General features: G+C 42.0%; 6 protein-coding genes and 4 non-coding genes across 13 annotated transcripts; 8 read left to right on the top strand and 2 right to left on the bottom strand.

Annotated features, from left to right (window-relative positions):
• The first annotated feature begins 224 nt into the window (after positions 1-224).
• Positions 225-16486, top strand: p2ry6 (pyrimidinergic receptor P2Y6). 3 transcript variants are annotated; one of them, XM_075473573.1, is made up of 5 exons: positions 225-427; positions 705-870; positions 2569-2664; positions 12926-13395; positions 13533-16486. In XM_075473573.1, the coding sequence occupies exons 4-5, from the start codon at positions 12935-12937 to the stop codon at positions 14197-14199; spliced, it is 1128 nt and encodes a 375-aa protein (XP_075329688.1). In that variant the 5' UTR covers positions 225-427; positions 705-870; positions 2569-2664; positions 12926-12934; the 3' UTR covers positions 14200-16486. The 3 variants fall into 3 exon arrangements, with proteins under 3 accessions (XP_075329688.1, XP_075329687.1, XP_075329689.1); XM_075473572.1 differs by lacking the exon at positions 705-870; XM_075473574.1 differs by lacking the exons at positions 705-870; positions 2569-2664.
• trnaa-agc (transfer RNA alanine (anticodon AGC)) lies at positions 8096-8168 on the top strand. Its single transcript has one exon. It is a non-coding gene; the product is annotated as a tRNA-Ala (tRNA).
• Positions 16487-17544: 1058 nt separating the features above from the next.
• Positions 17545-87789, top strand: arhgef17 (Rho guanine nucleotide exchange factor (GEF) 17). Its single transcript, XM_075473571.1, has 24 exons — positions 17545-23295; positions 67759-67836; positions 73250-73432; positions 77367-77483; positions 78267-78359; positions 78452-78628; positions 78861-78911; positions 79113-79222; positions 79380-79465; positions 79685-79803; positions 80030-80237; positions 80415-80488; positions 80607-80690; positions 80807-80910; positions 81299-81408; positions 81556-81675; positions 81759-82026; positions 82134-82220; positions 82437-82504; positions 82693-82841; positions 82972-83146; positions 83454-83549; positions 83640-83822; positions 83944-87789. The coding sequence occupies exons 1-24, from the start codon at positions 18043-18045 to the stop codon at positions 84150-84152; spliced, it is 8202 nt and encodes a 2733-aa protein (XP_075329686.1). The 5' UTR covers positions 17545-18042; the 3' UTR covers positions 84153-87789.
• trnam-cau (transfer RNA methionine (anticodon CAU)) lies at positions 75375-75447 on the top strand. Its single transcript has one exon. It is a non-coding gene; the product is annotated as a tRNA-Met (tRNA).
• Positions 87790-90830: 3041 nt separating the features above from the next.
• On the top strand, positions 90831-121369 carry relt (RELT TNF receptor). The gene is made up of 11 exons (XM_075474433.1): positions 90831-91088; positions 106161-106235; positions 106318-106410; positions 107430-107614; positions 107969-108021; positions 108122-108376; positions 113869-113949; positions 114397-114469; positions 117327-117713; positions 118430-118540; positions 119004-121369. The coding sequence occupies exons 2-11, from the start codon at positions 106194-106196 to the stop codon at positions 119005-119007; spliced, it is 1284 nt and encodes a 427-aa protein (XP_075330548.1). The 5' UTR covers positions 90831-91088; positions 106161-106193; the 3' UTR covers positions 119008-121369.
• A 1897-nt stretch (positions 121370-123266) lies between these two features.
• On the bottom strand, positions 123267-128491 carry p2ry2.1 (purinergic receptor P2Y2, tandem duplicate 1). The gene is made up of 5 exons (XM_075474432.1): positions 128465-128491; positions 126786-127136; positions 125110-125278; positions 124668-125013; positions 123267-124584 (listed from the first exon to the last, which is right to left on the bottom strand). Exons 2-5 carry the CDS (start codon positions 127117-127119, stop codon positions 124390-124392), a joined length of 1044 nt encoding a protein of 347 aa, XP_075330547.1. The 5' UTR covers positions 127120-127136; positions 128465-128491; the 3' UTR covers positions 123267-124389.
• A 2507-nt stretch (positions 128492-130998) lies between these two features.
• On the top strand, positions 130999-192783 carry fchsd2 (FCH and double SH3 domains 2). 2 transcript variants are annotated; one of them, XM_075473569.1, is made up of 22 exons: positions 130999-131434; positions 137259-137356; positions 146895-146940; positions 160558-160637; positions 161187-161331; positions 161462-161595; positions 162693-162747; positions 162934-163062; positions 167315-167437; positions 168469-168564; positions 169641-169715; positions 175522-175638; positions 175768-175872; positions 179942-180031; positions 180290-180352; positions 184496-184630; positions 184896-184979; positions 185087-185264; positions 186381-186601; positions 188037-188229; positions 188338-188432; positions 189224-192783. In XM_075473569.1, the coding sequence occupies exons 1-22, from the start codon at positions 131414-131416 to the stop codon at positions 189314-189316; spliced, it is 2376 nt and encodes a 791-aa protein (XP_075329684.1). In that variant the 5' UTR covers positions 130999-131413; the 3' UTR covers positions 189317-192783. The 2 variants fall into 2 exon arrangements, with proteins under 2 accessions (XP_075329684.1, XP_075329685.1); XM_075473570.1 differs by lacking the exon at positions 169641-169715 and having other exon boundaries at positions 131004-131434.
• trnat-agu (transfer RNA threonine (anticodon AGU)) lies at positions 142957-143030 on the top strand. The gene has a single exon. It is a non-coding gene; the product is annotated as a tRNA-Thr (tRNA).
• trnam-cau (transfer RNA methionine (anticodon CAU)) lies at positions 143674-143746 on the bottom strand. The gene has a single exon. It is a non-coding gene; the product is annotated as a tRNA-Met (tRNA).
• Positions 192784-192975: 192 nt separating the features above from the next.
• Positions 192976-202283, top strand: LOC142388390 (NACHT and WD repeat domain-containing protein 2). The gene is made up of 10 exons (XM_075473568.1): positions 192976-193172; positions 193295-193383; positions 194075-194182; positions 194587-194784; positions 195057-195180; positions 195516-195664; positions 195885-196235; positions 196530-196631; positions 196852-197668; positions 198829-202283. The coding sequence occupies exons 1-10, from the start codon at positions 193085-193087 to the stop codon at positions 201975-201977; spliced, it is 5175 nt and encodes a 1724-aa protein (XP_075329683.1). The 5' UTR covers positions 192976-193084; the 3' UTR covers positions 201978-202283.
• Positions 202284-204253: the final 1970 nt, after the last annotated feature.

The raw sequence follows: 204253 nt of genomic DNA, 5'->3' as shown, positions 1-204253 counted from the left end.
ATATTCTTTCATCTTGAAGTGTTTTAATAGCTACTAACGTTTTTGCCCGTGACATCACGTCACGTCCCCTGTGTTTGGTTCTCTGACTGCCGACCGGACGTTTTAAACCATGAGGGTTGAAATGAAGGAATCACATGAACGCGCTCAACCGTAGCTCTTATTGCGCGTGCGCTGGCTTCTCTGTTGCGAGCGCCTTAAAGCAGCGCGGCAGGAGCTGCAGTTTATGTGCGCGCGGCACTCCGTCCAGACAAATCCGGGACAGAGAGGCGGCTAGTTAAACCCTCACTTTCTCATAAGTTTTTTTTTTTTTTTTTTGTCTTGACATTTTATTCTACCCGCGAGGAGATAAAAGGAGCATGGAACTTCATGCCATGACCAGGTCCCCAACTTGTTAGTGCTTTTCCTACAGTTGTTTCTGACATTCAGGGTAAGTTTGATGAGTTAATTGTTTCAGTGCGCGTTTTGTCGCCTAACCTCAAGTGAATGCGGCGCACCATGTTGTGTAATGGATTGCGATCAAACAATATGAATGCTGTTAGGAATGGCTTTGGGGCTAAATGGTCAATCTCACCTACACATGGCATTTGCTTGCATAACAAGTGTGTTTTTATTGCAATAGTCTCACCAGAGTTGTGTAGTAGCCTACTGCTGCAACATCTTAATCCGTCTCACGTGTATGAAACGGTTTTTTTGCGTCCTGGAAGAGTCATGAAAGAGACCTCCACACACCAAGCAGCAGGTACCCAGGGAAGCGACTGATTCAGCGTGTAGTTGTTTCTCAGCTATGGCGGAGGAGGGTTTCTGTCGCGTCAAGTGGTGGAAAACAAGTGAAAGTACAATCACTGTGTGACGACATCAGTCCTGTTTTCGGTGAGGTATTACCGTAAATCTGCGTTTGATAAAAAAAAAATATATGTGTAATTGTATCTGTATTTTAAATGCATTTAAAAATTCGGGGCCAAATCACACCCGTGCCGGTTTCACGGTCCCGTGGCTTGCTTCGAGTTATTAATCAGTCATGCACACGCAATGTGTGTTTACAGGACAGCTTCTGTGTGGAACTTGAAAAAAAACAACAACAACATTGTTATGGCGAGAGTTGTAACCCGCGCAAATGTGACAATGAAATGATCTCGGGACACTTTTCATGATGTTTGTGCGCTTGTTATTTTTTTTCATCTTCAGATTTAATGCTCAAACTGTTTTTTTCTTCACAGATGAATGTTCGAAGTTTACGTTGAATTTGACTATAATCCAGGAGCTTTTAGAGATTGTGAAAACAGGCCAGTCTTGCTGTCTTTTTGGTCTGCTCCTGCCCAGGTGTTTATCCGCAGCAGCCTGGGCAAATGTCCACAGAAGGAGCAGCTGTTTTTTTTTTTTATGTCTGTCTGGACCATAAAACATACAGAGGATATAGCCTTAAATCTGTCAATCCGTCCACCCATTCATTTCCATTCCTGCTCCATCCAATTCAGGGTTGTGGGGCAGGTGGATCCCCCATTCCAGCCACCACAGGGCAAAAGACAGAGATGCCCTGCATGGGTCGCCAGTCCATCAAAGCTTTCAAATCAATCAATTTATTCACATTTTCAAGCAAAATGGCACATTCTTTGATCAATGTGTGCTTTGCTGTGATCACGCTATGGTATGAGTATTGATCGAGTTACGCCTGTAAAGTTTATAAACAAATCCAGATAATATCCTAAAGCATGAGGGACATCTTGATTGGTTTGTCCAACAATTTCAACCCCTGAACATTCACTTTAAAATCACATAAGAAAAATTAAATGATTTAAAAATGACTTTGTAAAATGATGAAGCAAATTGCTACTTTTTTGACCGCCAACTCATCAGTTACTTGACCATCTGGGTACCAAACACATCCTTGAATGCTGTTAATGCCTATAGAAAAATGCAGCTGCGAGACGTTCCCGCTCTCCTCTCTTTCCACATCTGCACGGTCGCTTTCTCTGTCGTTTTTTTACAGCAGCAACGCAAGCCTTGGATCTTGTAAAAACAAGTTGTCACATCACAGATGTTACAACAGAGAATATTTTTGTGAGGCTCTCATGTGTGAAGACCTGGCCCACTCGCCGTGGGACTTTGGCTTTGTTACTGTGTTTTTACTGAAGATTCCTTTCTGCTAGGCACTGGTCAGGCTTCTATGTGTGCTCTGTCTACCCGACTGGGAACAAAATAATGCAACACTGGTTTGGAGACACTGAGTTACTGTAGAGAGAACATTGCCAGGTAGAGACTGAGAGTCGGGGCCCAACTTGTTTGCAAGTCAAAGTTAAGTGCGCTGCATTATCTGCCTCAGTAAATAAATAAAAGCTCTGCGGTGGCCAAATGGGTACTTTAATGAGAATGTCTGAACATAAATCTGACTTCTGTTGTCCGAGTAGAAGACAATTTACATGCTTGTCCTACAATCTTGTCACTTTCCTTGTCAACCAAGGATAGTGTTTAAAAAAAACTACAGTAGATTCTCCGAGATTGTGACACATTGAGGAATCGGTTGTTGACAACAGAACAGGCGATCAACTTTTTATTTTTTATCTTTTACAGACTCCGCTCTCTCCAGAGTTGTATTCCTATCGCGTCTACACCACAAACTCACAACAACAGCACCTGCAACGCATCCAACAGGCACGTAGTTCTCTGGTAAGCCTTTGATAAGCTTTTCGGCTGACCAAACGTCGGTCACAAGATATTACAGTAACTTGCAGCAGCTCAAGTTTCGGAAAACATGTTTTTTCCATCGAGATTAAACGTAACCAACTGCAACGCCTTTCAAGGGCAAAAACAAGTGTCAAGACCAAACAAAAGGAAAGTGGAAAATATTTGTGCATTTAACAAGGTATTACTATTGTCGTGTTTATGAGGTGTAAAGAACAAAAATACATACACGTGGAACTATTCACAGCAAAATGTTCTCAGAACATTCGTTTGCGTCCAACATCTATGATTAGTTCAGCTGTTTAACTCAGTCTGATGTCACACTTATATCTGTTTTCCCTCTTCATAGTTTTGTTGGAGTAAGTAAGTGTAAAGTCATGATCTTTTCACATGGTTGTTTAAATGGTTATTGTTTTTGTTACTCGTGAGCATAAACGCCTATGGAGAGATTAGCAGATGTGAACAAGAGTGACTGGGATCCAAGACGGGTGCAAGATGACCGGAAATTGGAAAAACCTTGACTTATGCACAAACATACACTCCCCTTGACGTTTTTTTTATTCCCGTTACGATAAAAAGATTTGATACTGATGGGGGTTAATGGAAATTACCTCGCGATACTCGTCTTGACTGGTAAAGATTAAAATGACGTGACTCACCAGTCTGAGTCAGCCAACATCAAACTCGTATGAATGTCTAGTGGCGTCCTGTGATATGATATCCCAGAGATTCCCAGAAATGAAAGTAATTCATCAAGAAGAGCTGCCTCTTCAGTTTCCTCATGTGGACATCAACCACTTTTTTTTTTGGCTTTTTGTTTCTTTTCTCTCTCTTTGTTATAAGAGCTCTCGTTTCCATGAAATACAACTTCTTCTTCTACTGATTTGCAACCTCTAGCAACGTAGCGTGTACACCAACTCCGGCAACTCTATGCAACCTAGTTTATTCATTTCAAACCCGTCTGTGGAAAAGTATTTGTACGTTGGTGAGTTTCAGTTTTATCAATGAAATATGTTCATTTACATCAGTTGCAGGAACTAACTTGTGCGTCGAACTCATTCAGGTATTGTCATTATTCTGCCCCCATAAGTGTTCAATGCTCTTTGACTTTCATGTGGTCATTATTAGAAGAAATTAGTGCTATATAATAATAGCACTTATTATATATTATAAAATACATGATATATAATTTTCTTAGCGTACAGCCAACAGCTAATTTGCCATACTGCCAGAGGCCTGGAAGAGTTTGGTGAGTGGTTGAGCCATGCAAAGATGTTTATTTTCTTCTTTTAAGATGCAAATCCCAGAATTATGGACCCCCACAGAAAGGCAAGGAGAAGAGAGAGAGTCTCTGATATTTTTTACTCCTATTACCAAGTAGTACAATCCCAACTCTTTATTTTGTTTTCTTCATTCTACAAAAAACTGTTGTACAAAGCGGAAGAGCAGACAGAGCAGAAGTGTCAGGAGCTCGAGTGGAAGGAAGGCCTCAAGACCTTATTTTAATGGAGAATGATGTGGTTTTTTTTTTTTAATTTGTTAGCCATAAACCTGTCCTAGTGAGCCCGCTAAATTAGATTATGTACTTGCAAATAAATGCAACTCAACTAAAGAGACTCATTTGCTTGTGGTGAAGGCTGCTCCCATCTTTTTGGCTGTTGAAAAGGGATATTAGGGGAGTGTTTTGCCGGAAGGGGTTTAAGGGGCTCATTAAAACAAGAGAACTCCTCTACTCTTCACCCACAGATTCTGATGATCATGCTAGAATGAACCTTGTGGCACATCCACATTTTGAGCCCAGTGACCGATACCCCATTGTCCTGGAGCTGTACTTAACGTCTCTCAGCAGACTTCCTGTGTGTGGCAACTTGACACTGGAGGGTTGCACAGAATATGACCTGCTTTATATAAGCCTTTACATGCCAAATTTAATTGTCAGTCCAAATTCTTACTGCAGCATGCGTCAACATGTTTTTCGTCTACAAGTTACACAAATGATTCCCAGCAGAGCGCTGTGTATTGTCGACTGCAAGTTTTATGAGATTCATGTTAGAATACTCCTGTCCGCCTCTGCTTTTATAGCTTTATTAGTAAAAGATGAAGTTTTGATTTGTCAGTGACAGAAGGGGGGTTTTCTGTACTGGATTGTTGCATTCAGTTTGTGTTCAGATATATATCTATATTTTCGAATTTCTTATACTCAGATAACCTCAGATGTGTGTGTGTGTGACTGATTGCAAATGTGTCTCATGGGTGAGTTTTATTATCTTGTTGGCCATATGGCAAGCAGTGTGCTCATGTTGGAACACCAGACCTCCTCATCACCCATCTATCTATTTATGGAGCGGCTGATTAGTTTAAATGTCTTGTATAATGGTTGCAGTGCCTGTCCTCACCAGTGATAGACTTGGATGAGTCCATTTGGCACTAACTCAGATAATTATTAGGGTGTGCATTTTTCTCATTCAGCCAAGCGGCTGTGGCATTTGCAGCATGCTGTTGTGCTTGTTATCTTTTCTGGGAAATTGCAGTCATGTCTGTTTATCATTTCAGAGGAGATGTTTATGTTATTACACTAATGCGTACATGTGTGCATGTTTGAGTCTGTGTTTCTATGCAGTAATTGTCTGAAGGTAAAGCACTTTTGCTGGATCCCTTTAGACTGTTTTCACGTGGGTGCTGGCTTATTGAAGGGCTGTGAGTGTTCCTAACTGTTCGACTTGTAGTGTGTCCATTTAATGTACTGTTCAGACTCTGATGTGTAACACAGAGTTGTGTCCTTCAATGTCAGCCTTTTCTCAGATTACCTGCAGACAGACTACGGGGGCAGTGGGTGTGAAGCAGTGGAGATGAATCTTTGGTTACAGTGGACAGGGACCATAGAGAAAACAGATCGAATGGTATCCTGCCTGCTCTCTTGATCTCTGCATCCCCCTCTTCTTTTCATTTACTTCTCCTGCTTCATGTTAGTTTCAGAGATACAGAGTGTCTGTCAGCCCAGTGTGATTGTTCCCGTTGCCTTATCTGCCAGTTACCTGCACTTTTAGTTTAGATTCCTTGAAAAATGACACTTCTTCGAGTACTTTTGTCTTACCAAATATAAACACACCTTGTGCACTTTTGTTCAATGCTTCATTGATTATGATTACAAATGCACATATAACCAAGAGTGCCCTGCTCCTTGCTTGTAGCTTATCATGTTATATGGATTTTAGAAATCTTATGCTAAGATGGCACCTCTTCCGTTGCTGGCAGTATCTCCGTCACAACATAATCAGAAACATATTCATTCATTTCCCTCAGAGCAGCAGCTTTAGCAGAGTTGAAAGCAGCTGGAGCTGTGTTTAGCCTGCAGGCACTTCTTCAAAACTGAGTTCTTCGCTGCTGATAGACACCGTCATGCAGGAACAACATGCATTTAACTTGATTTCTCTTGTTTCACTCACAAGTTCAAAATACTGTGAGAAATTTGTTTAACGCCGTCCTCTCCGCTGTCTCACTAGCTTAGTGAGCTGCACATGCATACTGATGCGCGTGGGACTGCTGAGGAGAAGAGCCACTCGCTCCTTTATTATTTGTTTTGTGGCAACATGACGCACAGCTTAATATGGTAAAATGTCACGGATTGCATACTTGACAAAGGAAATGGAAACAGATTCTTGAACAGAAGAAACAGAGCACTAAATAAATTAGTAGTCACCACATGAAAGTAATGTTAGGACCCAAATGCAGGCAGACACAAGAGGCTGCAGATGAGGAAATAAAGATGCCCTAATGAATTTATTAGATAAATGAAGAGAAGATGCTGTAGATGAGGGATATGTGATAGTCAAATGATAAATTCAAAAGATAAATTCAGTAGAATGGGGAAAAACTAAGCTGAGAACAGAAAATTAGAAGAGACAGCAACATGAACAGAATGAGTGACAACAACAAGAAGGATCCTGCAATTAACAAATGAAACCAAGGATAATAAATACCAAGGAGGCAGGTGTAGGCAGGTGTGTTGCACCAACTGAGACCAGGAGAACGACAAGGGCAGGAAGTTAAAGTAGACATAATCATACGGAAACACACTCCTACTTAATTAAACAGTAAGGAAAGCCAACTACAAACATGGCATTAAGATAAATACACAGAAGCAGGAGCTTTACCAAAAAAATAAAGCAATTCCAGAGAATCTAAACCAAACCCAGAAGATCTCAACAAAAGCTAAGAAAAACAAGCAGAAAAGAAGACCAGAACACCAAACATGGAAATTCAAAGAACAAGATTAACACAAAGTACACTGACGCCCATGGAAATCCTAAAGTTTCAAACAAAGAGCGAAACCTTTACACCACACTGTGCATTGTGCAGGTGTAGGAAATAGTTTATACCTCGAGTGAAATTTGAATTATTATTAAGTTGCATCGCATTGAGCTTGCTGTGAGTGTCAGTGTTTAAAATCAGTTTGACGTGAATTGAAGAGAATTTAAGAAAATTCCACTTAAATACGTTCTCAGCCGAATGAGTCTGAAATGGACATTGAAATGTGGTTACTGTGTGTGGTAACCCGCGGTTACCGATTCTAAGCGTATTGACAGAAACAAAACTGGAACTAAAAGAAACTGGTGGTCATATACAGCAGAAAAATGGAGTTGTCTTCTGGAATTCTTTTCAGCAGGATATAGGCTGTTTGTTTGTTGATTGCATTAATCCTTTTTATTCTGTTGCAGCAGAAAAAGCTGATCAGTCATTTGATGAAGTCATGTGGGTGAATTGCCACATGAGAAGGCGTTGCTTGTTTGCAAAGGCATTTTCATTTGCTCTAATAAGCATCAACTTAAAAAAAAAAAAAAAAAACATCTTGAAGAAGTGGAACCAAAAAGGTTTTTGTGAAATTTGCAGTTTTTTTCAATGTTGCCGTTTCTGTCTGTTGTCCAAAAACTCAAAAGTGAGACGTTTTCTGCAGCTCTCTTTTTTTTTTTTTTTTTACACAGACACAGAGGGAAGATGAGGGTTGAAATGAAAGATATTCTTTAAAAAAATGAAAAGATACTCTGTATTTAATCTCTCAACTCCCAAAGGAGTGTCTGCTTTGCTAATGACTCAGTTCTGCAGAAGTTGTTGACAAACTCTGGGTTTACTAATGTTCCTATGAGCAGGACTTGGAAGTCCTTATGGAAGCAAATCCCCATGCTCACGAATGGTTTGAACTACATTTGCTATACAGCCCTTTCACGTTTAGTCTGTAATCTCCTATATCTGTCCTGAGTTGCAGTCACAGTCTTGCAAACATGGTTTATAAATAGTCTTGTGTCACACTGAGCTGTGCCTGTTGGCAGACCTCAGGGTGGAGAGTATGCAGCTGCACGTCTCAGCTGTCAGAGTGTGTGCGAGACTGATTACCTCTTTTGTTCAAGGGCGCCGTGGAGGGGAATTAGCTCAAATGGTAGAGCGCTCGCTTAGCATGCGAGAGGTAGCGGGATCGATGCCCGCATTCTCCATTAACCCTTTTGCCTTTGGAGTCCTGTAGCAGATAGCTTGAGGTACTAGGTTCACTTGCAAAACAGTATGAAAGGCCAGTGTTGTTTTTCGGTCCAGTTACTGAATGAAAAAGCTTAGTTTCAGCCCAGGCTGTGTATGCAATCTGCAGGACAATCAAAACAAACGTTTGTTGACAGGATTTTTATTTTGCAGATAAAGGTTTCAGCACGACTAGAACAGTTTAAGTAAAAAGGGAGATGCATTTAAGTGCAGAAAAAGTGAAGCAGGACAAACATGACAGCAAAATAAATTATTTAAATCGACCAGGGGAGATGAAGGAAACTCCATGAGGCTTTTTACAACGAATTTAACTTGAATCGGATCCAAAAGCAGACGAGGTAGTAAATATACTTTAAAGAGCAAATGACTAAATGCATTTATGTGATAAGAGTCTATGCATTAATCATTTGTATATGTGTGTAGGTCTAAACATGCTGCTGTGTACATGCACGGTGGATTAACCAAACACAAAGTTTTATATGCTGAAAGATGGCTATAGAGTAAATAGGACCTCCTTTAAAACCTACAGCTTTTCAAAATCATTTTGACACTGATGAAAAAAAACACTTCAGCCTTGTTTCCTCATACATGTGTGTTTGAATAGGAGTCAACCTGAAATCCACACGTGCTTATGAGAGTTGCTGTAATCTTAGATAGATGTGAGAACCTCCGCCTTTATTTTTTCCCGCCACTGGGATTAGTTTTAAGTACGTTGAAATATTTTAAGTACTGTAGATTTAGGAGAAGGACCACATGGGGTGCCAGAAAGTGCGATAATGAAGTAGCGAACAGGCTAACAAACGGCTAGCTTTTTACTGTCAAAGCAATCACTGTTTCGGGCATATTCAAGTGAAAACGTCGCAGTCGTATTTAGCATTGTAATTTGAAAACAAAAACTCGGTTTTAGCCCCAAGTAAACACTACTGAGTGTAGATTTAAACTTTTGACTCATTAACTTTTAAAAGACTGTGAGGAGAAGATGTAAGGAAAATCTCATGGAAGTTTCCATGAGAAGTTTCAAAGATGCATGGAGTCATAAAGCAGAGAGATTATGCCTTCACACCCATGGAGATATGAGAAATCCCTGCCCCAGCGATGAGCAATGTTTTCATTGGTATTAGCTGTGGGTGTCGAGGTGGAGAAAGCATGATTTGAAATCACTTCATGAGACACACACATGAACACTGATCGGCAGATAAGGTCGAATTTTCCCTTGTAGTGGCTACCGCCAGCCTATTAAGATGAGGAAGTTTATGGCTTTGGTGTAAACTGTTACATGAAGTACATCTGGTTTGTTTATGTAAGCTGAAGTAGATGACCTTTTCCTGACCTCTTATTGGCCGCTGCAAAACATTGTATTTCATCATTTGTCAGTTGGCCATCCCATCACTATGAGAATAGACATAATTATATGTTTCGTCTACCGCAGAAGAGGCTTGATATTCTCTGCAAATAGTTGGGAGAATATGTGCATATGATGGCGATTCTGAAAACGTACCCTCAAAGCATATCCTCAGCAATCAAATGTTCTGATCTTTCTTTTAAACACTAGTTTCTGAAACAGAAAAAAACTGTAGTAAACTGTTCGCACAGCAGCAGGGCGGGGCATTGCACCGTCTCTTTCATTTATTCTTGTGTTTTTTCTAGTAAGATATTAAATCAAGTAATGTTGTCAATAGCAATATAGTCTTCTGCTGCCCTCGTCAGCCTGTCTCCCCTGTAAAGTCATGCCAGTGTATGGTTCTCCTCACTCACATGACTGCCCAGCCTCCTCTTTCACACTGTGTTTTAGAGCGTGTTTGCTTATCTTTGCTGCACGTCTGCAGAGTAGATGAAGCCTGATGGTGGCTGTGAGCTGCGCATGTACACTAACTTTATCAGACTCAGTTTTACTCATTTTACACAATTATAGAAAATACAGCTATATATATCTATATATATATAGAGAGAGATATCTATATATATAATTGGTTAGTGATCTGTTTAAAAATACTGATGTATACTTTTTTGGTCATGACTTTCAGACCTACCCAGAGGGCATTAAAGGGATCACAAACACACACACACACACACACACGCAGTACATCCACATGTATATGTGTGCGTATCCATATAAAGGTATTTTCAGAGCCCTGGGATTGTAAAACAACCGTATAAATTACATGTACATGCTGCAGATTCAGAAGCACTCTTTGGCACTTTATACTCTGTGTAGTGTTCAGCATAAATTCAGAAGCCTACTCAGTCATCGTGACAGCGTCACAAAAATATCACACTGCCGCCACTGACAGTGTAATATGAGTTTGTGGCGCGTATCCGTTTTCTTCCAGTAAATATTTTAATTTCAGACCATTAGTGGTTAACCAGAAGCATCAAAAGGAAACCACAGATTCAATTGGCCTTGCTTTTTCACCCCACTCTTATCATTTGAATTGGCATATTGAAAGTAAGAGCACCTGCTCACTCTTTTTGATTTGTGGAAATCCATCCTAGCAAGAAACTGACTGAAAATGTTCATCAGTTTTCATTGCCAGCATCCTAAATTGCTAATGCTTTGAATAATAATAATCTCCACAGCAGTGCCAATCGTAATGAAATTGAAGAGGAGTTATCAGATCTCAGATGATATTTTCGTTTTGATTTGTTGACTAATAATTTGTTTGCAAGGATTTGCAGGATCCGGAATGGTGGGAAGGTGGAGTTGGACCATCCAGCTCCACCCACATCTAAGTCGTTTATCATTTAGAGGCCACGCCCACTAACCCCTAACCATTCAAAATGGATGTGGGCAGAGTTGGATGATCCCACCACGGGGTGTAGCCAGACATACTTTGCGTTGTCTTTTTCCGTATAAATCTTGCAGTTTAATTCTGGAGAAAGGAAACGCAGTAGTGACCAGAGACTAGATTTAGCGTGAGTGGGAGTCCAGACAGTTTGCTGTGATTGTCAACACTGAAAAGAAATGACATTATATTATTTAACTTGTTTAATGTTACCGCTTGCCCTATTATGCTCTAACTGCATGTGCATGCTGATAGTATGAATAACAACCAGCTGCTCAAACGGCAGCTGCTTCAATTTTGAGTGTGAGGAAAATTGGCGTGGAGACTAAAGCTGAAATCGGTGGTTCAAGTGTTCCTTTATGCATCTTCTATTGAAGGTTATTTTGGTGGACCACTGAAGGCAAGCCAGAAAACAAAAGTTGGCCAGTTTTTTACTGAGTCAATCAGACATCAGTTTAAGTGCAATGTTTCTAAAGGTTTTCAACATGTGACCAAGAAAAACTGGTCTTCGTACGGTAAAAACAAAATGTCCGAATTATGCTTAAAATGAATCACCAGAAAATGACGCAGACTGCAGTGCACGCTTCATAAAACCTTTTTTCCCCCTCTTTTCTTGCTTGTTGGTTCAGCGCGTTGAAATGTTTCATGGTCTGCTAGCACACATCTCCCCTCTCCGTCAGTGAGTCCACCAAGAATTATGAAATCGTGCGTCACTGCAGTCCACAACAAACTGCTCACGCACCCACTCAGTGGGTTTGGCTAAAACGCACACATGCTCTGACATACAGTTCTTAAGAACACACACAGTGTCACCTTTTTTTCATCAGTTTAAAAGACCTCACATGTACACACTCATTACGCTTTCACACAGCGATGGTAGTTGTGAAACGCCATGACTCACACTGTCAAGGCTGCGGAGGAAGCAGCTTAAGCCAATCACTTACTCAACACGCTGCCTTGTAAAAAAAATGGGGATGGATCATTATTTAGGTTTGTGCATTAATCTCTGCCTGTTCCAGACACTTTGAGGCGTGAGTGGGAGTACAGACAGACTGCTGTGATTTTCATTTGAAAGCTATCTACACTGAGGAGAGATTCAATCATCACATTATTTTATGGTCTGACTCTTATTCAATTGGTCTTATATTGTGTGGCTTTTGCCAGTAATGGATTATTAATTTCTTCTGCTAAATACATAGCTACTATGTTGTAACAGTGAACATATGTGGAAGGTTATTGATTTCTGAACACAGCTACAAGATATGGGCACAACAATAGAGTTTTACGCTTCGTAGCTTTTACGTTTTCTGCTTTACCTCAGGCCACTTTGACTTTAAAACACAGATTTATATGGTCTGCTCTGGTGGACACCGCACCACCGGCGACCTTTTTTAGCGTCTGCTTTGTAGATTTTTTTTTTTTAACATGGGGCTCAATCACTTGTTGAACCAAACAGCATACAGACATTTTGCAAAGTCATTGAAGCCAAGTAATACCGTGAAGCCCATTGCTTTTACTCTTTCCTTCTCAGTTGCTCACAGCTGTCCTGAAGATATTTATCAAAAGTTGCCATTTTAGTTTTAGACTGCATAATGCACGGTTGATGATACAGTCAAAGCTAAAGAAGTAGGGTGTACTTTTGTTCAATAGTGCTGCATATTCTCAAGACAAAAATGGAATCGTGACAGACATCTTCTGCCCTCTGGTGGACAATTATTGTCTCTTGAATGCACATTCATTACATGAACTCTGATGAGCACAGCCTGTATTTTATTATTGCTCAATATTTTTTTACCCATTTGTTTACTTATTCATTTCAACCTGTATGTAAAAGCCAGTGCTGAAAATGATTCATGCTGTATTGTAAACAGACAAACGAGGCTGCTTTACTCCTGGCATGTGCATTAATATTTGATCCCATGCTTCTCCTGCAGAACGCAAAGATGCCATATTCTTTCAGCTCCCTCCCTATGGAGACTCTCATCTCGAAGCCCTTCTCTTTGGACGTGTTCTCGACTCTTCACTCCACAGAGCCATACAGCGGAAACAGCTTAATCTCCATCAACAGTAACGTCAGCAACGTCAGCAACGTCAGCAACGTCAGCAACGTCAGCGTGGTAGGGCCCCCTCGCTGCACTTACAAGGAGGACTTTAAGTGGGTTTTGCTCCCAGCTGTGTACACCATCGTCTTTGTGCTCGGCATTCCTCTCAATGCCACTGTCATACTGAAGATATGGAGGACGAGGCCCAATCTGTCCAGGACCAACATCTATATGCTCAACTTGGCCATAGCTGACTTTCTGTATGTGATGTCACTTCCTTTACTCATCTACAACTACGCCAGTCGTGATTACTGGCCCTTTGGGGAGTTTACTTGCAAAATGGTCAGATTTCAGTTCTACAGGTGGGTTCTTAACTAAGTTTTGCCTTATTTGCTCAATAAAGCTCACAGCCGTTCACCATTACAATACCTATACAAAACCTTGCATTCCTAAATATCTTTAACCGAACACTTTTGACTGTTTTGTTCTCTTGTTTCAGTAATCTTCATGGCAGCATCCTGTTCCTCACCTGCATCAGTGTGCAGCGCTATGTGGGTATTTGCCATCCTCTCGCGATGTGGCATAAACAAGGTGGTCGCAAGATGGCGTGGTGGATCTGTGGAGGGGTGTGGCTTGTGGTCGCCATTCTTTGTGCACCAACCTTTCACTTTGCTGCGACAGGAACCCAACGCAACCGCACGGTGTGCTACGATTTAAGCATGCCGGTCCACTCCGTAGACTACTATCCCTATGGCATGGCTCTGACGTTCCTCGGCTTCTTGCTGCCTTTTATAGGTGTGATGGTGTGCTACTGCCGGATGGCCCACATCCTCTGCCGCCCGGTGTCCTACCAGGGGGTCTCCGTGGCAAGAGGGGAGAAACGGGACAAGGCTGTGAGGATGATTATTGTTGTAGCGGTAGTGTTCTGCATAAGCTTCCTGCCCTTTCACTTCACTAAGACCATGTACCTTGTGGTGCGTACCAGTGCATCCTGTGAGGTTAAAAACTTGTTTTCGATCATCTATAAGAGCACGAGGCCCTTTGCCAGCATGAACAGTTTCCTGGACCCTATCCTGTTTTACTTCACTCAGCCACGCTACCGTCGGAGCACCAGAAAGTTTATACTCAGAGTCGCCACCCTCGTGGACAAGGGCACCACTGTGTGAGTAGAAAGTGGTCCCGATAAGGTGTTAAATCCATGTTTCTAAGTCATTGGTGGAACCAAGAATGATGCATTGGTTAGTGAATGTTTTTCAATAGGTTTCCATGTGTTACTTCAGCCATAAGCTGCTGTTCGACATGCTTTTAACTGATACTCACTGTACTTGCTGAAAATACCAAATGTCATGTGAGGAAGCCAAGATTACAACATAAAGGCCATAATCTTATAATATAGATGATAAACTTTAGTCTCTACCAACAGACTGCTGGTATTTTACCGCAGAGTCAGCCATTTGAGATTTCTTGAGAATTTCTGATGATTTCTCTGTGGCCTAGTCACAGTATACATGTAACTATGGTCACACAGTCTGGAAACTGGAAAACATTCATTTTCAGACCCTATTGTGCACTGGGTTGTAAAGGATTTTTTTTTCTTGTTATTCATATTGTGTATGAGTTCCTTTCAGCCTATATAAGCTTATTTTTCCACACGTGCCATTGATTTTATTTGAAGATATACAGTAAATGGTGGAAGAAAGACAGAAATAATATTAGGTAGAATTCCCAATCACTTGGTATGGTTTTGTTTCTGACTAACTGCACTGGAAATTTGTGTGAATATAATAATAATGATAATTAAAAAAAAACAAAAAAAAAACAGGGCATTTAGAGAAGTAGTAGGAGCGAGACTGAACATAAAAGAATGTTAAAACTGTGCTTTCTTATCAATGGACTGTTGTATTTTAACATGAAGGGGTTTTTTTTTGTTTGTTTGTTGGTATTTTCTTTTTTTATGTATTGTTTGGAATTTTTTTCAAACTTATTCAGACATGTTGTTGTACGTTTTCACCACTGGATGGTGTGAGTACGTCACTGCAATGAAAAACTGCTCTGATATAACCGGTATGGTTCATTCAGTGTGGATCAGATCTTAGGCATTACAGTCAAGGATAAACCAAACTGTGTGCCGTGAGCTGGATCACCATTGTTGTCTTCACCTGTTGAAACTCTCTAGAGAACAAAGGAAAAGCTATTTGAATGTCGGTGCCAACCTTAATGTCTCACATAAAAAGCATCCGTTAAGTTGTTTAGAGGGAACTAAAAATGCGGAATATGAACATAAGGGCAGAGCCTAAAACAAGTCTCAGCTCTCTGGTTCTCCTCCAGTAAGTGTGTGAATCCTTCCCATGAAATTGGGATTTCATATTGCACTGTGATCCAGCACATACTCGTATAGTGGTGTGTTGTTAATTGTAAATGCGTTGCTTTCACATACTTTGTAAACAGTGTAATATATTTTTCTGTCCTTTTCAACATGTCATCTCTCTGTGCACTTCATGTCAAGGTTGACTGTTCCCTTGATTGTCAGCCACACCTTTTCGTCTCTTCCAACTGCCCAGGCTCAAACAATGACTTTCTTGTGCGTTTGTTTAAAATGACAATGTTTTTTTAGTGTAGAAACTGTGAATCCGTGTCTAACAACAAACTCTTGACCAAACACGATGACCTTGCCTTTCAACATGAAGAAAAACTCCCCGATATATTTGGTGCCAGGCTAGTTATAATTCAGCATGTATCCATAGGATAAGGTGTGAACTTCTAATGTGAGAAAATCACATCACAAGTTAACTGAAATAACTAAATGAATTACTAAAGTATCCCTTTCCTGGCAGCCTTTTGATAGCACTGGATATGCAGTAACAGCAAACTTTCAGCAGCTTAAACTCACTACTTTGAGACATGCACTCATAAGATAGTTGTGTGTATTTTAATGTGAACGTGTAAAGTTTGTACATTTAAAAGGCAAGAAACATTATTTCGACCACAAACATTAGGTCACGTGCTGGAAAGTGTTATGTGCTTCTCAATGTGTGTGTATCTCAACAAAGTGCATGTCCAGCAATGTAATAGTTTACTGTATGTTGTGTTGCTGCTGCAGCACAAAGTTTAGTTGTTAACGTGTGTGTGTGTGTTCGTGTGTGTGTGTGTGGTAAAATGTCTAACCTGATGATCTTTACTTTAGAGAGAGGATGTTTGTGCACTGTGCCAACATTTTAGTGTGGGTCAGTATTATTTTGAAGAATATTCTTTATTTTTATGAAACATTGTAACAGATCATTTACAAGAATATTATTCTATTTTTGCTACATTGATGCTATCGTGTTGATGAGAAGATTAATGTTTCTTTCTTTTTTGCCACGCAACTCCTTTTAGTTTTGTGTAAATATGTACTGGATGCTGTTGCCATAATGTCAAACCTAATGAAAATATCCATTAAAAAAAGTCATGCAAGCGGCTTCACTTGAGTGCAAGTTATTAAATGTATATATTACGAAGCTAAGAGATTTGCTTTGCAAGGATAAGTTGTTGCTTTCTTTTTCATGATGTTGTTCACACAAAAAGGGAACTTTTACAACTTGGAAATGCAGGTTGACACTATGTTAGAGTGTTCACTTCAGACTGGAAATGTTTTTGTTTTTTAATGCCAGTACTCCGGTCTGAGCTTTTCTTTAGTGTGAATAAGCAGATGCTGAACACACAGCAGTATGATATAGGTTCAAACTATGCCGCAAATTCAGCAGAAATCCAAACAAAAACCAACAGAAACTTGCTTCAACAAAAACTGTGAACAAATTTTTGTGGGTTCATTTTTTATCTATAATCCAGTCTGCTATTGCACGGGAGAGTTTTGACTTCTCCTCATCCCCAACCTGTGACCTGATGTTGTAGGGGTCAGCCTGTGTAAGGCGCTGCAGTGAATGTCCGCCTCCTCTCTCGGGGACTGAAACACAAAATTCCTCCTGGAACAAAAGGAACTGTTAAGCAGACAGCCACATGGGAAGCACCACAGAGAGGTTATTGTGCATTAGTGAAAACTTCTCTTTGCCCTCTTCCACCTCCTCCAAATGCTGACACATTAATTCTCCAGCACCATCATACCAGGCTGAGCTGCTGCTGAATATACAGCAGTGATTAAAAGGGGCAGTCTGACTTGTTTCGTGACCCTTTAACTTTAAAATGAAAAATACTGCAAAATTGATCGTGCAATCGCAAATGTTGCTAATCAGGCCCGTTCTACTGCCTCCTTAGAAAGTTTTGCAAAAACACTGCAGATACAAACTTTTGTATTAGATGTCCACTTTTATTGTCCAAAACTCCTGGCTCTGCTGTTGTCTTTTTCGCAAGGGAAAAGGCTATAATTACATCTTGTTAAGACGCAGTATCTGTCCTCTATCAACATGAAAAAAGCTTTTCCTCTCAGTCCCCGAGGGGGTTATGACAGCCCCTATACCCCCTAGTCCCGCCCACCCCCCCTGCCCTATCTCAAGCATTAACATGCAAAAAAAACAACATAAGTCACGGAAAAGCAAATCATGGCAAAATAAGGAATCCGCAAACAGTTTGGGAATTAGGAGTGAATGGTGCGTTGGGCCCTTGCAGGCGTGTTAACCTGGCGATGGGCAGAGGTTTACAAACAGCAGGGACAACAATGGATAAGCTGTGTTTGTGAAGAGCTTGGGGAAAGTTTGGTCCAAAAGACTTGTTTCGACTTTTCTTTCTTGCACGGATGCGGTTTCAGCACTCGACAAATATGTAAGTTTTGATAAGTGGGCAGCACTCACCTACTTACTACTGGACATTGTATGACTTACCTAACCTCGATACAGTGTATTTTGATGCTTTGCCAGCAGTTCGGTGTTTAAAAAACATTGGTTGCTGTTTGAGTTTTGTTGCCGTTTGGCTGCAGGGGGGGGGAAATGGACCACAACTCGAAAAAGGTGCTTGGATGCGTATCGTCTGTGGAGCTGAAATGTGCGTGTGAACTTTAACAAAGAAAGACATGAACAATGGCAGAAAGAGAGGAGAAGAATGCGGCCGTGTATCGCAGTGTCTCTTTCAAAAAGTTGGGGTCCGGGGGCGCCAACAGGAGTGCAGACCAGCAACACAAATCAGAGGATTTGGAGGCTGTTGGCGTCGCCCTTCCCCCGGAGTCCAGCAAAGCAGAACAGTTCTTGGCAACGCGTAATGTCAGTGTGTCTCGAAAAGTTTCCAAAATCTCTGCCGCCACCACCACCACCACCACCACCACCACCACTGCCGTCCTCCCGACCGCAGACCAAAAGAGAGGCTCCTCCACTCTCCTCTCCTCTATTGCTCCATCTATCCGCCAGCTTACTGAGAAGTTCAGCAGTGGCTCCGCCGGGACGCACCGAGCCTCACCGGGAGACGGTGCCGCGGTGACGCGGTGGAGCAGCACTCTTCCCCGGGCGCGAGGCTCCAGGAGAGACGGGTCTTCATCTCGTAAATCTTTTCACGAGGATAGCGGTGGGGGATATTTCCAGGACAGCGATACTACTGCTGCTACCGCAGAGTCTCTTTCGGACTCCAAGTTGCTGAAGTTTCACTCTGGCACCGAGTCTGTTTCAGGCTCAGACTCGGAAAGAAAAAGTGAGAAGCGGATTTTTATACGTTTATCAACCGACAGCAGCAGCAGCAGTGGTAAGAGAGACTATTCTCAGATCAATGCACGTCCCGCTGATATCAGAAAAACGTTGACTGAAGACGAAGAAGACGATGTTAATAGTAAAGCGGTTCCTCCACCCTGTAAATCTCACAGAAGTTATCTCACCATCCACCAGAGTGACTTTATTCCCACACATTCTGACAAGTGGCCCTGTGTTACCAAAATTAGAGAAATCTTTGATGAGAAACAAAGAAAAGCTTTACATAAGCATAGGACTGACGCTTGCGAGAATATAAAAGCAGCGTGTAGAGGGCATATACAGGAGCTCAGCTGCAGTGAGGGTGCTCTTCTTTCTGACGGAAGCGACAAACACTCGTATTGCAGTTCTGCTAATGAAGCGAGTGGCCCGGGTGTGCTTGACAAATGCCTAGTTAGGGCACAAAGCAGAGAAAGCCGCACTGCTAAAGAGACGTTTTGTCATGGTATTGACTTTAATTCCAAAGTTGATCACTGTCGGCACTCAGATGATGAAGAGGCAGACATAGAAATACCCAAAGTGTCTAATAGAAATATTTTTTCAAGCAGTAGCAGTCCTTGTCACACTCGGGTTAGTCACCACCATAGGATTAACTCATCTCCATCCAGATCTCGCGGTCCCAGTGCCGAGGCAGAGGCAGCCCGTAAGACTTCCAGAACAAAAGGATTGACACCTGACCCTAACCCTGACCTTCAACCCCGTGCTACTTCGTCTTGGAGTCGATCGGGGAGCTTAGACAACTCCTTCTGCTCCTCCTCTCTTCAGCAGCCAGCAGAGAGGGAGAGAAGGGATAGACAGGGGGTCGGGCTGCCCAGGGATAGTTTACATTCCTTACATAGCTCCTCCAGAGCACCAGCCCCCACCTCCTCCTCCTCCTCCTCCGCTCCAGCTCCAGATAAAGCCAATACCTCCTCCTCCTCTACTGTAACTCCCTCCTCTGAGCTAGGAGCCCCAAAAACTGTTAGCTCTCCCCTTAGCTCCCACTGGAAGTTAAGCTCTGGAGACGAAGAGGAGGTGCACACCAGAAGAAGAAGAGGGGGCAGCTGGGGTGTTCCTTCTGGGCCCTCTGCTTCAGTCACCTGCCAAAGAGGGGAGAGGGTTGGTGTTGACCGAGGGGGCGGCTATTTATCCCGCAGCAAAAATGGTTGGTGGGGTGCTAAGGGCATTGGCAGATCCTCGGGCAGTGAGGAGGACAGCCCTGCTTCTTTAGGCCCCCACTGTCGAGAGGCAGTGCGTCGCCGCTCACTGAGAAAGAAGAAGAGGGGGAGTGGGGCTGTTCCAGCAGCAGGCCGTGATGATTCCAATGATCATGATGGCGAATCAGAAGATAGTGACAGTGACCCTGCCTTGACAATGGATCAGTTGGAGAGACAGCAGCAACAGAACGCTAGACGAGAGTTTGAAGGGACAATACCTCGCAGCCACTTGGGACGAGAACCCAGCAGTCATAGCAACAGAGCCAGGGTGCAGCACTGGGAGCGCATCTCCTCACCTGTGATGTCCACCACACTTCCTGGCGTATCACGAGTGTCAAAGGTGAACATACCCCCTTTTGTTTCCAGTCCTGGTGATTCCCGCTGCAGTAGCCGATACTCCAGCACTGAGACACTCAAAGAGGAGGACCAGTCTAGCTGTGCCAACCGTTCGGCAAATATGTTCTTTAATACGGGTGGAGCAGAAGGCAGTACAGGCAGAACTTCATCCTCATCCATGCTGAGTAAAACCTATCATGGGAATTTTACCATGTACCGCTCTCCAAGCTTTGGCCACGGGGACAACTTCTCCCGGGCCCCTGTGCGTGTGCGCCCCAAGATTGTACCAACAGTACCCTCCTTTTCTAGTGTTCTTTGTAGAGACGGCGGGAGATCTTCAGGGGTTATAGATGGTGAGGCTGTAGTATTGAGGAAAACTACAGGAGGGGGGATTGTAAATAGTAAGGATACAAACCAAATCTCAATGTCTAACCCTGATATCACATCAGAAACTATGACCCTCTTAAGCTTTCTGAAATCTGACCTGTCAGAGCTCAAGGTACACAAAACAAGTGGAGGCGACAGATGTGGGGCCGTGGAAGGGTCCTCAACATACAAGAGCAGCTCAGGACCTCATGGCGGGACCCTTCTACCTTCTGGTCGTCGTCCGTCGCTAAAAGACCTGACTGCCACTCTGCGGCGTGCAAAATCCTTCACTTATTCAGACAAACCTACAAGTGTTAGATGTTACTTGACAGGTGGCACTAAAAAGAGAAGTTCCTCTGAGCAGCAGCTTGACTTGGATGATGAGAAGGGTGGGGGCAGGGTGCTGTTGTCAGATAGGGAAGTAGAAAGTGATGGTGGCGATTTTAGGGTTGGGAGGGGACAAAGAATGAGGGAATATGGACTGGAAGATGATGATGAAATGATGCCAACTCCATTGCAGGAGAGGTGTGCACAGGAAGCCAGGCAGGTCATTCAAGATATCTGCCAGATGTGCACAAGAGAAGATGATGATGACGATGTAGGTGATAAGAGAAATGATGATAATGAAGAAGAACAAGAGGCTCGAGGCATTAAAGATGAGACGAGAACAGTGAAAGAGGCTGAGTGTGAGAACACAAAAGACAGAGATAAACATGAGCTGAGGAGAGAGAATAGGGAGAGGGAGAGGAGTGGACAAAGTGTGCAGCTGGAGAAGCTAAACAGCAGGGGCACAGAGAGTTGGGAGAAGTCAAAGAGACAGAGCAGAGAGCTGGAGAGAGCCTTACTGAAGGGCGACTCGGAGGAAAGCATGCTCTACGACCGCACTGTGGATGAGCTTTCAGGCCACGAGTCAAGTTTAACAGATGAGGGGATCGTGACGGAGCCGGAGACGGGTCCCAGTGACCTCTCAGAGAGGTTGTTCTTGGGATCAGCAGGGGTTAATTTAGGGTCAAGAATAGCAAGGGATGTGCTTTGCCAGCCTGTCACTGCATGGAAGCAGTCTGCTCTCTATGAGGTTGAAGGGTTCAAGCAGGAGGTAGAAAAGATGACAGAGAACCGCTTGGGTTGTACAGATCATCTAAATGAAGTCAGTATTCCTGGCTCCTTGGCTGTTCCTGTATGTATGGCTGAGAATGACAACCGTTTCATGGAGCTGAGCACTGCTGCCTGTATTGATAATGTCAACACTGACAGTGAAGGGATCCACACCAACAGTGCCGTGTCGCAGGGGTCAGCAGCAGCTGCAGGGGCAGGAGGAGGAGGATTTGAAGCTCCTGCAACCCCGAGTGCTATCCGTCGGAGGCGCAAGTTCTCCCCTTCTGGCAACAGCAACACAGGCTCTGATTCCAGCAATGGCAGTAATGCAGAGTCAACAACGGCAGCTGTAGGAAATGGGGAGTCCACAGTCTACCGTTCTCTGAGTGACCCCATGCCCCAGCGGCGCTGCTCTGTAGCAGAAGAAGGCAACAATTTTTCATCTGTTGACAGCAACCTTCTAGGTTCCCTGTCTGTCAAAGGAGGAGGGGGAGGTGCTCCAGAGGCCTCTGGTACAGCTGCGGTATCAGAATACAAGGGAAGCGTAGCCAGTGACTTGTCAGTGTACAGTGATGGTGGGCTCCGTGATGATAGCATTCGTGATTACAGTGGAGTGATCAGGAACATTGTAGCTGAGCCAGGTGCAATGGACAGACTGATGACAGACGACCATGGCAATGGCAAAGCCCCCAAAAAGAAGTCTTTCAGTGACCCCAGTCGCCGTAGTGATGCCCCTTTACTTTCCCAGAATGATCCTCAGTTCAGAGGTCAAACTGGCAGCACTCAGCCAATCAGTGAACTAGATCAATCTGGACCGATTCCACCTTCGAGCAGTGAGCCAATCCTGAGTGAGCAGAGAGCAGAGCTGTGGGAACCAGAAGCTAAGCCCACACTGCTGCATCAAGTCAAGATGGCTCGCTCTCATTCGGAATGCACCCCTCACTCTGATAACCATGATGATGAGGAGGATGATGCAATAGACCAGGGTGGAGAGGAGGAGGTACAGAAGTTTAACTTTGACCTCAAGCTTGCTGAGGTCTTGACCCCGAGAATAATTCGTCGGCCCGCCAGAAAACGTCCTAACAGGATGGCATTTTTCCCTCATGAGGACCCATTTGAGCCCCTCGAGTTGGGCTCAGAGTGCCAGGAGGAGCACAGCAACCAAACAAAGCTCACCTCTTCTCCTCCTGTTCCACCATCGCAACCCAAACCCAAAACAACACTCAAGCATGTCCGCCACACCAGTGAGCCTGCCACTTTCATCCCCATCTCCCCACCTCCACAACTCCAGCCCCTGAAGGAATCAGACTGCCTCGTTGCCGGATCCACTGCGGAACCTCCAACCTTGAGTAAGCCTCCAGGAGATGAGGCCCCTTCTCTGGAGGATGTGACACAGAAATACATTCTGGAACTGAGCACCTCTGAGAGAGACACTGAGGGCCCAGGGCCTCTTCCTGGGGCGAGGGATGGAGCTAAAGGTTCAGTGTCATCTTCAGAGGGTCCCAACCAGACCAGCAACAGTGGACTTACAGAAGCTGGAGCTCAGAAGAAGGGCACGGAGGACACTGCATCTGTCTCTGCTCCACAGAGGACCAAACCCAGAGTGGTGAGTTCAGATTTTTTTCTTTTTTCCTTTTAGCACAGTCATTGTGTTTACTGGTGCATGCTCTCATGTTGTGTGATGCTTTGAGTTCTAATGGTTTCACTTAAAATGGTTGAATGCTCACTTATGACACTGGGATTGTTTGGTTGATTGTTTGCCCCTTAAGAAGCTTTGATAGTACACCACACCCAGTACTATGCAAATTTGAATTTCAATATCGTTTAGTTGGATGTTAGCCAACTTGCCTCTGTCGCTCCTATCAGATAAGGAAACACTAAAAAATTTTATTGTTCTGTTGAAAATCAGTCCTTAAAAGTGTGTGAAAACAACTTATCTTGTGTTTTGACAGCACCATTTAGTACTTGTGTTTAGAGTCGGGGCTCATATGGTTAGTTTCAGAGTGCATTTGCACTACAATACTGAAGCCATCAAAGGTTGAGCACTATTAAACAAACATCAGAGGATGTTATTAGTTTGATTAAACAAAACTTGCACAAAGACCATTAAGGAAGACTCCAAGGCCTGCAGTCTGTTTTCATTTCTTTCTTTCACCCAGTATGGATTGTGCCTGTGCCAGAGTTACTAAGTTAAACAGAGGGAATACAATAGGCAGTTCAACCAAAATACAGACTGGGTGTGTGTTCTGTGATGCTACATTTAGGGCCTGAAACACTTGAGAGTGATAACTGTACAGATCACTGCACAGGCCATACATAAATGCACATTACATTTTCAGCTTTATATAAACCTAAAGTCTGAATGATATACCAAATGTTCGCACAAATACACAGAAGGGCAGGTGCTCTGTTTTGTTAGGTTTGTTAAGAATGGCTGCTCGACCTCAGAAATCTCTGACTCAGCTCAGAGATATAATACATTCATGGATGTGCTGTGAGGCATTTAGAAATTTAAAACAGCGCACAAGGCTGTAGACACAACATGCAGGGCTTTGGTTTTATTACAGCAGGACTGATTTAAAAAAAAAAAAAAAAAAAAAAAAAAAAAAAAGTATTGCTGGTGACTGTGTTGCAGCCCTGCACTCAGTATGTTCTGTTGGGGAGGTCTAATGTTGTTAGTTGGGATTTGCCACTCTGTGTGTTTCAGTAATCTGAGCCTTGTTATTTTTATTTGCCTAAAACAAACGATAAACCTTTTTTGCCTGCCGCTCCTTGACTTTGGCATCCTCTCAAGCTGCTTCAATGCTCGCTAGTACCAATTCCATCTATCAGTCTGCTATTCATTAGTTGTTCTTCTGAGTTGCCGTAGTGACGGGAGCAGTAGCTGGTGAGCAGGAAATGGGTTTTGAGAAATGGGAAGTTGTTGTGGTAACTGAAATGATATCCAGCAGTACTGGCTGGAGTGTGCACATACATGTCATTGTGCACTGTGTGAGTGCAGTTTGGTGACTTGCCTCTGTCTGTTATATACCGGTTTCCTCTTTCTTCCTCTGTAAAGGTGTGTGTGCCTTAGCCTTCGTGCACACTGATTGCCTGGAACATATATCAATGACTTGTTCAAACGTTTGGAGCCAGCGCTCCATGTTCAGTGCAGTGCCCTGCAGCTCTGGTGCACTGCGACGGCCTGTGTGATTTGGACTGAATGTAATAACGACTGTGCCAAGCTAAAAATGACCACAGACAAGTTCTGGAACTAAGGAGGAGAGAAAGGAAGTGAGAAAGAAAGATGGTTGGGAAGAGAGAAGCCTTTTTGTTCTTCTTTTTTTTTTTTTTACCTTTTCTGGAGTCTTGTAGTGGGGCTCATGCAAAATATCCTGTTATTTTTACCCTTTACTTTTATTTTTGTTTGAGGTACAATGTTCTTTTTTTAACTGGTCTGATCCCTTTTCTAATCCCTTCCTCCTCTAGATGTTTTGCCAGTCATAGTCTGTTGTTTGCATGTCTGCAAAGCTGTAAAAGTATGTTGCATTTTCACATTTCCATTTGACTCATTTAGGCTAATTCTCCAACATTCCACCTCATGTTATCTTATTCTTCTCTCTGCTGTCTCTCTGGAACATTGCAGGGAAATGAGGTCATAACGTTTGTCTTGGTGTAAGGCAGGCCGCCGAGCCAAATGTCAGGTAGACGGAGAGAAAGAACGATGGAGGAAGAAAAGAGAAGGGAGTTGGAAGGGAACTTGTTGACAAAAAAAAGTAACAGGATTAAAATAGAACTGAAAGAGGGCTGAAGAATGAGGCAGTGATGGAGGGAGGGGGCACACATGGAAGAAAAAGACTGGTCTACAGCTTCACCATTGCTTGGTTGAATGTACCAAATAATCTTTAGTTTATTACTGTACAATACAATGTGGAGAAACCGTTTTCTGATCATGTTATATTATTCCCCCAATTTGAGCATTACACCAAAAATGAGAACAGTCCCGGATATATATATTTGTTCATCGTATTTGTCAAGTAGTAAACAGGTCTCCATGTGCTCATTTTGTCCCAGAGACAGGACAGCTCCTCCATCATAGCAGCCGAACAGACAGTTTCAAACTAAATGACAGCAGTCTGTCATTTATTGGAGTCAAATAAGGCATACAGATTGCTTTTGCTTCCATGGATGGATGGGGATTCTTCTTAGACTCGTGAGTGCGTGCGTACGTGTGTGTGTGTGTGTGTGTGTGTGTTTCCCTACAAGTTTAAGTAGTTTTCACTTTAGCAGGCAGCAGGAATGTGGCATCTTCCCTTCTCCTCTTGTTGCATAACAGCTCTGAACTTCCCAAAAAAGCTGAAGATTGGCGTTTCACAAATAAGGCGTCATTTTTTTTTTTTTTTTTTGGCACATCAACACCATTGAATCTGAAGTGTTCTATTTTGATAAATTGTTATTGTAAGCTACACATGTTTTCAGCCTGCCATAGTAACATGATTGTTTTGTAATGTACTTTTTGTATATCATGAGCATAGGCAAAGGAGAGTTCTCTTTAGACAAAACTCTGTCAAACTATGTCAGTGTCACATGACATAATTCTTCAGTCCCTCGTCCAATTTCACCTGATTGATGAGGCTCGTACAGGTTTATATAGGATATGGGTTGTTGTGGTAATGGGAGAAACAGATGAAAGGATAAAATCAGAGAAGTTAAGAGACCTGAAGGTTGGTTTTGGCTGCCCTCTTCATGGATTAGGTCTAAAAGCGCAGTGTTTATAACTCCACTTTTATGGCTGACTTTGTTTTATCAAGCCACCCACATGGACTCAAATACTTTCCCTCTTTGCCCGGTCTTTTTCTCTCTCACTCCAGTGTTGCAGTTCCTATTTCTACTTAGATGTAGAGCAGAAGAAAAGCGAAGGTAGATATGCAACGTAAGTTCATCTGCAGTTGATATGTTTCATGTAACCAGGAAATAGGCAGGGGTTCCTCACAACAAAATAAACCCCAATAGATATGTCATTAGAACAACTGGATTCCCAACAACATCGTTTTCAAAGTGCATTCGATTCCCTGGCACACACAGCAATTTGTCTTGATTTTAGAATATTCACGAGACAATCACTTTGATTATTAGTGGAAAAGACACTGTTGCTCTGTTATGCAATCAAAAACACACCAGTGGTATCAAATGCACCATGAAGATCAGTGAAGAGGAAGGAGGTCATCCAATCATAAACTCTCTTTGAAAGCAGACTTAAAAGTTGAGCGAAAGGGCATGTTACATCCACAGAAAGGTCATTGTGTGGGTGCGTGGGGTTATATTTTTAACAGGTAAAGGTCGTCCAAGGTACACTGTGGGCTAAAAAGTGAGGGATCCTGAGAAAGATAAAAACATCAAGGAGAGATGAAAGGTTTAGGATGGTTTGTTCCGACTGATTTTGATTGCAAAGGCTCAGCGGATGAGAGGTGGGATGAATCAGAAAATGAAAGGGAATGCTGTGTATATCTGGGATATTGGTAGACATAGACAGTCTTTGATGGTGGATGTTCTGACTTTACCTTATGTGGGTTGAGGCTGATCACTGTCCATGAATGCTCTTACCTAAAGACAGATCACTGAATTCTTTGCTGATACGAGTTGTGGACATGCAACATAGGAAGTGTTTCATGTAAAAGAGACACAAAATTAACTTTAGGCCCAAACTAGTCTCTTATGTTTCATGTGGTTTATGACTTTGGCTGCTTTTCCACCTAAAAAGAACTGGTTTGGTTCTTGGTTGTACAGCAGTTATTTTAGGAAAGCACAGAGCCATTCACCCTGTAACAAACCAGTGTAATTTAGCGGAAGCCTCAGTTCTACACTTCAGTAAGGTCTGCATACAATTTTCTTTTCTTAGTTGAGCTTCTGCTGATATTCGGCATGTCCTACATTCGCTGTGCTTTTAGTAAAAGTTCTCAGAATGATATTTGTTAATGAAAATAAAACCACTTAACTGTTCTTCAAAAGGCCCAGCCAGGCCTCAAAATGCTAAAAAATACATGTTTATATATTTTTGTATATATTATTATTTGTATTTAAATCATTCAACTATTTTTCCATGAGATACATTTGATGTATTTGATATAAAGTCAAATCTTCTAGAGGGCCTAAAAAAGTCCTACCTCTGTCACCTGTGCTCTGTCAGCATCTACTAAATATGAAGCTAAGCTGATGTGTAAACGACAATATTATAATTGCCATCTAAAAGTACATTACTAAGTATTTTTCTAACGCTTTCTTTGACCTTCAGTTTTGTTTTGCTCTCCATACTTTGTTTGTATTGAAAATACTACTGAAATCTAAGGACTAAAAAGTGTGTGAATAAACAAGTTTTTCTGTAGAAGCCATAAAAAAAAAACCCTCAGCGGACATGTAGTGTCTCTACAAACAAATCCTAACATGAGGCTCCATCTGGTTTCTCACAGTGGGGGAAAAAAAAAACGTCTGTGGGAAAACCGTTCTGAATGTCCTTGCCCTTGGTTGGTGACAGTTGCAAAATGCTTTGATAATCTTTAACTTGCCCTTTTAAGGATATGCTTTAAAACAAAAAAAAAAAAAGAGAGAAATCACCGTGGCCCTCAGTTCAGTTCAAACCGGTAAAGAGTGTTGTGGCTATCAGTGTTCTTCCCCTGTCTTTTTCTCCTCTTTGCTCCCTGTTGCTCCCCTCCTGACTCCTGTCTCTTTCTAACTCTCCCTGTTAGTGTGGATCCACCCAGTGTAATTACAGAGCACTTTGCTTATGTAAGGAAAGCCTCCCCTGAAACAGCACTTTCTAACGGACTTGCCGTTTCAGCTTTTTGTGTGTGCTTGTAGATTTTGATGCACTAAAGTGTGTGTTCGTGGTCGTGCAATGTAAACAATTCCAGTTTCGTCTGCTTCTCATACCACTTCGAAGGTGGATCCACCTGTCAAAGGTTATTTATGCATGTACCCAGATACACAGCACATTGTTGTATATCTGTGGTGTGCCTCAGATACTTCAGCCTTCCCTGTAGTTTTCCCTCTTGAGTCATACATCTGCAGTCAATTTGACAACAGATCTTCAGCTAGTTGATGAATCATCTAATGCAGGGCTGTTTACAGCTGACTGACTTGTGTCTGAGAGGAACCACCTAAGGTGCACATTACAGCAGGTGTTGATAAATTGAATTTAGAAGAAGCAAATAGTCCTAACATGCTATAAAAACCCTTTCCATTCACAGAAAAAAAATGAATAAATAGATAACAGTTAACATCTCATATATTTGTGCTCCTGTAATAATTTCCCCCCAAAAATGCTGTTATTCTTTGTAATGGCTGTGTAAATTGTTGAATTATCAGAAGGGTAATGCTTGAACAAAGAAAGACAATTGAATTCCAATTATTTGTATGCCAATGATAGTCAACGAAACATTCATAGTCATAAAAGCCCTAATTGCCTCTTAGCGCTGAACTCTAAACGTTTCTAGTCCTTTTTTGCCTCCTTATCGCATCTGATTCTTATAGAAATTAGAAGCTGTTCAACGTTCTGGTGGGCAAAACTATGCAAGAGAGAGAGCTGCCAAAGTTAAACTAAAGCTCCTCTATTAGCAATCTCCACAGGCAAGCTGCACAAGATTAATGCTCATCCTTATTTTCTGTCATATCCATAGTTTTACAGCGTCACATGGTCATATTCATTGTGACCCAGGTTTCAAATGAGGTATAAGTGGGATTGAACTGACAGCACCGAGTGACCGACTTTGGAAATAAGAGAAAGAAGCTCACAGCCTTTGCTTTCATCACTTTGACATATCGTTAGGATTGTCTTGTGGCCTTCTCTGATGAGCATATTGTTAGTCAGTCAGGACGTTCAATAAAAACTGCATGTAGTCTCTGAAATGAAAAATAAAAAGTTGGGAGGTGGTGTAAAACGTATATGAAAGCAGTTTGCTAAGACTTGCACATTTTACCAAATGTGTTTTTTGGTATTTTATTGGTGTTTTATTCCTAATTATATATAGAAAACGGGCCGAATGTTGAATGTGAAACATTTTATTGTTTCATGAAACATAATAGTTAATCTAAAATTTGATGTCAGCATCACGTCTCATATAAGTTGGGACAGGGTACTTTTTTTACCACGCCAGATTTGACACCAGTCTCTAAATGTCTGGCAACTGAGGAGACCAGTTGCTGAACATTTGGGAGACGAATGTTGTCCCTTTTTTGTTCGATTATAGGACTATAGGTATATCTTTGCTGTATTTTGCGTTTCACAATGCTCCAAATGTTTTCGGGCTGGCCATTCCAGCATCCAAACTCATGGCTACAATGAAGCCATGTTGTGGTAAGAGATGCAGCATGTGGTTTAGCATTGCCGTGCTGTTGCCCTGAAAAAGATTAGTCATCTGAATGGGAGCATGTGCTGCTCTAAAACCTTTATATACCTTTCAGCATTGACGGTACCTTTCCAGATGTGCAAGTTGCTAGTTCTATGTATAAGGTACTTATACACCCCTGGGGTTGTAGAGATGTATTTGACAAAGTACTTAAAAAAAAAAAAAAGAAAAAGAACATAAAAAATCAAATCCACTCGTTAAATGCTGTAACAGACATGCAGAAAATTGAAATTATATGCTTGCATCACTATGCATGCATACATGCATCATGGACGGTGTATGCGCATATCTCCACATTAAGGCATTGTTATAGAGCTCCGTCACTCACACAATGCTACAGCTGTACCCCTTGTGCGCCATGTTGCATATTGCATGGCATAATTGACAGCGTGGTCGGGCGCAGGCTCACACAGACGCATACACAGGCCCTGGTCTAACTGTGGGTTGATTCGGCTATTCAGCATTCTCTCGCTCTTCTGTCACCCAGAGCAACATGACAGAGGAAGCACTCTTCCTCCATTTCTTGTCCCTGTCCCTCGTCTTCCTCTCACCCTGTCCTTTGTCTGTCTCATGGCATCGGTCCGCCGGTTTGGATCATGCTCGAGCTGCCAGTTAAGAAACACTCGTGAAAATGGGAACGCGCGCCGTCGGAAGTGTCGTAGCGCCGTACCCGAGTGGCTGCTGGGATCCCGGATTAAAGCCCAGGGAGAGGATGAAGATGAATGGAAAACAAAGACGAGAACAGCTGAGGTCAAAGATGCCTCCCAGGCAGGTGGAGTTGGTTCTCTGTGTGTTTTATATGGTCTTCAGATTTAGACTTCATACACCCCAGACTCTTTGGTGAAGTAATTTTCATTTCCTCAATAGTTTTCCCCAGACTTTGGAAGATTTAGTTGACAACTGCAGGTCTCTGTGACACTGAATGAATTGAAATGTGTAGTTTTTGCTGTGATCACATTACTTTGGCAGTGACATCACCTCTATCGTATGGATTTCATCTTTGCGCACCCCCATGCATCGTCCCAAGCATGTGGATGACATCACTTTAGCCTTTTTTTGTGTAATATTCATGTGTGTTCATGTAGTAGGGGAAAAAAAAAATGTTTTGTGATCATCGTAATGTGACACGCTGGTTTTGACCTCTAGATTTTTAACAAGACTGGTCTGAACATTTGAACAGCTTAAGTCATTGCCTGTCAGACAATACACCTTTGCTTTGAGCTTTTTGGTCTGTAATGCAGCTTGGTCACTTCTCTTTCATGTGTGTTTGTGAGATCTTTTTACATTTTACCGCAAAGGCTAAAAGTATAAATACTCAGACTGCTTTTTAAAAAAATTATTATTATGAGTTGGTTGATATTGGAAGAAGGGTTTTGCTTTTGATTCAACAGTGTTTGAAATTATAGAGAATGAGTTGTTTCTACCTTGACACTCAGGTTGTATTTGGCCAACACACCTTTGTGCAGCATTTCCACATTTTACTCCACATAAGATGTCTTTGTGTGAGGAGTTTTGAGCTAAGTAAAAACCCGTAGGATTGAAAATGAATAACCTTTAAGCGTCTCGTGCACTTGTCAAAGCAATTATCATATTTTTTCTTACATTATCAGTAGGGCTTCAACATAAACTGTGCTTCATTTCCTGTTTCATATATTTATATGTATTATACAAATCATGAATGAGAACCCAAAATATTTCTGGGTTTTCGTAGTGTGTTTGAATTTCCTAAATAGTGACCCGTTTTCTCCCCCTGTCCCTTTTCATAGGTGAGCATTGACAGGCTCAATTTCTCAGGTCGCTGCCAACCATTGCTTTTAAGTAAAACATTTTACCCCATAGATGAGTTTTTACAAAGCTGTGAGTCAGCCTGAAAATATGTTGTCCTTACCTAAGCCAAGAAAATGTGTGTGTGTGTGTGTTTGAGTGTGAATAAGAGAGGCAGAGGGAAACATAAGCATGGGGGTACTGTGCTCGTGCATGTGAGTCAGGCCATGATGTTTCAGAAAGGTTACAGGGCTCTTGTAGATGCCTTTTTCCTATCTCACAGTCTGTCTTTTACTTTTAGTTCTTGGTTCTTTGTAGTGGGTTGCCTACTGGTAAAGATATGATACTTTGTGTGCTCAGCTCACACAGAACATCACAGAACCATCAATGTTTACTGCAGGCAGCTCTGTCACAGGGAGTTTGAGTCACACATTCACCCAGTGTGGGTTGCTGGCTAAATATATCCAAATCATTATTAAAGGCATGGTTGGTAATCCTGTTCAGAAACACATTTTGTAATACTGGGTGAAATGGTCCGTCTGTCCTGAGAGAAATCTATACAAGATGTATTTAGAAAAAGGGACGAAAATAATCAGACCTCTGTGGCAGCTGCAGGACTGAGAAAAAGCTGACCAATCCGAGATCAGCGTCCCGCTGATCTCGGATTGGAGCGCCTACAAAAACCAATCAGATGCCTCTGCTTTCTGCCTACGCCCCCCTCTGTCGGCTCCCTGCTCCGTGTGCGCATGCGGTTCTACCGGCTTTGGATGAAGCACTGACGGAATGGGGAGGGGGGGGTGGAGCTTAGAGGAGGGGACACTTTCGAATCTTGCTAGCTCTCTTGCTAGCTCTCTAGGATTACCTACCATAGCTTTAACATGAAGAATAATTAGTCATAAACTGTCCAAAAGGCATGAAGGGATAAAAGCAAAAAAAAAGAAAAACAAGAACAGTGAATGCAACTGATGAGTTTAAAAAGTCATTGATTTTAAAAAATGGCCTCCTGTAAGCACCTGGTTTTAGTTTGCCTCTGACACAGCTTAATGGGAGATGGAAGTGGGAAAAAGTACAAACAGGGATTCATTTTTTTTGACACAGAGAATGAGTAAGTGAACTAAAGTGCATTTCAGTGACTTAGGAAAATGTTGTTTTTTTTTAGTTCTACACAGACTTAAAGGTGGGGTAGGGGATCTTTTTCTGGAACACTTTTTTACATATTGCTTGAAATTCTCTTCACACCCCCATTGCAACCAATTAATTAAAAGTTTTGACATTAATATGAAAAGTTTTAGTGGCCTCTAGAACGTACAATCTAGGAAAAACAGTATCCAATCATTGTGAACGGACCGTTCACAATGATTGGACACTGATGCCGTCTATCAAACTGCAATCTGCTCCTCCCTCCCCCTCCCCCTCCCTCCCCCTCCTTCCCCCTGTGCGCGTACCCTGCTCCGTGAACGAATTACTCGTCCAGAAGCTTGGCAGGAAGCCAAACTAGAGCCAGCTTGGCTAGCACCTAGCATTATTAAACGTGTAGTTAGCATATACTAAATACTAAATACGGCAACGATCGATGCTTGATGTCAGAACAGCGCTCGTGCACCTTTGTGCTCGTGCGCGTTCATGTACTCTAGAGGCGTGCCTTCGGGGGGAAAGTGAAGAAAAGGGTTGGGACTTTTTACCTGTGTATTTTCAAAATGCAGCTTCGCTGGACTCAAAATCCAGGATCTCCTTCCCTACCTTTTAAATATCATGTATCACACATTGTCACATGTACTGTATTAGTTACCCTCATGTCTCTGCTGTAGCTGAGATAAAATATGATAAAGAGACAGCCCAGATAACAAAGTCTCAATGGGTATTTCATTTCTGGGTCAGTTTGAAATGACATCAGAGGGTTGTAAGATGAGGAATAACCAGACGTTTTTGGAAATATTTGCTTATTTGTTTGATCTAACCTTCATTGACTGTATTAAAAAGATGGAGATATGGCCACTGTGATCCACTGGTTTGTGGACTACAGTTCTGATACCTTTAGTTTGGCACCTGACCATCGGCATCTTGGGTTTGTTGCCAGAACAGTCACACAACACTCAGTCTATCTGTGTTTAAGTTCTTAGGTTTAAGGATTGAGCTGCTGGATTAATAACTTAATGTCAGGGGTGGAAGCAGGGTGACCGCAGCACAGGAAGAGGGGACACATTTAATCTGGGATTTAGAATTATCGAACCACTACAGCCTTTGCTGCTTACTGTGTAAGGCTTACTGATGCTGTTTTCAAACCAAAAGCACTGTGTTTAAACAGGTTTTTAAAGTTCTAAAACAACCAGAATAAATCCTTTCTCATTACCAGTTTTGCTGTTTGTCTTCGATGCTCTGGCAACAATATATGCAGAATCTGTCGCGTGACCACTATTAGCCTCCCAGGGGACTGATGGCTATGACTACATGAAGGGATGTGATTGCACTGTAGGCTGCAGCAGTGTTGGACAACATTTTCTGATTAGCAAAACTTTCATGAGTAATTTGGTAAATTTATTTTTTTTAACTGGACCGCAGACATGACATTGCATAAAACTACAGCACAAACAAGCATTATATAATGTATTAACTGGTAAATTGTACAAACTAGTGAGCAGGTCTGGCTAGTACTGGCACTATGTCTGGTACTAGGTCCACATACTGGTAATAGATCTGGTACTAGGTCCACATACTGGTAATAGATCTGGTACTAGGTCTACATACTGGTACTAGGTTTGGCAGACCAAACTAACTGTTTCTCCCTCTCATTGTGCTTGGCTATGTTAACCAGCCAAGCTAAGTCTCACATTAGAGAATCAGTCTTTGTCTGAGCAAAGAAGAACTGCTCCACAAAACCTTTTCACTTTTTTCAAACCTGTTTGCTTGGATAATTTTACATCTTACCGCCTTTAGAAGCTGGAAAAAACAGTCTGGAAACGGTACTACATTGTAAGAACTGATCACCTTGTCTCCAGTGTATTTATATATAATTTGGACACCTAAAATCGGATCTGGCGTTAGATGTATAATACATCAATTCTTGTGTACATTATGTATAATATATTGTTACTGTTAATTCAAAATACTAGAACCAGAAAAGCATAGAAACCTTCTCTGTAACAGCCACTGTTGCTGCTTTTGTTACTGACCTTGATAAGAATGTAAATGTTCTGACTGAAACTAGCAAAGAATCTTTCTCAAACATTATATGCTTAACTATCAAATTATTCAGTTTTATTCCTGTGTGTGTGTGTGTGTGTGTGTGTGTGTGTGCGCGCGCTTGTGTGTGTGCATGTGTGTTGTCCTTTGGCTGTCTCTCACGCTCATCCAGCCGAGTGGAAATTTTGCCAAAAATAACAGCGGTAATCGTCATGGCAATGATGATGGTTAATGATGATGACTGCCATTTATCTGACTTGAGGAATGTGTGCTTCACTCTGTGTGTGTGTGTGTGTGTGTGTGTGTGTGTGTGTGTGTGTCTGTCTGTCTGTCTGTCTGTCCTCAGATCTGTTTGATAGGTTCACACAAAGCTCCCATCACCCAGTGACAGCAGCCAGGGAGTTGTTGGTAATCGGGTCCGTTTTTCCTGAAACAATGTCGTCCTTCTTCACTCCTCAATGGGCTTCTTATATTCAAGAAGGCCTCAACATTTTCCCCCCCTTCAAACATTTTATTCACCAGTTGCCATTTCAGTTGTGTGTTTCTGAAATGTTATTATGGAGGGACGAGAGAAATTATCTAAGGTTCACACAGGGTTATACAGAGATGCCAATCACATCGCACTTTGCCGGAAAGCATAGTTTCCTGATAACTGTCACACAAGGAGCGAATCACTGTGACTGTGTAATAACAACAGCAAAATTTGACCATGTAGGGATGTAAAAAAAAAACAAAAAAACATGTTTTTAACTAAATCTGGTGTTTAAAAGTGCAAAATATGAGCCGTATCTGAAAAAAGTAACTCGTATTACTTGGTCTGACACGCTTTTAAAAAAAAAAATAATAAAAAAAAATAAGATGACAGCACAGTCAAGTGTCACTATGTTGCATTGTTTTCTGCTTGCCGTGTTATTGTTCATCATTTCAGTGAAGCTACAGCTTTAACAGAAAAGTTAGTGTCGGAACTGTGAATGAACGCTGAGCATACACAACGTTTGCGATAAGGAGATGCCAACATCCTTAAAATAGTTCCCAATCTGACCTTGAATTACAAACCATTTCTCCAAGAAAACTGAGGGGAGTTGTAGATTCTTGTATCCATCTGAGACCTTTTGTAAGCCTCTCAAACCTTATCGTTGAACCTTTTTTTCTTTTTCTTCACGACCTGTTTCATCTAATCTTGGGTTATCGTTGTCGGATTTCTTTCTCAAATTTCTTTTTTTTCCTCAACAACCCACCTCCATCCTCATTTGAGTTTTTTTTTTTTTTGCAAACTCACATATTGTCTTTTAGTTCAAATTTAGCCTGAGGAAGTGAATTCTCATTTCCATTCAGAGACCAAGAGAGTGGTGTCATCGTTGATCACAAAGTCTTCAGGGAAGAACTGTGTAACAAATCTTTCACATACAAATATAAAAGACATTGGTTCAGTGCTGTTGATCTTCCCAACTTACACCTTTGTGCTGCCTGCACATGTTTCAGCCTTTAGGTAGAATTCATTGGGATGGGTTGTTGTCCTAATTTAACTTAATAGCAGATATTTATCTATATTCAGCACCATCTCAAGGCACTTCAAAGACGAAATGCAATTCAAACCAGTTATAATCCAATTCACTGTCGTACAATCATAATCAAAATTCGTTCAAATCTGCCTAGCTTCGTTGGTGGGCTGATGCTGCCGGCCGGGGTGAAGGGAGACGGTAAACGATGTGGCGAGAGGTGCTAGGTTTGAAACTAAATTTGCTTGCTCTGAGCTAGGCAGATGTGCGATTGAAACAAGCATCTCTAACAAGTTAACCCATCTTTGACAATCTGTCGAAAATCTGTATTTTTTTTCCGTGTTCAACACTAAAAGGCTTAAACGTCACACCATCACAAGTTCAGGGTGTTGCTTATCGAGACATGCATACGTTTCGCCAACGTGTTAAAAGCCAGCGATGGACCGTGATAACGGCGCTTGACCTGCCGTGTTATTCACATGCAGTTTCATGACGCCAGGCTGTGTACTTGCGTGGAGATTCCCTGGCAGACTGCCCCAGCCTCACTGTATAAATCAAGCTCCCTGTGTTCATCTCTGTCTAAACAGATAAACACAACATTCAGTGTATAGATCAGTTTGATTACAGTAAGTGTCTAATCGTGTAAATTATTCCCAAATCATGTCAACATTTACGTTTAATGCGAGTAAAAATGAATGGACTTGGTTGATTTACTTAGTGGAGATCTGTAGTCTCATCCTTTTAAATCCAGTTTATGATCTACATGGCAGCCCAACACTGCATTCTTCTTGATCAAGCATAACTGCCTTCAGCTTTTCTCTCCTCCATACAGGCTTGAAAAATTTATCATTTTATATCTGAAAAACATGCGGTATTGCCTTTTAATTTAAAAAATGTGTGCAGAGGTGAAAACAACATGGATCCTGCCTTTTAAGGAGCTATTTCTTCTGTGTTATCCTTCTTGCAGGAACCATAATTGTCTTCATTGTGAGGGCAGGGCAGGAAGTGGGTTTGGGGAGGGATTTTTTTTTTCCTTAAGCGCCACACACACAGACATGCACGCATGCATACACATATGCACGGGCACACAACCTTCCTTTAATGTGTTTGTCAGAGGAAAAAAAAAGAGAAAAGACTGTGGGGGACCTTTTTTTTTTTAAGGAGCAAACTCTGTCTTACAGAAAAACGCTCATGTGGCTGTTGATTTTTTATTTTTTTTATTTTTGCTTGAGAGAGTTGATGGTCACCCTTATATGTATTATTCGTTGTCCTTGGCAACCGTGTGTGTATGTTGCCGTAGGAATGCGATGACATCAGAAGGGCTAATGTTTTGCCTTGAAAGTAAGGGAAGGGAACAGAAAGAAGTTTTGAACAATAAAAAAAACTCTTCCACAGCTTTCTCTCCACAGTGTCATACTTTCGTTTCCCTCTGTTACCCACCATGATGCTTTTCGTCTGTTTGTCCCTCTTGGTTTCTCTCCGAGGATGTCTTGGTCTTTCTCTTTCTGCCTCTCTCACCTCTCTCTCCCCCTATTTTTATCCCCTCTCCCACTGAGCGCACATCTGGATCTTATTGGCAGACTGAACAGGCCTTCAGCCATAAAAGACTCTCTGGACTCGGCATGCGCGTGTGGTGCATGTACTCGGTGTGTGCCTTACAAAGCATGGCAGACCTAAATATAACACAGCCCGATTAAAAGAGGACTTTACTCAACCACAGATGGATTCACACACACATCATATGAATGTCCATCAGCAGTTTGCCATGCTTTGGTTTTTCACTGTATAAAACGTATTGTCTCTAACTGTTGGGTAGTATTGAAGGTTTAACTGTGTGTCAAACACACAGCTTATGCTAGGATTGATGTGTTTTCAATGCCTCTTGTCGGTTTGCTGAATTTTACACTACTTGTGCTGCACTATGTGATGGACAGTAGTATTTTAATAGAGGATTAAAGCTCTTTAATGCACCTCAGTACTAATGCAGCCAGGAAAAGGAAAGACAAAATAACAACTCCTGCCTTGATTAACCTTTTCTGTGCCCTTTTGGATATTTCGCTACAAAACACTTCCCAAAAAGTTTAAACTTTTATTGGCATCGTATTAAAGGATGTTTTTTCCCTCCCCCGAGTGGAATATTTTCCCTTTCTCGCTTGACATATGATTTCAGGTTAGAGCCTCTTTTTTTTTTAAATCTTTTTCGTTTCAATGTGCTTTAATTATTTTGGCACTGTCTTGCTGCTGTCTTGCTAATAAGCCCTCTCCACAAGTTAGCATCTGGATTGCAGCATGTTGCTCTAAAAGACATGCGCCATATATTTTCTCAGTTAGAGGTAGAGCCATGTAATAACCTTAACTGCTTAGGGTGTCAGGCCTTCGTTAGATGCAGGTGTTTATTTCCAATTCCCATTTCCATCAGTATGATCAGTGATGTTTTCATCCGATATAAGAGGCATCAAACATTCAGCATCAACATTGCCTTCACCGATGGGCAGTTTAGTCATAGCATTTGCACTAATGCATCCCCAAACATATGCTGGCTTGTGAACTATGTGCTGATTAAAAAGTCAGATACTTCCTCTATGCTTCAGCTTGAAGGGTGCAGTATCCATGATTTTCGAACAGATTTAGAAAATGTTGACTTTTTATACTTTTGCCTGTACACTGCTGCAGACTTTTCTCCTTCATCTTAGTCCAACTTGATCAGGCCCAGAGAAGATTGCGACCGTTCCTGATCTTGTTTAGTTCTTTGCATGGTAGAGTTTAACCTGCTTTTATGGAAGTAGTAAGAAACCGTGTTCCTGAGCCTGTGCAGGCTTTTGATCTGATTGTTCTGTTTAGTGCATCACAGTTTAGTTCGGCCTCTAAGATCACTGCCATTCGATGTTAGTGTACGGCATGTATGAAAAACATTTTGCAGGTATTAAATGAAAAGACACATGAGACACACAGGGAGCATATCATCCACAAAGGCCAGTTCTGTACTTATTCCTTTGCCAATGCTCCAACTCTTGCCTCACCTTTGAGTCAGTAAAAAAACTGTGATTTAACCCAGCGGAGGGTTAACAGCTAGTTACATGACAGACCTACAATCTTCCTAATAGTAGGCTCTACTCCTGGTTAGGAAAAAAGGAAATTTGTGAACCGCGGAGGAGGGTTTCGGGCCAAGGACAAGCTTGGCCAACTGGCTAATTTTTTGGATGTAACTTTGGCGCTGTCATTGTAAAAAGGCAAATGAGGAAATAATTTGAGCTGGCTGTTGGTGTTGAAAGGTCGACGTGGTCGACCCAAATGAGCAAAGTAAATCAGAGCTCCGTCTTGTTGCCCATGTAATGATGAGTGACTGGAAGTATGGGACAAGAGAATATACAAGGCAAAGTGCACATCGTTTTAAACTCATTTCAGTCTTGCGCTCCTCCATGTATTTCTGCAGATTGCTCTCTCTTCTCATCCGTGAAATAAATGCAACTATTTCTTTGCATCTGCAGTCTACAGTGTAAAAATATGGCTCTTAGCTTCTGGTTCCTTCTTCAACATTAGTGATCTTGTGAGGAGCTGGTGTTTGGGTTGGATGTGCTTGTGTGTGTGTGTGTGTGTGTGTACACTCTATTAATAGAGGTAGGAATGGTGCAGGCCTGGGAATGTTGTCCCCTCTGGAAAAACAAACTTTTCTTTCCTCCCTTCTGTCCCTCTTTCTGCCCCCCCTCCTCCATGTGAGATGGGAATGACATGGTGGGGAGGGAAGGAAAACTGATGATAAGATGGAGAAAGATTGTATGAGAAGACGAGAGGAGCCGTTATTTAGTTGGGAAACAGACTCTTAATATTATTTTTATTGTTTGAATTTTGCTGTTTAACTTTCAGTGCCTTCCTTTTTCTGTTCTCTCCCTTTGTGTCAATTTACTGCTAATGACAAACCTAAGCCACTCTAATGTGATATGATCCAACCTTGTTTTTCTACTATTTTCTGTCTGCACAGCCTCCTCACAGGTGCCTCCATGTAACACACGTTCTGGTCAGGTATTCTTTATTCTATAGAAATTGTGTTGTTGGGTGCAATTTGCAGTCTGTCAACTGTTTTCATTGTTTGAACTCCATTATCATTCAGCTTTTTACATTTGTCAGTGTCTTTTACTACCACCGAAGCCGATTTCCATGAAGTGGCTTAAAATGTAGTCCTGAACGAGACTGATCTGACAGAAAAAAAAAGTTTGTTTCAAAATTGTGTTGTTTCTCCAACTTTTTTTGATTTTGCCCTATTTTTCATAGAATTGTGCAGTTGAATGTTGCTTTTGTTGTCTTTTCTGATGCATTTTTTTGGATAACAGCAGGTTTGCTCGACAGTATTACCCCCACCTTACGTGGTGTTTAAGGAGCATGTTATTTAGTTTAAAAGTTTATTTAGCAGCTACTGTTTACGAATGCAGCATTCATTCTTGGCCACTCCTCTTGGTTATTAGTTCGAAGCATGTGAAAGGGGAAAAATGAAAGGATGTGGCCAGACAGAAATCAACTTACCGTTAATTTCACAGCGGTTGTTGCTCTAAAGCACAAATAAGCGCCTCCACATCTTCACAGAACCCGGCTGAAATGTTCAGTATTGTCAGATTTTATTCCACTAGCTGTCATTGGGTGGTGTCTACAAACTTTCTGCCCAAAGGCTGCAACTCAAAAACATCCCAAACTCAGGAAAGTAATGATAAATAAGGAAAATACAAACAGAAATGATGTGTCTGCAGATAACTGCTCCGCCAAACCTTTATAATGGATCAGACTTGATTGAGCTGGGTAACTTGTGTGTTAGTAGATATAAATCTGTCAGTATGTTTACATGACATAAGTAAAAAAAAAAGACTAAGAAAAAAGTAAAGAAAGTCTGTATGAAAACCAGATTTTTAGAATACTTGTAAATTTGATTGTCCAACCAAAACGGTATAAAATGGAGCTTCCCAAAGCTGGACTAACACCCCCAGAAAATGCAGTTGGGTGTCAGATTTCTGTGCATGTATAGGCTCAACTGGTATCAAACTGATCAAGGCAGAATATCTTTAACATTTACTCACACAGTTCAAAGCTTCAGAGATGATTTGGTCAATATATTGATATCCCCCCCCAAAAAAAAAAAAGAGTAGTTCGATTAACTGGCCAAGTTGAGCTATAATCATCGCTTAACTTAACTGTGCAGATAAATGTAATTTAAGGTTACATGTTGAATGGCTTTTTTATAGACCATTTTGATTATCAGAAGGGTCAAGAAAGACTCAGGACGGATGTTCAGCGAACATGCAAAGGAGGATACATGCATGATTAAATCAGAGTGCCCTGCCTACAAGTGCCTCCATCTGCTTGTTTCCCCATTTCTCAGTTTTTGCAGACTTGACTCCTCCCTTCGACTCCTCTCATCACTTCTTAGTACCTCCCACCAGAGGAGCAGAGGAAGCCAGCACAGACAGAAGAAGGGAAGAGGCGGGATAATTGGCATTCAGACAAAGCTTCAAAACCGTCATTTTAAAGCGACCTCACCTTCAGTCCGTGTGACACGACTGCATCATCAAACCATGATTTTGTCACAGCATATCGCTATATCTCATTATGCCTACCAGATGAGCAAGTAAGGGGTTTGCGACAATGTATTTACTTTCATTTCTGTTTACTATGCAGGTTTAATGTGCCAAGCCGCTTACAGCGTCGTGAATACCAAAAAACTGGTGTATCCTTGCTTCATTCTCCTCCGGCAATCATCCTCTGTCCTGGCTCCTCTTTCCTCTGGGTGCATTTTAGGAACTGAGACATCCTTCAAAAATACTTGGCTGTGAATGATTTCAGGGTCAAGGATAGAATGCCTGAGGAGAGGGGAGACGAGGACGAGCAAATCATACAAATGAGATGAGTCTCCGGAGTTGATAAAGTTAAAATGCACCAAATTGTTATGAATTTGCAGGTTTTATTTTGCAAGTACCTTTATACTGTAGTTTCAGTGAGCAGAACAACCAGCCGATAGTTTAAAATGGTTGCAGTCGTTGCCCATTCTCTTGTCACCGCAAATAACCTCTTGTGCAATTAATTACTGTTGATATTGTAGGATTTTCAGTAATATTAATACCGTGGTGCTATGTTGTGTGGTTGGGCTAACAGCAAGATAAAAACATAAAGCATCATGAAATGGTTCAGTGTATTTCCAGCTGTAGGCTCTCACTGGTCCCAGTTATGGGAAATCGCCATGGGCCCAGAAGTCACTCAGGTCACCCATTTCTCTGAAGTTTTATGTCTCCACCGAGGTTGGATGTACAGCACATTCCTTCTTGTGCACTATGTGTGGACGGATGCATTGTTTGCGAGTGTGTTTATGCTGACACGCTACCTGGATTCCTGCATTCCAGTCATTTGGGTTCAGGCTAAAACATTCTGGGAAGGTGAAGGGTGTAGGAAGGAGGGAGGGGAGGATGAAATGAAAATAAGAGGGGGAAGAAAAAACAAGTGAAAGGATTCTGGCTTCTTATGATTCCTTCCATTCTAAAGCAGAGATCCCAGGGGTTACTTGTCCCATCTGGGGGCCTGTAGCCTAAAAGAGGCTGATTGTGATGTAATCTCTTCTATTTTTCTGTCGTTTCATTCCCGTTTCATTCCCCCCCCAGTCTTTTTGAATTTAGACGTTAAGACCATTTTTTTGGTCAACTTACTAGAACCAAAACCTGATTTCACAGACTTGCTTTTAAAAAGATAAAATAAACCAGAAAAAATGCACTTTTATGGATCTTTTGTTTATAGTTACATTTGCATTTGATGTTTTTATTTTTTAAAGTACTTTTTTTTAATGTAGTGTGCTTGGAAGAGTGTGATGGGCCGAGAAGTTGGTAAAACTGAGCGGCAGAGTACAGATGGTTTGGAAAAGAGGCTTTAGTTTGAATTTAGTCAGCATGCGTTTGCTGATCTAATCGCTCCCTCAGAGAGCAACACTGGGAGTGAGCCCGTATCTCACACACATACACGAACACACACACACACACACACGCACGTAACACTGCTATATAAGGAGAGAGCAAGAGGGAATTGGACAAGGTTGAAACCAGGGGTCCCGCTTTTCTTCTCTCCCTTTTCTTTCCCGTTTTTCTCCTGCTATCCCAAAGTTCATCGGCCGCTCTGCTTTTCTCTATATTCACGCTCTCATTTTCACCCATTCATTCGGTTGTGTTTTCTGCCCACTCCCAGTCTTTGCAATATCATACTTTGCCCTCGTCCCAAGTCTGAAACTGTGTCTTTCTCTCTCTTTCAGTAGACTCTACACACCCATTTTTTTAGAAAGCACTCTCAGTACCATTTAAACGTTTTCTTTCCTCCTCGGCTTCACTCAAGAGTACACATTAACTAAATGTCCCTCATTGATACTAGCCCAGTTCAAACACAGGGTTCACACAAGTGTAAGGTTATTAGAGCATAAGTAATCATGGAGTACTTCCACGAACAAAAATGTGGATATTGTCTTGTGTTCGCATTGTGCAAACATATAGGATACTTTTTAATTGATTTTTGTTTGATTTTCTTTTCAGAGATTGAGGCCTGCAGACGACCTAATGTGTGTTTCACAATGTGTTTTTCGTAGTTTGGCTTGACACACAAATTGTAAAATACTTTGTGTGCTTTAGCAGCTGATATCAATTTCTGACAATGCAAGATTTTTATGGGAAAACCCACAATACTTGAATTGTTGAATTTGCATAATCTTTTGTTTCCTTTTAAGCTTCTTCCAAAAGGTCTGCTTTTGGTTGCTTTATTGGCTCTGTTATGTTGGTTATGTTAGCATATCCTGGATCTGTAGCCCAAACTCAGAAAAGTGTTTGCTGCTCTCTTCTTCTTGTATGTTGTCATAATAAGTTTCCTGAAATCAAGCCAAGAGTCTCTTGGACCCACGGTGTGTTCATGAGAAGTAAGAAAGCAAAGCGTCACACATTTAGTGAATATTTTGACAAGGCATTGGTTAATGTGTATAGTAGAGATGACTAGGAGCACCCCCTGTGGATTCTGTATACTCTGTGTGTGTGTGTGTGTGTGTGTGTGTGTGTGTGTGTTATGTCGTGTTGTGGAATGTGACTGTTTCATTTGAGCAGTTATAAACGGCTCTACTTTCCTGGGAGTATCCGGTATTGGAGTACATTTGTATTTTTGTGTGTGTGTCAGTAGCTGAGATAAAGAAAAAAAAATCCCTTTTTTAGTTCTGTCCCACTGGGAGAATAACTTATGGGGGGGGGGGGGGGGGGTCTTCAGTCGGGTCCTCCTCCTCCGTTCACATGGACACCAAGCACGAAGGAGGTCTTGTATGAGTTATTAGTTCTAGGTTCCAGTGACTCCTAGGTTCTTTAATGTCCAGGGTACAGTGGTATTATTTTTGCTCAACCATGACCTTTTTTTTTTTTTTTACCATAATCTATCAGCAAAGTGAAACAAGACTTAAAAGGGTTATATACAACCATAGGGAATGGCTGAAAGCAACTCGGACCAAGACAAACAAAACCTAAGGAGCAGCCTTTCATGTGGCACATAAATATCTGGCCAATTTGGACTCATCTAGGATACCTTTTTCTTTTTTTTTAGCTCTTATAATACTAGTTAATAAAAAAAGAGAAAAAAAAACCTCCTTCTAACACACCAAATGTCTCTGCAGTAGTCGAGGGTTTTAATTGGCTCCGACACTGATTGTCATCAACCCTTGTCTGGGGTCCACTCAGAAATAATAAACTCTCCTAATTGTTATGCAAAGTCACGATTATCAGAAACTGTAGGCCAATATTTCCTTTTGAGTTATTGGTTTGAATTAGGATTTATTCTCTGTTTGCCTTTCAGTTTTTTTTTTTTTTTTTTTTATTAAACCACCAGTTGATTTTCCACGAGCCTCCGGTTTGTTGTCTGCATTTGGGCCCTCTTATCTCCACCACCAAACCATAACATATATATACGTAGCGTTTTTGTCCACCATATATTGGCCAACTTCTCACTCCAAATCGCAAAGTTATTGGCAGTTCTCAGTTGATATTAGAAAAAGAAACACCTTGAACAAAAAAAAACTGGTGGTCTTTTCTCAACTCATGTATCATTAAGGTACAGCAGAGGAAGGGGGCACAATGAGCTGACAGATCACAAAAGTGTCACTCAAACTTCAGACTTTGATAAACTCCAAGGAAATGGTGGCATGGCGTTTCTTTTTTTTTTTACTCCAGCTGTTTACTAAGTGACTGCAGATGATGATGCAAAATTACTGCAATCACCTAAAAATGATGTTAGAATTTATAGAATATATAGTATCAGATTTCCAGTTTCAAAAAAGCAGCTTGGCAGCATTGTTCTACAGATGAATTGTCAGTCATCCTACAGACAGATGTGTATGAACATTCAAATCAATCAATATCTCCTTTATGAAGTCATGCAGTTTTTAGTAGATACTCAACCTTATTAATTTGTTTTGATTACTGCTGACCTTATTTGGGGCCTTTTTAAAGCTGCTTTATTAAGTGACCTACATTCTCAACAACAACTTTTCCCAGGTATCTATTTCAGGCCCGTCTCTGTGTTTCTGAGCTTCACAGACACTTATCCAGTTGGGCCTCCATGGTGGCGCCACATGTTGTTACTAGGTCACTTGTGATGCAGCTGTGTTGCAGTGTTAGTGTTTGTGTGCCAATCATGAGGTTCTGTGTGCTGCTTGGTTTTTCTTGTCCATTCATGCTTTCCGTTGCATTCAGCTGTTACTGTGGCAACCAGCGTTATGTGAAGACTGGCCAGACAGCAGCGGAGGTTGAGCTTGCTGCATTTCTCTTGATTTTTTTCCATTTTCTCTTCCTAACTTTCGAAAGAGTTCCTCTGCAGCCTTCTCATTAGACTGTCAGTTGTCACTAATCCGTATGACCCTTTAAGAGGAAATGTGACAACCGCAGCTGCTGATCATACACGGCAGTAGCAGGTAACAAAAGACTCCCACAGTCGAACTCCGGCGGCTACTGCAGAGTGTAAATCTGCGCTTCTGTGTAAGCTGACATGGGCGGTGACTGCTTCCCATCTCCATGCTGCCTCTGGGCTGTGTGGCAAAGCTACAGCCACTGAAGTGAATAGAAGCGGCAACTTACATCTTTTTTTTCTCTCCAAAGGCCTTACTTTACTCTTTTTGTCACTGAATTCAAACCATTCACCGCTAAGAATTTCCTCCTCTGGTGCTCAAAAGGAGCAAGTTTAAGAATGGAGTTTAGAGACTCTCCCAGAAAATCTGTGTGAACTGTGCAGCTCTGCATTCACTGACACACAGAGGATGCTCAGTGGGTAGCTGCTGTGCTGCTCAGCTTCCAGGTGTGTAAGCAGGTGGTTGTTTCCAATCCAACATATTTGTCCTGAAATATTTCCTGGTTACAGCCCTCTTTGCATCAGTCAGTCAGGTTAATTGTTTAAGTCATAATTTTTTACTGGACCAGCTTCCGTTGTTATTTGTTGCACTTAGCTTTTGTCTGTAGTCGTCTTTCACCTATTGCAAGTCTTCCCAGATTTTAGTGATTTTTTTTTTTAAGAGTTACTTTTAATACAGTATTTCGATCCATTTATGATGCTCATTTAAAAAACTGCCAGATGGAAATTTACCATCTGTTTTTCCCTAGATTGATTGAAAAATGCAGGCTGGCCCCATTGAATAGCTCCAAGGTTTAATGAAACCTCCGGGAAGTGGATCAAGTGAGAACAGAGTCTGTATTAAAACTAGGATCATACATTTATTGCAGTCAAACAGCGTTCCTAAGAGATTTTTGTGATATTATAAATCTTTTCTACCAAAGTTAAACTGACAACCCAGATGGTTTGTTATGTTAAACCAAATTGGAAGTCTTCCAACAGTCATTTAAAAAAGGACATTTCAAAAAATGCAGAGCAGTTGATTGGGCGTTGCTTCTGTCTATTAAAATTTCCACCAATCAGATAAATCGAGTCAAACCACCAAGTAGATGCTTCCATTATTGACAACTGTCCCATCTGAAACCTGTCCTTAGCTACTTGTATAAGATGCTAATTCGTCAAAACCTTGATGTTTGGGCCACAAATTGATAGCTTAAAGTCTGACAGGATGGAATCTCTCTTGGGTCTCATGAGAATCCTGCTGACTTGCAACATAAGACTGAGGTGGCAAAAGTCCAAAACACTTTAGAAAGGCTCACAAGTATTTCTTCTTCTAACAGTGTCATGTCTCTGTGTGAACAGGGCCTAGTCTTTTGTAGATGAAACAAAACGAGAAACATCAACTAATCCTCAGCCTTTTGATGCTTCCTCTCCACCCGGTGGCACTCTCATGAGATCAGCCTTTGTTTTGAGGCATTGTTATGTCACTCCCAATTTATTGTGCATGTGTATTCATGTTTTTTTTCTCTCACCATTCAACGTTTTGAGTTCATGCTTGTATTCCTGATGCCTGTAGCGCACAGCAACTCTTGTTTTGTCGTTTCACAAGGTTTAAATGTCCATATATTTAAAAAGGACATTTTTGTTTCTCATTTTTGTTTCTTATTGTTTCTTATTCTTATTCTTATTCTTATTCTTATTCTTATTGTTTCTTATTGCTTTATGTGGCAACCTACCCTCCCAAAGTCAAATACACAGGGATTTTAGGCTGTAAGGGGTCAGGAATGTTGTGGAGAGAGGGATAAAGATGGGGAAATGGAGAAAAAGAAGGATAAGGGTTAGGAAGAGGGACAAGAAAAGGGGAGAAAGAAAGTGAAGCATGACGAGGGTGGTGGTGCATGTCATACTACTCAGATTAGCTGTAGTAGAATGTACAATCAGCTGTTGGCAACGCTGTTTTCAATCACTGCTTTTTGTCCATCTTTCTGTTTTCTCCTTTCCTCATCCTCTCATCTCATACAACCAATAGGTACCATTACACGTGGGAGTGAATGTGTACAGGCATGTGTAAATTCTGCCGAAGAACCAACATCAACACAGTGTGCATCTTTTATGAGACTCAGTTTCCTGTGGAATCCAGCTGATAGTCTCTTCAAGTCTCTTCAAACATCAGTCGTGCCTCTAAATATAACTCAAGAGAGACACGAGATGGAGATTTTGTTTTACAATTTCTCCGTGGGAGGCCCTGTGAGAGACAAGAAGGAACTGTAGAAAGCAAAAGAAAAAGGGAAAAAAAGATGGCAGAGGGCATCAGAAAGGACAAACTGGGTGGGAGGGACAGAGACACAGAGTAGGTATTTCCGGACTGGTGTTTGAGTTAAGACTACTTTTCTGTGGCTTGATGGCTATCTCTGGAGCCTGGTGCATTGTGGGAAAGAGAGCTGGACAGGAAGTGGATGGGATGTCAGATTACAGGCTGTGGTAGGACAAGAAATTGAAGACGAAGACGTAGAGTGGATCAAAGGCTCCTCCTGGTGTGTCACTGTAATGCTGTCCTCTTCACAGGAACTTTATCGGTGTCTTTCAGCACCTGAGTTCAGCAGAACAACAACTGTAAACTTGTATGTACATGATTTTTGTGATGCTGTTTCATGGGAGCCATTCCTATCTTCTTTGGATTGAAAACGTATAAAGTATATTGATGTGATCTATACCATCAAGCATTTAAGGCCTATAGAAATGAAAATATTTTCTAACATTAATAGTCCTCTGTTTCGTTCACATTCTACACTAAAGAAGGAAGGTATATGATAAAATAACAAGGAGTAACATGTGCAAGAACGTATGTAAATTTGAAGCAGTAATGGATTTTAATGATATGCAATTCGAATCTGCACCTTTCGATATTGTTTTTTTGTTTCATGGTAAAGTTTCCACGATATTCCAATCGAGAATTGTCTGTTTTTCAATACAATGCTGCCCGAGGGCCCCGAAGATCACAACTAATTCATCTCGAATTTCAGCTAAATATGGAACTTGATAATATAAAAGGAGTTAATTGTAAACAAAGGAGAGATCGGTGCATATTCTGGTGTTACTCAAAGGAAATGGCAGCGCACAATCGAATGTCATGAGCCATAAATGCCAGTTTAAACATTTCACTTTAAAAGGCGTTTTTAAGAAAGTTCAGTTTGAGTGCCCAAAACTGCGTTTGCATGTGGAGCATAATGATAATAATTATAATCAGTGCTCAAATTACTATAATTTTAAGAGTCCTGAATCAGAATGATACATGCCTATCTTTGTCTTTAAAAATCGACATAAGCATACATTTTGCATTATGTGAAACATAATAAATGTTTTCCACTTTTTATATCCACAAAAATACTTGAAGGGAGGCAGAAGGGAATGATGACTGGCATTGATCCATGAAGTGTCATACAACAAACAGACCCCAGTTCGAGCCCCATATGACGTAACATCTTCTGTTGTTCTTTCACTTTTCGAACCTCACTGTCACTTGCTGCCCCATACAAAACAACAGCCATCGTAAAATCTTCCCACCTCACAATTTTTGAGTTTTTATCGTGATGCTACTGCGTTTTCACACTATGCTATTACACATTCAGGAGTGAGACTGGACAGGTGCATTAGACTATCAGATATTGGTGCAAAAATTAAACAAGGATTATCATAGATTTGACTTTAAAGGGACAACACCGAGTTGTTCCAGAAAACGCAACACATTGCGATATGTAGTGATTGAGATACAGAAGAACAAATCCTGAGATGGAGGTTTGTATCCTTATTCCTCTCTGGACACATTACTCTCATAAAATTCTCTGCTTGAAGTAAGAAGCTAACAAGTGATTGTATGTTCTTTCTCTGGGTATCAGTTTTGTTTGTCATGTCATCAAAACGAGATATCAGATTATAATCTAAGGTGTTTTCACGTGTTTGTATGACGAGCAAGGCAGAGTCTGTGATGTGCGCGTGTATGTATGAGTTCTGTGGTTGGTTGTGTCCTTGCTTCGGCCTCACCTCTCAGACAAAAGCTCTTTTCAATGCATCTCTTTCTCTCTCTCTCACACACACACACACACACACACACCCACACACACACACACACCAGTACACACCACCCCAAAAGGGCGTATTGGGAGAGCGAGTAGATCTGGTTACCTGTGAATTCTCTCTCTCATGCACACATGCCCTCTACAGTTTCAGCAACAATCACAGCCTAATTTTGATTCAAGGTGTTGCTCTTTCTGTTTAACTTTTTTATGGCTGACCTGCCTGATATAAGAGAGAATCGACTTCATAATGTGAATGTATTTTCCATATTCATCACACAGAAACCTTCAGAACTCATTCTAGAGTGCAAACAATTTTATATTTGATCTAATTACTGAGAGTTATTTGTTGACACCTTATTGATTTGAACTGTTATGTGTAATGGGGAACAAGTGGAATAAAGAAGGAAAAAAAGTATGTTAGTTTCTTTACTGTGAGTGCTGCCCCCTTGTGGGTACCGTCTGTGCAGTTGTTTGCAACATACATGCACAGGATTAGACATGATGAATGGATTCTTAATATGCTGTTGTCATATACAGCAGCTAACCCAAGTCAACCTTTTCTTCTAGTGTTAGTAACAGTTGTGTGGAAGGCTGCGGTTAGACACTGATAAATCAAAGGGGTTTTTGTGGGGACAGATAAGGGGAGAAGATGCACCTGGAGACTGTCTCATAAAGAGAAAGGGAAGAGAAATCAGTAAAGTGGGATGGATATGGATAGATGCAGGTAGTGGTGAGAAAGATCTTTTTTTTCCCAGAATCGTCAAACTTTTTGTTGTTACAGAGCTGCGAAAACACAGGCTCATATGGTACAAGCTGTACGCTACACAGGTGTGTGACGAGACATCTGTTTTGATCTGTTTGGCCAGTCATGCGTTCACCTCTTCTAAGGTTACTCTCTCCATCTGTCTCATATACACACACACACACACACCTGTGGACCACTGGTTACGCTGACAGGTGCCATCATTCCCCCTACATGTTGATCAGCGACGGTCCTCAGGCTGACATAGTGTGACACAGGCCCAGAGGCCGAAATACAGATGTCACATGAGCTGTCATTAGCAGCTCACAGTAACTCTGACTGACACAACAAGGCAGGGTGGCTGAGCAAAAATTTATCCATATACTCAGTCACACACACACACACACACACACACACACACACACACATCTACACATTTCCTTGGTTGAACCATATGTGCACCTGGCATGGTGCTCTGTTTTATCTTTAAAAGCTTTTGAATGCCGTCTATGATAATGCATCCATAAACCACCCACGAACCTTCAAAACCTGAGTTATTTTAGTTGGTTTTAAGACAACTGCTGACATGGAAGACGCACATGAACCTTTTCCTGGTGGATCTATCAACTGAAAACAGCTAAAATGTATCTGTACCTATGAGAGAACAAGACCGAGTGTGGCTTTTGTGTTTAATGCCCTCACTTTTTGTCAGTCTGTTCCTGAAAACAGTCAGAACATGCTGATCATCCCCTGAAAGTGACGCGGTCATCTTTGGTTTCTCCCTTTTGTTGGAGCCTGTTTGGGGAGACGTGTGTTTGTGAGACGGCGAATACTTGCCGGGAAATCTGGGTCAGCTTGCCACGAGCTGGTAACACATCCAGGGAGAAAACTGCGGCCCCACACTGCTCACTCTCTCCCGTGTGTGTGCTTATATTCGCACGTGTGGAAACACACACAAACACAAACATTTATGGCCCTTTCCCCACCCTTTTCGTTGCCTAGCAACTGAATTAGTCCAAAACTAAACAGGAATTACTAAGGATGTGAGCCCTTTGCGGTTTCTATGGAAACAAGATGCTACGAATGTTGACGTAAACGGATTTAGGTGATGATTGTGGCTGCTGTCATGTAGCTCAAAGGATGCTGATACTGAAAGGGACAATCTGCATCTGCTTGGGTCCACGTTGACTTTTTTTTAAAACAGCAAATGGACCCAAGCAGATGCAGGTTGTCCCTGTCAGCTTTATCCTTTCCAAGAACTAGTAAAAACACACAAGTAAGGCAAACAGCAGTAAATATTCATGAGAAAAATACTGTAATAATCCAAAGATAAAAAATAATTCACCTATCAATGAACAATTTTGTCCTTTCACACAACTTTTGTTGTTTAACTAAAGTGCTCAGATTTTCACAGATTTAAGACTTCATTGGTGGTGAGGGCAGCGCATTGATTGACTGGTGAACATCACTTAGGAATTTCACATTTCTAATCTCTCTTTGTGATCATTTGTGGCCGTGATGAGTATAATCAAGCACGGAAACATTTTTTAACCTTGGACAGCAGTTTTGTTAAAACGGTGTTAATGGTTTGAAATGTTATCAGAAGCCCAGAAAGCAGCTTCAGTTTATAGTTTCATGTGTTTTTCATTTGCTCCTTTATACACCAATCGCACTCAAGTTGTGGAATGATCAGAGTGCCAGGAAAAATGATAAATCTGTAAAATAACAATAACTAAAGAGGAGTTAATGAAAGAATGAATGTGGGAATATAAAATATATGAAGCAGTAAGTTGCAACAAGAAATTGAAACATTTGTGTGTGTGAAGAAATGACAGCTTCAACAGGCCGTTACGTACATCCTTATCTTCATTTCATGCTTATCCATCAAACGTATCCTTTTTTTTTTCTTTTTCTTTGGCTTTGTTTTTATTTCAAACTTTAACTTAAATTGTTGTGTGAGGAGCCAGGTTGTGCTCGCATAGGCCACGAGGTTTCCCTCTAAACAAACAGGGTTTATGTGAAATGGTGTTCTTAAAAGCTATTGCCCTTATTTGATGATGACATGCTCGCCTTAACACTTGTGTGGTCAAGCTACACTTAAACGTCTTGACAGCAGGGGCTTTTTCTTGAAATCTTACTTAATCCTTGAGATGAGGAGGTGTTCCAGAGTCATAAAAAGTGTGAGCGTGAATGTGTGGGATGAGTAGACGACTGGAGATAAAACCACAGAGATGCATATTTAAATAAAAAAATCTCCTTTATTCGCAGCTCCGAGGCGTTACTTTTGTGTATTCGTGTGTAAGTGATTACAGTGGCGGTACGGTCATGCTGAATTAAGTTTGTTGGAGAAGAAACGGAAACACTGAAGTCAAAGGAGAAGTTGATAGATGTTGGAGAGACCTGATAATTAAAATGACTCCAAAAGCACCTGAGTGATTATCTGTCACCAGACCTTCAAAATCATCTTACTGTTCCTATGGCAACAAGGATTAGAGGTGATTTCCTGTCATAAGCTTGGCCTTTAAATGTCCCTCTGGGACCTTTTTGTGTTGTCACCGTCTGATCTCGGTTGGAAAAAAGACCCCATGGCCTGCTTGTGTTTCAGTGTCGGTTGAAACGGAAGACAACGGGGACTCTTTTCAGTGAACGACTGTGGTAACTTAGTTTTATTTTATTGCATTAGATGTACATTCGATGCATTTAATACATACTGTGTTTCTTTTTAGCTGCAGTCCACACATTGTTGTGCTTTAACACGTGCCGTACGCAACTAAGCCTGTCAAATAATTGTTAGATCATGGTCGCTGAGATGATAATTTTTGATCGTCATTTTCACATAGCTGTATTAAACAGCTTGAAGCTAACAAATACCATCTTCATATCTTCATTTCAAAAATAATTTTTCAACATTGGTCCCCTCTTCCTTTGCTGTCGTTTATTGGTATCACATGTTGGGAGAAAGGTTTCGTTCAGATTGCTGCAAAAGGTGGCGGTTAAAAAGGCTAATGCCACAAATCTAGAGCAAATTTGAGTGCTATTTGCAAGAATTTGTCTTTCAAGGAATTGTTATTGACTTTTTAAAATCCAGACTGATGGATTTACTCATGTATACTTGCATTCATATTTACAATTGTATACCCGATCGAAAGATGTTAAGAAAAAAAAGGATTTGTTTGATCCAAATAGAAGAAACTATTATCAACAAAAGGAGGGGAAATTATTTAGGCATTAAGATATTAAGACATTGCATGTAAAAAGTGCAAAAAATGCTGCCACCCAGTGTTTCATTGACTCTGCCGATAAGCCAAACAAACAAAAGGAAGGGAACCTTAGAGAGTGCTGCCATCAAACAATTGTACCGCGTTTTAAATTAGGAACATGACATCATGGCAAATAGGCCACAGGGTAACTGTTTAGTGTTTAAATGTTTATTTAAAACTTCTCGTCCCTGATTCTTCAATCACTTATTTAAGGGGCGATTGGTTGAGTCTGGCTGGCGTGAAGCGGAGCTGAGCGTCTGCACTGCCTGCTGTCGCTTATTATACTCACCCAGAGGGAGGGCCATGACACACTCGCACACACCCACACACACACACACACGCGCGCTCTCTGTCTCTCCCGTGGTCTCACACCTCGGCATGCGCTCAGATCTTGCTTACATCACCCATGCGGTAGAAACAGATCAGACACCCAAGCATACATGCTGCAGCGTGCTCCTTCGCCTTTCACTTGCGTGTGCGCTGCGCAGCCGAGCCTGTCTTCCACAGAACAGACGCGCTTCTCTGATGTACTCTGAAGACACAAGAGTCAATTTATGGAAGAGCAGACAGTTTGCAGAAAGATTGCTCTCTTAGGGACTGCATTATTTCTTAGTGTTTGTTTCCACAAGAGAAAAGAAAAGGAGGACGATGCGCGTCTTTCGTAGTGATTACGAAGAAAGGTGGTGATTCCTTCGAACCCTTGGGTGGCAGCTTTTCCTTGTACCTGCTTCCACTGGCATCGAGACTGAGTTTATGTGAGTAAGCAAACAGATAACGAACTCTCCGGTTGCCTTGCGGGTGTGTGTCCTACGTGCCAAGCTGAGTGTGCATCTGAGCACACGGACCGGTCCATACTGTATGCTGCAGATGGTTCGAACCCTGGCCCAGTTCAGCATCGCTCTGGAAGAAATGAATGAGAGTGGAGAGAACACAGGAGATGAAGGAGGAGGTGGTGGAGGAGACTGTGGTGGTGGAGGAGAAGAAGTAGTGGACAGAGATGCTGTGGATCAGTACAGAAACAACAACAGTAATGGGAACTCTGGTGGCAATTTGAATGGGAACGGACTTTGTGTTGGAAGCCCAAATGGAGAGGTAGACCATTTTCTTTCTGTTGTCACCCATTAAAATGTGTGTGTGTGTGTGTGCTACTCGCGTCTTGCACCCTTGCTGGGTATCTAGGACACTATCACCTGCCTGTCCAGTTCAATTTAGATTTTACTCCATCCTGCCTGTTTCTCTCATTAACTCCACTTTTTCTTCTCTTGCTTTTCTTCTCACTCTTTTTCATCTACTTCTCTTAAGACCCTCTTTTTTTCTCTTGTACTTATTTTTTCTCATCAGTCTGTCTCCACTGGATAATGTCTCATTCATCAGTTCCCTCTGTCTGTCTCTCATGCCTGTCCATAATAGAATTAGAGCTGAGTGAATCACACGATTAGCTCCAACACCTAAACACTCAACCTACTCTCTGTCGCCTCACTGTCTGTCCTTCTGCACTTCCTAATGGATCTACACTCACTGTTCAGTCTTTAGGTCGTCTCTACATGTATTTGATAGTTTTCTTTCTTTCCTTTCCTTTTTTTGCATTTTCTTTTTTGCATCAGTGCCGTGTATCTCGGCCTCAACTTATCTATGCCTGCATGGGAGCAGGATCGAAACTGACACAAACTGCAGACATAACATCACAGCTGAAGTTCTGCTAATCGTAACACCAGTTAATCCACAGCAGAGATTGATATGCATTAATTTGTGTGTGAAGTGATTTAATGTAAATCCAGAGCCAAATCTTTATTCTTCTGCTTGGTTCGGAATAGATGCGTTTAGTTTTCACTGTTGGAGACACATCCCGTTGCATGCAAAATGAATACAAATTTAGATTGAACATAAGTACTACTTTTTTTTTTTCTTCTTTTTTTTTTCTCCCGCTCTGACATTGTCATTTTCCAAATTTCTTTGGAAATTTGGTATTTATTTCCCAGCACTTATTTCAATACCTTTTCATTTGTTTTTTAATCTTTTGTACATTTCCAGAAAATGGCTTTAAAAGTCTAATTCCTAAAATAAGCTAAAAATCAATTACCAGTTTGTTTTAGCTCTAATTGAGCGTAATAGAGTGTGAATATAATGCAGTACGTTGTGAAAACATTTAGGGTCAGCAAACATTTTTTTGATACAGATAAAGGTATTGATACAGATAAAGTTTTATTAGATCACTGTGTCAATGAGAAAAGGACCAAAGTCTCGAGAGGTTCAAACTAAAGAGTTTGAACCGAACGGAGGAGGTAATAACAGACTGGCTGGAAGGTGGATCAATAGTTTGTATCTGTGTGTGAAAGAGGAGAAAACTATTGACCGGCACAGAGTAGGTCAGAGCAGTAAATGACAATTAGTGAACACATTAGTCCACAAATGCATATTTTGCTTAAAACATGCCAAAAATATAAACTTCAAGGTTTAAGGATTTAGACTCCTTAATGTCCAGGTGCTGTCACCCCAAAGAGGTGACGTTATTGTGCTTCACAGAGATTGAGATATGAACAGAAGTGCCGATAGGTGATGCGTTCTCCCTTTGACGAAGAGGCAGCCTGTTTCTGCTTTCGCCAAGCTGTTGCCATGGGATACAGTTGTCAGGAAGGGGCACAGAGGTGGGAGAGGTGCGACCAGAGCAAAGAGATGAGAAAAGAGCTGCTTCTCGGCCTCTGATAGTTTTGATTAAATAACTACAGCTAAAGCCAGTATTCCCCTGAGGATGCCTGTGTGTGTGCTTAAGTTGATAAACGCATTCAGCAGTGCCCCCAAGTTCAAAAAGAAATAACTGATGAATGATCAGTTTTCATCATTTTTCTGGTGAATGTGCCTTTAAGCGAGAAGTGTGCATAAGCCAACAATGAAAGTCGGATGGAACCAAGTTATCGAAAACACTATTTTTCATCAGCAGTGCCTTTGTTTGACGTGTTTTGTTGGGGACTGTTTGTGGTGCGATCTTCCGCCGAGGTGACAATAATACCTCCAGTTATGTCCTTTCTGCTCAGTTCAATAATACTTTATTAATCCCCAAAGGGAAAAAAAAAAACATTGTTGCAGTATGAATAAGAAATCCAACATAAAGAGAAAAAAAATCCCCCCTTTTGATTGAGTAGACAGATTGTTGAGTAGTAATATCTGGTGTGTGTATCAGTTGTTAATTTGGACAGAGTCAGGCCACGCCACCTTTTTCAAAAGTACATTTCTATTTAGTAATATTATTTTATGAAAAAAGAAAACAAGGATGTTTTTTTTTTCCTCATGTTTAGCTGCGCAGAAACACAAAGTGATCGTTAATCACAGAATATGCTCGTAGGTAAAGGATGTGTAAGAATAGGGAAACTGTGGAAAAGGTATTTTCAGACTGATGTGCAGCAAAAAACGATCGCTTGTTACTTCCACGGACCTTTTAACCAAATTTGAACTTGATTTGGTAAATAAATGAGGCTAATGACATATAAACGTGAAGGAAAGAAGTGAAAAGATTAATAAAGAACTAGAAGAGCACTGAAGACGGCATGAAGCAGTGATCGCCCTCATTGCCTCATCGAAAAATCAATTCGAGGAACCTTGTTAATCATTTTTCTCATTGTCTTGTCTAGAATTCAAACTTTTTAAATGATAATCTCTGTAAGTCATCATTGTTTCCAGTCTATTTCCTCCAAATATGAGTGCTTCTGTTTGACACCCCATAGTTTCTAAATAAGAGGGTTTTTTGGGTTTGTGGGGTGTTGCCCAACCCCACGTTGCCTCTGATGCGGCCATCGGCATGTGAATGTTGGGATAGAGAAAGAAGTGCTGCATAGCCTGTAACATCGTATATACTACGATGTGGTGTATATGTGTGTGTGTGTGTGTGTGTGTGTGTGAATGTGGCTTATAGTGTGAAAGCGTTTGACTGGTCAACTGGACTAGACAATCGCCATATAAGCACAGTCCATCTTGGACGCTACTTGGTAAGCAAGCAGACAAATTCAACAACCACTGCAACAAGATAGAAAATCTCGATCACCCAGAATCAGCAAGAAACTCAATTTGTGTTTTGGTGTTTTTCCGAACAAATAGACAGAAAGACTAAATTAAACAGGACTGAAACATAAGCTTGCATATATCAAACATGTGATTGTTTGTCAGAAGCTGTACGCAGCAGCAGGACACAGCTGTGTCCCATAATGGCATCCACACATCTATTTTATTGCGGGATAAAAGAGGTCAGAAGGAAAAAGACAGTGATTTTATGTTTGATGGCACAAAATTTAGCTCGGTACTTGGCACGTCAGTCCTTTGTTGGCAAAATAACACTTGTACATATAAGATTATTTCTGAAAGCCATCATTTGAGGAAAAGGAAGTTATTTTTGTTACAAATGTGGATGCTTTGAAGGCAACTGATCACCTCACATTGCATTCAGTTTTTTCTGATTTAGTGGCGCTTCAGTGGTCAAACTTCCATGAACAGTACTTTTTTTAATATAAACAAAATGTAAACGTTAATCCAGATAACAGAAATGCACAACCGTAGCCGTGGCAGTGCAGTATGACTGCGCAGAACCAAACGCAAACATAACGACACCACCAAGAGAGAATGGAATGAAAAGTCAAACCAAACCAAAGTGCACTGCACAAAGCCGTCTGTGCTGCGACTCAGACGTGTGAGCATCTGGCTACAGGTGTGAAGAAAACTCATTTTCTGGACCTTCGTTGTCCATGTCGTTATTAAGACATGAAAGCTCACACGGACTTGTGTGAGCTGAAGAGTACAAGGTGTACTCCTCCACCCCCACACACTCGCATTAAGACTGCAGGGAGATGGAATGCAGGAAAGAGAAAAGAAAAATCCAACATTTAACATGTTGTTACTTACTTTTGAATGGGAATTCTGTCTCAAATGAGCAGACTGTGATGTACCGACTTGTCTTCCCAAAATGATCGAAGCTCGGCTGTTTTGGGGCGATTAAATTACAGGAACAGACTCTGTCTTTAAAGCCACATCATTCCTAAGATGTGGATTGTTAAAATGATCAAGGTTATTTGATTTCCCTTATGAGAAGTAGGTGACTCGTTAGGTTTATGAAGCATATTTGATTTGGGAGGTGCTATATATGACTCCAGCACTCTTTTCATGTGTAAATTAAGGTATATAGGTTGGACACTTCAATCATGTCTTGTCGACAACATATTTTTTCAAATGTGTGTTTTCAGTATTTTTATTTGCACGTTTTAGATGACTCCGAGCTCAAACACAGCTGATTCAAATGAAATGGCTCTCTTCAGCAGCTCGTCCTCAAGTTCTGCGAAAGCTTGTTAATGAGCCATAAATATGAGTCAGGTTAGATGAGTTGCATCTAAAACATGCAAGGCAGCGGCCCCCTGGGGACCTGAGTTTAGGAATGCTGATCTGGTGGCTTTTTGTTAGTGTGTTTTGTAATAAAGCCCGAAAGTGTGCTCCATGCATCCAGCTTCACCTCATGAAATAGCAGGATCTTTTAAACATATAAGGTTGGACTTCTCTACCAGGCCGTGTCTGACAGAGGTCAGAGTAGACCTTTGATTTAGGCCTTTTAAAGATGCGATAACGTCAGTGTCTGTTTTTTTTTTCTCTCCTCAAATTTGTTCAGAAACAAATTTTGGTGGGTGGTTAAAGGGAAAACACTTAAAGATAAAGTGTTCTCCTCATACAACAAGCACAGTTCATAAAGAGTCAGCAAACGTCTCATGCTCAAATCAGATTGGCCGAGAGCAAAAGAATAGAGAAGCTATGAAACCAGAAATTAGAAAAAGCAGAAAGGAAAAAAGTAAGGACAAAAAAAGTTACTTGAATGCTTTTAGGTTCTGTCCTTTGTCTTTATTTTTCCACCTGAATTCGTCATTTTATCTACAATTAGCTTCACAAGCACCCGGATAATTACCATGTCAACACAGATGCCCCCTACTGTATTCATAAATGATTTGTGAACCTATACCTTTGCACTTTTTTGCTTATCTGCTGTTGTGATGTAACAGTTAAATCCATTTGACAGTGAAGCAGGTTTGTTCTCATGCAAAAATCTGAGCTGATTTTTGGAGCGTGTCAATTATGTTCCTCTCCACTGGCCGTCCGCACAGTTCCAGTTTGCCTGTCTGGTTACGTTGTGGGTGTGTCTATGCTGCATTCAATGTCTGCACGCCACATTTTGCTTCTTTTTTTTTTTTTTCTCGTATGCATGTTTCATCGAGTAATCTTTTTATTTAATTTTCCTTTATTTATTTTTTACCAGACGACCTGCAGCTCAATAACAAAAGCCCCGTGGCCAGGTTTGCCTTGATGCAACTTGTACCACTGCCCCTCCAATGACATAATTCAGGTTTTTCTCAGTGAGTAATAAACCTAGCCATCTTACAGTTTAACATCCTTCATTGCATTGTACACATGTCCACAACACAAATGTGGATAGATGTATTTATTGCACATATTTGTATGGTAAGTGAGCTCTTTTAGGTATAAAAAGAGCTGCATGCATCCATTTGGGAACATCATATATACATCCCCATAAACTGACAACCACCTTTCCTAATACGTAACGCTTTTTTATTTATTCATTTATTTTCACTTTCTGCCCTTTCCTCCATATGTTTTCCATAATGTGACATTTTATAAAAATATGATTATATTTTATGCGGTATGTGAAATATAAACTAAGTAGTGACATGTAGTGTATATACAGTAAATCTTTAGAACAAAGAATGTGGATGTGAGAATTACCCCAGCTGCTGCAGTATCCGCATTAACTTTGGCTTGAAATTTTTTTTCTTTTCTCGTCTTTGTCGAGCATAGGTGTGGCTAACTCCATAAGAAAAACTCTCATAATTCGGCTTAGTTGTCTGGATTATCAATCAAAACCCTTGTTCTCAACTCGGCGTACATATATAGGTCTTGACAGGCAATGGATTTCTGTTTTCTCTGTCTATGTTCAGATTCTGGAGAGAGTTTGATAATGCGTTGTAATGTCTCTTGGTCAGCAGCTGGACGTTTGACTCTGGATGTTGATGGCAGTTGACGTGAACCAGGACTGCTTGTGAAGTACCTGACATTCATTTTGCAAACCTTGCTTACATATTATAAAAAGAATAGTCTTCTTTATATTCCCTGGAACATTGTAGAATCCAAAATGAGCCCACATGCTTGACTCAAGTGAAGACGTAGTCGGCTGTATTTCCTGTTGATTTTTCTGGCCGCATTGGTATAAAGGATCTTTGATTAATCTGCCAACTTCTACCGCTGTCTCAAGGACATAAATACATACTCGAGTGCGGAAGCCCAAAGGCATAAAGCCAACTTTGAACAGAACATTTGAAGAAATTCTGCAGTCTATTTGAGCCTTGTCCACACCCTTACCATCAGCCATTTTGTAGTGTTGTTTGAATTCTAACTGTCGTGTTCGTCTGCTATACATCACAGTATTATCAGATGGCAAACCAGATGCAATGTCCAGTCATTTTCATCACCTCAGACCATGCATTGTGTCTGCCTCTGTTCTCGCTAACAGTAGTGGGACAAGCAGACATGAGACACGTAAATGCAAGAACTGTAGATACCATAGATCTGTAAAACTACAGAGATTTTAGACATTGTTGTATCAAACAATCAGTATCAGTCGCATTAAAATACAGCATTTACAATGGTTTCTATGCCAAAACTAACTTTAACAGCAACAACTACTTAAGATGAGAATAAAGTATTTTGAATCAACAGTATTTGTGTTTAAGGGTGTTCGGATTATGTGACTGAGTGTCGTTTTTATCAAAGTTTGATAAGCCTATTTTTGCATTATCAAGCATAAATATGGTACAGAATTCTACATATCTCGCAGAGGCTCAAATACTAAGTAAAAGCTCCTGACAGATCTGAGTCCACATAAAACTATGGCTTTCTGATAGGTATGATAGTTTTTCCTCGGTGCAAGTGAATTGAATTCCACGTCGTAATCTGCATGATATCCAGTTTCTCATGTTTCCACCAAACAAAATGCCATGAAAAATGGGTTTTGAATAATTGAGCTACAGTTGATTCTGGAGACCAGGCACGACGGGAATGTACGTTAGTGACCAGAAGCATCTGGGTTAAAGGATGGTTAGTTTATGGCACAGGCGCCGGTCTTTGAGCATGCACATCTCACACGAGGCAGTGACTCACGTCAGGTAGTGACAAGGTGAGGCTATAAAGTTAGCTTCAAGCTAACAAGAAGTTCCTATCAGGTGCATAGACTTGCATTGTAAAGCTTTAGGTCAGTATTGTGAAGAAATGCGTCAATGAAAACGTGCTTATCCAAAAACAGAGGCCTACTAACTGTACTTGTTTTGTGTGTTGCTTTCACACACACAGTGTTCCAGAGAAGTAAGGGGCTATTATCAACGTTTTGCAATGTGCTTACTTTTCTTACATTCAGATGATGTAATTATTCTAATCAAGTCCATTTGCTGCCTTATTTGGCAGCTTGTTAGTGATGTGGTCTTGTTTGTCGATCTCTGTGATGACCGAATAAGACCAAAGTCGTCAAAGAATCTAAATCATTGAGTTTGTGTGTGAATTTTTATTTAATTTTTTACCTAAATAAGAAATTAAGAGTGTTTGTTTGTTGTAACCATTCCAAAATGTCCTCTTTTTTTGTTTTGTGGTCAAACAAACAGTAGGCAGTTTCTTCTTTACCCACGTTCAGCTTTATGAGCTGAACAGAACCCGGTGTCATCGCAGTGCCATGTGTTTTATGGTCTTTATCACACCGGACTCAGCGGGCACAAAGGCCCACGCAAACTGGTCTGAGTGTGTCTTGAGTTCAGTTCTGCAGTGCTGTCGACTTTTCTATGAGACAAGCCTGTCCTGTGACCGTTCAGCCTCTCAGCTGGGGTTACTATGGTAACCCGGCTAGCAAAATGAAACTGGCATTCCTAGCATTATTTCACCATGTTCTGATGTGTGTGTCTCGGTGTGTGAGTGTGTGTGTAATCTAATAAAGACAACCAGCACCGAACAGAGGAACATTCCAGACTTTGGGGAAGTTCCCTTCTTTTATTTACTTCACTGTTACCCACAAACACATATTAACTGTATCGCCTTTCTTATTGTTGTCAGGTTATTTGGTCTCAACAACAACAATTTGCACATATTTATGTACCAACACGAGAGTGACAGCAGCCAATCCCTGAAGCCGATTTCAGATCAGGAGCCATAAGAAACAAGGGTGTATCTGCATCTGTTGATTTGATCATTGCTAATGAGGTTTAATTTGTATGTGACACTCACTCAGAGAGCAGCTGTGTTGTTGTGTGGAGTGCAGAGTGTGTGCATGCGTGTGTGTGCGTGTCCACAGCTCCTTGTCAGGAGATTCCTGACACTGAGCAAATCTAGCACTTAAACTGCAACTGCTGAAGGGAAACCAGCTTTTGATAAATGTGTGGCAGAGCATTTCTGTAAGTTGCCGTTTTGGTTGTCAGAGATGTAGAATTGCGTTTGAAGTTTCCATGTGTAACAGTTAGGGGGGGGGGGGGGGGGGGGGGGGGTGGTTTGCTGGTGAAATGCAACATAATGTGTGGCACTACGTCTTTAAATGTGTGGAAACCCACAAAAATATGAATCATTGTGTTTTTAGAACAGGCAATTTAATTTCGCACACAAGTGGGTCCTACTCCTCACCCTCCACCCCACCATATTTCAAAAGTAGGCCAAAACAAACAAACCAAAACACTGACCCTAGAGCAGGCCTTTTGTGTTATTCGAGGCCACCATAGTTTTTTTTTGTTTGTTTGTTTGTTTCTTTCTTTTATTTTTTTCATCAAACAAAATCACACAAGTGTTTGCTGCCTCCCAAATGTCAGATTGTTGCTTTTCCCTGAAATTGCACTTTATTTTCTGGAACCTAAAGATCGGCTGAGTCCCCATAGCAAACATGGAACTCTAAAGCTGCGTCTGTACAAAGAGTATTTTGAGAACACTACCCACTTTGAGGGTAATTGGGGAATATAAATGGATCATTGCTGTGCTTGATTAGTCCTGTAGTTACTACCTCCACTTCATTGTGTTTGTTTGTCAGGCATGAGTAGACTTGGACACAATACTTCATTTCTTTTAAAGGAGCATTGATCTAAGCAAACACTATTTGACAAAGGAGATGAGTTACCTTTAGTGTAACCTCTGCAAAATAAAAAGGGAAAGGTTCCCGTTTTCAGAGAGTAGGTTTTGTCACTCACAATTGCTCTCCCTTATGCATACACAACGATACACATTCCTCACACACACACACGTCACCTTTCACCCTCCGGTGGTACCCCACAGTACCCCTGGGATCTCTTCAGATGCCAAACACTAAACACGGCCTTTCTGGGAAGTTATTGTTAAGATTATTTATAGGGCAAAGTGCTGCTGGCAGAGCGGCGCAAGCACAGAGAGAAAAAAAATCCTGTGTAATCTCTGTGTATTTTTGTGGCCCGTGTATGTGTATGTCTGTTTGAAAGGCAGCAGGGGAGACAAAGAGACAGTGTGGTTATATCTGCACCACAGGGTTTGGCCTGTGGCTCCATCTGATATTTATGAGTCATGTTGGGGACCAGAATATTTTGAGAATCTCCTCTGAGACCCCGGAAATAATGTGTCTGACATATTCTGAGATCCTCAGACTCCTCTTGTTGTTATCCCACCTCGATGTCTCTGTCTCTCTCACACACACACACACACACACACACACTCTCACACTCTCACACTCACTCACAAGTAATAAGATCGACCTAATCACAGGAGAATGAGTGATGGATTATATCAATGTAGCACAAACCTTTCAGTCCTTGCCGCTACATTTTTTGGCCAAAGGCTGATTGAAACTGTGATGTAGGCATCAGCGGTCCTCTTATATTTAAATCCGGCAATTAAATCTTGTTGATTTAGGTTAATTTCATGTGTGATATAGTTAAATTTAGATGTAATTCAGAATTCTGTTTTTAATTTGCTGAAGATTTTCCCCCTTTATTCCTTTTGCACTTTCCTGTTTTAGTATTAATTAGTTTCCTTTATGTTCTCAGTGTGTTGGAGCAGCTTATATCCACACATCATGAGTCACTGTTGGGTGGACAGCTGAGTCATGTTTTAGTTTTATGGAGTTCCGGGTGTGGGTTTCGGTAGCTCTAAATTTACAGCCGTCTTGTCTGAGTTCTGCTAATCTAAAACAATTTTTCTTATAACTTAAAGGGGAACTCCGGGGCATTTGAAGCGCAATCCCAATCCCATTGCTAGAGGTTGTCAAATACTGACAGTAGGACACAGACTGGTGCAAATCGGCGCTCCCTGTGTGGAGATTGCGCTGTTCGCTCAGCCTGTCATGCGAGGCTAATACGTGGTGGCTAAGGGGCAAGTGCTAACCCTTCCACGTAAAACAACAACTTGCACCCAGCAGAAACGTCACACCACTTTATAAACCCAAACCATCAAAACCATATGCATGGTTCTCACATTACTGGCATGGGGACGTTACAAAACAACTTTATAAACAGCATGTCACTTACCGTTTTTTTGTATGCTCGCGCATGTGAAAGCCCAAAAGAGTCAATGGACGATAATCCCATATACAAAACAATTATCTTCTCTAGAAAAACTGTGTTCAAGTATTTAAAACATTACAACAATACATGCCCAGTAATATTGTTGTAATGTTTTAAATACTTGAACGCAGTTTTTCTAGAGAAGATAATTGTTTTGTATATGTGATTATCGTCCATCGACTCTTTTGGGCTTTCACATGCGCGAGCCTACAAACAACCGGTAAGTGACATGCTGTTTATAAAGTTGTTTTGTAACGTCCCCATGCCAGTAATGTGAGAACCATGCATATGGTTTTGATGGTAAGGCTTGTGACTTTATTGTCGGATGGTTTATAAAGTGGTGTGACGTTTCTGCTGTGTGCAAGTTGTTGTTTTACGTGGAAGAGTTAGCACTTGCCCCTTGCCACCACGTATTAGCCTCGCATGACAGGGTGCGCAAACAGCGCTATCTCCGCACAGGGAGCGCAGATTTGCACCTGTCTGTGTCCTACTGTCAGTATTTGACAACCTCTAGCAATGGGATTGCGCTTCAAATGTCCCGGAGTTCCCCTTTAAAACTGCCCTGTTTTACCTTTGTTTCCCAAGAGCGTTGACAAAGAAGAAAGTTAGGTTTTTAATAGATTAGAAAACAACCCTGCGGTTTGTGAAGTCTTGCTCACAGTGAAACAATAGCGGAGATTTTAACGATTTTATATTTCAGTTTTGTGAGACTGGTGTTTAAAAAGTAATTTATAGCGCGGTGGAGAGATCATTGTTTTCCCTTTAGTGTGCATCAGCAATGAAAACCATATAAATGATTAATTTAAATTGAAATTTCAGTTATATTTCTCCCTCTTGCTCCACTTATAATCTTATACAGTGCAGATTGTTGAGAGTTTGCTGCTTAAATATCAACATTAAACTGTCAAAAATATGTGCCTGCTTGCTTATTTTATTTTTTTTTTTCACTGAGTATATCTTATGTTTTTTTTTTTAAACTTTCTGAACCCCTAAGTGAGGCTGCTAGATTTGGGGGGGATGTTAAATATCACCCTGAAAACACAGTTTTTCATGTGGAAAGGCTACACTCAGGGACTCATGTTTCGTTCGTATTAGGAAGTGCTCTCCAAAAATGGATGTGGAGAACAAATTGTTCGAAATGAATCAAGGTTTTTTTGAGAGCAGTCCCTTGCTATCTTTAGATTTCTAGCCCTCTAAAGGGATAAAGAGATAAAGGTGGGTTTAATGGCATGTAACAGGACAGGGATGTTGCAGTCATGAAGTGTGCATCTTGACATCTGCCCTCAGTTGTATGCATGTTTTTTAACAAGCACTCATAAAACAAGTCTCAAGTCTCATCAGAAGACCCAGGTTATTGACAACTGTTGGTCCATATTTAGACTCGAGAACATTCTTTTTTTTGGGATATTGTAGGATTGGTTTTCTTGTTTTCTGTCAGGGTTCATGTACCAAATAATCACATGTAAGGAGGAAACACTGTGTTGTTTTCAATGTAACTAATAGCAAAACTCAAACATCACACAACATGTGATCAGGCTACAGATGTGCATCTGTGTGTGGATGTCTTTTTTTTAATTTATTTTTTTAAATGTGTTCTTCATCTCATGGTGTCACCATGCTTTGTATTCCTTCTTGGAAGGTTGTCATGACATAAATCATAGTTCAATGCAGTGGTTGACCCTTCTTCTTCATGTTGTGCTTTTTCCTCGTCACAGGACATGAGAAAACATGTGATGATGACTCTCTTTGACACCGAACAGTCATATGTGGAGTCACTACGCAGTCTCATTCAGGTAACATGCACGCACACACACACACACACACACACACACACACACACACACACACACACACACACACAGAACTGCATACACTGTGCAGATTTTTTTACATTTCTGGTCTCAAAGCTTTTGTTCACAGACAGACTCTAACTTTGTTGTTCGGCTGCAATCAAAAGCAAACACAAAAAAACGTTCAACAATTTTTTTTTTTAATCACTGCCGAGGCCATGAATAACAAATGCAGGTAGATGTTATGTAATCCACTTATGACCATTTATCCTGTCAGGCTAATCTGCTAACCTTATCACATCTCACTGTCATCAGCATTATCTGCCCCCCCCCACACACACACACACACACCTTTCCACACACGCTCACTCTCATATATCCTACACCTGTCTGTGCTTTATTAGCTAACTAACCTTTCCCCCAGATCTTAGCCTTATCCCTCTGTCCCTCAAACACATTCACACCAACAGATCCTCGCACATATTGTCATCACCTTGTTGTGTAACCTGTCACAGTCTGTTGCGTGTGGGCGAACGGTGTGTGTGTGTGTGTATGTGTGCATTATTTTAAAATGTGCGTATGTTTAGAAGTGTTCGTGCACAGCCCACATGCACGCTGATTTTGCTTGCTGTGTGTCTATGTCACCACAAAGGGAATAATCCTGGACTGTGTTCCCATGACGACACGGGGAAAGTAAGTGTTACCACGGTGACTGCTGGGAGAGAGTGCAGATCCTTGAGGGAGGGTGTCAGATGTGGTTCAGCTGAGACTGCTCAGCAGCACTGCTGTCCAGGGTTTAAATCTGACTCCTCTTTTTTAGGATACCTTTGGTGAAGCTTTCTGTGAATATTGTATTCAGTTTAATAATGTAGTTAACTGAGGCTCCTCCGATATGAATAATTACTAAGAGCTTTTATTAAAGCTTCATTTATTGAGTTGAACTTTTCATCATTACAAAAAAAAATGTCTGCATGTTGAAAAGGTGTTAGAGCACCTGTCGGACCAAGAACAGCACGTTACCGTTGCTGTCTTTATGTGCAACTACAGAGGAGAGCCACTCCCAAACTAATCTTTTTGCTACAGGGCGTGCATGGTCTGTCTCTCTGTTTTAATGAGAAAGGCAGATAAAATAACACTGATATTTGTCATTATTCTCAAAGAAGCATTTAGGAAAAAAATTGGGGGGGGGGGGGTTGTAAATGTTAAATGGGACACGGATTTTTTATCATTTTTTTTTTTGTGAAACATTCTTGGGGGAAAAAACACTGAAGCCAGAACATAAAGTAGTAAAAACTACCTTTGGTTGCTCAGAAATAGTGTCATCACATATATATCCAACATTCAGTGTTGACAATACCTTCAGCTCTTTGCATGTGTTGTAAAGTTTTTAACTTGTCACAGCAGTCTCAAAACAGGGGGAAAATTATTAAGCATGCTAAAATTCCAGCCTCTCTCCGCTTTCGTCTGAGTTTGACAGGTGATACAGAGCAAGACAAACCTGTGGGTTTTTACTCGTTTTGAGAATTTAGGGTTATCGTACGATGCACCTGTGCTGCAGACTGTTGAATGTGTGAAGCAAAGGTCTACTGGTTATCACAATTACTGTTTGCCTTTTCAAATCGTGTGAATTTGGGGATTCTTTTCTCTAAACGTTTCATTGAAATGTAAAGTCTGAGTAAAGCAGAAATTCATTTGTGCTCTGAGTTTGTCAGAGACTAACAGTTCAGCAGAACAAGGTTTGTTTGAACTAAATTGCTTCGACGTGAAATAGCAGATGACAAATGTTTTGATTGCAATTCAGCTGTGGATCAATTTATTAAAACATGATAATGTTAATGCGGAAAGGAGAGGGTTTTGCCAGCTGTTGCAGCAGTGTATCTATTAATCCCAGCTGTCTCTGGTAACCAAACAAAAATGTGTAGGATGTAGCAGGTGATTCTCATCTCTCCATCATTGTGGCTTTGCACAAAATGAGTCCACCGAACGTGCACTGACTGACACTGAACTCTAAACTCTGAGGTGGTGCAATGAGATCATTAACTTTGACCATTAATCCATCGACCATAAATCAGATTCTCTGAGCTGGTGTGGAGCTACTCCACCGTATGCTTTGCCACATTTCAACTTTGCTCTTTACGATATTATTCAATTACTGCAATTCTTCTTAATCTCCTTTTTTTTTTTTTTCCTGCGATTTAAGGAGACCATCCAAGTTCTGCAAATTCCATTTATTCAGGAAAGACGCATTTATACGACTAAGGTAGAGCAGTCATCTAGAATGACATAGTTTTAGTCTTTCAACACATTTTATGTAATATGATTTCATGAATATGCTTAACTCAGACTTTAAAACGACATTGAGGAAATAAGCTTTGGCTTTTTTGCCAAAAACTTAATTTATTACCCTTTCTTCAGCTTAAAACATTTCATATCAGTTGGCCTTTGAATCCCACTCTGGAAGTTCTTTACATGGCGCACTGGAAATTGATGAATATTAAAAGACTGCCTCATGTAAATCAAATCCTGCTGCTATATTCGTGGACTAATCTTAAACCAAATTCATTGTGTGCGTCAGAGACGCGTCACAGTTTCACTTTTCTTATGTTCTTAAATTCTTCATGGGTTCCTGTGAAGCTGGTCTGTGTCAATATGACGGGGATCGGTCCGTTGTAGACCAACGTGAGATGCATCCTACAGTACACTATGTGGCTTACGATGACCTACTTAGAGATCACACATCTCCCTCTATCCTTCTCACCTCCCAGTACTGACACTCTCTGGAAATTCCTGCCAGTTACTGAGTTCTTATGTAACACATTCTCAGGAAGAACAAGCAGAATCAGGCATGCAATGAAAAATAAGTTAAACTCTTCTTTGTTCCACCTTTTGTCACTACAAATCTTTCAGTCAGTGGATTGAATTAGTCCTGAAGTCAGGGCAGTGAGCCACACACTGATGTCTGGACTGCTACTTAATCTGGAGCCTTGGTGTGACATCCATTTGAGTTCATTTTGGAATAAATTCAATTTCATTACTCTTAGGGTCACAGTGTTTCTCTCTAGGAGTGAGAGCGCCTGAGTCAAGCTCCGTGGGACACTGTCAAACACAAAATAAAGATATAGAGGAGAGAAAAAAGGCAAAGGGAAGAGATTATGTTCTCACAAAATACAGCTTAATCTGTTTTCTTGATGTGGCTTGTTGCACCTCGGGAGAGTGCCAAAGATATAAAATGGTATTTCAACACCAACAAGGTGATTCCCTAAGAGCTATTGGCTGAAACGTGGCGCAACGTGTCCATAAGAAATTTGAAGAAACTTGACAAGTTGAGGATTATGCTTTTGGGGCTGCATTTCAGCGTGTGGTTTGGAGGATCTTGTCAAAACCGCTAACATTACGAACTCAGAAAAGTACCGTCAGATTTTGATCTGCCATGCAGTAACATTTGGAAAGTGTCTGATAGGCAAAGAGGCCTCATTGGATCACAATTTTGTTTTTGATGCGCTGGCAACAAGAATATACCTGCATAGAACAGCCATGGATTGGCATTTGCTAGTTCTCTTGCCAACATGTAAAGAAATGAGAGGAGGTCTAGGACATTCACACAGTACTGTACATGACGTGGCAATTTGCACATTTAGCCTATTGATCAATTATAACTATGGCTAGCAGTTAAGATACGCTTTGGAGACACGCTGGATAATCCCATGGACTCCCAATTAATTATCCACCATAGTAACATAGTTGTAAAAACAATGTACATGGCGCAAACTCAGGAAAGTTTGAGAGGTTTCTGTAAAATTAAAATGTTACTTCACTTATTTAACAGCAAAAAGGCTAAATATTGTTTTTCATAAGTTGGTCACTTTAATACATTATACAGTGTCTTTTAAAAGTAAGGGGGGGTAAAATAACACTAATTACACAGTTTAAATTACTGCATTTTGTTTTGTGGATGTTTACCCCTCCTAGTTCACATTATATTGCTGCATTTGCATATTTTAACATTCAGTTTCTGAGGCCATGTTCATACATGTTGAAAGATTATTGCTTCGATGTAAGAAATCAGCTGGGGGAAATTCTTTGTTTTGTCTTATAGTCAATTTTTTTTACATGTAACTTTACAGCAAGAATAGGTGATTGCAACTCTCTCAAAATGAGCATTCACTCGCGCCCCCAACTTTAGTATTATGCCTAATCATACTGATAGTTAGATATTTATACCCCACTCACCTGTTTTCTCCCCTTAAACGTAAGAGTATAAAGAAACCATTATACCTTCACTTCAGTCATCAAAGTCTGTGTTTTGAGAGGAGTGATTTTTACATGTTTAACATGGTTGTTTACAGTTTCATTTAAAATGATGATTTCTGGTTAAAAAGCGACCTCATTATTTTGCAGCATCACACATTTGCCACTTGTCGTGTGTGCGACAAGCTCGACATGTTGCATTCTCTGTGAAACTGACACGGGCATAAAAACGCAGTAGTTAAAGCTATAATGTGTAACATTTCACGGACAATGAATGTCTCCATGTCGCTCCGCCATTTTAAAACTACGGGATTTGTAGGAGGACATGTCATCAGCTTCGCATTTTCCGTTTCCAATGTGTAAACAGAAAATGCGAAGCTGATGACATGTCCTTCTACAAATCCCGTAGTTTTAAAATGGCGGAGCAACATGGAGACATTCATTGGAGTGTAACACTCTTATGTACATTCGAATGCTGAATATAAAGAATATAAGAACATGGAGATGTGATGGAGGTAATTAATAACGATTGAGGTAATACTTGTGAATGATAAGACTCAAATTTGTTAATAGACGACGTGAAATATTACACATTATGGCTTTAAAGGAATTTTCTGATCATAGTAACATGTTTTTGTCTCTCTGTGAAGAAGTGGCAGGGGTGGGAAGAAGGAAACCTCTCGCCTTTTCTTGTTTTCCAGAAAACACAACACCTTCTGTCCCCACCCGCTTACGAAAGCTGAACACACACAATAACTGGGAACCATGAGACATGAAAGAAATGACAATCACGGAAACAATGTGGTGTTCACTTGTGATCTTGCAGATGTTGCTGGACAGATTTTCAATGTCGGAACAGACCACTTTTTTGTAGCTTCTTCCAGACCAGACACCATTTATGATTTATGGGCCTTCTACTGCATGTCTTAACCCTCATTATCACTCGGGCTTACCTCGGTGGTCATTGTTACTGTATTAACCCATAAAATTACCTGTCATCACAGAAACTAAGTCCGATACCAAAGCTACGTGACGATTAAATGCTTCCAACATTATTCAGCCTTCTCTATATGCTGATGAAGATCATTAAAAAAAAAACAATATCACATTTTCAATTAATCTGTTATTTGAACTCCTCAATCATTAGCTGGTGGATTTGTCTTCTCAGGGCTACATGCGTCCTCTCAAACAGCCGGACAGCGGCTCCATTGTTGACCCTCTGCTGGTGGATGAGATGTTCTACCAGATCCCAGAGATCCTGGAGCACCACGAGGACTTCCTGGAGCAGGTTTCCGGCTGTGTCGGCCAGTGGCACGACAGGCAGACCATTGGACACCTCCTCATCCAATCAGTATGTAGAAATGATGAAACATTGAGTGTGAAGATGAGACTTTAGGGCCGACAACATTTTGTAATTGCTGAGGGGGTAAGTCAGGCCCCTTACACTGAATTTTTGCTTGTCAAAGAAAAAAAGTGATCGCCTTTACAACCAGTGACGGGTGAAGTGAATAACAGTTATGTCCTCGGATTGCACCATTCTGCAGGAAAACACTGCAGTTATGTGGATGTTTGAAATGTACCACCCAACTTCACACTGCTGCTGGCTCGGTGCTATAAAATTAAACACTAGACTACAAGTGACTTAACTTTTGAGCTTTAAAGAGTTTATTGTGTGCCTAAAAGAAATGTGTAGTACAAAAATATTGTTTTTGTTATATATATATTATATATTATAAAATATTGTTATTGGTCAAATTAATTTAAACAGGTTCATAAATTTATTTCAAGTAATGTGTTTAAATCATCTTGATCTGTGTTGCATGATCATGCAAATAAACACACATTTGGATGACACAGTTCATCATGGACACAACATTATCAATAGTGAATGATGTCTGATGAACCCCATGACCCTGAATTGGATTAAGCAGGTGTAGAAAATAATGGATGGGTGGATGAATGAGTCTGATGGCTACAGATGTCAGTGGCAATTACTGCAGGCTGAGACCTGCATTGAATCCTGACAAGATTGTTTTTGGCCTACTTAGATGGCCACACATGCTAGCTGTTTCCATTAGGTCCAAATAATGACCCTAAACACTGAGACTGTCTCCAGCTGATGAAGACAAATCGGCATAAGATTTTGAAACAAAAGAAAAAAAACAACTGTAAAAGTAAAAATGACAGAATATGACATAGTTTAAATGTTTTTGCTCATCATATATCTGCCTTTAAAGCCCAGTACCAAAGGGTAGTAAAGCCCTATTAGCCTGTCTCGTTCATACTGTAGGAATACATTTTGCACGTTAGCATGGTTAGCTTCTGTCTGTTGAATGTAGGCTGACAGTGTGAGACAGTTAACCTCTGCCAGCCAGCAGGGATTGCCTTACTTCTCTCAAAAGCCTGTAAAACAATAAGCCTGTCATGTGTGAAAGAGACTTTTTAATTATCAGAATATCTTAAAGTATCGTACAATAACCTTCAGTTAGAATCAAACTAAAAAAAACAAGAAATTAACTGCAGTTTGGACCATTTAAAATTGGATATCCTCCTACATACAGCAGCATCTCTCCACCACTCTTCAAAACGTGTTGTGCTGTGTTTCTGTGGACCCTACTGCTTTAGTTTCGTTCTTCATCTATCTGAGATTATTTCTCAGATAGATGAAGAACGAAGTTTTTAATGAGGGGAAGCAGTTTTGAAGGGAGACTGGTCACAGTTGGCGGCAGTAGTTCAAAATTTTGTTTTTCCAGTGACCATTTGGTGCCCCTTTTGAAAATTTCCCATGACCCAAGAGTGGCCCTCAACCTAGACGTTAACCAAACAGAGCTCCAGAGAATCAGTATTAGGCTAAAAGCTATATTTTCCCATCTAAGAATGACAGGGAAGCCAAACAGATTTTTCTGAAACACTGAACAAATGCACAAATAACGCAAAACAAACAACGCAGCATTACAGGAAATCAGGCTTTTCTCGATGTAACTCAATGCAGTGTGGACGGATTTCCTTTCTCTATCAGCTTGAATGAAACACAAACTGAGCCACAGGAGATGAAACAGAACTGCACCACAAAATGTATCCAATGGATTTTGGGAGTTGGGTATAAGAAATAAGACAGAAGAAATCTTCATGTCATTGCTTGAAGAAATGTGAGCGTGGCAGGTTTTTTGCTGTTCAGCTGAGGCTGCTGCTTCACTCTGCTCTCTTTTAGTTTCCCCTCCCCCACCTATCTGTTCCCCCTCACTTTTCCTCGCTGCAGTGTTTCAAGCAGCAGCAGCTGCTATGTGTGTCAGGCCTCGTTGGCGCAGTAGGCAGCGCGTCAGTCTCATAATCTGAAGGTCGTGAGTTCGAGCCTCACACGGGGCAGAAAATATTTTTTGGATATTAGCAGGAGTTGGAGTAGAAGAGCCATTTTGTTGTATTTGTGCTATTTCTCTCTGTTCTTGTGCAAGCACAACCTGTTTTATAATCACAACAAGGCTTCTTTAAATATTACAACATAAGTATTCTGTGTATGTTGTGATAAATAATGTGTATAAACCACGTATAGATACATACAGAATGTAATTTTAGGTCTTCAAGCAGTTTCACAATAGGTCGCACTATCATAAGTGTTGGATTACACCATTAGAGTAATTCTAAATTTGAATTGCCCTCTTGAGGGAAAATCCCTAAAATGATTTGATTCGTTTGAATTTGATTTAGCTTCTTGGCAATTATGCTAAGGAAATAAAACTTGTCAGACTTTTTCAGAGATAAATCGATAAAGTGAAGGGATTTCTGCCAATTCTCTGCCAGCATTTATTATGACAGAGAAAGACACTGAAGGCTCAAAGTACGTTTTGTTACTCCGTGAAATCCTTGAAAGGAGAGATGCTTGGATAACATCATAATAAAGCTGTAAAAAAAAAAAAAAAAAAAGAATCAGCAGCACAACGAATGTTTATTCAATTTAAAAAAAAAAACTTGTAAAAATGAAACAACGAGGAAATTACAGTTTTATGTTAGAAGAAGCAAAAAATTTGAACATGTTGTCGTAAAAGCAGGCAATTAGGGCCGATCAAATGGACCATAATTGCATTTTTCTCTTGACATGATTAAAGTGCAGACATCAGCGGATTAAAAAGTTAAATACAAATGATTGTGTTAACTGCTTTTCCGCCCTGTTCTCTGGCAGCAACAGTTTAATCTTCCTGTTGACATTTAGAGGAGTGGACACCTTCTTAATCAAACTTGAGAAGGGATCAGTCACCACTATATTTAGAGAAAAATCTGCTGACAAAAGAACATTAAATTTCATCGTTGCGTATTCCTCGTCTTTCTGCTGTGGCTAGGGTGGGTGGGGGATACTGAGAGGAGAGGACAGTGGAACATAAATGCTGAGAGCAGAGAAACAGAAAGCCAATGAGAACCAAAAGAGGAGTTGATTCGATCAGAGGACAGAGAGACACGTAACTGTATGACATTAGATATGGTCCTTAACCCTCTTTGTTCTACCTTCTGTTTGATAATAGAAATCAGGTCAGGATGAGTCATCTGTGTGTGTTTGAAAAAAAGCACACAGAAAAAAACACAATATGGTTAGATTTCCCAAAAAAATGTGTAAACACACCTGGAAACGAGATAAATCTGGGGCACATTTGACATGATTGATAATAACCACTGATAAAGGAGCGCTGTTTGGAGGCACATTGCTCAGCACTGCAACACACTTTTTGTTTCTGTCGTTTTAGGTCTCTCCGATGGCATCTAAATGTATTTGATGTTGCTCCTTGGAAGTCAGTTATAGCTAAAGAAATTCCACTCTCATTTTGCTCATTTTTTTCCTGTTGAATTCACATCAAACTGGAAACCTGGAATCTGTGAAATTTTCAATTTTTTATTTTTTTTTTTAATTTGTAGAATTTTCTTGTGTTTCACCTGGTTTTTTAACCAAATCAGATCAGGTGGATTTCTTTTTATTTGATCTTTTTTCTTATTCTACTTTGATGCCCTTACATTGCATGAAAATACGACTTTCAACTTTTCAACGTTACCGATCACTAAATAAAGGGTTTCGTTTGTGAGAAGTAAAAAAAAGTTTTTTAAAGACCGCTTCCAATTAAAATGATATCATGCAGAAAAAAGGATTAATTGATAAATTACTGCACAGTTGCTCTGGTAACAGGTGACAGGTTTGTGGTTTTTAGCCATTAGCTCTTCAGTGCAGCAGTTTCAAATTTAGGCTGGTTTTGCCACTTCAGAGTGAACAAACAATTTATTAAGTGTTCTCTCCCCTCCTTCAGTTCTCCAAAGAGGCCCTCGCTGAAATGTATTCGGCGTACATTGACAACTTTCTCAATGCCAAAGATGCCGTGAGGATCGCTAAGGAGGCCAAGCCCGCGTTTCACAAGTTTCTGGAGGTGGGTGTTGGACTGAGTCACAGGGTGTCTGACCAGCTGTTTTTGAATGTGTTTTTGTCTGGAAAACAAGTGTTCGTTGACCAGCTTTTACAGCCGAAACGCGTACGGATGAAATGCGTTTGGCCACTGCCAGCTGTGTGTCAGCGCTGTGGATTAGTGCGTATGTATTTGCCTTTGAAAGAGGCAGTCTTTCACTCTTAACCAAGAAGTTCATCACGACGGTAAAAGGTTTTGACCATTGAGTTGAAGCGAAGTATTCCTCGTATAGTCTCGTGATTTGATTAAATTATATTACATCAAAGATGCTGTTTTCACAATGCAAACCACTGCTCATATATCAGAAGATATAGCGAATCCTTTTTCATGTAAAGCTGTATAACTTTAAAGTTTTTAATGGAAAATTGCACTGAAAAACCTGATATTTTTATTGTTTGTCCAGTTCATTTTGGTAGACCGCTTTTGCTCTGTTTGATGCTGTGGTGCGCCATCTGAAATGAACGCCCGATGGTGAAAACAGCACAGGCTGGCCACACAGACCCAAGAACTGATCCAAAAAAAAAATGGAATCGGGAACCGCAAAGTCCTGACGTGCCCTCACAGTTGAAACTGTGTAAGAACCTCACGTCAGTGACTGGTTTTGAAAGTGGGACAACTTCGCCATCTCGTGGTGGTGGTGTAAAATGCAGCACAGACCAGATTAATTAAGCCCATCAACCCCCGAAGACTCTCTTTGTCTTTGTTTTTCTTTTGTGAATGTTTTACCTCCTATCTCCAACCCAACAGCAAAACATGCGGGAGAACAAGGAGAAGCAAGCTCTGGGTGATCTGATGATTAAGCCGGTGCAGAGGATTCCTCGATATGAGCTGCTGGTTAAGGTGACTTATTTCAGTGGATAACTACCTACTGGCTGTATCTTGTACATCGGCAGTGTAAAGGGAGATTAATGTGTATGTGCTGCTTGTTGAAGGACTTGCTGAAGCACACTCCAGAGGACCACCCGGACCACCTGCTCCTACTGGACGCTCAGAGGGACATCAAGCGACTGGCAGAGAAGATCAATAAGGGACGTCGCTCTGCTGAGGAGGCAGAGAGGGAGGCCAGAGTTATCCAGGAGATTGAGGCACACATAGAGGGAATTGAACATGTGAGATATTTATTCATACGTAGCTTAAACCAGTAGATCGTCCTCTTTCTACTACTGAGGTCGGCCTATTTTTACAACTGTAAAGGCAGAAACATAAACTTTCAGCCAGTTGTTGCTTGATTATGCTTTTCTTTTAATTAAGCTCTTTTATTCTATCCTAAAGAGCCATGGCACAGCCACTTACGATTATTGTGATGTTATATAGTAACTTTTATATATTTTTTTGTGTCAGATTCTGAATCCCCGGAGGAAATTCCTGAGACAGGAAATAGTCATGGAGGCGGTAAGATGTGATTTCTGATTTGACGAATGGAAAAAAAAAAGTCCAAGTAATATGAGTGATTAAAGCGAACTGTATTCCAAACTGTCCTGTTATACATTTACCAAGTGTTTGGCTTTAACTTTGGCTGATATTACACCTAAACTGAAGAGAATATTTGGAGTGAAAGTCCAGATTTTCTGAGCTGCTCCTATCTCCATGTAGAAGACAGTGGGTGGGAAGAAGGACCGGTCCCTCTTCCTCTTCAGTGATCTGATCATTTGCACCACTCTAAAGAGGAAGTCCGGCTCATTGAGACGCAGCTCCATGAGCCTGTATGTTCCAAACCAACACACACACACGCACACACACACATACACACACACACTAATGCAGCACTTTAAAACCACACTGCCCCCTGGTGTTAAGCAACAGTCATGCAGACACTGTTCGTCTATATTTACTCTCTGAATTTTTCTCTTCTGTTCTCAGATACTCTGCTGCAAGTCTGATTGATACTTCCAGTAAATACAAGTTTCTGTGGAAACTTCCCCTTGAGGACGTGGAAGTGGTGAAAAGTAAGACTTCATTTAAATGTTGCCCTGTGTACTTTTGCACATTTTGCTCTTTGTTTGCTGAGTAACTACATGGGGCATCAAGTCGCATTCAGCATGTAGTTTGATGCTAGTGTTTTTTAATGTTTAGAGAAGTGTTTCATTATGAGTATTTAGTCATTTATTTTTGAGTTTTGAACACTTTAGTGCTGTTCCCTGACTTGTAGTTTCTCTCTGCACCAGGCCCCACTCAGGCCACAAATAAAGAGAGCATCCAGAAGATGATCAGTCGACTGGACGAGGATCTCAGCACCCTGGGTCAGATCAGCAAACTCTCAGAGACCCTCAGTTTCCCACACCAGGTACCACCACCAACATGTTCAATTTGCCCTCCACATTTCAATACTGTATTTTAGCCGCAACCCCCCTCCCTCTTCTCCTTTTATCCACTCCTTGTCGCATACATAAAGAGCCTGATTTCTGTATTTATTTGAACTTTTAATCTTTTTTTTCTTAATCTTCGTTTTTGATTGAAGGATCTAAGTATTGTTTTTAAAAATCTCTTCTGTCTTTTCCCTCCTCTCTCAGTCCCTAGATGAAGTAATAAAGGACCTGATGGCATCGGTGCACAAAGAGTTGTCGGAGAAACAATCTTTGGCTTTCAGTATGACTTTCCTGCCCACGAAGCTGGAGCTGATCACAGCCTCCGCTGAGAGCAGCTTCGTCTTCGAGTTCAGCTCGCCTGATGCTCGCTCCTGCTTCGAACAGGCCTTTGAGGATGCCAAGAAGAAGCTAGGTTAGTGAGGAACGTTTACTATGAGACAAAATAAAACTTGTGAATTGGACAGTAGAAGAAGTCATAGGGTAAAATGGATGACATGGATTCATTTACATTTACGACTTATAAACCTGACGAGATCTACTTAAACACTTCAAACACTGCAAATCATACTTGTGCTTCATATGTGTTTAGCTATGAATAAGGACCAGTGGGACCCAGAGTTTCTGAAGGCCATCCCTATTATGAAGACCCGCAGTGGAATGCAGGTGAGAGCAACACAAATTAACCACAACCCAGGTCACTGCTTTGTGTGTGTATATGTTTGCAGATTTAGCAAAAAAAAAAAAATGCCACCTTGACTCATGTATCATTGTTTGTGTCCAGTTTTCGTGTGCCTCTCCCAGCCACAGCTGTCCTGACAGCGGCTCTGAGGTGTGGGTGTGTAACAGTGACGGATACGTGGGACAGGTGAGAAAACGTTTTCTATGATTATTCTGCTTTGTCTGGTGGAGAGAAAAAAATAAAAACGTAAGCCGTTGTGAGTGATCTGATGATTTATTTATACTTTTTTTCTCTCGGCCCAGGTTTGCTTGTTGAATATCAAGGATGAGCCCACAGTGGAGGCCTGCATCGCTGTCTGCTCAGCGAGGATCATTTGTATTGCTGCAGTTCCAGGTCTCAAGGGAAGGTCAGTGCATGCATCGACACTTATAATAAGCTGACATGACGGGTAAACTTTACGTCAAAGATTCGAGTTTGTGTGGCCTTGAAATAAAATAGCCATTATACTGTAGCTCGGACATTTCCTTCTCATTCTCCCCTCTTCAAAATGATTTACTCGTTGCCCTATCTAGTCTTAGAAAATGCAAATAGACAAAAAAACCTGAGTGTATGTTAAGAATAAAAGTGTCCACGGTTTAAAAACTTTTAGAGTTCAGTGTACCTACACACTCGAACGTAATCATTGCCCACTGTTTGTCATCAAGATTACACAAAAACTACCAAGCTGAATTTCATGTAGCTTGGTGGAGAGTTGAAGCACTGCCACCATTAACCAGTCACTCATGACCTCTCAGGGATCGTGGATCAGAACCCGCCCTTACCTCCGCAGCAACTGCTCACACCCAGCAGCAGCTTCACATATCCATCTCTCATTCAACTCTAGAGCTCACGGAGCAACCCACAGGTTAGTCTCTGCTAAATCTGTTTTGCAAGTATCGCAAGACCTGTCAAAAATTGTTCTCAGCTTGTACTTTTCAAGCAGATGGCCAAATTTAAACTTGTGAATGCAAATACATTTATGTTGACTGACATGCCGCTTGATCGTTTCCAGGACCAGGGGCAGAGCTTGTGCCATTTGACAGCGATGACACGGATGATGAAGACTCACCCAGTCCCTCCTCCACCCTGCAGAGTCAGGCCAGTCACTCCACCATATCATCCAGCTATGGAAGTGAGTGAAAGCTTCCGTTTCAGCTTGTTACGCTATCACAGTCTTCACACGTCCCTCAAACTACGTTTCGTTTTCCCTCAAAGATGACGAGGGTCCGGGCTCCAAGGACATGGCTACAGAGACCACCAGCAGTGAGGAGGAGCAGGAGTTCTCAGTGACCAGCTGTTACGGTGCCCCAGGAGTGTTGGGGGTTGGGGGAGGAAGCCGTCCCCACACAGAGAGCCCCATGGATGGCCGCGCCATGAGACGATCCTCTCGGGGATCGTTCACCCGGGCGAGTCTGGAGGATCTGCTCAGCATCGACCCGGAGGCCTATCAGAGCTCTGTGTGGCTGGGCACAGAGGATGGATGGTAGCATGCACTAAAACCTTGATTTACCATTTTCCATCCCTGCATTATAAATGCTCCCTTGCTCGACCGCGTCCCCTAATTTTCTATGTCGTCTCTGTTTTTGTCAGCATCCACGTGTACCAGTCCTCAGACAACATCCGCAACCGTAAGAACAGCATGAAGATGCAACACTCAGCCTCCATCCTCTGTATTTTGTGAGTCTGCTTTTTCACCTCTTAACGTCTTTAGAAACACAAGTTTCACTGGAGTTTATGTTTTCTTAGCACACAATTTACAATACAGGGGAAAAAAAAATATGATGCAGCTTGTGACTTAAAGGTATCAAAGTAAAATAAGTAAAGGTATGAATCAGCCAGATACTGTTATTTGACAACATAAATTCTGCTTTTCCTTTTTTTCTCTCACATCAGGTATTTGGACAACAAAGTGTTTGTGTCGTTAGCAAATGGAGAGGTCATCGTTTACCAGAGAGAAGCAGGTAAGCTGAACAGAGGGCGCAATTGATGTAAAGTAGGGCTTAAGATCTGTTCAAGAGAAGTTTTAGGCAGGCCGTGCTTTTAGATTTCTTACTTTGTAACATCATGTCTGGACACACTTTCACCCTCAACCTCTACAGATGACATGAAATTGAAAGCTTGCACATTTAAAATCTATCTCAATTTGCAGGTAGTTTCTGGGACCCTCAGTCTTCTCAGACATTAGTTCTGGGCACACCCAGTAGTCCAGTCACGAAGATGGTTCCTGTTGGGGGAAAGCTGTGGTGTGGCTCACAAAACAGAGTCCTTATCATCAATACTACTACACTGGCACAAGAAGTAAGTGGAAGCTTCATGAAGAGGGGCTGAAGGGAAGACTTTCAAAACAGCAGAGCATCTGACAAGGACAATAAGCGGGGAGGCTTGTATTAGCTGGTATTACCTCCATCTTTCTCCCTCCCCTCCCCAGCACTGGTTCCAGGTGGGCACTGACAGCAGCCGCTGTGTAACGTGCATGGTGGCTTACGGTCAGGGTGTGTGGCTGGCGTTACAGGGCAGTGCACAGGTCAGACTGTACCACGCTCAGACCTGGGAGAGCCTGACAGAGGTGGACGTGGCACCTGCTGTGCACAAAATGCTTGCAGGTAAACACACACGCAGACAGCGATCACATTTACTGGATTTTAGGCACGTATTCCTGCAGATATTCTACACGCATCAAGTGAATGAGGACGTGTGCTTCTATAGCTGGAAAATATATTCTAAAAAACCCTGAATAGAAACAAAATGTTTTATTCCAGATGTCAAGTCAGTTCATATACAGTTGTTTCCTCTTGGTCAGGTGGTTAGGGTTTGGGTCCATTTCTTCTTTGGGGTTTAATATTCACCTTTTTACCACCTCTTTCTGTCACTCACTTTGATCCTCCATCCCGTCTTCTCTACTCTATTCAGGTGCAGATGCGATCATCAGGCAGCACAAAGCTGCCTGTCTCAGAATCACAGCTTTACTGGCCTGTAAGGATCTGCTGTGGATCGGCACCAGTGCCGGTAAGAGCAAATGTGTGACTCTTTAACCTACTGAGCTACTGGGGTACAAAACTCAGCGCTAATTTTTGAATTTCCTCTGTTTTTCTACAGGGGTGGTCCTCACGCTGGCGATCCCAGCGGTGAGCTCGGGAACTGGGGCTGGGACACTCAAATCTCCTCTTGCACCAATGGGATCGGCTCACGGGCACACAGGCCACGTTCGGTTCCTGACGTCAATCGAACTACCCGAAGGCTTTGACATGAATTTCCCTTCCGCAACAACTGACTCCACAGGTTTTTAACTGCTTTTAACAAGCATTGATGAGTCCTAGTGCATAACAGTGACCTCCACATTTGTTAAAGGCTGAAACTTTGCCTCGCTTTCACTTTAAACCCCTTTGTCTCTGAACTCTAGGTAATCAATCTCAGAGCAGCAGCACATTTGAGGGAAGCCTTCAAAGGCGTGACTCCACACATCGCAGAGCCTCCTCCCACATCCCTCCAAAAACCAAACATCTTGTCATTTCTGGCGGCGATGGCTATGAGGACTTCAGACTGACTAATAGCAGTGAAACCATTGGACGGGACGACAGCACAAACCATCTTTTGCTTTGGCGGGTTTGAGACAATCAAACATTCGGTCTAACTAACCTCTCTATAGCAGAGATGAGCGCACGGCCTGTTCTCCTTCAACCTGATCAGACTCCTCAGTTTTTGGTGTTGTCGTTTTGGTCTCCTGCTCGGTCCAACGGTCTCTATGTGCACAGTACGGCTGCCAGCTCGCTCCAGGACTTACCAATGCATATGATCGCGTCAAAGTCAGTTTTGTTGTGTTAATGTTTCTGGTGGTGTGCATTGTCTGTGCGTGTGTGCTTTGCTTTTTTGGAATCTGTGATTATAGTCTTTAGACTATAAGACTTTTTACAAAGAGAGGTAGGAGACTGAGAAGGGACTAGTTAGACTGTCACAGATGGACGATGTTCGGAATGAGAACCAATAAGGAAGACACAGACGTGAACTCTGCGCAGGACGATGGAAGAGGACATTCCAATGAACGTAATGATATTAACAAATTATTGCATGTACTTTGAAATCCTCTGTTTTTTTGGACTTCACTCCATCATCACTTCATCTTCACTTAAACGTTAAGACAAGAAGCCTCCTGATGATCAGAAGTGAATATGTGAATTAAGTGAAACATGCCAACACAGACTGTAGTTAGATATATATTTTCCCCCCAGCTACAATGACATGTTAGTCGAGGTTTAGATGATCTGTGAGTCTCTATAGGAGGAAAGAGTCAAATGTTTCGCGGCTGGTAGGCCAGATCTGAGATCAGATCTTTCTGGCTCCACTGGTGAGGTGGTATGTGACAACAACACGCGGATACACATGTAATGCACAGCCTTACTCAGAGAGTCAAACCACACGTTTCCTTCAAATAATCACATTGTATTTGCTTTTCTTAGTTTTACCGATAGCTGAAGATGACAGTAATGGAGACGAAGTCCCAATACTGGTTGGAAAAAAAAAAGTGCATTGGAGACGTTCCTCCTTAACATGACCATGCCAAAGCCTTGTATGTGTTCTTTTTTTATTTTTTATTTTTCCATGCCATGAAATTATAGTTTGTTTAGCGTTCTGTCACGTTGGACGGGGGCTCTTTAAAGATGACGCTAAGCTGAGGTAGCAGATAAAGATAGAAATGTACAGTATTTATGGTTTTTATTTTAGCGCCGCCTTTTATAGCACTTAATTTATAGAAGATGTAGCTTTCACTTTTTCTTCCTCAACTGATCAACACGGAGGTACTGGCTTAATTTTGAGATTGGAGAAAAGAGTATAGCTTGCCTCCGACGGACACACACGCACACTAGGGGTGTAAGGATGCCGTTTCCTCATGGTTTGGTACGATTCAGGTTACAGGGTTCTTGTTTTTGGAGTCGTGTTGTTCCCCAAAATGCTGAGAGACGGGACCAGAATCGTTTTTGTCTGTGCATATCAGTCCAATAATTTCCCCTCTTAATGTATCCGAGAGCAGCTCGGACTGACGCAGAACGCAACCACTGTGTTGCCTGTGTGGGTGCCAAACGCTTCATAAAGATTTGCATCATATTTGAGTTACTTTTCAACTCCACTGTGTGTGCTCTGGTATTTTTGTTACAGAAGATATAACACTAAGATGTATTTTTACACTCCTAAAGCACAAAACACTAAAAAATTAAAAGGATTTGTTGCGATTATTTAAGAAGAAGAAGAAGCATGTATTTAGACGAGAAAGGGCACTAGAAAGGTAAGAAGGATAAATGCTTAGTTACTGCACGTGCCTTCAGAAGGCTAAAAAGTTAAGCCATTTCACACACACAGTGAAAAGTCAGCTCTCCTTGGTCCCGCAGCAGATGTCCATGGAAGTGAAGGATGACTGACTTGTCCTTGCACACACGAATGCACACACACGCACACACACAGGAGTTATCCTCAGACTTTGAGGGTTAAGCGGTGATTGTCTTTGATCCCTCCAAGCCTATAGAAACCTTATTGCACTTTACCTGCCATCTGGGCTCTTCACCTTTGCTTTCCCACTTCCACAAGCATCCCCACTGTGATGGTTAAGAAGATTAGTTGGCTGTTGTGATGGCTGCTAACAAGCTTGTGAGCATCTGTAAGTGCAAAAGTGGAAAGACTCCTCCTCAAGTGCTCTGTTATTCAATTGAAAAGTATTTTTAAAAAATGTTGTTTTTTTTTTGTTGTTTTCTGTCCAAACGTAAAGCAAAAACTGCAGTTGTGGTAGCGTGTGAGGAATGCAGTGGAGGAAACTTGCTCAACAATTTCCTAGGTGTTAGTAAGTGAACAGAACAGATTCGTACAATTCCCAAGGTTGTGTGGTAAATTTTATGGTAATATAAGTATCTGGTTGACTTAAATCTAAATATGGAAACAGGAAAACAGCTTGCTTAAAGTGGCTCTCAAATCAGTGCAAGCCTCAAAGTGTATAAGCACCTTGTGGTTTTTTGGGTGGGGGGGGTTATTTGCTGTATTATGTTAGGCAAAGCTAATCAACCCCCCCACCAACTGTAGCTTAACTTTACCAGCATGAAAGTGGTATAATGCGGTCACTCACAACAGGAAATTGTTTGTGTCCCCAAAACAATTCATGGAGTCACGTTAATGTGGCCAATATGTGTGTGTTGTTTTTTTTTTTTATTCTGCTACTTATGTTCACTGTTTTAAGAGCTGCCATGTTACCCAAGACGATGCTGTATACTTATGCTGGTTGTAGAGCTCCCTGCAGAAAGGTGTCAGTTTATTTGCGAGCTGTACAACGTCTGCTGTCTTTGCTGGCACACTTTACTTTTTGGATCAGTCTGAATCTGGGAGTTTGGCAGCAGAATTTCCCTCAGAGGTGGTTCATTCAACGTTGAGTGTGTTTTCACGCCATGTGGCGTCCTATAATGAGAAGAGTTTTTTTCAGTTTTGGTCGATGCTGCACTGTGGTTGGAGTCGACAACTTTCAAATAAACGAACTTATAAAGTTAGGTTTTCAATGTATACATTTCCTCAGCAGTCGCACAAATCGAAATGACTCTTTAAGCGGAGGCAGTTAAGGTTTTGAACCAATTGAAATTAAACTGAACTAGCTCAGACTCTTTATCACACACTACATCCTATATATGAAGTAGAAATAATCTCCACGCTTATTTGATAACGAAATTTAAGCACACAACTGTAACTCTCGTTGACTTGTACGTAATCTCCTCATGCCCATATGTGAACAAAGTCTTATTTTTGTAAATATTGGTACATATTGCCTCTTTTCTGTAAATAGTGCACCCACAGTCCTCAATTGTTGATATGAATCTAATGGCATATTTTTTATATATTTGTGTAATGTTTGTTTTTATTTGTACCCCCCCCCTTCCTCCCTGGCATGCGTCATCAGTCACGTTTAAATTATAGCCGTCACAGAATCTTTCAAAAAGAAGACACATGGTCCATGTTCATGCAAGACTGACAGGGATTTGTTGTTCACGTCCCTTTTAGCTCCTGAAGCTTGCTTTGTTACTGACATCCACGGGAAGGATTGGAAAAAAAAAAGAAAAAAAAGTCAGTTTTTGCGTTGCCACTTATCTGTTTATCTCTGACTCTAGTTGACTTCTTACAGTTGCCATGGTTATGGTCTATCAGAGTTACCTCCTGTATGTAGCTGTTCTTGTTTTTGTCACTGTGGGTTCCTCTTTGTAATTAAATCAGTTCACTGGTGCCACTTTGTGCTTGTTCTCTTAACTCACGGCAGACAACAGAGTAATCTTGGTGAAAACTTTCTAACACAGCGGGCAATGTATGCTGTACAATTTAATTTTTTTTTAAATTGATTCTCAAAAAAAAAAGATAAAGTACTGTTTTTTCTCTTGGTACTTAAATGCAGGTGAAAGTATGACAACGTAAGTATGGGTAAGAAGGTATTTAAGAGAAAGCAATGACAGTTTTTGTAAAAATAAAAAAAAGTACTGGGTACTTACTGAGAAATGCTTTATGATGGCAGTCAGACACCCTAAAAGTGACTGAGGCAGTGTGATGTCGAGCAGGTTTTTCAGCTTTTAAAATAATTTACTTTTTTCTTTTCTTGAATCAGGAACACATTGTTTCAGAGTAAATTATGTGAAACACAATATTTTCTATATTGAAACCATCTCTTGCTGCAAAACACCCAACACCCAGCCTGTCTTTTCGATTTTGAAGCTGTTTCCAAAAAAATCTGTGACGCTGTAGATAAAAGCAAAAATGCAAAACACACTCTCACGCTTTAATTGAGAATTGCTCGAAAAACAACTGAGCAGATGGATGTATTTTTTTTCCCTGAAATGTCTGTAAACTACGGTCATATTAAATCTGATACCAGTAAGCAGTTTTCAGAAGAGTCGGGACGGGGCATTTTTCCACCGTGTGTCACCTCTCTTAACAACACAGAAGCTTTCGGGAACTGAGAAGAACAAGAGCTGTTGTTGCTTGGTATAGTATTTTGGCTGCTCAACAGTTTTTAGCTTCCTTTGTCTTTTATTTCTTTTTTTTGCCCCCCCCCCCCCCCCAACGTTTTTCTTATTACATATTACAAAGGATGAAAAAGGTTTAGACTGCAGAGAGGCCAGTTTAGCAGTTTAGTCCTTGCACTATTTTACTATAGAGCTTTTATGATACACACAGAATAGTTTGACATGGTAGCTTCACCAATATGTAACTTACCCATGCCACAATGACTAATGTGGACTGCCAGTACAGATAATGGCTTTTGAACACTGACAACTTCAAAAAAAAAAAAAAAACTAAGAAAAGATTGGAAATGTATTCATTGTAAAACTTTCAATTGAACTGAGAACTAGCAAAACTTTATAATCATTGCAGATATTTCACGTTTTGTCTCATTAACTTGATTGAATTTGTTAATATCCATCCATTTTTGCACACATATTCCAGGGAAACTCAGACGGGTCAATTTAATGATAATGATAATAATGTTATTTGAAACAGGTGATGTCAAGACTGCTGAAAGGCCAAAGGAGAAAGCCTAACCTGGACACCCGTGATCTTCGATCCCTCGGCTCGACATAAAGAACCTGCACTCATTGATAGCTTAAATAACCATGTGGGCAAGGGATTACTGTGGAAAACCTTTGTCAAGAGCTACAATACAGAGTTACATTCACAAACGCCCTTAAAAACTTTATTGTGTAAAAAAAGAGGCCTTATGACAACCTTGTCCAGAGGAAGCATTAACGTCCAGTCTCAGAGGTATCCGGGATAAACCACTAGTTGAAACATGTATCATGGTCATGCCAATCAGTATTCCAGGTCTTTTTGTTTTAAGAAGAAGAAGAAGAAATGGACGCTGTGCACTCAAAGATCAAACCAACGACCATTCAGACTGCTATCAGCAAACATGTCCGAAAGCCAGGCTGTGTGATGATATGTGGCTGTATCTGTACCCTTGGCAAAGGTACACTTCTGTGATGGCAGCATGAATGTAGGAAATGTCATTTTAAAGCAACATGCCTTCAAGACAACATCTTTTCTATTGACGCCCCCCAAAAAAATTACTGCAAGACAATTTGAAAAATCCCATTCAGAACATATCACAAAGGCATGGCTGAGGGAGAAGAGGGTACGAGTGCTGGACTGGTCCGCTTGCAGTCCTGGCCTGTCCACAATAGAACATTTCTGGAAAAAGGAAAATTAAAGATAAAAGGTTTACTTTACTAACTTTTCTCTGATTGCAGTTAGTTAAACAGTGCAGCACACACTAGTAAAACAGCCTGTTCTATAATCCCACAGCTTCCTCTCGGAGTTCAGTTGTCAATGCCCTCCTGGCCTCCAGCAGAAAGTGTCTTAACCAGGACACAAAGTTGGCTTTGTGGCTTTGCCTTCAGCATGACTCAACAATTCATTTTTCTTTAACCCACTGACCTACAATGAATTTTATTGTGATATGATCGTCCTGCAGTGTGTGACTGAACACAGGCCATTCAGAGCACACGCGAATACCAACGCGGCCCTTCGCCCGTGAAGACTCACACATCCCCTCACAGGGTTCAGATGTAGTGAACAGTGACGATCTGTGTGATGACTGAAAGAGACAGGAAGAGCAGCAGCAGCACAAAGCGCCATCTGTGTCTCACCAGAATGAATGATTGATGTTGTGAATCATTGACTGATCTTTGCCGACTTGTGGGTTCAGCCCAGAAAAAGACTATGGAAATCTCTTCACACATTTGATATTTCACACTGGGAGAAGCTTCTTATTTTCTAAATCGTGTGTAAGACGCATGATTGCCGCCACATGACATTTGCACTGACTTTTTATTTGTTTTATTTTTGTTTTATTCCAACGTTTTCTTGCTGAACTTTTCAAAAATGTATTCGCATTGCTTTAACGTGCGTTAATCTACAGACAGAAAAGTGAGGAAAAGTAGTTCAAGTAGCCTCGAGATATTTTTTAGAGGACGGTTCTCAGCCAAGGACACTGCTCCATATTGTCATTTAAGCTGTCTGGATCTGATTCTGCGCCATAGTTTTAAGGGGACTCCTTTAGCATCGTCTCCATCTCTCCACCGAGTTTGATGAAATTTGCTTTGGTAATGGAGACTCTTTTGGTGATATCCGCACTGGAAGCATCGACCGAACTGACATCGTTACCGGTTCCATCCGCCAGGCTGTGACCAGCAGCCACCTGCCTGGAAACAACCTCGGCCTGCCGACAGAGGGGGTTTTTACGCGAACGCAAACTCACACCACACACTGTGACGGGGGTTTCAGCTTGCAGCGTTGACGCACTGTGAGCTCACTGTGTTTGTGTTTTCACACACACACACACACACACACACACACACACACACACACACACACACACAGAGGAGAGTGGGAGTGATAGAGGGGGGACCTCGCTTACCGGCTTTGTGGTTTTCATCCAATCTCAAACGTTTTAATTGCACCTGCTGAGCCGAGCCGAGCCCACTGTAGCCGATGATGCTCGTCTCTGAAAACTGACTTCCGATATTCACCAAACCGGTAAGTTTAGCCAAGCTTTTTTTCTTTACTTACTTTCTCTTTCTCTCTTTCTCTTTATTAATTGTTTTTGTTGTTCTTTATAAACGTAGGAGTAAGAGCAACTGAAGCCGGTAGTTAAGTTTTGTCAGACTCGTGTGGGCTTCTCTCGCCGCAAACCCTGTGCTGCAGTCGTGACCGCTTTTACGCACGGTGGAAACATGACTTTTCTTTAGAGGGGGGTGCATGGCACAAATTCATACACTGAAACAAAAAGGGTCCCAGCTGTCAGTTTCAGTGGTGTTTAAGGCTGAACGCAGTTGCCAGCGTCGTGGCTGAGTTTGCGCCTGTCGTAGATTTACGCAACATAGCCCCTAGAATAAGTATTGATTTGACTGGGATTCTGTTACACTGACTGGAAGTTTACAGGTCCCAGTTTGACTTATTTAGAAATGTAACTAAATAGTTGTCATGACTCGTTTGGCTTTGTTCAATAGCCTAGCTGTGAAACCTCCACGTGCCGTGCTCTCTAATGAGAGAGAGACAAATGCTGGACGCATCATCACGGGTACCAGATGACCTCACTGGCAGTGTGGTCTTCGTCCTCCTCTCATTTGAATTAAGTTAACTGTACACGCTTTGCTTTTTTTTTTTCAAGTTCTATTTGCTCAGTAAGGTACACTGAAGATGGAGGGGGGTAAATATTTAATGCCGATATAAACAACAAATATGTCAAGTAGCGTCTCGCATTCTTTTTTTTTTCTATACGTTGCTTTCCCTCACAACTGTTCATTTCAAGTTGGGTCACCATCTCGTACTACATGATACTTACAGTGGTTTTGGCAGGGTGTACTACTGCGTAATGATTCCACCATAATGAGGAGTGAGTGCAACCAATACACACACACACAAGCACCCAGATGAGACTGTCATCTTTGGCTCAGGGTATCCATTGTCTGAGCCCAAATTCCTACATGTTTGTTTTAATAAGAGGCTTATGACTTTTTCTCTCTCTCTCTCTCTCTCTCTCTCTCTCTCTCTCTCTCTCTCTCTCTCTCTCTCTCTCTCTCTCTCTCTCTCTCTCTCTCTCTCTCTCTCTCTCTCTCTCTCTCTCTCTCTTCAGTTGTTGTCTTCTTGTCACACTTGGAGTGGGGCCTCTGAGGTCAGTTCAGACCCTGTTTAAAGCAAATGTTTGTAGTTATCTTCTGATTTGATAGGAACCAAGAAGAGAAGTCTTTATCAAACAGACTTTCACTCTCTACTAATTGAAACCATCAGTTGGACTGGGTTTCAGCCTGTGTGTATTTAAAAGAGCGTTGCTTATAGTCAGGAAACAGCGCAGGTTTTTACTGAGGCATATGAAAGTTTTCCATTGCGCCCCCCCCCCAAACGTTTAACATACTCGCTGTGGATTTAATGTAGGGATGAGATCATTCCAACAGAATGTGAAGAAGAGAAAAGAGGAGAGATTGAAAAGGGAGAGAAACTGTGAGAGAGAAAAGCAAATTATGAGAGGAATCGGCATTAAAAGTATGAGATTAGAGCTGTGGGACACATTATCTGACAATGTCTGTGCTCTGAATTTTATAGAAAGTGAGTCCACTTGCATCACATGTCCACCTAGTTTCACTGAACTCATCTTTCTTGTCATTGCATAATCCTGCTGACAAGCGGAGAAAAAAACCTTCACCCCTGCCCTCACTCCTCACTTCAACAGTGTGCGTGTGTCTGTGTGAGAGAGGGCATCTGGAAGTCAAAGACTTAAGCCCAGCTTTAAGTAACCTAGCAATCTTGTCATCTGCCTACCTCGTTTCCAACCAGCATGGTTGGGAGTTCTTCCCAACAGTCTTCCGTCCCCGTGCCTCAGCTGCATGCCTGCCTCTCCAATGTCAGCCAGGAACTTCTGTGCCAAAGAAATTCCCACTGCACTGACTGGCCGCAGATGCTTTTCCAAGCTGGCTCAGCGTCCACACACAGAGACTGGAGGAGGGATGGATAATTACAGGGGGATGTGGACATAAAAACCTGGGCAGATATTGGCATGAACATGCAGAAAAGTTCACTTACATACATTTACAGTATACATGTACATAAAGTCCGCACTCAGGTTTAATTATAACTTGGAAAAACATGATTTGGTGCCACTGTAGTAAATTTTAATTTAAATTCCCTCTCTGAGGATGAGACTTTCCTCAGGAAGTACTGCTGCTGTTTCTTTAGTGATTTTACAGTAAGTGGATAAATTGTAAGTGATGCTCCAGAGGTGTTTCCGTCAATTAGGGTTACTGTTTTGAAAGTCAGGTTTTTAGAAAAGAGTCTCTTCCCTGATGTTTTGGCTTTTTTTTTTGTGTGTCTAAAGTTCACTAAAGCCATGTCAGTTATTCTTTAAAATTTCATCCCAGCTTTTTCTATTTCTGTAAATCATAGTTTCAGCATCACCTGAGGCCAAAATACACTAAAACTTCAGCATTTCAGGTACATGCCGAGTACAGGGCCTCCAATATGACAACGTGACCTTGTAAATTACCATATGAGGAGCTCTTTAACTTCAGAATGTAATATTGCACAGTTATAAGAGGGTTTTAATTTTCTAAACTGCCTTTTCGACATTTTCCCGAAACAATATGGTGAGAATTCTTCCACCTCTGCTCATACACTGCATCACACTGATACTATGGAGAAGGTGTTTGCTCAAACACTTTACGGTTCACTTTCAGCAAAAGCGGACCCAGTTTGGTCAGATGAACTTTCCCTCGATCTCCATCTCCTGCCCTACTGTATGATATTTAATGATACAGTCTTAAAAATAAGAAAAGAGGGAAAATGGAGCAGATGCTCTTTACCCACACAAGCAGGTTACTGCCATGGAAGAACAACTCTGAACGTAACCGCAGTCTGCTAGCTGAACTCGCCAGTGACCAGTCGCTGGCTTTTTGCTGCCAGAGTAAATCATACACCAGCATGTCCGGGTTGATCTTTTTATGACAAGGCACAAGTGAGAGATATTGTGAGTGATGTGTGCGAATGTGTGTGTGTGTGTGTGTCATGTTTTGGTGAGGAATCATGAAATCCTTCACGTTTGAAGGGCTACAGACATGCCTGGTTTCAAAACAACCGCTGAGTAATGGCAGAAAACTGAACCTCTCTTCTGCTGCAGCACTTTTATGGGGTTATTGAATAAAACTCAAAACGAAGCATATTTAGATCCATAAATATATGTGAATGTGAGCTATGTTTGTCTCTGTGGTTCCGTTCCATGTTGAGGACAAATTGCAGGGTTTCGAAATGATGTTGTTTTGCTTAGCTGTCAATATTATTTAAATTTGATTTCTTTTTCTTCTTTTTCCCCCCGTCTTTTTCGAGAGTTACTGACACGATCTCATGGCATGTTATCTTGTTAAAATAACTGCCCAAGAGTGGTATGCGTAAGGCAGCAAGTGAGAAGTTGGTTCTCGAAGGTGATTTGTTTTAATTAGGGATAAGTGAGCATGCATGAGAATCCAGGTGGTGTTGACAAAGGACTAAGTTGTTCTCAAAAGGCCGAGGCAGAGCAGCAGCTCTCGTGCAGTGTTGCTGGTCTGCAGCAGTTGGTGCCCACCAAAAGTGGTCAAAGAGAAGATAATCAATGATTAATTGGACTCATCAATGCTCGAAGGGCCAGTGGTATGGCCATTTGCACAAAGGACTTTCTATAGAAGAGACTTTTATGACTATGTCAGAACGCACAGTGCACCGCAGCTTGCTGCGTATGGAGCTGTGTAGCTGTGTAGGTCAGAGTGTCTTTTACCTGGTGAAGAAGTGGCAGCAGGATGCACTACAAGAGCAAATGCAAGCTGGCAGATCTGGCCAATGTTAAGCCGGACTACCTGGGGTCTTGCCATTTTTTTTCAGACCACATACAGTACACCTCTTCATCATCGCACCAGCATCCCTCAGTGACAGTCAGTGGTGGAATGTAACGGAGTATTTTTACTTTGTTACTGTACTTAAGTAAATTTTTCCGCATTTGTACTTTACTTAAGTAAAAATAATAATGCATACTTTCGACTTTTACTCCATTACATTTTGCAGCTATTATCTATACTTTCTACTCCACTACATTTCTACAATATGTGTTGTTACTCGTTACATTTTATAAATGCAGTTTCGCCATAACGTTGCCTACACAAAAATATGTTTAAACCAATCAGGTGGCTCTGTCAGCTTCAATGTTGCTTATAGTTTTTACTAACAGTGACTTCTGTAGAGGCTTAAGTATTACCAGTAGCTATACCTGCATTCTTCATCAAAATGGCCTAGACATTGAAAGATAACCAATAGCGCGAGTACTTTTACTTTTAATACTTAAAGTAAATTTAAAAGTCAGTACTTCTACTTTTACTTAAGTATATATTTTGCTGGGTATTTATACTTTTACTTAAGTACTACACTTCAGTACTTCCTCCACCACTGGTGACAGTGGTGTATTTCAGAAGGAAGATAGTTTGACATTTTGATAATTACTGCCTCCTTACCTCAGTCTTGACATGAGTGAGATGAGAAAATGTATGAATTGGTTTTCCGTATGACTAAGTACAGATGGCAAAGTAAAAAATCCTGTTTGCTTCACCTGAGCTCAACCTCTTAAAACAGATTTTTTTCCAGTCCCTAAAACAGTAATTAGCAGAATCCTTCATATTTGTTTCACAAATAGAGATAACATGTTGGAAGAGGTGTTGTTTTCACACTGACTACATACTGTATGTTTATGTGTGTAAATGGGAACTTGTTTTGTGTGTGTGTGTGTGTGTGTGTGTGTGTGTGTGTGTGTGTGAGCCTGTGTCCTGACATGGTTTGAGTGTATTCAGGTAGTGAATCATTGTTTCAGGTGTTTGCCACATAAGGAGCTGATTTACATCCTCTGCTAATCATGGTGATGATGTAAGGGAAAACCTTGAAAAACAACTCTCTGTTACGTCCAACTCTGATTGCCCCATTAGATCTTTTCAGTGTTGTTTTGTAGACAGAACTGGTCTGTGGTTGACTCCTGCGGAGTTGAAAAATAACAATGTCCTTGTCTCCTTGGAAAAAAATACATAACATTTTTTAAGTACTTTTTTCCCCCACAGTTTTAGGTATGGAAATCTAATAGAAACATTGCAGCATAGTGAGAATCAGACCTGTTGGTCCACTAGAGGACAACAAGTCAATTTAGAAAAATACATACGTAAATTCTACGTCTTAGTTTGCAGAAAAAGCAAGAAAACCTACATCTGAGTCAAAGAGGACTTTCACCCAGGAGGCTATGGTATGAGTCCAGTTTCCAATTGTTGTTTCATTCGTCACTTCACTGCAGTTCCTTTCATAGGTTGTTTAAGTTAAAATTTTTATCCCACAATACCAGTGTCCTTTCTCTGATGAGGTTGGGGAGCGGCTTGTAGTTTTCACACCTCTGCAGGGCAAAACATGACTGAAAAGATATCCTGTGCTGGACTTCGGGATTATGTGCTTTGGTGTCATACTGGACTTGGAAATTCAAATCTAGATTTCAGAAATAAATTTGTTATGAACAAAATAGCATAAAAACTAATGATTAATGGTAGCATAAAAACTTTTTGCACACCAGGCCTTGAATGTTGCCCCTTAAGCAGCTTAACAAAACTGTGATTGTGCCCAAAGCATCTGTGAAATTACGACTTATTACAGTATCTGTTTTATAATGACCAAAAGTCAAGCAAACATTTTTCTTTGTGCACACTTTGAGCCCAAAAGATATGCTGCTTTTGGGTTTCTGGATTTTCCTCTGACTGTCCCAGTTCAGCCTCTCCTGTTCCAATTAGTGTTGTCCAACAGACAATGGGCAGCGGAGAAAAAAGAGAAGCCCGCTAAGTGTCTGCTGGTGTACGGTTTCACTGGAAAACGTGATGACTGACATCACACTAACCCAAGGAGAGAAGGAATGACAGAAACAGAGGGGTAAATGACACCTGCCTAGCTGCCAGACACGCTCTCCATAGTGAGACATTGTCTAAGCACTAACGTACAAAGTGTTGGCGTAAATCAGCCTTTCACTTGCCGATAATGGGCACCTCCATGAAGTCAAACAGAGGGTATGGTTCTCCCAATCACGTCCTTTTCATACACGTGCACATTATCTCTCGGCCCACAAAATATCTAATGAATAATGGAGTATAATTACCTTAAACCTTTTTTTGCCACCTCAGTTCTTTTTCAGTTGAATATCACGCTGTAGCCTGTAACATAATACTCATGTGCATCACAACGAGGTGTTCCCCAAGGCTAAGACATGGTGCGTGGCCTTAAGCCTTAGGCTTAATAGGTAGACATTATCAGCATGGCCAAAGCTGCTTAGATCATGACAGAAAGAGAAATCCTTTTTATTTTTCCCATTTAGAATTAGAATGATTAAGGGATTCATGAAAACAAACATGTTTGTAGAGATCCTTTAGTTAACTGCAAAGGGTTTCAAGAATCTAAGGAGGATTTCTGCAACCACAGAGGGTCAGAAATTGAAGTTATTTTATTGCAGTGCTGATTCTCATGACAGTCACGTCCCTGGCAGGTTTTTGAACAAGGAAACAAAAATACAAAACTTACCTGAGCCTACATGAGAACTGGCCTGGTCAAAGTTGGAGTTATTGTATAATTCTGTGTCACAGCTATTTAATAATGCCCTAATTCTGCCATTCAGGGAGGGAAGTCTGAAAGCCAGCCTAGAAATAGCAGCTGCTGCAACACGCAATATGACTTAATACCAATCAGTGCAACAGTATATGGTAGGGAACACAATTAATTCACTCTTCAACAAAACCTATTGACCCCATTGCCGGACTAGTCCCTTAAATTCATTTTGGCTTAGGTTTGGTAAGTAAAACTACCTAATTGAGGATCAGGACATGTAAAAAGCTTCTATAAAAAGGTCTAAACTCTGCAGTATACTACTTGCAATATGGCAAAATAGTGCAGCTGTCAAGGCCTGCATCTATGTTGAAGTTATTGTAAAACTGTAACAAAAATGACAACTGTTTATTACTCTTTTACAGCAAAATGTGTAAAAAAAAAAAAAAAAGATGAGTCCTTCCCCAACCCCCTCAGATACATATAAGAACCTCATATGTAAAGAATTGGGAATAAATTACTTAATTATTTTTTCAAACCTGCTGCAAGGGATGGAAAAAACAACCATGCATGCTCGATTTAGAATAACAACTTAATGGAACATACATGAATTTGGATTGTGGAGTACCAGAATCCACATCATTAGCTAGAACACACACTGGCACAGAGAAAACATGTAAACTACACACAGAAAGGCCCAGAGACTTGAAGCTGGAATCTTCTTGCTATGAGGCAACAAAACTAAACACAACACCACCGTCCCGCCTTGGGTAGCAATTTTCTGGGAAAAAAACAAAGGATATGAAGCTTATATTAGGTCTTACAGGGTGCAAGACCGGCTAACAGCTGGATTTCCAGGGTTAGGGTTAGGTACCCTCAGAGCTGGGTGCCACTCTCAGCACATATCTAGGTACTGCCTCATAGTCAGGGTAATATTGAGTCAAAAATGGTCACGTCAAGTGTGGATATAAAAAATATTTTTGCTAAAGAGTGCTCTGTATTTGTTAGTCAGTCCCCCTTCAGCAGCTACTAACGTTAGTGACACACCTTTAAGCAGGGCAGCAGAACTTGAACCCTCGAAATATTATAAAACTTTTAAGAACATAATTCGACATCTTCAGGTAAATAATTGACCAGCTGAATGAGTTTCCAGTGTAAAATGACTGGGCTCTTCTCTTTTTTTCCTTTGTTGATGTTAAATAAGCTTGTTGTTTTTACTAGCGTTAGCTGACACTCTGCCACTAAACAGTGTCATTACCCATGACCAACGGGGACAATTAACTTCACTGCCAATTTTCCAAAACTGTCCTGTGATTGTAACGGATAGTATTTTTCCTCAACATGTACATATATAGTTTTATTACACGAAGGCTAAATGACTTTTCAGAGGTGAATTCCTCTTGAAGTTGTGTCCACAGTCCATACAAGCTAACTTAAAACAAACAAAGAAACAAAAAAAAGAAATCCAAGATGACTGAAAGGGCATTTACTTAAAAATCTGCTAATGCTGCAGATGCTTTTGTTGTTTCTGGGCGTCATTAAAAAAAAATCTATGCAACAAAGTGTCAGGTTTGGGTGGTGCGAGGCGTAAAAGGACACAGATGCAGACTTCAAAAAGCAAACTTGATTTATTATTCCAAAAAACAAAGTTAACACAAAGCGCGGCTGAGCCGGATGACTAAACTGTGAGAAAACAAAACATCACTATGGCTGAGAAAAAACAAAGAACTTGACTTGACATAAAATACTTAACTTGGCGTGGCATGCAAACACAATGAGGAAACCAGGAAACTAAATAGGGAACTGGGAGTGATTGGTGACTGAGTGCAGCTGGTGACAATAACAAACAGGTGACGTGAGTGACAACTAATGAGCTAACAGAAACTGTGAGGAAGACAATGGTAAACTAAATGCAAGACATGGCTAAAACATGAACTCAAAAACCAAAACATAAACAACCTAAAACATGATAAAACATAAAACTAAAAACATGGGGAAAATCCCATGGACGTGACACAAAGAAATCTTCTCTCATTCTGCAAAGATTAAGTTCATGAGAGGTAAATGAAAATTGTCACCCAAGCATTTGGCCACAGTTTTTAAAAGTATCTTTGATATACTTTGCTGTTAGACATCCGGATTTTTTTCCTATCTGTTTTGTCTGGCTTGAATAACAATGTCAGTTTCAATGAAAACATTTAGTTTGACCTGGGCAGAAAAACAAAGGTCTCAATTTCAAGAGTCAAAGCAAAAATACTCAGTCATGTCCCAACCGATCAATAAAGAAATCGATTCAGCAAACGGATTATTATTTGCTGTTTGTCCTGACTGTACACCTCTAAAATATAGCAGATCTGTCAGCATGACTAAACTATCTTTTTTGTGTGTCCGGACTTGACTCAAAAAAAATAAAATAGACTCTCATGTCAAACCCAAATCCTTCAGTCAGCTTGACAATGACAGCTCATTGTTTGGAAGCCAGTAACATGGTGGCTTGCCCCATGATCTCCCCTCCTGCTCAGTCACCTCAGACTGAAAAGCAAGGAGTTCCACTCATTCTTGTGTTTCCTCTTTTGTGGTTCCTTCCCTCCTTCACAGCTTCATCCAGGAGGATTTCTCAGCTCAGCTGCAGCATGACATCAAGGAGGCAGGAAAAGCTCTCAAACACATTTAGCTCGTCCTCGCCTCCAAAGCCACCACAGAGCGGAATAATGTTTGTGTTTTTGTCATGCCTCTGCCATCACTTCTTTATTATTGCTATTTTTAGTCCCCCTGAACAAAACAGAAAATGTGACTTGTCATCTAATGTTGGAGTGACTTGTCATTTGCTTGTGTCAAACACTAGCGCAGAGGTTTTTGGATAATTACTGTTTTATAAAATTTAAGGAAAAGTCACGGCACTCCTCTGTTTTGCCTTTGATGTGTTTTGGATTTTTTTTTTTCCTGTCTTGGTGTTTTCGTCCTGTCACATAAAATAACGAAAACACTGTGGGTGTTGGTGTCTGTTGGCATCTTTGTTCTGTTTGTTGAGATATTCTGAGAGGTGTTTATGTCCTGTTATATCCCGCTCTTCCTCCTCTCCTGTCTCCTCTCAATTTCTTTCTTTTCTTTCGTGTGTCTTTTAATCCTTCATTTATCCCTTCAAACCACACATCCATCTGACTGCGGACTCCAAACCAAAGCACATGGCAGACACAGGCGTGAAGCATGAAAAGGATGAAAGGGGAAACGTTCCAACAATAAAATGCAATTATGGAATTGACAGTTCAGCTGGGACAGCTCGAGCACGTGGAAACAAATAAACTCTTTAAACCCTTTAAAAGACAGGCCTCTCAGTGCAGCTTACACATAACATGGAACCACAACAAGCACCACTAAATATTATTGATTCTCTTGTTACAACTCCTGACATTGGGTTGAATGTGTTGGGCAGGAAGTGAAAAATTCTTGAATTAAGAGAAGTGTTTTCACGTGAGCTATCAACCGTTAGTGGACATTGAGTCTCGTCTCACTTTCGGGCAAAGCGGCCTCCAGCTGGTGTCAAACTGTGATGCAACATTATTACCTGAAGTGTAATTTTTCAATGCATATAGTAGATCTGCTTTGTGAAACGGCATACTTCAAGCCCAACTGTGACCTTTTCCTGAGCCAAACCATATCCTAACCATCTTTCTCAAACCAAGAAAGTTTTGGTGCCTAAAGAAATAGCAAACAAGAGCAAAGCTGAAAAGGTCTTTTTCAGGGAAGCCACTGGACCACGACTTCAGCTGTGGTCTAACACTGCAATCAGACTCGGTTCTCTGGGACAAACATTGTGTTACTGCAACTGTTACTTCTTGTACTACCTTATGTGGTTCACTCGTAAGATAGCATCGGCTCTCAGCGTAAAATATTGACACAGCATTGACCCCTAAGAAAAACTGGCAAGACACCAATGCTTCTGCTTTAGGTGGGGATTTAACAAATGGGATATGATACATTTGTAAGTGTGCCTAAGAGGTTATGGTAGCTGCCTGTAACTTTATTTTGGTGCTTAAATTTCTGACAGTGCTACCTAACTTCTTTTCTAGTTTTTGTCAAGATAGCCAATTAACATATATCCCAAAATGAAGAACTTGCTTCAAGGATGTCCAGACTTGTTTCAGATGGGTGTTGGACTCCATCAGGGCACCCCTGGGTCACCAGTAGTGTCCGTAGCCTTTATGGACAGAATTGAATGTGCAGCCATTGGTGGGATTTGTTGAAATGACGGCGGACACTGTGGTGGTTTCCAGCTGGCTGTGAAGCAGCTGGGATGCGAATTAACACCTCCAAGTCTGAGGCAGTAGTCCTCAGTCTTGAAAGGATGGATTGCTCACTCTGGATTGGGAGTTAGTCACGTCCTTAAGTGGAGGAGTTCAGGGGCGGTCGGTGGCGTAGTGGGTTAAGCAGCCGCCCCATGTACAGAGGCTACAGTCCTCTCTGCAGCTGGCCCCGGTTCGAGTCCCGCACCGAGCGGCCCTTTGCTGCATGTCTCCCCCCTCTGTCTGCCCCCTGCTTCCTGTCTCTCTCCAATTGTCCTATCATTAAAGGCAGAAAAAGCCCCAAAAAATATATATAAAAAAAAAAGAAAAGTGGAGGAGTTCAAGTATTGCTGGGTCATGTTCACAAGTGAGAGTAGAATTGAGCAGAAGATTAATGATTGGATTGGGCAGCATCTACAGTGATAGGAACACTGTCGTGGTGTATAGAAAGCTGACCCACAAGGTGAGGTTATTCATTTGCAAGTCACTTTCTACTTTTCAACCTGCACCAATAGAGAAGAGCAGTGGATAGTCATCAAGAGAATGAGATCCTGAAAACAAGGGGCCATGATGAGCTTCTTCCAAAAGGTGGCCCGCCTCACCCTCAGGTGATGCTTGTTAATCTGGGATGGACCCCCCAAGAAGGTGTTTCAGATTTATTCCAGCTTTGGCCAGACCTGCTTGAAAGATTACATCTCTTGGCTGCTTTGGGAACACCTCAAAGTCTCTTTGGAAGATCTGAAAGTGGTGGCTGAGGAATTTGAGGCCTGGGAATCTCTCAGACTGTTGCCCCTGCGACCTGGTCACACACAACTGCATAAAATGAATGGATGGATAGATGAATTGATAGACATAAGGGCGGATGGCTATATTGAAGTTTATGGAGCATTGTGCATTGCTGCTAGTGCTAGCAAGAGTGGCACTTTGATGGATGAAGAAAAAAAAAAGACAATGGGTATTTGAAGGCACACGAGGCCCTGCATGGACACGGGATGGTCACGTGCCTGCAGGGCCGGTGGAAGTCCCACATGTGGCAGTCCCTATTGTAGTGGCTTTGTGGAGAAAACCTCAGACAAAGTGGATATAAATGTAAATGCGTCGCTGACTGGCTTTGGTTCCCTGGCTGTGAATTGCAGACTTCTGAAGGCAGCGGTTTGGGATTTGGACATCCTTTCACATATTCTGTATTTTAAGGAATTTTCCACTGCATGTGTCACTACAGTATGCATCTTCTGGTCTGTCCTGTGGGTAATCAGCAAATGAGCTGACACACTCTGCATAAGATTTGTTAAACGGTGCATATTGGATCAGGAACTTTTAGCACATGGTTTTATGTGGATGATAAGATTTTTTAAACTGTTTAAAATGTCATACTCCGATCCCAAGCTTAGATAAACACCCTGCTGATGTGTAATGATATCAGAATACATCCATCAATCACCAATAAATTAGTGTATATTTCTCTCCTGCAGTTTGAGTACAGTTGTTTCGGTGACTGCACTTCTGGAGGTCAAGTGAGGTTGTTTGTGGATAGCCAGCATTGTTCAACCCCTGAAGCTCATTCCAATTTGTTACTTGACACTTTCCAAAAACAGCGGTATTTAATTGTGGGTCCCATTTCTGTTTTGCTCTCTCTATCATTGTCGTTTTATTGATAATTTTTTTCTCTTTTTTCGGCCATGTGTGCACATGAGGGTGCATGTTAGCAAATGTAGGCTTATGTGCGCGTGTCTGACTTGTAATTAGCCTCTTGGTCTGGTCTTTATGGCATTTTAACAAATGCTTCCATAAATATATCACGCTATCAGCCTGAAATTTTAGCAATGTCACTTGCTGCCAGTTTCTCTTCTTTCCTTTTCCTCCCTCGCTTTCTTTCTGTCTTCGATTGGATTGGCCCGGGGCCTTGGGCCCTGTGCTCCTTTTTCGAGTTAGTGGTTTCTGTGTCCCTGCTTTATCTTTCTCTTCCCCCCTAAAATTACGCCTTAGAAGTCTGTTATTGGAATGAGGGCCAGTCTGAAATCATAAAGTCATTAAATTTTTTTGTTTGTTTGTTTTTTTAAGGCCCGCCTTTGTGTTGGCAAGAGGTGATGGCATTCAAGATGTTTTAGATACTCTCTGTACATTAACAATTAATGGGTGAGGGAAATTTGTGCAAAATCTTGCAAAGCAATCGCTGCACGTGTGCACCTGGGATAAGACGTGTAAGTGTATGAGGTGATGTTTATATTTGTGTGTGCTTTGCAAACACATAACAGCAGAGGGAATAGAATGAAATGGAGAAGTGTTGATTTACCTGCTAACTAATGGTAAAGTGTCATGTTTTTCTACTTGCTCAAAGGTGAAGAGCATCATTAAAGCAGCCTCACCCACGCACACTCACAATGGGCACACACACTCACCCTCACAGTTTTAGCTGTGACAGAGGGGGCATGTCCTGAGGGCATTGGGGGTGTGCCTGTGGTTAGAGTGACAGTATAAGACATTGCCAGGTACTTTGAGTTTTCCATTCAGCTACACAGACGTGTGTAACTGAATTTCCCCTCACTTCTATAACTTTTTCTTTTAGTTGTACTGAAGTGTTGAATCTCTATCATAGATCTACTAAGATTTAAAAATCTTCATTTTGGTGAAAAGGACAGGGTTTAATGTTAGTCTTAGACAGCTGCAAGAAGGTTACAGCAAATAAGAATTTAATCTTGATTCAGCATTTGTAGCGGTAAAGCATCCTTGCCGAGTTGCCACGGCAACTGTGTCGGTCATCTGCAAGTCTGGGGTAAGTATGCAACTCAGTCTTTCTCCTCTCTGATCATTTTGCATCCTTTTTCAGTCATTTTTTTCCCTTTTTTTTTACATTAGTGGTTCAGCCTGTTTGGGGCCAACCCCTCATTTTTTTCCTAATGTGAGAAAAGTACAGCTACAACAGAAAAAAATATATATAACATTATCTTCTGGCATACTCTGCTGTGTCAGCTGTTACACAAACATCTGATGTTTTCATACTCAGATTTCGTCGAACAAAATGTAGAGTGTAAGTGCTAAAGTTGACTTTTAGGTTCGTGAATACGTCATTCGTGTTTATCTTTTTAAAGTAAAATCTTCACCACTAACTACCTGCTGGATGATGGCAGGCTGAGGGCTCCCCCTGATAATACTAGTGTTGGGTAGATTTACAATCCTGTAATTGTAGCCACATAGGAGAGTCTGTTGCAGAGACATTTCCTGCTACAAACTTTTTTTTTTTTTTTTTTGTATCTTGTCAGTTGGTAAATGAATAGAGTCGTGGGGCAATAAATTGTTTTGAAATTACAGCATTGAATAGCAGCCTGACAAACTGTGATAACATGCCATTTTTCATAGGCTTCTGTACGGATATACGCTGATTTCTTTGATATGCTCCTGGATGCAATCAGTGTGTTATATTGAAAGACCTGTTAAACAAATAGAACTACTGGAGCTTGTGCTGCATGTCTGTCCACAAGGCTGACTTCTCTGCTGTACTTTTAAAGTGAAGTTGTATCTTTGACATATTGGAATGTTTCATTACCCTGAAAACTTCAATTTGGACGTAAACCAGTGTTTCAAAATGCTGTTAATGCAGGAGAAACATAAAAAAGTTGGTGATGACAAGAGTTCAATAGGTGACATCAGGTGAGACCTTCAGTAAAAAGACCAATGATGAACGCCTTTAATTTTTCACTGTAAGTGCTCAGGAAAAGGTATTTCAAATGCCTTTTAGTCAAAGATTTTCCTACTTCAGCTTACTGTCAAGTGTTGAGAAAGTCGGCATTCGTTGGCAAATGTGTATGTGAGCGGTCCAAATATAGCCCCACAAAATCCCAGTTCCATTCACAGCTGTACATAAAAAGGTTCTGAATCATGTTAAATGTTATTTACAGCTATCACAACTGCTCCTTACCTCCCTGTTACCGGAGTCACTGCACTCTTGAGAAGACACAAAAGTGACTCAGGTGTTTTTTTGTCTTTTGCCACATGAGCTTGTGTGGCTTTGGTGTGAGTGTGCGCGCTCATGTTCTGTATGTGTGTGACTGTGAGTTGCTCTGTAATGTGCCATGTAATTTCTCCACATCTGCCTGGAGGTTTTTTTTTTTTCTTAAATCATTTGACGCACGCAACCTCGTCGTGTTTTTCTTTTCAAATATGATTAAAGCCTTTTTCCACTGTGTGTCTCCTGTAGATCATATGTGCATAGAAGAACACATTGAAGAAGATGAGGAACCACCTTTGCTGCTCGGCTCTTGTCCTTCTCGCGGTAAATGTATAGATCATATGCGTGTGCGCCTGTTATAATACATGGTTGCACCGTCACTGACTGCAGCATATGTGTCTCCCAGGTGTTTGGCTGTGGTGGGACTGCAGCGGTGCAGTGTCGGTGGGGGGGAGGGTGTGAGTGTCTGCAATGCCCTGCAGGCCAGGAACCATCCAAGGTGAGACAGCAAACAGAAAGAAAAGGATAAATGAAACTTCTTTGTTCTTGGATTTAAAAAAAAAATTGATAAATAAGTATTTGTCTGCATAGAGTACAAACTTTCACCCGAAGTTCTTAAATTATTGCACCCTCCCCCTGCTGTTGTAAATGCACTTGTTTCTGTATATAGGCTACATTCACATTACCAGACATATTATTCAGTTATGTTTCAAATATATTCAGCTTTAACGTTTCACCATCATAACTGTAAGTGTTCTCACTGATTTTCATGAGAACACTGAAATGGCACGCCTGTTCACTTGATGCCATTTTGCATGACCCTTCGCAAGATTTTTTTTCTTGAAAATCATATTTGTGAGACCATTTGGGAGATTAGACTGAGACACCCAAGCAATTCTGAAAATTCAGCACATATCCTGCTATACTGGAAAAGATTGAGATGGACACGAAAAGCTAGACGAAGCTATTGCTAGCAGTGGTGTTGCACATTAACAGGAAAAACGTTCATATTGAATCCGTCCCTAATCTTGTTGCATCTCCATGTACATCCAGTACAGAACCGCACACTGAGGACTCACAAATCCAATTTAGAAAATCAGAATTGTCAAATTTGTCCATGTGACTGTCCATGCAGTCTTAAAAAATTGATTTGTTCAACTACTTCCTTAATTCAGAACTTAATTTTTGGCACCAAAGTCAACACAAATAAAAAATTTGCTCCATACATTCACAAATAGGGGCAGAGTTGTACGACATTGTTTAGTAACCCCTTTTGTTAAGGTTGTGTGTTGTAATTAAAGAACACATTTACTCTCTGTCTGGTACATTTACTCATTACTCTGATACTTGTAATTACTATGGAACAGTGTATGAACCTGATTATTTGAAAGTGTAAAGAAGATAAGACAGATTGCTTCCTACCTAATCTAAACATTTAACAGCACCGAAGAGCTTGCATCGTTTTCTCCTTGTCCAGTCCTCTGTCTTTGAGTTAAGAAGGCTTTTCTTTCTTCTCAGGCTTGTGGGCAGGTCCAGAGTCCAGCAGATGACGTGCAATGTCAGCTGTGCCCACCGGGAAGCTTTTCAGATACACTGGATGCTGAACTCTGCCGTCCGCACACCTCCTGCAAGGTCCTCGACAGAAAAGTTGCGACCTCTGGCACCACAACTTCAGATGCTATCTGTGGGGATTGTCTGCGCGGGTAAGACCTGCTGGTCTGCCTCTTTGGTGGTCTTACCTTCTCTTGCTTGTTAATCCACCCATATTTCAGTCCAACTGTAGGCCTCCAATTTAAAGGGCTTTACCACCACATCTTAAACTGTTGTGCTAAATGAAGTCATGTTATTTTCCCTCTGTAGAAAACAAGAAAACACATTTACACTCACACACGGACCAATGCAGCATGTCATTTACCACAATGGGCAGAGCGAGGCTCCATTGGACACAGCATGCCACAGGCTGAAACCACTGATTCATTCATAGTCCTTCATGTTTTTCTTCACTCTATCCATCTCTTTAATTATGCTCTTTTCTATTCTGCCTTGTCCATTTGCAGGTTTCATGCCACTGCTCCAGGGCAAGTTTCCACCCACAGTCCCTGTGTGAAAAGTAAGCATGCCTCTACATCTCTTCATTTGCTCTTTATGTGGATAAGACCATGACTTTATTACCTCATGTCCCTCTAATCTTTTTTGTTCCTTTCTCTCAGCAAATTTGCATGTCAGGACAATCCGCACAGTGGAGAAAGGTCCGTCTGGTGGAGCAGGAGGACCTGCCAACAGCACAGTGGTACGCAGCACGGAGGAGAAGACGGCAGAATACGCCGTGTTCGCTCTGGTGCCCGTCTTCTGCGTGATGGGCCTTTTGGGCATCCTCATCTGCAACATCCTGAAGAAAAAGGGTTACAACTGTACTGCTGAGAAGGAGGGAGGAGATGAAGAGGCTGCCACACCCCAGAAAGAAGGTAGGAGAAATGGAGAAGAAGTGGGTTCAATTTCAATCCTTGAAGGTAGAAAATGGCAGAGAGAGAGAGAAAGAGAGTGATGACTGAAATTTCACCCATAAGAATTCAAAAGAAGCCCACAAACATGCACTCAATGTGACTCTGGAGAGTGAGGGCAAAGCCAAACCAAGCTCTAAAGGCCTGTGTTTTTGTATGCAGCCTCAATTCCTGCTGCTGTGTGAAGTTACTGCACACAAGTCTTATTGGAGGCTTTTTTCTCAGCTGTTTTGAACTTTGACCAGGCAGGAGTTATTACATGTTATGTGTGCTGTGTTATTCCAGCAAGTCTCTTTTTTTAAGAGATATTTTAAGAGATCATATCAATTGTTTATTGTTTGAACAGTCTCCTTTTTAACAGTGTACAGATGTAGAATATAGGAGTATTACTCCTCATGGACCATGTACAGAGAAGCCGTTTTTTTTTTTAACCCTTTGACCCAAATTAAAGTAATTTAATTTATAAGGTAACAACTTACATTGTAGTCATAATGTCTGGTTGATCATTTTTGCTAAGCACCCAACAGAGACATTTAGTGTACGCCTCAATCTACAGTAAGCTACTTAACCAGGTAATACACTTTGCTCCTGCACACTTTATCCAGGCAGTCTGTCCATATCAGCATCACTTCTCTGCAGTAGTAGGACAACATATGTAGCTCACGGTTACTGTATTTAAGTGGCCAAGCATAAACAGATTTAAAGGCTATGCTGGGTTTCCCTTCACTCACCTGATGCTGCAAAGCTCACAGGAAAGCTGTGTCAAGAAGCTCTCTGTACTGACAGGCTTCAGGTGGGTCAGGGGACAGCTGCGAGCTCAACAGATCAGAAGCTGGTTCCACGTCAAAAAAGCTGTTCATGCTTCTGCACGACAGCTGGTGCTTTGGGTACCGTTCACACTCTGTCAGTACGGTTGAAAAATTATTTTGCTGTGTTTTTTTTTTCCTAGAATTGAACATCAACTGATCCTTTATTGTCACTCTCTAATATTTAAAGGATGTTGCTCATAACACTGAAAAACAACAGTTCTTTCGACACTGTGGCAAACTGCCCATTAAAAATACATTTTATCGTCAATGTCATATATTTACAATAGTGTAGAAGTCTTGAGCCATCCCACTGTTCTTTAGATATTGCCGGAAAAAACATGAAATACTTGCAGCAGTTTGTTAAAACGTGAAATCACAACCTGAAATACAGTATGTAATGCAAAACACAGAGTTCGTACAATTCTAACAAGCTTGACAGTCAGTATTTGCAGCCTGAACCCTCGTCGACAAGCTTTCTTGTCATTTCTTTAAGTAGTCTTCAGGAATAGTTCTCCAGGCTTCTTGAAGGACATCCCAAAGCTCTCCTTTGGATGTTGGTAGCCTTTTGTTCCGTTCTCTGTCAAGATGATCCCACACTGCCTCAATAAGGGAGGATTCATCCCTCCATAAGACCTGTTGCCACTGATTTTCAGTCCACTTCTCGTGTAATTTAGCATACCTCAGCCTTTTCTCCCTGTTTCCCTTCCTTAAAAATTGCTTCTCGACAGCCACCCTTCCATGGAGACCATTTCTGGTGAGGCTTCAGTGAACAGTAGATGGATTAGCTATAGGTCCAGATGCATCTCTTTTTGCTGGAAATGTGAATGAATTATGATACGTTTTTGGCTAATCGTTCTTTGGAATTCACCTTATTGGTGCATAAATGTTATTTTATGCCAGCCAAACGTATTACACGTACCAGTCTAAAAATGAGTGAAAAAGCAGCCAAAGAAATACTTTAAAAGACCTCCTTAAAAGCAACATATAAAGTAAGGAGAGGATCGAGACTTTCGCACAGTGTGTGCATCAATCACACAACATCCTATGCTCGGTCGTTGTCTTTATGTTCCACTCATTACTCATGCACTGTTTAGATTTTAAAAGGGGACATAGTATTGAAGAATCACTTTCTATCTGTGCATGAGGGGATATATTTGGGTTTCACTAACAAAACTCAGAAAAACACAACCCTGGCAATTTTACTTTGGTCCCCCCCATATCTGAAAATATTACATTCAGTGAGCTGTTTTGCTGGCGATACTTGTGTCACTTTGCAAGATGATCCCAACCCTATTCTCCCTATCTCTGCCTAACCTTTACCTTCAGATAATGTTACATTAACTGTACTTGAGACGTGGAAAGCTGAAACTCTATTGCTCTTAGCTTTTGCTTTGCTCACATTACTGAAGAGATAACTTAGCTAATGATGCTCTGTTCTATCTTTACATCTCCTTGTGTGTAAATTAAGGAGGAGCTTTGTGACTGTCTCCAAGCTTTGACAGCACATATAATTAAGCCTTTACAGTGGATGCAGTGGAGGCAAGCTTGAACTAAAGCCAGAGAATGTGGTTTAAAACGACTTGTCTGAGGATAAGCATGAAGGATTTCAATAATGCACAACTCCAGGTATTGTAGGGTTATCGATCTCTATTTTTTTCTTCTTAGTGTTTCTTTGGCCTCCTTTTCTCTGAACATTTTGTTGTGACATTTAAGTTGTTCTTGTACTTCAAGGGAAGCTCCCTCAGCCACCATCTCATTTATCCCCTCCTTCTACTCTCCATTGATCCAATTTCTTGACTCTCTCGTCCCCCTCCCTTCTCATCTGAACATGACACGATCTCTCCATCTCTCCTTTCCCAGCAAGATCAATAATTCAATCAGGTCCCCATCTCATTATTTGTGTCTTCTGTTTCATTCTTCTCTGTCTCTGACACTCTGGATTATTTTGGAGCCTTAATTCTTAGGCTTTCTTCTTCTATCTCTTTCTCTGCGAAGTAGAGGTGCCTTACTGTTGAAGCAGGAAACACAAAATCCCCAAAATTGAAAAGTTTGATGCCGAGTCTCAGTGAGAGTTTGATAGTGACAAAGTTGACATTGTTTTTATTTGGTGGCTGAATGTATTATTTAAAAACTGGTTTTGTTGCAATTTGCCATTTGCATAGCAACTGCAGAGCAGGGAACATATACTTGAACTGACATCGAGAAAAAAAAGCAGACAACTAAAGACAGCTTAAAGAAGTCTTTTGATTACCTTGAACACGCTGAAAGCACAATTCTGTCCCAAGTTAAACGAGTAAGGGTGCAGTCATTTAAGTAGACCTTATCACTGTCCTTAAAGGATAAGACCGTTTTTTTGACATTGGGCCCTTGATTTCACATTATAGCATGATGTTCTACTCACCCCTGCTTGTTGTTTGTCATTTGGAGCTGTTCCGAAGATATTCGCGAGGCGTCTGGCTGCTCTCTTGAGATATTCGGCCATGAAACGGTTTCCTATGGGCAAGCTCATACAGGCACAAACTATGCTGTTTATAATTTATTAATTACTCTACACTAGCACTGATAACGTGGAGGTGCGTCGCTTACTTAAAAAAATCCGGGTTATTGTAATTTTGATTTTTTTGTCGTAAAGTGGGTGTTACTGACGTCATCGTCGTGCTACTGCCACAGGCAGCCCACAGACCTGCTGCCTATTTATTCATTCGGCTAAAATTCAAAATTAGTAACCCGGATTTTTTTAAGTAAGCGACGCACCTCCACGTTATCAGTGCTGGTGTAGAGTAATTAATAAATTATAAACAGCATAGTTTGTACCTGTATAAGCTTGCCCATAGGAAACCGTTTCATGGCCGAATATCTCAAGAGAGCAGCCGGACGCCTCGCGAATATCTTCGGAACAGCTCCAAATGACCAACAACAAGCAGGGGTGAGTAGAACATCATGTTATAATGTGAAATCAAGGGCCCAATGTCAAAAAACCGGTCTTATCCTTTAAGAACATTGCAGTACATTCTGCCACACTGAAGGGGCAGATGGGATGGAAAAAAGGACAAGAGAAGAGTGCACAATAAGATGAAGAACACAGACACAGGGAAATTTAGGAAGCACAAAACTTCAACTGGCGAAAAAAGAATAAAGGAATGTTTAGATAGCAGGAGGAGACTTTCAGTGTGTCATAGGAAAACCTGTATCTCTCTCTCTCTTTTCCACTCTCGATGTTGTCTGTTGCTACAGTACACTGTCTCTCTGCCTACCATACCCCTGACTGGGCTAAGGTCAGAGGAACTTCTAACCCCAGCACTTTTCTCATCATCTCCACTCAGGGGGAATACCCATGGGGATTAATTAAAGCAAGCTAAGCTTTGCTCTGCAAGGCTAAAGTCAAACTGTGCAGTGGTGGCTCCGGCTATCCAAAGCTACTGACAGTGAAAAGTTTGCCTCATCGGAGAGCACAGTGACAGCAAAGTCGATGGAGGCACACATAAAGGGCAAATGTGGGGTTTTGAGCTGAAGTCATGTCTACCATGCTGTTCTTATGAGGCTGCTCAGGCATGATGGCACAGCTAAAAGTGCAGAGGTTTCAAATTTGTGGGCAGGACTGCAGCATTTACAGTAAATTAGGGTGTCAGCATGAATTGTTTTATGAAATTCCATCCATCCATCCATCCATCCATCCATTTTCTATACCCGCTTAATCCGTCGGTTCGGGTCGCGGGGGGGCTGAAGCCTATCCCAGCAGTCGGTTTTATAAAATTCTAAATCCTAAATGTCAAACTAAGCAAACTGACACTCAAACTGAAACTTGTGCCTTACTGCGTCCAAAACATTATTGAAGGGATGAATAGGAGAGAATAAGTGCCACTCTGTGAAACCGATACTATTATCTTTACATAGCAACAGTTGGTGTGGAGACGGAACTTTTGTTACGACCTAACAACGGCTTGATGCTGCTGATGCAACAGAGACAGAAATAATACTCACACACGCACACACATAGCCCCGCTTGCATTTATACACTCACAATTGACTCTGTACAGACACAGTGTCACCTGCTATCGGGGGTCTGGTACCTCACACCACAGTGAACTCTACACACAAATACACACACACATGCATTGAGCTCTGTGTGCTTCAGCAGTGCTGAATGGAGCATAAGTGCTGAGTGAGTCTGTTCTGCCTCAACCCCCCACCCCAACCCATCCCTTTCCTCTAAGCTGCCTCACTGTGCCACGCTATTATGGGATGGCGAGGGGTTGCCATAGAGGCATATCTATTCTTTGCTGTTCAGTCATCCACATCCATCCTTATCCGTCCATCGACACAGATCACATTGTGCCAGCAGTGACGTTCATCATGTGAACTTTGCTTGTGTCGTGTCCTTTTAAAATGGACATTATTCAACTATTAGTAGATATAATATATGCGCAACTTGTGTTTACTTGTTGGCATATTTGAGCTTTTCCTTAACAAGCTTTATTAATGTTCATTTCCCATTTATTATTTTAAATGGAAAGTATCATTTCTTCATGGTATAGACTGTCTTATACACCAAAGGAAGAAGAACAAGTTGTAAAAGGGAAAGGTAGAAACAGTGCAGGCGCCTTCAGCTAAAATTCTTTTTCCTGTCTTTTTCTCCCCCTTCTATAGGCAACAGTTGTCCGTACATATCTGATGAGCTGAATGAAGACACCATCAGTGTTCTGGTTCGCCTCATAACTGAGAAGAAAGGTAAGCTCCTACCATCAGTGATGTCACATGTAAGCTGATGTGGTCAGAGTCACTTCATCTGTGACGGCTTTGGAGGAGAAAACCGCAGTATGTCATCACATGTCTCTGTTGTGGCCCACTCAGCAGCTCTTCTTTGACTATTAGATGGATAGTTGCTGTTAAACTCAAGAAAACAACAGGAAAACAATGAAATCATGAGAAAATGGGAGGTTCAGCATTGCTTAAAGTACAGGACTACGGTCGCAATAACTCATATTGCTGTTGATGTATCACATGACATGCAAGACAAATGTGTTCGGTGCTCTTGTACTTTCTCCCATGTCACAAATAATTAATACATGTATCAACTTCAGTTGTGGTCTGGTGTAGTTTTTCGGAAGAGTTTCACTATTCTAATGTCTATTCATTGTAAGCCTGTGTTATAACTGAGTCTTGTTTGTATTTCAGAAAATGCTGCTGCACTGGAGGAACTGCTGCTCGAGTACGAGAGCAAACAGATGAGCAAAGGCTCATCCATCAAGTATGTGACCACACACACAGTACACACCCATAAATGATGGCATGCTTTTGCTCAGTCACACTGCTTGAGGTCACAGTTAACAAGGAGGCTAGGGAAGGGAAAAAAAAAGACAGTGGAGAGTGCAGAGACAGGCTCTTAAACACACAATCTTTTTCTTAAAAAAAAAAAAAAATGAACAGGATGAACAGGCAGGAAAAGACAGGAAAAAACTTTGTTTTCATTCCCTTCGTTGTCATTGTAAAAATGATTTTACATCTTGCACCCAACAACAGCTCAAGATGTGTTTTTGTCCCTTTTTGATAAAACCAGAGACGAGTGACGAGTGTCTCTCGTCGCAGCTGTCTAGTCGTGAGGCTTTAACAGCCTTTTTGTGGTTTAGCTAGCTGGCTGTCACAAAGGTTGAAGTCACACAATATACATGATCATGTGTAGTTGCGGTTGGAATTTGGTTTGTAAGCTGCGGTATTAAAATTGCTCAAGTAGTCAGAATTTAATCTGACAAGACCAATAACATGTTGCTTTACACCACAGTCTACACTACTCTGCTGTGACTTTTACTTCGAGGTTTACACTACATTCCCATTTCCCAAACAAATACGGGAAACTAGAATGCTACATTTGCGAATACCTTAAAGACTATATTTGTTTAAAAGAAGGACAAAGATTTGATTTCTTAAAGTAACTGTCTGCAAGTGTTTCGGAACTGTTGAGAGCAATCACTGTGGTACAGATTGAATTTACAAAAAATATCTGATTGATGTGTGAGCTGATCTAAGTTTTGGCCTCTGGTTTGTAATCCGACCATTTCTTTCTTTTTAATTCCAATTAATCACCAGATCAAATTTATGGAATAGATTTTTTTTTTTGTGTGTGTGCTTCACTGATGATTGTTTCAGTTTTAAAAACAATAAAACAGCACTTTACTGTCATGATCACATTATCAAATTTAGGTGAGTGTCTCTTTCCATTCATGGCTAAACATTGGAGTGGAAATCCGGTTTGGGCGATTAATAACATTTTCTTGATGATTGAGATTTATAAAAGGGAAGCTGAAATAAACAAGGCTGCAAGAGACGTAGTGAGGTCTGCATAGTTGGTTCAACATCAGGGGTCAGTCCACGTGTCATGTGCACTGATAACCTTCCAACACTCCTCAGTCTTTTTTAAAAACGGGCCTAATTCTGAAATGGAAAGCACTACATGGGCTGAGGAACACTTCTTAACCATTTTTGGTGAACACAGCTTGTTGCTGCATCCATGAATGAAAGTTCAAAGTTGTGTATCTAGAAAAAAACAAACAAAAAAAACCTCAAGCTGTCCTTTAATGCAGAGCTACCTGAGGGCCTGAAGATCGCTGCCATTCAGTATATGCTTTCAGCACTTTCCCTTGCGTACAGACATCCCTCTGGAATCTCTGAATCTTGTAATAGAATGAATTGTTAAGAATTCAGTAATTTGCAGTTTCGCATTAAGCAGTGCTATTCTTGAGTTGTTTGAATATTGGCCCACACAGTTTTTCCGAGTTATAAAGAAGCCTTTTTCTGAAAACGGCAGAACACACAGATTGTGTTGCTGTCTGCTATGAATGAGTTCCTTTCTTTTTTAGTACTATGCAACTCTTTCAATCTTTTGTTGCCTTGTGTCAACAGATTTTGGATCATGTTGCTGACATCAATATGAAAATTAGCACACATTTATGACATTTCTAAATGTTAGCATTTGAAATCTCATCATTTTACATCTATTTTCAGTTAAGTAAGAGGTTTAAATGATTCACAAATGATTGCTTGATTTTCTTCTTCTTTTTTTTTGAAACAGGGTTGTTTTCCATCTCATCATTTGTCATCTTTAAACCTTATATTTTTCAAACTGCCCTTTATTCTTTTTTTTTTTGAGCACTGACCCAGCTTCGACGGAAGTTTTTCTTATCACATTACCGTGTGATGGTAACAGGATCCAGTTCATATCGGTTTGAATACTAGGCGTACAATAGTGGGAGGTCTCAGGGACCCGGGGTGATGCCTGGTTGCACAGTGGGTCCACAGAGATATGTGACCTTTAGATTCGAGCACATTCTGACAAACACACACACGCTATATCCACAAACCATTCTGGAAACCTTTCAGATGTGTGTGTGTGTGTGTGTGTGTATGTGTTATGAGGTTCTGCATGGGGTTATCTGGGGCCCCCACAGGTCACCTACCAGCTAGTATAGCAGAGACACCGCTGCATTCATCTCTTTTGCTCTGCATTTTTCTGCACAATAGAACAATGAAGAGACACAAACTAAAGACCTTAACAGAGAGAGTCTCAGATTTCAGTCATCAAAGTATTATACACTTACTCACTTAAACTAAATGCAGGCTGTGGCTGGGGACACTGTTTGGAGTTCTAGACTCTTGCCATCATGCTTTCTCATTTAGCAGCACAGACTGTCTGCAATGTGTGGTACCCAAATGTTACTTTGCGAGTCTGAGAGAGTTAATCAGAGACAGCGCGCCGGGATCTCTGCTGAGATGTGTGTATCCACTAATTTCTCATTAAAATGCAGACTTGATTAGCAGAGTGCATACACTGAAAGCCTCTCTGTATAAAACCTGATCTTCTACATGTGAATGGAACACCTCCTGCAAGCAGACGCCAAGCGAACATTACAATAATATGAAATGATAAGAACAACTATGCATCTGTAGTGACTGCAGTTGTCTTTGTAGACCAAAGGGATAAAGGATGTGCGCTTCATGGATGTCTTTGTGTTCACTAAGTTAGTGTTTTGACTATTTTCATTAGTACTGGACGAAACCAAATATGAATAAAACTAAAGACTTTTATCATCTCCCGCTCTTCTCTCCCCCAGGTTCCCGATGCTCGCTCCCTTGTCTACGTTCCGCGCCCTCCCCAAGCTTTGCCCCCACCAGTCCCACCTCCACACCATCTCCGGCCTTTCTGGCCGGGCCCCGAGACACGGCTACCGCTGCTCTCGCTGTGCCCAAAAAAAATGGCCCCCTGTTCTCATTCCTCCTCTGGATTCTCTTAAAGACCCGCTGAAGCCCCCACCAAGCCTCATTCTGCCCTCCTTGGACACACCTACCGACCAGCAGAACATCCCCCTGCTGGGGGGAGGGTGCATAGACACAAATCGTACTCAAGCTGCTGTTGTGCCAAAAACTGTACAGGACAAATCGGATGGGACTGAAGTGAAGGAGAAGAAGGAGGGAGAGCTCACGGTGTTGTCTGTAGGGAGGTGAGTCTACTATTTGGGCATTCCTATTTTCTGCCACTTCTTACTTCAACTCTGTCTCTGCATTTCTAAGTGTTCCATTTACTTTGCAAATAAAGGTTCTGCATTACTAAACATATATATCTAAATATCTATATATCTATATGTACACACACATGTGTAAAATATATATATTTATATTTAAATATGTTTTATTGTTGAAGAATAAATTACCAAGCATCAAACAATATAAAAATTTTAAGCTTTCTTGGTCAGGGGGAGGTTGATATGTAGCTTAGTTGGTAATATGAGCTTTAGTTATAGATATATAATGTATTACAATTAGCTGCACAATTAGCTGCACAATGGCTATTTTCATTCTTCAAACACACACTTTAATGGCCTTTTCTGATCGTAATTATTTCTTTCGTAATTTTGCAAAGCGTCGGTTTTAAATATTGCACCATCAGATTTGCAGTGTCTACAAACAGCACTGGTTTTTTGATGAATCATTCTACGGTGAAATGACCTGAATGTGAAAAACCCTCAAAAAGTTGGCGAAAATGTAAAAAAAAAAAACACAACAGATGGAGCGAGTACACCTCAAACACGCTGTCAGACAGAAAGTCTGCACATTTCTGTGTGCGTGTGTGCATGTGTTACACTGGCAGCCATAAAACAGTGGTTATCTGATAGTAATCATGGTTACAACTTGGTTTTATCTTCTATTCAATTTGCAGATTTCAAGTCGCCCATATCCCAGAGTACAAGCCTATCACCTTGGAAACCAAGGCATCATCTCAGGAGCAGAGGAACTCCCTGTTTGGTGGGAAATCATCTGGCTTCAGAAGGTACAGTCTTCGGTTAATCGAGTTGTTTGTCTTTTCTCTCGTTGTAACCTCCTAAAATGGATAGTTTTAGGGCACTTGGTTGTGTCCAAGTGGTTGCAGACTGTTCTGGCTAACACTGAAGTCAAGTGTCAAGTTTGTTTTACAAAGTCAGTTATACACAAAATTCTCAGCTGAGAGGAGGAGTGTCTCTAAGACAGTCTGGAAAATGGGCTTCCTCTGTTTGCTGCTGGCCAGTTATATATGTGCAAACTCTTTGAAGCTGAATAAGCATTTTTAATACTACCGATGTCAGAAATCATTTGCTTCACCTTGTCCTTTAGTTGAGAGAAATTATTTTCAGTGGCAAAAATTATGTTTCAACGTCAGCCAGAACGAGGAAAAAAGGAGATCAGAGAGCTGCCTTCTTTGCTTTATGAATTAATTATCTCAATGCCTGTCACTCATTCACTTTTTGTCTAATCAGATGAAGAGATACAGAGCTGAAGCTACAATGATGCTACCTCGCAGAAGATGACCTCATCATCTGATGACAACTTGACCGCTGGGAAGGGAGGGTATTTTTAAGTGGCTGACTCAGAGAAAAACCCATCCTCTTCCTGCTGGAAGAAGTTGTTTGTAGTTAAGTGATAAGAGGAACGTAACTGTATTTATTATGACATCAAACCAAAAAAAAGCATAATTGCTGCTTTACTGTCCTGATCCACACATAAATGGCTTTGAAAAGCCTTTTGGATCCCTGCAGGGACAGACATCCTTTAAAGCTTTGTGATGAACAACTATCACTAACTGGCACCTAAAGACAGATATAAAATCACTAAAAGTCACTGATCAAATTGCACCAGCAGCCCTTCCGGTGTGCATCGTGGAGGACATCACATCACTGATGGAAAAACATAAAATTCTCATTAATATGGTACCTTTCATTCAATTCTCTGCAACTAAACGCCACATGAAATATGAGTGTGAATGTCCTTGGCCAATTTGGCTTCTTCTTCACTTCTGCTCACACAAAAACTGCAGGTGAGCTGCTGTTTCAGACCTTTAAGATGTTGAATGTAGTCTGAACAGAATCTCACTGTATGCACTGAGTTTGATTATTCAAAAGGAGAAGTCTGACCCTGAACCCTGAGAAAGGACAGAATTGATTGGAATCAGCCCAGTGTTCAGCAAGAATACTATAAACAGCAACTGTGAAACAGCTGCAAAGTAATCCAAGGTGACATTGTCATGTCGGGTTGTGCTTCTTCTTGCAGTCTTGCTGCCATGCTTCCGTGCACACTGATGCAAGGTCAAGAAAATAATTTCAACTCATAAAATCAGATCCACTCTGCAGCTCGTGTCTGCGGTATTAGAGGAGCATTCTTCTTAAGAAGACTTCAGTGCTCATCATAGTCCAAACGGTCACCACAGACACGATGGTCTGCAAGCTGCACTGAACAGACAGGAGTGATTACTTCCAGTTATAGCAAAACTATCCAACTTCAACATGTTTCGGTGCTCTAAAAGTAGTCTGTGGAGGATTTTTGAAATGTTAAATATCTCTGTTACATGTCACACGTATCTATCTTTGTGGGATTTCTCATCCATAAAGTTCTAATAAACACAGAATTACAAATGGGGCATGTCAGCAGCAAACACCTCCACTTTGATGTGGACATTCTCGGACGATATTGCAGCCCTTCTTACTAAATTCAAGCATCTCTCTTCCTATTAACATTCTAGACCCCTAAAAAGGGGGAAATGGTGCTCAGGATTAAGTATGCAGCACATTTCCTTTAAACCCTTGAGACTTCTTACATTTCCATCTGCAGTGTGCACCTACTCACAGCCAGTATCAATAACTGTTGTAACCTTTAAGCTCTCTGACTAGATTGACTTAGGGGAATCGGGGGCTGACTTTTGTTGTTAAGCAGCTCCGCATCACAGGAGTTTTAACGACGCTGCAGCTCAGTGGCTCATGATAGGCTGCAGCTATCATTTGGGACCTGAGGTGAAAAAAGTACAGATGTAGAGAGATCACACTTTTGTAGAACAAAAACATGTAAATAAATGTACATATGTAAATATGGGTGGGGTAAAGGAAAACACATCATGCTTTGATTTTATAGTTTTGAAACACAGTTAGTGTGAGGCGATACAGTAGCTCCCCTGTAATGGGAAAAACAACTGCACTCCACCAGTGAGATACATTCTTCATGGTATATAAGCTGAATTGCTGTTTCAAATTCACAGGAAAAATGTTTTTAATCCAACCTCTGGATTAAAAATCCTGGGTTGAACATATCAGTGTTTTTTCCTTTCCATTTTTCCAATCTAATTACCGACTCAAACAAACACATTGCCAGACTCCAGTTATGCAATCCCCATAACTGTAAGAAATCACGAAATACAGGCCCACATTTTTCGTCTGAAGTTAATTAGACAAACCAACCAGAGGCTGCAAAGCATTAGTGTACCAAATTGCCTCAAAGTCAAGCAGCTCAGCTGGCTTCAGTTTACATCCTCATGGGTTTTAAAGCATGTACTCATGTGTTCATAGAGGTTTTTTAACCACTCTTATTTTCCTGTTATATTGTAAAGAGGAATATGACGACACGTCTAAAGGACAGCATATTTATTGGCTGAAATTACATGCAGTCACATGTTTTCATTTAATCTGGTTTCACCACTACAGTGAAGTTGTCATTAAATGTTTAAAAACTGGAGTGTTGTTGGTAGGAAGTATAAAGAACCTTCATCTCATCAGATTTGTAGCATTTATTTATATCATTTTACATTTTTTCTGTATGATGTTTTTACCCTTAAAATAAAGATGAGATGTATTTTAAACACTTTGTTGTTGCTGCTTCTTGTTGCTCTTCAGTTTGATTTTGTTTCATTTATGTAGAGCCAATTCAAAACAAAATCCATCCCAGTTCAAGACAAGTCGAAATAAATACAGCCCATTTCTGTCCAAGTTATTATAATCTAATTGAAACCAATTCACCAGAATATAATCATCGTGGGGAAGAGTGTGGAACATAGTTGTGGGCAATTAGTGTATGCCAGGGAACCAGAGAACTGCAAAATGTGAAAAAAAATTGGAGTTGAGACTCTTTAGCATGTCCTCTTAAACACTATCACCCCCTAGTGGTTACTTTTAGATGTTTTCATGAATTTAGGATGGACGAGACAAGTGAGATTGAGTGGTTCAGCAGCACTTTTCTACAAATTACCGTTAACACTTTCAATGCTTACTGTTTTTGCTGTGCAGCTGCTATGGAGCTGTATTCTTGTGTTAATGCTTTGGTTAAGTCAAATTAAAGGAAATCAGTAAGAGAAGCAAGTAAGCCACTACAACAGTAAAAACAGCCCTTAAAATGCCACATTGTCGTTGAAACGGGTACACGGACATATCCGTCCTCTTTCTAATATGTGGCTCAGAGGACAAAAAGCTCACCTCCTATACAAACATACAAAAGCAGAAACTTAAATTTTGACATAAACCTATGACTCAGCACAATTCATGCAAACCTGTACCATATATTTTGCATGTTCATGTTCATGTACACGCGCACACATTCATTCACTCAGTAACATGCTCATCATACAGTTACAGCGTCGTCCTGTGGTTTCAAACCATCAGTATCCACAGTTATGTTTCATGTACTTGCTGTTGGTGTTGTTGCTGCTTGTGTTTTTTGTTTTGTTTGTCTACCTGCAGGTGTTCCTGATGACTCTTCACCCAGTTACCCCACAGAGGGCATAGGATGTTTTCTCTCTAGTCTTTCTAGGCAAGGCAAGGCAAGTTTATTTGTAGAGCTTTACAACTACATAAAATCACAAGAAGGTAAATAAAATCATTCCAAATTTTTTTTTAAAGATAATCATTAATTAATTAAATTAAAAGCAAAGAATTCAGATAAAATACTTTCAGTTGCCATATGCACAGCTAAACAGAACTGTTTTCAGCCTGGATTTAAACATTGTCAGAGTTGAGGCCTGTCTCACATCTTCTGGAAGGCTGTTCCAGATTTGAGGAGCATAAAACTGAAACGCAGCCTCACCTTGTTTAGTCCTGACTCTGGGCACCAGCAGGAGACCCCTCCCTGAAGTTCTCAGAGCCCGAGTTGTTTCATATGGCTCTAACATGTCAGAGATGTACTTTGGCGCTAGACCATGAAGAGACTTGTACACGAGCAGAGCTGTTTTAAAGTCTATTCTCTGAGTGACAGGAAGCCTGAGCACTGGAGTAATATGGTCGTATAGCCTGATTCTAGTCAGGATTCAAGCAGATGTAGCAGCAAGTTGTCTGGTTTTGTCTTGTTTTTGTCATTGTCTTCTCATATCATTTCTTTGTATCTCTGTATCGTTTCCCTTTCTTTTTCTTTGCTCACCCTCTTCCCTTGTCCCCTTGTCAGGTTCGGCATTAATTTATATAAAGTATCTTAACAATATCAAACAAGTATCTTAAATAAGCAGTACTTGGGCATCAAGGGGAGCTTTATATTCATAAAGCCTCCCTTGGCAAAGCAAATATGTTTGGCACAACACATTGCTCATATTACTATTCTGTTTGCCATGATGCTGGACAGTATGCTAAAAAAGAAAAAAAAATGTATATGAAGATTGAACTTTTTATTTAAAGCAAGTATCGTAAATACACCTCTGGCATTTGTAACAAACCAAACGACTTGAAAAGAGAACTGCCTGCCTCTACAGACATTGCGAGATGTCGCTGCTCTGTACCAACTATGAGGTATAGCAAACAAAAAGCAGTCTGGTTATCCTCAATAGAAAGGATTTTCACTTTTTTTTTCTTGTACTTTAATCTTTACAAAATGCCTTGAGGAGCTCGGCTCGCTCTGACAAACTTCTGAGACCTGGGCGAGGTCTCCCCAACCTCCTAATTTCACCCTACACACAAGTACAAGCATCAGGTGCAATAGCTTTTTAATAAAATCACCGGCAAATAACAATTATGAAGGGCTATGTTGTGATGTACTGTCAGTGAATGAAACTAAAGAAGACATATCAGGCCCTTTTTTTCCCAAGTTGACACAATGGCTTGAGGTCTAAATAACATGTCCTAGACATGCTTTGGGAAAAATAACACAGAAATGTACACCTCTATTCAAGGTGATCATCTAAGGAATGAGGAATGACTCACTGGATGGGCAACAGATCTATCTTTTAGGTACAGTCTTGTTGCAAGTCATGTGTTGAACTGGCCCAAGTTGTGAAAACATCCACAGCAGAACACAGCTGCTGGCTGGTAAATGCCACCACTGACAATTCACCATTACGGCTCCCTAAACTCTGGATAACCTTGTGCAGTGCATAAGTTTCACTAGCAAGCCTGAACAGTTCACCAGATGACACCATTCCAAATATGCGGATGCCAGCGTTATATTTTTTGTGAGTGTTGGTCGTGACTTCAGACACCCAAATATAGGCCCTCGAGCACAGAAGAAAAGGATTTTCCTATAATATTTCCCTTTAAAAAAAATTTAAATAAAGAATGCCATGTTCATTATCTATTTTAGTCAGTAGAGTTCTTAAAAAAAACACAACTCTAAAGTATTTCTTTTTAGTTTGATCTCAGTGAAATGACCAATTGAAAGCTATGCATGCGCAGCATATTGAAAGACCTAAAAACGAAACAAAAAAAAATAACACTTAATATGTTAAGAGCTATATTCTCTTGGGAATGAAAAAAACACATCCTTCTTCATAGAGATGAAGTCCAGAAGATTGAGAACTACCATCCAATCCATGGGAGTCTCATCTACAAGAAGAGGCAGGCAATAAATACATTACTTGTCCCCAAAAATGGTTGCATTTTCAGCGAGATAGTTTCAGCTTTTGGATCACAGTTGTGTCGTCACACATCTATTCACACTTGTTGCTTTTGGTGAGAACAGTTTGCTCTTCTTGGTGAGATTACTGCGGACATCTTGCCCCGCCAGGAAGTAAAGGATGGGGTCCACACAGCTGTTGGCGCTGGCCAAAGGCCGTGTCACCTTGTAAGCCACACTGGAGGCCTCCAGCAAACTGCAACTGATCTGGTGAACACATAAGAATATCATACTCTGAGCTTTTAAAGTCACCGTAACAGACTGATTGGGAAAAACATATTGCTCCTCACCTGCTTCGGGTTGACCTGCCTCAGGTATCTAAAAGAGTAGTAAAGACTCCTGGTGAGGTGGAAAGGGAGGAAGCACAGCATGAAAGCTGCCAGCACAATAATGATCATCTTGACCGACTTCTGCTTCGACCGCTGGCTAGTCATGCCACCCCTCTCGCTCTCAGCTCCCCTTTCGGACCCCCAGCCGGGCTCTAGAAGCTTCCGCACCATGAGGCCGTAGCACACCATGACCACCATAAAGGGCAACGCGAACATGAGCACTGACACGACTGAACTGTACACCAGGAAGTCATCGAAAAGCTCTGGGCTGGTGGTGTCGTAGCAGATTCGCTCAGTATCCACGTCCCTGGCAGAGGAGATGACAGGAAAACATTTGATTTGGATTTTTACACGATGCCGCCTGGTTTGGCTGAGACGATGTGTATTTTCTTGAGCCAATCACCTTGTTCTGGAAAAGTAGAGGACAGGAGCCTGGCAGAATAAAACACAGGCCCACACTGCCACAGACACCAGCCTGGCCTGGCGAGCACTGACCCAGTTGAGGGAGCGGACCGGATAACAGATGCCAACAAACCGATGCAGACTGATACAGCACAGGAACAGAATGGAACCTAGATGGATAAAACTTTAGTCTTCATGATATCCTGCCATTTAAGGAATACCCCTTACTGTTTCTGATATCAGCACATATTTTAAGGTGCCGTGTAACTGATATCACACAACAATCAAAGGTTGTGTAATGCCAAGAGTTAACTGTTGAGAACATCTCACACAAAAATAACTCACAGTACGTCAGTAATTTTTTCGGGGTGGGGGGGTATTATAAGCCTCTTAGTGAGTCTTTCAGAGGTAAAGATTACTACCCCATGAAGGACTGTGTGTCGAATATTTTAGTAATTTAGGAGTGACATTTCTCAATCTAATATCGTAAGATATTTGGGGATTTCATCCATATTTTGAATTATGTCAATTATTAGTTAATGATGCTAGGGCCGCTGTAGCTGAGGAGGTAGATCAGTTGTCTGCCAGTCAGAAGGTCTTCAGTTTGACCCTCAGCTTCCCTGGACCACATGTCCAAGTGTCCTCTTTGTTTGAGACACTGAACCCCACACTGCCAACCAGTTTGTGAATGTGGGTGATCGAGGAAAAAAAGCACTGGATAGCCTGTTACACTGCATAGACTAGTATGTGCTGTGCTGCACTGTGCTGTGCTGTGTGTGTGTGTGTGTGTGTGTGCGCATCATGTGGTTTGTATAGTAAAAGCTGAGTGGTCAGCTAGACTAGAAAAGTACCATATAAGTACAGTCCATTTAATGCCATTCCACGATTCAGCGAATCCATCAGCATCAACAAATGGAAGGTAAAACCTCTAACATGTGATTTAAGATGGGCATTAAGGATGTTGTTTCCTCAGGACTAAGGAGGAGAGGGACCATTCAGCCTTTTTTTCAGGAGTAATATGTACTGATTTTGGAGCTTCTTTACGGAAATCTTTTTCAGAGGAGAGCAATACAGTGCAAAACGACATTCTGCCCATATTAAAACAGATTTGCTCTGTAATAAAAAAAAAGGAAAAAAGTCTTTTCTCCCTGCAGTCATTGCCTGTCACCAAGAACAACATTTAGGATTTAATAAAAGAAAACATATCTCAAACGAGACCCTGAATGGTAGAGCAGCTGAAACCCTGTCTGAAGCAAGAAGGGAAGAGCTTTTAGCTGTCAAGACAGCATTAACATGACCCTGATCCCACTTTTTAATTTTTTGAATTCATACTTTTCAAAAAGAATGCTGCCACTAGCAATTTAATTTGGCGTCTCAGTGAGTTGCAAATCAGCCTATTCTGATTTGATTTACATTCCACACAGTTTCCAAAGTTTTATGGAGACAGGGTTATGAATTAACAACAGCATTTGACCAATAAACCTTTGTATAGCTTGGTTCTCCAACATGATGCCCTTTCAATGTTTAATATTCATTATTTAATCCGAAATGATAAGCTCTTCAGAGAAGTTTTGTTCAATTTTATAGAGGATAATATGCCGTTGCTGCACCATAAGTCAAAACTCAGGTGATGTATTGCATTGTATTGTATAGGTGTGGAGCTTGCCAGAACTGTACCATATAAGTTGGCATAAAACAGGAAGCGTATGAGCTTGCAGAACGGTTCACTGAAGGGCCAGTCGTTCTCATCGGCGTAGTAGAAGATGAGGAAGGGCAGCGTGAGGATGTAGAGTGTGTCACACATCGTTAGGTTGAACATGTAGATGGTGGAGGGCTTCCAGCGCTTTGTTCGGAAAAAAATCACATACAGCGCTGTGGCGTTCAAAGCCAGGCCGATCAAAAAGACCAGGGCGTAGCTGACAGGAAGGAGAATAAATTTGAAATCTTCATTAAATTGACAGATGGTGGTAGAGTTATTGAGTTCAGTCTTGTTGATGTCTGAGGCTTCCATCTTGATTGTAACAACACCTGAAGGAAAGATATACACAAAGGAAATAAGTTATGGTTATCATGCATTTGAGCCTTTCAGTTTTCCACACAGAAATGAAGCAATCACTCAAACAAAAGGAGACAGTAGACAGGAAATTGTATCATTACAGAGAGGGACATCAGCACAGAAAGTGTTTTAGGATACTCTGAGTCACTCACCCTGGCATGCCTCAGCAACACAGTCCAGCCGACTATTCTATTGTGACTCACAATCAGATTTACAGAGTCCAGCTTGAGCCAGCCCACATTAAACGTCATTGTGGATTAGTAAATCATTTCAATACTGACTTCCCTAAATTGTCCTTTTCTTACTGAGTGAGTGGTTGAAAAAATGAGAGAAGAATTGTGAGAGACTAAGAGAAGGAGATACTTACAGTGCCCCTCTTATCAGATTATAATGAGAATTATACCCTCTCCAAAATCTTTTTTTTTTTTTTTTGTCAAGATAAATACACGGATGAGTGTGTGAGTAAACATTTGAGAAACGCAAAATGTGTGTTTCATCGTTACAAACAAATAGCCTATGCGTACTGTGCAAGTGTGCGACATCGTCCCTGGCGACACATCTAAACTTCTCGATAGCTCTGAAACACGATGGTGGGCCTGTTGTTGGAGAGCTGAGAGTCATGCAGAGTTGCATGAAAATAAATATTTTACAAACTGTCAACTGTGTGTTCTCGCGCAGAAAATCAACCCATCTCCTTGCACTTTTAATGGCAAAGTTTTCTAAAAAAAAAACAAAGCCGTGAGAGGGAAAAACAGACGAATAACTTTTGAACTCAAACCATACTTTGTTTTAGGACGGTTTTAAAGCTCTTCTTCACTCATCAGTACATACAGTACAGTGAAGCATTGCCTCACTCGGCCTCTGTCAGTTTACCTGACAAAGACAAGTTCAAACCAGTCATGCATTAACGCAGAAACAACGCTTTTAAAAACCAACATGCAAATTAAAGAGCAAATGGTGGACTCACTAGCTTCTCAGAGGAAGATGACGCTCTATTTTCCCTTCTCTTTTCCACCAAAGAGATCGTCTCTTGTGCCCTGTTTCCTCAAGAACATACTGACTCTGAACGCTTTGCTCTCCCTTATACGTTTCAAAACAGCTGCAGGTTAACTTTAACAGAAAACAGACCGTAAACAGATCAGCCCATGTTGCTGCCTCCCACATTTTTCTTACCTGCTGTGTGCATGCAATGGCAAACTCAACACATCTTACTATTTCGCAGGAATTTAGTAAGTACTTCTCTGGTAAACAAGCTGAACAAAAAGATCTATAATACCGGCAATTACATGACGTTACTCACACTGTTTGACACTCCTGTGCAATGTATCCTCACTGTCTTGTTCATAGCTGTATGAAAATGTGTGATACTTGAACTTGTCGAGGTGTGTTCGAGTCTGACAAGCCAAAGCCTGCCCAGCTGGACCCTGAGGCTTAGACTTTATCATCCCACTCACAATCATATGGACAGCGCCTAGGTCAACTTTGCTGCCACTGAAAACCGTTCAAACGTTTATTTTTTTGCGGCTGGACAACTTAAGAAACACATTTCTTAAAATGGTAAAAATGGAGGAAAAAATAGGCTCTGTTTAATCCAAGGGCTTTTGCCATTTTGAGCTCAGATGCTGAACTCTAAAGTGTTTTACGAATTTGAATGAAAGCGATTTGATTATGTGCTAAACTCTAAAGGTTTATTCTTTTTCTAATGCTTCCACACTCCTTTCCACTTGATTTCATGGGATTTGGCTGGTTAAATTTTGGGGAAACTTGTCATCAATACATAGACAAAAAAACAATAAAAGAACACCTTAACCTTGCCTCGGCAGTAGACTTTTAACGGGAATATTATTCCAAAAACCTATCGACGGAAACTGTATTAGTGCATAACTAAACCATCACCTTAATACAGCCTTTTGAAATAACAATTGTTCCAGCGAGGATTTTAAAAATTCAACACTGAGGAGGCCATCTCATGCGCTCTCCCTGCAAAGGCATTGCCACTCTTGATAACAAGGTTTGACATAAAAAGGAACCCTTTTTTTTTGCAATATTCCCGTCTTAAAGAATGCAAAACCTCCCACCTGTTTTGGCTTGTTCACTCAAAAAGAAAACCACACCTGTGTTTCACACCTGCACTCTCTTTAAACGAGGTGGAGAAATTGAAATCTCTGAGAGGACCTAAGAACAGAATTTACCGATAGAAAAGAAGCATTGCTAACCCCAAGCGGCAATAGAAGAGCTCCCTCTTCTTTTGTGTCTCCGAATGAAATAGAACAGGTCCGTTATGCAATCAGAGACACTGACGCATTCATTTGAAATGTTCATTTTTCTTTTTAGGCTAAGATATCATTCTTGAATTCAGACAAGTTGCGTATGCTGCAGTTAGTGTTTTCAGAACGAGTACTTTTCTTACCTTAGTAGGCTATGGCCCACAAATATAGACGCTCGTGAGCTTAAGAAATCACACATCAAAATAATCCTGGGAGGATCTTGAACCAATAATGAATGCCAGGCATTTTTTTTTTTTTGGTCTGTGCCTCTGGCGCACAGTAACTGGCGAATGTGACAGGTTTCTCTGAACGCTAGTGTGGCTGTGTTGGTTTAAACTGTAAAGCTGAAAGGAAAGGTGAGAACGCCTGCTTAATGTCTTACCTGCTCCTGAAACCTTGCGTGTCAATGATTACCTGTCCCTTAACCTTACACGTACTGTAGGGGGCAAGAAATAAAATACTGTCCCTTCCAGCCACTTTGTCAGACGGCTTTCGCCTAACAGGGGAGTCACCCTGGTTGATATTTACATGTTAAAGATCTGCACTGATGAAACCAGAATTTGGGAAAAATGTTTCTGGGAAGCGAAAACATTACAGTGCATTTCTTTCCATGTAATGGTAAGTCATTTTCTCGTGCAGTTTCGGGGCACTTCCATTGCCACCTTGCAGAGGTCACCCTTTAAGGTTGGAGCTATTATGGTGGGATGGGGAGGAGTAGTTCAAACTGAATGGAGAGACAGCCAACCAGTTAATTAGGCTATGTAAGCTATGAAAGTATGCATCAGTTCCTATTCTGAAATTCTCTTAAGCGCTTGAACATCATTATTATTTTTTTTGCTACTTATTAATATCTGTCTAATTTCAATTCATGTATCAACACCCAATACAAACCCTGCACATAGAGACTGCATATAAGCAGGCACTGTGTCACAGTGGCTCCTGCTGGTACCCAGTGTTCAAAAAGGCTGCGGATCCCCTCATTGTTATGTGTGCCTATAAGTGTTCACTCAGTTCCCTCTTCCAATAAACCCAAATGGCCCCATTTACCTTTGTCTGGTCTCTGATATCTAACAGATTTCAAAGTGATCTTCTCAATAACGTTGTTATTAATGTTGTTGTTTTGAGCCATGTCGACGTCATCATTTTACCTGCAGCAGCCTAAACGATGCTTCTTTTACCAAAGTCTGTTGAAAAAAAAAAAAAAATAATAAAAATAGCATGCATTGGAGGTTAGAATAATCTTGTTTAGTTTTTCCATTTATTACCCTTTCATTATGCTTTTGAACCTACTCCACGATCGATTTTTCCTCGATCGACTGCGGTTTCTTGTTGCTATGCAGGTCTGCTGGACGCGCGCAGCCTCCTGCCTTTTTCTCCTTGGGCAGACCGGAGCACAAACCCCGGCGCTCACCGAACGAACCCGCGCACTTTCTAGTTTTTCGTATGTCCAGTTACTTGATCTGTTTTGAAAGACCTTTGCACGAGTGTTGGTCGAGGCAGTCGTCTGCGACGGCTTAGAAACAGAAAGGATGTGTCGAGCCGCTCCTGGTCTGTTTTCATCAGGCAGCGACTGTTATCCGGTTCTCTGCCGCATGGTGGAGCCGTTGAACTTAGCTGCTAAAGGGGCTCCCCGTTAATACCCCCCACCCCTCTCCCATCCCTTCCCTCTGCTTTTCCATCTGCGCCTGCCCGCTCCTCTGCTTACAACAGTACAGTACACACTATCGTAGTGGCAGCAACCAACACAAGTGTGTGCAGTCTCTCCTCGTTAGCCTCAGTTTCTGCTCTGTCTAAACTGGCCATTTATCATCAGTCATGGCCGCCGGAGTACAAATTTAACTCCTGTCCTGCCTCCCTGTCGACTTTGGGGGAGGATTTTTGTTTTGAAGACAGCAAAATACTAGTCCCACACTGACTTGGATTTCCGCTTGGAATTACAATACATCTCGCAAGGGAAATACCATTCATGTCAATACTCCAAAATGCAGCCACCGCCGCGGAAGGTGAGTGATCTTCCAGGGTCCGTTATATTTGAGCGGGGCCGTGCGGACAATGACAGACTCCTAACAGTGTTGCGACCGTAAACGTGGTTAATGCGTTAACCTCACCAAAAGCGTGCAATGCTTGTAAGGCTTACAAATATTAAAGGGGAGGGGGGGTGGGAAGACCCCCGCTAGCCAACATTAGCAAGCATGCTAACGTGGTGAGTTAGAAACCTCGGTGACATTAATGTGCATCTGTCCAGCCGCTGTAGCGTGAGCGTCAGACGTCAAACAACGTTAGCTGGAAGGCGCCGGGCACACTGCCATAAGACGTTTTAAACAAAGCAGCAGGCAGCGTTACTAAGCATGATGTAGCGGTCGTCCTTTTAACGCGTATGGGCAGAAACACCTTTTAAATAGCGACCACATTTGCACGCTAACGCGCGGCTGTAACGTTTCGGCTCGTAACGTCCACAGTTTGATCGTAAATCCGTTGTGATGCATCGGTGTTGTTCCGCCAAGTTGGGCATTGTCAAATTGTGACAGCTCTCCCTCAGACGGCTCAACAAAATGCTGTCATTGTTTGCACAAGAAAGCCCTTCAGCCTGTCCAGACTTGCGTCATTTCACCTAAAGAGGCTGAGCTTGACCAAAGCCCGAATCACACACAGACAAACCGAGGAGACACACGAGGCCAGGACGATGTCTGATGCTGACTTATCGATTCCCCGTGGCTTTAGAAAATACCAAAGCCCCCCCACCACCACCACCACAGCACACACAGCACCGCACAGTTGTTTGTGTGCATCATCGGTGGAATTTTGATTTCACTGTTTGTGCAGCTTCTCAAAAAGGGATTTTGTTTCCCAAATACTCAGCTACAGCAGAGCATCTTTGTTTTTGTTTTTTTCTCTTTTCCTTTATGAGTTAGAGGTCCCTCTCCATGAAATGGTCGACCAGAAACTGTTTATTCAGCAAATTGGAAAAAAAAAAAACAGAAAAACGCACGACGTTTGCCATACAAGAGTAATTGGCATCATGTTAAACTGAAACTGGCCATTTTTGAAGAAGCTTTAAAATAGGGCTGCCATTACCACAGCTGTCACACACACACACACACACACACACACACACACACACACACACACACACACACACACACACACACACACACACACACACACACACACACCGTGCTAAAGGAAAGTTTCTTCTGGTTCTCTTCTGCTCGCCTTCTCTCGGTGACCTGTCTTACAAACAGGGGTGAGCTGGGATTTACTTTTGACTGAGTCCGCCATGTAGTCGAAGCCGTGCAGCAGTTGGGATTTTATTATGGCTGGCAGCTAATGTCACTGGTTTTCAGGTTGCAAAGACTTCCCTGGGGGGGTCCAGTACGGCCCACCAGTATAGGACACGCGCACGTGCAAAATCAGAAAGTGAGCTGACGTTCCAGGTCAGCTTTTTTTTTTCTGTGTGTGGATTTCCATCAAACGGATGCAGGAGAGGCAGCTCCCCAGCTGCGACCCTCTGCACGGTTGTCTGCTAATTATCACCCGGCCTCCCCGTGCCGCTTATATGCTGGCTGTCTACATGCCACATCATGTCCTTAAAGAGCACTCACTTGAGCAGGTCCTTTCATTATTCAGTCTGTCCCATGTGTGTGATTAGGTGTGCCATTGCTGTCTCTTGGTTTTCATTCAATTTGCTGTTGAAAGACTTCCAAGAATACAGTGGAATTTACCCAAATACTGATGTCTTACCCTCTGCCAGTGAGGCTGGCGTCCTCGGTGCACCCGGCCCACAGCCTCACTGGCAGAGTGCATCAGTATTTGGCTGCTGGATACAAGTCATTTCTCTCCCAGGGCGACACACACAGCCCTTCAAGTGTTTCGTCTGTGCACCAGCACATCTGCTTGCAAACTGAGCTCGTTTAGAGTCCCATATATTAGTTTTATGCTCCTTGAATTAAAGATGGCTGCTTCTGGGTTGAGACAGGCAGTGCGTCCCCACACAAATGTGGCTTCGGGACTCCATCCGTCTGCCTGCGTTGTCGCTCCCATGCAAAACGGAGAGCAAAACTCTTTGGTTGGACCCCACGGTGTCTGTTGCTCAGTGTTGTGGACCTGTTGTATTTGATTCAAATCATTTCGGGTCTATGTAATTGGTAGTTTGAAAGACAATTGCAGCCACTGGTTACAGCTCACCGGTAGTTCAACTACCCAGTCATCAAGAGTTGCTTGCGTGCTTTTAACTGGTCATAACAAGACACTTGTCAGACCACACAGACGTGCGGGAAGAAAACACACTGATGTGAGATGTTTTTAAGGTAGACGTGATGATTTATGCTGCTAGAGACTTTTAGTTCTCGTGACTGTAGTTAATGGCGTCGTATCACATATGTAACATAGGCCTGTCACAGATAATGTATGATTGCCCAGTAGCAGTTCTTTTGAGAAGACTGTGAGAATTTAACTCAATTGTCAGTACGTTGGTCTTCCTCGTGCAAAGGCGGCTGTAGAAACTAAAAGAAAAGCCAAATAAGGCCACGCCACTAATGTCATTATTCCCGCATTGTTTTCCACGATTTACACCACCACCTTTCTTCTGCTGAGGAAGCACAAGAAGTGTCACGACTTACCATTTATAGAAACATTTGCTTCTGATATTCGACCGTCTCAGTTTCAGCGAGCATCTGTCAATATTAAAATCGTATATGACCTTTTTAAAAGCCAAACAGCCGGAGAACCTGGAGGAGGCAACGTGGTACGACTGATCTGACAGTTAAAGCTCTTCCACTGAACGGCTTTATTATGATGACCCAATGAAGCTCTCTCTTGGCCTCGTCTTTGCTCTTTTGGTAACATTTCTGTGTGCAGTCACTCACTCTTGCTTTCACCTTTTTTCTCTCGCCCCTCCTCTGCTCTCACCCTCGTTCACTCATCTTTATCTTCTGCCCCCCCCGTCTTTTCTCGTGACAGACTTGCCACACTTGGTCTCCTCCCCCCTCTCCCCCTCTTCCCTCGGTTGCCCGTGAGTGATAGAAGGTGAAATCAAGTGAAGTGCTTTTGCCCTGATAATGTAATGAACCACTCCCTCCTTATCTTCAGAGTCGTGGCGGCGCATGAAAGAAAGCTCTGCTCTGTGTTTCTGTGTGTGTGTGCCAGTGTGGTGCATGGTATGTTGTTGATTGTTTTGTCTAGAACAGTCATGAATTCGCCCACTGTTAGTCCGGTGAATAGCTGACGGAATTCACCCGATGATGCACACTGACCTTCGCGGTGTGTGTTTGCAGGAGGCGTGTTTTATGCAGGTGCTTGCCTGCGCATAACGGCGCGTATTGACGGTCAGACCTGTCACCGCAGTGGTTGAATCTGGTCCACTCACCCATGTTAGTTTTGTCGGTGCGTGACAAAACAATTGCTATCTTTCCCAAAAGCTCTTTATTACGGGGTCCATGTGCTCCCAAATGCTGCTGCGCCCTGTCAGAGTAGCTTCGGGTCGGCCAGCGGCATCTCCGAAAGTCCCACAAAACTCTGACAGGGATTGTTTACGCTGATTGATTTGCAGCGAGAAAGCGTGCCCCTTTCAGGTGTCTACGGAGTTGAGAGCCTTTGATGAATCACAACTAAGCCGAAGACATGTTGTGAGAGGTTGAATTGTTTAACTGTGCTCAAATGTGTGTGCGTGTGTGTGGGGGGTCAACTCTTTTGTTTGAGTTACCTACAGGGCTCTCATGTTTTCAAGTTTGCTTGGAGTGAGATTCGGGCGGGGCATGGGCCGGGCCGTGTGCGCGGGGGGGCTGGTCCCTTGCAGTATCCCATCGCCATAAACTAGCTACTTAAAGAACAAAGAAATATTTTTATTTAATAAAAATCACAAATCTTCACTTTTACACTAAATTCTGCTATATTTTAAAATAAATTGTTTTAGGTATGCAAAGTCTTAACAAACAAATTTTTTTTATGAGTGTTGTTGTAAGTGTTTGTGGCAGATTTTGATGCTTGATGACTGATATTGGGGGCTCCCATTTAAAGCACAGCCATTTTCACAGTCATGATGGATGACAGAGTTCCATTCAGAAACAAAGTGTTCCTGGTCTTGGTTTTATTGAGCCCCACCATGGAAAAAACCCTTTCTGCATCAGCATTTCAGTGCGGCAGAACTAATACCAGTTTGGCAATTGTAGATAGCCTTATTGGGAATCTGTTCATACCAGTCACCTTTGAAAAAAATTAAACATGGAAGCCTAATTACACTCCTACATATTTTTCATTTTTCATTAAGTTGCTCATGTCAAAGGGTGTGTGCTGAATATTTAGGCCTACTACTCCAACGAACACTTTAATCGGCAGGTATTGGTCTTTTACAAGGAGTAGGAAAACTATAGTAACTAATAAAAGATTCAAATAAATGAAGATATGACCTGCTGATGATCCTGACGGTTTTCTTCCACCTCCAGCTCGTCTACAACTTCTGCACGCGTGCTTGCAGCTGAAAGCTATTTCAGACCTCACCCGGCAACAAGAAATTCTGTTTTCTGATTGGCTGAGAAATTCTATTTTGTGATTTGCCGATGGGTTGCTAAATCAAGACAGCTGTACCAGAGCTATAGTTCTGAGCTGTACCAGCGCACAGTAACCTGCCATTGACTCGTTTATAGTATAGGCCATTAGAATTTCTGTGCGACGAAGTTGATCATTTCTCAGCGTGAGAAATGGCATGTGTGGCGTGTGAGCGTGTGAACTTGTTTAAATGCGTGTGTTTCACGCTCATTGCGTGAGACTTGAGAGCCCTGTACCTATATTTGTGGGATATTTTCTAGTTTTATGGCACACTTGACACTCCCAACCGTGGGATGGTGATTAAAAAAAAAAAAGGATAATGGATTGTAGATGCCTATGGATAATTAACTGTTAATGTGCTTACATGACTTTAAAGGGATAGTTCACCTTTTTTGACATGCAGCCGTATGACATCCCATATTAGCAATATCATTTATTAAATTTGACTTCACCCCTGCTTCCTACTGTGAGCCGAGTTCCAGCCTCGTTTTGGCGTTAACGAAGGTAGTCCGGCTAGTTGGCTGGGGCCACAAAAATAAAGCGTTTTGCTTCTGAAAATAATATGCGTTCAAAAGAGTAATACATTTGGGACACAAAATCGTTCATCCAGAAAAACTCAAACCTCACAATCGCTCGGCGCTATTTTCTCTCCCTGCAGACCGAAGTGCAGACTGAGCAGTCCCCTGCTTCCGAGCAGGAAACACCGTAACAGGTGCGGCTATCGGCAGGTGGCTATACGCACTGATACGAAGGTAGAGAGAAAATAGCGCCAAGCGATTGTGAGGTCTGACTTTTTCTGGATGAACGATTTTGTGACGCAAATGTATTACTCTTTTGAACACATATTATTTTGAGAAGCAAAACGCTTTATTTTTGTGGCCCCAACCAACTAGCCGGACTACCTTCGTCAACGCCAAAACTCGGCTGGAACTCGGCTCACAGGACGCAGCAGGGGGTAAGTCAAATTTGATAAATGATATTGCTAATATGGGATGTCATACAGCTTCATGTCACAAGAGGCGAACTATCCCTTTAAGGCAGAAAGAGGGAATATATCATTCTGTAGACAAGCAGGAAAGCACAATAAAAGTGCAGCTTCATTATTTGACAACTAATTATCGATATTCTTTTGATATGTCAGGAAGTGAGGACGTATGGCTTTTTATCTAGAGAAGGGTTTTCTGTCGGGAATGTGAGCCGGGAGACATATAAGATGCCCTCCAAGGCAGAGAGATGAGTGAATTACAAATCCTTCTGTTGGTAACGTCTTTGTGTTTCCTGCAGGTCAAAGTGACACAGGAGCTAAAAAACACTCACACGGAGCAGATGACAAGACTGCACTTCAAACATCAGACCGAATGTGACCTGCTGGAAGACATGAGGTACGAAAACATCTCCGAACCAACTCAATTCACTGGAATGCCGTCCTTTTCCCGCCCGCGGTCCGAATGTTCCTCTGGGAGACGCTCACCGAAACGGCAGACGATTGGGAGTCCTGTCAGCCTTCCCGGATGTGATGTGCACTGCACACTCGCATCGGGCACAGTCGCGAGCAAAAATGATTGAGAGGGAAACAACTTGGGAGTGAGGGGGAAGTGGCATGAGAAATAAAGAAAGAGAGGAGGAGGAGGAGGAGGACTGTCATACTTGAGTTTTTTTTTTTGTGAAGCACAAAGGGTCGGGAAAATGACAAAGGAATTTCCTGCTGCCCTCTTCCTGCTCCCCGACTCTGTTTCCTTTTGCCTCTCATTCTTCTTTTTTAAATGTCATTCTGTATCTCTGTCTTTCATCTTTCCTTTATTCTTGGCTTTTCTCTTTTTCTCTCTCTCTCTCTCTCTCTCTTTTGCCCTGTCGTTTTGTCTGCCTCATATCGCTTTTTTTCTTATTTTGGCTTAGCTCTGTTTTCTCATGACGTATGCGAGTTGGCAGTTTTCCCCTTTTGGATCTGGCGATGGGAGAATGCCTTGGTTCCATCTCTCCCTCTCCTTTTCTTTGTTGACAAAGCATTGATTATTTACGACAGCAAACTCTGTAATACTGCACGCGTCTCTGCTTCCATTCCTGTCTTGCGCTCTTGTTTCTCATTTTCACCCTGTCTCTGCTTCTATTCTCACTGATTCTCCTCCCTTTCCCTCTTGGGGGCAGCTCCAGCTGTTTGAGAACAGATTGGCTTGTTGCTGCAGGGCTTTTGGAGAGTGAACAAGGCTCTGGTCTCACTTGTGGGAGAGAGTGAGAGTCAGTCAAACATATGCAACCGCGATGTGTTAGTTCCTTCAGTCAGTGAGAGATGAAGCCTCGTGCCACTGGTCAAAAGATCTCCAAACTGTCTTTGTCGTGCTCATCGTTGAAAGATGCTGCTGGCGGTGTTTTCCCTGTGTGTTATTCCAGCTTTTAATGTTTCGCAATTATTTGTGATGACACATTCACGCGGTGGCAAAATCAGAAGCAGCGGCGCGATGCAGTGATTAGGGAGATCGGTTTTAAATTGGGAGGCCTGGGCTCAGATCCCTGTGGCAGCGTGCACGTTAAGCCACTCTTATCCTTAAGCAGAATACAACGGCCCTGGAAGTCTTTTCAGTTGGAAGATGGAATTGGTTAAACCCGCCTGTTCAATCTACATTGAAACACGGCAGCCGCTCGGCGCAGGTAGACCATTTCGTGGAGCAGATATAAACTGATATGAAGAGAATATTAGGTGCAGCCCTGCACGTCGGAGTAACTTCATGCTGTACTGAGACGTCGGCCACTTTTGGCTGCTGCAAAGTATGCAGCCCTAACTGACAGCAATGTTAATAATGCACTCGTGGTTTCCACAGGAAGAGGCAATTATTGACTTGTCCCCATTCAGGGTCAGAATGCAGAGTTGATGCCTGCAGAAAGAAAATGAATGGACTTAGAGTCGGAAGCCAGCCAATTTTGAATCTCTGAAAAATTGACTGCAATGCAACCGTGTGTGTGCTGTAGTACTATTGTCATATTGTCCCTGTAAAATCTCACTTTAAAACCGACCCGGACAGAAAGGATGACTTTGGAATTGGTTGCCTTGGTTAGGCCTTTGCAAAGATACAGATGTGATGATTGGGCACGACTTGATTACCTCCAAAATAACATCCCCAAAATAGCTGGACTCGACAGGGAAAGTAAAGTCTGCCTGTACAATGAAGCATTTTCATGACTAACAGACGCACGTTTTCCTGCATGAAGCCGACGGCAGATTTTAACTCCCAAATTCCCAAAGCTGCTCTGAGGTTATTTACCATAATCAATCCACTGTGCAGAGGAATAAAAAGCACTCACTCATGTGCACGCACACAAGTTGCCTGCTTCACCGTACCGGACCTGCATGCTTGCAAAACTCCAAAAGGCGCCGGATGAAAACAGGGGGGAAAAAAAGAATGGGAAAGAGAGGATGAAAGGTGAAAACGAGGGTTAAATCTTTTGATAGAGCATTTTTGCCGGACAAGTCTCAGGAGGGGGGGATAAGAGAAAGATAGAGGAGAAAATGATGACCAGTTGGTAGACTTAGAGAGTCAACTTGTTGTCCTCAATCCAGCTAAATCCACTGTACCCTTATGTCTGCCTCAACAGCTACACACACACACACACACACACACACACACACACACACACACACACATACACACACACACACACACACACACACACACACACACACACACACACACACACACACACACACACACACAGCCTCTTTATAGTGTTTGTAGCTGTAAGAGAGCCCCGGCTCTGATGAGAGTCGCCTTGAATTGGCCACGTTTCGACAGAATCCCTTAATGAGACCCGCCAAAGGGCATCATTCGTTGCGGAGGGGACAGTGATTAATGAAGAAAAATAATTAGTGTCTGAAGTAGAAGGCTTTGGGTTTGACTGGGGCATTGGTGTGATTCATCCCCCTGTTTTTTTTTTTCGTTTTTTTTTTGTTGGGGGCGGCACATTCGCGTCGGATAACTTGAATTTTAGGTTCACGCAGATTTATTGACCAATTCCCGGGTTTCCTCTGCGCATGTCATTAAAACATAATGGGTCTCCGTGCTGAGTAGCAAGATGAACCGCGCCACTTTGAACCCAAAATGCTCTCAGAGATCCCATTAATGCTCGTCACCGAGGCCTCCATAATTTAAGAAGATGGGGAACGGAAAATCAAAGACCCAGCTGATTCACATCCTGGTGATGCAGTTAGGTGCTGGTGCCTCTGCATTCGGCAAAATGACACCACGGACAACCTCAGCGGTTACTCTAAATGACAAAAGCTCATACACCGTAACTGAGGCCTTCCTGGTGATATGGCCGGAATAACACAAAGGTGACATATTTGTTTCTGTTTGATTTAAGGTGGAAGCATACATTTAGATGCGAAAGGCACAATTGTATACTGTACCTATAGGAAAGCGTTTGTGTTTTAATGAAACTGCAGTATAGCAAAAGAACTTCCAGGTGTCTTTTATCAAAACATCAAGTTGTAAGCAACAAAGATTGGACTTTGCTTCAGTACTTATATATTTGATATGGCGATATTATACTTGGTCTTATTCCTTACCAACATTAACACAATTCCCAGTTTGCTTTAGACCTAATGGGGATAGACAGAATTCTCGGTGACTGATTAACTTTGGCAGGATTCTAAGCAGCTCTGTAGCGTACAGGCTTTATTTGACACCAGATCCGAGTGTTTTCACTTTGAATTATCCTGAACTGTTATAAAGTGACGTCTATCAGCTTTAACTGAAAATGGCTTTTTAGGATGAGCAAGCCTCATGGCTCCGCAGAGATCTGCCTGACATAATATGCTTCAGCAGCCAAAGCCGATCAGGCCTTCAGTTTCTCTCTTTCACTCTTTTCTCTTTTTTTTTGATTTTGTTACACCACGATAATGATCATCCAATAATGTCTTCTTTTCCCTCTTGACTAGGTGACGGAAAATGAGTTGAATGAACGTTCAGCAATACTCTAATGCTATTATGTCTGCCTTAGTAGATCTTCTTGTAGTTAGAGCTTTGCACAACTCTTAGCAGTTTAGGCATTAGCAAGTTGGTGTTGGAATAGAGCTTGTGGGATGTGTTTGTATAGAACAGATGCCTTTGAAACTGTCAACCCAACCTGGTGTGGAATTAACTTGCTGTGGAAATTCTGGTTTCACTGGTAACGTTCACCCTAGTTGTTCATGTTACTGCTTATTTATCAGTGGTAATGTACTGATGTACCACTAAAATGAGATAAATCCCTGAGTGTGTTTCAGTCCAAGTGCCTGTCGGTGTTGGATTAGAAGAACTGCAGGGGATCTGCTCTGTTATGCCTTGTGGTGATCACGCAGTGTGAAAACATGACCACCCTTCTCTGCTTCTTTCGCCGTCTGTGACTCGTGTTGTGATCTCAGTCTCTGTCCCGTTAACCACTGATTTCAGCTGTTTTCCCATGTTTGATTATTTCCTCTCTCCTTCTTTCAGCTCATTTCCCCCTTTGACCCATACGCTGTCACACACACACACACACACACACACATATATAGCACATACACTTAATGTCCACTCTTAAGCACTTAAGTATTTCCTGTCAGATGTACGCCTGCCTGCAAGTCTGCGCTTTTTGTTTCCCCCTTACCTCTCCATGCACAGCTGACGCTGACATTGCTCTCTGACTTGTGCACTAAATAGTTACAATCATGCAGCCATGATGGGCAGGCAGAGTGGCTTAAAAAGAGAGGAGGGAGGACAGAAGGAGTAGTGGAGAAAGAGAGACGAGTGCAAAAAGCCAAAGAGGAAAGACACGATTAGGGAGGAGAGATGAAGTCTGTGGGGGTTAAGACTTTACTCTGAAAAGCCTTTTTTCCCCCCCAGTTTTTCCCCTGTAGCAAGAAATGCATGTAGTCATGAGAACATGCAAAATAGGTCCCGATAATTGAGTGTCCATGTTTACGTATGATGTCCCTGCTGAACGTAACCATGGCAGCATGAAAAGCCTAGACATGTCCTCAGATTGAGGCTGTGTTTGCCAGTGTGTGTGTGTGTGTGTGTGTGTCTATGTACTGGAGTTGACTTCTGTATTACAGAGGTGCCCCACTACTAGATAAGAATACAGTTACTGCAGCAATTTGACCAAATCCTGTGGATTTACTACTTAGAACATAGGGAATTCACATTTATAGAGTGATTATTTGATTATCTTTAGTCAACATAGGCAGCAGTGCAGAGCAGGGGGAAAATGCTGCAGGACAAAATGACTTCGGTCCTACTGAGCATGCTCCATGCTCCTGCTCTCCCTCTCTGTTCAAGACTATGAGTTCCCACTGCTGTTGAAGAAATCTCTCAGTGACATATGGAGAGGCAGGTTTGATTGATATGAGCTTGCTGGCATTGTTTGGGCCCAGCTTCCAGAGCTGAAGCCCAATAGCGAACAGGCTAAGATCTGGCATATTTCTCACTGCCTTGCACCACTGCCCATAACTGACATGCTGTTATCTGCACGCCTTGACTGAGAGACAGAGAGCGCAAAGTACTGGTCGCTGACAAGGAGCTTGACTGGGTTGTGGATGAAAAGGTCACGAGGTGCAGGTGAGGCAGCATGGGAGGAGGGTGAGATGTCTCCTGTTGCTGTAGCAGCAGATGAGATTTTAGAGTCCCTGTGAGTGTATGCAAACAAAACTCCTGAGTCATTTTAGATGTAAACGCAGACACTTGATATGTCTGTGACATTTGTTTGGACTGCTGTTTTTTAAGGCTCAGGTTTGGGAATCCCATGTCCCATGCCATCACCATGTCTTTTTAGATCGAAGGTGGAAGTGACAGTAGAGCTGGTAGTGGTAGACTGAACAGAAATATGTATCTTTGAGGTCTAATATCTATTACGAATGTGCAATATGTGTTATGCATTCTCAATTGAATTGGTGAAGAATCATAAAAATGTGTAGCTGTGAAGGGCATCGAGGGCACGTCTTATAAATTTGGGTGCCCATCACATGTTGTCAGGCGCTGTGGCTTAGTTGGTTAAAGCGCCTGTCTAGTAAACAGGAGATCCTGGGTTCGAATCCCAGCAGTGCCTTTTCTAAAGACTGGTTTTGACTAGGATCCTCCAAAAATTTGTGGATCAAGATAATTTGGGTCTCATGATGTCTATGTTATTCATTTCTGTCTTGGAGAAATTCTCACATTGTCAATTCTCTCTTGAAAGCATACAAAAGTCTCAAATCCTAATCGTACTTCATAGAGGCGGTTTTCAGAGAAATGAAGGTGTTAAGACCCCCCAAATCTACCTTCTGGTTGTATTTGGACAGGCATATATTTAAACTTTAGAGAGACATATGCTACCATTAAGATAAGGAAGATATTTATCTAGCTAGATAGATAATAGTTTAATACTACAATGCTTGTCATAGTATAATAGTTCTTCTGGAGGTAATGCGACTCAGCTGATCAAGTGCTTGTCAATCTGATAGTTAGTCCAATCATAAGACAGCTGCATCTTTGATCTGGGAAATTTGATTACTAAACTAAATGGAAATAAGTAAGTGGTGAAGCAGTGACATAACCTTAGGTCCTTAAAGCTCTTTATGTACGCCAGGAGTTAAGGCTGGCCCTTGATCCTGCTTAAGGGAATCTTTTGGATGAAATTGATAAAATCCTAAAGTCCGTGCTATGCCAACTACAACATTGCTATACAAGTTTCCGGTGTGTTGGAAAAGATGTGCCCCGTGTGAGGCTTGAACTCACGACCTTCAGATTATGAGACTGACGCGCTGCCTACTGCGCCAACAAGGCCTAAAAGTGTCCTATGTAAGGAGTGTACATCACACACACACACTACTGAAGGCTTTGGGTGGACAAGTCTGTGGTATTGAGGGGTCGTAATTCAACTGTGAGTAACTGGGGTGTAGTTGAGCACTAAACACAAGGGGCAGCCTTCTCCAATAGATCAGATATAGCAGGCGGTACCATTTTGTATCATTCTTTATTAGTAAGATTTAAAGGATACTGTTTCTGTTAATAATTTCTGATGCCTCCTTTTAGCCATTAATTGAATAAATCTTAAACACAGCAGCTTTACCATAAAACACTTTCAATGGAAAGGTTTGACAAGAAGCGCTGCACTATTTGGTCGGGCTGTAATTAGCACCGAGAAAATCAGCAGTAATTATGCCGTCTCTGCTTACAGTTTTGTGTTGACCTCCTCCCTGTGTCTTCTTCGACTGTTTCTTATCCCTGTTAATGTCCTGAAACTCTCTTTAGTTTCAGTTATTCTTAAAGTCTTCTGTAGGTCCAGTTAAACCTGAAACACAAAGCATTGCTATATTGTTTCCAATGATTTTTGTGACTGAGAACAGCTGAGTCAATCGATCAGAGTGGTGTTTGTATGTTTCTGACCCTGGATGGATTATGATTACAAGGAATTGGAGTCTAATTGGCCTGAATTGGACTGTATCATGAAATTGCCTTGAGATGACATTTGTTGTGATTTGGCACTATATGAATAAACTGAATTGAACTGAGGGTTCAGCAATGGGGTTCCAGGTTTGATTCCCAGCTGGGGCCTTTCTGTGTGAAGTTTGCATGTTCTCTCTGGGTATTCCGGCTTCCTCCCGCAGTCCAAAAACATGCGCCTCAGGTCGATTGGCGTATCTAAATTGTCCCTAGGAGTGAAAGTGAGTGTGCATGGTTGTTTATCTTTGTGTGGTCCTATGATGGACTGTCCAGGGGGTACCCTGCCTTTCACCCAATGACAGCTGGGATAGGCTCCTGCCCCCCCCGCGAAAAAAATTGGATTAAGCGGGTGTAGAAAATGGAATAATGAAATTGCTGCTCAGGCATCGGAAGCATTGAGGAGCTTAAAGTGATATTCAAACCTCACCTTACTGGATGTGTTATTTATTAAATGTTATCTTACAGGGAAATCAGTCATTTTAGTGTAACTTGATGAACGTATTTCTTTTCCATGTATGTTAACTGGACTCTTAAAGGGACACTATGTAATATATTAAGTCATTTATTAGCTCAAATCAACATATTCATTCATAAATTAGTCCTCATTGGTGTAAAATTATCTCTGTCAACAATCTCACTTATTCTCCTGAGTGAAGAATAACTTGTCTGTATCTACATAGAGCGGGCAAGCTCTATGGAGGCTGCCATGTCCTTCCGGTCTATGAAAAACGACGAAGTGCCGAGAGGGACATAAAGCACTTCGAATCGTGTTTTCCCCAACGCCAGGCCTGCAAGCGGAAATGACGTCATTTTGACGTCACGTCCGCCGAATGGCTTATTACTGGCGCTAATGGTAAATAGATTTTATCTTGTAAATTATCCCACTAATAATGCATTGATTGTTACCAAACTTCTGCCGTAGTACACATAGGCTCTTAACTCACAAAACGAGGCATTTGAAAGTTTGTAAGTTTACTGGGAGTTTATTTAAAAGAACACTTTCCAGATAGCAACTACACACTGCTGCTAACGCTACCGCTGCGTCGACGTCACTTCCGGTAACTCCCTGAATATGACTAATTGCATTGCTTGCACACCAAAGGCTATGTCAATTTATGTTATCTCACATGTTATCTGTCATCTGTATTTATAGTGTTATTGTATGTGTGTTATGTACCGGTAATCCTTTTTACTGTGTGTCTTGATGTCTTTTTGTTTGTATGGACCTTGAGTCTGAATCTTTAGCTTCTTGAATCTTGACACATACCGCCTGCCGAAGTTCAAGAAGTTGCAACGCACATTTGAAAACGCAAGGCGCTAGAGAGCAAATTCATTCGACTTTGCAAAATAAAATTGCACCACTAGATGGGGGAAGAAATTACATAGTGTCCCTTTAAGTACTGGATTTTATGGCGCTGTGTCTTAGTTGTCTGGTTAACAGGAGATCCTGTTGTGTCGCTCAGCCCTAATTCCAAGTAATGAGAATCTTCTCTATCAAAAGGTGTGTTTCCAACTTTGCAGACTTGGATTAGCCAAAATGGATGCTGAATGAGAATAAACAAACAAACAAAGAAGAAAATGTAGATTTGACCTGACTCACAAGTATGGAATACATCCTCTAAACTGACCGTCGGGGTCAGCAGCTCTATGTGTGCACATCCACAAAGGGGTTTGATTTAGACTTCGGAAGATTTATGATGATTTCCAAACATCCTTACAAAAGTGCATCCGCCACGATCCACGCATTTAAAAAAGCCTGCAAGTAAAAAAAGGACCTGGCATGGGAAGCACACGTGATCATGCATTCAAGTCCTTTGCCGATGTTGTCATAACTGAGTAATCTGTGGCTGGGATTTTCCAGTATGTTTCAATTCGAGAGGGTGTATGATGTTAGTATGACTTGGTATCTTTTAAGTATAGATACATTTTTATACATAAGTATACATTGTCTGACTTTCTTTAAAGAATATGAAGGCAAAGATGTTTCGCACCACGTCATCTCTACTTTACATGCTGCTTTGTTCTTTCATCTTCATGGCCAGTATATTTATCTGTCTGCTCAATCAAGGGCTCGGGTGTTGTTTTTCATTCTGCACATTCCTGAGCCGCGATAAGAGCTTTCACTGTCTCTGCTGCCAGGACGTTGGGTGACATAAGAACAGTTGGTAGGAGTTGGTGCTTTTATTGTGGGTCAGAAGTGGCGCAAACATTTATAGGAAGCGCTGTTGAGCAACGTAGAGACAATGGCAATTCGCTCCATGTTGGACGTTGAACCCAAAGCTTCTCCTGGGATGTCCCCGGAAGCTAAATGTGTTTGCAATATTTTTTTCTGGTTTTCACTACAATAAAAAAAAATCTCCAGATTACTCTTTCCTTGTGTTCTTTGTGATGAGATGTACTGTGTGCGGTGTGTTCTGTGCATGTATGAATGATCAGAATGTGTCTGTAGGGTTTTTCACCTCCCTGTTTCCCTTCTTTCTCTCCGCAGGAGCTACAGTCTGAAGAAGGGACAGTTGGAGCGGGACTACGCACAAGTAAGACTGGCTGGCCAGTGTTGTAAAGATTCTTCGTCACTTCTTGTTTGTTACTTTTGTGATTCATCTGTAGTGCAGTAGATTAGTTGCTTGATGCGTTTCTCTTGAAAATACATAATACCTCTCAACATCCAGCAATGTAAGCCATCTAAACTGAATGTGAGAGTAGGGGTGGGCGATATGTATCGTTTGCGAAATTATCGTGAATGTTGTTTTGACGATGAGTAATTTGCAATATCGAGATATAGGCAAAAAAATAAATAAAAATATATATATATATATATATATATATATATTTTTTTTTTTTTCAATCGCCAAAAAGTGCGGCGCCAGTGGTCCTCTGCCCTTACCACAGCGCCACGCCACGCCCTGCTTTGAACGCTCTAATTTTTTCAAAGTAAACGCTTCGGACCCCGCGGGACACTCAGCTAAGAGCATCGAGGGGGCGCCGAGAGGCAGGGGCTGGGACAGCGAGAGGCAGGGGCTGGGACAGCGAGAGGCAGGGGCTGGGACAGACGGCAGCTCGCCTCGCGGCGGACCGTCAGCTCGATCCCGAGATCCAACAACGAGCTTTTTAACTGCAGCAACTTTAAGATACGCTATTGGAGCTGGAATTACCGCGGCTGCTGGCACCAGACTTGCCCTTCAATTGATCCCCGTTAAAGGATTTAAAGTGTCCTGTGTTGTTATTTTTCGTCACTACCTCCCCGAGTCGGGAGTGGGTAATTTGCGCGCCTGCTGCCTTCCTTGGATGTGGTAGCCGTTTCTCAGGCTCCCTCTCCGGAGGGAGAAGTAGCCTGAGAAACGGCTCGAGGTTATCAGTCACCAAAGCGGCCGGGGCACCCCGAGAGGCACCCCGCATGGGTTTTGGGTCTAATAAATGCACGCATCCCCGAAGGTCAGCGCTCGTTTTGCATGTATTAGCTCTAGAATTTCCACAGTTATCCAAGTAACGGTAGAGCGATCAAAGGAACCATAACTGATTTAATGAGCCATTCGCAGTTTCACTGTAGCCTACTGGCCGTGTGTGCTTAGACTTGCATGCTTGTGTTCATTTTATTGTGATCTTAATGCAAGTTTTAATTTTTTTTTTAAATATCGTCAAAATAGCCTATCTTTATCGTGAAAATCCTAAAAAATATCGAGATATTTTTTTTGGCCCATATCGCCCACCCCTATGTGAGAGTCCTAATCATGAAGACGTTTGATTGTATTGGGGTTACTTACGTCAGCCGCCCCTTTTTAAGGCTTCTCTAAAGATCTTCTGCTGAAACTTGTGTGGAAATATTCTAAGTGGAAAACAAGAGCTGCCCAACAGCCACAGTGAAATATTTACCATACGTGTATGTGCTAGCAGTTAGTGTCTTACTTGCAGTAGACCGCTGTCAGAAGGGGGCAAGCTAAGCTAACAACATCTGAAAATCGAGACTGGAGAGGCCCAGATATTAGTATCTGTCTGCAGCCGCATCACAGCTTCATGACACCAAATGTTCAAATGTTAGTATTAGCTTCTTTAGAAGGCCAACTTCTAATTTAATTGAAATGATGCAACTCAACCTCGCCACCTTCCAGCTGTGGACTAATGGCGTTTTTTCCATTCCATGGTATGACGCGGTACAGCGTGGCTCTGCCGTGCTCTGTTCTTCATTACAGACAGTGTCCCCTCACTGTCGGCAGGATCAGCTGTTTATCATGGCATCGTGTACGAAGCTGTGGCGACGATGAGGAGACACTGCGCTGTGTGTGGGTGTTAATTACTTTACATTGATTTAGCAGACGCTGTAATCCAAAGTGAATTCTAAATGAGGAGCAAAGAGGAGTATGGAGTGGTCGTTGCACCGAATACGTTTGCAGCAGGCTTCTTAGTCGAGAAGGGGTTTGAACATCTTTTGGAAGTGATCTTAATGACTCAGCAATGTTCAGTGGAGGGACAAGGATCGATCTGTAAATCCATGCATGCGGTTAATAAACATGTTCATGTTTTCATTAGCTCTCAACACAATATGCAATCCATTGCCTGCTTAACTTTCAAATGACTTTATGGAGCAAGGAAGTACGATGTTCTCACTCACAGATAATGATCGTCTCTGACCAATCAGCGTTTGGCAGCGCTTCTTTTAAAACCAAAAGTATGGTACCATGTAGGGGGAGAGCACCAAAAGTTGCCAACATTGTCAACTTGTGCAACTTGGTAAGTTTCCCCAGGCTCATGGTAAGTCCTAGCCTGCCGAGGCCGATGCACCGCTGGCTCCGCTGGGTTGTTGCCAGGTCTGCATTGGCGGTGCTTTTCAGCATAACCGTTTAAGAAAATGAATCTAGTTTTCTCTCCTCTCCGTGTTTCTCTTTCATCCGAGTCAACGGGTTCAGCAGATTTCGGCATCCAGGAGAGACGCATTTCTGTGATTTGTCTGAAAGCAGAGCAGCCGGGTAGCTTGTAGCCTGCCAGAGGCAAACACATGCAGATGGTGCAATTGTAAAGCATTTGTGATTTTAGACCTGGCCTAAAAATCCCGACCAATTAATGAAAAACGGTTCGCAGTTCAGTAAAACGCAGTTCTCTACCATTTAACAGGTTTTATTTAACTACCATCTAACACATATGACTTGTCTCCCAGCAAATCTCTGTATTTATTTTATAGTATGCACTCTTTATTTCTTCCATTATTATACACCTGTATTCGAGCCGATCATTGTAGGGCATGAAGTAACCCACTGGACTGCCCTCCGCCCCTCTCCTCCTCATGGTCTGCCTCTTTCTGAGATCTGTAGTGCCTCATAACCATCGGAGCACATTATTACAATATGAGAGAGCAGCGTGAGAACTCAGTCATGAGTAAAACTGGCCCAAGTTGTTAGAGGACACACTGCAGAGCATTACGGCTGCTGCCAGTTAAAACCACCAGTGAAAATCACGCTGTAATTTCCTCCATCATATATTTCAAGTCGCTCCATTCCTCTGTGTTTGGTGAAAGGTTTAAGCGACTGATAGTAAGAACTCCTGCTTTTACGCCCGATATTTCACCAACGTTTTCTTTTTAAAAGATTGTTACTGGTGCTGTACTGATGGCCCATTCAGTGACAAAAGGCCAATTTTCTAAGGTCTGACTGGTAAAAATAGTCAATGGTTTCCTTGCCAGGATATAAAACAATAAACAAAGAGGTTGAGCAATGTCAGCTCATTTGTTTCTCGAGTTAAATAAACGATATAACTTCTGATGAGATTTGGTTTTAGAGATCTGAAATTAAAGCTCAGATACAGAGAAAGGAGGCCAGATAACCCTGAAGAGTGATGGAAGTTTTCCGGCTCACTGAATGTCACAACTTCAGACACACAGGGCTCGAATAAAATGCCAGGGCTCTGTTATATTCTGAGTTTTTGACTTAATTTTGACCCAGATATATGCTCTGAAGCACATAATAAAGTTATGCTTCTGTCCCTGTTTGTGCATCTTTGTATGGATACAACGTTAAGCGTTTTTGGAACATCCCTCCTGCGATAATGGGTTTGATTCACCCACCTTCTAAAGATATGATGGAGACAGAATTCGAAAGGAAGCACGTACTATTTGCAGTCAGCTTTCATCAAAAGCTTTCTGACACGAGGCCCTCTGCTTTCTCTTGAACTGTGTCATCAGATGAATAAAAACTCGCACACACCCGCACATCTGCTGAAGACCACATTTGGTTTCACTTCCCTTATTCCTGCCTCGTTACCTGCAGATGTTGCACTGTTTCTCACTCCCTCTGTCTTTTGCAGTTCATGTATATAAGCCACAATCAGCAATGTCTATCCAGCAGTGTTTTGCATACTGCTTTGTAGCATTGCCACTGGCAAGTCTACAAAGCAAGCAATCCTATGTTATCTCAGTAGTCTCAGTTGACTTGACAGCTTTGGAAGGGTTACCTGTGTATACAGCTTTACAATGCTACTCTGTCTTAGTATATCTCAAGATTTCAGTCAGACATTACAGCCAAAAACATTTTTTTACACGCCGTCAAGAATTTGATCAAGATAACGTCTAGAATTCACCCAAAACACATTTTGGGCTTTATTTTTTTTCCACTTTGTAATTTCAGTGTAATTATGCTGTAATTTAGGCAGCTATTCCTATGGCTCTAACATTTGGGATTTTACCATCGTGTAATTTGCCTTTAAAAAAAAAAAAGAAAGGGAAAAGTAGCTGGATGAATGACCGTACACCTAAGCCAATGACTGAGCTGTGATTGAGACTATGTTGATGTGCAGAATCATCCCTTGCAGGTACTGGTGAAAGAATATCCAGGGAGTCCATTTCAATGCAATGGCACCCTAAAGCCCTGCGTTGCAAGTGTTTCAGTTCTCAATGCAGATCTTTAGGTGAACAGTCAGGTTGCAAAAGCCGTTTCAAGACAGCATATAGTTATTACGACACTGGTGATTTAATCTTCCACAGGCTTCATTCAGACATGCCCGGTAGCGCGACGTAAAGTGCCACAGTGCACATGCAATATTTGCCATTTGCACAAGATTACACTTCAAATCAAGTGAGGCGTATCTCTATCGATCTCAAAGTAACTGTTTCATCTCAAAAACATCCAACTGCCATTAAAAGTCTTAGCAGTGTGACAAGCAAGCAGTGGTTTTGTAGAACAAAGCAGCGGTTGGATGTAAGTTGCAGAAATGATCTCTTTTTGACAAGTTTGAGGTTCTTGAACATTAATCGTTACACTCCTAAGGGTATGAGTTGCTCTACAATTTGCCAATTTGCGATCATTTGCTTAATTTGAGGATGCCATCTCCGCCGTCACCGGTGTTTTCGTCAGATGGGAAGCTGCAGCGCCACGCAAAACTCTGAAAGCCCTCAGAGAGTTGCAGCTTTACAGTAACAGCGTGTTGCTTTGCCATGAAAATACATATCAAGCTCACAGACATGCAAACGTGGTGGATGAGAGCAGTTGAAAATATTGACATGTAATCACAGAGAGTGTGAAAGCCTCAGCAGCAGCAGCTCGAACACTTGTTGATTTTGGCTCAGACGCGGTGAGAAAAAACGACTCAGTGCCACAGCTAATTAATGCGGGGAAAGCCATGGAGGAGGAAAGTTTTAACTGCCCAAATAATGCAATCTGTGCGAATCCTCCTAACGGCAGAGCATAAGCGAAAATAATCACCTCTATCATGTGATCTGTCCGTTAATGCGACTGCAGAGGTCAAAAGCCATACAAACATGCATGTTACTTAGTCTGGTAACATGGTTGGACTCCCATCGCAAAAATGTTACAGAAAAGCCCCAGGGAGGCAATTCAAACACGACACTGATATGTTCGGAATTAGTAGAAAGCATTGCGTGTCTTATAGCTGATAAAGATATTCAAATAACACTTGTTTTGTGTGGGAAGTGTGGGGAGAGGAGAAGAGGAATGGGCTTGTCTGTGTACATGTTTGTCTATATTTGCATGCAGTTTAAATTAAGTTTCCTGTGGTCATCCCGCCAGGTTTCAGACGCTCATTATCTCCCCCTCTCCTCATTTAGTCTCGCCTGTGTGCCGTCCCTCGCTATTCTCTCTCAGCACTGTCTTGTTCACCTTAGAAAAAGATGCTGCCTAGCAACAAGCCCTCTAATCAGTAGGACAATGGAACCCCTCCTAATTGTAGGTGTGTGTGTGTGCGCGCGCGGGGATGTCTGAGCGCGGTGGATTTTCCTTAGTAAATACGTGATTAATGGGAAAAGATTTAGTTTAGAGAACCAAAAAAAAAAAAGAAAAATAAATCAATTGTCTGCTCCTTTTATCCTGGACAATGGGAGTTTACTCCAGCAAGTCTGCCCTTGGCTTTTGTCTCTCTTGCCATTAGACACTCAAGGTAGCCGACTACTGGCAGTCATCAGAAAAATCGAGCCAAACGCTTGTTCCAGCAGAACGGGCGGGGGAAAGCTTTAAGGGACATTTATAGAGGCAGGGAAAGACAATTACACACTGATTTAACAAAATAGAGCCTGAGAAATAGGCCAGAGCCCTGGTGTGGGAGGACAGCGGAGTGCCAGAGAAAGTGAAGACACTGTCGTTTAACCTTTGTCCTTTCAGTATGTCAAACCAGGCACCCCCCCCCTGAGGGAGTCAGCCACAATTACCAGCTGCCAATCAAAACCTCCATGTCTTTTGTGTGTGTGTGTGTGTGTGTGTGTGTGTAAGTGTTTGTGTGCTCGCATGAGAGTGTGTTTGCTGTTTGTCTCATGTTCCCCTCCCACGGTCAACATTACTGGAATAGTTTTAGGCTGGGGTCACACTCGACTGTACTGCCCAAAAAGGCCTGCCTGCTGTGGCTGCTGCTGTGTGTCTGCTTTCCTCCGAGCTCCCATAATGCATTGTGACATGTTCATTAGATTTAACATGATGGAAGATTCCGTGTTATGTAAGACCTGTGAATACATTGTGAGTTCTGGGAAGTCTTAGGTTTGGTGTATACGTCAGATTGGAGAACCTACACTGGAAATGATGTGCAAACGGGAGACACTCAGGAGTTATTTTATTTTTCTCTCGTACCTTCTACATTACGTTTTCTCCTCTCTTTCCCTTTCGCTGCGCCAATCACACAAGCGCATTCGTAAATATATCACCAGTCACGGATTGTAGGGCGTATGAGGCAAGTTGCAAACATTTATCATATCCCCCAATCATTTCATGCATTTTTCCCCAAACATATCATGCAGTCTGTCTGCATCACAAGTAACTGCCGAGCAATTAAAGATTTTCATCACGATTAATCACACATTTATGTTTGAATTTGATAGAGGGTTACCAAAAAATGAAAAATGTTCAAATGTAGTGAAGCCATAATTGAAAGAGTGAGCAGAACTGGCTCCTTAAAATGAACTGTTTCCAGCCAAGCATTTCCCTTTAAAACAAATCGTGGCCCTGTTGCTAACCCAATGTTTTGAAAGTGGAGCCTCAGAAGGGAAGGAGCAGAGTAGAATCTGCAGCTGCAACGCACGTGCTAACAAAGGTGATCAGATCGTTTCTTAATAGCGTTAAGCGTCTGGATAGGTCCAGGTTACATGCTAACGGTTACTGAAAAGTACACTTCGCTTACCGCCTCGGGTGCGGAAATAAAGACCTTGCTGATCCAAAGTCACGGTGTTCTCTCTCTGTCTCTCTCCATCAATACAGATTTTGCCCACCCAGTAAAAGCGAGCTACCAGCTCTGAGTCCGACTAGAACAAAAACGCTCGGTCCAAAACCAAGTCTCCCTCATAGAAAGAGGAGCTGCAGATTTGGAAACATTACTGTACTTAATATCAGCTAATTAAAGCACGACGGGAGGTTGTTCTGCAGAACTCTGAGTGTGATATGAAACCTATAACCGGGACTAATGCTGCCGTCGATAAATGTGCGCTTGGCTTGTATGTGATATCTAAGGCCGGATGGATTCAGCAGAGCAACTTCTTTTTCCTGAGGCATTGCCACCAAGAACGGGTACTGGGGACGTCATCAATCTCAACGTAGATTCACTTGCAGCAATATAGCATTGCCGTTAATGTGAAGCTACAATGATTATCAGGCGAACAGAAAGAAAAAAAGAGCGGAGAACAAGTTCTCTTTAATCTTACTGTTGTCTTTCACCCATAAACAGACATATGCCCCACACACAGTGCGCCTGCACAAGATGCCGGTGTTCTGCCACCTTAGACAGAAACAGCTCATTTTGACCAACTCTTCACTCTTTTCTGCTCCTCTTCCATTCACACACTCCTCTCACACATCTCTGACTTTACTTCAGCTCTCTACGGGTGTAGATATCAGAGGTAACGTTGCCCAACACACACAAGGACTGCAGGCGAAGAAAAGTGCAGACAGGGAGAGATGCGAGGGAATATCAAGTATATTGATTTATGATGAGGTTGAGAAAGTGTGTGTGTGTGTGTGTGTGGGGGGGGGGGGGGGGGGGTGGGGGGGGGGTGGAAGGCAAATTCAGAAGCAGGAAGAAATCAGATCGAGACAGCAGATAGAGAGTGTGTGAAAGTGACTGAGGAAAAAAAAACACAGCGAACCTAAGTAAAAGGCACAAAAATCAAGGTGACCGCAGAGTTGTTTACCAGGGTGGGCACGAAAAGCTGCAGAAAGTTTGTGAATGAGGCAGAGAAACTATCCCGCTGCTCACTCTTGAATTTAGGCCCAAATGTTCTAACCTCGGTGCCCTTTGACGTACGATATGACATGAAGTATGCTCTGCTTACGGTTTTGTGGGCAGAAAATAGCTGTCTGGATGTACCAACTGGATGTGGTGACAGAAGGAACAGCAGCAAAGGTGCGCTCAGCCCGTTACCTTTCAGGCCAGTGAGCGACAATTACATCACTGTATTTGGACCAGTAATTGTAGTCTGTCCCGTGGACGTACCCTTAAATTTGAAAGATGAAGTAATGTGAAGTGTGAAGCCATAAATTGACTCACATATTTACGGTATAATGAAAATATGAAAATTTATGATTTATAATTTATGAAAATAATTACAGGATGTTCAGTTTAGCTCACCCAGTGACTTGCTAAAAATTCACAATATTCAGCCTTTCCTCCTCTTCCGTTCACTTTACCTTTATCTGTCAAGCTATCTCTCTCTCTCTCTCACACACACACACGCGCACACACACACACCCACGCACACTGGTCTCCTCAGGATATCCTGCAGTCTGGGCACCCCGTTCGCCATCATGATCACAAAAACAGGATGTGTGCGAATGCGTGTGCGTTTTGCCGTATGTGTGTTTACTTAAAAAAAAAAAGAAACGCGAAAGAGAGCAGTTCCACCTCACCCAGACCACATAGGAAGGGCTGAGGGGTTGCTATGGCAACATGCTTTCCAGGTGGATGCCAGGCGATGACAGCAGAGAAAGGACGATGGAGAGATGAGATGTGGTGTAGAGGGGGGAGCCTGGGCAAGGGGGAAATGCTGGAAAGATGACCACGCGGATGGAGAATGTCGAGGAAACGCAAGGAGAGAATAAGCAGCAGATGGGCTTAAAAATGAAAGCAAGGGAAGCGAAAAAGTAAGGTTTAATCCACTGAAGTTGGTGAACAGTGAAGCTGTTCCAAGCTGTAACTCAGTGTGCTTCTAACCAGTCAGACATTGCCCACTTCTTTTCTGATTTAGCCTGTGCTTAGACAACAACTTGCCGCCTCGGGCTTTAAGTTTAACGATCGCTCCAATGCGGTTCGGAGCCGGGACACAAAAGTTAAGGATGTTTTTACTGAGAGTGACGCGGAGACAGCGGTGCTCCTGTGACGTTTCGGAGGATTCTGCGGGGATAATTACTACATGGATTAAAAAGAATAGATAAAATGATGATGGGCGATAGCCTTAGTGAGAATTCTTGAAAAAATAAGTAGTTTTCAAGTGGGGTTATCATGTTGCATAAAGAAAGAAAACTGTTGACTGATTGATTGATTGATTGATTGATTGATTGATTCATATCTACAAACTGAAAACTGGACTTCATTGAGAATGGGTAATTTAAGTTTAGAACAGTTTGTTGTTGGATGTTGTGTAAGTCTGTAAAGAGGATTTTTCTCACTGGAGATGCAGGACAAAAACGTTGAATTGACACATTAAAAGCGCCGTCACCAAAAACGAGAGACGGCTGGCCGGTCATAAGTGGGAATTTTAGATTGCAAGTTTTGGAAAGACACACAGACTGTCCAACGTACTTGAAGAATTTGAACCATTTGCTTTCATCAGTGACAGAGGTCACCCTGGTTCCCATCCCAGATGTCCAGATGGACCAAATCCAATACAAACTTGATAGCTAAGTGTCTCTGTGGAACCAGCTATTTAAAATGAATCTAATAATGAAACAGTTATGTCGGGAGCTGGGAGGGAGTCTTGCATTCAAAGCCGACAACAATGTGGTGAGACAAATGGATGCTGCCAACAGAAAGACTCTGTTACTATAAATAATAGTTAATCAGATCAGTATGCAAAATCACGACAGTAAGTGTCTTATGGCAGGTAAAATATAATGTGATATCATTATATTTTATCTGCCTACATTATTGGTTAAAATGTGGATTTGGATATGCTGATGCTGCACCCACTGACCTGCTGTCAATGCTCTGCATTACCGAGCTACAGAGTAGCTTGTTTTGATGCAGTTAGCCAATACAAAGACAACGGGGAGAGAGGGAAGATAATTGCATGAAATGGAAATGAGGAATTAGACGGATTAGGCGGATCAGGTCGGGGGTTCAGACTGTTCACGGGCAGGTATTCTTGCACGTTGGGTCGTTATAGACCGGCTCTCATGTCCGATTGGGTCGGTGTGGATATTAAAAAATCCTGACCTGCGCGCCGCTACGACAAACTCTGATCTCTCTCATATCAATCAGCCAAGGCTCAAAGCTGCTCCTTATTAAAACAATATCATTATATATGTTAAGCAGGTTTTTCTCTGCACGCAGGAAAAAGTCTAGAGACCTTTTTTCCAGAGCCAAACATACAAAGTTCGGGTGGCTTTGTTGGACAAAATTGCAAATGACAAAGAATAAATGAATTAATTTGATAACAACTAAATTACAAAAAAAAGGTGAGATGAAGGCCAGATTATGTTGACTGCGACTGATCTGGCAAACCAAGGATTGGCTGGTATTTATCTCTTTAGGTGTAGGACCGACAGACCACTCGACAGTTATGTAGCTGAGAGCAAAAGTCTCAGCCGTCAGTAAACGCCCTCTTCTCCCCGTGCCGTGCATGTGTGTGTTGTTTTTCTAAGAAAAGTGCCCACAGTCAGAGAGACTTTTTTCATCATCACCATCCACACCTACTCCACCCTTCCCTGAGTCACACTCAGAGAGGGTGACTATTCGTGAAGTAAACGGGTTTCCTCATGCGGTGGACAGTGCAGTTTTTGTGCCGTGAGGTTTTTTTTGTTTGTTTGTTTTTTACCTGTATTAATGTACTTTAGGTAATTCCCCTCTTTTACACTTAACACCTCTCAACAATTTCCTCCAAACAGTGGGAATGCTTGACATCTTCTAGATATCATTTATTTTTTTTCGACCTGAGGAGTCATGGCTGCCGCTCACGCGTAGGAGTTTGGCAACACAGGGGGGAAACTGGCTCAGAGTGCTAATGCTGAGCTGTCACTCAGTGTATGCATGAACCCAATGAATTTGAAAACTTTTAATAGTCACTTTTCAGTGATTTACACACACCCACAGTGAGCCTCACAGCTGACTCTTTCCTGCTGCTTTTGCGTGGGTCTCAATCTCTGTCTTCCGTATCGGACATAAAGGAGATTTGCCAGTGTCTGTTTGGTTTTATAACCTGAGGCATTCTGTGTTGTCTGCGTAGTTTTTTGTATTGGATTTTCTTTAAATTTGTTGCTGAGAAACAAGAGAGAGAAATTTTCTGGAATCATGCCTCCCCAACCACTCCACCATTAAACACTCTTATAGCTTGAAAACCTATCCCCACCACATTTCTGGAGACTTTTAAAAAAAAAAAGAAAAAAAAAGAAAACATGATATAAAAGCCTTCATGTCATGTGAAAATAATCATCAACTTCCTTCTCGGTATCCTGTGTGAAATGACCATTTGAGGTAACAAAGTGATGATGAATCTGTTTTTCTGTGAATGATTAAAAGTATTCTGGAGCCTGTGTGGACATGAGAACGCTATCCTCATCAAACCGGTCTCCTGTGTGTGGTGTACACAAACTTGTCCTTCCTTGCCTCTAAATGTATTCAAATGTCTTCAGATCTTTATAGTGTTTTTCTTTTAAGCGTCGGGCTACCTTTTGCCTTTTTTCCCTTCAAAAACCCAGCGGGAACGCATGCCCTTGACTCAGTCGACTCCCTCTTTAACTTTCAGATGCAAATGAATTACCTTACAAATATGTTTACAGTCGCACGCCCGACGTTAGAGGAGGCTAGACCCCAGTTGTGTCTTTATAATTGCAAAGTTTTCAGTTTTCATACTTAATCTTTACTCTTGCCAAATGAGTTTTGAAAAATCCCTTTTAATCCCTTTTATTATCCTCTTAGAAATATGTATTCATGGCATTGGCATAGACAGGGGCAGCTATGGCAACACATTCATTTTTATCAAATGTGTTCTCTCTATTCATGAAACCTACAGGCCCATCCATCTTGTAAGATCACCCTGGGTTACCTGAAGTAATGTAACCACTTCAAACCGTTTGCTCACAACTTAGCTGTGAGTATCTTAGGAGCAAAGGTAGTTTTTTCTTTTTCCAGAAAAGGACTTAGCTTGTGGATGCCAGTAGCCTTGCAGGCTATGGCCTCCTTTATAACAAGAGAATGGTCTGGTTGATGTTTATTTTATACCTATATATGGTACTATTTGTGAAAGCTTGAATGGCCAAGATGAGAGAGATGAGAGGCGGTTAATTAAAATATGTGTGGAGAAAATAGTGGTTGAGGATGGGGATACGGAGAATTCAGTGAGGCTTGGATTACGGGTGTGAGGGGAACCGCGGTGTAACATATGAAAAATAGGCCTTTGCAATTTGAATAATTAGGGATGGAGAGTGAAGGATGGAGAAAGCGGAGAGTTGATGATTAAGAGAGGAAATTGGTAAATGAGAACTGAGAACAGATTAACAAAAAGACGTGGAAGCATGAGCAAAGAGAGTGCTGTTTAGGGTATTTCTCCGTCCCTGAGCCCCATTTGTCCTGATTTGCTTGTTATGCCAGCTCTCCTGGTTTGTTAACTACTGTTTTATTAATGAGAATTTTGCTCTGCTACGTACGAGTACACACATAAATACACACAGGGACACGAGGGCAGAGTGTGTGTGTGTGTGTGTGTGTGTGTGTGAGCTGTCGCCAGTGACACAGTGACCCAGTCTAGAAGATGTAGGTTACCCTTGCTCGCAGGTTTTGGGATTCTGCTCGTCCACACAAGAGCTGACAGGGTATTGGCTGCTGCTGACTCAGCGTTTACTGAGTGCAAAATTAAAGATTTTTTTGCTTCGTAATTGAACTAGAAATACACTGACTATTCAGACCGCACTTGTGAGGTAACCAAGTCGGAATTACGTCTCGGTACGGTCAAAGGAATAACGTGGGACACTGTCTGGATGGAGTCTTGACCGTGTCTTGTGGCTCTGACATTTTCAGCAGATCCCTTGGCCCAAAGGATCTGCTGAAAAGGCTTTGGGTCCTTTGGGTTCATTGGGCTGCAAAGTGGGGCCTCTGCAGATCGGGCTTGAGATCTGTGAGGTTTGGTTGCCTTGTCAATGTTTCGGGCTCTTTGTCTTGTTCCCCAAACAGTTCCTGAACAGTTTGAACGAGACGATCGACCTGATTGTCTCGACCTGATTGCTCCGTACGAAGCCAAAAAAACTGCTCTCTCGTTTTCTTAAATAATGTTCTTAATGTTCACAAACTGTACCGAAGTCGAGTGAAATATTTTCCACGTGTTGGGTTACAATGCTCATGTCAGCGTACCGACAATTTGACTCATTGTCGGGTCTTTCTCCACAAGCTGCTCACGCTCTCTCCTATTGCATGTTTTTATGTAACAGGAGTCGTTATGCGATCACCTCCAGTGATGCAGTGATAGAAAACAACTGTCGTCCGGCCTTTTTTTTTAAAGGGCATCATTTCTGCTGTTGTTCTCTCAGGCTCTGCAGAAGTTAGCAAGTCAGTACTTAAAGAGGGACTGGCCTGGAATCAGCCCTGATGACCAGAGAACAGACTATAGGTAAGTTTGTGGACACGTTGCCGCGCATCATGGAAACGTGCATTCTCATGTTCCACCAAGTGTGAGACATAAAGCTATTTTTGCTCACTAGTTTTGTCTTCTTGTGTCATCTATAAATTGCTTGCACTGTCAGCTGCTCTGTTGAGATGAAAAGCTGAATCTGTCCCCTGTTGGACTCCTCCAAAACAATAGAATGAAAAAAAAAATTTAATAAATAAAACTACATATGGCTTGCAGCACAGTTATGAGTCACTGGTGTAGAGGCACTGAAATATAAAACTTCTAGTTGGATTCAAGTTATTGTGACAACTGGAAATAAGCTCTATAGTAACTACTGCATTTCTGCATGTTTTTTTTTTTTTTTACTCTTTCTCTCACATGCACGCATAGTTTTGAATGACCACAATGGCAACCACACAGTAAAGAAGGGAATTTTAGGATTCAGCTGTGCACAGTCTATGGTTTTCTTACTCAATGCTCTCGAGAGTGTTCGTTAAGGAGCATCGGAAACCCATTGACACTTCTTCGGCCTTTTTCCTCTCCTCCTAGGAATGTTTATGCAGTGTGGAGGGCCTATTTGGAGGGTACAGTTCAGGTGAGCCAGTCTAGGCTTAATGTATGCGACAACTACAAGATTCAAGTATCTGATCCCGCGAAGACTGTAAGACTCTATAAGGAACAGCAGCTAAAAAAGGTGAGTGGACGTGTGGGCCGTGAAAGTCGCTCCTCCTTTCGTCCCATTTCATGTACTCACACCGTGTCAAGAGGACTCATGTTGTTATGCTCTGTCTTTAACAACTCTCCTATTTTACCCCCCTTTGCAGACCATTGATCAGTTGAGTGGCATTCAAGCGGAGCTGCAGGAGTCGGTGAAGGAGTTGGCAAAAGCCAAGAAAAAATACTACGACTGCGAACAGGTTGCCCACGCTGTGCGAGAGAAAGCCGACATAGAGGCCAAGTAAGTTGCGCTGTAGCAGGGATTATGTAAATGAGAAAAACGCCGTGACTAAACACATGGTCTGCATTGTCTGAGGGAATATGACGGAGAAAACAAAGTTGGTTTGGCCTAACACAGAGAAGTGAGAGAGCGAGAAAGACATGGATGCAGAGGGAGAAATAGGATGATAGAAGCAGTCACATGCAGACTGTGAAGCGGTGCTTATGAGAGACCGAGGTGAAGAAAATGCAGATGGAGAACTATTAGCTTGCTTGATGGAGATTTATGGTATTTAATTTGATCACAGTGAGCGTTTTTTGTTTCCTTTATGATTCATTGCATCGGATGCTTTGGGGGCTTCCTCAGTGCACAGCCAAATGAGTAGAGGAGTCACAATTAACTCCAGATTTTGATCCATTGCTGACGAGTGTTGTTTTCCCGGGCATCCCCGGGCAGGAGTAGCTACGGTGACATTTTCTCTTCATTGAAACCCCCGGCTCTGGTTAGCACTCCCATCGATTGGCCGGTCGACTCTTTTTCCCTTCTCTATCACTCAGCACAAAGTCGCAGCTACAGAAATGATTGCGCCGTCTCCGTGCCGTTCTGGGAGCGCGTGTGAGCGACTGTGTGTTTTAGAGGAGAAAATTAGCGAGATATTGATCACCGACAAGCACATTGAAGACGCAGGAAGAAGTCGGTGTGAACGGGGAGCCACACCACACACACTTCCTGCTTTTAAGTGCGCTTGGTGTGTAAAGCGGGGGAACTCAAATAGAAACACATCACGTGTGCTCACACATGCAGGCAGGCGTGACATTGCCACACACCTCTAAAGCATTTGGCATCGCCGTGCATGGGCGTTAGGAGTGATAAACTAGGCCTTTTTTTAACATAAGCAGAACAAAAAAGTGCGCACAAAGGTGCCTTCCTTTATTGTAGGTGTCTTAAATCTCACCACTCATGAGATTTCCTGCTCTTAAACCTTTGTCTAATGCTTGGTTTCTAGTTTGATTTATTAGAATATGTGTCAGTAAATTAAAGAAAGGAAACTTGATAAATTGATGAAGACTTGACTCCTTTGCTTCATCTGCTTTGTTTTGTTTTGTTGTTTTTTTCAGGTCTAAACTGGCTCTTTTTCAGTCAAGAATTAGTTTACAGAAAGCAAGTGTAAAGGTAAGAGGGCCTCATCCTCAAAGTCATCACGGCAGAGCTTTCACGGCGACTGTTTTAAAGCTAAGAGACAAAACACAGACGTGGATGTTTCTCTGTGTTTATTAACCAAAACACGAGTGACTAGAGCTTTAAGCTCAACTCTTGCGAGTATTGCAATGATGTCTGTACCTGTTTTTTTCATTCCAGTTGAAAGCAAAGAGGAACGACTGTAATTCTAAGGCGACGCAGGCCCGGAATGACTACTTGCTAACGCTAGCTGCTGCCAATGCTCACCATGACCGCTACTACCACACAGATCTACTGCACTGCATACAGGTATTCCCAGTGATGTGTGAAAAACTGCACGAATCCTTTCCAGGGCTAAAAAGCAGAAGTCTCAGAATGTCTTTAATGCCACACCAACATTTTCTTTGATTACAGTAAGTACTGACTTAAAATCCTGCCCTTGATAAAAACCCGAGGGATCATTTTCTTTCTTTTAGTCCCGGAAGGGGTGGTAACATTTTCTACGTTGGGCCACTTTGAGTTCAAGCACAATTTCGACTCCCTTTCAATTCCCTTTCAGTGGAATAGTTGGAAGGGGAATATTGCACTTGAAACAGTGATGATTTCACAGTTTTGAGTCTTCAAAGGGAGTCACAGCGTTTTATGGACTTCTGATCTGAAAGGGGCTTATGTAAGGGGGAAAAATACAGAACAATTAGCCATCTTGATTTGTACTCCTACTGAATGACTGGTTGGCAGGAAATCATGAATTTTACAACCGTGAGCTCAATGCAAAAGGCCAGAAAAAATGATGAAAGGACTTTAGGCTCGCTTTTCATTCAAAAATTGCAGCTTTGTAATAGAATACAAAGGATGTTTATGTCACTCTGATCTTAATTTCAATACAACACATCTGAGTCAGTTAGGATTTTTCAACTATGCTACTCGGGGGGGCTGCCTTACTCTTGACATAATCTAATTATAACTAATATGTGTAAACACATTACACACACAAAGTGACCGTGTATCTTGCACACAGACAGACAAACCTCAGCTACTGTGTTTTGAATGATGTCACCTCTGTGAATGCTGTGCAAACGTGTTAGTCTGACAGAGGGGCTTACATTTACAGTTGCACATACACAAATGGTGTGAGGCATCTTTACATTATAAATCTTTTTATCATAGGCTGTAGATAAAAAGATGGACGTAGCTTTCCAGGCTGAGAAATGAAGCCACTGTCGAGGCTTCTTAAAGCTGCATTCTTTCGGACCACCAGCAGGTCATCGCAAAGATAAGACCGATCCTGCTTCGTACCACATCTGCGAATGCAGTAAGCGTTTTCCATTTTTTTAAAAGGCAAAACAGTCAGGACCAAAATGCTGGAATTTGAGGCTACACAAAGCCAACGATAGCTGCGACCATCTATAATTAGTCCATTATCTTTCTTTTGTTTCCCGACGGTGCTGTTTTCTCCTTGTCGTGCTGAAATTATGTTTCCATCTTTGTTTTTTTAAGGGCATTTTGGAGACTATGCATTTAAATAGGTTGATTTGAGCTTTCCTTACTTAGCGGAATTGCTTTTACGCTCACTTGTGGTGATTTTTGCCATTTTATAAGAAAGTGAATGTGCATGACAGGAGACGGAAACACCTTCTCCGAGTTAACCTCTGACATAGCGAAGGTGCAGCTTATGTGACTGATCGCATGACTAAAGGAACACTTATAACATACCCAATTTAAAAAGCAGTCCTCAGTACCTCTCTCCATTTTCCTCTGGCCAAGTCGATTTTTTTCTTTTCTTTTGTTTGTTCCTTCTTTTTTAAAGTTTGCGGTTTCCTTCTCCCGGTCTTGTTTCTGTTTCTCCTTCTCCCTCATTCTGATTTACTCTGCCTTCGGGCATGAGCATCTACACTAAGAGGCCATTCTGAATAATAGATCCCTAGCTCCTTTTGACAGAAGGACAGAACTGCAGGGAAATATGCATGTACACAAATATGTGCATGCAAACAGACAAGGAGAACGAGGGCCACTGCTAGAGGGGAGCAAGCTGTTCGTCCCTCCCCCCCTTCAGTTTTATTTGTAATGTTTACAGGTCTACACATGAAACTCACTGATAACAGTGCATGAATCTGCCTCACAAGAAGTCTGCGTTCTTTTCATAGTTGGATACATTTTTTTTTTACCACAGGGGTATTAACTGGAGAAAGGCACGGTACACGCTGTTTGGGAATCGATGTGGACATCATTCACTAGATGTGGCAATGGGAGGATATGTAGGATTTAGTAGGAGGTGAGATTCACGGTACTACATTTCACCATCCAGAGAATCCTTCAGACAGCTAATTCTGCAGAAGTGAAGATCCATCGAATCTCTTTTTTTTTTATTCCAAAGCAAAGCCCAGTCATCTGTCGTTAATTTTGCACCAGACAGAGGAAGATGACGAATTGAACGTGGGAGAGATGGCTTTAAAGATATAGAGTGCCTTTCAGAGGAAGACAGATGAGGAGACTTGCAAGATGAAGGGCTTGTTTAGATCAAATCTTCACTTCAAAAACAGTTGCTGTACTGGGAACTGTGCCGGGCTGCAGTAGTAACTTATATCCTATACGGGAGCGCTGCTGTCCTTGTCAATGCGACAGTCGTGGTGGGAGGACAGGAGCTAGCTCCTCGTCTCCCTCTGCTGTTAGAAGCCGATGCTGTCGTCGCTTTCCCCCTACAGACACAAAACACGTTTTACACATTTGCACCTCTGCTGCCCCGTCTGCCCCACTGTGTTGTACTCATTGTTCAGACCGATGCAGTCATTCAGAGTGAACACGCACAAACACACACACGCCCACTGGCCGTGGCACAGGGACGGGGCTTTTTCTGGAAGCTGACTCACTTCATTTCAACACTACCGTAAATGGATAAAAAGAGGAGGGAAGGAAGAGAAGAAAGGGGGAGGAGGAAATTACCAGAATGATGAGGGAGCATGCAGGGAGAAGTCAGCCAGCAACCCACCCTTAATGACATAATTTCCTTGTCAATAACCTATTGTTTTATAAGTCTGTGTTTTTGTGTGTGTAAAGGCCTCATTTCTGGGCTTTATGTGCTTATAAAAACATGTTTTTGTATGTGATTATGTGTTCGCCTGTAAAGGGAAAAAGACAGTTGACTTGGCCTGAAAAAAAAAAAACAACCCTGCCTAATGTGGTGTGTGTGCAGGTTTCTGACAGTATGAGCTTTTTTTGAAGCCGAAGGAGTGTATCCGTGCCTGAATATTTGAGAGCTGAAGTGTGTGTGTTTGCGGTCTCTGTTTTGTTGAATTGGAATCTGAACCCCTTCACCTTCCTTTGCAGCTGTGAGAACTCTGTCCAAAGAACACTTCTTTGCGGGCACACACACACACACACACACACACACAGACCCATGTCTTATGCGCACATTTTTTCAGTCTTTTCCTTTTCGCTTTTGCCCCCTAATGCTGCTATTACCTTTTCAAACGACCTGTCCTCGTCTCCATTAGCCTCACTCTCGCTTTCCCTCTGTCTGACTTGTTCGTCTGGCGGTGTGGCCCACAGCTTGGCAGCGCTATCCCAGCTCACCATTTAAAAGCAGTTCATTTAGGCTTCATGCTTTATTGAGGTACCTTCCTATCAGTACTCCAGAACTTTGAATGTCAGCTATCAAGCAAAAATGTCTGTGTGGTTTCAGTCTTTCCTTCGATTTTCTGCCATCTCCCCCACTTTTTTATGTTTCTTACTGTTTGCCTCGCCATCTTTCCTCCTCCTCTCAGTCTGGTGAAATTCATCAACCCTCGGTTTTATTTTTTTGAAAGCCTGTGGCAACACACCGTACCTGCAAAGAAATTGAATTCATTGATGGCAGCAATGCTACATGCCAGTGAAGAGGCGAAGTTTCCAAAAACTTTTCTGTACAGGGAAGATCTCAACTCATTCCTGCTTAGGATGCATTTACATTTCACATGTGCCCAGCTATAATGTCTGCTCCATAAAAAGAAACTGCGAACACCATGGCAGCGCAGTCTGTTGTTAACGGGCGCCGACACAGATATTTTCAGAGCTCTAACCAGGTGATATTAATGTTAACACCACTATGGTGCATTTCTAGGTTTCAGTTCTAACTTCAGTAGATTTTCCTCTCATCACGCTGACCTGAAGCGGGCGTGTCTTTATGTCTGAAGTCTTTCACATCACGAGGACACGGCTGTAGAAATACGACTGATCTCTCTCTGCTTTAGCAGAATATGAAACATGCAGTCTGTTGCTCACACTGCCGTGTGTCCTGTCAGCATTCATGACTATTTGAAATGAGAGTTGAGAACGTGCCCACAAGAACATGCTCCTTGAGCCTGATAAACAAATTTGACAGGGAGGACATGAATAGTATTGTTGAGAAAAAGTACCTTGCTACCAATTCTGCAGTCGCTGCCTTTAGTCAACGACTCTCTGATGTGCTTTCTGTTCGGTCTGTTTCTTATGTCCCACAAATTTCTCTCTCTTGTTATCTTACAGATTGTGAAATTTCACCGCCTTAATCTTTTCTTGTTGGTCCTTCTCTGTGTCTGTCCTCAAGGCTTTGGATGGGAGAATCTACGAGCACGTGAAAGACTACCTGGTAGCGCTGTGTCGTACAGAGTTAGAAGCCTCCCAAGTGACACACAACACCTTCCAGTTCCTTTTGGACAAATCCACCAGGGTGAGTCAGATCTGTGCTCATTGGAAAGTTAGTTCTTGATGAAACGCAGCAGATGCGCTTGACTTTTTAACTCAGTCACCCTTATTATTCTGCAGGTACTATGTGTATGTTTGAGCACTATTTCTTCTGTTATGTCATGGTCGAGGAATTTGCTCTTTAACTAGACTTGTCTAAAGCAACCAAAACACAGCTTTTTAGCTGCATATTTTAACATATCTCTGAACTTACATTGTTTTTGTATTTTGTTAGCAGTTAACTTTTTAAAAGACACAAAGAACGCATTGCCAAGAAATGCAGAATACGACTTGTTCGGTCGATATTTTCATCCGTCTTTGATTAGGATGCTATCATTTCTATGCATTCTTCTTCTGCTGCTCTTAAACCTCTTGATGCAGTATAACACTCTGCTCTCCGGTTGATTCTTGAGGATGCCTTTAGAACACATATTTGTTTTGTCGGTGGTAAAACCATTTCGCATTTTACACATCTATAAAGCTCCTCCCGGTAAAACTGCTACATTTCTACTTTACTATGAATCCACTTCACACTGTATTAAGTCCCAAAGTGTCTTAACTCTGAGTGTCAGCGTGTTAACACGGAGCTGTGAACGTCGCCTTTTAATGTCTCAGCCCCTTATAAGTGGAACAAAAGTGGAAGAAAGAAAGAAAATGCCACAAACATTTGCGTCCCCACCTGCAGCCTCTCTATGCAGTTACAGAATTGCAGTGCATGTGTGGAAAAGTCCTCACTACTCATTGTAAGTCGTTCCTTTTTCTCGGTCGCACTTCTTATTCGGCTTCCAAGCTCGTCAACCTGAACACGTGTGCCATTTCCAAACCCCAAAAATCCATATCTGGATATGAAACACTCACCCTCTGTAGGTTTGAAATGTGCCAGTTAAAAGGTTTGTTGTTGGGGGCAGCAGCTGCAGTCAGCGTGGCTTCACCGAGGTTAGAATAGATTCCGGCATTTAGCGGCAAGTTCATATGAAAATGTACAGGATTGATTATCTCCTTCTGCTTCTCTCTCAGATAATACAAGAGTTCAACCAGCAGTTATTCATGCAAGAAAATCCCGTGTTCCACAAAGCACACGACTTCCAGTTCCAGCCCAGTGAATGTGACATGGTAAGAGTTGCATAGATGCGCACACCTATGCTGTAATGTCATCTGTGCACGCGCAGCATTGTCTTATTGTATTTGATCCTTAGATTGTTTGCACATGAACTTGTTCGCAGCCGGACAAACAGACACTCGCACACACTCAGACACGGATACATCAACCGGCCTCCTGTTTTGCCACATGTTAGCTTTTCCCTCGAATCTTTTTCTTCATTTTAGTTCACACCTGTGAGTCAAGTTCTTGGCTCGTATCAGCTGGCTGGACTGCTGACACAGCGCTCTTTTCACTTTATTCCTCACGATTTTAGGCTAATCCATCGGAGGCTGAGAGGAAGCTAAAGCTCTGATCATTCTCTCTCTCTGGAGAGATCTTTGGGTATTTTGCTTCCAGCTTTTGGAGATTTCTTTCTGTTAACAATTCCAGATGGAATAGTCCGCTTAACTAGAGACTGGTGACAGCATGAGAGAAGCATGAATCGACTCTGTGTTCTAATTTTTATCGCCAGTGCCAAGTGATGTGTGTCCATTGGGAACTTATCTTTCTAGCCCTTGAATCATTTATCGTTCATTAAAGCTTTTCTAAAAATCTTTTTTATTCAATTGACTGCAGAGTGTAACAAATATTTAAGATTGTGTAGAATGATCAAAGCCTGTGTGATCACAGTGGAACAGTTGGATTTGGGCTGCCGCGCGTCTCTGGGGACCTGTTAAGTATTTCTGGCTAAGAAAGACATGTCTTTCAGTGGACACAGTGCCTAATTCCTCTATAAAGAAGCTATGCTTTTCTCCTGTGTGAGTCATATTGTGCTCTCTTGATTCTCAGCTACTTTTTTATGTACGTCTCTCTCACAAGTTTCTCTCTCCCTCCTTGATCTCTGCCTCTCTAACATTTATCTGTGTATCAATATTCTACTCCGTCCTTGTGTCTTCCTGTTCCTCTTAAATCTTCGCTAACACTTTTCCCCTCAAATTTTTTCCCCATAAACCTCTCCTTGACTCTGTGTGTCTGCGTGCTTGCACTGCGGCTCTTGGGTGTGTGGATGCCTCCTGCCTGTGTGTGTGTGTGTGTGTGTGCGTGGCAGACTCTGAGCTCGGTGCAGCAGTTGGTGGACATTGAGCCGTCGCCCGTCAGTGCCATGAGAATGACCCTGGCACAGGTAGTCTTAACCGTTGTTAGCATTCCCATCTTCATTCCTAACACCTCAAGCCATGTCTCATCTGCTCCATTCATGTCCTATTATTATCTGTATGGCCTGGTAACCTGTGGTTAGCTATGCACCAAACAAAGCTCTAACAATCTAGCTCAACACCAACAATTAAGGGAGAGACTGATGTTTTTGCATCACATTGGGAATATATGTATCACTTTGTGTTTTTTTTTGCAGACTACAAACCAAATGAATACAAACTACAAAGTAACCAGACAAACGTTTCCCGCATGTTTTTGCTGCCGGTGCATTTTGCGACAGTTAAGAGTCAAATCATGATCATTTGCTTTGAAAAAAAAAGATGAAAAATCACCGGTTGTCCATGGAGTAACGCCGTTGATAAATGCTAGTCTCCACCGCGACGCTCCCGACCAGAGGCCGCTGACATTACAAAGCAATGTTATAATGCATAATAAATGATGCTCCCTTCCTAAGTGTATGTTTATATGGGAGGCAAAGCCTTTCTCCAAGATTCAATTCTGATTGACTGTCAAACAGCAAGTCAACGAGTAACCTTTCCATCCCAGCTGGCTGGCTGTATGGGCCTGCCCTTTATCATGAACAGACAGTGAAGCAGCCATCACAACATGTCTTTCCCGCTTCAGCACAAACAGGACTCTTAGCATGAGTATACCAAATATTAGTGCTCGCAATCAATAATAAGTATGGGCTGATATTTAGCAACTTTGAACCCTTTGCGATACGCCCGGGGGTGTTTTATCATTACAGGGCTAACATATTTTTTAACTTACAAATAGATGTTGACACATCTTTGTGTTCCACATATCATTAGTTTTAAACATTGGTCTCTGTGAGTCAAGGAGGACGTTGTTTATATGAACTAATATTGGTCCGAGCCTTAACCATAGTCATAATGTGTGCAGTTTTCCCATTCGCTTAATTACAGAGCAAGTCGTTGCAAAGAACTTGTTATCAGAATCTACACTAGTCACTGTCATGTTATCATTAACGTGACAGTTGCGCACTGCAGCAAAAGCACACAATTACATCATGACATCACCATCATTGGTGGGCCAAAGATAGAGGCTCTAAATTTCACGTATGAGCTGTAACTTTAGTTGTCACTCGAGTCGACTTTACTGTTATCCAACGATGAAACACTCTTTGATATATTCTTCTTCTTTGACCATTACAACTTTTCCTGCCTGACCTGTCCTGTCCGATGTACCATAAACTTCTTTGCTGAAATTGGATGTTAGATAAATAAGATATATAACAGCTGCAAAAGGGGAGTAGATAACAATCCCTGTCAAAGCAAAGTGTCTTTGTTGCAGTATTGTTATTGTAGAAGCTACATGGCAGAGGTTTCTCCTCACTGTCATGCTGGTCATACATGTTTCGGCGAGCAGCACAGGCCCTGCACCGGATGATCCATCAGTTGCTGTAATTTTGTTGCAATTATGTAGTCGGTTGAAAATTCATCTCGATATCAATTTTTATTTGGACGTTTGTTGTTTTTTGGTCATCGGAGAAAGTTTTGTCTCCCTCTGTGTTCTGTGTTTTTTTTTCTTTTTGATGATGTAAGATAATAAGCGAAAGTGTAAGTATTTCTTCAAATTCAGCCTACATCATTGGGGCTTTTTTGTCTTTAAGTGTCTGCATCTGAAAACGTCAGCTGCATACTGATTTTTTTATTTAAAAAGTTGAAACAAAATCATATTTAAGTTATTGGCATTGTATTTGGATTTGTAATTAGCCCCTTACCTTTACTTTTGATTTTTTTAATATACTTTAAAATGTCAGAGATCAAAACGACCCTGTCGGTAGTTTCAACCTGCTGGGTACCTTTTAGGCCAACCACATACTGGGTCAATCTTACACATCGAGATGGATTGGTCATTTTTACCCCTTTGACATTGTGGTTGATATTAACCCCCCAGCCTGGACTGATTCTGACACATTTCAATCTAGGAAGTGCAGCCTGTAGACCACTGCGTTAAGTGACTGGGGCATTTAATGCTGCCTGCCATAATGGCACGAAATCTATAGATTATTTCATGCAGCTCATTTCATTCTTTTTCACAACAGAAACTCTGATTTGTAATAACAGGAAAAGCAGAGGTGTGATTTATTGCACGAGTTCAGGCTTGCCCACCATCATGGCTTCCTGGGACACTTAATGACACTGAGCTAATGTTCACAAATTTTGCCTCACCTGTGGATTTCTTGTGATGAGGTCAAAATGTTTCCTGTGAAAATGGTCTGTCCAAGATAAGAACAGGTATTTTCTGTAGGAAATGAGTGTTTGCTGCGGGCGATAGAGGAAACCTTCCCTCTGATAGTCGAGACACAGCTGATCTTAAAAGTGGCAGTTTTTAAAGCTAATATAAAACTGTAGATTAGCACAGAAGGTAAGACTTGCCAACATAAACCACCATCAGAACAAATGCATTACCAGCACTAAAAGAAAGGCAGAAAATGGCAAAATCATGAGACTAATATATCCCACGATGCCTTCCTGGGTCAGGAAAACAACACTGAACACTTTCAGCATGATGTATGGGGGCAAAAGTCAGTCTTCATACATCAAGGGAAAAGTAGTGAAGCTATGACACAGCTTCCATATTTCCCAGGTGCCCCTTAAAACATATGCTGGGTCGTTAAATTGGCTCTTTGTCCTCAAAACTTGGGCACTTCCTGACTTAAATGTTTCTAGAGCATTAGGGGACTTCAAAAGAGAAGACCGTAACGCTGACAAAGGGGGTGGTCAGAGCCATAAATTTGGAGGATGGGCAGTCATATCTATGATGTGTCAACCATCCCTTCTGTTGATCCCTTCCAATAAACCAGCAGCGGGGCTGCACAACTTCCTGTCAGCCCAACATTGTGTTTCTGTGGTTAACATAGGGCAGCATTTTTTTGGCTTGTACAAATAAAAAGCGTAATAGCTATGCTTTTACCCCAATAAGAAGGCTTTATGCTCTAATGCAGGCTATGCAGACACTAGGGAGGACTTCATAGAAATCTTGCTTTCTTTGCTGAAGCGTAAAAAAGATGCTCTTCAACACTGAATATTATAGCAAGAGATCATTTTTTTTAGATAAGAGGTTAAACGGGAGGTTAAATGTGAGGTTCAGGGTCTTGCCCATTGATACTTTGTCACGGGGACACACCGGGGATCCAACCGCCAACCTTCCACACCAGCATTTTTAAATAGTTTTAGCAAACTATCTGAATAAAAATGTAAAAATAATTCATCTTTACGTGACACATTATCTTCCAGCCACCCTTTTAATCCTCTCTCCCTTTATTGCTCGGTGTTCTCCCATGCCCGGATGTAATTAAGCTGTAAATCTCTTGTGTAATACTTTTTGTTTCACACCTATACTTAGCCAGTTTTATACCCCAGTGTTACTGAATCAGCTCATAATTAATGGATATGATTTGCACGAAAAGATGCAGTTAAAAGACTGTGTGCTTGAGTCTGACTATTAGCAGATTATGGGAACCCAAGCTTCTCAGCAGTGTCACTGCTGTGAGTTCACAGCAGTGACACCCACCTGGTTTATTTTGGTTGGTACTGGATTATTCTTTTTTTTTTTTCTATGTTTTCAGCAGAGATGTCACTCTCGACATTTCTGCTAATTTTTTGACACGAGAATCTTCACAAGATTACTTCACAACTTTTGCAGACGTGAGGAACACTTGTTATTTCCTCAAAGCAAAGATGGAAGCCCAGGTTTTGCACGGATTTATCTCTGAGAGACCAGAGGCGTTGGTTAAAGGGACTATATGTGCTGTGTAATGTACAGATTGGAAAAGCACCTCGAGGCAAACTGACATGATCTGATGTAACAGAATGAAGAAACTGGAGGGGAAGTCATTTTTTATAAAAGTTAACACCATCGAATATCAGTCCCTGCTATAAAGAAGTAAGGAAGAGGAACAAATTAGAGAAATTAAAGAGTAGAAATGGCAAATTTGCATATCACATTTCTTCAGAGCAAGTAAGAGCAGCCCGCTGTAAAATGTTGAGCATTTGCATAGACTTAAGTTTTTTTGTGTTGTGTGCATATTCCTGGTCGTGAGTCCAAATCAAATCAAGACTCAGGGGAGGAGCACCAAAGACAGCAACATGTGAGAATGATGTAGTCAGCATTGTAGATATTGTTAGCTTCTGTGTCGGTGTAACCAACATCCTTTGTTAATATGGTTTCAGGGCTTTTACAGTGCTTTTTTTTCCCACAGAGATGGGTTTTTCAAATTCCTCCCAAACCAAAATCTTGCTCTTCCAGTCTACACCAATCAGCCATAACATTACGACAATCGGCCTAATATTGAGAAGGTCCCTCTCGTGCTTCCAAAGGAGCTCTGACCAGTCACGGCTTAGACGAAAAACAGCAGTGGGTGTCCCTAGAGTCACTCGTATCTGTACCTTGGAGATAGATCCTTCGGGCACAGTATGTTGTGGGGTAGATTGGGCAGTGTTTGTGGGGCTCAGTGTTGTCCTGCTGGGGTGGTTTGCTACCGTTTTGGAGAACTGTTACCATGTGGGGGTGTGGCTGGTATGCCGAGATATTAAGGTGAATGGCAAGGGTCAAAAACATCCATGAGAATAGCAGGATCCAGTTTTGTTCCCCCATCATGATGTGGTATTGTAACAATACAAGCAGTGTTACTCCTTTACCTGTCACTGGTTTTAATGTAATGGCTGACTGGTGTACATTTGAATTTCAGACTGTAGCGCGGACACATACAAGTACAAGAATCTGAGGAGACGTCACTAGGAGCAAACTTAGCAGAGCAAAGGTTTGACATTTTAGGTGAAGCAAACCATGAGGAATTCTGGTGATAATTTCCCACCAACCAAACTAACACATGAAAGGTTTTTCCAGGTGTGATGTTTTTTTGGCATTTCATTCCAGAACACCTTGTTACCGTGTTTTATCAAGACTGCAGTGGTTGTGGTTTGATCAGAATTTGACTGACTAAGCAACACCCCGGCTGTCTTTGAAGTTTCTTTCAGTTCTTGTTTGTTCACGTACAAACGTATGTGACGCGATCTTTGCTGCGCTGAACCCCCACCTTCTTCAAACCTGAGAAAAAAGGGGCCACGAACGAAATGGGTGCCAAACCGTTTTAACTCTGGCACCTTTGCCAGAAAATGCACATTTCAGTGGAATGCAAGTTCCCATAAAAAGAACGTGGCGAAAAAAACAAAACAGTTTTCAAGGCTTTTAAGAAGCAATGTTGCTGATTTTGTGAACGATAAGCGGTTGAACTCGGAGGCAGATTTGATACGCCGGTCCCTGTAGATTTGCCACATGGTTATAATCGATGATGAATGCTTTATTGGAAAGTCATGTAGATTTATTGACAGGATCGCATATTTTCTTTTATGTGTTTAAAAAAAAATAGAAAAGAACAAAGTCTCTTATAAAAAGGAGAAGGCTGTTGCCATGCGCCCCCTGCTCTTTCACTTTTTAGCACACACAAGTACACACACTCACATTCCTACACACACGTGCTCTTCCACATATGGTTTCAATACCGTTTATTTTGTTCCGAGAGGATTGCGATGGAGCTTTTGCAACACACAGTGTATTAATTACGTGTGAAGGAAACAATCTCTCCCACGCTATCTTTAGCTCAATTAACAGCTGCAGCATATCACACACCTTGAGCTGTTAACACTGACACTGTGCTTATGTGTGTTTGCACGTGTGGTGCCGGGTGCACGCGTGCTTTTACCCACGCCTGTCTCTTTGTGTGTGCGTGGCTGTGTATGTTTTAGAGTCGTCAGCTGGAGTCGGAGTCGGGGACGACGGAGGAGCACAGCCTGAACAAGGAGGCCAGGAAATGGGCGACCAGAGTGGCCAGAGAGCACAAAAATATCATCCACTGCAAGAGAGTAAGTACAGCGGAAAACGCACGCTGACAAGACGTTCAACATCTGAACCTTAATGATAAAGCACATGCATACGCCATTTCTAATGAAGTTGCGTTTGTGTGTGTGTGTGTGTGTGTGTGTTGCTCTCAGTCTCTAGAGGAGTGTGAGAGTCACGGCCTGCCCCCCACCGAGCAGGGCAGACTAGATCTGGAGCTGAAGATAGAAGACACCAAAGAGATGATGCGCAAAGCTGAGGTCTGTGACTCACACTGTCAACATTTATTGTTGTTTCAGCATCTGTGACTAAACTCTCTTGTGTGTTCAGATGGCTTTCCTCTTTGTGAACTGAACACACAAAAGTAAGCTCCGGTGTCTGCTACCGTGTGCAGGATGCAAGGATGTAGCGAACAGATAGATGACTGATCTCCAACAAACCCTCAGACGACAGACTTGTTAATGCACGGTTTACGTATATGTGCTGTTATGATGAGTGGCTTGTCACTAAGGATTTGATCTATTTGATGTATTGGTGAAAAGTTGAATGCAGGTATAGCAAACAGGGTGTGTGTACCTCACACAGACCATTAATCCACGAATATCCTCCATCACACGGAATGTCAAATCATTCATGTTATTCATCGACTAAGCCCAGTTATCTTATTTATGTAGTTTTCCTACATTCTGCCCCTTTGTGCAGGTTCAAATGCACTTTCCCAGAGTATCGTTTGTCTTGTATGCCTCAGTTTGAGAGCAGTACAGCTACAAAAGCATGAGCTCTAAAGTGAAGACAATTGAAATGAAGGTTTCGCCACTTATAGTTCAGATTCTAAGCGGTCATTTTGCTCTCCCTCTCTCCTTTCCTCCTTCAGCTTTTCCTTTTCGCCGGCATGGTTATCATTCATGCATCGATTCTCACAGATCTAACATGTCACACCCTGACTGACAGCAGTGCATCATGGCCTCGTCTTATTATCTGCATGTATTCCGTCTGCTTTCCAGCCTGGCTGAGCTCATTGTCTGCACGTCATTGCCTTTTTGTCTCTCTTTGTCACCCTCTGCTGTCGGATTAAGTCAAAACCATTTTTAATTCCCAGTGACGCTTTCTGTTTTGTATTTCGGCTTTTTAAGTATTTGTTGAGAACTAATGATTTAAAAAATATTTGTAACGTTTGATCTCACGCTACAGGATAATAGGGTTTTTCATTTGAGAGCACAAATCACATCACCTCTCCTCCTCTTTGTGTCATTCAGTCTGTATCTCCAACGCTGTCTCTCAGGTGTTCTTTTCTCTTGTTCACTAAGTTGATGAATATTTGATGAGCTCATTTGGTGCGAATGATCTCATAATTATAAAGGGAGCAAAAAGGCGGAGAAAATACTTTTTGTAGGTTCAATTGTAGCTTCAACGTGCCTTTTAGGTCAAATCTTCATCCCATTGAGCCTTTTCTCATGATAATTTCAGCCCCTAGTTAGAAACCAAAGCCACAAAGACACAAGTTTAGGACAGAGAATCAGTATACAGCAGAGTTACAGATATTTGTTTGGATTGGATTTCCCCTGAGCTGTCAACTCGCTGTTCTCGGTCATCTCGAGGGGGGGGGGCGGGCCCACAAAGTCAGATATCTAGACCCAGGAATGTTTTGCTTGGTGGCAATCCTCTGATAATGCACGGTTATCGTCAGAGGCGGCGTTCCTTAAGCCAACTTAAGTAAAAAAAGACAGCGATCAGCAAATAATAACAGAGTGACTGCATACTTGGCCTCTACACCCGTGCTCATTTGCTCATCGTGACTGTATTTTAAAGGGCAAATGTGACAGATAGATGCGTTTCTAAATCAATATTTAGTAGAGGCAAAACTGTGAGGAAGGTAGAAGGTTAAGGTTTATTTACCCCTGAGATGCATGCTATAGAGAGTAATGCTCCAGAGTTTGCAAACCAGTTTATTTGTCATTATTTTAGATAAATGTTTATGTTTTAGCTTTGAATCTATTTCATTATAAGTGGTACTCACCTTAATCTGAGGGACAATCCTCTTTTATTTCCCTCAATTTGAATGCGTTCAATGAGCAGTGAAAGAACAGTTATGTATTCTGTTATATACAGATGCTGGTCTGATTTTGTGGCCTCTGTCCAAGAGCTCGATAAAAGACTGAAGCCAGAGGCTGTGCACATCTTTCTCCGAAATGACTGGAACGTTTATTATCGAAACAAGATTTCACAGCATGATTAAGTGATTTGCTTAATTCAGGCTGTGATACAAAGCAGTGAACACTCTCATAGAATTGAATTCGTTATATATTCTAATCATGTATGATCTTGCTCCGGGCCTTCTGCTTCTGCTTTTAAAACAACGGGCTTCCAAAGTCAGAGTTAAGGGAAAAGGTTTCTGAAAGAGGCACACGCCGAAAGGTACCCGGCATTGGTTTTGGATTTAGCGTTGATATCCCAGAGATATGCAGTCAATTTTGATGAAGAGAATTTCCAGAATTAGAAAATGGGAATTTCCAGAATTGATTGGAATGAATTAAACTCCAGTGAATGTTCTCCTGGAAGTCAAATCCCTTTTTTGTGTTGGTAAGTAACTTTTATGTGAAGGGTTTTCTAAATTGTTAATACAGGATCTGACTGATCAGATTTTTTTTCTTCTTCTTGTGATTTCTTATTAAGGTTGAATCTAACTAAAAAGAACTCTGTTTTGTTTTGAGATGCCTTCGTGCGTCTTTGCCCTTTTATATCTTTTAGAAAATCATAGAGGATGAGGGAGTGAGAACAAGGGGCGACGAGATGCTGTGTCCAGCCTTAGCTGTTAAGGGCTGTCCCTGTCTCAATCTGTCCTCATTTACACACTGCACTGAGACACGGAGTAGACGGGGTACCCGAGACTCATTTCACCACAAGCATGCAAAACTAATAAGAATTGGAAAAAGTCAGTTGAATATCCCATCAGATCTAGCTCACATTTTGCCAGCGCTGACATGGTTATGGACCTTTGGAGAATTTCACAAGGACGTATTTGTGAGGATGTGTTCACATTATTTGTGGTTATAAAAAAAACCTAGTGCACATGTAGCACCAGTGGATAAAGTTGATGAAGCGTATTGGTATCCTGCTTGCTAAGAGACATAATAAAGAAATAAGGCTACAGTGTGTTACGCAGCGAGACCCCACTGTGTCTTCATATTGACATTTAAATCCACGCACAAACAGTACGTAGCTTCTTGTTTTTGTTTAGTTTACCAGTGCAAAAGTGGCTGCTTTACATCCTGTCTCTGCACAAAAGGTGGTCCATATGTGGAGATATCTTCTCCGTGCAGCATCTCTCTGCCTGTCTAGCTTTCCATCTGGTTTTCTGCCTTCCTTTTCCTCAGTGTTGGTTCTATTGATCGCAGTTGCTCAGCTGGACTGTCTGTCTGAGTTTGTGCTGTCTGCCCGCCACTGGCTGCTTATTATATTGACTCCACGTAATGATGCACTGCCAGAAATGATTTTAAGGAGCACTTTCAGGCAGTGAAAAGACCAATGTTTTCACTTTTCGTCTTCCAGTTTGGTACGTTACGGTCTATCAGCAACGGCCAAGGTTGACGCGTTCCTTTGATATTTGTTGGGTGCTGCTAACGGAATAAAACGCCGGCACTTAAGGAAAACAGGTCTGTATTGATCAAAGCATTGGAGTCTGGCTCGATTCCTCTGCGGGATGGAGCTATCAGCTATCAATCTGCTCTGTCAGCACAAGTGAGGGAGGAGATCAGCAGGTAGCAAAGGAGGATATTGATAAAGACAGTGGGGGAAAGCAAAGCTACAGAGAAAGGATCAGAGAAGAAATGCATTGTAGAGGTGAGACGAAAAAGAGATTGAGTGCATATCAGGGGTCGCCGTACTGGTGCTTATAGTTTTATCACACTGTCTCATTACGGGAGAGCACAGCTCAATTTGGTGTTAACAGCTTATCAAAGAAAATGCAAGTTTTAATGATTTCTTGCAAAGGACACTACATGGCACAGATTTATCACATTTCAGGGTGTAAATTCAATTCACAGCCTTCACCGAAGGGGGCCTCTGCTGTTGACAGGCCAAAGATAAAGCGTTATCACGATTAGAGAAAGTTTTGCTCCGGTATACAGGTCCATTGAAATCAAATTTTCCTTCATTCTCCGTCTGAGATGGATCTAATTTTTTATTTTTTTTTCATCCGTGGGAAAACAGAAATGAGGCCCGAAATCTTCAACAAAACAAGCAGAAAGACTGATACGAGAAAAGCTGTCTTGGCCAGTGATGTGTGTGTGTGTTTTTTTTTAACATTCCTGCCCCACTCTTTCTCCAAAGACAATAAAGTTGAAAGCTGAGGCTCGCTTGGACCTTCTGCGACAAGTGGGGGTTGCCGTGGATACTTGGCTGAAGAGCGCCATGAACCAGGTCTGTGTTGTCTGTGAGAGGTGGAAAAATACATGCTCCATATTTGTGTGTGTGTGTTTGTGTATGTAAGCATCGCCTGCTCCGTGCCTTACTTGTTTCATGCAGACAAGTGTGAGGCACTGGGTGACACGTGTGTGAGTGTATAAATATCCTCTCGCAAATGAATTCCCGTCTGTATCCTAGTTTGTGAGTGTCTGTGTGTGTGTGTGTGTTTGAAATGTGTGTATAAACCACCCACTTTCTCTGTGCATGCTGTAGGTGATGGAGGAGCTAGAGAATGAACGCTGGGCCAGCTACACTTCCCACGATCCCTCGCTGTCGGTGAGAAACTTCCCCTCACTGTGTCCACGTTGCTGCCTTTTTGCCATTTCAGCACAAGCAAACCTGTTCTCATAAAAACAAAAAGTTCATTTTAAAAGACGTGAAAACAGTGGAGGAATATGGCGCACCGGGAAACCCGTCAGTCTCACGCCCCTTTTGTGGGGGAAGATGGTTACGCAATCACAGCACAAACACTGAAAACAATCAGGTTGGGGTTTATTGTTTATTGTTTTGTTGTGTTCCAAATATATCTCCACAGAAGAGCTTCAAACCTGCCATAGTAGATGGGAGTCTGTTGTAAAGGGTTGAAAGAAAATCAGAGGGAAAAGGCAGGCAGGAAGGAAAATAAAAGGGATGTTCTAATAGACACAGTTTGGATTGAATTACTGACGAGAAAACAAGATGACCAGACCACAAAAGCCGGTGAGGTGCTCTTATGTGTTGGTTTTCTTTCTCTACTTATTTGCTAGAGTAGAAAGAGTCATTCTGTGGGGCATCACTGCAAGTTTATAAGCTTAGCTTAACTACAAAGCCGCAAAAATAAACCATTTTAACCTTCTGTGAGTTTAATGACGATAGCTTTGGTCTATTATTAGTAGCACAGCTGCTTGTCAGCCAAAGCGAGAATAAGACAGGAAGGTGGCTGCAGTCTGTGTGCAGTATCATGATGGCTAATAGCTTCATTACATCTCATAGCCCATTATAACCTACTTTATGTAACGGTTTGGCTCTAGTTGAAATCTAAGATGCTAACAGCTCAGCACCAGTGTCACCTAGACAACGTAAAGGCTATGCCAGTGTTTCCTGTGGACCTCCTGGCCTGCATTTTTCCCTGTGACAACACACCTGCTTCAAATTATCTTCACGCTCTTCAGCAGTCAGAAAACGACTCACTCGTTTAAATCAGATGTGACCGGCGGTACGCTGTAAGAGAGTCTTATCACAATGCTCGTGCTACTTTTTTCCTCACCTGTCTAGGTGGGACACCTCTGACCACTCAGTGAAATTATTGATATCTATATCCTGTCTGGCTGTCTGTGTTGCATGCATGGTGGCCTGCGTTAACCACGTCAGATCAAAACCATCGGGTCACTGAATGGTGAATGTGTATGATAATCAGAAATGATCCATGAAATAGTCTCTCCGACAGCTTTTTTCTGCCCTCAGTTCATCCTGTGAAGAACAGAAATGTTAAACTCCTAACGCAAGTGGCTCATAATCATAGACTTTTCATTCCTTAATATTTCTTATATGTGAAAACCACCCAGCTGGAATAGTTCTCCTGACAAATCAACTGCTGAAGGATGTAAATTGTAATATAACCGAGCTCATAGCCTTATCATCTATTGTGCTGTAAGAGCCTCTAAAGGCGGCTTACTTCCCCAGTTGGAGCGCTGATGTAGACATCACACAATTTGCGGTTGCGGTTTCACGACCCTCAGCTTTAACAGCGTGATGGGCTGGGCACCGAATTGATGGAGGAGTAAGTCGAGGCTGCAGAGGTAGAATCTAGGTAGCACTGCTGCCTCACTTCATAAATGATCAGTGACGGTAGATTCTCATCTTTCATGCCCTTTTACAGCATCCCATCAAAAGTAGGTCGACTTTTTGGGGAAATATACCTGTTTGAGCATTTATTTTGTCAATACATAACAAACTAATAACAACAGCCCTGATCGGATTGATGGTATTTTTCGGAAAATCGCTCTTTATAAAACTCCCATCAAACTTCACGCACAACCTACAATTTTTCATTATGTCTGTGCAACTGTTCGTGTCTTTTGGGCTACATAAGCTGTACAAGGAGGGAGGTGTTCGTCCATCACTTTTCTGATTAATACCTCGACGGACTCAGTGTGGAGACCTGTATGTGTCTGTCAGTCAAAGGGACTAAAGATAGTCTGCTCCACTGGAAGCACTTGACATTCTGCTCACACGATATTGCAGCTCGCAGCTATCGCCAGAGAGGAAGAGTGTGAGATACTGAAGGTGAGGAGGAGAGAGAAAACATGGAGAGGAAGGGGGGCAATAGCAGGTGGATAAATAGAAAGACGCAGGGATAATAGATGGAGTTGTGCTCTGCAAGAAGGAGGGGTGGGAAGACGATTACTGAGGGCAGAGCGAGGGAGGAGGTGGTGTGATTTGGGAGGTTGAGGAGAGAATAGCATCAGAGTGATAACACAAAGTAAAATTGGATGCCGAGGTGAGAGACACAGGGTGGGGGGGGACTCTGAGAAACAGAAGAGAACACTGTAAGGCCACAGTGTACCATCAATTCTGTTAGATTTGGATTGCACAGACACAAATCACTCGTCAAGACAAAGAAACTGCACAGGCGTCGTCCATCCTCCACACATTTCAGTTTCACATTACATTACTACCCGCAAATAGTCTGTAACGACTGACCGGGTTTTAATTGTTCTTTTATTTGGAAGCTCAACCAGAATGAAGGCACTTGGTGAAAAAAGAAGAGAAGAGGTCAAGAAAAGAGCACGTAAACAAAGGGATGAGAAAGACAGATGAATTATGAATAATAATCAGCCTTAGAGGGCTTTCAAACCAATAGGAGGCTCCCTCTTCATTCCACTCATCTTTATTAATACGAGAAGGAAATACTGCCAGCCACAAAGCCACTGCAGGCGCTGCCTTCATTACAATATCACTTTTACAGTTTTTACCTCCAAGACCAATAAAATCTGCCACTTGTCTGCATCTCAGTTGTGTTAGTACACACACTTACATTTTTTGGGGGCGATTTTATTGGGTTATTAATCAAATACATGCTGCTTATTTTCATTCAAGGGCGGAATGGAAGCAGTCTCTGTCACAGCATCGCCCTACTCCTAAATCAATGCAGTAAAGTGAATAAGAGTAATGTAATGCAACAGACGTGCGCTGGCCAAAATATGTCCTTGCTATCCAGTGTCAAAACACGAAACTGGACAGCGAGGCACAGAGAGCACAGCGTGGCTGTTTGTCAACAAGTGGAAAACACGCCAATAAAACCCTCAGGATGAATATGGGATATTTGGTGATCTCCTGACTTATAATAGGGACTATAATAGGGACAAGGGACAAATACTTCTAAAACTTAGAAAGCCCTATTAGGTTTGTGTGTTTGACTATGGTCAGAATGCTAATTAGTTATGGTTAGCATGAGGACTGTGCTGAACTAAAATGGTGAACAAACTAGACAAGCACTGTCAAACTCTGCACGCTAGCATGCTGATGTTCATGAAAATTATAGGTAGGACCTGTCTGCAACGCTAATAAAAAGAAAACAGGTCAGTTAAAAGAAAAGAAAGCGAACGTGAAATGCTTACTTCCGCTACCATTCCCAAAAGAGAGCTTTGATAAAAGCTTATTTCGTTCAAAGCATGCCTTTAGACCACGCCTGAAGGTTTGCATTTCACCAGGGAATTGACTGTTATCTCCAGGACAAGAAAACTTGGGAGATTAGTTCATATACAAAACACACATCTGTTTTGTTCTTTACTGGAGCAGAGTTTACCCTGTCAACAGAAATTTGATGACTAAACACAACGACCTTGTAATGGACAGGCCCACACACACTATTGTTATTGTCCAGGTCAGCTTTCTGTGTGTGATGGATCTTTCCATTGGTTGGATCACATGACGTTCATATAAGCCAGTGAATTCTCATGTAACTAAAGAGGGAGGGACCACATCAGATGAGACATTTGGCCCACACACCTGTTTCTAAAAGCTACACAGAAGAACTTCGGCAGGAAGAAAAGGTGGGGACTCATCAGTTTGAATTGTTTGGTGAGATTAGTACAGAGGAAGAAGTGGGTGAAAGTTAAAAGTTCGATGGTCGGATCTTACGACTGGCTTCGGAGTTGAAGCTGGAGACAAAAACATAGCAGGAGTAGTCCAAAGCAGAGGTGGGCTACAAAACATCTAATTCCAGCATGAGTCAGCTCTTTTTATGCTGCTGTGGCTATTTTAGGTTATTCATTGGCTTCATTTGGATGTTTATTGTATTTGGATGCCTGTTAATTTGATCTGGAGCCCAAACCTATTCTTTGCTCTTTACCTTGAAAGGTGAGGGCATCTTTTCATCTTCCTCCGTGTGCTGATCACAGGCTTTGACTCGCTGCGGCTCTGTTTGTGTGTCAAAAGGGCACCGTGGACTTGGAGCGAGAAGAGTGTGAAGAGTGCGAAGAAAATATGGAGGTTTTCGACGACAGCAGTTCCAGTCCTTCGGGAACCCTCCGCAACTATCCGCTAACCTGCAAAGTCCTGTATTCGTACAAGGTATAATTCACGCACACACACTGTAATTACATGGGCCCACACCTGCATACTTACCAATTGTCCGCTGCTAGGTGAACAACACCTGCGGCGCACAGCATCATTGTGTGCACAAGGAAAAGTCAACAGCAGTGAAATATTAATGAATCTGTTATAGTCAGTCATGAAAAATTTAAAAGCAAGCGCACTTGTCCTTCACTGTTTCTTTCCTAAAAGTTTCTGCTTGCACTTTTCGCTCACTGTAACTCTTGTTGCGTTTTCCCCGCAGGCGTCACAGCCAGATGAGTTAACTATAGATGAGCAGGAGATGTTGGAGGTTATCGAGGATGGAGACATGGAGGACTGGGTCAAGGTGCTAAAACACACACAAACGCAGACACATCAGTTGCATAGATACGCAACCCGTTTGCATTCGCAGCATCTAATTTCTTTTCATTGCTTTCGTTTTTTTTCTCCCAGGCACGCAACAAGACAGGTCAAGTGGGCTACGTCCCGGAGAAATACCTGCAGTTTCCGACTTCCAACAGCCTGCTGAGCATGCTCCAGTCTCTGGCCACGCTGGACGCTCGATCGCACACATCGTCCAATTCGACCGAGCCGGAACTGCACTCCGGCTGCATCAACGGAGACACGAACAGTGAGTATACAATGAAGTATTCTTTGTGATGATTAAACCGCACGCCATAGGTCTCAGCAAAAGAAGTTAGTTCCACTTGTATTAGTTTTAAATGGCTTTGTTTTCCCCCATAAAGAAGTCATTATGTGCCTCTGATGGAGTCATTTTTCTCTTTACTGCTCCAACTGAGTCGTATACAGATGTAGCTTAATAGGAAGTTATTGGAAAAAGCAAACGTGGGCGTCGCCCCTTGATGGCTGCATCAAGGTAAAATGAAATCGTGAAACAAATTACCGGCACTTAGGTGCCATAGTTCAGTTATAAGCTGGGTATGTTAAAAGAGAAGTTGTTACAGTTATTCCAGAGACCACTGAACAGACAGCAAAGCTCAGCGGCTGTGTAATGTCAGTGTGCAATTTGCTTGCAACCACTGACATGGTTGACACTGAATGAAATGGGCACAACTTTAGCTCCGATTTGGACTTATTCATTTCTCCAGAATGATAGGTTGTATCCAAATGGATATTTTGGGTGTTAAAAGTCTACTTACAGCCAACATTGAAATAAATCATCTGTTCATTTTAGAGTAAATGACGTTGCTGGACAAAAGCCTAGAGTTTGAGTGCATGGCCGCTTTTAAATATGATTAAGTCTGAGAAGCAGTGACCAGGCTGACTGGGCCCCAGTTATCTGGCTGAGACTGCAAATGACGTCTGAATTGATTATTTCAGATGATAAAAAGTTGATAGTTTTCGAAGTTTCATTTCATCACAAAACAAAGAAGAAAAACGGCATTAGATTATCATCTTGTTATCTTCACTGCTAAAAGTTATTTTCTGTTTTTGTACTTCCGTCCTGCTTGCTTGTAACCTTTTTCCATCTCCTTCGACTCATTTTTTTTTTGGCACCTCTTCTTTTGTTCGCTCGTTTTTTCTCCCTGTATATTTGGACCAATCACGTGAGGAAATCCTGCCAACTAACAGTTGCGTCTTTGTGTCCTTTCTCTATCTCCCTCACTCCGGCCACGTGTACCAATTTATTCATGACAGTGAGGGCAGAGCAGACATTAAACTACATGTCCTAGAGTATAATTATTCCTGCTGTGTGACTGCTTCCTCTCTATCTTTTTCTCTGCAGTGCTGTTTGTCCGGGCACTTTATGATTACGAGGGCCAGGCGGACGAAGAGCTCTCCTTCGTCGAAGGAGCTGTGATCCGCCTGTTGAGCCGTGACACTCAGACAGACGACGGCTTCTGGGAGGGAGAGCTGAACGGACGGGTGGGCGTTTTCCCCTCCGTGCTGGTAGAAGATCTCACAGAGAATGGAGAGACCAGCGGGCGAGGAGTGGGTGATACACAGGTACGGTGACAGATAACACACGAAGTAACAAGTGTTAAGCTTGTTGCGTGTGGCACAAGCGATCTCAGAGGGAAAAGTCAAAAGGCAGATTTAGGATGGAGGCAAGCTTCTTAGGTAACAGTCAGTCAGTGCTGAGCTGCACACTCAGTCTTATCAGTCTTTCCTCAGGGCAGAAATACCAAGGCTGGAGCGAAGTCTGCTGTGCCACTTTATACGTCGGCTCCCCTCCCTTCCTGTCTGCCGTCCAGCTGATCTATCAGCAGGGCCAGAGTTCACAAACAGTGGATCAGAACGGCCGCGTTCCTGCTTCACGCTGATAAAAACCCTGCAATCACAGAGAAAAAGGTCTTATCTGTGGCACTGAGTGGTGCCTTATTACAGCAGAAGTTCAGAGACAGGAAGGATACAGCCTCTCCCTTCCCACAACCCCTGTGGGCATAAGCACAGCAGCTTTTAGCATCTTTTAAGTGTTAAGTGGAGAGATTTAGTTCAGGGGAAACTGCATTGTGTTGGTCTATTATTCAGAGGCAGGGAAGTTTAGAAAGCCTGGGGCATTTCTGTAAAGGACTCGCTAAATTATGAATTGTTTGCTTTTTAAAGTTTGATAATGTTGTAGTAGATTATAGCCGCTGAGTTTTCCACCACCTGATTTTTTAACATTTATATTAATACTTTGTATTAGTTAGTCACTAGCTGATGAACATAGACATAGAAGATAAAATACACCGTTTTATTTTCTCACATTCGTGTGAATGCACATATAACGTTTGTTTCTTTTATCTCAGGAACAAGTCTTCCTTATTTTCCCACTTTTTTCAAGCAGTTGAGTTGAGTTTATTAAAACTGGGCACAACTTGCTCATAGGAAGGTTGGAAGAAACTCTCTGTGCCCATCAAACCAAATAACATTTTGCACTGTAACCTTTCCTTCCTTCCTTCCTTCCTTCCTTCCTTCCTTCCTTCCTTCCTTCCTTCCTTCCTTCCTTCCTTCCTTCCTTCCTTCCTTCCTTCCTTCCTTCCTTCCTTCCTTCCTTCCTTCCTTCCTCTCAGAGTGTGAAAAACCAGCTTCTCTTTGCTGGGTTTATTGGGTCAAGAACAATTTAGTTACAGTACCCATTAAGAGCCAAGTAACTTTGGCTTAAGAATACATCAATAAGCTAAAATACAATACATTTTTTCTTTTCATGCATTTCAGATAAAGAGATCATTTATATTAATTTATTGTCACTTTTGGAGATGTTTTCCATTGGCCAAAATGTTTAGCTTTTCCTGTATTAACTGACGGTGAATCTCCAGGATCAGATATCCTATCACTGAAGTCAAATTCAGAACTGACATGATGGTGTTTGAGTCAATGTTTGCATCAGTTTCAGGTTATCTTTATGTGATATATAAAGGTATGAGACTACTTTCTTTTTTTCCATCCCTTTCTGCAGATCTCTCCATCTTTAAAGGTGCCATCTTCTCTGCCGCCTCTTCCTCTGTACGACCAGCCTCCCATCAGCCCTTTCACCAGCCCCGAGACCTCCACGCCCCCTCCTCTGCCACGCTCCCCCTCCGCCGCACTTAATGGGGAGCATAAGCTTCCCCTGCCGGCCTCCTCTCACAAAGGAAAGCTGCCCTCTCATAGTACGACATACATAACATCTTTTTTCAATTACCACATAAACTGAAAGAGGTCTTTGTGGGTTTTTATGTGAATTTTCTGTCTCTCTCTCTCTCTCTCTCTCTCTGTAGATCAAAGCTCTAACAGGAGTCCGGTGTCTCCGGGATTTGCTCAGACTCAGCCGCTACGATTCACTCCCGAAGGAGGCCCGGGCAAACTACGACCTGTTAGTATCAAAGTCATTCCAGTCATTGTCAATGTTATGTCGAGGCTCAGCCTTGAATGACGTAGGATCGGAAATATTTTCCTCACTGTTTCAGGTTTCAACAACAGAATCGTCCTAATCCGTTAAAGAATTTCTGCCAGAGTTGACGTCTGACACTCTAAACATTGTGCACACTTCTTTTCTCTGATATAACTGGGTAAATCTATTCATAGCAAATGTTATGATGGGTTTTCTGAAATGCACAGAGTGGCACAGTTGAATACAGCAAAACAAAAGAGAAAGACAATGGGGAAACTTCCTGATTATTGTCTGTTATAGGCCTAAAAAGAACAACCTCAAGTTTCTGGGTTTTTCTCTGGGTTTTGGACATTAGCACCTACCAAAGGATTGATTTAAGGGGTATGTATCGCTGATGTCTGGAATTTGACCTAATTAACATTTTCATCGAACAGAAACTAATGAACCAAAACAAAGATAATCAGTAGTTGTAGTTTAACAGAACACACTAGTTTCTGAAATCAAGATGTGGCACAAGTGTTCATTAAACGTGATTACAGTTGTTCACCAATATGAGCTTAATTGTGTGAGAAGGTGAAGACAAAAACAACTCGGAGAAAAGTGTTCCGTAGCTTTAAGGTGCACTCCTGGTGATCAAATGTCTGCGTCCCACATCAGGGACTGAGCATTGTGCTGAAAAGTAGGCCGCCTCTGTCATTGCCTTGACATCAGTTTTCATCCCTTTGGCTCTTCTCTTTGACTTAAATTGAATTTGCTTTGATCGTCTGATACAGGTGCGAGCTGCTCCTCCTCCACCCAAACAGCATCCCCGCCGGCAGCAGGAAAAGGGCGACAAGACAGAGGAGGTGGAAATCACGCTTGTGTGACAGACATACCAGCTTACAGGCGGTTACAGGCGCGCTAAGGCTGAAAACCGATGAAAGACAAGACCCACAGGCGGGGGGGGGGAGCCGAACTGCTCTGAACTGAAGCGAGCGTAAATAAAGCGATGTGAAGTAAACTGAAGTGAACCACGTCAACCCTTCCAGCCGCTCCGCATCTTCTCTCCTCTTCTGAGCTGAGGAGGAGAGCAGAAGGACGGGATAAAGGCGGAGTATCTAATTAGATAACCTCTGTATTAGCTTCCTATGAAGTGCAGCAGTAGCCGTCCCCACCTCCCTCTTTACCCTCCCCTCTCCTTCCACTCTGGCCTTAAAACCTCACCTCATTGGGCAGCAAACCAGAGTGTGGTGAAGACGAAGAAGAATGTTTTGAGGGGGACCGCGAGGAGCACTTGATGATGGATTTGGCAAGTTTTATTTAGTCTTGTTGAGCTTACTGCAACATGAATAAGACAACTTATCTCTTCTGCTGCATTTCTCCTTTTTTCGCCCTTTTGCTAACAATTATTCACGAGGTATGAGGAAAGTATTGGAGTCCCAAACTGATAAAATGTAGTGAAAGGTTCTCTGACAACTCAAAAATGCAACTAGATAAAATACTTGTATCGGTATAAACATGTGATGTAAAGCATTCCTAAAGGAATATGGATGAAAAGACTCAGGAGATGACTTTAAAATAGCTTGTTTCACAACCTTTTGGGCATCACTAATGAATCAGTTTTTAGGTAAAGAGGTCTGTGAGCTTATCATGCGCAGAGATGAGAGGCACAAAGTGAGTCCAACACTCTGTTGAGAAGGAAATGGAGGATGGTTAAAAACAAGAGCGAGCAGATAAAAAGGAATGACGATCACTTGGATTTCAACCTCAGGTCACCAATTATTTCTTGGGAACGCTTCTGATACCTTTTGCTCCATTTTGTGAATGTTTGGGCTCCACGAAAAATAGGCCAAATGAAAGGGAATGAGTATAAAAAAAAAACTCGCCAAGTGTGTCCTGTTTAGGGGTGCAGTGGGACAGTATATGGACAGAGAAACTTGGTGGTGTGTGTGGACGCAGTGTCCCCTCCCAAGCCCTTCCCGCGCCATATATGATCATTATCATACGTATTTAATGTGTATTAGTACAGTACATTACTGTTGTCATAGGAATGGTTATGCACAGCGTTTCATATAGACTATCTCAGCTGAATGGAATACCCTGTCTGCTATGCTATGTAGTGGAAGTTTTTATCTTCATCATATCCTGAAAGGGCATTGTATATACAGCAAGAAGGAGAGATGAAGGGAGAGAAGGAGGGGAGAAAAACTGGAGCCAAAGGAGGCTGGATCCTTCCCTCTGCTCTTGTCTTCGCCTCTCTTCCCCTCCCTCCTTTATGTCTCTCTGCCTCTGGTGTTTGTTCTGTCGATGGGCAGTCGGTGTGAATCAGTGGCTATAATATCCACATATACAGTTACAATATATTACACACACACGTTGTTATATCTTCTCTGGTTCTGTTCGCTTTGTGTTCGGACAGCTGATCGAGGAAGGCCGCTGGCGCTTTTCTTTTAAAGGCGCCGAAGCGGTCGGTGTTCACCATGTGGCGGCAAACAAACTCTTCTTCAGAATTATACCGACAACGAGAACAACTTTGGGCCAGAAGCACAGAACAAGCAGTTAATCCCGATAGATCATATCTCCTCTCTCGTTGATTTTGTTCCAGTATAACCTTGTTCGTTTGAGCTATGACCTACGTCCTTGTTTACTTGACACGCATCACACTCAAAGGTGGCATTTTTAAGGTGGTGTGAGTGTGAGACTACGAACAAAAAGAGGAAAAAACAAGTCAACCTTTCCAACTTGATGTCAACCCCATCTTTTCTGTCTTACATTTCAGCTTTGAGTAGTGATAGTGAAAGAGGCAAATATATCAGGCGGGATGAAACGGATTGGAGAATGACAAATCTTTTTCACGTTTTTGTTTTTCTACTTTAAGTCAATAAATCTCCCTCTCGTGTACACTTCAAGCCTTTAAAACTCCTTGCCTAAAGGGCAGCGTAGCACTTTTATTTATTTGTACCTTCCCTGGAAAGTAGCACTACCCTCACACAGCATTCAGTGCGGTCTGAGAAGTGTCCCGTGAATCACAGAAGCTACAAATGCAGAGACAGCAGCAGAGTTTTTCATATTTTTTCATATTGAATCTATGGACACTTCTTCAGTGCGACTGATGCTGAAAAAAAAGGAGAAAACAATAAATAATCTTTACTCTTCCAAAGATAAGGAGAGGCGACTGTGGACAGTGTCATTGGGCATTTACCTTAATTTATGCAGTCTCAAAGAAATTACAAAGAAGGATGTTTTGAATGAAGTCATGGGGAGAGCGTGGTTTATTCTTTTTTAAAAGATCTTTTATTTCCTTTCAAGGTGGGCCCGGTCGTTGGAGAGTGTGACTGTTTATAAGAGAGAGGAGGAGTTTCGATTCAATCCGCGTTCAGCTCTTGAGGGTGGGCCTCAGTTCTTTACTGCATTCCAAGCTTTGAGTTGAAAGAGTGCTGACTCTGAATAAATCTCAACATAAAATGCACCTCTGACTCAAGAATAGATACCACATTTTGCTTTGTTCTTTTTAGTGTTGAACAGTGCAACAGAAGCTGGTCGCAGGTCAGAGCAATTCAAAGTCAATGGAAAACAATGACGTCTTTATCTTTGTAAAGTATACTATCGGTATATTTCCAAAGGAATCAGTATCCTGTTAGTACACCTGCTAAGTATATTGTATTTTAAGTATACAGTACACAGTATACTACTGTTTAGTATTGGAAGAGAAGATGGAAGAATAGTCTTCATCTCGGTTCAGATGGATTGGTCTCCTCTTCGCTGAGCAGGGGAGAGTAAAAAATGAAACGGTTGGAGGTCGTTACCCTTGCGGATGCACACCGCTGCCCCTCCGCTGCCCCTCCGCTGCTGCAGGAACTAGCACTGACCTGGAAAAGCATGACGAAAGCAGCCTCCTCTCTTTGAGATCTTATTTGAGGGCTTTTAAGCTTGTTTTTTAAGTTCAGCGTTTTGGAGCAGCATCTGCAAATTCCATCTCTGACACTTAAAACATTTGTAACTTTTTCTATTTCTTTTTTTCTTTTCTTTTTTGCTAATTGCCACTTTGAACATGTCTATTCTCTCGGTTCGACAGCCTCTTTGATCCACCACAGTGTTTGATTACTTGTTGTTTTCGTTTTTTTTTTATGTTTTATATAATTCTGCATTTTTCATGCGTGAATTCGGAGCAGCGCAGCTGCCGTTATGAACGATGTGGTGGGACGACTGGCCTCTCTCTACACAGACTGTTGCCATGGTGACAATAATGAGAACAGGCGCAAAAGTCTTTCAGCATATTATTATTGGCTGTACAAAAAAAAAAAATAAAGTTTGTATTTATTGTGTACAAATGTTAATAAAAAAATATGAAAAAGCTCTGTGTCTGTCACTTTGTTGTGCTAATCGTGTGTATTTTTGTCTGTGTGAATTCTGGTATAATGTATACAACAAAGAATTAGTGTGATTGATGTGTGTGTGTTGTGCAGATGTTCCAGTAACTAGAAGTGGGCGTGATCATAATAACACAGTGTATAAACACCCCGAGGCCAGAGTTTCCTGAGAGGAACACCAGCAGAGGAGAAGCCGTTAACTGTCCGTCTCGGTTGTTGAATATGTTCCTGCTATAAGTTTTCCTCTTTTATTTTACTTGATTCGACAACAGCCGTTCATTTACTATGTGCTCCAAAGGAAAAGACTGTTCGCCTTCGAGTTCCGGCTGCAGCTCGTCCTGTGTGAAAATCTATCTCTGCTCCAACCCAGATGGTACAGTATGTTAATAATTAATGATACTAAAGGATCCGTTGGACCCCCCCCCCAACATTTAGGCCTCTGTGATCATGCTGTTTTCTGGAGATCTTTCCTGTTTGTGTTTATGTTCTGTACAGACAGCGTAGTGGAGCGTAGAGCTCTCAGAGAGAGCGTGTTCCCCAAGTTTAGAGAGCACTGCAGACACTCGCTGGGGCTGGATGTCAGGGTGAGTACTCCCTGCAATGAGAGCTCATTAGGTGTGGTTTGAATGTGAGTGTTTTTTTGCGGATTGATAGGAAACTTTGTCTTATTCTGTCTGTCCTTTTTGCACCATAAACTGCCTGTGGGCAGATGAAGGCTCTGTGGCTCCAATCTAAAGAGAACAAATCCTTAAAAACTCATTCTCAAAAAGGAGCATTCATCCACACTTCACCGGTGGAAACTTTGTGAATGGGTTTATTTCTAAACTGCAGCAACAGTTTGAACCGATTTTTTTGTGGCGTTCTCAGTTTTGGTTGCTATTCCTCCCGCTTGGTGATCTACTGAAGTGTGCATCTGTTTTTCATGGGAGTGAAAAGGAAAAAACAGATACCGTATATGTTTTAGTGAACCTCATTTATCTCCTGGGACCATCTTAAAAACACTCGCATGTCAATTGTTCACTGCCACACAATGGTGTGCGTGTTTGTGTGCTCACTGTCCTTTCACACTTTCCGCCTGAGGCCACCCGAGTAAAGGTGCAGTCAATTCCACTCGACTTCGCTAAATTAGATTTGAAAACAAAGGATGAGCAGCTGTAACGCGACTGTATTGTGTGTTGTTGTGTGTTAGTTTTCACTCATGCACAGCGTGTGGTCGATTCTCAGTCATCCCTCCTGTGTGTGTGTGTGTGTGTGTGTGTGTGTGTGTTTCTGCAGGTGATAGACCCCTTTGAGTCCAGTGATTCCAGTTGTTGGCCAGATGAAAACACCAGACAGCAGCTGATTGAGGAATGCAGAGAAAGCTCAGCTGGACCTTTTTTACTGGTAAATAAACCCCGATCTTGAGACATGGCTGGATGACACATATTAAGACCTACGGGAACACAGACAAACTCTCAGCAGTACGGGCATTAGAAGCAGCTCTAAAAGACAATCAGCACCTCTGTATTCTCACGCATGAACTCTCAATCTTCAGGTGCCGTGTAAATGGATTTTTGAAGGTTTTTAGTTCTAAAAGCTTCAAAACAAAACGCTTTTGTAGCTGTGAGGCGCACACTGCGGTTGAGAGATTATCCCATACCTAGAAAGCCAGTTTGCTTTCGAACACCCAAAACAAATGAATGTTGCTTTGTCGTCCTCTTATATCCAAAAACAAAAGAACAACTGCGTGTTCATCAGCGCTGATCATCGCTTATCATTCCTCCTGTGTCCATATGGTGGTGCTGCAGGCTCTGGCAGGACATCAGTATGGCACAGCCAGTCTGCCCACCCAGGTGGAGGTGTCAGAGTACCAGCTGCTGCTGCAGGAGAGCCAACGGGGGGGCGCAAGCACCCAGGAGCTGGAGGGGTCGTACCAGCGGGACGAGAACAGCATCCCTGCCTCCTACTGCCTCAGACCTTCACATACACACCACTGCAGTCCTCTGGTGATAACACAGTTTGTCGTCGGATTTTCAAAACTTCTTTATGAATAATGAACTATGACTCACGCTCCTGTTGAATGTGCAAGAGAAGTGATAAAACCTTGCGATTCACTTTGGATTGTTTGATAAAATCACACTTCATCTACAGTATATCATGCACGCTTATATACTGAATGTGATGTGAGATATGAGGTGCATTGAAAAACATTTTCCTTAAACTCTTTAACTGTGCTGCTTTTCTCTAAAAAAGTGCTTTCATTTTGTCTGCTCTGCAGGCAGAGGAGAGCAAGGTGCAGGATAAAGAAGAAGAGCTGATCAGGGTGTTTCAGACAGCTGCGAGTCTGTGTGTCCACAGCGGCCTCATGAGCTCAGAGAGAGCCCACTGTTTCCACAGATCAGGTGAGGCAAACGCTTTGTGTCTGAGTGGATTGGGTTTTTGATTCGATTATCGTGCCATTCTCAATTGTTACTGATCCAAGAATCAGGTCATGGAGGCTGAAATCTTGAGAATCCACTCCTTCTTTCTCCAGACTTTCTTGAATGATTCCCAGAAATCATTCCAGAGATCTTCCAGGATGTAGTCATCCCCCAGTTACAGTAGACAAGCTGGGGTATGTCCTGGGCTGCCTCCTCCAGACCAAACTGCACCAAACCTTGAAGGTGGAGGGGAGCGTCCAGCTGCTATCTGTTGACAGAAGTAGGGCTTTAAAACACAATTTGCTTTTTATTTCTAGCCCTTGATGCAGATCTGCGTTTCGCTCTGGGCAAGTCTCCTGTTAAGGATGTCGTCAGCCGCTGCGTGGTCTATGTCCACAAGGTCCTCAATGCAAAAGAAGACAGAGGAAAAAGGCTGTTGGATTTGCAGCAGCAGCCAAATTCTGAGGTAAAAGCCATGCATTTATTTTTAAGGGTATCTGTTTGTCACAAGGCCTCTCACTTTCAATTAATTCACTTTTAAGTTTAAAAACAGGATGTAGAAATGTTCTTACAGGGCAAGTCACACTTAAAAGGTTTGTCTAAAACATCCGTCCCTCTGCTCTACGCAGTCCTCCAGTAAAAGTGTAAATTTAGGTAAACGAGAGCCAATCCTTTCCTTTTTTCAGGCCGAAACATCTGATCAAACCACTCCGAGGACAGCACCCACCCGTGGCGAGTTGTTATCAGAGCTGTGTAACGGCTTTCTCCCTGGTCTTGTAACGTCCTGCCAACTTCTACTCTACACCACAACAACTGAGTGTGACCCTCGTCATGGTTACACCACAGCCAGAAGGCGGAGCTACACTGAGTCTCTGTGCCAGCAAGTGCTCTCAGATCTTGTGATGTTGACTAACAGCCCAGAGCCCAGAGTAGACGCTCGCATCGGTGATGCGTTATCCCGAGAGCAAGTCGAGCAGGAGCAGCTGTGCAGCATCTTCTCTCAATTTTATGATGTCGTTCAGCCCGAGGAGGAAAAGGTCAGAATGAAGCTCTTTCCCTGGATGATTTTCCAAGAAACAGCATTGAAGTGCCAGATTTTTAACTGCTTGTGGTGTAAATATGGTTGCCTCTGTTTTGCATTTGTTGTAACTGCAGCCTGCAGCCTGCAGCCTGCGGCGCCTCAGTGGATTGTGTTATATTTTTATCTTGAATTTTTTTCTGCCAATTTAATAAAACCTCATCATGGATATGTTCTTATTTTTTATGTCTCTGTTGTGAAGCCTGCATGAAAGTTACTGCAGCAGCCTTGGTTTTACTCTCATTGGTTGTAGGTCAGAGCCTACGTGGAGCAGAGAGACCAACAGTGCCCACTAGTGGTGACAGGGGGGCCGTGCACAGGGAAGACGGTGCTGGCAGCACACTGCACTCAGTTGGTGTGTTTAAAATGAAACGTGAAATGTGAAACTTTTTACGCCGTTTTTGTTCAATTAAAATTAAACACGCATATTCATTAATTTTACTTATTAGTATCATTATTGTTTGAATAAACAACATCCGTCCACTTAAAAATAACTCAAATCTAGTGACAGTGTAGTAAATATCTGAACGACATGATGTTGATAACATACGAACAACTTCTGTCTCTCTCCACAGATAAAGTCTTGGCTAACAGACAGCGATCCTGTGGTGATCAGTTGTTTTTGCCATTTTTCGATCAACACATCTCCAAAGCGTCTGCTGTCCAACCTGTGTAGTCAGATCGCTTGCAGATATGACCACAAGTACTCCTCTGAGCAGGATCCCAACTTCTGCCTCGGCAGCGATTCAGATGATCCCAGCTGCATCCCTAACTCCAGAGAGCAGATAAATGACTGCAGCCCAACATCTGCTCTGACTTCTCCCCATGAAAGCAGCACCAAAGACCATGTTTCTAACTGCAACCCCAACCTCAGCACAATACCATGTCCAGATCCTAGAGGACTTCATTCTGGCATCAAAGCTGACATTTGTCTGTCTGAACTTGAAGAGCATCTTGCATCCCTCCTCACCCTCCTCCCCTCCATCAAACAGCCTCTTGTTCTGATCCTTGATGGCTTGGATCAACTTGAACACGAATTTGGGGCTCAGATAATCAGACGCCTCCCCTCCCCCCTCCCACCCGACGTCAAACTCATCCTCACAGTTGCTTCAAACCGAACACAGCTGCTGCGAGACATTCAACTACATTTCCCACAAGGCCGTCGTCCTCACTTTGTATCAGAGGGCAGCGGGAAGGATGCAGGCTATGTGTGTGTGCAGCTGGGATCGGTGGACAGGAAACAGTGTGTGAAGATGTTGGCGTCACTGCTGAGAAGTTCAGGGAGGAGGGTGACGTCAGGACAGCAAGCACTGGTGAACCGGGCACTGACCTCCTGTTGTCTGCCGCTCTATGCTCGACTCCTGCACGCACATACCTCGCTGTGGCACTCTGGTATGGCTGAAACCAAAAATGCCCTTTCTTAAAGGACGAGGCTCTTTGCATTTGGTCCCTTTAGAATCAACAACAGTAAGACCAAAAACAACTGAGTGGTAGCCAGCAGTCTTCCATCGTCCTCCAATGTCACTACATTGTTATGCCAATCCATTATTTGCCAGTGAGGCTGCGCAGGCAGTGGTTTGTAGATTCATCTTTTTGTACATTCATTAAAGATGTTAGACTGAAATATCCTAAAAGTATTCAAACTTACATTAGCTTACTTGGTTAGATACTTTTCAACAACAATGGCAACCTCAATTCTTCTTGGGAATTATCCTCCTAGCTGGTCCCCACCTTTGCTTTGGCTGGGTGTCTTTAGCACTTTGACAGATTTCCTAAGGTCACTCGTGTATTTATCTGGCTGTGTGTTTTCACAAGATTTTCGTCTTAATGGAATTCAAAACTTCACCCCAGCCTGAGCACATGACTTCAGGGAAGTCCCCCAAAAAAGAAATTGGTTAACTGGTGAATTCAAATTGACCCTTTGGAGTGAGTTTGCAGTTGTTTATCCCGTTGGTTTCTGTGTTCACCTGTTCAGGACGTACCCCACCTTTCGCTCAGTGGCAGCCGGGATAGGCTCCCTGTGGTTAAAGATTTGTTTAATTTTTTAAAGTGAGTCTCAAAAGTGAGCATAATCCAGATGTCTCTGAGGAAACTCCCAGCAGGCTCCCAGTGAGGCACAGGGGGCCTCCAGTAAAGCTGTAGAGGAATCTTGTCCGTTGTCAACTTTGCTCAATTAGATTAGATTAGAACGATATTATTCTATTTAAAAATTAAACAAAATACACTTTGGACAACCCGACAAGTGTTTTATGTCAAAGCTGTACATGTGAAGCCTAACTGGAGGACACTGATACTTTGGCTTGGCCCGTCAAAGCACTTTCTTTAGCCACAGAGAGATGTAGAACCCCTCAAAATGACCTACAGTATTAATCATAATTTGGAACGTGTCTCTCTACAGGCAAACCATTCAGTTTTGGATACGCAAGATATCTGTTTTTTGGCTTTTTGTCACTAGCTGGAATTTGTTTACATCTGCAAACCTTCACTTACTTTGTTTTCAGACCTTTTTAAAATTCCAACATTTCTCTTGTTGTCTCTTTTGATCCCGTCAGATTCAGATGTGACGGAGTCTTCTCTCCCTGATGCCGTTCACTCCTCCATCTCTGCGCTCCTGGATCAACTCGAGCAGAGGCATGGCTCCTCTGTCATGGCTCGTGCAGCCTCTTATCTCACCCTCTCCAGGACCGGACTCGCTGAGGCTGAGCTCGCGGATCTGCTCTCGAGGGATAATGTCAATCAAGCCGAGTACGTTTGTGACAGTGGGGACCCTGATCCTAAAATAAGGGCCATGCAAGTCGATGTGGAGAGACTGCTTTTGGATTTAAAGAGCTTTCTCATCAAAAGAACAGTTGCAGATTCACAGGTTTTGTTTTGGGTGAGCAGGCATTTCAAGCTAGTCGTAGCTAAAAGGTACCTAGATAGTGATAAGTCGAGGAGGAAGATTCACTCAGAAATGGCAGACTATTTTAGTGGCCGACAGGCATGTGGTAGCTGGAAACCACTACTTGGAAACCAATCATCTGAACTAAACATTGACGCAGATAGGCAGCCTGACATCCAACCATTTGTCTTCCCGTCTTCCAAGGATAAAGGTCGAGTGAACATGAGAAAAGTCCTGGAACTGCCTCATCACTTGCAGCAAAGTGGCAGGTTAGAGGAGCTGGAATGTGGGTTGTTAATGTCTTTTGGGTTTCATTGGGCTATGGTTCAAGCTGGTCTTCTTGGTGACCTGGTTGGCATGTTGGAGAGGGATGGAGGCTTGTCTAAGTTTCAGTTTTTAAGAGAAAAACTGCTTCTAGCAAGCACATTGAAGTCTTCTGCTTGCTTCCTGAGGAGCTCACCCCTACAGCTTCCCACAGTCATGGAGACAAGCCTTCTCCCTTATCTGGAGGTCTTTCCTGCTCTTGAGGGTTATATCAGAGATATCAGACAGGAAAGCAGCAAGAATGGAAGAGGATTAGGAGTTGCAATTTGTCCCAGTGCCCATTCCGTCCCCCCAATTCAGTGTTTAAAGCATGATGACAAAACCAGGGAAATTTGCGTTACGGAAACTGCTGGTACGGAATGCGGGGTTGTAGCCCAGGTCATGGAAGATGGTTCTGCTTTCATTTGGAGAGGCTCTGAATGTGAGGCAGTCAAACTGTCACTAAGCCACGAGCAGATGGAGCTGAAGTTTGCAGGAGTGAAGAGTAGCGGCCAGTTCCTGCTGCTGTCAGCACAACGCAACAAGCTTTTTGTGTGGGATGTGACAGGCCCAGAGAGGTTTTTAGAGGTTAAAGACTCAATGAAAATTGAATTTGAGTCAAACCAAACACCAAACAGAATTGAGGGGTTTGTTGCATGTCAGAAAAAGTTATGCATATGGAGGAAAAATGAGAGCTCTGTCAGTGTGTTTGATATCTCCAGTGAAACCTTGAATCATTTGCGATGTCAGAGCTGTGTGACCTGTCTGGTTTTCTCCTTTGATAGCCTTTCTTCGTACTGTGGACAGGAGGATGGCACTGTGTCAATATTTGACATCAAAACCAGCAGTTTGCTTGGCACTTTTTCAAACTCAAGACACAATGCAATTACTCTGATAATCCTCTGCGAGGACAAGTGGGGGGTGGCATGTGTTGACAGTGCGGGGAGTGTAGCCTTATGGGACGTTTCCGACAAAACAAAAGTGCCCAGACTTGTTAAAGAAACCCTTAATGAGGGTAAATCTAACAACATCCTCAGCACCGATTACTCTGATGAGATCAACACGCTGTTGGTGTGTCAAGCCCACCAGGTGACACTGTGGGATACATGTAACTGGGAGCTCTGGGATCGGTTCTTGGCTCCACATGGGAGAGCCTTCACTCAGGCTCTGCTGGCCCACGATGGACACCTTTTCCTGGCTTCATTTGACACCTGTACACTCGTCTTGGTGTGGAGGGTCAGCACGGGGAAGTGTGTCCTCTCCTTAGAAACAAATACGCAGCCCCACACACTCCTGAAAACGACCTCAGACTTCATCTGTGTCAGTCGTGATGGCTGCCTGACAGTGTGGGACTCCGAGATGATAGTTACTGCAGGAACAGCTCCAAAAATGGCCGGCGAAGTCGAACAACTGGTGATTGAGCAATCAGGGAAGTTGTTCTACACGACAGACCGATCAGAGACTGTGTGGAGGTGGAGATCAGACACAGGACTTCCAGAGGCTTGCTTCTTGCATGGCGGCCCCGTTGACAAACTGCAGCTGTCTCCGAACAGTGTCCATCTGGTGTCACTCTCAGCAGGGGACATTTACATTTGGCAGACAGAAACGGGTCAGAATATTGTGCGGATCAGTGGCAGCAGAGCTACAGACATCCTAATCACCCCGAATAGTAACTTTGGAGTGAGCATTTCTAAACAAGGCCTCTCCCGTGTTTGGAAGATGGCGCATGGAGGTATTGTGTGCAGCATACACCTGTACCTGTCTGACGCCCAGGTGTCGCCTGAGGGCACGTTCCTCATTGGTCTCCGCGGGGGAGACCTGCTGGCTGCCAGCCTGTGGTCGGGCTCAATAAGCAAGCGTTTCTCCTGTGTGGTGAACTCCGAGCGTGTCATCGCTTTCCAAACACTTTCAGGGCACCCAGACTTTGTGGTGGTTATGGCTGCGTCGGGGGCAGTGTACACCTGGAAGGTATCGGAGGAGACGGTGTGCCGGCACTTTCACCTGCCACATATGTTTCACTGTCAGCCACAAGACTTCCAAATGTCCCCTCATGGGAGCTACGCCCTACTGTCCACTGATAATGACTCCATCAACCTCTTAGATCTATCTCGGGTCAGACTCGTCTCATTCAAAGCCGAGGGTCCTGTCATTAAAGCCTGCTTGGACAAAGGTGGACGTTACGTTGCACACATATCCCACCCCGCCACCTCAGAGAAGACCTGTGCTTGTTCTCTGCACGCCGGGCCCGTCCTCTCTGTGACGCGGCTTTCAGACGGTGAGAGAATAGGAAGTGTGAGTATGTTTAAGAACCCATCGGCTCTGGTTATGAGTGAGCGGCAGAGTGTGTTTGTTGGTTTTGTGGACGGGTCTGTGGGTGTGTACTCTGTTACAGATGTCAGTGAGAAAGACTTAATCAGAGACAAGGAGAATTTTCAAGGTCAGCTAAGACAGTGCCCCCTTGACAGCGCACCAATCGGCTGGCTTCCTCTAGCTAAACCCAATGTTACATGGTCTTAAGGTTATCATCTTACCCTGGTTAAGAACTGTGCCTTTAAAACACAGAGGGTGTTGAATTGAACAGAGCACAAAGTGTACATAGTTTTCAGACGAGACAACATCTTCGTCTACAACTGTGCAGTCTTATATGTTGTTTTAGTTTCAGCTGGTCTCAGTTCATAGGGATTATCACCACGCTGCAAAAAAAAGTGATCCATTTGAGCAGAATGAAATGTATATTTCCTGTACTTCATTTACAGAATAGTGTATATCACTGACACAGAGGATTTTGTCACTTTTGTTTCTAATAAAAGAGTTTGCAGAAATGCCCTGTTTTGGTCTGTTTCTTGTTTAACACAACAGTGACCCATTCGCCTGAACTTATCATGTTTTAACAAAGATGCTTCCACTTGTGCTTCCCTTTCCTGCAACAGGCCTGGTAATGAGAATGATCTGTGACATCAGTCTAACACTTGAGATGTCTATTGTCAATTTCATCAGCAAAAATGATCTGCAGCATCCAGTATGCAGAAAAAGTTAATCTGTTGTTAATGTTCCAGATAGTTAATTCATTCTTTTTTTTTTTATCTTGCAGTTTGAGTTTTTATTTACATAAATTGTGTTTTATTTAGAAATTTGAAGACAATTGCATACTTTGGAAGAGGGTCAGTCTTGTGTAAATCTAGATTTGTTTTCAAATGTTTTCATGGACATTTTCCTCAAGTCATTTTGAAATTTGATTTAATTTAAATTGTTTGATCAAAATATGTATGCATCCTTATCTAGACCTTTTTCAAAAAAATTTTTTGTTGTTGTTCTATTCTATTTTGTATCCTATCGACTCCTACAGACCTCATTTAAAGATTTCCTCTAATAGTTCCTAGCCACGATTTCTTTCATGGGCATTTTACACAATCAAAACAAAGTGATTTCAAAACATATTTTCATCCTTTTTTACTTTGTCGGAACAGGTGCGTATCCTTGCGTATTGATACAGAACATTTCATGACACAGAAAATGTATCCTAAATTGTATATCCAACAAAATTCCATCCACTGTAGATGATGGCAGCAATATCCTGTGTTTCAATCTTATTCTACTTTTTTATTACCATTATCATTATTTTTTAACCAAAGTCAAACTATGCCTTTTATCAAATTTAAAAACTAGATTGGATACAAATTATAATATATCACTGATTCCGAACAGGGTTGGCACAATCATCAATGATAATCATCCTCCAGTGGGGAGTTTAGTGCGGTTGATGAAGCTGATGTGGATCTGGCTGCTTTTGGTGCCGTTGAACCTCTTACCTGGGGGGAGCAGAGGAAAACAGTCCGTGCCTGAGGGGGTGGATGGGAGGGGTCTTTGATGTCCGACTGAGGCCTGGTCAGACTGCCCCTGCATTCTTTCTGTCCTCACCACTCTCTCTACACATTTTCAGTCTAAAGCGTTGCGGGCCCGAAAACTACAGACCAGACCGGATGGTCAGTTGGTGCAGCAAAAAAAGCAGGTGAGACTGGAAATGTCATGGCTGACGCTGTTCGCAATAGCAGCAGTCCTCAATGTTGTAAATTATATGCGCATTATCTTTTTCTTTTTTCTTTAAACATATCATTGTAATTCCTCTATATTAAGTGCAGCCTACAAAAAATGGTCTCCTGACTGTTTTACTGGGTAGTTATGTAAATAAAATTTAAAAAATATTTAAAATTTAAATATATATATATATATTGGCTGTGTATATATATGAATGTCTCTTCATGTTCATACGCACAACTCTTTGTGCATATTAATCTGTTTCAGGGGTTTTCTTGAATAATCTTTCTTGACATTTTTACATAATTACTTTGATTTCTGTAAGAAACAGGGTGAAATTATCACATTGTTCTGTCAGATCAGTGAGGTTTTTTTTGTTGTTTTTTTTCACTATTTTCCTTAACTCATATGAACTAGTATCTCATAATTAGCTGGACGTAAAAAAAAAGAAAAGAAAAAGAAGAGTAAGCGTACTCTCAGTGTCTGATTTAAGTGAATTTGACTGTTGCTTGTTTTTAAATTAATTTAAATGATTTTATTTGTTTCTCTTTATATTCTTTTATGTATTTTTAATGATTCTTCCACTCCCTGCTGCAATGCTTTTATTTTATGTAAAGCACTTTGAATTGTTTGTACATGAAATGTGCTATATAAATAAATTTAATTTGATTTGAATGTTTCTATATTGTCCTGTATGTTTGCATGAGACCTTTCCCACTTGTGATCGTCTTGTCTCTTAGACCATGGGATGTCTGCAG

The sequence above is a fragment of the Odontesthes bonariensis genome, chromosome 9 (assembly GCF_027942865.1).
Source record: "Odontesthes bonariensis isolate fOdoBon6 chromosome 9, fOdoBon6.hap1, whole genome shotgun sequence".
NCBI classification, from domain to species: domain Eukaryota; kingdom Metazoa; phylum Chordata; class Actinopteri; order Atheriniformes; family Atherinopsidae; genus Odontesthes; species Odontesthes bonariensis.
Note: the sequence above shows the minus strand (reverse complement) of the source record. Positions and strands in the feature narration are given on the sequence as shown.

Bases quoted from the DNA above. Each gene is read 5' to 3' on its own strand.
- p2ry2.1 (XM_075474432.1), bottom strand. From the start codon at position 127,119: ATGGAAGCCTCAGACATCAACAAGACTGAACTCAATAACTCTACCACC. The intron at 125,014-125,109 runs GTGATTGGCTCA...CTCCTCTGCCAG, and splicing joins CTCTACTTTTCCAGAACAAG to GGACGTGGATACTGAGCGAA. The intron at 124,585-124,667 runs GTGAGGAGCAAT...TGTGTTCACCAG, and splicing joins GGCAGGTCAACCCGAAGCAG to ATCAGTTGCAGTTTGCTGGA.
- LOC142388390 (XM_075473568.1), top strand. From the start codon at position 193,085: ATGTGCTCCAAAGGAAAAGACTGTTCGCCTTCGAGTTCCGGCTGCAGC. The intron at 193,384-194,074 runs GTGAGTACTCCC...GTGTTTCTGCAG, and splicing joins CGCTGGGGCTGGATGTCAGG to GTGATAGACCCCTTTGAGTC. The intron at 196,236-196,529 runs GTCAGAATGAAG...CATTGGTTGTAG, and splicing joins TTCAGCCCGAGGAGGAAAAG to GTCAGAGCCTACGTGGAGCA.
- relt (XM_075474433.1), top strand. From the start codon at position 106,194: ATGAGGAACCACCTTTGCTGCTCGGCTCTTGTCCTTCTCGCG. The intron at 107,615-107,968 runs GTAAGACCTGCT...GTCCATTTGCAG, and splicing joins TGTGGGGATTGTCTGCGCGG to GTTTCATGCCACTGCTCCAG. The intron at 117,714-118,429 runs GTGAGTCTACTA...TTCAATTTGCAG, and splicing joins ACGGTGTTGTCTGTAGGGAG to ATTTCAAGTCGCCCATATCC.
- fchsd2 (XM_075473569.1), top strand. From the start codon at position 131,414: ATGCAGCCACCGCCGCGGAAG. The intron at 137,357-146,894 runs GTACGAAAACAT...TTCTCTCCGCAG, and splicing joins GACCTGCTGGAAGACATGAG to GAGCTACAGTCTGAAGAAGG. The intron at 184,631-184,895 runs GTATAATTCACG...TTTTCCCCGCAG, and splicing joins AAGTCCTGTATTCGTACAAG to GCGTCACAGCCAGATGAGTT.
- p2ry6 (XM_075473574.1), top strand. From the start codon at position 12,935: ATGCCATATTCTTTCAGCTCCCTCCCTATGGAGACTCTCATCTCGAAG. The intron at 13,396-13,532 runs GTGGGTTCTTAA...CTCTTGTTTCAG, and splicing joins GTCAGATTTCAGTTCTACAG to TAATCTTCATGGCAGCATCC.
- arhgef17 (XM_075473571.1), top strand. From the start codon at position 18,043: ATGGCAGAAAGAGAGGAGAAGAATGCGGCCGTGTATCGCAGTGTCTCT. The intron at 79,466-79,684 runs GTAAGACTTCAT...TCTCTGCACCAG, and splicing joins GGACGTGGAAGTGGTGAAAA to GCCCCACTCAGGCCACAAAT. The intron at 82,221-82,436 runs GTGAGTCTGCTT...CTCTCACATCAG, and splicing joins GCCTCCATCCTCTGTATTTT to GTATTTGGACAACAAAGTGT.